Source organism: Aythya fuligula, chromosome 7, assembly GCF_009819795.1.
Source record: "Aythya fuligula isolate bAytFul2 chromosome 7, bAytFul2.pri, whole genome shotgun sequence".
NCBI classification, from domain to species: Eukaryota; Metazoa; Chordata; class Aves; order Anseriformes; family Anatidae; genus Aythya; species Aythya fuligula.
The window spans coordinates 36,965,619-37,209,411 of record NC_045565.1 but is presented as its reverse complement, the minus strand read 5'-3'; the positions used below and the strand labels follow the sequence as shown (position 1 = coordinate 37,209,411).

Here is a 243,793-nt window from a genome sequence, read left to right as displayed (position 1 = left end):
GCCGGGGGCGCTGCGCCCCGTCCGTGCCCGCCCCGTCCCGTCCCGCCCCGCCGCCGCCCCCGCCCCCCGGCCCCGCTCCGCCCGGCGCGGCCCCGCTGCCGCCTCCCTCCGCCGCGCTGCGGCAGCGCCGCGGGCAGGAGCAGCGGGCGCGGCGCGGGGGGCGGCGGCGGCGCCGGGCGCTGCCATGCGGGGGGGAGGCGGCGGAGGGGCGCGGGGCGCCTGAGGGCGGCGGGGGGCTCGTCCCGGCCGCGGGAGCCGGCGGGGCCCGGCGCCTGGGGCATGCCCGGCGGCTCGCCCCGATGTTTCACTGGGGCAAGTGGAAGAAGAGGATGGGAGCGAGCGCCTCGTCCTCCAAGAGACCCGTGTTCGACGAGAGGGAGGACGGTGAGTGCGCACCTGTTGAGCCCCGCGGGGGACGGGGGGGGATCGGGGGGCAGCGAGCCGTGCCGAGCCGTGCCGTGCTGTGCAGAGCCGAGCCGTGCTGTGCCTTGCTGAACCGAGCCGTGCTGTGCCGTGCCGAGCCGTGCCGAGCCGCGCGGGGGCACCGGCGGAGCGCCAGGCCGGGTGCCGCCGGCCGCGCAAGTTGTGCGAAGTGCCCCCGTCCCGTACCGGGCTCCCCAGGCGCCGTGCGGCTCCGTACGGGGCGGCCGAGCCGGGAGAGGCGCCAGGCAGGCGGCGGGGAGCCCGCTCCCCTGGGTGCCCCCGGTGCTCCCCGGGGGGGTGGCGGGGGCACGGCCCCGCCGGGAGCTGGGTGCTGGGAGCCGGGCGTCGTGTCCGGGCTGGGCGACCCCCGCTGCCCCCCGCACGGCTGGGTGCTGGTTAGGGTAATGCACGCTGCGTTCCCGACCCTCGCGTCTCCGGGCTGTTACTAAAGCAGGGAGCTGCCAGTTCGTGCACCGAGCTGCACAGGGAGCGCCGAACAAAATCCCCCTTGGGAGGAGCACCGCAGAGTCCTTTGAACCCCTCTGTGCCCACCGGCCGTGGGACTGCCAGGCTGCACCTGGCCGCGTGTGCCCGGTGAAAAACCTCATCTGGATGCAGCGTGCACGGGAACAGCAAGCACTCCGCGGGGAAGCGCTGAAATTGGAGGTTTGCTGCGTGATCTGGAAGGCACCGCGTTTTGAACCGAGCCTGTGTACGGCCAGCGTGGAGATGCTGACCGCTGCAGCTGCGTGGGCATCGGCAAAACCCCGGTGCCATCTAGTAAGGTGTGCTTCAGCAGCGCTTCAGCAGTAGCGGAGACTTCCTAGGACGTTACTTTCTGAGTATCGCCTGCCCTTTTGTCACGGCTGGCTGGTGTGTGCTGGGAGCAGGCGGTGTTGTGCTGGCGAGCTCCTATTTACTGGCACAGCAGGGTTGCTATGGAGATCCCTTAAGACATTCCGATAACTTCCTTAAATAAAGCAGCCAGTTAGTGCTTTCGCCTTGTGTGTGACAGCATGCGGGAGAATTACTAGTGCTGGCAATTTCAAGTAAAATAATAATGATAAAAAATTAAAAATAGATTAGCACGTGAAATTTTACCCGTAGGCTCCCAGCGAGGCATGCACGAGCCTGGCTGCCTAAATGCAGTGGTTAATCCCTTTTGGTTATGAAAGGCTGAATGTAAATGAAGGCTAACATTTATTCTAACGTGTACGAACGTGAGGTCCAGAACTTGCCCTCAGAGAGCGCTAGCTACAGATGCGACATTTCTAAGGCAGCGAACCCGCAGCGTCGTGTTGCCTGATGTCCCTAGGACGGGTTTCAAGACTTACATGACCAAGGCTTTTGGCCAAGTAGACGTGGTCGAACCAGGGTGCAGTGGGGTTTCGTGGGCTGGGCAGTAATGAGTAATGAGTTTGTCCTCAGCTTCAGCAACACCACCTTCTCTGCAGCCTGGGCTGCTCCCTGCTGCTGGATCTGACCTTGATAAACCGACGGGCCTGCTGCTGTATTTCTGCCTTGCTGAACGCCAGCTGTGACCGCAGCCGTCTGGTGAGCCCGTGGTGGGTTGTGGCAGTGAGCACTCTGAGGCTGTGACTGAAGGAAAACTTCATCTTCCTGCGCCTTTCATGCAGGTCTCTTGGCCCCCTCCAGGTTTTTCAGCACCGTGCTCCGTTCATCCCAGAACAGACCCCGCTGTTTTCGCGGGGATCAAACCACCTCCAAGCGTGGTGTCGGTGTAACCCGTGCTCAGCCCTCGCTGCTTCTGAGGGGTGTGCAGCCCCACGCGGCCACCCTGCTCCCACCTCCTGTCCCACCGTGGCTGCTGTGCCCCGTCCTGCCCCACTCCGGCTGGCTGCTGCTAGCCCTGTGCCCAGGTACGGGTTGGGGTGGCCACCGCCAGCCCCCAGCGCGGCTCATCAGAGCTGTCCTGGAAGCAGGGCCTTGGCACCTCTCGCTGCCACTCGTGTTCTTGGTGTGGTGCTTGGCTGCAGCACGTGCGTTTTGCTGTTCCGTGGTGGCTGATAAAATCTTTGAAATGTTTCTGAGTGTTTCAGAGTCGGGGTTCAAGTAATTGGGAAGCTGACCCTGACAGGGGAGTGTTGGTGTGTTTTGTTTGCTTCCAGAAAGCAGTGGTACCTGCAGAGAACGGTCCTGTCCCCTTTGTGAATGTCAACTCAGGAGCTTTTGTTTACACAGACAGCTTTGCACGTGCAGAAGCTGCTAAAACTGCATCGGCTGGGGTGTGTGCGCCAGCCTGGCCGTCCAGAGAGGCTTGGCAGCAGCGGTGCCTTTTTGACAGCAAGCGTTTGACGAGGTAGGTTGTGCCTGGATTCTGAACAGAGAATGTTAATGAGTGTAAAAGGAAAAACAGGTAAGGAAAAAAGAAGTAAGAGCTGGAAAAAGCCTACAAGGTTGAAGACTCTCAAAGCTGTCGTGTGCTGGCATTACGGTGGCCTCAGTAAACTGAAGTCAATTGTAGCAGGCTTGGGGATTTATGGTCTGTGCGCAGGTCATTATCGCCACATGTTGTTGCACATCAGGAAACACTGGTCCTTGTCCGTAAGGGCTTTTTAGGGTTTCTTTATACCCTTAAGAACCTTCTGAAAGCTTACTAGCTGGTCAGGGAACGTGGGCAGTTAAGATTTTCTGCTTTGGGAAAAGCCCAAACAAATGTTTTGTTTGTTTGTTTTTGTATGTTTGTTTGTTTGCTTTACCAAGTGGGGAACAAAATGTCACTGTGAAACCAACAGGAATGTTTCAACCTTTCTGTTTTAGAAAACATTCAGCAGATGTGCTCAGACTGGGAAAGGCAAAAGCTGAGGGAGAGGAAACACAAGGAGCACTCGGAGGTAGTGCTGCCCACAGCTCTGCGAGGGGCACAGCGTGCCCCTATCTACATATCTACGGGCTGCGTTTTGGTCGTGGCTCCTCCAGAGTCCAAGTGGCTTCCTAAAAAAGCATGTATAAATGTGAACGGCAGCATGTAAAACCATCTGGCACCACCCGCCGAGCTGCTCTTCTCTCGCTTCTGAGGAGGTGCCTGGTCCCAGGGCCTTCTGCCTGGGTGGTGACACTGCAGGTTCCCAGCAGATTTACGGGGCTGTAATGTGGCAGCCTAATTAGTGTTTGTCTTGATTAGCGTTTTGTCTCAGTCAGCGTATGCCGATCCCTTGTCTGTCTCTCTCCCAAAGTGCTGAGGACTTGACGCACCGTCCAGCCTCCTGTCTTCAATCTTGCCTGCTTGATAGAGCTGCTCTTGGTGCAGGGTCCCAGCTGTACAGCTCCCGCAGCCGAGCAGTCTGACTCCAAGCTGTGCGTGCCATAGGGCTGCTCGCTGCTTTAGGTGGTGTGTCCGTGAGTGTTTGGGGTTTCCCTAACAAAAACAGTCTGTGCTCAGAATGCTTTGGCTCGGGTGCTGGTGGGAGCCAGCCCTGACCTGGGATTTGGGGTGAGCAGGCAGAAGCAGGGAGGTGATGTGATGTGTACTTCCATTGCAGCGTGTGGCTGGCACTGCCAGGGCAGCTCACCCAGGACGGAGGGAGCTGCTGTGCTGCAGGGCCCCTGGGCACCCCAGTAGCATTTTCAGGGGGCTGGGGGTGCCCAGCACTGTGCTGGTGGCGAGCCTCTTGTCACAGGGCCACCCGTCAGAGCCTGCTGTGTGCTGCGAGCTGTCTTCATGGGGGAGCAGAAACCTGCTCAGTGTTTTGAAGGCACGTTCCCAGCCGTTCCCTAAGCTGAAGCTGGAGTACTTCAGCTTTAGGGATGTGCTGGGCCCAGAGGGCTCGTTGCATCTGGGCGGTGTGTGGGGGATGGCCCTGGCTCTCTCCCTGGTAGTCCTCCAGAAATGTGCAGGAGTTTGAAGGGCCCTGCAGCAGCTGCCGGCACGGCTCCCATCCCCATGGAAACAGGCGAGAAGTTGCAAAACCTGGGGTAGCGTGCTTAAAATAATCTCCATTTTAATTTCAAACAATGTGTTGGCAGGCCGTAGGACTGCACGCGCACCAGAACACAGATCCCTCCTGCCTCGTCGTGGTGATCTGGAGCCAGACCTCGGGCGATGCGCCCTGGAGCCGCACAGGGTATGGAGGGGCCGTGAGGCGTGCGGGGCCTCGCCTGCCCTCACCCGGCACCATCCTGGAGCCTCCCCTCCCTCCTCTGCGGCTCCGTGCTGCTGCTGCTGCGAGGCTCGGGACAGAGGGGCGCTCCCTCACGCTCTCCTTTCATTTTGGCTCAAATTGTTTCAAAGGCGTGAGTTGGGCTGTGTCAGGCTGTGTTGTTGTTCTCCTTTTGCATCATGTTTTCTGATCCTGTGGGAGCGAGACGTCCAGCCTGGTCTGCAGGGCTCAGCGTTACTTTTAAGGTTGAGATTCTCTCCCCCACAATCATTTATTTGGGGAGCAGGGACCTTAAGAGCGATGAGGGCACGGTGTGGGACTGACTCTGCAGGATGGGGGGACGGGAGCAAAGCTTGATTTACTCTGGGCCTTTCCTTGTGTGCAGTGGGAGCCTGTACTTTGTGCCTGAGGCCCCATGTCCCCGTGCACGCTGCTGCCTTGTGCCATGCGGGCTTCTGGAGCACGGGGCCCCCCAGACCCGTCCCCAAGAGGCCAGGAGCCGCTGCTGTGCCCTGTGCCCAGTGTCCGTAGGGCAGCAGGACTGTGGGCTCTGAGCAACTGGGCACTGCCCCTTGGGTCGGGGAGCCCTGGGCCCAGTGGGGTGAATGTAAAATCCCATTTCTGTAGGGTCAAGTACAGATCTGCTAAGCCTCTATGCTCTCTGAATTGCTTATTACATTTTTTTCTAAAGTGGAGGCAAAGGAACTATCCTGTGGGGGCAACCAGGGACCGGTGCCTCCAGGCCTGCGTAGGTTACAGATCCCAACATCCCCAACAGGCTGCAGAGCAAACCTTTTGTTGTCGCCTGGCTCTCGTGTGGCTGTGGGTTGGGAGCACAGATGCCTTTGCCTGTTATTTAAAAACAAGGGGAAAAAAGCATTTATGCATCAAAGTGGTAGCTAAGTAAGTATCTGGGGGGAGGAGGGAGTGAAAATTGCCAGGAGGTGTCAGAAAAGCTGTGTTTAGTATTGCCACTTGTTGTTGTTGTTCTTATTTTGTTTGAAATCTTTCTTCTCCCAGATCTGTGGCTTTTTTTGTGTGTAGTTTACCCAGAGACAAGTTCTTGCTGCAGCCCGACCTCCCAATAAAAGCAGGCGCTCTGTTCCCCCTTGTGATTTAAACCTTTTAGTTACCATTTCTAACCAGAGCTGGGTCAGTGGCGGGCTGGGGTGCTGCCGAGGGAGCGCAGCCAGCGGTGGGCTCGGTGCTGTGCAGCCTCCTGGGGTCGATTGGGCTCACTTCTAACACACCTCTATCGGGTGTCCGTGCTTAAAGCCCATCGGACCCGTTTGTCCCCTGACTCATTAGCAGGGTCTGGCAGGGCTGGGCACGAGGTGGAGCAGACGGCGGTGCAGGGCAGGCAGCAATGTCGGCGCTGCCTCAGCTCCCGTGGGGACAGGCAGGAGAGGCGCGCGGTGTCGCGTTGGGCGAGGCGTGATTGCCGTCTCTGCAAGTTGCCATGAGGTCTTGAGGTCACTGCATCGGTTTGTTGTGCAGAGAGTGCTGCAAAAACCTGCCGTTCTTGCTGGTTTTCTGCTGAGGGAGCTCTGCGTGTGAAGTTTTTGTGTCATGTAACACAGAAATGGTTCAAGTCCAGCGAGCTTAGCAATTGCAGACCGTGAACATGTGTAGTTACCTGCCCAGCAGCTGGATTATTGGTTCCTTCTCCTTCAGAAATAATGAATAATGCCCCTCTCATTTTACTATCCACGTTGAGGACCACAGCCCCTTCATCAGCACTGAAAGTAACCTGGAGAAATACTGTTCTGGTCTGCACGCTGCGAAATTGCACTTACATAAAACTGTCACGGTTGCTTACTTGAAGTCATGCTTTACCTCTCTGTGTTGGCTTCTATATTTTTGTTTAAATCTTCTAATTTGCAACTGTTTAAAAATTTAAACCCTCTTTCAAAGAGGTGATGCAATATGCATGGAGGCTGGAGATGTTTTCTGCACTTCATTAGGTACTTTGTTCCTTCAAATCTTTTTTTTTTTTTTTTCAGGTTTACTTGTCCATTTTCTGTTTTACAGTTTTACCATTAGCAATTTAGACAAAGCCTTCATTTCTCGATCTGTCTTACACAACCGCATTGCTTGTCCTGGTCCAGCGCCGGGTGGTACAGGGCTGTGGCATCGTTTGCCTTCCTCTGTGTCTGTCCCCCACCAAGCTTTCTGTCTCACAAAGCTCTCATGACATCGAAAAGATGTCAGCTGGTAAAAGCACTCACTCAAGTTGCAGATTTTCATACTTGATTTAGCAGAGGTCCAGCACACACAGCAGACTTGGACAAGGCTGCTGTGGGCTTCGCGTCTCTGCATTTGAATGTTTCAGCATTCACACAGCCATTTCGTCCTGCGAGTGGGACGGAGACACCCTTTGACCAGGACCAACTGTGACAGATGCTTGCAGTGTCGATACTCTCAGGTGAAGGGTTCCCAAGCAGCGTTTGAGCAGAGCTTGCATCACTGGGACCCTGCAGGTGCTGTCCCCGAGGGAACTGACCTGGGCAGCGTGCCCAGTGCGAGAGCCTCCCGGATCTCTGCACCGGGGGGCTGCCGAGAGGCCCAGAGATAGAAGCTGGCAGGGCAGAGGAGGCTGGGGGGACTCACGGCCTCTTCCCCACTGCCTGCAGGGTCACGGAGCTGAAGCCAGGCCACCTGAGGGTGGGGAGGGAGGGGCTGGAGCTTGTGCACGGCTCCTGTTGGGGAGCGCTCGGCCAGGCTGCTCCAGCGAGGCTCCGGGAGGCACACAGCCCTACAGCAGCCCTTTGCCTGCAGTAAGGTCATGCAGGATGTCACCCTCTGGCTGATCGCTGCTGCTCGGGGCGAAGCTGTGACCGTGGCATCTCCCTGGCGTTAGCGGCTGTGTGGTGTTGCTGCACAGCCCCTGTGTGCCTGAGCTTGGGGGTCCCCTGGCTGAGTTCGGGCTGATGCGGTGATGTGCCCATCAGTGACACTGAGCACCCTGCTAAATCCTGCTCCATCCCCATGGTGTTGTCACTGTGCACTGCAGGATCCTGCTGTTGTCACGCCCTGTCACACGTAGGATCATCCCAGGCATCTTCTGGAAAAAGGGAGAAAGATTATGCAAGGCCTTGAGGGGCAAACGAGTTTACGGGAAGTCCTAAGGGAGGAGTGGAGGTGAAAACAAACCCTGACGGCAGCTGAGGCCGCCTGAAGTAAGGGAAAATTAACAAAGCTGACTGCGATTCAGGGGGTGCTTGACGGATGGGGAGGGAAAAGGGCAGATCAAGAAAAAGTAATCAGAAATAGAGTTCAGGTAAAATGTTAGATCAGATTAATATTTCATCCGTTCTCTAAAGGCCACAGTCGCTACAATCCATTTAAAGCAGTCTTCTGTGAATTTCGAGTGGTGTGTAAGAGCATGTTGTTAGGGGTTTAAACACCTTATTGATCACGTTCCTGCTATGTAATGATCGCCTTTCCCGTTCTGCTAGCGTTTCCCCTGAGGCCTGCAGCCGCATCTTCCCGGGGTATGAATGCAATCAGATGGGGCCGGTCAGGAGCCGCAGCGCACGGCTGCAGGTGGCTTTGGGACACCCGTGCTGGCAGCTCTCAGACAGGAGAAATGCACAGGGACTGCTGGGCGTGTGGAGGTGTTTGTGGTGCCATCCCGTGCTCGTGGCGGGCAGAACGTCAGCTTGTATCGTTTAAAATGAAAAACCTTCCTGGAAATGGAAACGGTTGTTCTTTTTGTGATCTGATACGTTTGTCAAGTAGGAGTTAGCTGATGGGGCGCTGGGCAGTGTGTAACCGCCTGCAGCTGCTTTAGCTCTTGCATGGTAACGTTTGCGTGCAGCTTGTGATGGTGTGGCTCTGCGTTTGGATCAGAGCTTGGGCTTTCAGCTCCCCGTGGCCATGGCCGAGTTCTTGTTGCTGGGGCCCACCCAGGAGCAGGAGCTGACAGGGGAGGTCAGCCCTGGGATGGGCAGCAGCCCGAGCGTTACCCACCAGTGACACCTCCCCGCTGTGTGGCTGGAGGTTGGAGAGCAGTAAGGCAGCGCCAGGCGCTGAATGGCACCGACAGCTGAACGCTGCGGGGATGCGTGTGCTGCGGGCAGCTGGCGAGGAAAGAGGCGTGAGAGCTGGTCTGAGCTCTGGCATTCATCTCCCCAAGAGGAGAGGAGGTGGCTCGCGAGCAGCTTAGCTTCTAACAAGAGGAGATAAACGTCAGTGTCCTCCTCTCCTCTCCCCTGTTCTGCAGGAATTACGCTGCTTTAGGTGACAGTTACAGAAAATTAAAAGTGCTCAGGATGTGTGGGAACAGACGGCTCTGAATGCTGCTAAGCAATGAGATACGGCAGTGTGTGAATGGTGATGTGCTAATCCGCATCTGGGCTGAGGTTCGGGGGCTTCTCCAGTACCTGGGACTAGCAGGGAGCGGCGGGCGCTGTGCTGTACTGAGCCAGCAGCCTGCTGGCGTGACTGCGCACAGAGTCCGTACAGCCTGGTGGCTCCCCGTCCTGTGTAATCAAATCAAACTGCAGTTACTGATGTATTTACAGCTCAAATGACAGCTCTGGAAGCTGGTAATTGTCATGGATTGTTCAGAAAATAAACCTGCTTGGTTCTGTGCTTATCAGCACGGAGTTCATGTGCTCCTGAGACTGATACGTGCTCCGAGCGGCGCTGTGCGCGGTGCCTTCACAGACACCGTGTGCTGCTTCGGGACTCGTGTCTGCCCGGTCTGCACAAGGGAAAACACAGCTGGCTTTGCTCAGGAAAATAGCAGTTCTTTTTTCATTTTGGGTTAAGTCCCCGACCAAACTATTTCCCCCCAGGACTAGTCAGGTTTGTTAGACAGAACCCACAACTAAGCAAAGTCAGCATCCCCACCTAAAATACTGGCTCATGATACATGTCCCGTGAGTTTGGAAGGATTACCTGGTGGCAGCAAAGGGCCATCGTGCACATTTCAGACACCCAGAGGGGGGAAGAAAGGAAGGGATCACAGAAATCCAGTAGTAACTAGGAAGAAAATTAATTGATGATGAACTGGTGCAGTATGTAGGAGCTTAGCACCACAGACACTTCTGAGCACCAGACTTTAATTTTATTGGTGTCCGGACAGGTTAGTCAGTGTGAGAGCACAGAGGGAGTACTTAGATCCCCCGTATTGGTCACTTGCAGAATTCCCATGGTCTAACTCTGGTCCCTGGATATGCTGACACAAGTGATTCTGTGATTCTGTGAAGTCAGGAGGAAGAGGCTTGGGAGGGCTTGCACTGAAGCTCTGGCTCCTCTGAGCCAGCGGGTCTGCCCGGGGGTTAGGTGGGATGCCAGTGAAACGGGGTGGGTTCTGGAGCTGAAACGTCGTGTGTTTAATGCCAGTTACCCATCCAGGACACCGCCAGCATCAGTCACGGTCCTTCAAAGTCTGTTCTCCAAAGACTGCACAAGCAGCACGGTGCATGCACGCAGCTGAGGAGTCTCTGGACAACTCATGAACACATCTGGCTTTGCTTGCCAATAGCTTTTCATTGCTACTACCATTTCTGGGCTATTTCAAGTACAGAAAAAGCACTTTCGAAGCATTGGGTAGCAAGTGTGCTGCTGAGGTGTGACACTCGCTGTCAGTGCATGCTGCGAACACCCACAAGCCACTGCCATGACAACTGAGCAGAAATGAGATCTGCCCAAGCATATTCCGGGCGGTGCAGTTGGTCTGTGCACACTACGAGCCTCCAGCTGGCTCTGGTGGTTTACCCCTCGCATCAGGTAAATCTCCTACCGCAGCTGCTGCTGGTTGGACACGGCGTTGCCCTTACGACTCCGGGTGTTCTCGCTGCCAGGGTGATGTATCTCATGTGAAAGGCCTTCTTTAAACCTCGGATATGTAGAATGCTAAATGACCTTTTAAAACATGTGTCTCGTAATCCACTGGGAAGCTGCATACTGCACGTTAGCTTTATATCTTGCTGGTTCTCCAGTTTTAATGGAAACTGGCAGGCAAGACTAGGAAGTAGGGAATACAGAAAATAATATAGATTAGACTTGGATTGTTTGTACCGTAGGAAAATGTGTTTCTAATGGCTGGGGCAGTCAGGGAGCTGCCTCGGGCTGCAGCGGGGACATCGGTGCCCCGTGCTCCGTGGCAGTGCCCAGCAGGAGGGGGTCTGTCGGCAGCACGGTGCGGTGCGTTTGGCACAGGGTGAGCTCGGTGCGCCGGGGCACTCACACTCGCTGTTCATTTTCACTTGATTAGTTTTTATTTCGTGTTAAATGCCACAGCGAGGAAAATTGCAAGCAGGTGTCAAAACAAGCACAGTTGCAGGAGGAGAACGTAGGGATTGATTAATGAGTGTTTTCAGCATGTTGTGTGTTTTCCTGTGTGGCTTTCTGATATAAAGATCAATGTGTGAAATTCCTTTAAAAATAGCGGGTCTCTTTTAACCAGAACAAATCACTTCTGTTTGTCAGAACGTGATGAATGTCAACAAACAGTTCAGTCGCTGATTGCCCCACAGTAACACTTCAGAAATAATTTCAGTGTAGTGTTTCTGCTGGCCCTGGTTTAGATTTTGCTGATCTCCATCCCACACCGCTGAAGCTATCCCCTCTTTGGAGGCTCCCCTCTTCCTTCCTGCCTTGGGACGGGTTGCCAGTTGCTGCTGGTTCTCTCCTTCTCCCGGCAGGGCTGCAGGAGGGCTTCGTTTCTGTGCCTCAGTGCCGGTGGAGAGCCCGCAGACCAGCAGCCCTGGTGGGAGCACTGCTGTGGCTGTGCCCCGGCTGTGCTGAGCACCAAGCACAGGGCTCGGGGAGCCGCCTGCCCTCGGCTCAGCAGGTGACGGGCCAGGCTTCCCTCCCTTGTCTTTAAACCCCTTTGCATGAGATGGTGTCTTCTGAGAGCTGGTACTTGGCAGTGTTCAGGAGAATTTCATGTCACAGAAATGGGATGCCGGCTTTCCCCAGAGAAGTTAAACTTTGTAAATAATTCTGTTTGCCGTTCCCTGTAAATTTGGGTCTGTTTCTTGTTGTGGGGTTTAAATGAATCCCGAGCAGCAAGTGTCATCCGCTCCATGCTGCTGCGGTACGGGGTGGGCAGGCTCAGCCCCTCTGCGTGCAGCTGGCTGCCCCCCTGAGCACAGCTGCTGGGACACCCGCCTCTGTTACCTGCTGAACAGAGAACAGATTTGTTCGCTTTGGGGAGAACCGAAGGGAATTAGTGCTCTGAGCTGGGGTCAAACCTACCCCGTCAAGTGAAACTTTCCAAGTATTCCTTGAGTTCTTATGGCTGTCTTTGCTTCCTTTCCAGACTTATCTACGTTGCAGGCACGTATGACTGACAACTGCTAATTTATTTTCTTGATATTAATTTTTCTTTCTCTTTCTTTGCAAAAAAGAGCCACTCTTATCGCAGAGGTCTGGGAAGCAGCTTGCCTGACGAACGTGAGGGATGATCCCAGAGATGTACGGCAGGCTACAGCACTGCGTGTGCAGGCACCAGACATCACAGCAAGATAAAAAGATCCCCAAGCCTCACGAGTGCTTTTTGTTCTGATAATTCTTGTCTTTGCCCCCCTTTGAGCTGAGGGCTGCTGGTTAGCTGAATTCGTCATGGTGCTCGTGCCGCAGGCTCCTTGGGATGCGTTGTTTTTCCTCTCAGAGCCCTGCGAGCTGCTGGCATTGCTGGCCTGCAGTGTGCATCCTCTCTTAAGCTGTGTTCGTCAAAAAAGCGTAGGGCACTCGAAAGGCAGCGTTTCCCACAGGCGTTAAAATCCCGAGGCACTGCTGATGGAAGAGCACGTCGGTTTATCCTAGCTGAAGGTATTTTGGGAGCGCGTGTCTGCTGCTCGTGAGCTTCCAGGACAAAGATAGGACTGAGCGCTTAAAATAGCTCTCTGGAGCCACGTGCACAGTGCAGGCTGCACCGGTGGCTTCTGCTGAGGAAGGAAATCCAGAGTTTGTTTTCAAGTTATCATAATTGTGTTGACAGTGCTGTCGCAGGGAACGCTATCTTAATGGGGTAACGTATAAATTAACTCTAAGTACAACGTATGCGCATGCAGATCCCGCGCGCTGCTCACATCACAACGCGAGTAAATAAGGAACTCATTAGCTTTGTTAAATGCATATATATTACATGTATATATATAAAGCTGCCTGCCCATTGAAGCAGCAAAGCCTTTTGTTGCTGTGTGTTGAGCCAGCTCCTCCAGGCACGGTGTGGTGCAGTGTGTGCTCCGAGCAGCCCATGCCACGTGCCCAGCGCTGCGAAGCGGCGTGCTGCTGGTCCAGTCCGTGAGTGCTGGGGGAATTCATCGTCCTCTCCAGTGGGCTTGTTAATAGGCATGCATTAAAAAAAAAACCAGCACAGGAGACACTGGCTGCATTTCCATGGTGCTCATCGGTCTAGTTGCCAAGCAATGAACAGAGCGGACAACCGCAGCCCTTCTTCACGAGGCTGTGGTTTTGGCTGGTTTGGTTTTAGATTTTCTTCACAGTACTCAAGCGGAATGCAGTGCTCTTGCAGAAAGCTGGAGCACAGACCACCCTTAAACGATGTAAATGTGCTATGTGCAGCACTGCTGGAGCTGCAGCAAATCCATGGTAAGCAGGAAAGCTGCGTTTCATTAAGCATGCCTTCTATCGCAGGACAAAATGTTTCTTAGGGACCCGGCGATGATGAGTAGTGACACAAGTGTGGTGTTTAACTGAGGCACCGCTGGGTTGGTGTGGTCACCTTCACAGACGAGGGGGGCGTTTGTGTGCTTAGCCAAGAGATTCACCAGTGTGATGGGTAAGGGGATGCGCTGAGCTGCCCAGTATGCAGGCTGGTTTTTCTTTTCTTTCCTTTCCTTTCCTTTCCTCCCATGCTCTGATAGTCATTACTGGGCACAGCGAAGCAGCAGGAAGAACAAGGCTGCCTTTCATGCCCAACAATGGATTTGCTGGTGTGGCAGACACTAAGATCCTCTTTTGATTAAAAAGCAGAAGCTGCTGATTGTAGTGTCCTGAAAGAAGATCTTCTTGGAAACTCCTTGTACAAAGAGTTCTTTTCTCAGGACTGTCACACACTGTGTCCATGGGAGAGTTAAGCAGTACTGGAAGGATCTGCTAAAAGCAGCGATAATCGTAGAACATATTAAATAGCACTGAGGCTGAAGGTGGTTTCGTCTTCTCCCCCTACCCCTTCCCCCCTGGGAAAAACAAAACAAACAAAAAAAATAACACAAAGCCACAAAGCCAACACATCTCAGTCTCAAACTTCTTATAGAGTCTTTTGTAATTAAAAAAAAAAAAAATAAATTGCTGAATTCCCTCTTCATCTCAGATATTCCTAAGTTCTCATGTGAAACCTAAATGCTCTGTGCCCTTATCAGAAGGGAAGTAAAGGGTGAAAAAATGAGGGGGTGCTGGATGGAAGACCTGAAGGGTGACTGGAAAGCCACCGTTATCCCTTCACCAGTGTAATTGTCTTGTGGTAGCGTCAGGGAAGCCTGCAGGGAAATGGGAGACAACTGCAGAGAGAGGCAGTTCTGTGGGAAAGAAGTCACAATGAGATAAACAGGAGGGAGCAGGGGAAATGGACGATGTTTTGGTGAAAGTGATTGAAAGAAAGTCTGTCAGCCCGAGCCTTGAGAGAGCCTCCTCTGGAGGAGCTCGTGGTCCCTGTGCTGTTGGGGCTCAGCACCAGGGGAGGGGGCCTGGCAGCGCACGGCAGAAATCCTGCTTCATTCAGCACCTTGAGGGTTGGAGAGGGCTAAAAGGTTTTTTAATAAATATCTCACCCCGATGTGGGGGGATGCTGCAGCTGGCGGGATCCCTGCTGCCACGCTGGGTGCACCCGGGGGCTGCGGGTGTGGGCCGGGGGCTGTGCGGGCCTGGCCTCCTGCAGGCGTGTGCGAAAGGCACGGGGACGAGGGCGGCTGTCGCTGATGGGGCTCCCCGTCTCGTCAGGTTCTGCTGGGTTGTCATACACAAAGGGGACCGGCTCCTGTGTAAAGGCCTGTGCAGACCCTGTTGGGAATGGCACCCCCGTTTGTGGCACAGGAGGTATTTTCAGCGTGCCTGCCTCTGTGGGCTCGCAAGGCGAGGGCAACCCCTCCCTTCCTCCTGCTTCCCGGCCCCGGTTGCCTCTTGGCACACACACGTCAGCGTGCCCGTCGGTGGCGTGGGCTCCTGGCGCTCCTGCTGGCACCTCGCGTGGCAGGAGCGAAACCGCCGCGAAGGCGCCCGGCGTCTGTCAGGTTGTGTGACGGGGCCAGGGCCGGCGCTGCGATCCGCTGAGCTGCCTGCTCTGTCGCGCTGTGTTGCTGCATGTGTGTCGGGCGGCTCCCGGGAGCTGGGTGCGGGGATGGCACGGTGCCTCGGGACCGGGTTTGGTCAGTGCCCGGTGGTGGTGGGAGCCCCGGGGCAATGCAGGGAGCGGGGAGCTTGCTGCTTGCCCGGCAGCACGTCCTCGTGGCACAGGGATTTCGGGGGGATCAAATCCCACAGCATGAACAGCTGTAGGGCTCCTTACCATAAAAATACGGGGGACTTTTCCTGTTCAGAGGTGATCAATCACACACCAGTTGCCAGTGTAAGCCCAGTAATTTTTTCACAATACCTCAGCATTTGTTTCTGCATAAAACATGAAGCTGAACAACAAGTGGGTAGTTCCTTTTCTTCATTCCTTTGAGCAGCCTTTGTAGCCTTCTTTAGGTACACAGAACAAATATGTAAAGCGTGAGGATTTAAGTTACCCACTGTTACTGGATTTAATGTGGCTCAATTTTTCTTAAGAAAACACAGTAAATTATTAATATTGCTATTTTTACTGTTAGTTAATGTTTAAAATCTTCTGAGTATGGTGTCAGAGCCTTTCCAAGTGGCGTGATACTAGCAGAAGCAATAGTTTGTCTACTTTGAAAATTCTTGTAAACCCTGATCTTTTGTTACAAAGCATCATTTTTTTCCCTTCTGCAAAATGGCTCCGTTCCTCTTAGATGCATTTGTGTAACAGCACGTCAGGAGTTGGAATATTATTACGGTACTATAAACTGCATTGGATTTCGTGTTAGCAACTGGTGTATCTCAACAATTACTCTTACTGCTCATTATTATCGGTATTTCCATAGCAACTGGGAGGTCTGGTTGTGGACCCACCGCCGCTGTGCTTGGTGCTGGAGGAGCGCAGCAGCTGTCACTGCCGTGCTGAAGGCGGGATGCTGCACGCACTCCATCGCACCTGAGCTGCTCCTTGCTGCTCAGGTATCGGTGCTGCTCAGCACTGCGAGTAGGGCTTCATCTCGTCCTTCAACAGTGCCCCATCATAATGCTTGCCGTTTTGTAAGAAAGCTACCAAAATACGTTTTCTCGCTTTTCTTAAACAGGTAACATCACTTCTTAACTTTCTGTACAGCTCCTATAGGGAATTAGGCTTCTGAAGCATCTGGCAAACGTCCCATCTCCGTGAGCAGTCGCACCAGCAGCTAATGACAGAAGTCGTGCAGCGCTGCGCAGCAGGGGAGGAACATCTCCTGCCCTTCAGTTTGCATCTTGGAAAAAAAACATGATCCTTCCTATTGCTCTCTTAGCCTGTCAGCATGTTTGTGGTAATACAACTTGACAATCCTTAAAAAATAGGACTGGAGAATCTGTTCTGCTCAAGTCTTGGGGCAGTGATTTCCACAGGTTAGTATTGCTATATAAATAGTCTGTTGTTTCTAAATTTACTTTGTTAATGTCATAGAGCATAAAAAAAAAGCAACAAGAAATTGATGTTTACAGCAGGGAGTAATGCAGGGAACAGGCCCGTTGCTGCTGCACCGCTCTCACTGCGCATTCTCTGAACGCTTGTTCCTGTTTCTCTTTCAGTTGCCCAAGCATAGAACATTATCTGCATAAATGGCTTTTTCCACTTAAAACATTACTCCTATGCGTGCTGTGCTGTTAGTTCTGATTTCAAGCAAAATCCAGGCACTGTCAATGCTTTTTTTAAAAAAAAAAAATAAAATAATAATAGGGCTGTGAAGTAACAAACTCCATTTGTGGCTGGCTGTGGGGCTGGACCAGCAGTGCTGCCGGCGAGCAGAGCGCTGCTCTGCGTCCCGCTGGCACTGCTGTGGTGGGACAGACGTGAGGTTAGGAGCTTTGGGGGCTGCCCTCAGTGTTGCTTAGCATCCAGGCGGGTGTGAGTGTCACACAGGTGTTGGCAAGTCCCTGCAAAAAGCAGGACCACAGTTGTGCTGCCCGGACCAGGTGTCCCGGCTAGAGCTGTCAGCGTGTCTTCTCCCCGTGAGCACTAACCTCCATGCTGTGTGGCGCGAGGCTGGATCCTGAACTGGAGCTGAGAACAATCTCTGCACGTAAGAAATTGCTTCTGTAGACTTAAATATAGGAACGACTGGAAGAAAAATGTCCTCGCTGGGTTTGGTGCTGGAGTAGCGCAGCCCCACTGGCCTGGTGAGGCTCAGCCTGTAATTACAGTGCACTATTTCTGGAGGGTAGTGCAAAGCCTTTCAGAGGTACTCTACGGAGGCTGCTTGAGTGATGCTAATTACTGGCGGTTAATTAAAAAGCAAGTAAGAGGAGAGTTCTGTCGGGGATTTAAGCAAGAGCTTGTAGTTGTGAGTTCTGTTCTTCTCACTATGTTTTCCAACCATAACACTCCCCAGCTCTGCTCTGGGCTTTTTCATACAAGAAGTTATGTGTGTGTTGCAAGAGTTGCTCCTCAGAAGAGCGTTCAGGCTGGTGCAGCATCCACCCCAACCAAACAGCTCTACGTGTCGTGAGGCTGGTCTGGCGCTCACCATCCAACCGTGCAACCCATGGCCCTGTCTCTCTTTTTCCTGCGCCACTTCACTGAAATGAACATGCTGGGTAGCGGATTTTTCTGTTTCCATTGCAAATTTGTATCAGCAAATGAGCAAAATCAATGTTGCTTGTTTGTTTTGACAATTACAGTACAGCTTTAATTACGATCCTTCCTCGTATACTGCTGAATGTTATGTGGTATGTTTGGCGTAAACAAAGATGTTCTGCTAATGTGAGATACAGTTATTAAAGATACACTGTCAAGCTGGAGTCTAGTCACTAAAACCCCAAACTTCCAGTTTGTGTATTTTTACATTCATTTTCTGTAGCCTGAACGCAAGAAAAAACAGATGTAATGTACGGAGAAGTCACTGAGAGTGACTCTGTGGGCCTTTGAGAACTGAGCTAAGAAAACTGAAGAGAAAAAAAAAAGAAATCACAACCTGCCTTCATTTATTTTGAGTTAGAAACTTCAGATAATGTAGCAGGAATACAATATTTAAGGCTCTGAGTGAGTTCTCTGTTCACAACAGTGGGTACCTTCAATTGTCACTTAGCGTGAAAAGGGCCTGATTTTCCTGTTAATCACTTTCTGCCTCTGAAGGGTCTATTTTAAAGTCTCAGCCTATTGTGTCAATATGAAAGCAGCTGTGAGATTGTCTTGCAATGGTAAATTGGCAATGACTTTGCATTTCATAATTAGATAACGAGGAATGGATTACAACGTACGTGTCTTTCAATATATCATTAAAATGTGCAGCACACATTTGACACACAATTAAGAATGGGATTTTCTAAAGCTCTCAGTGACAGTTTCCATTTTGCCTCGCTCCGTTGCCTAACAGGCCATTGACATAGATGAGAACAAATTCAGCTGAGGCTTTTGATTTTTTTCTGAAAAATCCTTCGGGACTCCAGGATGACTAAGAGGGCCTCGATAACCCACAGACCACAGTTTGAGCATCCCCTGGCTGGCGTGGAGCTAGCAGCCTGTATCCCAGCGAGGGGCAGCACGAGCCGCTCTGAGGTTTCTGCCCAGGAGTGACCTGTGCTGGGACTGTCTCCATGCCCCCCGTTCACCATGAAGGTCACTTTCTCAATTATGCCTTGACAGAATTTTTTTCCGGGAGGTAATTCAAGAGAGAAACTATTTCTAGAGATTGCTGTCAAATTACAAAGAGTCTTTAATTAAATAGGTGTCCATTACTTAGTGGCAATTAGAGGGAGAAACGTACTGCTGCTGAAAGAAGCAAATCTCCAATTTCCTAACAAAAATTTCCTTTTCAAAATAATAAGATAAAAGTAGCTTATTCTGCTCTAGTACTGAAGCCTAAAAGAAATTAATGTCTGTCCTTAGAGAGATTTAATTTTGAAAGTGAAAAACATTCGCATTGGCTTTCTGCACACATTCTGCTGTGAAAGCAGTCACAGTTGCGAAGCAAGCTGTAGCGTTTTGTTCTCAGCTCAGTGCAGAGCTGATTAATCAATCTGTACCTTTTGAGACTTAAAAACACACCACACTTTTCTAGGTTTTTGCTATTCTTTTCTTCTATTGTTCAGAGAACTTTTCCTACCAGCCCTGGCACAAACTCTTTACGCAGGGTGCGTTCCCCGGAGCGGGGCGGTCGGGGTGGCGGTGGGGGGACGCGGAGCTGAGGCTGGGCAGGAAGCATCTCCACACCGCCGGGCTTTGGCTCCTCTGGCTGCCTTGGAACTGGGAGATGGCACCGGATGGTCGGGCTGGCGTGGAGAATGTGTGGCAGGCTAGGGGAGTGGTGTGGTTGTGTACCAGGAGCCTGCGTGTGGCTCACCCCTAACATTATTTACGTTTAATTTTAGAGCCGGGTTAGCAAATGAGAAAGAAATGGCCCAGTTGTACTGGTTTAGAACCAAATTAGTGTTTTTGCAATTTCCCTTACGTCTTTTGGGTATTTTTATCATCTACCTCATTCTAACGGCCTCGTCTGAGTCATCTCTGCCTTAGTTTAGCTTTCTGCTCCTTTCTGCGCCTACTCCTGCAGGACCTGTTTCTACCAAATAAAGCCGGATGCTGGCCTCACCGAAGCCATACAAGACCAGCGTTATTAAATTATGTGGACATTGGGTCAGGGAGTTATGAATATTGATATCTTTGATTTAGCAGCCTTCTGAATTAGCGAATGTCCATAATACAGCAATTCATAATTTATCCTAAGTAAAGACAGCAGATTAGCTTTCAGTTTAATTATTGCTTGTTTTTGTAGCTGTTGTGAGGTTTAAGTAGCAAAGCACAGAGGGGAAAAGCAGCCCTTCCCAAACTGCAGACCTCTATTTCAGCAATGATTTAGGTGAACAATCCTCATCCTTTCAGTGCTGCTGCTCACAGGAGATGCTCTCTGCTCCAGAAGGGTTTGCAGGATCATGTGTTTCATTTCTGTGCACGTGGATGGTGTAAGGTCCCTGCAAAGCCATTGAGAGTTACCCCAGCGTTGCTTAAGATGTGCTGTGATTTTCTGTTCCTCCACACTCTTGATTTCCTGCTTATTTAATGAACAAAAAACCCTTCAAGTGCGGACAATGGACAGCTGTACCGCTCATTTTATTCCAAATGGTGAATATTGTATTTATGAAAGAAGGATCCAAATATGGTCCATCTGTTGTTAAGATGTTCACTTCATAGAGAAGAGAACATTTCCATATCCTTCATGCAATGTTCACATGAAGAGCTGAGCTTTTTAAAGGGTATTTTATTTTTCTTTATGGAAAAGATACTATGTCATGCAAAATTGCACCGAGTTATATGTTTTGTGTTCCCAAAATGTCAGGGCTGCCAAAGCACTTCACTAGTAATGAAATCTGCCTTGGTCCCATCTGCAGCTGGGTGCTGTAGGTTCCCTGCATCGTCGTGGTTCGTGGTGATCTGGGTGCTGCCGGGGCAGCTAGCTCCTCTGCACAACGGCGGCTCTGGACGGCTCTGGATGTCTCTCTCCTGCTTATCAGCATTGCAGCTGGAGCTCATCAGGGCTGCTGAGATCAGGCAAAACCGGGCACCGCTGTCCTCCTCTGCGCATGGCTGGGGCTGGGTGGGCTTGGTGGGCTCTGTGGTGCCAAGGTGCCCCACGCTGCTCTTTGAGTGGTGTCGGCTGTGCTGAGATTCAGGCACTGAGCAGAGTACGTCCTGGCTCACGACTCCGTCTGTGGTGCAAAGACCTCTAAGAAGTGGAGGAGGAGTTTGTTGCCAGAGGACCTGGGAACATAAAATTTTGCACTGCAGTGTAAGGGAAGCAATCAAGAGAAAGTTAGAAATGATCCAGAGTTAAAGGCCCAGTCTTTCTCTTTGGGAGTATGAAGGGGTTTGTGATCAGTTTAATGGGAAACGGCGCTGGAAACTGAAGTGAAAGTCATGGAAGATGTAATTGGCCAAAGATGAGATGTTTTAAAGGATTGGTGAGCTGAGAGTTGCAAAGCTTAGAGCATGCCAGAGACAAAAGAGAAGTGTAAGGCAGTTTGAGAAGGTGCTCCTGTGCCTACAGCATCTCCAGTGATGACAGCAGCAGCAGAGCAATAAGTGCTTGGAAAGAAATGGGTTAGAGAGCACTTCTGTAAGCAAAGACATTGTACCTAGAAATTGTAGTGGGTCGTTACCAATAACGAAGCCTCAGCTGGGTGCAGGCAGTATTGATCTCCAGGCATTGGGGCTGCGTGGGGAGGGGCTGGAGGAATCACAGAATGATAGAAGGGCTTGAGCTGGGAGGGACCTTAAAGATCATCCAATTCCAACCCCCTGCCCCCAGCGCAGGCTGCCCAAAGCCCCCCAGCCTGGCCTTGGGCACTGCCAGGGGTGGGCACCCACAGCTCCTGGGGCAGCCTGTGCCAGTGCCTCACCCCGCTCTGAGTGGAGAATTTCCTCCTAACCTCTAACCTAAATCTCCCCTCTTTTGGTTTAAAACCACTTCCCCTTGTCCTGTCATTATCTGCCCGAGCAAAAATTGCTCTTCGTCTTTTTTATAAGCCCCCTTTAATTATTGAAAACCCACAGTAAGGGCTCCCCAGTGCCTTCTCTTCTCCAGGCTGAACATCCCAGCCCTCAGCATGTCCTGGTAGGAGAGCACCGAGGGACCGGGATGTCTGACGCATGAAGGACGGGTGGGAGGAGGACTGGGGAAGGGAGAACGTTTTTCTCAGTTTCCATTGTCAGTAGAAGCAATAGCTCATTTAACAAACAGGAAGGAAGGAGTGGTTGGGTTTTATGGAAGGCTGTTTAATGGTAAGCATGTACAGTCAGCCCTGGGGAGTGGGCCTCTGAGGTAGCTGCAGTTCCTGCAGGCGTAGGAAGCGGTGCTGCTGTGAGTGATTCAGGCACAGCTCCTTTCTGGAGGCTTGGGGCAGACAAGCTGGCTTTCAGACAGTATTCTGCGATTCTGTGAAAATATCCTGTGCGGAAAACACCTGTGTGCAGCGGGCTTTAAACCCCTTTAGAGTCTGTCTTTTCCATCTGTAGAACTTGCCTGCATCGCCAGCAAATGAAGTCAGTTTCTTGGTAATGTTGATTATCTCCTAGTACTTCAGTAAGGTCTCATTTTCATCTGATTTCTTACGGACTAGAGGACGTCGTGCCGACCTGTTGGAGAGGAGGGCAGAGGCGAGGCAGCACTGTGCCATGCGAACAGCGCCGGGCTGAGTGCGAGGAGTGCTGGCAGCTCCTGCTTGGCGTCCTGACTTGCTCTGTAGCCTTGGCCAGTTTCATCTCCATTTTGCTTTATTAGGACTTTTTCCTATCCTGCCTAATCGGAAACCCAACTTTTTTCAATGCAGGGATTGTTTCTTACTGTATTTGTAAAACTCTCAGCTTAATAACAGCCTTACCTGGGTTTGAAACTCTGATATTGTGATAGCCCAGCGGTGGTGATGCCTGACATAGACACATCACCATCCTGGGGCAAACTGGGTGGCCCTAATTAAACACTTGCAGCACCCTTGCTCCTCATTTCCTGCTTTATTTATATTTTTTGAGAGAACCACATGTGCTTCAGTTGTAATCACAGGCTTTCAGTGCATTGCAAATGGAAGCGAGACGAAGTCCTGCTTCCTGAAATGGACGATTTCGGCAGATATTACGCAGTTCTGGAGCACATCTTTTATGCAGGTGTCAAGGTATGTACTGTGCGTGTGATTTTTATCTTTTTGAAGTGGAAATCTGACTTGCACCAATTTAGATAATTTACCCTTGTCACTGATCCCTCTTGGAACACCGCAGAGCTGTTGCCTGTGTCCGTGTGTCTCAGTGCTGCTGTCAGCAGGTGCTTCGGGTAGGTGTGGATAAAAGCGGGCACGAGCCGGGAGGCGATGCCGTGTGCGTGGGGCTGTGGTTGAGGCTCTGCGCCCCAAGGACCCACGGGATCAGCGTGTGCCACACCTTGGATCAGTGACCTTCCCACTCGGCTGCACCGATGGAAGGGGTTTTGGAGGTTTGACTGTACTGGAGGAAGGGAATGGAATATGGGTACGGTGCCTTTGCACCACGTTGGGTAAAATCTGGTCAAAAGATGCACCCGTCTGCTCGCTCTCTGGAGTTCGCAGGTTTTTGTCAAAGCCGGGCTAGAGGACTGCTTTCTGCCTTGTGCGGACAGGGAAGGAGGGACCCAAAGGCAGGAGAAGCTGTTTCAGAAGTCACCGAGACGTCTTTGGCTTTGCCAAACCAGGGACACAAACAAAAAGCAATCCCCAAGTACATCTGCTAACTCGGTGTCTTTCCCTAACATAGTTATCGTTGTATTCTGGAGAGTAACTTTTGCTGGAAATTATTTAACAAGTTTTGATCACCTCAATTAAAAATAAATAAATAAATCAACATACTTTAAAGATGTGTTGACACAGTGTAATTTTAGCAAATGTTTTGATTTCCTCCATGTGCAATGCAGGGTACGTGGCAGTTGGGAAGTTCTGTGGGCAACTGCTGTAATTTCCAGTTTTGTGACACGCGTTACATTAAATTTTGATTCACATCTCTGACATCTAGAAAATTGCTCCTTAACAAAAGGAGAATAATAGTCGTGCCATGAAATACAGGCATGGTCTGGCCACATTTTGTACAACTCTACACTGTTCTTTAGAAAATTGCTTTTATTACTGATAATTGGGCTGAAAGGAAGACTATTTAATACTGGCCAACCCAACTTTCTGGGACATTAAGTTCTAATAGGCAGATATAAACTGGTCTTAATAGATGAGTCTGACATCATCTGGCTGCTTATTAACTATGAAACCTTGTTTCAGTAATTCTCTTGGCAACTATGAGTGTGTTGCCATAGTTTCTTTGTTAACAGAGCAAGACATTAATGCATTTTGAGTACTTCTTGCCCAAAAGACATGGAAAAAAACCTTGCTTATGTTTAAAAATGTTAACGTGAACCTGTTACAAGACAAGGTAAAGCCAGCTTTCTGCCTGGGTACAACGTTATTGTTGTAGAAGAAAAGACGTGCTCTCGTCTTCCTCTTATTTTAAAAATGTTCTCTTTCCACTAGAGAGGGAGCTTGGAGATAAGAGTCTATCACAATGTTCAAGCAAGCTTACCCATTGTAGAGTGTGTGTGACTTTCAAACAATTAATAGGATTTTTTTACATCTGATAACCGTGTGTTTGTCTGACCTGACGGTGAGCTGGCTGAGGGAAATAAATCCATGGGAACGTTAGGAGGGTTAGGTTTTCTGGCAGGTTAGGAGCCTAAGCTGTCTGAGCATGAGACCCTGCTGATGGTGCTGCTGTTGTGGCCTGAGGGGCTGAGCAGGGCTGGTCCCAGTCTGGAGGTCTGGCGGGGATCAGGCAGGAAGCCTCTCGTGGAGTGATGGGGCCAGTGCATGGCTCCAGTGCTCTTCCCATCCTCTGCTTGTGCTGCTTAGCTTGGAGGAGAACCAGAATTCGCCATACCCTTCTCATCGCCTCCTCCTCCGTTAGCCCCAGGCACCTCGTCCTGTGCTTGCACTGTGCGTGCTGGCGAGGCATCAGTGAGCCACGTGGAGCAGAGACCTGAAAAGTTAACGCAGGGTCCTGTTTTGAACTTCCTGAGGACTTCTGGTAAGCGTAAATAACTCACATTTCTTCTTTTCTCCTCATCCTTGGGATAGATCAAACTAGAGGAATAAATAAGTGAAAATAAATTCACGTCTTTTCAGATGGTAATCCTCAGATTCAGACTGAACTCATTTAGGGAGAAATCTGTGGGAGATTTATCGGGTAGTAAAAGGCTTTTGTGAGTAATTATAGGCTTAAAGAAGTTGTAGCGTTGGATAGTGACAAGTGGTATTTATTCCATATTTCGTTCAATATTGTAAATTACATGCTTATTGAAAAAAATAAAAAGTGGAGACAGAGAGCTGAACAAAACTCCTAAACCTGAGTCCCCACAAACTTGGAGAGCACTCAGGTTTTTGGATGCAAGTGTGAGCACGGGGCCTGGCTGTCACCCTGCCCCAGCGCCCCGCCAGGCCTGCCTGGGGGCCCGCCAGCCATTGCTGCTCCTCTCCCCGCTTACGGGGGCTCCGTGAACTCAGCTGGCAATCAAAATGGCAATTAAAAAAAATAAAGCCTCTGTAAGTGCAAAATGTAGTTCCTTCATGTACTTCACATGGCTAGGAACTGGCTTTGGGGGGGAGGCTTTCCTGTCTGGAACGGATCCAGTGCTGGTGTTTGGTCCTGTTATCCTCAGGGATGTTTCATAGGAATCAAGGCAGGCAGGTAAGGCAGTGTATTTGTGTGTGGTTTTTGTTTTGTTCTGTTTTTTTGGAGAAAAAAGTAAAATTAAATTAAAGACTGGGATGAGGGTTGATCATTCATTCTTCTCTTGTCTGGATGAGACCGAATCTTTTGTGGGGCAGATGTGCATTGGAGAAAAATGTGTGCAGTCTGAGTGGTGGCAGGCTGGACACTGATGTGCACAGCACTTTTTTCTTATACTAAAAGTGGATAAATCGTTCACAGCGATAATTTTCTCATGTTGACAGAAATGCTGAGACCAACATCTAATATAATTAAAGTTTTTGTTTCTTTCAGATTTTTCCTTTACTTTTTTGAAATGTTGAATTATGCAGATGGATCATGAATGGTAAAGCGTAGTGAATGATGAAGAGAGAAGGGTAACAGCACGATTCATTCAGACTCGTTCAGTTTGTTGTGATTACCAGCGCAAGGCAGATGACAGCTTTCATTCTGCGCCTGGGGAGGTGCAGCAGTAGCTCGAAGGCTGAGAGCTAGCAGCTTAAAATGTCTCGAGGCGCAGCAGCAGCACACTGAGAAGGGGTGCAAAGACAAGGAAAAAATAGGGAATTCTTGCACATGCAGAACTCCCCCCCTGCCTATGGTCCTGTGGGTGTTGTTTGTGAATGAGGCTGTGGTAAGACAAGGATTTTAGAGCTGGGGGGGTGAACACAGGTTGTATGCTTCCAGCTTTTCTGGTCAGCGTATGTATGTAGGCTGCCTCAGACAGAGGGACTCCGTTCATACCATGAGCAGGAGACTTGGTCCCTCTGGCAGCAAGGCGTTTCCTCCCAGTGATTAATCCTGGTGTGAATGTATGTTTAAATATATTAATACAAATATGTATATATAAAACTTGTGTGGCTTTTTGAATATTACTGAGTACCATTAAGCTAATTTAGGAGACATTTTGTCTTTCTGTCACTATTTTTAGTCAAATGGAGACAATCTGAGCAATTTTTTTTTCCATGATGAGGTAGAAAAATCGTATTTGCCTTTAGGGAATAAGGAGAGAACAGTTTCCATTCATTAAGTATAACTGGAAAGTGCTCAAGATGTCAGGTATGAAAACAGATCCTGAGAGAAAGGAAAGGCTTTTTTTTTTTTTGGTTGACTATCATTTATCAGATTTTTTTTGAAACTGGTTAGTTGGGAAAAATCTATGCAATCTGTTCTTGTTAATATCTCATAAGTGGTTTGTACTGCAGTGGCTGCATGAGAGGGACAACAAACGTGGTCCAGCCACAGAGAAACAAGGAGGTAAGGGAGAGGTCTGTGGAGGGGTTACAGAGCAGTGAGAGCGGCAGACAGTACGTCACCTTCCCTCCGTGAGAGTTTAATTGTAGAAATAATTCACTGCTTTGTCCTCACCTGCTCGTTAGGACTGTCTGTTTTAGGGATGAAATTTGTCCCTTTTTTACTGGGGGAATTTTGCACTGCTTTCACTGAACGCAGGACTTAATCGGAGCTTTAACTGCATATTTCAAGGTAGTGGTTCCTACACTTCACAGGGGATTATTCCTTCCTGTATATGCTTCGGTGCTTTTGGCATCAGTAACACACTGGTTTTTCTTACTTTCTGGTGTGAGTCTCAGCTTCGCTGTGCTGCGTGCTGTCCCAGAAGGTAAGCCGGGCTCCTGTGTCCTGCAACAAGGGCTGAAGAGGCTGCTTGGGTGGTGGCGAAGCTCTGTGCATTTACAGCCTTGTTGTTTTTCATCTCCAGAATTTGCTTATCATGAGAGTCAGGCAGCGTGCTCTTGCCATGCAGCTGGCGCAGAACGGGGAACAGCCACTGAAGCACAACGCTGGGCTCTCCAGTCCCGTGGTTCACCTCTCCTCTGCTTGTTGTTGTTGTTTTCCTGTGGATCTTTTTTAATGGGAATGTTTTCAGTGTATGGCTGCCACATAAGAACAACATCCTTATCGAGGGAGGAATTGCTTTCAATCTAGTGCATCAGCTGATAGATTATCTGGAAGGTAAAATGCTGCGACATATCAATGGCAAGTCCATCAGCTCCAGATGGCACGGTTTTCTCTTGTTTGTCATCGTTACGCTGATTGCTTTTTTTTCCCTCCTAATATATCTCGATTTTATCTTGTTGGGCCCTCTTTATTACTCAGGCTCCCAGGGAGTAGTAATCTCTCGTTAGCCCGGCTCTCATCTCTGTCTTGCACAAGGGGTACCATTTCTGGACACCAGGGATTTTTCAACCCCTGAATTTCCTCTCACCTCAGAAAAGGTCTAGCATTGCCGTAGCAGTGCTGGATATGTGCAGCTCTGGATATGTGCAGTGCGCAGTCCAGACCTTGCTGACAGGGTGAATACATTTGTGGTGAGCAGGAATGAGTCTTAAATGATTATTAGAAAAGAAAGGGGCTAATTTAATGATGAATAGTTCGGCTAGCTCTCCGTGCAGTAATGCTGGAAATAAGGGTCACCTGCTGTGATGGAGAGCCTTTTCTGTAAGTAATGCTATACTTACTTATCTCAAACTCCAAAATGTTTTTTTTTTTTTTTTTTTTCGGCTTTCTCTTTCAGGTGTAGAAAAGTGGAAAAGATTTTACATGAATTAATACATCTTGATCAGTGTGTTTCTAGCAGGAGTTGAGTACCAGTTCATTGCAGTGTTTGAGTGGGAGGAAAAAAAAAGAGAAATAAAACAGCAGAGGCAGGGAAAAAAGTACGGGTAAGGGAAAGGGGAAGATGAGAGAGGTCAATTTGATGTCAGCATCTGGCTAAGCCTGTGTTTCCCTTTCTGCACGCGATTCTGCGGTCATGTCATCCGATGCTTTCACGTTACAGGATTCCTGGATTTACACAGGTGACGTGCACTGCGGCACTTTGGTGTTCGGAGAGGGACGACGGGTGTCTTCATGACGGGCACGGATGTTTGCAGCCTTAAGGCACGTTGTGGGTAACACCTAGTGAGACTGACCGAGGGGGTTTGCAGTTGGTCCTTGAACAATAATGTAGAAAAAAGTGCAAATTACTTGCTTATTAAAAGGATTTGCTTCTGAAGCTCTTCTGAGCCTGCCTGGGAGCTGATGGGGGTTCCTCTGTACCGGCAGAAGGCACCATCTGGGGAGCTGGGCTGATGCCCTGAGAGCAGCTAGGCAGCCCTTCAGCAGCCAGCCCGGCCTTCCCCTCGAGCACATGGCATCCAGCAGCCTCTGAGCCGGCTGCTGGGCAGAGGAGGGCATTTCATGACCCGCTTCTGGAGAGGGGACGGGGTTCTGGGTGGTTGCCCGGGGCTCGCAGAGCCTCTGTGCAAAGGAAAGGCTGCCACCGGCAAGGTCTGGGAGCAGAGTGCCGCAGTGAGTAAGCACAATTCCCTTCTCAGCTGCCCAGAATGCTTCGTGTGTGCCGGAGGAGGAGTGGATGTATTTCTGAGATGTAAATTTGCTGACATTTGAAGCGGGAGCCTGAAGGTCCAAAAATAGCAGCCGTCTTTTCTGAAGGGAGAGGAGTCTCCATCAGACAGGAGCGGGGGCAGCGCTGTCGCCCCCCGGGGGGTTCCTAACCCCGGGGTTATGGGCTGTCCTCGGGCACTGCAGCTGCCGGGACTGTTCGTGCCCCTGTGATGGGGACAGGGGTGGCCTGCCTGGGGCTGGGGCTTACATCTATGCTGCTTCTATCTGCCTAACCTGATGGGCAGCTGCAGAAGGTGAGGGCGCCTCCACGAGAGTGGTACCTGCCACCGCAGCGGCTCCAGCAGCTGGCAGAGCAGCAGGCTGGCTTCTGTTCCCTCGGCTTGTGTTAGAAAGCTTAAACCATAGCACGGTCTGTAACACGCTCCCAAACTTGCCTTTTGGCATTCAGACGGCACCGTACAGCTGGGTTAATGATAGGCCAGCTGATGGCTCGCCTGGCTGACCGGTGGGCCCTTCAGCGGGGAGTCACGGATGGAGGAACTTACTTTGTTTATTCCTTGTATTCTTAAATTGAGGTTGTGTTTAGCTTTAGCTTAGTCCATTTCAAAGTGTGTGTAAGTGGAGGTTTTTCATGTGGTCCCCAGCTTGGTCCTCATGAAAGTGGAGCCAATGGTGTGGGGCAGTCTGAAAGCCCAGGAAACGGGCTGCTCGGTATTGATCTTTGGAGATGTTTTCATTTTCCCAGCAAACATTATTGGGTTGTAGAATCGTAGAAACAAGTTGTCTGCTACGCAGTATGGCTTCTAGAACATTTTGTTTTCAGTTTAGACAACACTGGAAAAGTTGAGCTCAGCCCTACAGGAGTCCTAATTAGCTCCATCAGCGTATGTGCCCTGAAATCATTAAGCGTGTGCTGTTGAGTTTAGCTGGGAAGGAGGAATATTAAGTGCCACCTGACTGCACATAATTAAGTTGAAAGCGAGAAGAGTTAATCCTGCTGCGTGTTCGGATTTGTGCCATTTCGATGTGACTCTGTATCTGTCGATACACAAATATTAAAAGTTAGCAGGAATTGGCACAAACCGTTTGCTGTCGAGCCGAACGATTGTTTTGGATCGAATGCTGGTGTGAGCCTGTGAGCATGCTGTTATCAGCACTCCTCTTCCTGAGTAGGTAACAATCACTTCAGCGTGCTACGGGAACAAAGCAATGCAGCAATTGATCTATGGCAGCACAGGTTTTGTTCCAAGATCAGCGTCTCTCTGTCCTGGTATGAATCACAAACAAGCAGCATCCCACTCAGAAGTGTGAAGCCTGAAGGGCCTGACTTTGCCATGATCTCTCGGCCCATTTTGCAATTTTAATAAATTTTAAGCTGTGTAACCATGAGACTGGCTTCAGGCAGATCCCTGGTGCTTCCCAAAGGGAACACGGTTTGTGTTTTTCTGTGCAGGGAGATGGGCACTTCCAGAGCTTTACCAAGAAAACGGGTACCTCGTTAAAGTCAGTAGGAAGCTCCGCTATTGATTCTGCCAGGCAAAATATCATCCCCCAAATCTGCCACTGCCATTGTGAGCATCGTTGAATGAGGACCTTAGAACTCACAAAGCACTCACGGACCTCTTCTCGTTATTTCTGCTCTTTATCCACTCAGGAGATGAAGCTCTGACCCGCAGGTGGTTGGTGCGTAATTCTGCTTGGACATCTTTACCCAATTTCTGTGCAGAATAAGGCCCCGCTGTGCTCGCTCGGCTGCGCAGCACAGACAGTGGCAGGCACGCTTTGCACTGAAAAATGGGCTTTTAAGGGGCAGCACAAAGGGAGAGCCAGTTCAATTCGCTCTGGATCAGATGGGCAGCCAGGAATAGAGCCCGGGGCTGGTGGTGGTTGGCGGCCCCAGGAACATGAGCGCGGCGCCGTGCTCCTCCTCTGTCGCGCTCTGCCCCTGCAGGCTGGGTTTCCTTCGCTTCCCTGGCGGCATGCTGTGGGCTGTGATCCTGATTTTGCTCTTTGTCCTCAGTCCTGGGATAGCGTGTGAAAGATTTCTTGCTTTGTACCCCCACGTGTCGTCGTTGCCTCTCGGTTGGATCCTGCACGTGGCAGCCCCAGCTGGCGAGGCCGAGCCGGCAGCATGAGCTGTGCGGGGCTGCAGGGGGCTCCCCGCGAGCAGGGGCTGATGTGTGTGCACCCCGCAGGACGCAGCCCGGGCACGCTCGGGGTAGCAGCTTGCTGGGGAGCAGCCCCAGTAAATTGTGCTGCCTTGGGAAATGGGCGAAAACAGCAAATTGCAAGTGCCAGCAGAAGATTCCTTTATTTTTAAATATCACCTTAAAATCCGTTCATCTGGGAGGTACTGAAAAGAAAGAAAACCACAAACTGCTGCCCCCTCCAAAGCAGGTGAAGAACAGGAGGGGGTTGTCTCGAGCTGGGGTGGTGGAGTTGGGAAACTCGGGTCCCATCCTCTGCAGCTGCTGTGCCCGGTGTGCTCACCTCGGGGGAAGGCCGGGCAGCTCAGCCCGTTACTTCTGTTGCCGGCTGCGGTTTATTAAAAATGTAAAGTCAGGGCACATGGTGCAGCCTGCAGGCTTGGCGTGATGTAGCAGCATGAAAAATGCAGAGGGTTTAAATTTGTCCCGTCCTCACACGGAGCAGAGTTTAAAAATAGAAACCGGAGGGGGGGAGCACATGAAATGTATGTTAATTCTTCTATGGGATGAGGCTGACCTATTTCTGCGAGTTACTTCCAATTGCTAACTCTGGGCGATGGAAATGCATTTTCTGAACGGTGAATAATTCAGTGACTTCAAAGTGATTAACACAGAGAAGGAGCTGTGGCGTGCGGGGTGCTGTGCCTTCAGAACAAAGTACGTCCCCGTGCAGGAGGGCAGCACGAGCCCTTCGCATCCTTTAAATCCTGCTCATTCCTTGCAAGAAGGTTCCTGCTGAACGAAGGGACAGGATTGAGGCTTGTGCTCATCCTGGGACAGAGGTGAATTAAAGGCACGAGGGTGTCAAGCAGGTCGGAGTATCAGGTCCTCCGAGGTGGCTTTGTTGTTGTTCAGCTGTTCATTAAACAGAGTGTTGGAATGGCTTAAAGGACTAATTGGTCACGGCGTGGTTCTCCTGGTGCAGTAGGAACCGCATGGTGAGCTAAGGTCAGGAAAATACGCAGAGTGTTTCCGACACGAAACATTTTTATTTATTGTGCTGCGAGTTCAAGACACTGAATTAACCTATCACTGTAGGCATAAAAGCAAAGATTTCCGTCCTTGTTATATTAGTGCTGGAAACTGGCTACCACGTTACAAACTATGCCATAAAATCAGAGCTGGTCCTGCTCCCCTAACACCTGATGAGTGCCGTAGCGGTGCGGTGCCAGGCTGTGTGTGCAGTGTGGAGTCAGTACAGGGGCAGTGCGGCCAAGGGGCAGTGCTGCTGGCTGATTGCCACGAGTCCTGGGAGTTTTATGTAAGGCAATTAGGTTTGGTTGGCAATATTGCCTGCCCACAGAGCAGCGGAAACATGCACCAGTTGTGTTCCCCGTTGTCTTTAGCAGAACCCCAGAACAGCTTCCTGCTGTGCACGGGAGCGAGGTGAAGCAAGCCAGCTGTGCCCCTATGGTTATTGTTGCCCATGCCCGCGGGTGCCTGGCAACTCGGTCCCTCCCTTCTGTCCCGCAGGCTCAGCCTCCCCGGATCAGGCTGAGGTTTGCAAAGGAAAAACTTTTGATTTGAAATGGGAATGGCAGAGTTGCCCCAAACTTTACTCAGCCAAGTTTTCAGGAAAACTCGAAACATTAAGATTTTTTTTCTTTCTTTTTTTTTTGTAATTTGATGTGGGCGCTTTCCATCAGAGCCAGTCTCGATGGAAGCTGGCTGTGAGCTTCCCACCAGGGCTCGGGCTCGGCTGGCGGTGCTGTGCTGGTGGTGCAGGCATGGAGCAACGCTTCCCTGCACGCCTGGTGGAATCGCTGAGCAGGAGCTGTCGGGAAGGAGTTCTCCAGCCACAGGCATGCGAGGGGCAGGCTGCAGAGCAGGGGGCTGAGCCCTGGGTGCAGGGATTGCAGGGGCGCTGCAGGTGCTGGAGCTGCTCCCGTGGCTCTGGAGCAGGGGCAGGTGGCGGGGCGCAAGGGCTGCAGCTCCTGCACGGCTGCTTTGGCAGTGTTTCAGAGGATTTGGGGAAAAAAGCTTGGTTTGGGTGACCTGAAACTCAGAATTTTCAGTAGAGAAATCAACGCTTCATTTTGGATCAAATATTTCATTGTGTTTAATTCTTTATTCCTTTTACCTCTTAAATTCAGATGAAAAGGGAGGTCTGCTCTGCAGAAAAGCACAGTCGCAGCCAGTTTTGTAAACACTGCAGAAAAAGGAGAGGCTTTGCCACCTCCCTACACACAGCAAAAAATGAAATTAAACTGAGAAAGTGAATTATGTTTTGGGCGAGACATCTTTGTAATTTTTGTTGAAATAAATTTGTGTAAAGCTGTGTAGCTGTGCCGAGGTGCCTTCTGTTCACTTGAGGGATTTCAGCAGCCACAGCCCAGCCCCGAGCACCGCAGAGCCGAAATGTTTCACCAGGCACCTGAAGTCAGCCGTTTGTCATCGATCACATATGTTGCAGAAACATTAAGTAACAGTTAGCAGATGTTTATTGCTAATGTTACACTACTATGAACATGCTATAACAGCATTCTTTTTTTTGCAAAATCAGTGTTAGTTACTTGAAGTAAAATTCCATAAGCTGGAGATCACATCCGATCCGCCAGCTAGATTAAAGATGGAAGCTGAATTTGGAATTGAGTTAATTTGTTTGCCGATGTAAGGTGACATGCCTTGCAGGAGGAACGTCTTGGTGCCTTTTAGTGAAAGTCCTCCCCACGTGCTTACCAATTGGTCCCATTACAAACTGCTGATTTGGCACTGAACTCCTAGAGAAGACGGGGAAGAAAAAGCCCCTTTAGCCTGCATTAACGCCAGAGGGCTGGACGAGCCCTGTGCCCTGGCGAGGGCCCTCCTGGTGGCACCGTGCGGGTGCCAGGAGGTGCGGCAGGGCTGCTGGTGGTGGCAGCAGCGTGTCCCCAGGGCCTGCGGCTGGGCTGTGGGGACACGGTGCCACGTGTGCCGCGTGGTGCCCCTCCTGCCCTGGCAGAGTCGGGGCCGCGGTGGCCCAGGGGTGGTGTTTGGAGGCTCAGTGCAGGTGTATGGGTGTGGATGTGATGTGGGAGTGTTGGCTGTGAAGTGCCTCAGGTCCCCGTGCCCCCTGCTGATCTGAAGTGATGAAATCCAGCTCTGATGGGCAGCTGCACGGAAGGAAGCAGGAAGGTGAGGAGTGAGGAGTCTTTCTGCCTGTTACCTGATCACTTCTTCCAGGCGTGTGTCTGTATGTTTTTCCAGAAGCCTTTTCTGCAGGCTTTTATGTTGAAATTACAAAGGCCATCGCTCTGCAGACAGGCACGATCCTGCTCTGATCCGCACTAAAACCGAGCAGCATCACGCCCTGTAGTTCTGCCCAGGGAGTGGGTTTTCGCCCTGCTTGGCGTGTGAGAGCCCACCCGGGGGGTAGCCTGGGTTCAGGAGGAAGGGCCGGCGGTGTGCTCCTGCTGCCAGCACATACGGAGGAGGAGCTGTGCCGCAGGGAGCGGGGAGGTGACCGGGAGGGGACATTTTGTTCCTTCTTCTTTTCCCCCACGCGGCTGGAAGAACCCGACTCGGTAATTACAATGGAACCGTCCCAGAATTAAATGGCTCAAATAACCTTCCTGATGCTCTTGTGCTATTCTGGGAGAGAGAGCGGGGAGAGATGAAGAAAAATAATTACTGGTGCCGCGGAGCGAGAAGTGGTGATTATCCCATAGCTCCAGCCGGGCGCTGAGCTGGCAGAGCCAGAGCCACCGCTCAGCCCGGCTGCTGCTCTCCTCCTCCCGCTCCTCCCGTTGTGCCACCCGTGCTGCCCTGCCCGTGCTCCCTTCCCGGCTGTGCAGGCAGGGGCCTGGGAGCAGAGCGTGCCCGCAGCTCCTCTCTGCGGGTCTCACTGCTCGCGGAGAGCAGTCGGGAGAAATGTCACGGGTGGGACCGAGGTCACCTGCGTGATCGTGCAGTGCTAGGGCAAGGGGTGCTGACTTACAGCTAAAAGAGCTTGAATAACTCAGCATGGGAAATCAGCCCGGGGCCTTCTGCTGTGCCCGTGTGGGTAAAGGCCCCTGGCTCTTGCCCCGAGGAGCAGAGCGAGCTCTGGGGCACTGCCCTGGCTGCCGGCGCCTTCCTCAGTGCTGGTACCTTGCTCCTCTGGTCCCTGTCTCCTTGTTTCTTCTGGTGTTTTAAGCTCACGTTCTCAGATATTAAGCACAGTTAAGATGCAAAATATAAGGTAAAAACTCCTCCAAACATTTTTTTACCTCCCCGAGTTGCTGCCGTGAAGGCAGGGAGCTGTTTTCTCTGCCACACCAGCGTTCTCTTGCAGTCCTTGTGCGTCCAAGCCCGTACTTCAGCATCAGCTTCTGAAACGTGCGCCTGCCCCAGGAAACAGATTTCAGGTTTGCTACAATGACACATCCAAGGAGCTGGAATAAAAACAGTGTGTTCCTGTCATACCTCACAGGGCTCTAATTAGCAATCCTTTCAGCCCAGATACGACGCTGCCGTGATCAAACGGCTGCAGCCCCGCTCTACTTCAGACTCGGTGCACTGGCAGAGTTTGACAGCTTCCCAGCGAGATTTCGTTCCAGCTGCTCGAGCAGCTCTCCCTCCCACCGGCACCCTCCGGGCAGTGCCTTCGCCCCCACGGTGGGGCAGGGGGCTCCTCGTGCACAGTGCCCTGCGCCCAGGGGCACGAGGTGCTGCGGCTGTCCTGCCGTGAGCTGGGGCAGCTCCGGCTGCACGGAGGCGGCTCGGTGCCTGCCTCGTGTGCAGCACCTCTGGGCAGGATGTCTCGCTGCTGTCTCGCCTTGGTGGCTCCTGGTAGGGCCACGTGTGGCAGCGCGGGACCAGCTCTCATGGTAGGACACGGCACTGCTGGGGAGCGGCGCCCTTCTGTTCCAGGGGTGAACGATTAGCGTTGGCTTGGCTTTAATAATCATCTTCTGTAGGAATAGCAGCTCCATATGCAGACTTGAAATAGTGTATTTAACACGGAGATAAATGTGTGCTTTCAGCAATGTCCAATAGAGAAAATAATGCTCTAGATACGAGCCCTAGAAATGCACCCAAGCACTGTTCACAAACCATTGCATCCTCACCTGAGCTCTGTCGACCTGGAGGAGGGAAACAAAAATCTCTTTGGCCTTGGCCTCGGGGTGCTAGTTGGTTACTTTGGTCTGGGTGGGCCGGAGGAGGCTGGTGAGCCCCATGGGCCTCAGGAACAGGCACCCCCTGAGCTGCAGGGGTGAGTTGTGGGGATGGCTGCGCAGCCTGCAGCCTCGTTCACCCCTCAGCATGCGGGAGAGAGCACGTGCTCGTGGCCGTGCCTGTGGCCAGCACTGCCATGAGCTCATTTGGTGCTCGCTAACCTGTGCCAACAGAGCTTGGCTGGGCGGTTAATGATCAGCCAGGTCACCCCTCTGGGTGGCTGTCAGCACACAGCGCAGTTCTGGCAGCAGTGGGGTTTGCAAGGCGAGCCGTTCGCAGCAGACGAGGTGCAGCAGACGAGGTGCCGTGCTGCTCCTGGCGGTTGCTGCTGCCTCCCGAGCTTGCTGAGGAAGAGGCAGATGAACGCAGTACACTGGCATGCGTATGGAAGGCTTCCTGGCCAATGCAAACAGCCGTTCTGCGCTAATTAGGAATGGGTTGTGGCCAATGCAAACATTCTCGTACCCAGTATCAATAACCCAGTCCCCTAAAATGTCTGCAGTTGCTTTGTGTGCTATGTTTGGTTCCTTGCAGAGTCAGAGATTCATTTTCATCATACAATAACTTACTGTTTTTACATGACTTTGGAGTTGCTTCCTAATAGTATGTTTGAATCCTTAGTTTCTAAAGGGTTTCATTTATAGCACCGGGCTTGTATTATACCTTTAATTTCTTTCATTATCTACCAGCATTCCCTGAGTTCCTGGGTAGTTAATGCTCACTTGAGTTCCCTGTCAGTCACGTTATTCTGTATTTCCATTTTTCTCCCCCATGCAATCTTCTCTGTCGATATGAATAGGTAAAACAGATCAGCCTTAGATGTTGGAGACCAAACGTGTGCCTTTCCAGCACACAAAGGAAAGCAGGGATTTCTTGTGCCACGTGGAGCCTTTCTGCTAGAGAATTGATGCTGCGTGTGAGACCGCTGCGAGGGCCCTGGAGGAGTGGAGCAGAAGGGCTTCAGACGTGGGGAGGATTGCTGGTATTGTTCCTCACTCGTCTTTCCTCCCCTTTCTCCAACAAATACCTTTTTTTTTTTTTTTTTTTTTCCAAGCAGCTTTTACCTCACCTAATTTTTCTGATCTTTCCAATTCATTCAGACTCATCCTCAGAAGCTTTTTGTGTTGAGCCCTTCCTGTCCCTCTGCTGTCCTGCCACAGATCTTAGCAGGCTCACTGCTGCCTTTGGAAACTTCTGTGGGTTTCTGTTGCAGTGACATCTGCGCTTAGATGTCTTTGTGCTACTTTCCCCATCTGCCCACTGTCCTTGCTCAAGCCCTGCCCCTGGCTCTAAAACCTATTCCTGACCCGATGTCTGTGGGTCCTGCACCGGTTCCTTCAGTTCCATGCCCATTTCTCCCCCTGTGCTGCCTGCTGGCCCCGGTTCCCTGCGGGCTGGCTGCTCTCAGGGTCCCTCCGCTGCCTCCTGGCTTTGCAGAGGGGCCCTTCCCTTCTGGCTGCAGTCGATGTGTGTTATTGCTTTTAGGTCTATCTAACTCTGCTTCCTTTGAGCTGAAACTCCTGGCATTTTTTGGCAGCAAACTTGTGGTTAGCGTGGCTGCGTACGAATGTTTCTACATCAATTACTGTGGTGTTTTCTTCCCGAGCTAGGCTGCAGTAATATAATAGGTAGACATATGCTATTAATTATGCCAACATATAGAAGTGCATTAATAGAGAGACCTGATCGTGCTGTAATTGTCCTACAAATTTATTGTTAAAAAAATCAAAAGAGTATTTTGTATGTCTTTAGCCCCATAGAGAGTCATTCTTGGAGCTGAGACCTCACAATTTTTACTGATGAAGCTGAAAAACATGCAGATAAATAGCGAAAGGTTGTCTCGGTCCTTAAAAAGTGGTACCAAACTTTCTGTTTTCCCCAGATTTGAGGATGCTGGGTATCAGGTTTAATAACCATGCTCACTGTTTATCTACTGTTAATACCAGGACCTTCACTTGGTGCCCACCAAGTATCTGAAGACTTGCTGTATTTTCTCTTGTCATACTTTGATATTTTGTAAAGAAATACAGAACGAACAGCAAAAATCTCGAAAACATTCCTAGTTTTAAGATAGTAAAGTCTAAAAACTCATGTGTGTCGTATTGAGGCATGCTCATCCTTCTGCATAAAAAGTTGTTGCAGAGAAGCACATCCTCCACTCTCTGTATTTCCCTGGCAGATAGGAGCCGTGGCTCCAGCCTGCTTTATAACTCAGTACAGGCAGTGATTACAGTGAGACCTTAATTGCAGGGATGTCACGCAGCACCTGGCCCTCTCTTGCCAAGGGGGCTGGATGTGGCTCGGGGAGGCCCAACAGGCACGAAAAGCCCTGCGGCCCTGCTGTCCTCGTGGTCGGGGGGCTGAGAACAAGGCGAGGCTGCGCTAGGCAAATCCTGGTCACGGCTTTTATCTGTGTGCTTCACGCTGCAGTGCCTGATGTCAGGAAGAGGCATGTCTCGAGGTAAATGCCAACACGTTACGTCCAGCACTTCACTGAGAAGGTGCTACGCTGCTAACGAGCTGTTGCAGAAGCCAGTAGGAGTATTTAGCTTGGCTTCTCCAGGAGGAGCTGTGGAAATACCCGCTGGGGAGCTGAGCACACGGCGGCGTTGGGTGGCGGTGCCACTGCCGTGCCATCATTAGCTGCGGGGCGGATTCCGGGTCCCTCTCGTGGGTCCCTGTGGCCAGGCCCCGTGCTGTGCCCACAGGCTGTGCCCCCCAGGCCCCGTGCTGTGCCCATGGGCTGTGCCCATGAGCCGTGGCCCCGTGCCGAGGTGGCTGCTTATCAGCTCCCGCTGCGGGGAGCGTGCGGCACGAAATCCCTCCCTGGCGCGGTGAGTCAGGCTCCTACAGATCACCCCCAGCAGCCAGCTCTTCCGGCTGCTGGTGCGCGGCAGCCTTCTGCCAGCTCACAGAAAGAGGAGGCTGGAGCACATCACTGCTCCGGGAGGGCTCGGGATTTCGGTTTCGGGGATGATCAGAAATGCTGTGGTGCTGTGTCGTCTCTTTTAGAAATATCATGCGCAAAAAGCAACGTGCTGCTACTGTGCTTTTCTTACGCAAATGTTGAGGTTTGCTTTTTACTTATTGCAGTTAATAATTCCTAAAGAAAAAAAATGAAACTGGAAGAAAGTCGAGTTCATCTGACATCATCTGTACTTCAAATCAGCAGGCTGGTGTCTTTAATTTATTAAAAGCGCTGTCTGCTGAGAGGTTCAAGGGCCTGGTAAATATTCATATCTGGATTTGTTTCTTGACTGCTGACTGGAGCATGCTTTCCCTATCAGTTGTAGCCATGGATACACAAGAATGACAGTTTGGGGTTTGTTTTCTAGGCGGCGATGCTTTTCTGCACAATCTTCCAAACATTGTAATAAAGAATTGTCGAAAGCCGTCCTCCCAAAGGGGTCGCAGATCACGAGCACTGGCGCAAAGTTTGATTGCGAATGGCTGACCGTGCTCCAAACACGCTCACCGTAATCGGGTTTCCCCTTCGAACATTTCCAGTGACCACAGGTCAGTAATGGATTAGCGTGCATCTGGAAAAGAACTGGATCTGTTGCCCAGAGTGCTTCAGCACTGCGTGCTCGGGCTCTGGATTTCAGCTGGAGTGTTCACGACCAAGCCGTAGCCGTGGTCTGTGCGTTGTCTGTGCACACATTGTGGGGTCAGGGCGGCAGCAGCTCCCCGGCACCTGGTGGGGTGGCCGCTGGAGTCACCTTGGCCCTCAGGGCCCGGGGGAGCGGGCCTGGCGTGTGGGCGACGTGTGGCAGGAGCCGGGCCAGGCGCTGTTCTCAGTTCCATTTGGCAAAGTTTGCCGAGTTCTTCTGCAGAAAATGTCCCGCAAGAGTGACAATAACAATATTTTGGATATAAGCCTAGCACAAGAGGATAATAGGAACTCCACGGGCATGTGTGGGCTTTTGATTCATCCTCGGAGATGACGGGTGTGCATGTATTAAAGCTATGGGAGTGGGACTCGGAGTATTTATAGTGAATTCTTTGCTCCCACTCTTCCTGTGTGATTTCTGTCTCTGCTGTCAGTCACACGTGGGTCGGAGCACTCCTGCCCATCTCACCTGTCATTTGTGCTGGAAATCCCCAGGCCCGTAACAAGCCTTGCTCTTGGTCCAACTTTCAGAGCTGTATGGGGAGGAAGGAAATCCCTAGGGTCCATTGCAGGGCCGGGATCTGATGGTGGGTGTGCTGGAGGGTCACGGGTGGAGAGCTGCAGGCACAGCCCAGCCCGTGGCCGAGCCTCTGTGGAGCGGCTGGGTGTTTGGGTACAAACTCCAGTTGGATGGTAGCAGAGATTGTATCGTTATTGTTAGAAACAGACATTATTATTTTTTATTTAAGACCAGTCTTAGGTCGTAGCAGCAGCTTGGTAGATGACTTTGTTTGCGGCAGTTGCTGGTGAAGGCAGTGGCTGCGGTGTTGTATCTGCTCTGTCCCTCCTGTCGGTACTCCTCACTGTGGCTCTGGAGCAAATCCCAGATCTGGTACGGGTGGGTTTGCACATGCAGAGTGGAATCCTGTCCCCATCCTGTAAATGTTGCCTTCGGAAGGCACCAACAGCACACCGACTGTTTGTGTGCACAGGCGGTACTGAGCGGGGGCCGGGCGAGCAGGAGTGGCGCGGCCGAGGGCTTGGGGCGCGGTGGTGTCCTCGTCACCGGGGCTCCCTGGGCCTGCTCCCTGCTCGGGGTGATCCCGTGGGGTCCCTCCGGTACCGACACAGGTTGGGGCTGTATTAACTGGTGCTAAACCTCCTGGTTAGCAAACTGATTGACCGTGTTTGTTAGCAACCTCAGGCAGGTAAAAGGAAAGACCACGGAAAGAAAAGTAACCGGTGTCCTGCATCTGCACAGCAGGCGGTGATCTCTAGTAAAGCTTGGCTATTGCTCTTTGCATATCTCCTTGCCTTTTTAAATACACAATCTTTGTAGTAAAGCCTTTACAAATTTAAACTGTTTTTTCTTTGTCTTGTAGTGAACTTTGACCACTTCCAGATTCTCCGGGCGATCGGGAAGGGAAGCTTTGGCAAGGTAGGCTTGTTCGCTCCGTCTCAAGTTCCCCTGTACGTTTTATCAGGTGTCTGCTGTTAAGTGCTTACTGCTTACTGAAACAGTAATGTTGCTGAAATGAATTATTTTAATTGTGGGATGATGGCTGCTAAGTAAACACAGGAGGAATGCATTCGGGAGAATGCTTTGTTGCCATAAGGCATTGCTTTAGTTCTTGGCATCTTGGTGAAACAGCTGTATTTTAGATTACGAGCACAATTGTGATCATTTTGTGGCAAGTATTCATTATGTTTTCTGTTCCTGAGGGGGCTTGTTGGTAGCGAGCAGCGACAGTTGGTCGGGAAGGGGCTGGAAGCTGTTCTGGGAGATGGATGGGGCTGACACGGTGTGGTCGGGAGGGTTCTCCGAAGCCTCAGGCAGTTTTCCCACTCAGAAATGAGTTCTGCCTAAGAGTTTTTGTTGATTATTTTTAATATTTTTTTTTTGCCAAGTATGTGGGAGAAGGTGGGGGATGATGATCAAAAAGCTGGATAGCTCTGAAGACCAATTGTTTGGTTTGCTGGTTTATATTCCTTCTTCATTCCCTTTTTCACTGACTCTCTGTCTCACAGCATTTTATACCTTCTGTTTGCACTGTGAGCCGAAAGCTCAGTGTGCGTGTGTACATGCATGAGACTTCGCTGCATTCCTACAGTTTCACAGTTATTTTGTCAGCTGTGTTTTACCTTGTCCCAGCGGTAGCCGTGTTCCTGTTTAGCCAAGACACCTGCATCCGATGGGCAGGAGCCCTGGAGCAATAGCCCTGGTCAGGATTCATGGAAGTTGCTGAGTTTGGTTTGTTGTAATCTTCTCATGCGGTTCCATAGCGTGGGGCTTTGCACCAGGGTTGTGTTAGGTTGGGGCAGGGAAATGCACCTTTGGTTGGGCAAAACGTGTGGAATATTAAACATGTAAAGTAGCACTAACTCGTTTAGAGGATGGTGCAGGCACCTCCGTGTCTCCATGCACTGCTAAGATAAGCTGACCACGAGTTGGTCGGCCAGCAGAAAGCTGTATCCTCTCATTTCTGTCTGGTCTGGTCGTCTCAGCTGGTTTCTGCCCGTCCTGCTTTGATCAGCAGCTCTCTCTGTGTGGGTAAGGAAGGCTGGACGCGGTGCAGGAGGTGAGCTGTGCTGTGCTGCACTCCCTCGCTCTGCTCCTGGCAGCTCCCCCCAGCCTGGGGCATGCAGCACCACCCCCTGCGTTCCCTGCAGCTCCAGCCCCTGCCCCAGATGCCTGGAGACTTTGCAAAAGCAGAAACATCTCAGGATATCTGAGACCTGTTTTGCCAGAAGAGATGAAATTTTTACCAATTGCTGGTATTTTAATATCTTTTAGATGTGTCAGTAGCATGTCTTGAGAAACAACAGATGTACATTCCTGGCCATGGTCTTGGTGAGGTGCAGTCCAGTTCTTAGGGCTGGGAGAATGGGCGCTGCCAGTAGTAGCCCCGCCGTTAGCACTACTTGCTCGTGAAGATGTTTCCTTGCAGCCTGAGTTAACTGAGGTTTCTACTGCATCGCTCTGGCATGCTCAGGGCGCAGCCTGCCCACACAGATCCCTGCCTGGCTTCATTGTGAATTCCCATGGGATGAGGGCTAATGGAAATGTTATGCCAACTGCAGCGTAAGGCAGGGAGAGGGTGGGTTTGAAACAGTCACCCACAACTGCACTCCTGTCTCTTTAGCAAGAAGAGGCAAAAGCTGAAGGCAGAGCTACATCAGATTTCTGAGGTTATGTTAGATGATGAAGAATGATTAGATACAAGCACAGGTCCTTCCTTAGCATAGCAATATAAAGGTACAGCAAACAGCAGGGGAAAGTCTGTCCAGATGCTTCTGGCAAGAACAGGAAACCTGAGTCTTATGACTTCTGCTTATTGTCAAAGACCAAAAACCTAAATCAAAACCTTACTAAAAAATAGTGGCTAACATTTTTTTGAGGTCATATGAGGAGACTCATCCTTCCAGATGTAAACTTTCCAGAGAAAAGAGATTGATTCTGGTGAGCAGCAGCACTGTGTGCTGGAAAATTACTTCTACTCACAATGAAAAAAGGAGAAAAATTATTCTTGTCTCAGGGCAGGACCTTTTGGGCTTTGGAGAGCTGCTCCTCATGGCTGCTTCCAGTTCTGTTTAGGTTAAAGAAAGACTAAGTCTAGCGTGTAGCAGTCCATCAGCCATCTGAGCTGTATATACAGTTTCAACAAAATGCTGAAATGATTCATCTGTCATCCTTCTGGATAATTATGTCAATATGCTAAATTTCTTTTGATATTGGGAAAAACTTTTTGCTTTTACAAAATCATTTAAAACTTGAATTTAATTATGGAAAATGTGGAACTACCTGCCTGAAAACTGTTACTTGGAATATACATGTATGAGTGATTTAGTTGCTTTGGTTGGTTTAAGCACTGTGTGCTCACATCCAGGAAGGTTTTTAGGAGCCAATGTCTTACTGAGAGTGTGAACCATGCATGTGCTCATGTGGGACCTGTGGAATTTGTCATCTAGTAGTGAAGGGACCTAGTCAGCACCCTGCTGCTGGGTAGCTCTGGGCAGTGCATTTGCTTTTCCAGATTTTTGTTTCCACTCTCATTTTGTGCACCTCTCAGAACAGACCGCATGGTCCTTGGTACAGGCACTGGACAAAACAAAGCAAAAGGGAACCCAGAAATTGCCTTTGAAGAGACTGGAGTGTCCCTGAACTTCATCTCTGGGATGGCTGCAAAAACTGACTGATTTTTCTATGCTCAAATTAAGTTTATCCGTGTTTGAGGTACTATTAATCAAATGAAGGTTGTGCTCAGTTCCTTACTCAAATTAGCAAGTTTACAACATTCCCATATGTATTAGAGATAGCATTATTTGGCTTATAGTATTTTAATAGGAGTGTTACGTTTCTCAGGCAGCAGAAGTTGCTCCAGTTTTAACTGGGCTGTGACCCGAGGAGCCAGCAGCCAGGAAAGGGCTTTCAGAATTTGATGCAAGTTTTGATCCATTCTGCTGATGGGAAGCTTGCTCCGAGGTGTGGTAGGCTTCAGGAGAGACAGCGTGAGACATGGAAGTCTCAGAAGGCATTAGTTCCTTTGTAGGTATCTTGACATCTCTCTTTTAAAAGCTGACCTTTCCTGGGTTCAGGCTTTTTCAGCTCGAGCCAGGAGGCAGAAAGGCAGGTTGTTCTCCCCGAGGTTTTCCTTTTATCTGAGCTTCCATATGTGCTCCTAATCAGCTACCACCTTTTTTATTTTTGCCAGGGATTAAAGATCTGGGGTTATGGGGAATTCATTATTTTCACTTTACTGCTGTGAAGAAATAAAAGCATATCCGAAGTTCCTCAGCTCGAGTTTATGTCTGCTGTTGGAAATAGGGGTGAATCCAGGCTGGCAGGAAGAGCAGTGGGAAGCAAACACACATTGTCACAGGCGGCGAGCCCCACTCCTGGGTCACCCCCCGGGCTGTGGGCACAGGCACTCACCTGGGGGCCCTTGCCCCTCCTGCTGCAGTGTTTGGCCCCGTGGCTGGCTTCGCTTTGCTTTCCACGTGCATTTGACCTGGTCAGTATATTAACGAAGGCTCACGAAAACAAGTAACCTGCAAAGATGGGAAGTTAAATTCTGGCACTGGTTTGCCTGATGAAGACAGTCACGTCCCCACGCGGTGAGGTGTTCCCACCGCCGGGCTGCTCGGCTGCCCCACACAGCTCCTGCCAGCTCCAGGGAGGGACCTCTCCAGCCAAAGCTTGCTCTTAACGTTGTTTGCTTTGCAAAAGTGCTTTAACTTCATGACTTTGTTGCTTTAATAATTCAGACAGCCTGAAGCTGGGTATTGTAAAACTTTAATCCATTTTCTAAAGGTCATAGATGCCCATCCAGTAGATACACGATAGATAAAATTCCCCTGAAGTCTCTTCTCAGCCGAGTGTCTCTTTGATATCAACACAAGCTTTATCCTTTCTCCTTTTTTTCCCAGTTTTATAAACGTTGGATTTTCTTCCCCTAAAAGAAAGGCTAGAAACATAATCCTCTGACATTAAACCACCACGGATATTTTTTTTCCCTTTTATTTCTCATCCCGTGCTGGAGCAGGTGCAAGGCCGAGGTTACATTGGTGCTGTGGGTGTCTTCAGGCCGCGTGTCGCTCCAGATGCCAGCCCCACAGCTTGCCCCACACCTCCCAGCAGAGGGACACGTCCCGGGGGGCACCACAGGAGGAGGTGCCCTGGCCACAGCCGGCCGGGGACAGCCAGGCGAGGGGCTGGGGGTGGTGTGGGGGTCTCCGCAGACACAGAGGAGCTGGCACAGTTCAGGGCCTGTTCTGAACTGGTCCGATGTGCTCCAGCAATACCTTGCTATTCGTGTCTCAAGTTGTGGGAGCAGCAGGAGGGAAATTATTCGGCAGCTTTTTCTGCTATATGGTTGTGAACATTTTCATCTGGAATGAGGTCTGGGACATGGTAATGCACACTGCACCAAGGACATGTTTGGGATTTCTGGAGGATCGGCCTCTTTAAGATAGTGATTTACAGCAAAAGCTACCCGCTGTTGTTATCATTATATACCCGGGCCCTTATTAATCCTTGCGTCTGAAACTGCCTGGGGTTTATTTCGGCCCCCGGCGTTCCTGGTGGATGAGTCACGTCGGCGTGGGGTGCAGGTGGGACGGAGGTGGGACCGATGCTGCCGCCGGCAGCTGGGGGCCCGTGGGCTGGCAAAGCAGCGTTGGAGAGCAGAGGGTGGAAACAGCCACCTCCCGAAACCCGCTGGGACCCCGTGTGCCCCCCTGCAGGCAGCGTCCCGCCGGCTGCAGCCCTCCGTCCCGCACTGCCCCGGAGGCACGGCCTGCCGCGGTGCTGCCTGGGCTCCCGGGAGCTGGCTCCTGGGCAGGGTCACTCCGCTCTGCGCCTTCCTCGTGCAGCTTCTCAGCTTGCCACTTGGATGCCGCTGTCCTCCTGAGCCCTGAAACCTGCTGGTTCCTGCTCGGTGGAAGACTGGAGGAAAACGGGATGCCAGTTTAAATGATGGTGTTTGGAGGTGATGTTTGTTCTCGAATAGTGTCCAACCCTGAGCGCACTCCAGTTTGTCCACCAGTCCTTCCCATCTTGTCTCAGGGAAGTGCCCTGCGTATTTTGATGAAGCCTCTTGATGGGATAAGGATGGCTTTCCTGGGGCAGTGTTTGTACTGTACTTACTCACAAGTGCACGTTCCTGCTCACATGCCTTCCTCCTTACACTTCGCTTCCTAGGTGATGAAGGGCAGGCACAGACAGCACCTTGGTGGTGTTCTTTGGGCTCTGGTGAAAGCTGGGAAACACACCACAGGTCATGTATACAACCAAGAATAACATTTTGGTGTGAGCTAGCCTATCCCCTTTATTGACTACGAAATAAACCATAGGATGTTTCACTCTGCTCACTCCCCAGCACTTGGCAGATGTGCTCCACATTGGGCTTGCAGAGCTGTTGGGGACAGCGCCTGCTTACCCCTGCCCTGAAATGTCACCTTCTCCTGTCATTTCTCATCAAAGTGCTCCAGCACTGGATAGGATCTAGTGTCTGTTACCAGAATAAAGCCTGTCTGGATTAAAACAGACCAGTGAACTTGGTATGATGAACTGATGAAAAGTCCTTGGCACTTAATCACAGAGTTTAATTAGTGATGGAGCCTTTCCTTCCTTCTGGGGCTGTCTTTTGCGTCGTCTCATTGTTTTTCACAGAGCCGAGACGAACTTTTATGCCTTCTAGACATCCACCCTTCTGTGAAATTTGGCTGAAACTGGCCAACAGTTCTAAAAGTCAGTAGGAGTAAATATGAAAAAAATCACATATCCTCATCTTCTTAGCGAACCAGACACAAATGTTTAATTCATGAAGCCTCGTGTGAAGGCAGCAGACTCAATCCCTTGCGGCGTGAGCCTGCATTGTAATGCAGTTGGCAGCGGAGCTCCTCTGTGGGAAAACCTGCGTCCTGGGCTGCAAGGACAGCGGCTCTGGACGGCGGGGTGGTGGTGATGTCCCCGGGCACCCCGTCACACCTTGGGGCTGTGGGCAGACACCTCGGGGGGTCGGTACGCCAGCACTATTTGTATGTGGGACATTGGCGGCGTGATGAACTGTCAGTAGCAGTCATAATGGTAGGACGTGATTGAAAAGGGTAGGGAGAAGGGTACTGAATGATCCCGTCTTGCACCTCTGTCATCCTGGCCTCGCTCCTGCTCTTTAATTTTGTTGGCCCCGGGGATGTAACTAGTGCCTTTCCCTGGCATCCAAACAAGTTGTGTTTTGTTGTATTTTTTCCAGTGCTTTTCTATCCCCTACCACCTACCAACTGCACAAAATGGAATGGAAACACGAAATATAAAATGCCTTTAATTGTATGTAATTTTATGTAAAGCTTTCGGTTTTCCAAAAGCCAAGCATTAAGTGAAAAGGAAAAGGAAGCTTGTCACCCTGAGAGGGGTATAAAAGGAGAGGCCCGGCACGGGCCCGGCGCTGCTTGAGGTGGGCCAAGGCTTCACCGGGCTCTGCGCGTTTCCTCGATGCCTGCTCAGTCCTAAAGTCACGCAGTGACAGGCATATGTAATGCTTTCCTACGGCAGTTTCCAAAAGGTCGTTAGTGGGAGGAAGCCTAGACAGCAAATCCATAATACATCTTCCACATGACATGTTTGTGTACAGACTGTGAAGTTCTTGTTTGCTATAAAGAGTAAAATGATGCAGTGCCGCTACAGTGCAGGCAAAAGAAACAGCTCCCAGGAGGGTGCAGCTCAGTCCTGTGAGCCGGAGGCACAAAGCCAGGCTTTCGTAGGGGCATTTTCTCTGTCCTCTGCAAAATCCCATGCAAGAGTCCCACAGCTGTGTCCAGCTGCCCCAAATGAGAGCAGCAGCGACGTCCTTGTGGATGGGAACATCTGGCACGTTCTCACATGCCCTTTTGCAAACAGGTGTTTTTTTCCAATTACTTGTGGCTACGGCAAATAAATCTTTGATTATTGTATTTGCACGTTGACATCGTCATGTCCAAGCCAGCGCCCTGACAGCTTAGGACCACAGGCTGGACCCTTTAGGACATCATTCTGCCATATTCCTGGCCTGGTTTCTTTCACATCATTATCTCTGCCCAGACTTGGGTGAACCATGAGCTCTCGTTTGTGGTCTCCTGCCAGACGAAAGCCATGCTGTGTGCCCCGGGTCTGAAGACAGGGCTGCTTTCGTTGTTCGGACACAGAGGGGGCCCTGCGGCAGCTGCCCTCGGCCGTGTCTCTGGCACAGGGGTGACTCTGCCAGGAGCGTGCTCCAGAAGTGCTGCAGGGGATGGATCCCCTGGGCCCGGGCGAAGGAGCAGTGTCCTGAGGCAAACCACGAGGCTGCATCTGCCTGTCGGTACAGGGAATGGTTGTGTGGCTAAATAAATAGCTGTTTCCTGCTTGAATTCTGCCATGCTCTTACCCGTGACTGGTCTCAATATTAAATTCTCACAGTACCTCCTGCCCCCTGCCCCAGCTAAGCCACAAGTGCAGTCTCATTCCTAGACTTGGATTAAAAAGACCTTTCTGTGGATTTACGTCTGCTGGATGTCAGATGTCTTTGCATCAAACATTAATACCTGTGTTCAGAAGGGCCAGCCTAATTACGGGGTGGGCAGACAGAGAGCCGTAGGTCTTCTGAGGGGCGGAGGAGATGCTGTAACACCCATTGTGTGATGGCAGCAGATGCAGAAGAGAAAAAGCTGGAGGTCGTGTTCTTCCAGCATTGCTTGTAAGAGAAACTCCGGCTCGGCTGCATTCATCTGTAGTCTTTGCGAAGAGGCTGTGCCTCATCTGTGACGGTGCCTTTGACAGCTCCATGCCAGCAGCGCAGCCAACGTGCAGACTGCTGATCTAACATGGCCAACATTAAAACGTCTTGTTTTTAAAATAAAAAAAATGTGCCCTGCTTTGCTAATGTTAATTATAAATCTCTCAGTGGCTTAAATATGGCTAGCATTTGGATCTTTTCTTTGTTCTGACAAGCAATCATACAGTACACCCCCACAAGCTAGTTAATTGAACCAAGAGCATGGGATATTTCAGCATCAGATGCAGGATTTGGCAACAATTAAGCTAAATTGGATGTCCGAATCATCTGCAAGCCCTTAGAAGCTGCAGTTTATGAGTTTTGAGTATTCTGTTCGTGCTAGTGGTTGGACAATCCAATTACGAACCACTTAATGTCATAAATGATAAGTAACAATGTCCTCTGTTCTTATGAAATTTTGAACGTGTTAGCATGATACAGCAAATATTCCCTAAGCACTTCTGTATGAGTTTATTAGAGTAAATATTTTCTGGATTTACCCAGAGGATTATGGGGTGTGCCCTCGTTGTTATTCTAGGCAGCATCGTAGTTCAGCGATGTTTGTCGAATGAGCCGTGCTCCTTGTCTTCTCGTGATGTATTTGTTCTTGTGGACTGGATCAGCATTCAAAGAAGTCTGAAATTCTTGACTTCCTATGCAAGTGTCTGTGCACTGCTTAGAAGCAAATCTGTTTCTCACAGCAATTGTACGGACATAAATCCAGAGAAGCTGCACTGGGTACGGCTCCATTCTTCTGCCTTTACAGTGGTGAGTGCAGGAGCTGCCCACAAGCCAACAGCCGTAATTGTGATTTATTATTGATCATAAACATCGATGATGTTTGTCAGAGGCTGCCTTCCTTCTGCGGGTCATTGGCCCCAGTGGGAGGAAGCACCAAAATGATAGATTTGAGCTACCTGCTATTTTTTAAATCGTGTAATGTGCCAGGTCTCCTGTGTCTGCACGTGTCCTTTAAAAGTGGCAGGATGTGGTGCTGGCGTCAGATCAACTCATGTAAATGGTCGGTGTTTTTCCAGGCAGTCTTTATTTATACCTCTTATTCCCTGGGAAGCAGATGAGCCGTACAGTCCCACTACCTAATTGTATTATAGAAGATTTACAATTCGCCACATTAATCTTGGCTGGGTAGCCTCGGCTCTGGTTGTTTATGGGGCTCAAAGCCGTTATGTCTGACCACATTCCTTACCAAACGGGGATCTTGGTGTGCTTTGGTGTAAATACAGGTGAGTGTTTCAGCCACACTTTTCCCCTTTAGGCAGTGGTTCATATAAAGCAACCCCCTCGTGTCCGAGTGTGCCACCCAGTCCTTCCCATCACTGCAGCGTTGCTGCTTGTTCACCTGCACAGTGTGTGGGCACCGTCACATCTGATGCCTGTGAAGTGTGGCCAGAAAATACCTGGAATTGTCAAAGTGCACCATACTAGATATTTTCCAAAGGATTTTCATTCTCCCAGTGCCTGGAGAAAGTTTCCTTACAAAAGAAAAAAAAAAAAAGTGCCCTCGGAATGCCTGCTTGATGAGGAAGCATTTCAGGAAAGCAGCAACTCGTGCGCTGCACAAAGGGTAATGTTACTGGCAAAACAGGTGGGTGCTGCTCTCCCCAGGTGCTCAGGAGCTCAGTGTTTGTCTGGATGCTTTCTGATAATGAATTAATTCAGCCAAGCACAGTGCACTTCTCAGATGCTTGCCCAGGCACGGAAAGCTTTGCTCTGTCGCAGCTCAGGGACGGGTGCTGCGGGGGTGAGCTCGCCGGGTCCCTTGCATGTAGCACAAGCGAGGGGCTTGGCTGTGCACGTGGAAAGCTGTTCTGGAGCACTCCTGGCATCCTGGGCACCACCCTGCTCTTCGGCAGTGGAAAACCTTATTCCTAATGTGTCCAAACTGTTGTGCAATGGTACTCCATTTCGCATTTAATTCTCCCCTCAAGACTGATGGATCTGGGGGAAGGAGAGACAGAAATGAGTAATTCTCAACCTGAGCTATGTTCCTGGATTCTGTTCTGTCATTTAGGTACCTGCTTTTATTTATTTATTTATTTATTTATTTATTTATCTATTTATTTATTTATTTGGCTCTGTTGTATCTTTCTGAGCACGCTTTCAGCACTGGGCAGACAGGGAAACAAACAGGAAAACAGAAAGGTCAGGCTGCTCAGCCTGTCAGTAGTGAAGAGGTTCTTAGAGAACGGCCATAAAATAAAGGCTTTGTAAACAGCGGAAGTAGAATGTGATTTCCATTAGGTTTGAGTTCCTGAGTTCTGCTTTCCTCCATCTGTCTTTCCCTTAATAACGCTGTTGGGAAAACTCAGCGTGCGATGTGACTGTCCTGCATGGTTCAGGTGCTAACGTGGCAGTCAGGGGCTGTCACGTACAAGGCAGCAGAGGCAGTTTGCTTGCTTTTTCCTCGGGGGGGGGGGGCATTGCTTTGGGTTCTGTTTGCCTGATTTTTTACACAACCTGCAAGGAATCCATTTTTGCTAAGACATTTAGTCTCTTTCAGTCTTGGTTGAAGTTGGCTACTTCAAAAGTTACTGGAGAAGGAAGGCGCTGGGCAATCAGGACAGGCAGTTTGGTGGAAGTGCCTTGTTTCCCATGGAAGGAGGGTAACACCAGGGCTGCAAGAAACGTGAAAGCCTTTTCCCATGCCAAGGGAGGGTCACCGTGTCAATTTTAGCAGGTATTTATCTAGACTGTTGCTAGTGCCATGGGGTGCTGGAAGCTGTACGTTCCTGCTGAGGATCCCCCAGCAGTCTGCTTCAGTATCTTGCTGTGCCTAGCCTTAGAAACTTTCTCTCAGTAAGTAACCTCAAGCTTCCGTGTTGCCATTTATTACCTGTGCTGTTGACCTTGGATATAAAGAATATTATATTATTATATTATTTATTATTATTATAATATATATTATTATTATATTATTTTCTTCTGATTTGCAGCATCTTTGGTGTATTTGAGATTTTCTGCCTCCTTCAGCCAACCCTTTTTAAGCCAATGAGCTCATTTCAAGCAGTTTTTCTTCATAAGACACTCCTCTTGCTTTAATTTGGGCAATGTGTCTGATTGTTCTTGCCCAGTTGCCATACCCAGCCCCATCCCCAGGGGTTCATCCCACTTCTCCGTGCCTGCCTGCTGTTGGTCACGACTGTTCTACATCCCTACCTGCTGTGCAGCGCTCCCACTCTCCCAGCATCTTGCGTGCCATTATCAAGGTCATCAGTGACAACAGTGAGCAGCCCCACTGCAGCCTGCACAGCCTCTCCTTCGATACCTCTCTGTGGGGACAGTGCACGATGCCTCCTCTAGGACCAGTGTGACCCCATTGCTGTCCTTGGAGCCTGTACTCCTGAGGCCGGGCTGGAGAGCACTTCCAGGGAGTACAGTCTGAAATAAATATGCTTCAGGTGTTCTTCCAAAAGCTGAGTGCTTTGGGAAATTGTGTTGTCTCTTCTAGTCATTTTGCATACACTTGGAAATAAGGTTACTTCCCAATTCTCCGCTTATCTCCTAATTAACATGAGGGGGTTTTCGACATGGATCAGTCCCTCAAGGAGAGATAGCAGCTCTAATGGGAAAGGAAGGATTTATCTTAAGATGCAGTCCTTGTGATACCAGACTAGGATTTTCTCTTTCCCCAAGTAGTGTCAGCCTGTCGTATCAGCTCTGAAGTGATATTAGAGACTTCACACACAACCTTCAGATTGTCCAAGACCCGACGTGCAACATACCAGCTGAGTTATACCCCCAATTCACATAAATATGCTGTGCTCATTTCCTGGGATGTCAGGTTTGTGTTGGAACTGGTGAAGGGTCTGGTGTCAGGGTTGTCAATAAACCAGCATCCTAGTAATGTGTATGTACACCAACTTGGTTTATATAAAGCAGGGGGTCAGAGCTGTAGGCTGCCTCCCTATGTGCAGCTGTGCTTGATTAAAAAGTACACTGTAATAAAACATTACAGTATAATTAAGATAAAAATTACGTATGACATTATGTTGATATAAGAAGAAAAAAAAAGTAAATTAAGACAACTGCTGACCCCTTTTTTTAAAAGAATTCAGTATACAGGTTGAAAATGGACTACATTAGCAGGCAGTAGTGAGGCAGGAGCTCAGGGCAGCAGCAGCGCAGTGGAGCTGTTAGATAACGGCACCATCACGCAATCAGTTGGTGCACTGGATGAGGAGAGCTACAAAACCACAAGGAGCCACTGATTTCAAGGTGTTCTGCACAAACATGGGAAATTATTTTAATCTTTACATTGCAAATTCTATCTTTTTATAGTTGTGAAATGCCTAATTTGGCAACCTTTTGTGTCAGAGGGTATTTTGGTTAGAGGAAGCATCTCACAGTTGATAACTTTAAGTGCATATTGGGCAGTAAGTACTATAGATGTAAGACAGGTCAACTCACTGAAAAAAATAGTGAAGAAAGATTATCATTTGTAGCAGCACTTTAGGAACGCCTTAGACTGGTATTAGTAAGAGCAGTCTTCAATGCCAAAGAAAGATGGACTGAACGACTTCAGAAATGACCTGATGTCACACAGGCAGTGAGGTAGGAGAGCAAATAATTTATGTATGAGGCATTGTCAGATAAGTGACAGATTAGGGTTTATTCACATGCGTTGGCAAGTGTATGGAAAAAAACATCATTTTCCATGGTCATTTGGAAAAAGTAGAGTATTACGGAAATATCAAATGCGGTGCCAGATGAGTCTGCTGAAAGGTTCTAGACACGTTCCTTTATAAAATGTGGATAGCAAAGCTGAGGGGCGATGAGCTCAGTCACTGCTGTGCCCCTTGCCCCCTGCCACCAACCCGGCGAGCACTGCCTGCTGCGCCGTCGCTCCCCCTGTGCGGGGCTGCCCGCGGTAGCTGCTGGCTCTTGGGGTGCTTGGCTGAAGTCGCAGCGATTACTCAGCTGAGTAACTGCTGCCTGCTGTGCGTGGGGATGTTTGTGGTGATGGGCCGCTTGAGGGACGGTGAATAACTCAGCAGGATTAATTAGTGGAAGCATAAAAGCTCCGCAGTGCCTAATGGGAGAGCTGCAGTAGGAAGATCCTCTTCTGCGCTGTTGAGTGCTCAAAGCATATTTCTGCATTTTGGTAATACGATAGTGTTTAGTGGCGTTTGGTAGGTTGGGCAGACAGGCATGTGAGGTAGAGCCCTGGCTTCCTAGGAACACGTTCCCCATCCAGGCTGGAGGCAGCCCCTGGGCTGTTGGTGGTCCCTGTGCCCCTGCAGCCTCCTCCCGCAGGACACACGGCTCGCCCCAGACTGCTGGGACAGGACCTGGTGGCTGGAAGGAATTGCAATGGATTCAACATGAGCAAGGGACTCGTGTTTTGTGTGTGGAGTTTCTGCATGGGCAGAGGTGGGTGCTGGGGCTGGAGGAGACATCTCCTCGAGGAGCTGCCATCACATGCACTTGCTTGTTTTTTTCTAAAGAAGGGTTGACAATGGTCTTAACCACAGGTCATCATTAATGCTCTCCCTTCTGAGATGGGGTTTTCTCACTGGTGCTTTTGCTGCTTGTACTACGATAGGTCATGGCATGTTCTCCGAGGGTGGCACTCCGAAGGCTTCGTGTTGAGTGTTGGACAAAGGGGGAGTAAAGCTGTGTTTGATCACGTCCTGCAAGGTCTAGGTTTGAGCTGTCCTTTTTCCCACGGGAAAGGTAGTGGGGATTTTAATGCAGTATTAAAAAAGGAAATCTGAACAGATGGAGCTATAACCTGGCCAAACTTCCATCCCGCCAAGTTACAGGCTTCTAACCTGGAGCTGATGGGGTAATTAATGCTCAGTGCATTTGCTGTCACGTAGCAATTGCTTACACTTACTCTATTGCTGGCTGCCAGTTGGCAGACCCAACACCCAGTGTCAATCCTGAGAGGTTTTCCGATAGCTTTGGCACATGAGCTGTTCTTAATGAACTGAAGTGAGCTTTGCTCACCTTCTGCTGGGAATCACTTCACAATCTGCTGGCATCTTAGGTACCAGCATCTGCACTCTGATAGCTCTCATGGTTACTTCACAGTCCCTTATGCCTGCTGCTGACAAACAAGGCCTTTTGGTACTGGGGACCGGCGCTAGATGAGGTGTCTACCAGGGCACATCTCTTTGTGAGAATTTGGTGATAAACACATCAGTGCAATGAAGCAAGCTCCTGCCAGTGGAGCATGGAGCATCTGGCTGCAAGTTTCATTAAATGCCTCCAGAAAGTTTTGCATGGTGGAACACGAGTACTGCCTCCTTCCTTGGCTGCCAAGTTACACCTGCATTTATTTACTTCAGCAGTGGAGACACTTGTGCCTGCGAGGCACGCTGCGGCGGCAGCACAGCGCCCTGGCTGTTAGGGCACGCTGCTCTCGGTGCCATCGCCTGGCAGCATCTTCTCAGGATGAGCGATGAGGTTTTTCCAAATAGCACAGGGATTGTTTTGGCCTTGGGATCAGGAATAGCTACAACATTCATTTATGTCCAGAGATTAAATAAAGCCCTCCATTCTTCATTGGAAATAATTAGATTTCCGTCTGCTCCCAGGTTTTATCAAATATGTAACTAAAAAAACCGTCTTGTCTACCTCTTTGACCGGCGTATAAAACATCACAGAATCTAATTTTGGCTGTAATGAAAGATGATTCCAAGTACAAGGCTTAACTCAAGCTGTTTGTCAGCCTCAGGAAGATGTGTTTTTCACATTTTATTCAGAAAAGACTTGTTAACCGGAGTTGTGTGCTGGGGTCCAGATGCTCACAGAGTGCAGGGATTGCTGCTGGTGTGGAAGAAGCAGTGGGCCCGGGGTGGGCGCACCCAGAAGGCAGAAAGAAGACAGGTCACAGTGTGCTCGGGGGGTCTGCAGGTCGGTGGGACTTCTCACTGCTGTTCTTCGAATATTAAACCAGAAAATCCTAGCAGAGAGACAGGCATGATTAAAGCTGTTCAAAAAAGCAGGTGCCTGTCGGGCTTTCGTGGAAGCTCCAAAACACATCTCCCTGCTTGTGCTCGCAGCCGTGGGGAGCCAGAAGCCGTCTGCTTTCAGGCTCTCAGGTGCCCGCTCTCGTCCGTCCCCAGGGTCAGCAAGTCTGGCCATGCTGCATGGAGGGCACGCGTCGAGGCTGTGCCCAAAGGAGCAGCCTGCGTGCTTCTGTGCAGCAGCATTCAGTAAAGACATCGGGTGTTGAGGTAGCTGCCGATGATTTCTGTCAAGCAATGGAACCACGTAGCTGGTGTGCGCGAGGGGAGAGGGTGGGGGAAAAGGCAAACAAAACTCAAAGGCAGTGCTTCTCTTCCTATTTGTTTCTTCGGTTTATATGCTGTCACATCCTTGGCTTTTCCTTGTTTATTTGGATTAATGTCTCTGATGAGGTATAGAAGTCTATGTATTTTTTGGAGCTGCAAGTCAAATAATCACCCGTACCCAAAACTCGATTGCAGAAACATCTGCTTAATGTCTGGCTGGATGTTATTTCTCAGCATGACATGAAAAGGAAGTGTTTAATCTGAACCATGTAAAATTCCTTTAAATCACAGGATTCAGAGCTTGTGGATAACATTCCGCATTGTCTCCTCAGGAATTCTTTCAGGAAAGTTGGAAAAAAATTCAAGATAGACACCAGATAGAAGAGCTCAGCTCCCACCTTGCTAGATACAGGAACCAGTAACGAGTTTTTCCTGGGGTGTTTTCTGTGGGTTGGTTGTGTTAACATTGAGATGCTGTTTATGTCAACAGCAAGACAGAAATAGAAATAAGAAATAAAAATAAGAAAAAAGGTTCATTTTGAAAAAAAAAATCAAAGAAAAAAAAACCCTGCAATGGCAGCTTTGCATGTGTTTGAGCATGCTCCCAACTGCCCCTATTCTATGTGTTTTCCTCCCAGAGGAGTGAGCACGATACAAATCAGCCCGGTCTGTGGCACTCACAGTTCTGCAGATCTACACAAGAGCATGAACACGATCTTAAGACCAGACAGCTAAAGTTACTGAGGTGTGACACACTGAGATGCTATCTCAAACAACAATTTTTATTTTAGCTCGGAAGAGGTTTTCATCTCTACCAGACGCAACTGAGAAAAGGATTTTTAATGGAAGTGTTGACATGGCCTGAAAACACCAGCAGGCTTGCTGTGAATAAAAGTTTTATCAGCTACTGTTACCACTTGGCTGTAGCAAACATCCACGCTGAATTAAAGAGGTTTTAATGATTTATGGTGTTCTCACAGACCAGTCCTTCATCAATCTTGTGATAAAGCATAACTTTCAGCAGGGAAAAAGTAAAACGGTAAGACTGCATGAAAAATACCTTAAGGTGCAAAAGATGGGAAGGTGTTCAGAATAGAAAATAAAATCAAGTCTCAAGGTAAGGATGTGAAAGCAGATGCGTCGAGCTGCTAACTTTGTACTTAGAACATGTCTCCTGAGGACTGTAGGCTTTTTCCATTCACTGTAACTTAATACCTTTTAATTTCCTTTATACCTGAGTAAATGGGTTCTGATTTTGACCTTTGCATCTGAAGAGGGAACTGTGTTATTAATATATTTGCTGTTATTCTTTGAGACGTAGCTATAACGTGGTCCCAACTGGCTGAAATTGATAATTGCTGAAAAGCTGCTTATGATACCAGCTTGCTGTGGAGGCCAGATGCCTGTGTCTGGGTGCAGCCCAGGGGATGCACACAGCACAGACCTCTCTCACGAAGGCCACATGGAGCTGTTGTGCCAGCTGCTGTGCCCTTTTCGGGAGCCTAAAAATGTGGAGGTACTTCCCAAAAAGAGCAGCGTGCAGCAGGAGCACCTACTGGTGCTGTTTGTGTCCCTGGCTGTGAGCACCAGCATCGCACCCGGGCCCGTTATGACCAGAGGAGCAGCAATTTCAGCATCACGCCTGGAGGTGTGCGTTGTTCTGAGGAGCAGAACCGCACAGGTGAGCACCCAAAGGCAGAGCTGCTGCAATGGGCAGGCCCGTCACTGCGCCTCGTGGTGCAGGACATTGCTGTGCAGATCGCCGGGAGCAGGGCTGCAGGTGGCCCATTCTTTGAACGGGGCTTTGTGTGCCGGAGATAATAGCGGGGAAAACACTGCCAGAGACACCATTGTCAAAGCTGTTCCCAGAACAAAGTTCTGGTTAAATAAGCTGCATAATCAAAGCAGTGAAGGCTTTTGGTTGTTTTAAAGTATGTTTTTACTCGGGATCAGACAGTATTATGGCAATGGGTCCTCTCTGAGAGTGGGGTCAGTGTCCTCATGGTGCTGGGCACCGCTTCGGGGCCAGCTCCTGCTGCAGGTTCCTGCTCTCCACAGCCCATGCCCTGTCCTCTGGGACCTGTTGGTGTTACTGCTGTGTCTCAGGGAACCCTCAGTTCCCCTTTTGTTCCCAGCCCAGCTTGCAGGCTTTGTGCTCTCTGTAGCTGCTCTCCGGACTGTGCCCAAGCACCTCTGCCCTTCCTGCCTCCTGTGTGTGTCGGGGCACGGGGAGGACACAGCCCCCGCTCAGGACCCATCTGCCAGAGGGCTGCTTTCGTCAGAGCCAGCACAAACGGGGCCTTCTCCAGGACACTCGAGATGGGCTGAATCTGATCTGATAAATTCGAGTTGATCTTTGTCGGGTGCTGCCGGTGTTTCACACCTGATGCAACCTGTAACTCAGTGCTGCTTTTTTGCTTCTCAAGCTTCTCGCTCAAGCCTGGGGACGTGGGGCCGCAGTCCCAGCCCCAGCAGGGTGTCCACCCCTGTGTGTCCACCCCTGCGTGTCCACGGCACTGGGGCTTGGGCTGGTGCAGTGCCGCAGGGGTGACCCGGCCCCGGGGTCCCTCCCGGCCAGACACAGAAGTCAGGACCTGCCTGTTAGGCGGGTAGGTGCCTCCAGCAGAGCTCCATCCAGCTGCTCACCGTGGTCGTGTGCCTAATGGATCCTTGACATTTTAATTATATCACTGCAAGTACACCTAGGAGACAGCTTTAAGCTTCGTTATCTTGGCTATGGCTAAAAAAAATTTGATTGTATGGTTTCATCCTTAATGCTTATTAGAACTGTAGAACAAATTAATATTATCTTTTTAATTACAAATGTTACACAGATGTTAATTAACAGGCAAAGGCTGTATTTCAATTACCATCAGTGCAACCATAGTACAAAATGGATATGAAGATTGGTTTTAAATAACAGGGTAGCTGATGCTGCCTACTGTGCAACCGTGACACTGTGGCCACGCCAAACGTCCTTGGTTCCTGTTCAGAATAACTTGATCCTTTTTGTTACTTTCCTGGTAGCTGAAAATCAACTTTCTTTATATATATATATATATAATTGGCAAAATATAATATTTTAATATATTTATATATAAAAAAAATATAATTGTCAGGCATCGCTGCCTGCAGTCAGGGCGTGAGGGCGTCCGCAGCCCCGAGGCATGGGAAGGGGAGCGGCAGCAAACGTTTTTGGGGAGGTGCTGCAGCTTGCTGAGGCTGGGGGGCAGAGGAACAGAGCGGGCACATCACTGCCAAGCAGGCGTGGTGGATGCTGCTCCGTGCCCAGCCTGAAGGGAAGGGCTGCAGCCTGGGTACGTCCTGCCTGGGGCATGGGCGTGCTCACGTGGAGGCAGCGCCTGGTGCCGGAGCTGTTGATGCAGAAGGTGTTTGCTGCCAGGGCCGACTGGTGTTTTCTGTGTTGGGTAAAAGTTTAGGGCGTATTCTGGCGGTGCTTTTGCTCATGTCGATTGCCGATGACTTCATTGGAGCTGGCGCATGTCTGGGAGCTGAAAGCTGCTGCTCTGGGTGATTAATGCCTGGGGGGTGCTGCTGGGGTCAGCTAAGCCCTGCGGGTGCCATGGATGCGTCAGCTGCGATGAACAGCCGGTGCCGGGATGGCCGCTTGTAGCTGCAGTGCTTCTCATCTCTGCACGGTGGGAAATAGGCGGATTTTTATTTAACCATCTGAATATGTGATGGGAGTTTGGTACGCTTCGCGTGTCCAGGACCCCAGGCACAAATACCCAGAGGCAGTCAGCAGGAACTGGAGTGTGAGTCAGTGCGTTTGGATCAGGTGTAACCACTCCAAATCAGCTCTTCGGCAAGCTGGAGCAGTGTTCTCCTGGGGCTCACCTTCATGTAGGATTAAGGTGACTGATGTTAGTGTGTAGTACTTGCTAATGCAAAGCATTGACTCTGCTCTAAAAACAAAATAAGTGAAATCCAGGTTTGTACATTGAAGCTACTTGATGGCTATCAGCCGGAGTCAATAGCGTTTCTGTGTGTGGAAGGATTACGGTGCATTTCCTGGTCTTTCAAAGGCAGAAGCCATTAAGAGGTTCTGGAAAACCTACTGCTCACATTCCCAAAGCAAGAGGAAGATTCTTGAACCCATCTGGGTGCATTTGCATCAGATGTGACAGTAATGTCCTGCAGAGGGTGGGATCGTGAGTGCCTTAATTTAAGATGACGTCTGCCTCAGTAGAAGGAAAAATAATCTTTGGGTAGCTGAGATCAAGCAATCTCAAGTATTTATCAGCTTCACAGATACTGCCCAGAATGCAAAGTACTTGCTTTTGTTTGAGCCCACAGACAAATTGTGCTGTTCCATTATAATTAGCCTGAGATAAGTCAGGACATGCTATTAAATGATTAGATGACCTTTCATCTGAGTGGGGATTTCAGCCCATTGGATTCATTCAGAATCAGCAGGAAAAAAGTTATTGAATTTCTAAAGAAGAGGCAAAGCCTGCCTGCCTAAAAGATAGCAAAGAAGTTGGACTGAAAACTGTACAGAGCAGCAAAAATCTGGAGGATCAGGGAAAATATCCTAAAATAACAAGAACAACGGCAAAAAAATTTCCAGTGAAAAAATGTCTTGCTGTCTCCTGGACAACAAAAAAAGGTGACAACCAAATCTCTGCTCTCTAATTCCACTCCAAGCTACAGCATGGTTGGGTGGAAAACAGAAGGAACTCTTCAAAGCAGTAGCTCAGCGAGTGATGTGGAGGGATAAGAAGCCAGATCATTCCTGGCAGTTTATGGACTTTGTTTCTGCTGTTGCTGCTTAATCCACTGAGTGACAAAGAGCGCTGTGATTCTGCAGAGCAGGGCTCATCCCAAGGCTTTGCCCTAAGATGACTGAACGGGAGGCTCCTGGGTGGGAAATGGGGTCAGGCGGGCTGGGGCTGGATCCTTGGCTGCTCTGGCTGCTGAGAACATGCTGGAAGCACGAGGTGCAAGGGCAGCTCTGTCGACAGAGAGTGTTGTGAAGGAGCAGCTCACCTGCACGCCGCGTGGTCATGCACAATGCTTCGTGTGCGGCACACGCGGGTGCTGCGCCGTGGCCGCAGAGGTGGTGTTAGCAGCAGAGCCAGCAGAGCTGCAGGTGGTCCCCCACAGTGGGAGCCGCATCCTGCTGCTGTCTCAGTCCCTCTGCGTGTTCAAGGTTTCTTTTAAACACATCTGTCTTGTAGAAGGTGTTTGTGAGGTGCTCCGTGCATGTGCAGTGCGGCCTCCTCGGCTGGTTGTGTAAAGGAGTTTGGGAACGTACTGGGAAACTGCTTACAACATGCTGGGCTGTGCTTGTGGCTCTGCCTCACTGTCATTTGGGCTTGTTTTGGGAAGACCCAAAGGACTCTGATGCCTTTACACATACCTGCACGTGTAGACACACTCGTGTGCTGTGTGCTTTAACTGTAACACCTACATAAAGAAGATGGGTATTGCAAAGCCAAGAGCCCATCTTCCCCTCCCATTACTTCTTTTGGGGGCATCATCTAGGTCAGCGATCCTTGTTAGTCTCCTCTAAATTAATGCAATAGATCGGGCTGTTGTGCAAAGACCACGATTGCCCCAGATTCAGATGAAAACAAGCCGCCAGCTATGATGACAATACAGGCATTGCCATTGTCTGGGGCCCCATAAAGTGGGATCGAAATGGGAGATGTTAAATGTACATCTCATGTCCTGAATAGTAAATGCAAGTCCCAAACCCTTTGTGCCTTTAATGCAATAAAAGCAAAGGCAGCTGTATACAAACCATTTGGCAGCAGCTGAATGCTCAGGGTATCTGGGACTCTATTAAATCTTTTATGTGCCATGTCTTGAGCAATATCCTACCAGCTGATGCCTGCCTTCTGCCTTGCAAATCTGGCAGCATCACATACAATTTCTTCTAATGGCTGCATTTAAGCACCGAAATTTTCCTTTGTGCAGCGAGGGACCACGTTATGCAGGAAGAGGACAAAGTAGGCTTTTCTTTTGCTTTCTTGTGTCTCTTCGCTTTGTAGATCTACTTGAAAAATGGATCGAGACTAATAGAAAAAGCCACTTAGACTCGTTACCAAGTAGACATTTCTTGCTTCCTCAGGAGCAGATGCACGAGCAGAGGAGCAGACAGAGGTGCGTGATGGGCACTGTGTGTCTGTGCATGGGACACGTTTCTGTAGGCACAGACATTTCAGGGAGGATTCCTGCTGCCACAGAGGACCGAAACGTCCGTGCCAGGCGAGGGCAGGACCAACGCCGCTCCTCACGTTGTAGACCGGTGCTGGGCCCTGCCAAGAACTGCATTAACATCCTTAGCCATTAAGGGCTGTAGGGGTGACTGCAGGGCACACAGCATGCCCGAGCCCTGGAGGAGTGCCCGGGGCACTGGAGACTTGTCCTGGCGCCCCTTGCTTTGTGCCTGGGGCCTCGCCGGCACCGCTCTGGCACCAGCACCTCCCTCTGCCCCCGTGGTGCTGCCCGCAGCCGGCACTGCGTGGGGCTTGGCCATTAGCAGAATGTTCCTATTGACTCCCAAGTCTTGTGTTTTTCTTTTTCCTTTCTTTTTTTTTTTTTTTCTTTCTTCCAGGAAATAGAGAATAAAAGTTTCTAGAGCACTTGAAGCTGGAATTACTTGGTATTGAGGTGATGCTGTTCCATTTCAGAAAACAACTCGGGATGATTGCAGAGTACAGGAATCTTCCATCACTTTCTCATTTATTCTACTGGGTGTCCCTTTTCCCTGCAGAGAAACAAAAAGCAAATGACAGGAATGTGAAAAGCAATGCATGTGAAAATACTGAAAGTCAAAATCTAAACCAAAACAAACAAAAGAAAGATTTAGAAATTTAGAAACAGAAATCAGAAGAGGATGTTGTTCAGTGTCTGGAAAGCTGTTAGTGAAAGGCTGTTTTTAGAGAAGCAGAGTCCATGATTTAAAGAGCTGTTGTTAGGTCTTTCGGTTCAAAGAAATTAAAAAAGAGAGTTACTTTTGCTTGGCTAATTAAACATACAGCCAGCTTAGTCTGCTTTAAGCAGAAGTCAGATCCCGCGGGTGCTTTGCCTTGCGCTAGGTAGTTCGTTGCCATTTGACCTGCAGTAAGCAGGGCTTCAGTTGATGTTTTTTTATCACCACTCCCAGCAGAAGCTGCAGGTGAGCAGCTTTGGCACCCCTGGGCATTGCAGGTGGCAGGGACGGGGCTCCAGAGCCCTCACTTGTTCTGCTGGGCCTGGCGGAGAGTGTCTGGGGCTGGGGCTGCCCTTCCCGCAGCTGTGGCCACGGGCCCCTTGCCCTGGTGCCGAGGCCAGCGTGCCCTGCTTGCTGTGGGACCGGGCACGTGGCCACGCTCTGTCCCCGGGCTGGGGGTCCTGGTGGCCCGGACCTGGTTTGTGCAGCTCAAATCACTCGGGAGATGGCAGCCGGGAAGCCTTTAGCACGGGGTCTGAGGTGTGCACGGAGTTATAAAATCCGTACCTCTGCTCGTACAGTAATCGCAGTGACAACTGCAAAATAATCCCGTAATTGGAGTGCGTGTCGCTAATTGGGGTGTTTTCATCAGGCTACTGATAACCACCCATTATTGTGTCACCTTCTTGCTGTAACGTGTCCTTGATGATATTATATTATGTGCCATTAGCACCTGCAAACAGTTATTAATGGGAGCCTTTCCGAGGAGCAGCAGTTCAGAGGCTGAGGGCCCCGCGTGGTGCTTGCTGCCAGCCAGAGCAGCCCCCGCCTGTCCCAGCCCCGCGCGGTGCATGTGCCACGGCTCGGATGGGCAGGGAGAAGTCACCTTGGGGTTGGCCTCGCCGTGGTGGTCCACATGAAGGCCGTAGGAGCAAACTGCCAGATTTTATTTTATTTTTCCAAAGAAAATACATTCAGCACATCGTAATAATAAGCATGTCGTCTGATAATTAAAAGAGGACAGATGTAATTACACCACGTGCATAATGTTCATTAATTCATTTAAAAATAGTTACCTTGATAATTGGAGTGTCGTCGGGAGTCAGAGGAGCCTCGGGGAGCAGCACCAAAGGAAGTAGCAGCGGGGGAATCTGGCTGAGCCCCCAGCCCTGTGGGGGTGCCTGGAGAGGCAGAACCGCGCGCAGCCAGCACCCTGCCCAGTGCTGGGTTTGTGGGGAGCTCTGTCACCACTCAGGAGATGGCTCTGAAACCTGTTTATGCAGCTAAGGAAAGCTGCAGTGAGGATACAGAACGTTTTGCTAAACCTTATATCTTTTTCTCCACTTTTGCTATACTTCAGGTGTGCATTGTGCAGAAGAGAGACACTGAGAAGATGTATGCCATGAAGTACATGAACAAGCAGCAGTGCATCGAAAGGGACGAGGTTCGCAACGTGTTCAGGGAGCTGGAAATCCTGCAGGAGATTGAGCATGTGTTCCTGGTGAACCTCTGGTGAGCTTCTCCTACCCTCTGCCTCCTGGTGGCATGCCAGCATGTCATGGCCTCGAACATTTTAAGACAGCCCATCTTTTGCCATCAAAAACCTTTGTGTTTTGTTTTTTTTTTTTCTCAGCAAGCCCTCTTGCAAATACTCCTATCACGTACCTGCTGAGAGGCCACTCACCAGTTTAACTAAAATATCGTAGTGTGTTGTGTGCTGTGTGACTGAGGTGTGCTGGCACAGCGAGACGCTCCCTTTAATGACTGCAGCTGAAGAAGCAGTCCATCCCTTGTGCTTGGAGATACTGAATACTCTTACAGTCAGTTTGTGGTGAATTGTATTCTCTGGGGAGGCCTTTTTTTTTCTTCTTTTTTTCCAAAAAGCAGCTTGAAAATTCAAAGAAGCTAGCATTTTTAGAGATGTTTATTTATTACTTTTATTAATATGAAAATGTACAAAGTCGTGTTTTACACAGCAAATGTTTGGTCCCAGTAAAGGACTCTGTCTCACAGAGATGTGCTAATAGTTTAAATAAGCAGAACTGCTCTTAGCCATAGCCAGTGTGTTCAGTACAGTTTTACTGAGTTAAGTCAAGAGACTTACCAGACAAGCAGGTAGCTTGAAGCTGCCCTGCCTGTGTTTGCATCTGTGCAGTCATCGCCAAGGCTACTCTGTAAACTGGAGGGCTGTTTGTGGGGCAGGAGGATTACTGTGGTTGTAGGGAAGCCAAGGAATTGTCCTGCCTACCACTTTTTACAGTAATTATCTAGACAAGTTGTTTTTCAAAAGCATTACAGACTAAAATTAGTTGTTAGATGTCAGCCTGATTCAAGGGTAGTTATTTTTAAGTTAGACCCTAACACACTGCCAGGTAATGAGTACACTTTTTGCCAGTGCACATGCACTAATGTAATCTAACGTAATCTAATTTGATGTAATCTAATCTAACGTAATCTAATCTAATTAGTAGTGAGCAATTTGAAATGTAACTATTTTTAGTGAACTGTTTCTGAAAAAAAGTTGTGTGATGTCTTCCAACCACCATGTGCATGCCCGGTCCTGTGCGAGCAGGCGTGGGCGCTGCTGGGGGGAGCCAGGGGGAGGGCAGACATGGGGCACGCTGCGGGTTACAGAAATCTGGAGTTCACAGCCTGAACACCCAGCCTGCAGGAAGAATGGCATCTGTGAGAGGGTGGAGAAGGTTTGCACCCCTTTGGGAGGAGGATGATAGACCGAGAGGGAGAGAGGAGCACGCTCCCCTGTCCCTGTTGTGCGTGTGACCAGGGTAACCATGTTTTACCTAGCACTGATTTCCTTGGTGCTTTGCACATCCATTGCCTGGGTTGTGATACACCCTTTCAGCTGTAGCAGGGCTCTTTGTAAAGGCAGGCCTCTGTGCTCGTGGCTCAGAGAGCATCATCAGGTCTTTTAGGCAGTGTTTCAGCCCAGCAGTTTTGGAGATTACCTACAAATTCCTAGAGCTGCACCTTCCCTACTGCTAAGAGGAGCAAACTGCAAATAGAAAAGAGAGGCCGTGCTTACCTGGAAAATCACGGGTAGGTGAAAACAAGGTGTTATGCAAAAAATGCATCTGCAGCACACGTTTTCCTTCAGACCGCGAGGCTCCTGGTGCCTCGGGGCGTGTTGGCAGGCTGGGGCCGCCAGCCCTGTGCAGAGCTGGTGGTGCTTCGCCTGCCTTCTGCTGGCCAGTTACTCCACAGTCGCCAAAGAAGTTAGTATTTATGTTTTCAGAGTTGTAACAGTTGCAAACATTTTTTTTCCCAACAGGTAATGAAGTTCTTGAGGAAATGTGCTCATTGCAGCTTTTCCCCTCTCAGCTCATACATTGAGAATGAGCATACATTCAGGATGAGAAGTGTGTGATTCACAAGTATTACACAACCCCACAGGCTCCCTCCATAGAAATGCTGTTGCCAAATATAACAATTGAACGTTATTTTGTAGTGTATCCTCACTGCTGTCAGTCTCCTTCGGGATCCACCGCAAATACAGAGAGGCGTTTTACTATACCGTAAATATAGGTCTTTTTTTCTGTGTTTTTTTTTGTGGTTAAATTAGCACTTGTGTTTTCTAATTCACTTTCAGGATACACGGGGATATTTTCAGTACAGTTTTATCATGTTTTTCCCAACTGCAAATCGGGGCGGCCTGCTGGCAGAGCGGGGGGTGGCGGGCAGGGGGGGCACGCTCAGCGCCAGGCCTGCGGGGTGTGAGGGGAGCAGGGTGCTGAGCTGGGAGCTGAGACACCTCAGTTGGCTTTGCAGTTCCCTGAGGTGTCCTAAGCCTCTCCCCGTGGAGTTTCGGGGTCTGTAGCTGCGTGCGGCCTCCTGTGGCGATGGCAGTGGTACTGGGTGAGTGGGGAGGGTTCTCCTGTCATGGGAGGCGCTGCCTAGCACAGCAAAAGGCTAAAAAGCAAGGCAGCATCTTGAATTGTGCTTGCCTAATTAAAAAAGTGTAAACACCGAGGCCAACATATGCTCGTTGCGGGGATGTTTGCAGTTTTTCACAGGTGCTGTATAATTAAGAGAGGAAAAAAAAACAAAACAACTTCATTTTGTGACTCCTGTGAGATGCCGCAGGAGCTGGCGGGCTCGCTCACCACCCTGCTCCCCGCAGGTACTCCTTCCAGGACGAGGAGGACATGTTCATGGTGGTGGACCTGCTCCTCGGGGGTGACCTACGCTATCATCTGCAGCAAAACGTGCAGTTTACCGAAGAGACAGTCAGGCTGTACATCTGTGAGATGGCTCTGGCGCTAGACTACCTACGCAGTCAGCACATTATTCACAGGTAACACCCCCTGCTGCCCCGTGCTGCTGGAAACGAGGGCATTTCCATAAGCGAGGTGCCCTGTGGTGTGACAGCCCATGGTGGCCCTGCGGCACCAGGGGTGCCCGTGCTGGGATGTGGGTGGGCTTGGTGCTGCGGGCAGGGCGGCGGGGGGCTGCTGGCCCTGCCCGCTCCTCGCTCCTCCATGGGGCAGCCAAAAGAGCTGTGATCGAGGGCTTCACAGACAGAGCCTTGTGTTATTAATTTCATGGAAATGCTGCCTGAATCAGTCAGGTGGTCCCATTTGTTTCGTTCTCCCCTGGGGAAACGTATTTCTAATCCATCTTAAAGGGACTTGCTCCTTATTTGAATATTTTTGGGTTGTATCTTTCTAATTTTTGGTAGATAAAAAAGTTGCAGATTTTGTTGTTGTTTTAGAATTGCATCCCTCATCTGACTGAGATTTCATCTTGCTGTAACCTTGCTTCTTTTTCCAGAGATGTAAAACCAGACAACATTCTCCTGGATGAGCAAGGTAGGATCTCTCTGCCTTGCTTTGTCCACCTCTTTCATTCAAGGGACCGATTCTTTACAGTCTTGAATTCTGTGCGTCTTTTTATTTGCAAAAACTGTGGAAAAGGCACCACTCCTTACATTTGATTGGCGCTTGGTTGGACATACATGTGCGTTGCCATGCGAGGAAAGCTCCATCGGGAGGAGCCCTTCTCACTGACCCCCTGCCTCTGCCTCTTTTCTCGCCAGCACCAAGCCAGCGCCTCTCACACTGCACAGGTTATCCATGCAAGAAATGCATTGTGAAGGGGCACAGAGCACAAGAACTGTCTTTTTTGAGTTCTAAAGTGAGTGATCTGCACATAAACTTCTACTAGGCAGGAAAAAAGAGTTTTGATGTCTTCCTGTAGAGAGAGATCTGGGCTGAGCCAGGAGCAAGCCTGGAAACCTTCCTGAGACCATCTATTGATATTATTATTAAGCAATTAGTAGGCTCTCAGTGGTCTAATTGGACAGCTCCCTTATAGTCACCTCTATTCCAGCAATAAACCTTACAAAATGAGGACACAATTTCTCAGGGCAGAAGGCTCCGCTGCACCTGAGTTTTAGCATAAAGGCTTGTCAGAACCAAAACTTACACTTGCATGGAAGTTCATTAGACGATAGCTCAGGGTATAAAGCTCAAGGATGTTGGGAAAACAGAGATACAAGGAAGAAATAACAGCAGAAACTTGTTTGGGATTTACAGACCATTTTCACAGCTGCCTGGTAGATAGCAGAAAGCCTCAAGAAAGGTGTTTTTCTTCTTCGCCAGTCCTGGGGCTTCTGCCCCAGTCCTGGAGACCCCAGCTTCCCCGAGCAGCCTGCCTGGGGCTCGACTGTGCTGAACTGTTGTGTTCTGAGCACCTCTCCTGATGTCACACCTAAACCTCTGCTGCTTCGGCTTGTGCTCGTTATCCCAGCTCCTGTTGAGTCTGTGCGTGAGGTACGCAGCACTTTGTGCAGCAGTGTTGTAGGGACACTCAGTTCATGGCAAGATTTCTTAAAGCCTTGCAGATGCCTGATCTGTGCCAGTAAATACCCCGGTGTTTACCCGATCTGCCCCGGCTGGCTGGCAGCAGACCTAAGAGAGGTGTTTTCCAGCCTGTTCAAATCATTCATGCTATTTTTTTCTCCAGATTTTAACTAACTCCCAGTCCTGATGATGGAGAATATAGAAACAGAGTGAAAGTACTGCAGTGCTGTTTGAAATATTGTAATGATTTCCTTGTACAATCTTAGGGTTTGCAAAGTGTTACAATTTCGCTTAGATCGACATGCCCGAATTTGCTCTGGTCTGCAGAGTCATACTGTCTCAGCTCTAGGACTTTGGTGGTAGTCGTGGTTCAGTAACTTTCATCAAAAAACAGTTACAGGTTATTTTTAATCAACTTGACCGAGGCATTATTTTAGTATAGTGTTTTTCTACTGTCTTTGTTACTGACTGTAGATTCTGGATATATCAACGTGATGATGTGCTGGAGCTGTGTAGCTCACTAGTTCCTGGGGTAGGCTTAGCTAGTAATATTTGAGCTCTGTAAGCTTAAACTGTTACAATGCTTTTCTTGCTCCTTTATGCATTCCCCTGGTTTTGTCACATTCCTCCTGTTTGTTCATGCTGGCCACAAGCTGAACCTGACTTTTCCAAAGGTAAACAATTTGGCGTTTAAAACTGGACTTGTCATCCCAGGTTTGAAACTCAGAATCCTGTAAAAACAAACAAACAAACAAAAATCCTTTTCTTTTTCATGTTCAGCCTTGAATTTTAGTTGGTCGTGGCAGTGCCCAGTGCAGGGGACAGCACTGTTTGAGGAGAGGGGAATGGATGTTGTAGTCCTAAAGGATGCCTGGGGATTTTCTGGGTCCCTGTGGGACGTAGCAGAGCTCTGAGAGCTGGCTGGTACCACGGGGATCGGAGCAGTCACTGGCTCGCAGTGGGGGTAACTTGAACAAAGAAGCAGAGCAGCCCGGTAGGGTGGAATAAGCTGGATATTGGAAATTGCTTCTGTTCAAAATGTGAAGCTCCATGTGCAATTCAAAACCAAGAAGCAAAGCTAGCTACCGTCTAAATGTCTGGCAAGCACGGGATCCTGAGAAGGCTCCGGGGTCTGTCGTGGCCATTTGGTGGGGTCTGTACAGCAACCTGCCTGTCCCTGGGCTGTGCTCGCGGAGACTGAAGCTTATGAAAAATTGTACTCTGCATTGTGATTGTTCTGTGCCGAGAGTAATTCCTTCTTAAACTGTGTCTTTATTTAAGGTCATGCACATTTAACAGATTTTAATATTGCAACAATAATTAGGGATGGCGAGAGAGCAACTGCGTTAGCTGGAACAAAGCCATACATGGGTAAGAACTAATAGCTGCTCGTTACATCTGGGTTTTACCTTGGGAAAATGCTCGCTGCATGCCGTCTCATAGCTCCTGCCTGTTGCAAAGGCACAGAGTTAGCTTAGCCCATTAATGCATGCACCCAAATCGTTCAGCAGAGCCCTGCTGGTGCTGCCGTGCCAGCCTGCCCTGCTCTCCTGTCCCGCTGCCCTGCCCCTGTGTCCTGCCCCGCCGCCAGCCTTGCTGCTTGCTCGGAGGGAGCAGAGCTCCTAGCACCCTCCGTGGCCGGGCGTGCTGCCTCCTAGCTTGTCCTGACAGCCCCCCGGTGGCATTCACGCATGAAAGCAGTCACCGCGTCTACCTGCGTGCATGAAGTAGGCGATGGAAACAGAAGCTGACTGAAGTCAGTGAATAAACTGTTGTGGTTGTGCTCTTCCCGTTCAGCTCCGGAGATTTTCCATTCCTTCCTGAACGGCGGGACGGGTTACTCCTTCGAAGTGGATTGGTGGTCCTTGGGAATTATGGCTTACGAACTCCTTCGGGGCTGGGTAGGGTGCTTCGGACTGCCTGAGCTCTAAGAACACGCGTCCTTAGTGAGCTGCAGAGAGAAAAGTGACTTTCTTCTCACCTTTCTGTGTTTCCCCCAGAGGCCGTATGACATCCACTCCAACAACCCAGTGGAGTCCTTGGTCCAGCTGTTCAGCACTGTCAGCGTTCAGTACTCGTCCACGTGGTCAAAGGAGATGGTTGCGCTGCTGAGGAAGGTGAGGTGCCCTCGGGTGTGCTTTGAACTCTACATGGCAGGACTAACATGAGATCTTTCAGCGTGTTAATGTAAAATTGAAATGGGACTAATTTTATATGACTTTGCCCAGGCTTAACCATAGATTAATCTTGTGTTTTGCTCTTTCACTGACCTCTGTAGTAAGATGCATTGCTTCACAGCAAGTGGAGAAAAGAGGCTGATCTTGTTGTAACAGTCCAGTTCTTAGCTAGGCGAGGATTGTGTTCTCCCAGCATCCAAGCAGAGATGTGGCCTTCTGACTTGGAAAGGTGGCGATCATGGCTGAGACAGCAGAGTGAGATGGAGGAGTCTGTGCTGAGCCTGCTGCGCTAGCTGCTCCCTCCTCAGCTCTGCACGGCTGAAGAGTCCGGCTCAGGGGCAGTTAGTGGTGAACCTGTCCGAGAGGGTTTCTGTACATCTGTGAAACAGCTGCTGGCATTTTATTGCTGCAGCTAGAAAGTTGCTGATTTGGGGGGCTGTTTGCTTGAGAGCTCAGAAAGCAGCTGATGAGTATGCTGTAGGAAAGGTGTGCACAGCGCTGACAGCAAAGAAGGACTCCGATATAAGGTAATGTCGGGTGGACAATTTACATGACTAGGTTTTGTTTTAAGGAGAAGCAGAGTTAGTTACCACTGGGTGGAGTGTTGCAGCAAGTTCACATTGCCATCTGCTGGGCTGCACGAGGTGCCAGCTTTTAGAAGTGGCACAGAGCTCAGTCACTGGCTGTGGCCTCCCCATGGGACGCCCTGTCCCCACACCCCGCTCTGTCCCCTGGCACCGCTGCCCTGTGCGCTGTGGGAGTGCCATGTGGTGGGGGTGAGTGTCACTGCGTGCAGGGACATCTTGTCCAGGCTCCCCGGGCAGCAGGACTGCGCTCAGGTTGTGGATGCCAGAGCAGAGCTGGGAGGGCTGGAGGCTGGGGCTCGAGTTCTGCGTGCCCTGGGGAAATCACTGGGATGGGCCCCAGGGTGGTGGCGTGGCCAGGCTGCAGCCAAGGCTTTCGGTGCTGGAGACAAAGCACTGAGTTATCCGGGAGCCTTACCCAAGTGCCATGCCAGAGATACCACGGATCTGTTGAGCACGCAGCACGGTACCATGCGGAGGTCTCCGAAAATTCCAGTCTGCCTTCACATCGGCTCCTTGGTGGAGCGGCAAACGAGCTGCCATTCCTGTCTGATTAGTAGTCCGAGTGTGTGATAAACAGAATAACATCCCCTGGTACACAGAGGAGGTGTGAAAATAGGGCGTGTGCTGTTTGAAGCTCAGGAAGGGCCCCTGGGGAGGCCGAGCACCTCAGGGGCTGCCTGCTCCAGCCCTGGGGGAGCGGTGGCAGGGGGGTCCCGCATCGTGGGCACCCACGGGGGGAGGCAAAGCAGGGCTGCTCCGAGCTGTCACCATACCAAACTTGTGACCGCTCTGTAGAACAGCTTTCTGAGTTTTGTGTTTGTTTTTTTAGAGGGTGTTGCATATTTCCCAAAACAAACTTTGCAGCATTGCCGAGTTACTCGAGTGCATTCGGGAAGCAGGGGGGGGTCTTGTTCCTCTTGTTTCTGTTTCTCTTTCCTCACGGGAACGCTTTTGTCATGGCAGCTGCTGACGGTGAACCCCGAGCACCGCTTCTCCTGCCTCGCCGACATTCAGACGTCAGCCTACTTGTCAGCCGTGGTCTGGAGCGACGTGGGCGAGAAGCGCGTGGAGCCGGGCTTCGTCCCGAACGTGAGTACGAGCAGCGGGCGGCTTCCCTCGCCCAGCCAGGGCCAGTTTGCACCCTAAGGTGAAGGGCTGTGCTCAGCAGTAGTTCCTGAGCACGTTCGCTGAGGGGGAGGGAGCCCACCCCATGGCTAACCCACGCCTGCGGTGTCCCTGTGCCCCGCAGAAGGGCCGCCTGCACTGCGACCCCACCTTCGAGCTGGAGGAGATGATCCTGGAGTCGAGGCCCCTGCACAAGAAGAAGAAGAGGCTTGCAAAGAACAAGTCGAGGGACAACAGCAAAGACAGCTCCCAGTCCGTAAGTGATCTCTGTGGTAACAGCCAGCAGGGAAAAAGGCTGAGATACCAACTGTGGGGGTGTGCACCAGTAGTTACTGCGGCACTGCCTTCCCGTGCAGATTTGTTTTGATAAAAACATTTGCCAAATGGAGTCTTCATGACAACCAAATGTTCCTCTTACATAAGTTTGATAAAACCTTTTTACAATAATCCGTGGCTTGGTAAATGAAATGAGAGGTCTGGGCATGCTGGTCCAGAGCAAAACTAAAAACAAAGTCCGTATGGTCACAGCCTCTCTGAAGGGCACTGTCCCACGTCTCCAAACGCTGCGGACGGGGTTAGGTCGTAGTGGTTTGTCTGAGCACTGGATGATGGCCACACAGAAACAGCCAGGGTGTCGGTTCCATTTTTTGGATAATAGGCCCGGCTCTTCGTTACGCCACGTGGGCTGTACGCCTGTGTCAGCCCCCGCAGCCCTGCTGGGCTCCTGTCTCGGAGAGGCCGGCACGTGGGTGTGGGGGAGCGTGCCACGAGCGCTTTCTGGGGAGTTCATCAGCCAGGAAATGCAGCTGGAGATCAGACACATTTGTTTCCCTTGTTCACTGTGGGCGTTAGGGTGCTTTTATGTCAGTAGGGGGATAAATACAAGAGTCTGGGTTTTGCAGATCAGACACATCCTTGGAATAAAACCACCACACTGCGCACCAGGGCAGGTCCTGGGGCACGGAGTGCTTTGTGGGGGCCAGGGGTGGCAGGATGCGTGATCCCATCACCGCCACTTTGGTGCTGCAGCTCCTCTCTTAGCTGAGCAAATTCCAACATGAGGAAACAGAAGCTGTCCCTTCCTGCAAGGACACCGGTACCCGTTATCTGAGCAGCAGCAGGAAGCGCCGGTCAGGATTTTGCCTGTCTCATTGTCTGCGCCCATTAACTGCAATAGATCCCTTCCTTCTTCGACGGGAGTTAATGCTGCGATCAATGAGACTTACTGTAAGAGGCCGAAGGATAAATCGGGAAGCTGGGGAGGAAAAGAACAGAATAAGCAGACCTGAGAGTACCTCTGGGAGGGTTTGTTGGCGGCAGAGCTGGGGGCGAGCTGTCTGCCAAGCCCCTCAGCACGTGCAGCAGCACAGGCTGGGAGCTGGCCCCGCAGCGGCACTGTGTGAGCTCAGGGGAGGTCTCTGCACAGGGACAGACGGGTGCAGGGGGTCGGATGACGGCAGACATGGGACATGAGCCGTTGGCACATCCACACCTTCCTCCTGCCATGTGGGCACTGTCAGCTCCCCGCTGTGTGCACCCCTGAAACAAGCCCCCAGTGAGAGCCACAAAAGCGATCGCTTGTGCTATTTCCATCAGCTGACGAGGCTGAAGTTCCTGGTGGCTGCTCTGTGCTGTGCCTGCTGTAGGAAGCAGAGAGATGCAGATGGGCCTTCTTACGCCTGTGTGGTTTTTTTCTTCAACAGGAAAATGACTATCTCCAAGAATGCCTTGAAGCTATCCAGCAAGACTTTGTCATCTTTAACAGAGAGAAGTAAGTGTGGGGGGCATTTTTTGGAAATAAGAAATACTTTTCTTCCTGTCTTATCTCAGAAATTCAGAGTGCCAGAGCCTGAAGGTCAGGAGCATCCCACTGAGGTCTTGGCTCTGCATGACATGTCAGCCCAGGAGCTCAGGTGGTGCATCCTTGTAAAAAACAGTTGTTCCCAGAAAGGGGGACAAGATCAGTAGGTATTAACCACTGCCGGCAAAGAAAATACACTACAGAGAAGCTTCTGGGGTCTAGTATGCACATGACACACCTCTAGTTCACCCTTACTGTCCCCTTGTCGATCTTACTTTTAGAGGATGTTGTTGGGAACAACAAAAGCAAGGAGCATGGGACAATTTTCCCTGCATGTCACAAGTGGGCAGTAGAAGTGCTGGCATTAAAGCAGCTGCTGCGACTTGTGGCCGAGGTGGGGCAGGCAGCGCTTCGGAAAGCTGAAGGCTGCTTCAGGCTGTGGGCACCTCACGAGGAGCGGTGCTGCTGCTGCAGCCACGTTCCACACCACCCGTTCTGCTTTTGCCCTGTGTGACCCCTGGTCCCTCTGCCCCGCACAGGCTAAAGAAGAGCCAAGAGCAGACGAGCGAGTCCGTGTCCCCCCCCGAAACCACCGATGAAGCCGAGACGGAGGCCGAGTCTGAGACCTCCAACCTGAACATGTGCAGCTCCGTGTGCTCCTCGGCGGGCAGCAGCTAGGCTGGGGGCCGCCGGCCGCCCCCTCCCCGTCCCCCGTTCTCAGGTTGCGCTGAGTTAACACCGGCTGCGCTCCGAGACAGCCGGAGGCACGCGGCAGCTCGTCTCGCGGCGCTGTAGCAACACAGACAGTTCTCACAGAACTGAACTCGGGACTTCGGCGGACGCCGGTCTGCACGCTGGGGTGCCCGTCGTGGGTAAGGGTCCTTGCTATGCAACGAGTCGGAGGAAGTAGACCGATTTCTTTATTTGTTCTTTTCTAACGTCAGGTTGCTGATCTGGACATGCTTTTAACACACTAAGATGCCGACACGCGGAGTTACACCTACAGCAAAGGGGCACAGAGGTGTGGAGCAGGAGGCAGGCTGACCGGGGCTCACGCCGTACTCTGGCACTCCCAGCAGTGAGGGCTGCGTGGGGACGGGCGCTCCCGCTGGGAGTCGAAGCAGCCCCAGCGCCTCGCTGGTCCCAGAGGGTGGCAGCAGCCTGCTGAGAGCCAGGGGCAGTGCTGGTCCCGTGGAGCAGGGACGGTCCTGTGGCACCGGGAGGGGATGGCCCGGGCACACCCTTGTCCCTTCATCACCTGCCAGAGTCTTTTTCCCGACTCCCGGCAAATAAATGTTTTTTGTGCACTCCATGGATTCTCCTGGGGCTTGGTAATGATTAAACACATAATTGATATGTAAAATGTATTTAAAATATTTGCTTTCTTCACATAGCTGTTGTGAGTTGCAAGGAGCTGTGCAAACGGATCAGATCGTTCTGGTTCTGTTTGTCCAGGTTCGGAGGGTTTGTTTCATCACAGATGCAGATTTTAGTGGAAACCCAGTGGGTGGCCTTACAGTGCTGCTCCGTCACAAAAAGAGGGGAGTACCTGATTTCACCCTTCGCTTTACTTTATTTTCAGTGTAAAGTAAAACTGCTGTGTATAATTTACCAGTACCTGTTTTGCCTTCTTAGTAAGACAGGAGATCTCTGACTTGTTCCAGCTGTTACCTTTCTTCTTTTTTCAGGAGCCTTCGCTATATTAGTTGCTTAATCTGCTGTACAGTGGCTTTCGGTTACTATTGCTAAAAATGAGCCATTGGGTCTGCTGCAACACAAAGCTGCTGTGATATGCAAAGGTTTCCTGAGAACTGCATTCACTTTACAGCTATCATGATCTGTTTGCTGCCAGCCGTTCAGGAGGTCGCTGGGTTTGCATCCCTCGTGCATATTTTTAACACAAAATGGGATAGAAAATGTTTTTAACAGATGCAGACTCTTTTAGAACAAATTTTGTGTTCAGTGGATGAAATAGAATGGCTTAACCAGTTTAAAACTCTTTTATATGAAAAAAAAGACACAAAGCATTTATTTTCCACAGTTTTATGTGGAAATCAGTGAGTGACTGTGTTTGTGCAGAACCAAACTTTCAAAAGTCTTTAAACAGACGTGTTCAGGTGTGCAGGCACAACTTTTGTGGGGGGCTGGGGGAAGCCAGAGCTTTTATACCAGTGGCACAGGGGTGTTTGGGACAGCGCCAGGCAGGCGGTGCATCCGATGAGCATCTCTGCAGTACGGCCCCGCGGCTCCACGGAGCGGTGCGGTCCCGTGCGCGGGGCTGGGGGCTGGCGGCAGGCACTGAGGGAGCCACGGGGATAAATGGGTCCCATGGCAGCCCCGCTTCCCTGCAAGAGACGGTCATGGCTCTGTGCCTGGGGGGCATCAGCGTGGTGCTGGGGGCACGGGCAGCTCACGGAGCTGGGCTCTGCGGCGCGTCGGAACGAGTCCTGTCCGTTTGGAGGTACTGCGGGCTCTGCCGGTTGCTCCTCAGCCCTGTGCTGTCTGCATGCGTTGTGTTTCCCCCAGCATCCCCACGGAGCTGGCAGCACGGCCGTGGCTGTTCAGCACCAGCTGCAGGAGCAGCACGGTCACGGGAGCAGCACGGTCACAGGAGCAGCACTTCATCCTCGAGTCACATAACCACATGGAGACGGGCTCTGCTTGGCTTCTGGTAGGAACAGTCTCATAACCCTGCTGCTGCGAGGGGCTGGAAACCTGCCTCGTGGCCTGCCGGGAGCCAGGTGGGCGTGAAAGGAGCAGGATGAGGGTCACGAGATGTTTTTATTCAGGAAGTATGAATTATGGGTGATTTACTTCACCGGTATGAATGGTTCTTTTCATTAAACTCCATTTTACTGTTTTGCTTCTTTCTGTAAATAATGACAAACGTTAGAGACTCTGAGAACAAGGAGAAGTGTGACTTTTATTTGGGGACCAAAATGCACCCTGTGTGGGAGGTACAGGTCCATCCTGTTCAGCCGCCAGCTCTCAGGCCAGAGGAGATGTCTGCAGTCCTGTAGGACGTGTCTCATCAGAGATCTTCATCGCTTTCTTTGGGACATGTTACAAATGGCCCGTAACATCCCGCTGCTGCGTGCAGACACGAGCTGGCTCGCTTCCCAGAGCCCAGAGCGCCTCACTCCAGAACCTGTCCTGGTCGTTCATGTTCTCTTTGCAGCACTGCACGTCCTGTGTAAGTGGTGGAAATGCCCTCAGCAGCGCCAAGCAGTGACCTGCAAAGCTTCTGGGAAGACACCACGTCGTGGCTGACCCGGGGGCAGATCCTGGCTGCCCAGAAAGCGCTGCTGAAATCCAGCAGACACGTAGGGGAACGCGTTTGGGAACTCTCGTTTCTGCCTCACATCAGAAACTTCTGAATCTTACTCCCTGGGGACAGGTGACACAGCGTAGACTTTCAGGATCACTGTGCCGTGTAGTCGAGACACCGTGAGTACGATATAGTTTGGGAACTCATTGCCAGTAACGCATGGACACGCACTTCACTACTGCCCACCTGGGGAACGGGCTTTATTGATGCCTGCTTATGCAGAGACCCCGGAGATGAAATTGAAAGAAACGAGCAGTTGTACAAAGTGATAAATGGGTACCTGTTTGCTTCACTGTCAAAAAAGCCCAGGATGGGTTTTAATGTGTCACCCCTGCTGTGCCCTGCTCCCTGTCGCTGTTTTGTTTGTGTCTGTGTGTTTTCACCTCAATTCCTGCCGTGGGGCCATGGGGCAGGGCGTTGTTTGTCACCTTGGGGTGTCGGGGCCACTCTCTCACTGCCGTCTGTGGCACGTGGGCTGGGCTGGGTTCACATCAACTGCACTGCAGCTGTCCCCGTGCTGCTGTCCCCGTGCTGCTGTCCCCTGTGTGCCCGGCTCCCTGCGGCCCCGTGCCCAGCGCATGCCCTGGAGCAGAGCGTGGTGCCCGCGGCCGTGTGGGCTGCTTGTGCCAGGGCAGCAGCGCAGGCACTGAGGCTGTGGGGCGTACGCCCTGTGGAAGGGCTGGTTCCTAGGAAAACCGCGTTGCTTTGAAGTCATCTGAGCCCTTTCTGTCCTTTTGTTCTCCCTCTGTTGCTTCGGAGCCTGATTCAGCTCCGGGTGTAAGCAAAACTCATGGTGAAGTCGTGAAGCACTACCGCTACCAAACCCGTAACGCAGAGCCTGGCAGTTGATCCAGCTCTGGTTTACATCTCCACTAGAACCAGAATACAATAATTTTCTGTATATAGATATTTAAATACATGTATTTTTTGTATGACAGATTTATACAGGGTGTGCCATTATCTGCTGTGGAAAGTCTGCATCACCTATAAATTATTCTCCTTGAATTCCTTGCCATAAGAGTTTCTTATCTCCGTTGTATTTTGAAGTTCTGCAAAGTTGCATATTTTTAAGTGTTTCCATTGAATTACACAGACTTCACTGGGAATTTTGCATAGAAAACAAATGCCAGATCAGGTCCGGATGTTTCTTTTGTTGCCAGTTCTTTATTATTGCTCTATACCTTGCCAAAAAGAGAGTAGGAGTAATAATAGCAAAAATGCCAATAATATGAACCTGACATCGGACAGTGCCGAAATCCTACTGCCTTGGTAGGGTATAGTTTTTAATTATTTCCTTGTAAATTGGATATGTAAAGCATATCTCTGTATTTTCAGTTCATACATTTCTGTACTTTTATTGCATGACAATACTACCATGTCACGGAAGATTTCAGTTATGACAACAAATTTGTGTTTTTGCAAATACTGCAAGAAGCCATTGCATATGTGGAGTAATAAATGTGTGTTTTTAACATTGCCAAGTTTTTGCAGTCATTTCTAGGTTATCGCTCCGTAGGAAAACAACATTAAAACTTGTAAAAAGTGCATGCTATAATTATCTCTCCTGTTTACGCATCGCAGACTGGAGTTGTTTAGCATCCAAACTACACCAGTTGGTGTAAAGGCCAAAAGACGCCACCAGCACGCTGCGTGTGCTGCATTTCACTTGCAGAAGCTCTGCAGCAGCGTCACCTTGCAGCCGGGCAGTGAGCAGCTCTGTTGGTGGCAGCAGCTCTGTGAGCAGCGCTGCATTTCCCCAGCTTATCCCAGTGGCAGCGCAGTGCCCGCTGGACCCGCTGGCCACAGGAGCGTTTCCAGTCGCTCAGCTGCAGCAGCAGTGCCTGCCATCCCCCACCGCCTGCCCGTGGGTTGGGATTGCTTCTCCTAAGAGGCTGCAAGCCGCTTGCTGGGGCTCATCCTCCCCATGCTCAGCACCCAGGTTGCCTTTCTCCCTGCTCGGAGTGCCTGCGCTGCTGTTTGGGATGGCTGGGTCTGCACGAAAGGTGCCTGCGATGGATGGGTTGGCAAGGAGCCCGCTTGCCCACCAGAGGGTGGTTCACTGCAAAGAGCCTGCCAGCTGCTCTGCGTGCTTTGGGCTGCTCCCCGTGCGAGCGTGGGCCCTGCTTCCCGGTGCCTCTGCAGCCGCGGGCTCCGGCCGGTGCCCCTGCTGGGTGACCCTGCTCGTGCCCTGTGCAGCCTGCTGTGCTTGCAGCTGGGCAATTGTCTTTCAATTTCACTTTTTTTTTTTTTTGAACATTGTGCGGTTCTTCTGCTAGAAGGTGAGACGTTCATCCCCAAACACTGGGCATTGGCTCGGCGCTGCCTCCAGCCGGCTGCCCTGCTGGAGCTTGGGCTTGGACCGGTGACCTGCGGGGTCCCTGTCCCCCTGCAGCCCCCTGTGAGCTGAGCTCCAGCGTCACACGGCGAAGGGACGCCAGCTCCGTCTCGCCAGCTGAGCCAGCGCCTGGAAGCGTCTGACCCAGAGCCTGCAGCGACGCTGTCAGAGGGAATTAAGGCCACGCAGGCTGCTTGTGCCCCAGGTGGGTTCGCTTCCCGCAGGCTCTGGATGCATTTGCAGACAGCTGGGTCTGCAGGACCCGTCACACATCCCAGGGGGGCACGCTCTGTGTTTTAGCCCCCGCTGCTGTGTTCGGAGGCTGGGGTGAGCCTGCAGCATTGCGGGCTCTGCTGCTCCCCAGGACACCCTTTGGGAAACAGCCCCCACGGAGGGAACAAATGCAAACCCCTCCTCAGCAGCAGCGCTGATGGGGGCTCCTGGGTGCTGATGGGGGCACTGGCCCCAACCCCACCCGCGGGGCTCAGCGGGGAGGACGGTGTCTGCAGGCACTGCCCTGGTCCCCCCGGCCCTGGCCTCTGAACAAGCAGCCTGGCTGCTGAAGGAAGGCATCTTGCCAAGGAAGAGCTTGCAGAAAGTCAGAAAGTCCCCTGCTAAGAACAGTGGGATTTGGGGCAGTGCAGGGCCTAGGAAAACCCAGGGGTGCAAGCCCGTGTTCTGGGTTACTGGCTGCGGTCAGCCCCACTGGGTGGGGGGCGTGCTTCTTAGCAGCACACAGCTTTGGGAATTCATTCAAGTGAGCGTTTTCCCTAGGAATGGATTTTACAGTTTTTTGAAGGAAAATGCTTTTTATTAGAAAGAAACAAAACACAATTCAGGAAGAAAATAAATAGATGTTCAATAGCCTCGTTGTAACTGCAGGCAAAAAAAAAAAAAAAAGAAAACCATTAAACAAAAATAAATTATTTCTTTTAAATAAAATATATCTGAACAATTGCATATTCATCTGTATTTGATACAGAAATTCCTAAATGTAATTGCATGGGGCTATGAGATATAGGTCAGAGTAGGCAATCTAAAAAAAAAAACAACTCACCAAAAACCTCACCAAACTCTTACTGTCAGTGTGCAGAAACCCACACGTCAGGAATCAATCTTACAAACTGTCATGCATAAAAAGCCAAGGAAGACCACACAAAAGTAGACTAAGACCAGTCAGCCACTTCCATCATTTCAGGATTTCCAACAAACTTTATTCAAAGCAAGGAACAAAACCCAAATGGTGATCCATTCTGTCAGAGGTCCATGCATAGCTTTGTGGCATAGAGGTTCACTTTTACTGAACGTACCTTTAAATATAATAAACGGGGTAGAGTAGCCTTTATAAAAAAGTCTGTCATATGCAACTGGCCTTCAAATGAGCCTTTTATTGGTTGTAAGACATACACTTGGTACTTGAAAAATGTATAAATAACCTTTAAAAACGAGCCTAACAAGACTACAGGAGACCGGACACGTGGCTCCCACGAACACAACCACGACCCTGGCCTGCCCCGACAGCACCTGCACCAGCCCCAGGGATGCTACAGCCAAAGTTGGCCACGCTGTGGGCTCGTACCACTGCGCCTTTCGTCAGTGACGGCTCCTGGAGCATGCCTGAGCTGCCCAAGGAGATGGTGTAAAGAGCTGCAAGCACAACAGACCCGATGTGCTGTGTACAAAGTGTGCATCACGAAAAAGTCCTTGGAGTAGGAAGGGCAGTGACAGCGATGGAAAGGAGCATAGTCCAGCCAAATGCACCTTCAGGTCATCCTGGTCACAAGACAGCTAGCAGCACTGCTGAACACACTTTAAAACGTACTTCTAGGTGTTGGCATGCATATGCTAAGGGCTTTCTGAGTATCTAGGTAAGAAATACAGACTGGGAGCTCTACGGAGTGGGAGGAATGCAGATGGGCACTACTATCACCACTACCTCTTGGGTTGGCTTCGTCTATTTTCTACCTAAGAGAAGAAGGGGCCCGGGGTATCTGACGAATGCCTCGCTTTCATCCTGAGCTTGAGGGAACCAACCGTGCCTTTCCCGGCTCGGCCCCAGCCCCTGCCGTGGGGCTGCCGTGGGCAGGAGGCAGCACCGCGGGCGGCCGGGCGCAGCGGGCAGGAGCGCGGCATCAGGACAGGGAGGTGATGTTGGAGCGCCCGCCCGGCGGGGCGATGATCTTCTGAGCCGTGCGCCGGGCAATGTGGTCATCTGCCTGCGACCCTGCGGGAAGGGAGAGGCACACGGCTGTGACATCCGCGAGCTTTCATGCACCAGTCATCAAGAATTTCGCTTATGAGCAGGGCGAGTGTTTTCAATAGATGTTAATTTGGATGCTGTATTATCACGGTACAGTCTGGATTGACTTTGGTTGCCTGAACGCCTTTGTTTTTTACTGCTTCTTTCTGGACACTATAAATGGCTTTCCTGTAAACAAACAGCTTCTATGCAATAAAGCATGGGACCCTGCAGATTTATTTAACACTGATCCACCTGTATGAGTTCAGCCAGCCAAGAGAACAAAATGATGGCAGGTATTTTAAGACAAAGTGTAATTTTTTCCAAGGTCCTGCCGGGCAGATTGTCAGGGGATGCTGTGCCAGGCAGCGCTGAAGCACCCTCTGCCTACATGGGAGGGCAGCGGCGGTTTTATTGCTGGTTCCTGAGGATGGAGCTATGTGAACGGAACCCGGCTGAACAAGCCAGCTGTCGTACAGATATTTATCACTTTCCCAGAGCCCTGACCACAGGCCTTGCCACTGCCCATGGGCTCCACCTCGCCCTCCCACTCCGGGTGCCTCCCGCCAGGCCCGGCCACGCTCGTGGCAGCTCCTCAGCGCCGCCGGGCCCCGTCCCTCTGTGCCAGGCCCCCACCTACCCGACAGGCTGAACCCCGACTGGTGCAGGTTGCGCACGGGGACGGACGGCACTTTGCCCACGCAGGCCGCCATCCTCGATGCTGTGGTGGGCGCCGCGGCTTTCGTGCTTAGGACGACGTCGTGGACCGGCCCGTCGTACAGCCCCCGCGGGACGCCGTGCACCTCGGCCAGCTGCGGGGAGGGAAGGAGCAGGCGTGAGGAATGCACAGACACGGGAGATCCCGAACGGGATCCCAGCCAGTTCAGATCCTCACCTACTGCTGCAGCCGTGCCGCACTAGCCCCTGGCTGCACTCACCCCAAAAGGAATAGCACTTTTTAGTCTTGCAAAACTACTGCACAAGGGGCTACCTGCGTTTTGTGAAATGAGCATAAAACTGCTTTTGATTCTTTCAGTCCCAGCACGTTCCACCAGCAGACCCCGTAAAGGTGGGCAGCAGGAGGTGCCCGGCCCCTCGCCCACCATGCCCTGGTGGCAGCGTCCCAGTGCACGATCAGACGTGGTGCCACTGCCACGTCCTGCCACACTCCGTCCCTTCAGACCTGTATGAGAAAAGCCACAGCTGGCACAGGGAAAGGACTTCATTACCAGTCCTTCATCCTGAATGTGCCTAAGGCTGTTTCTCCTCACAGGCAAAACAGTGGTTTGGGAGCCACGGGGTCAGGATGGGCTTGTTTTGCAGATGAGAAGTGCTGGGTTTCAAGTAAGAAGGGACAGACTGATAGGTTATCAACAAGTATAGAAAGTTTTCTATAGCAATTTTTCTCGTATGTCACCTTCATCTTCATGCTGACTGTCACGCAGAGAAAATACCCAGCTCAGTGCTCTACAGCACTCCCCTTGACCCTAGCTCTTTTCCAAAGCTCCAGTTAAATCAAGGATCAAGAGATGGCATGGGCAGACTGTCTGGTTGTTTGCAAAGTACCAAAAGTGCCTGCCCAAATGAATTAACTTAACAAAGAAATCACTGACTGACTGGCTTGACACTCAATTATCATCTAGCCAGGAGACCAGGGACCTTCAGTAAGTGAGTTTATATTTAGCAAGCTCCATCCTTTAGGACACAGCAGTGGCACAGGGTGTCTTCTTTCAAAGCTAACACAGACACAACCTGACTGCTAGCAAGGAGCCCAGGGGCTCCTTGTCCCCGCAGTCCGCATGGCATCCGTGTGTGAGTGATGCAGAGGATGCCATGAGTGCCAGGGAGATGGAGCTGACATTGCAGGGCTCCTTGTGCTGCAGCTGCCGGTGCTGCTGGGCTGCCCGAAGGGACTGGAGGTGGGCCACAAGGTCCTGCCCTCTGCTGGGAGCTGCCCCAACACCATTGACCTTCCCCTGACTCCACTGCAGCAGGGACTCCAGAGGCAAACTGGGACCGCTGCTGCCAGCGCCAGTGCTGTTGGTGAGCTTGGGGTTTGTGATTCTTGCACTGCATTCATCTACAGTGCATAATGGAAATGTCTAAAATAACGCATGGAAAAAGGGAGGGAGGGTGCAGTTGTTAGGGAGATCTGTATACATTTGAATGTCTTTGTACCTCCTAAAAAAGCTGTGCTAGCACACTGTGAAGGACTTTGTTATTTCCAGCAGCTACTGAACACTACCCCTACTAGTCACGGACAGAAGCAAAGCAGTGGATTGGTAATACAGTAACGGAATCATTTCTAGCACAGGTAGAGATGAATTCCTCCCTTCTACCTCAATACAAAACAAACAGATTTGGTAGAAGCCATATTTTTGTTCTATAACTTTGTAACAGGTAAGTAATACTAATAAACTGGTGTGATCAATTATAATACTAAAACGGGCATGACGGATTAGTTTGTGCCAAGCCATACACCAAAGCGGTTACATGATGACATTACAGATTTCCAAGGTGTGAGGAGGAGTAGTGTTAACAATACTCTTGTTTCTGCTGCCCATTGCACCAGCGGGCATACCAGAACAGTGACCAGTACAATGATGCAAGGAAATTGCAATGAAAATATGGGAATATTGCAAATAAAATTCTTCTTACCCTGTTTCTTGCCTTTATTCTTTTATAAACAAAATCAGGGAATGTCTTTCTGGGAATGAAGCGACCTGATCCCTGGGTGACAAACAGGTTCCCATCCTCAAGAACAACTTTTCCTTGACTTATGACCACAGTAGGAGCCCCATGGCACTCTGTGCCTTCAAATATGTTGTACTCCACATTCTGGAAAAAAAAAAACAAAAAAACAGGATGTTAAGTAAATTTAAGATTTAAGAAAACGAGGTCACAGTCTATCCAGTTACACACACATGCATTTTTTTGTACATTACTCCTCATGCACAATTAACTGTACTTAACTTAGGCCTTTAGATTTCAATAATAAGGTTCTTCTAATTGGATGAACTAAGGCAAAGTAGAACAGAAAAATTAAATCCCCAGAAGATTCAGCAGTTGACCAAAAGACTTGTGGCATTCCTGAAGCAAACCAGATTTTTACTATACATTAACAATTAATTATTTCGAAACCTCAGAAGATCTCTGCTGCAGTTCTCTGTTTGGTGACAAAGTTCCTGTAACTTTTTCCAAGATCCTGCAGGTCTTCTACCACAATAAATGAGAATTGTGTTTTATGGGAAATACAAAATCATGCCAATTTTTTTCAAATACTCCCATGGATATCACTAAAAAACTACCCAAAACTCAAACATTACCATGAAAAAATGCTGCATCTTGAAAAAATGTAAGAGAATTTTCTGGACAAAAAATAAACTGCTTCTATTTTTTAAATAAAACACCCGAATATTTCAGTAATAATGATAATTTTCTTCAATAAAAACCCATCTGCCAAAAAATGTTTCTACATTAGTTTAGATCTGCTCCATCTCTAACTCACCTCACACCAACTCAAATGCATCCCTCACTTTCAACTACAGCTTTCTACCCGAGACTCATGTTGGAATTAATTTGGGGATGTCTGCAGCCTGGAAAACCACGGATAAAATGCCACCAAGAGACACCCCAAACCTTTTCTGACCGACTTCCTCTGCCGACCAGCAACACCTGCCAAGGACCAGAGCCCAAGGGGAGTGCACCTGGGCCTTTGGGGCATGCTGGCGTTTGGCTCTGGTGGCAAAATGGCTTTATGCTGTGAGCAGCTGTTTTCTTAAATCATTGCACAGGTATTAAAAGAACTACTATCTGTTTTCTGAATTGGAACTTAGAAGTTCACATTGACCAAACAGGAGTTAATGTGAGTTGGGGTTTGTTCCCCCATGTGCATCAGGCCTCCACATGCTGCCTTCACTGGACACACTCTTTCTTTTAGTTTAATACTCAAAACAAGGTCAACCCCTTTCTCCCAGTCTGCAGCGAGCACATCAGTCATAAGATCTGTGTTCCAGAGGCAGACTGTCTCAGATCAGTCACCCAGCTACTCAGTCATAATCCTGCCCCTCACAAGTTCTCCAGTTCTACAGTAAACAAGGGATATTTGTATTTGTTTGCATTTTAAAAATCAAATGCAAGGTCCTTCATCTTCTTATCCACATTGCTCATCTCTTGGTGAATGCAGAAATCTTTTTGATCTGAGGAACTCTATTACTTTACTGCTCTCTTCTGACTGTAGTATCATCTCAAGAAAATACTTTAAAATATAGTTTACCAAATTGTGGGTTTTTGCTGAGATAATTTTTGTCGCCTTGGGGTTCCACAAGACCAAGTCTGCGTCAGAGCCGACTGCAATTCGCCCTTTCCTGGGGTAGCAGTTAAAGATTTTGGCAGCATTTGTACTGGTCACTGCTACAAAGTCATTCTCATCCATCTTCCCTGAGACCTGGAGAGCAGAAGGAAGGGAGAACCATTTGATACGGGAAAGCACGGCAGTCCCACCACAAACCAATCTGCACTTTCTATACAAAATCAGAGATTACATGCAACCTTTCTCTTAGCGCTTTTATACACCGAAAAAATCCCCCAGTCTTGATCATAGTATTTAATTCAAGATTTTTGTTCCTGTGATGGTAATTAAGCCCTGCTGAAGCATTAAACAACTGGAAATGGACCACTCAGACGTTCAATTGCTGCCTCATCTAGTGGGTGGCATCCCTGCCTACAGCAGGGGGCTGGAGCTGGATGATCTTTAAGGTCCCTTCCACACCAAGCCACACTGTGATTTACAGAATTGTATTTCATAGAAAATCTGAGTGGTCCCACAAGGATCACTGAGTCCAACTCCTGCAGAACTCCCTTGTTTCCTCCAGAGCAAAGCCTACGTAGGGCTTCAGCACGGCTCCCTGGCTCTGGGAAGTGTCCCCGTAGCGCTCCGTGCCAGGCGATGAATTCCCAGGGGCGCTCTGGGGGGTGGCAGGCCATGGGGCTGAGCACACTGACCTGCAGCGGTGTGGGACAGGGCTGGGGGAACCTCCTGCAAGTACAAAGGATGCTCCCTGTCCCCACCAACCTCCCCGGGCCTCCTGCGAACACTAGTGAAGAGCAACATCGCATCCTCCCCTTACAGAAATCTGTGGAGGACTCTCTCCTGACTGCAGGTTGAGGCGGGGGGGCTGTTCCCCCAGCGAACCCTTTGAAGACACTTTGAAGGCACTGGAGTGTCTCATTCTCTCCCATTATCAAGCTCTTCTGAAGGAGCAGTCTAGACAATGTCACACTTCAGGGCTCATTTGAATTAATGAGAAATCTGACATCATCTGACACAAGCACTCTTCACATCCACTTGTGTTTGCGTGGAGGAAGGAATCGGTGTTATTTTAGTGCCTACCACAAAACCGGTGTTGTTTTAGTACCTACCACACACTTTTCCCAAATTATCGCCATTCGTTCCTCAATGCCGTTTGTTCCCTCGGGAATGAGGGTGAAGTTGTCTTTCCCCACTGCCTTCTGGGCGGTGGTGAACGTGCAGTGGGCGCTGCCCGCCACCTGCAGGTCCCCGCTAGGACAGATGGAGAGAGGTGGTCAGAGGAGGCACACAGCGGAGCGGTGGCGAAAACGTGTTTCCTTTCCTGTGAAAGGGCTGCTCTGCCTGGGTGAAGTTCACCCTGGCCTACAAGACTGTGTGACACAAGGGCCTGCGGGCTCTGTGCTCCGCCTGTTTGATGTGCATTGATTTAATCAATAAACGCTGCCACACAGGCAGGCGACTTCAGATCTTTAAATCCCATTGAAAGTCAAGGTACGTTGAGGCAGTTTTTACAAGTACACAGAGGCATCTCACTCTACCAGTTAGCACAGGAATAAAGCACTGAAATCTTCTAAGAACAGGAACAGCAGCCCCGTATGTGCTTTTGGTATTTTCTCCTAATCTAGCTATTACTTTTACTGTTTAGCAACCATCTTCATCTTCGTGCCTTCCTTTTGAACCTCATATTGTTTTATTATGAAGGTGGGTCTCAGAACCATTCTTTTGATATGGTGCTAAAACATCTCTTAAAGCAAGGATATGGTTAAATAAAACAAGATTCTGGATAAAACCAAATGTAAAGTACTGTAAGATATTACATTTTATGTAGCACTGTATGTATACGTACTGCATGAAAATGCAAAGCTCCAGTCACTGCTGCATCTGTGGATACAGACAGAGCACATGCAGGCTTTGTTATTCACCTGTCCATTTGTTTGCTGACTTGTCAGTGTCTGTTGTGTTTGTGAACTGTTCCAGAGATGTTCAAGCTGACATGATGGGCTTTGTTGTATAACAATTGACTGAAAACAGCTCTCCAAGGTAACATGCCCTCAATGTTTATGTTTCAGATTTTAAAAGCTTGTGAATGCCTAACGTTGCTTCTGATGAAACCCTTCAATTTACTGTAAATTTAACCTAATACTGGTAGATTTCTGTGGGTTATGCCTGGGCCCTTGGGTGATGCGGAGGGTGCAGCGCGCTCCATTCGCAGTTCTGCGGATGGAAGCAGGTCGTGGGAGACTGATTTATATGGGAGAAGTCTGCTAGCTGCTACCCGGCTTCATCAAAGCCTAACCTAGATTCTCTTTCAAAGCAGCCACACGACTGTCTCCTAGCTCCTTGTTAGAAAAAACAACCCAAGATTTACGATTTGCTATGAAGAAGTGTGCCCCCCCGGGAATGCCATCTGCACTGCTCCTCCACGCCCCGGCGGGCAGGCTGTGGGCACCACGGCACGGCACAGAACTCACCAGGACAGCAGGGAGGTGAGGCGGTCCGGCGTGCTCGGGTCGGGGCTGATGGGGGGAGAGGTGACGAAGGCTGCGGCCTTGGCCCAGTTCTTACTCCAGTAGTGCGAGCCGTCGGTGCCGAGGCTGGCGGTGATGGGCTCCCCGTACACAACAGTGCCTGCAGAGCAATGGGAGCAGTGACTGCAAACGCGCTGCGTGCCCCTGAGCCTCCTTTCACACAGCACAAATACCATGGTTAGCAATAAGGATGGCTCCATTTACTTCTGGTGCTCTCAGCATTTTGGCTTTTTAAATATAAACTAATCTCTCAGATTATCTCAGATAACTGGGAAGTGCTGCCAGAACAAGTTCTGAATGCGTCTCTTTTCTCCTTAGAAAAAAAACACATTTCTCTCTGATAAGTGTTACACATTTCTTTACATCAAATTGGAGGCTCTCTGGCTGGGGGCAGCTGTGGCTGCACAACACCATGTGCTCGGGACACTGCTCGACCTTGCTTCCCTGTAGGAACATTGCTAGCCCTCCCCAGTGCACCCCATTTAGCTTTGGAGTTTGTTCCAGTTCCATTTTTCATTTAGTTCATGAGAAATGATCAGAAGCGAGGTGTTATTTTTTTTTTGCTGCATCTACTCAGATCCGGGTGTCAGTTTCAAGCACATCTCTTCACATCTTTTGAGTTCAGTTCAGAGCAATTAGCTCTGGCATACTCTGTGAAGAAAAGCCAACACCAAGTTTTAGCACCCTTAAAATGTGACAGAACTCAGGTGCTAACGAGTTCTTAAACCTTGCAGCTAGCGTGACATTCCTGGAGGTATTTAAATTGGCTTAATTAGTGTGCAAACATTAAATAGAGCTTTACCTTTTCTCTTTGCTTGGGCTAACACATCTGCTGCACCTTTGCTCATTATTTTTGTGATGTACAAGGGGCAGTTGGCTTGTTTTGCTATTGTGATGGCCCGGTACACTGCCTCTGCTTCAACCTGCCGACACAAAAACGAATACAAGCAGAGAACATCTCAAGACATCTCTGTCAGAGCTGAACCACCACAAGCCGTGGCTGGTCTGCAGCTTTGGATAGTTCTGCTGGAAAAGCTGTTGACTTTACCTCCTCGGGGCGGCTCAGGACATGCCCCTCTGGCCCCGTAATCCCAAGGTCCAACAGTCTCTTCTGCTCCTAGGGGGAAGAAGATGAACAAGAGCGGTGAGCAATGTGAACAGTCCGTCTGAAGCAATGTGGGACTCACCTTGCTCAGAAGTGAATTCAATTCCATGATACACGTAAATGATAAATGAATACAATTGCATGGTATCTATGGCAATCCATCAGCTGCTGGGAGTGAAAGGAAGGCCCAGCTTATGCTGTGGAAACATCTTTGGACTGGGAACTGCTACATGTCCTTTGGACCTTCTCCATTTTTTAAACCCGGTTACAGTTCTGGAAGATTTGGGATTTCAGACCCACCACTGCCTACTCTAAGCCTGTGCTAAATATGATTCAAAGCTAGGAAAGGAGCAGGTATCTCCTGGACCCTCGAGTCCATGGCTGAAGCTGCTCAGAGAAGCCCAAGGAAGAAGAGAAGATGAGGGTGGGAATTACCCTCTATCTTGTTTGTTCAAATAAACCCATTTCAAGGACTGGGATTCTGCTTTCATTTTAAACTCTCCTCCCACACCATACTGAACACTTAAGTGACCGTAAGCTAAAAGGAACCACAAGTCTAATTCTACATCTATCACCTATTTGCAGTATTTACCTAGGACTTTCTTCTCTAAAGCTAAAGAGGAAAAATAATAAACAGTTTGCAATTCCAAATAAATTCCTGAAAGCCATTTTTGGATATATATATTACCACGTCTAATGTAGATTATTTAAAAAATGCAAAACTCTTTAACCTTCTAAAGTCCTCAAGGCTTCTAAGCATACTCAAGATTTCTAAACAAGATAAATGTGATAAAGTATCACTTAAAGCAGTCAGTCAACCTTTAAGAGGCCCCTATCTGGGAACTATTGAGCAGATTCCTGTGATGAAACCCAAGCGCATGGGAAAAGCTGGGAGGATGCCGTTGATTTTAGCAGGAGCCCCAGATCCTGCACATTTGTGTCTGCACATGCTACCACAACAAGATTTCCTCTCAGCCCCTTCCCTCCACAGCTTTGGTACTCAGATTATTCTGGAGACCAAATCCCACCAGGAGCCTGTGGGGGGAGGAGAGAAGGGGCAGGTTAGGGCTGACACCATTTCTGGATTCCCCTGCCCTCTTCAAGGCTTGGCATCTACATGCAAGGAGGAAGGAGAGTTTGCCCTGCTAGAGGTTTCAGAGGTGAGCAATCCAGGTGACAGCAGCGGACAGCACACACTAGAAGTGCACGCTGATTCCCTTCACAAAGCAAATTCAGGTTACTCCTCTTCGTCTCATTTTGAATATCTTTGCTGATTTTGCAGCATCAAATGAATGCTAAAAGCATGCTGGCACCTTCTGTTAGAGTCTGTGTCCTATCTGTTGAAGTCAGCACTTTGCCTTACATCAAGTTACCCTGCTCCACCTTTAATTTAAATGAATGTAATTACTGTACCTCATCAATGATGTCTCCATTTTCAGCATGCACTTGGGCAATGGCCCCCAAGTCTCGAATAATGCTGAATATTTCATACATCTGTCAAGAGAGAAGGGGTTGCCCAGTATCAGACAAATTATGGTCTCTGCTCAGAAGTGCAAAATTACTTCTATTGCACCTTGGCTGTCTGTATTACCTGGGCATCAGTGCACTGAAGTTTGTCTTTATAAGCCATAAAAACCAGGAAGGAGTTCACGCCTTGAAAAAAGAAAACGACACGTGCATTTATTGTCACAGCCCAGAACGCAGCACCCTGGGACGGGCTGAGCAGGGATGCTCGACTCGGGTGCTTTGTGCAGGGGGGGGCTAGGCTGAAAGCAAACCAAGGCTAAGCACGGAAACTCCTCTCGTGAGAGCTGAACCCCACGTTTTGGGAGTCATGAGAGACAATACTCTCCTATGTTTGGATATACCTGAACAAAAAAAATACATCGTCCATTTCTGATTTTAGATACTCTCTGTAACTTGACCTGAATTCACAGAATTAAATGCATTGCTTCCAATCTTAATTTTCCCTCCAGAAGTCTGAATTTATGGTTTCTTTCCAAATTCCAACTGTATTTGAATTAATGCATTAGTGCCAAGACCACAAAGTACAACACAATATGAGACTCTCTTGTTTTAAAGCACTGTTGGCATTTAGTTAGACAAATAGATGTACAGTATTTCTGCACACAGCATTGCACACAATCTTAATTCATTTCTATCCAACATGTAACGTGTAGCACAGAGTCAAAGCCTGACAATTGCCACAGTTTTTTTACATGGATAAAGGCAACAACTAATCCCAAACTACGATCAAATTGCAAACAAACTGTATTTCATGGGAACATACATATGAAAAATATCTGGTTTAAGCTTTGAATGGCTGCATTACTTCATCCGCTCAGCATTTTAATGGGAAATTCACTGCAAATTCCTATGTTAATTGACCAATTAAGCCCTTGCTTGCAAGACTGCAAATTACACTGAAGTCATTTAGCTCTACATTAGCATATCTGAAAGCAAAATGTAGTCCAAAACATTGAATTAAGTATTAATGAAATGCATGTATTCCTGACACATGGCCAGCTTTTTGGTAAGCTATGTCCAAGGGATACTTTAGGATGTACAGGAATTAGAAGCACAAATGACATCTCTGGGAAAAGCCTAAAGCTTTTGGGCCTGTTAGCCCAACCTCAAATGTTTTTCTTTAGATATTGTCTGTAAGTCAGGGAGCCTGACTCAGGAAGCCTGATGCGATTTCTGTAGTTTCCAAAACAGATTTTCAATACTGGGCTGTAAATTGCCCAGAGGTAAGAGCAGATGAACAAGATCCTGCAAAATACGTTAGGGTATGAATCCAGTGTCAATACTCTTGTCTACATCTTTAACCTAGATTGTAAGAGAAGGGTGATTCACCCCTCAATAGCAAATGAGTAAGGTCCCATGCACGTACGCATTTACCAGTGGATAAAAGCATTCCTGCAGAGCACTGTCACAGCTTACCCTGGGGGAACCTGCTTATGTGCCTATATTGCAATATTCTTTTTTTTTTTTTTTTGTTGGGGATGAGGGTGTGTCAGAACGCTGCTCTTTGTGCCCTTACCTTTGTCTTTCACGAGGGCTTCCAGCTCCTCCTTCAGGCTTTCATGCCAGCGAGGGATGTCGACGTGCAGTGAGTAATCACAGCAGGCTTTGCTGTCGGCGCACTCTCTCCACTGCTCATATGCAGCAAGAAGGCTCGTCCCGGCGTCGGGGAACACGTGGTCAACTGAGGAGATACTGCAGAGTATTGGTATGCTTTCTAGGGACAGCTCTGTGTGACTAGAGAAACACCTGGAGATTACAACAGCCACAGGTATTTCTGTGCAAGACTTTACTGCTACGATAAAGAGACATTTTCATAGTAATTTGCCTTTATAGCTTTGATTACAGATAAATGTATCAAAAAAGTGAAACAAACGAAACAGACTAACTGATTTATGGCTATTGTTATGCCTCCTTTTTTCTTACAGCCTCCACCACATGGCAAGCTGAGAGGACAAAGCATGGCCTTGCACACTGCTGCGCAGCTCCCTTGGGCATCCCCCACGTGCAGCCACGCACCGCCCATCCCCTTCTGCTCTTCCTCTTGTGTTTGCTCTTACTCCCTACAGTACTGGCTATGACCACGGTACAGAGCGACAGCAGATTTATTCAGAGCTGCTCCTTCAGGCCAATACTACCGTGGGCTTTGGGACCAGAATAAGAACAAAACAGAAATAAAAATTATAATACATACATAACAAAAAATAAATATAAAAAGGTGTTTAAAGTTTTCTTCTGCTTTACTGTCTTATGAGGCGAAGCAGGAACAGCTACGTGTTTGCAATATATGTGTACAGCAGAGGAAGGCAGTTACTGAAAGGCACATAAAGCATTTTAATTAGCTTTGCGATGTTTTGATTACTATAGCAAAAATTAATATTTCTCTGCTTTGAGGATAAATAAACTCTGCCACGACAAGAGTGTTTCACTACACAATGTTCTACTTAGCAGTCTGTTCAGACACTGCTCCGTCTTACTGATCATTGTGGTTCCTCCTGCCAGGGCTGCTTTCGTGCCTTGGTAGAAGTCATCGGCAGAGGTCATCCCCATCACGGGCATCTGCAGCCTCGTATGCACGTCTATCCCGCCCGGCACAACGAGCTGGCTGTAGGCATCAACTGTCTTCACCCCACTGGGCACGATCAAGTTCTCTCCAATTTGTCTGAAAACAGTATTAAGGTGCCCTGGTAAGTGGCAGCAACTTTTAAGTGCAGGTGTACAAAGAGCCCAGCCCAAGCCCTAGCCACTAGGGCACACTAGCCACTGCCTGGCCATATCCTAAAATTCTTGTTTTTCAGAGAGGGGATGTATTTCCAAGAGAAAAACTGACAGAAGTGAACCTTGTTCAAATTAAATGAACAAATTTAATTGTCAAATGTAATTTTCCTTGTTCAAATTAAATGTAGTATGCCTGGAAATTTTGTTACAAAATATATATATATATATTAACTTACTTTATTAAACCATCTTCCACATAAATGTCTGCATAAAATGACTGGTCATCGTTGACAATTTTTCCTCCCTTGATTAGAAGCTGATCACTCTAGTGGAAAAACAAATAAAAATTCAAGATTGCTTTATTTAGATGCTTGTTTACTCAGAATGAGCTTTTATGAAGTCTAGGACTTAGCATTTTGTTCCTTGACGATCCAAACTTAGTTTAATATCCTGTGTTCCATACCGAAGCCCAGCTGTACCCTGCAGAAAAGTCCACAGACACTTTCCGAGGAAGACAGGATCTCCTCTGATGTGTGCCATGAGCCCAGGCTGTGGATGTGCAGAGCCCAGGAGCCCAGCTCCAGAGGCCCGGCTCGCAGGGAGCCTGCAGGCAGCCGGGTGCTGTGGTGGGGCCCGTGCAGAGCAACCCCCTGCAGGAGCCCGCTCGGACCCGTGACCGATGCCGGGACCGGCTGCCCGGCGGCTCCAGCAGTGTTGCAGGACAACATCCCGCAGCTCAGTCCTGCATCTGCTCCTCCATCAGCGCCTCTAGTGAGGGCTGCTAAATGCATCTTATTAACCCGGTAATTTATTGGCATTCCCTAATTAGTTTCCCCAGTCTTGTCAGAGGCTGATAATGCCTCAAGGACCTGCCTCATTTCAAAGCAAGACTGTGGCACGGTTGTCAGCCTTACAAGATCTTTAACCAAAAATCAGAAAGCAGCTGCATTTCTGTAAACATGGAACTGCAGCGGAACGAGGGGCTCCCTCCCTGCTCCCTGGTGCCTTTAAGGGCTGGAAGGGGCCATCCCGGGGCCGTCCCGGGGCACAGACCCCGCGGGGGGCCACAGGAGCCTGCTGCACGGCAGGGGATGGATGGATGGATGGATGGATGGATGGATGGATGGATGGATGGATGGATGGATGGATGGATGGATGGATGGATGGATGGATGCACCGTGTGCTGCCGCAGCGCCCAGCCTGGCAAACCGCCGGCGTCTGCTTCCAGAGCCCCCAGCGCCGCACGGGGAAGCCACCGACCGACTGCGCTGCTGCTTCCCCAGCCCCCGGGGCGCTCAGCGCCTCCCGCCCCGCTCCCGGCCCCGCGGTCCCGGTCCCGGGAAGGCTCCGCGCAGGAGCGCGGCCGGGGGGCGGCCAAGGGAAGAAAGGAAAGAAAGAAAGGGAAGAAAGAGCGGAGCTGCTCGAGCTGCCCCGAGCCCCGGCAGCGGGCGAAGGAGGGGAAGGAAGGAGGGGAAGGAAGGAGGGGAAGGAAGGAGGGGAAGGAAGGAGGGAATCCCCCCCGAGCACCGCTGCCGGGCTCCGCCGGGCGCAGCGCCCCCCGCCCCGCGCCCCCTTCGCCTTTGTCCGCGGCCCCGGCTCGGTGCTGCCGGGCGGACAAAGCCCGCAGCCGCCGGGCCGGGCCCACAAAGGGCCCGGGGGCCGCCCGCCGCCGCCGGGCGGGGAGGGGAAGGAGGGGAAGGACGGGAGGGCCCGTGCGGGGCCGGCCCGGGGGGGGGCGGCAACCGGGGAGCGGCCCCGGGCCGCGGCGAGCTCCGGGCGCCGGGAGCGGCTGCGCCGCGCTCACCGTGCTGCGGGGGATGCTCTTCTTGCCCGGCTGCGACATCCTCCTGCCTGCCCTGCCTGCCGCCCTGCCCGTGCGCGCCCCCGTGCGCGCCTGCGCGCCCCCGCCGCCGGCTCCCCCCCGCTCCCCCTCGCCCCCCCTCCCCTCCACGGCCCGGGGCCGCGCTGCCGGCATCTCGGGGCCGGGGGGCTGCGGGACCCAGCCCGGGGCCGGCGGCACCTCGGGGCGCGCTCCCCTCGGCCGTGCGGGGCCGTCTGCGGGCCGGGGGCTTCGCCAGCGCCGAGGGGAGCGTGCCCCAGAGGGAAGCCACAGCGCCCGGAGCGGGTCGGGGCGGCAGGGACCTTAGGGACCGTCCTGTGCCACCCCTGCCGTGGGCAGGACCCCCGCCCCTAGCGCAGGCTGCCCAAAGCCCCCCAGCCCGGCCTTGGGCACTGCCAGGGATGGGGCACCCGCAGCTCCTGGGGCAGCCTGGGCAGCGCCTCGCCGCCCTCACGGGAAGAATTTCTTCTAACGTCTAATCGAAATCTCCCTTCCTGTAGTTTAAAGAAGCGGCGGGGGGCCGGCTCCGTCCCCAGCGCCCCGCTCGCTGCCGCCGACCCCAGCTCGGGCTCCCCCGAGCCCCCGACGGGACGGGACGGGACGGGGAAGGGAAGGGGGGCGCAGAAGGGAGCCAGCCCAGCCCGTGTCCCGGCCGAGCCCCGGCGGCGGGCGCCCCTCACCTACCTGCTGGCAGCCGTCGGGCGGTTCTCCCGTGGTGGCGGCCCCCGTGCAGGGGAGCGGCGGCGCGGCCCCCCCGGGGCTGCCGGCAGGGACAGCGGCACCGTGCCCGTCGGGCGGGCCGGGACCGGGACCGGGGCTGGGGCCGGGGCCGCGGGTCCGGCCGGCGCCGAGCGAGGGGAAATCCAGCGTCTTGTTGTCGAAGGCGTCCTCCACGCTGCAGAACATGCCGCCCCGCTTCTGCCGCGGCCGGGGGCTGCCCGCGCCCAGCCCCGCGAAGCAGGCGGGCAGCGCCTCCGCCTGCCGCCCCGACATACCGGGCACCCCCGGCCCCCGCCCCGCCGTGCGTCCCCCGGGGCCGCTCGGGGCGCCCCGAGGTCCTGCTGCTGCTGGGCTGAACTGGGCTGAGCTGGGCTGAGCTGGGCCGGGCTGGGCTGGGCTGGGCTGCGCTGCCCGCAGAGCGCCGCCGCTCCGCCGGGGCGCGGGGTGGGCGCGGGGGGAGGTCGCGCTGCGGGGGCTGCGGGAGCGCGCCTCGGTCGCGATCCTTCGTGCGGTGCCATCGCGTTGTCGTGATAGCACGCACGCAGGTAAAGCCCCGGGGCCGAGAGCTCGGGCATCAGAATGAGACAAACCAACCAAACCGCTGCGCATAACCGAAGGCTTTCAGCTGCAGCCTGGAGAAGAATCAAAACAAAGCAAACTGTCTCACTTCAAGGTTTAAAACAGATCTTTTTATTAAAAGCTTACAATAATTTATGTATTTTACAAATGAATAGAAAGTCTCTTGATATATATCATATGAATCACAATACAAAAATATGTGTAAAATTCTGTAATTGATCGATCCAGCCCCGTTTTAGGCCTGTCAATTACTGTCTCAGCACTGAACCAAACATTACGTATTCAGGGTATGGTTATTCAGAGATTATCTTAGAGAACACAAGTCACGGCACACTGGCCATAGGGGGGGGAAGAAGAAAAAAAAAAAAAACAAAAAAAAAAACATTTTCTCTGGTTTACAGTTTGCATAAATTTACAGTAGTTCCTTTTTATAAAATGTACAATACGTAAGTACATGGTTTAATACACATATTCACAATACAATTTCCTGAGTCTAAACTAAATCCATTACTGTGCTAAAACACACTGCCCACTGCCAGGTCTCAGCGGTGGCATTGGAGCCACCAGGGGATTTGGCATCAGACCACCAGGAATGACTCCCATCTCATCTCCTCTTCAATGTCAGTAATTTTGTTCACGAGCTGCGTAAGGCACTCAAGGATACACTGAAGGCTACAGATATTTCTAGAGCAGAATACTTTAACTAATAGCCACAGTCCTTCAACAGCTTGAACAAGAAGTACAGGCCTGAAACACGCAACATACGGTTGTTGACGAGGTAAGCTGCAATTCGAATGGATTTTAGTTTAGACGTAATCAAAAAAATCCGCATTGCTATGCACATGCTGTAATCGGTCAGCACAACTCGTGGTTCACACCAACCCAAGCACTGCGTTACCTGGACTGTGAACATTTATGACTATTTTGGCATTGCTTCAGAAAGTCTACGATTATGAGCTACTGCATTTATACATACTTTTCAAATTCTGGTAGGCAAACATAGCTATGGTAATAGATGGGTAATGAAAGCGGTGATACACGTGGTTTCTCTTCTTTCTGCCCCCAGATTGCCATTTTTTGAAGGATGCTTGGGGCGTCTTCACGGGGTGCTGGTGGCTGCAGCTTACGGCTGCTTGGCATGGAGCAGGCGCTTGGTCAGGATGGGCCCTGGCGCCTCGCACCCATGGGGGGGCTGCAGGAGGAATGCCTTGAGACAGAGCCCAGTTTTGGGGAATGCCTCCCCCCGTGGCCCCGTGGCTTTGAGAGCACCGTGCTGTTAGGAGCCGCGCAGGAGCCGTGCGTAAGAAGGCAGCAGCCGAGGTCTGGTGCAGCTTGTCTCAGCGGTGAGGGCACTGCTCACCAGGACGGCTTCTCACTGTGGCCAAGGACCCTGTGAGCTGCACAAAGCCCTGGTCGTCACACCAAGTCCCGGTGGGATCAACATAAAAGTGACGGAAAACTGAGCGAAAAACGCTTATGCTGAAATTAAATAGCACATTTATGGAAATGTCCTGTCTGTGCCCTTAAACACAAGAAACTTTTAAAAACATTCTTTGAGCCATTTTTTTTCTTTCCTATGTACATAACTTTTTACATATAAATATTAACATATACATAAGCATAACCCCTTATTTACACATGTATCTGTCCTGTACAGTTAGCTTTTTGTTAAAGAAAACATGGTTAAGAAAGCCTAATTTAGGGGGAAGCAGAACTGAACTTCTCGACGTATATACACAACATGCAGAAGCATGGCCTGAGTAAACCGAGGTGAAATGTATCTGAGCGGCTTCCAGAGACACTGCTCCTCGCCGTTGCAGGTCCTGAACAGCGCGGCAGATATCCTGCACATTCACACCCATAGCAGCTTCCGCGCTCCTGTGCCCCCGGCGCGCCGGGGCCGTGCGCTCGGGCGGTGAGTTAAGGCATTTCGACAGATGCCAGCATGGGACGCTCCGGCAGGCCTCCAGCCAACAACGTCTCCACCAGAGTCCAGTAACGTCTTAGACTGCAGGTAGTCACCACACACTATTGTTTGCAGTTCTTCCAACCAACGGAGTGTGTTAGGACATCGTGTTTAAGGAGAACTCAAAATGGACACAGGATTTAACAACGTTTTATGCAAAAAATGGGGAAGTAAAAATTTAGCTCATCTGCGTAACTCCAATATAGATGCTCATATCTGGTCGCACTGGAATTAGTTAAATCACTCTTATAATATAATCATATGCTGATATCACAATCCATAACCTTTGCTTTAAAATGTTTTGTCATACTACTTCAGTACAAATATAACACTTTTATGAATAATTCATTTTCTTATATTTTTGTAGCTTAGCTCCTTTTGCTGTTCACACTGTCCAGTTTAAAGTGGACGACTGATGTACAAACATCTGGAGTTTTTTTAGGATTTCAGTATCAAGGGATTTTCTTCTTAGCTTTATAAACTCAACATAAGTTGCAGAAGCAGTGCAGGTACCTATAGAATAAAATAAACATCAAAATTAACTACTGCTGCGATTCTCTCTGCAGTAGGTGATTTTTCAGTCCCAAGCACTTCAGCATTTCCAGTTTATGAGGTTTGGCAGGTGTTCACTCTACAGTTGCGGTTGGTTTATCCAATTGTGATTTTTCTCTGAAAACAAACAAACAAAAACCCAGTAGAAATGATTCTTCTCCATTTCCCAAACCAGGGACTGAATGGCTATCCTGTGCGAGCACACATCTCAGTCTGTTGCCAGGAACATAATCGATGCTAAACGCTCCTGCCAGGCACTGGGAACTTCAAAGAGAAGACGCAGCGGTATAAGCCACTTCAAAGAGAGCTGGTCCCCACAGACAGCTTTATGTAAGTGCAATGGGCAGCAAAAGGAATTGTGTCACAGCAAGGACGAGTTAAATACCTACAGGAGCCAAATCGGACCTCCTCAAGGGAGGAAAGCTGCCTCAAAATGACATCCCACCCTTGCGTGCGAGCTCATCTCCTGCCCTTCCATGTGCTCCATTCCTGGACCATTCTTTGCAGCTTTAAATTTAGCCAAATGTCCGACAGAAGGGTATTTCTAGGGCAAATGCATGGGAAGCAGCATAAACCACAGTGCACAGACCAGAGAAGGAAAGCACAGCAGCTCTGCCAGCTGGGCCATGCCAAGCACCTGCATTTGGGCCAGGGAGGGGGCCAGGAGCTAACGCATGCTGTGCAGTGCTGAGGAGGCTTTCTGGGGGTTTGTTTAAACTCAGCACCCAGAGCTGACAGCCCAGGCCCCGTATCACATGCCCTTGCCTTCTGCAGAGGCTGGCGCTGCCTGTGCAGGGCCGTTCCCGGGGGATCCCGGCAGCTGGTCCCCCTGCCCCTGCAGCCAGCACGGCCACGTGCTCCATATGGCCGGGAGCTGACACCACCAGCAGCGTGCAAACGTCACCGTTTCTTGGGGAAAACACGAGAGATGCTCAGGGAATAACAGGCAGATAACTGAAACACACGGGCTTTTATTCGGCTAGCTAAGTTACTCCTTTAGGATATCTTAGCGTGCTGATGTTAGGCAGGATTCATAACTGGCTGAAGTGCCAGAGCACGTTTCAGTTGGCTGGAAGTTTGACTCGATTTTTGCTCTAGCTGGGCAGATTTCAGCAGTGAGGTGTGCTTGGGGCTGCAGAGGTGCCTTCCAGCCTCCACCACCCTGTGACTCCACAGCACCCGCAGAACCGTGAGAGCACTCATAGTGGCAGATGGCAGGGCAGCTCCTCCCGGGGAGGCGGGGGGAAGACCTCTGTTTGTTTCTTTTCTTTCTTTTTTTTTTTTTTTTCTTTCTTTCTGTTAAGCCAGAGGAGACTACCTATGCTACATGCAATGAAGCTATGGCGACCTACATTAGCTAAAGATCAGGCTAACAGTTATGGGTCTTCCAATACTCATGCAAATTACACTGCAACCACAGGCTGGAAAAAATGCATGTTCTTAATTCTTATTTTGATTTTGGCATTTAAGAGTACTCTGCAAGAAACCCAGTGAATGTTCATCAGGTATTTTGTTCCCGAGCATACCAGTTTGCAAATTCTGGCTTTTCTCCCCTGCTAGAATAGTCTCCTATACCAATTGGATATTTGTATGCATAAAAAATCACCCAACATATCAGCTTATGTTAATAAATCTTGTGAACATATGCAAGGCAAAATAACTATTCATAAGCAGAAAAGCACTTCCATTCAGAAATCTCCGCAGGGCTTGGACCCGAGGGGCTGCACCTGGGCTCGGGGCTCTGCATGGGGTTGGGCTGGGCAGGGCAGTGCCCTCAGCCCACCTGGCTGCCCCTGGGGCTGGACCTTGGGGCTCGGGGCTCAGCAAAGCTGTTCTAACGCGAGCAGTGGTGGCAGGACCTGACCTAGATAGGAGCTGCCATCCTTCCTTCCCCTCCCCTCACTGCGCGCTCTGCTGAGACTCTCACCAAGGAGGGTAACAGCCAGCACGTCCAGCTTTTCGCCGTTCCTGCTCACTCTTTTTTCACCATAAACAGACCCATGTGTAAGGCAACGAGGGGCTTCTGGCACCAGCATCCCTCTGATGTGTAGGTGCAGAAAGCCACGCGGCCCTGCAGCACGATTACAGTTACCCATTTTTGTTGGTGAGGAAATCAGATACACTGCAAATTACTTCTGCTAGAGGCCAAAACAGTGCTGGCCTTTTCATGCTTAATAACAGGGTTTTTCAAAGCTGTTTCCTCCCTTTATGAATGATTTATTTGATATATCTAAGTGATACATTTTTTTTTGGCAACAAACTGGATACTCTTCATTTTATGTATATATGTATATATGTATATATATATAGGGAGATTTCTGTAGCATTTTTATTTCTGGTTAGATTTTGAAGCAGAGCGTGATAGAGAATGAAAGAAGATTTATAATTATCTATACCTAAATCTCTGTATCACCCAAAAAGCAGCATATGAAACCTTGGCTTGAATCCCGTACCCACACCAGAACAGGTTACATTGAATTTATCTGTTTTCATCAGGCTTTGTTTTAGAGCAAGGGCTGACTGCACTGAAAGCTGTTTGTTTTGCCCCCCAGAATCCCAGCCCCTGCTCATTGCTGGTGCCACCCCTGCTGCTGGTGGCCTCCATGGGGTATCTGCAGCCCTCAGCCCTGCCTGCCTGGGACTCGCCTGGTGCTGCCCTCAGGCACCTGGCGTCTCCGCAGTCCTTCGTTAATTGCTACTCCAAAATACTGGCCTCAGGGTTGCCATTAATTCCTCCTTTATGTATCTAACTCACAGCAAAACCCCTATCACTATAAAACCATTGGTAATTGGAAGCTGTCTTACAACCTTTCATTTCCAGGTGCAAGTGAATTACTACGGACGTGCTGCCTCGGATCTGTCTGCGGCTCGGGAGGCACCTGCCAGCCCACGTTACTCTGGGCACATCCAACGTCTCAATCCACGAGTAAACCTGGCGGTGTGTCCTGTCTGGTAGCACCTAAGTCCGAAAGTATGGGGTTGAGGAAATGGCTTTATAGCGGGCAGATGAGGCAGTTACACAGACTGGTTACCCAAAAGCTCAAAGTCAGACTGAAATAAACTACTTTGAGACTACAGAGATGATGTTAGGGTGGTTCTTGAACAGCAAAATTAATAATTAATAAAGTTACTATTTTTTTTTTTTTTTTTTATCATATGGTGCTTATGAGTGAATTTGTAATTATTGTTCACATAAGAAATTATTTGCATGTAATTTTCATGCATTTGGTAAGTGATGTTTGAATGCTTTTTTAGAAGACAGATCTATTAGATAATTGTCATTATGGCACAGGAAAATATGTTACAATAGCTATAAAATTTAATTTGTTATATATAAGACATTCCATAATACAACTATTTGTACATAATATATATGTACATCATTGTACATAAATAGCATGGATCTGCTATATATATGCCAGGTATTGCCACAAAGGGACAGAGTCCCTCCTGCTGCCCTAGGAGATCATGTGCTCCCCCCCCAAATTCATGGCCAAAGCAAATCAGAGCAAAACGCCAGCCCCAGTATCAGCCGCGGCGAGGGATGCCCTGGGTCCTGCGTGAAGACAGCTGCCTCATCTCACCAAATTGCAGCAGTGCAGTTTCTTCTCTAGATGACCTTTTCAGGGCAGTTTTTAGGGAACACAGCTGCAATTAACGCTCTCATAAATCTGTTGGATTGCACACGTCCAGCCGTTAGGGCTCTGCAGTCGCTCTATCGGTACGGTTAGCACAGGCTGACTGGGTTGCTCTGACCTGACAACGTGTGAGGATTTTACAGTCCTCTTCCCTTAGTGACTGTCACAGCATTGCTAATGCGTGATGGTATCTCCTTGACAGTCATTGTAACTCTCATTTTATCAATTTGTTATGCCCCTAGGGTGTTTTCTTGCTTGTAACAAGAGTGAAGCAGGCCACTGGGACAGTCTTTCTCTAGAAAAAGCCATTGACACAACAAATTTTCCTACATCTGCCTCTACAGATCTTTGTAATAAGGCCATCACAGGTCTTACTTTCTTAGACAGGTTCCCTTTTCCTGGAGGAGGCTTGCCTGGGATTTCTAATTGACCATTAGTGCGGACACAATCTCTGCACCTATCAGCCCCACTGCATAAATGCCTTGAGGACTGTCGGCGTGTATGCAGCAGGGGCAGTGGGTTTGGGGGGTGCAGGGCTCAGTGCACACACCTAGGTGCACACGCAGGGGTTAGGGTCGATCTGGCACGCTGGCCACAGCACACATATGGAGGAAGCCCTTACGTGTGTGCCACCCCAGAGCAGATGAGAGTTACAAGGAGACCCCGTGGTCCACTGGGTTCACCAGAAAAGCTGGGCGCTGGGTACCACCCAGCACAGCAGAGGCATGTGGCAGTCACAGAGCAGCATCCCCTGCACACGAGCACCCCGACGCGAGGTTCCCCACACAGCATAACATTCATTATTCTCACCCAGTTATCCAACCACAAATCAACACAATTGTGATTCTCCACGATACATCTCAAGAGAAACCCTTCACAATGCCTCTCTGTATTCCCTTACATGCATACAAGTGCTAGAAGGGACACATAACATCAGCCTTCCTACCACATGACACCGTCACACAGCTGTACCACTTTTTCAGCCATATTGCATGAAACCTTTACAAATTAGGAGCAAGAATTCACAAAAAGTTGTGGCCAACAGCACTGTGAACTTGTCATAAAAACTAAGTTTAATCTAGCTAATTTGCATTTACACTCAAAATCCAGTCCTCCAGATAATAGTTAAGGGTTTTGCTGAGCATCTCTGTTCCCCACCAGAGGGAAAGGGAATTGCTCAGACATCCCCGCCTCCGTCCCCTGACTGACCTCAGATTTCGTCTGGTTTCTTGAACAGTACCAAGAGACGGTTTTTGTTTCTCTCCCCATTGTCCCTTCAGATCATTCTGAGGAAACGAACATTTCACTTTTAATTTTTTACTGGCATAAACCTTTGATTTAAATAATTGCTTTTTTGATCAGTACTGACAGACTGATGCTGAGGCCTTTTTGAGGATCTCCCCCTCCGATTGGACATAAATATCAGTCGGCTCCTGGAAGCCCAGCAGGAAGCAGCAAGCCGGGGGAAGGCACAGAAGGTGCCACAGGGCACCTGCAAAAGCCCAGAGGCTCCACGGGGCTGGAGGAGAATCACAGAACCACAGAATCACAGGATCCCACAACCACAGGATCCCACAACTACAGGATCCCACAATCACAGGATCCCACAATCACAGGATCCTTTGGGCTAGAAAAGAAGTGCCCGGGCTGTGGGCTGGCACCCAGCCCCAGCAGCCCCAAGCCTTGGGCAGGGACGGAGGCAACCCCAGCTCTGCCAGACTGCCACCAGAGCCAGCATCAGCCCTGGGAAGGTCATAATGTGTCACCAGGCATGATTTATATTTTAAGAAGTTTTTAAAGGCATTAAAGTTTTGCTGTTGTTTTTGTGGGGACCGTTTTCTACACTTTAATGCCATCAGGAAAGCTGGAGACTAAGGATTACAGTAAATACTGCCTTGCAAAACTAGCCTGGGCTCTGCCTCTTTGCACAGACTGTCTGTAGTGCTAATATAGCGTGGTGATTTCCCTGTAGAGGGGATTATTCAAGATGTGAATGAAACATAGAAGACTGGTCAAGATAATTTTATTTCAGCTGATCAAATTCTGTTGTTTTCTTCCTACCAGCATGAAATGGGGCTCAAACTGAATGGGTACCTCAATTACAGTTGCTAGCTTGTTTTTGGTTAATAATGTATTAAATCACTAATATGATATACACATGAAAAAAATTGTCACTGCAGAATGTGTCTAATCTGTGAAGCGTGCCAAGAAATGGTCGGCTCAAGCAGAAAGGTCTCTGTGGACATTTTATTCCAACTTCCAGTCTCTGTTCTCCACCCCTGGGAAGTTTTGTAGCGCGGAGCACAGCTGTGAGCAGAGGACATCCTACCATGCACTGCAGATGGAAACCATCAGTGCTTCACCAACAAACGCTGTCACCACCTCAAATGCAACTGCTGTGGAAATTCTCAACAGATCTAAGGGCTCTTTTAAATGTTAACTAAGGTGTTTAACCCCATATTTTATGAAAGCTCAACAGAGCAGAAATTGAGTTTTCCCAAGAAAAATATGGGCTCCAAGTTCAGGAGGCTTTGAAGGGCAAGCAGATGCTGCAAGGAATTACCACTACAGTACACAGATTTACCAAGTGTTTACATTCAGAGAAAGCTCTCTGCTAATTATCACAAACATAAGGAAACTCATATGGATTATGTGCTGTATATCGACTGCCACACCACAAAACAGGCCTCTGCATATGAGACTCACATACTTTGGCCATTTTAATGATTTCTATGCTTTCACTGAGCTTTCCGAGAAAAATATGTAAAAAGTATGCAGTTTAGGCTGCATTTATTTTTGGGTTTGGAATTAATTTTACTCTTGAATCTTAAAGAAAAACTGGGTCAAACAAACCTTGCACTATTCGAATGTAATGGAAGTACTCGAGCAGCTTGGCTGCAGCCCAGCCTGGCCACTCTGTGGTCAGGCTTCCCATACACCTCAGCCTGCACCAGTAAAGTCCCCTGTCCCACCCCTGTGCTTGGGACTATTTGCCTGTGTCTCAATCGGATGTGAACATCTTTTCAAACAGAGCTCCCTGAAAGAGTATTGAAACTATATCCGCCCATCTCACTGAAATGTCTGACTGCAAGCTGATATTAAGAGCAATAGACATGTCAGTAGAAAATATTTTTCAGCAATGTTAATTCTAAGTATGTTATTGTTTGGGGGTTGTGCTTCATTACAGAAATTTACCATTGTCTGCTTAGCATTTTAAGTGGCTGTATTTTGTAACCAAGAGTGTTTGATTGAAAATTACATAATGCTATTGAATTTTCTGGGTTTATTTGTGTCCAGGTTAGTGCAACAAATCTGTCCAGTGTGAGGGTCTGTTGCTGTGAAATAGCATCTCAGATTACTACCATAAAGCAGATGTTCTACTTACATGGAAAATCTCAGCAGGTCTGTTTCAAATTGTTTTCCAGTGGGAATTAGGAAAACAGTAAATTGCAGCCTTTTGCTTTATGAACTGAAACCTCTCCATGATCAAATAGCTTTCCAGACGTGCCTCAAATCCGCTCTGTGCTTAAACTGTCCTTAAGCACCATCAATGGCGCTATTCCTGCCTGGGGACCTCTACCTAATCTCATCTCCAGACACTGCAAATTCAGACTGACATTGTCATTTCTATGTATTCCAGCCTATATCAACTCCTGAAATATTAAAGCAGAAATACTGTGCAATGAGGCATCCTACATTTTATATACGCTGGTTATTATCAGTCTGCAGGAAATCACTTTGCTATTACCGAACCACATTCTGCTCTTTACTGGGATCAAGTTACACAAGCTGTACTACACAGCAAACACAACCAGACCTTGAATCTTTTGCTTTATTATTTCCTGTACATCCCACGGGGGCTTCCTAAAGACTTGAATTTTCTTTATAGGCTTATGCTAAACAAAGATGTTTTGGGTCATTCTGCACAGCAATGACTTCCCAATTAGTATTCTAATAATGTAACTCATTGCCCTTATCTCTGTACCTCGGTGAAGTAAGCCTTTTACGACCTCTTTCAAAGCGCATGGAAATATACAGGATGTGGTTGATGGAACAATAAAGCAAAATTTAAGCTCTAGTAGCTCATCATCTCCCCTGTGGATCATTTCTGGAAAAATGTGCTGCTGAACTTAAAAAAAAAATCTCTTCTGACAACTCAAGCACATCAATAAAAAAAGAGAAATTTGATTATGCAGCCAATAGATTGAGTTAAAGAAAAGCAATTATCTACCAAAGGAACAGCGTCACACAGACAGATCCAGCACAGGTGTAGAAGAAGGTGACCCCAGTGGGAAAACCCTCGGTGTTCACTGGGGTGAAATGCCCCCACCAGCCTCAGGTCAGCCCCACTGCAGTGCAGCTGGTGTGAAGACACTCGGAGGTACTACCCACACTGAATAAAGAGGTCAAATGCTGAAGATGTGAAATTGGCATTTCTAAGTGATCTGTGGCGCCTACAGTGGAAATAACAGCATGTTGTCTTAAAAATGTTAAGACCACCCCTAAATTGACAGCATACCGGTGTAAGAAACACAAGGGTTAGAGGATCTGGAAAGTGTATGGGCTTCTGGGACTGTTCTTCATTGTGAACCTAAAGCTGTTTCTTTACTGGTCACAGTCATGGGGGATTTGGGAGGAGATGCATCTCCCCACACTCCTGAAGCACATTCACACATATCATGTGTGCAAGTTGAAAACTGCACCCATCTTTTATACTGACGTCTGCTCTCCTGCCTTCTGTCACTGAAAATATATATATAAGCTTCTAATATTATATTTTTCAATATTTTACTTACGTTTAAAATAATTAAAATGGTAATTAAATAACTTTCTTCAGTTACCAACAGGAAACCTTTGCAGTCATGAATCAAACTGGATCATCCCCCAGATCACAGAATCATAGATCAATTAAGGCTGGAAAAGCCCTCCAAGATCATCTGGTCCAACCAACCCCCTACCACCAATGTCACCACTGAGCTATGTCCCCAAGCACCACGTCCAAGCTCTCCTTGAACACCCCCAGGGACAGTGCCGCCACCACCTCCCTGGGCAACCCATCCCAACGTCTGACTGCTCCTTCTGAGCAGAAAAGGCTCCTCATTTTCAGCCTGAACCTCCCCTGGCACAACTCGAGGCCATTCCCTCTGGTCCTGTCACTGGTTACCTGTGAGAAGAGGACAACCCCAGCTCCCCACAGCTTCCTTTTGGGTAGCTGTGATCCTTCCTCATGGTGGGAATATCTCCTTACAGGGGCAGACACAGGTCCTATCCTTCTCATTTTTATCTGTGCCGATCTTCAGTACAGTTTAACATCAGGTAATACCTCAGAGGGAGAGCTGGGCAGGAAGCTTGTAGGCAGCAAACAGGGAGCATGGAAAATTGTCTTGTGAAGCCCAACAGCATCATCTCCTGGGCTGCTGCAACCTGAGGGACAGGTTTCCTTCTGCTAGGCAGCATCTTACGGGTTTTCACTTGAAACCACTAAGCCTTTTGGACAAATACACAAAAAATGAGCGTAATTCTCAATATTCATTTAGGATTTAACTGAATATATGCTTAGACACATGCTGCTTAATTCCTGAGCCCATGCATTTGAATACAAGCTCGTGTGTGCAAGTCCAAATCTTTTTGCAAACCTGGGCTTCAGCAAGTCACTACTCAGTTGGGTGGTTTGGGTTTTTTGGTGGAGTGGGGTGTGGGTGGGGTGGGGAGATGGGGGGACTCCTAAGATGTCTGCATGTGTTGTGTTTCTACTTCATACAAAAAAAAGCACAAATGTGTGCCCTTCTATACATAATACGCAGAAGCAGAAGGCTAGGTGCATTCTGGTCCAAGTTTCCAGGAAGACAGGCATTCTGCTCAGCTACAGCCTAATCCTCAGTCATTTGCATATTTCAGAAAGAAGGAGATACTAATTACTGCATTTGTTAGCAAACAACCACTGCAGCAGATCTTATTTCTATGCCTCACATAGATCAAATAACAGGTTTTTATGACAGAACAATAATGTACAATTTCCAAGTAGAATTCTTTGAATTCTATTTATCCGATGTTTTTTGAATTCTAGTTATCAGATGGTATCTGATATCAGATGATACCTGATTATCTTTGAATTCTATTTATCAGATGTTACTTATTTTAAATAAGTATCAAATAGAGTTCTAATAACTGTTATTATTAAAACAAACAAACAAAAAACTAAGATCACAGGAAAAAAGTATAGATTTTGGGATACTCAAACCCTTCTAGAAATATAAAGTTAATGTCAAGTAAAAAAAATTCTCTTAGCTTAACTGACAACTCATGTTTTTAGAAATATGCTAGTGCCACCTACCTCCAGAAGTCCACAATCTCTGAAACAACTGAAATGTCCATTAAAAACTAACTAAGCTAACTGTGCCTGGAAGAACTTCCTGGAGCTGCCCCGAGCACAGGACTGTTGGGGGCTGCAATCCCAGGCCCAGCTCCCCGTTGCCGTCCCACAGCCCTGTAGCAGCGCCCAGCCTCGCCGCGGTCTGAGCCAGCACACAGCCAGGGTAGCAGCCTGCTGCACGAGTCGTGCTTTTATAAAACATCTCAGTGTTCCCACAAAGGGGCTTCAGAGGAAGGCAGAGCTCTTGGCAAGGGGACGGAGGGGCTTGGTCCCACTGGCATTGGCAATGGCACTGAGGCCCAGGATGCCAGGTGATGTGCTAGGGTGTCACTGGGGAGCTCCGTGCTTCTTGTCAAAGCACACATTCCTAAAGAAAAAAGCATTTACTTGAAATCTGACTTCCTGCTGGAAAGCTGTTTCAGCAGACATTTTCAGGAGGCACTAATGACAATCCAAACCACTTTTATTTGAAACCATTGCAAATCTAACAAGATAGTGAAAAAGATTGATACAGTTATATTTTGCGTTGTATGCTTTCTGTTGATTTCAATCAGGTAAGTCTTCCTTACTGATTTTTGCTTGTCATCTTTGTTAAACTGTTCTTGTTTCTAAAAAGCCCTCTCAACATTCATCTCAATTATTTCCTGATTTTTATTATTTTAGTTCTTTGAGTTCTTTGAGTTTCTCTTTTAGGTTACTCAATGCGTGGAACTCCTTGATCTTACTAACTAGGAAATGCCAGCCCTGTGGAGACCGGTGTGACACTGACAGACACGAAGGATTTGGACCCCTCCTGAAAGAACCACAGGACTGAGATGTACACGTGCAGCTTTCTAAGAAGAGTATGCACCATCAAATCTAACATTGAGCACAGATTATTTCCAGCAAGCATCATTAAAGGCAAATAGTTTCTAATAGGTCCTGTGTGCATCCCTCCATACACAGACATTTTGCATCTGACTGATTTTAAAGGCAGCATTCCTCTCCCGAGCAGCATGGCAATAATACGCAGTCAAACAGGGTAAGGTTGGAGAGATGTTCAAACTAGGACTCGATAGACATTCTGCTTAGAAAAAGTATTTGAAAAAAAAAAAAAAAACAAAACAAAAACGCACCACCACCAAACCAAACTAAAACAAAAAACTGATGGGCTAAAGTACAAAGAGACAATTCCTCCTTTGAAGCAGAAGCAAGTCCTATGAGCAGTATGTAGACATATATATACTTCACGGTTCTCCAGTAGCCTTACAGCACTCAATAAGAGGCAATGTCGCTCTCTGGAAAATGTACTGAAGTAGATTCTATTGAGTTGAGTGACTTTCAGCTGAGATGCCAAAAATAACAGCTTCAGCAGTGCTAGGGTGAGCCCACTACTGTTCCCATCGTGTTTACCAGGCAAGTAACTTGTTAGCAGCATAAGTTAGATAAAAAGTAAGAGAAATGGTGAACTAGAAAGCTTTTCTGAATAATATTTGTCTCTTCAATCCAAAATGAACATTTTTATCTATTTCATTTAAAATATGTATTTTTATAATATAGTATGATTGCTTGATGCTCATACAAATTTGACAGCACATTTCATTACCTAAATAGCAACTTTTTGTTGAGTGATCACTGATTTGAAAAAAATAAAGTTAGCATACATTCAATACCCAATTTACGGACTAAAGTAAACCAAATAAATAATATTTACATAAAGATCTTGGTCAACTCAAAATTTTCTCGGTGTTATCATCATATATATTTTCATTAGAGTGAGACAGATTAATAGCATGCAGTTATGAAGAAAGTTATATAGCTTATAGAATTACATAATAAATCAATTTTTATTAATCAATCCACCTTACCTGTCAGGAGCTCTTTTGTTTCACTGTCTGCCTTATGCTTCCAAGGGACGGGCAGTGTTCTCCACCAGCATCCTGTGCTGCTGCAGATTGTAGGACCAACGTAATCAGGGAAGTTTTAGCATTCACCACCAAATCCAGATCTGTGCACTCAGGTTCAGTTCCAATTTGGCAAAGTATACTGGTTGGATTTCTTTTGGATTTTTCCTCCTTCACTTGTTTTTGTAGAAGATCCACTTTTCTTTTCCTGGCTCCTGAGCCCCTCCTTCTGGTATTCCTACTCTGCAGCACTTGTGCTTCCTTTTGCCTTTTGTCACCTTCCACAGCTCAGACTGCTGGGACCAGGGATGATGTATTTCCAGGTTAACTCTTTTTCAAGTTGAGCTTTCTGCTGGGACAACATTAAGCCTTTTGGCATCATTGAGGAACAGCAAACTATAAATTATTGTGCCAGATTTCTCATTGTGCTGTGGGATGTGGCCTACTGAAAACTCTAAAACTATTACAACTCTAGCTCCTGAAGGGTTCAAATGGAGCTTCGTGTTTTCCCCCTAATACTGGGCTTGTGGGATAATCAACAAACCATTGGACAGACCCTGTGTTATGACAAAATAACTTGGAACAAAACACGCTGTTTTCATTCACGTTTATCTTTTGGTGAGTTATTCCTCTGGATCTCCTTCTAAAATCTTCTTTTAATACAGATTCTTAAATAACCATGAACCACAAATATAAATGACTGACATATAAAACAGGACACGGTCACTTCTACAGAGAAGCAATTTACTACCTGCTCAGCAGGGAACCAAATTATATTCAGTTTATCTGAATTAGTATACTGCTCCTTACGTAAAGCTGAGAGTTATTTCAAGCAGCAGGGACAGGACTCCGTAGAAGAAGCCTGTAACTGTTAATAGAGGGAGGGGTTTTTTGGCTTTCTTCTTTGACAGCTTAGTTCCAGCTCTTGAAAATGCAGTCAGAGATTTCAGTGGTGCAGGCTGCACCTATGCAGACATTTCCACACAGCCAAGATAGTTCATCTTTACTCTGAAAGGGTCATAAAGATTAGTTCTGCCATCTCCAGTAGCAAATTATGAGATACATTGAGTGTTTTTTTTTTTTCTGAAATCGCAATGTCTCTTTTTCTATCTTGGTAATCCATGCTGTCTTCCTGTTAGCAACCGTAGAACCAATTCCAGCTTCCTCAGTAGGCTGAAACAAGAAAAAATATATTAAAGCATGGATCAAAGGAAAGTACATCCAGTCAAAAATAACATGCACAAAAATCTGTAAGGGCTATATTTGTAAATATCTGTTTGAATTATACAACTAATAAAAAAGGGATTTGTGTTGTACTCTGTTGACTTTCATGAGTTACAGGGACCCTTCCAATGCCATCCATGACATGGCAATTTCTGCCACCGCTCCAAGCACAAATGTATGGGCACTTTTGCTCCTGCTTACATTAGAGAAAGAGTAATCATTTAGGAGCAAAAAAAAGAAACCCCAACAGCAAGTAGGGGAGCAAACACAGGCTGAGCCTTCACCCTGGTGTCCTAGAAGCCTCCTTGCTTTGAAGCCTGCTGTGTTTTGCTCTCTCCTTGTCCTTTCCCTCAGAGGAAGGAAATTCTGTTTGACAAATTCTTAGCCTGCTAGCACCCAAGGATCACATTATTTCAAAAGCTTCAGAGATTTTCATTTTCAGGTGATCTGGTGAGCCCAGGAGACCCCACGGGCAGTGCTGAAGCAGCCTGAGCAGCACTGGGAAGAGGAGGGGGCACCATGCGCAATCCAAGGGCTTACCTTCTGCATTTGGCCTGAAGGACTATGACCAAAGAATGAAAGCTAAAGAGAAAAATAAAAACAAAAACAAAAACTGAAAAGGGGAGGGAAGAAAGGAAAAAATGGAAGAGAAGAAAGAGAATAAGATTTTACAGTTTGTTTGGCTGAGAATAAGCGATGGTTACAGACAGAGTGCAACAAATCATTCTGCTGAGAAGAAATACAAACTGTTAGGTGGCTTCCAAGAGACGAGAGGCTCTGCTCCATCACTCAAGCAGATAGCCCATGTCTGGCAGAGTGGTGAGAATCACATCCCCTACCCCAGCGAAGCCCAACCCAAATGCAGCCAAGCACCCCAATAAAGATAGGGAGGAAAAACATTAGCTGAAATATTCTGATACTTCAAAAAAGAGGCACTGCTAAGGTTTGAGCTTAGTTTTGGGCGAAAGTTCATCTCAACACCTATTGCACCTGAACAGGTTGCTCCTTTGCAATTTCTCTAGAAATAGACGATTTCACACTAGGGTGATTTTAGGGTAGAATTCAGCAGTTACAGCTTGACCAGAGCAAAGCCTGATGGCATTAACCAGCCGGCTCTCTCCAGGGGCAGTGACCGAAGTGGCTGCAGGTGAATGGAGGAGAGGGACCATCTCCTTTCCCTTCCCGGAGATGTGGGCCACTGCATCCGCATGTGCTGAAGGTGGAGAGAGAAAAGGTCGATGGAGATCCCTCCACAAAACACACACTACCACTTCAGCCTGCCATTGCTGCAGCTCTGTCCTTTCATTTCCCCACGTAGATGGACCCCCAAATCCTTGCCCAGTGACATAAACTGCATAAAGTCCTCTATTTAGACTTTACTGAAGGACAGTGGAAGAAAAGACCGATTTTAGGCTTTTAACCCTTCCTTCTCAGATGAACTACTTCAAATGCAAAATGTCTCCTTTAGCGCTCCCACATAGCACGTTGTGTTAATAAAGTGGGGAATGAAAGAGCTGCAGAAGCCCACTTATTTTGTGACTGGTTTTGGCTTGTCTCTGCGCTAGCTGTTTTCATTCGAGACTGGACATAGAACTGAAGCCTCCAGGGGAGGAAGGAACAGCCCTGCTTAGGGACACATGGGAAAGGCACTTCTGTGTGGTTTGGATGAGAGCACTGGATATTAGAGCTGCCTGGCTGAATGTACAGTGGTGGGACTTACAGTAATAGGATGGACACAAATTATGAAAAGAAATGTTATCACAACATCACTTTTATAAGATTTTTCTTAGCAAAGATGAAATGAAGATATGGACACATACACATGTAACAACTGCTTCCTTTCAATTGCCTTACCTTTTCCTCTAACTCTTTTATTTGCCGCTTTTGGCCTTCAATTCTTTCTTCCAGTTCTTTAATTCTCTGTCAGATTTAAAATAAATATATATATATATATTTATTAATCAACCAAATACAGTTGTACTCAGAAGATGTATTATTATTTTCAGAGATATGACTTGTATATACTGTTTCTAAAAAATGAATTTGTGTTTTAGGCTATAGATGAGTCCTTGATTAATGCAGCAGTCACACACCATGTCTGACAAATCCATGAAAATTAAATGCCCTGGGACTTTAGGGACTTTCTAAGGCAAATCGAAATCTGGCCCCAACACCAGACATTTCTGGTACAGCTCTGTGAGGGAAGGGATGGAGCTCACAAGCTCATTGTGTTTCCACCTGGGGGACAGTCCCATCCCGAATGTCACCCTGCCCTCGTGTTGGCCTGTACCTGCTGTGCGTGCTGAATGAGCTCCATCCTTTCACGCAGGATTTGGGCATCCCTCTCCCGGAGCTCGCTCATGACCTGGCGCTTCCACTGCTCTACAGCACTCTTCAGTTTCTCTTTCTCCTCTTCTGAAAGAAGTTCGGAAATTTTGGCTCCAGCTTCTTGCTGCAGGGCATCATAGAGCATGGCTTCTAATTCCAGAATTTGCTAATCAAAAACAATATAAGGCTGTCAGCTTAACCTCATCTCTGGTTGGTTGAGGATTTTGTGAGGAACTGAAAATCCTATTGCAGTAAGACAACAGGAGAGGTGGAGGAGTAGTTTTCTGAGTCTCCCCCCCCAGGACAGCACAGAAAATAGTCCACAGGGAAAACACTTCATGCTACCTCTGTGCTGTAGGGCTCTGGTCCCAGTCAAATCTGCCACTTAAAAAATAAAACACCTAGTAGCTGGGCTTTGTTCCTGCAGTCTGAGGCTGCAGCCCCAGCGCGTGCCTAATTTTACTGCACTGCGTTAGAAGATGTCTCTCATGAACACTGGTGGAGGTACCCTCCAGATTTAGTGAGAAATGTAAGAGTGTGGAAAATGGATTGAAAATATTTCCCCAGAACCACCGAGTCCAGCATCTTCCTAGGGCAGGTGACATTGCCAGGATAAACGCTATTTCCTTCACACAAGCTAAAACCAAGCTGAAATCTTTTTCAGGAAGTTTGACAGAGCAAGAGACAAAGCAGAAGATGAAGGCACCTTTGCACACTCTTTCCAAAGCCAGTGATGTTTTTCACCTCTGTGGCTTCAGGAGCACATGACAGCAACAGCATGGTCTGAACCAAAGGCAGGCTGCCAGAGATGGCTGTTGTGATAATTCAGCTGAATTCAAAATCAACACTTTTTTCCATCTGGGGTTGCTGTTGGTGTTTTCTTACTATGATTTATCGGAGTCAGGACAGAAGAATACCATTTACAAGAGTAATTAAGAATTACACAGTATAGCAGGAGCTGTGGAGACTGATAATGCCTGAAAGTAATGGCAGTGTCTCTGCGGGGATGATTGTGTTGGACATTACAAGAAGATTCTGCTCCACTTTTAAAAATAACAGCAGCATATTTGTTAATATGCTTTTGTTAACTGTTGTAACAAAACCCCTCGGTTTGGAACATATTTTAATGTTGGTCCCTGCACCTTGATTACCCCACCATTACACCCCTCTGATTACATGGAGTTGTAAAGAAAAGAAAAAGGGTCAGCTAATTCATTGCCTCCAAAGCAGTTGTTCCAGAAGTCTTTATGTAAGAGAAGTGTTTCTTGTAGCAAAATCCCCAGCCAGCAGCCAAGCAGAGTGAAAACCGTGCAAAAAGCTTAGCGGTTACAGCTGGTAATCTTGTTGGCTGTAGTTAGGGGGGAAGATTAGCAGCTTCTCATCTTGAGGAGCACAAAGGGAACATGGAAGTGAAACAAATTATACAAATCAAAATGGCTATTGCCACTGGAATTTCAGGGAAGAACAAAGCTTTCTAGCTGCTTTCGGGCTGCATTTGTGCATGTGAGTAAAGCCCAGTGCGTTGCCTGAGGATGCCCACATGATGCATTTAAAGAACACAGGAAAATGCAAATCATCCTCAGCTAATTCTGCCTGTACTGAGAGATACATGTAGTTCTTCATGCTTGTTCCTTCTCCGTGAGGGGCAGAGCTAAGGAGCAACAGTTTGTCTTGGATCCTTCAGCAAATTCAGGATTCCAGAACTGGACATGTAAAGTGTAAGAGTGACAGGCCATAAGCCACGGGGAGGTCGTGTAATGCTGCAGTCCATAACCGTGGCTTTGTGACTGAGCTTCTCTGCTGGCCCTGTTACATTATCAGGAACTTCAAGCAATGCCATTCAATTTTTCCCTATCTGGATTTATGGACTCAGGTGATAACCACTGTCAGGGCTTAATTCTGAAGATAAATCCCACAATTTCAGCCTTTGGCTGCATCAAACACTCTCAGAAGCACTCAGGGCTGCAGGAGATAATCTCATGGTAGGACTAAGCCTACAGGTGTGGATGACTCGTACATTTCCCAGGGTTTCCACTCTTCAAGGAATGGGTTCCAGGTAAAGCTAAGCATTTGGCAAAGCCAGTCTAAAAATCATCCATATAAGACCAGACGGAGTACTGAATAAAAGCTCTCCCAAATGGTTTGACATCCAAATTGGCAATAGTTTTCAAAAAAAAAGCATAAAACCCCATTGCTTCTATGTTTTTCATTTAAAGACATATTATTAAAGACACATTTTTAAAGATTTAAAGGAAACTGAAAGAATAAGCTAAATCTATATTAAAATGTATGCTTCTATGTCTTTCATGAGTATATGTTGTACTTTAACTCAAGGAAATAAAACAGCTGATGACTGGAGGGATGGTTGAAATGGGTTAGGATCAGTTAATGTGCTCATTGAACCTGACAAAAAGCAGAGACTTTTCAAATGTGCAGAATCACAAACTCTCTCCAGATATTTTGGTAGCAGAAACCATAATCTAAGATCTAAGAAAAAGTCTAGGCTAGAATCTCTGTTTTGGAAGGTAAAAAATCACTATAAATGTCATGAACCACAATCTCTGCTAAATTAAGATCTATGTTGAATGAGTTTATATTTAGGTCCTAAACCTGAAAGGACCGTGCAAATACAAGGACCTAAGTCCATAAGGAACTCGTTATTAGACCAGGGTATGGAGGATTTGTTTTAAATTCAGCCTGTGTAGTCTTTGGGTCACTCCACAGGCAGTACTGTCAGAAGCAGAGTTTTTCTGCAGACAACAGATTACAGATGTAATCAAGATGGCACAAATCACTCCTGACTGTTTTTCTCACCTTGTGAGCCTGGTCCAAGGACTGTTTCCTGAAGTCGAGCTCATCATCCAGGTAGCCCTTTTGCTTACTGAATAGCTCCTAGGACACAGGGAAGATTAAGTCAGTGCAACCACAGTGGCAGTGGTGTGATTGCTCGTTGTTGCTCTCGCTGTTTCATTCACAGCAGCTTTTGATACCTTTTCATTCTCAAGATCCAGCATCTTCTGCTGCAGTGCGGATTCGGTCACTTCTATCTGCTGTAGCCACTGTGCACACAAACAGAGAGCGGCAGGTAAAGGCCTGAACTGTGGCTGATTGGTGTTTCAGTCAAACTAGCAGGAGGCAGCATGCTGCGTACTCGGCTTTCACTGTAACTCTAGGGTACGTCAGTGCACACTAAAAATTCAGTTAAATTCACTAAGTAAGAAAGGAAAAATCAACTATATCACTACACTTTTTCTTTTGTAGAAACTGGTGACGGATAAAAACATTATTTCAAAGCCTAGCCATTTACCCTCTAACATAATTTTTCAAATTAAATAAAATTTGAAAATCAACAGGCTGTCCATATTTCCTGAATGTTACCTTTATTCTGACAAAAAAGAGTGCAGGTGTAATTCCACATAAGGAAACATGGCATTTTGTGAAAAAAAAAATTATTATTTACATCACCAGTGTCTTCAAGTAAGCTATTCTGAGAAGGCCAGATGCTTTTGTGATGTATGTTTACTGAAGAGTGATGCAGTTGTTATTACCTTTTCAGCCAATGTGAGAACTGTCCTTGCTTGTATGACAACTACTTGCTCTTCATTGGTCAGATTCTGCACCAAAAGCAGAATATAATTACAACAAATCCCAGTGTCTTGCTATTAATCCACTACTTGGGCCACTGCTGTATTAAATAAATATGAAATTAAATATGTTCGAGGAACAATAAACTAAGGCAAATAAAATTAGTATTCTAATGCAACTTGTAAAAAACCTATCAGTGATGAATTTTTATCATACATATAGTTAATTCTTCTAAAATTCTGGCATTAAAAAAAAGATGCAGACTGTGGGTCTTTTTTTTTTTTTTTTTTCCCCCCCGACAAGAAATAAACACACACTTAAACAAAGCAAAATCAAGCTTAGCGTGATGTGCTATTGTGCTATTAAGAGATGCAAGCTTAAGTTTCATTATATGCACAATAAGTTAATACACAAGCTTTACTTTGCAACAGTAGTGATTTTGGAAAAATCATTTGTTAAGATGTTAGTTTTTCAACTCATGTTTTTGTTCTCTGTTTTTTGCTGTTGTTTATTTTTTAAATAGTGAAACTATTTCAACCCAGACCAGATGGCAGTAGCACTGAATCCTTCCAGTTTGGGTTCAGATCCAGAGAACTGAGTCCACATCTCTAGTGTCAGACATAGGAGGACGAGTCAGTCTCTCTTAGCTGTCATTGCCACAGTGGGCATCACAGAATTGTTTAAACTGAATAAGAAGGGTATCTATTGCAAACTTGGATTTCATACACAAGGCTGGGAACAGTGAATGTGCCACTTGGCAAGGATGGGAGAAGACGTTTTCTGAGAACCCCTGAGCAAAACGTAAATAATGGTCTACTGTGTAAATGAAACTTTTGTTGTTGTTGTTTTTATTTTTGTTTTAACAAGAGGAAAAGAAAGGAAATAGAAAATGTGAGGAAAGCTATCACTTCTGTTCCCATTTGTCTCCAAGTTGCCTATTTGGAGTGCTGTCGCAGAACACTTTGCATGGGACAAACCTGACATTCATAGTTCCATTCAAGGCCACGCTACTACAGGCCCCAACAGATTAATGGGTGTTATCTTTCTGCAGATTACCAGGGTCATTCTTACTCACTGGTCCTTGAGTTTACGTGTAATTTTTTATTATTTAAAATCGTAGAAGAACAAAATTGTATGATATATATATATAAATACATAAGATGTGTGTGCACATAATTAGTCACTTCAATTTGATAAAAGAGAAACACTTTCAAATTGCTTACTATTCACTTCTTTTCATGCTGCTATTGTAACTTTTTGTTTAATATCCTGGTTACTATCTGAGGTTTATGATATTAGACAAAATTAAACACACAGCTATTAAAATGCAAACGCAAAGCTATTGCAGAGTAAACAAAAGAAAAAAACACATGTAAACAGTGGCTAGAAAAGAAAGAATAAAAAGCAAACACCACAATTTCAAAATATTTTCCAAATCATTGTCAATTTAAAGGCAATATTGTGATATCAAGATCTTGCATGGCACTTGTAGGAAGGCTACTAAAAAAAATCTTTAAAAGCCAGAAAGCATTAGCTTGTAGTTCAGTACTTTGATCACACTGAAGACAGCTTTTGCAGTAACAAACAAGAAAGCTTTGCTACATTAATGTAAGGACAATATTTACCAAAGCATGCACAATATATTAAAGGAACATACACTTACGGCGTTATCCCCTAAAATGTCCAATTTTTTCATCAGATCTGCTACTACTATGTCCTAACAAGAGAGCAACGGAAAACAAAGAGTCAGAACAGAGTGTCTGAATTAATTTAGAGAAAGGAAAATACGAAATGAGAATCCCTTACTGTTACACCTTCTGCTTCACAGTAAACTTGGAGAGGGCTTTTCCCCTCTGTGAAAGGAATGTGATGAAAGTTGATTGCAGGCGATCTTCTTTCTCTTTCCTGGAATAACAGCATTTGTCTGATTATTGCATTACTGTTATTATTATATGTGACAGTATTTTGAATTACTATTGTATCTCACAAATGTCAACTTCACTAAGAACTTCATAAACATGATACCAAGAAGGTCTACTCTAAATGAGTACATTATAAAGCAGTGCTGTCACAGAGTGATTTCATTTCTTACACAGAGCACAAAACCCTTCCACTGCAGCCTGTTATTTACTCTAACAGTCAGGAACAAGAGCTGTTTCTCTGGGCAAACCAAGTGCTTTTGTGATGGTACTTGGGCCTGCCTGGGAAGCTCTCCACCTGACTGCAGAGGGGACTGACTGTGATTGCCTACCCAGTATTTTGACTAGGTAACATGTTTGAACACACACAGACACAGACACAGACACAGACACAGACACACAGACACACACACACACAGACACACACACACACACAGACACACACACACACACACACACACACACACACACACACTTATATATATATATATACTTAGTAAAAACTAGGTAGCATTTATATTTTTCAGGTAAGTGGCTGCTTTTTTTTCCTTCTCTCTTTGGAGAATTTTGATAACTGTTTCCAAGAGTTTAAAGATTCTGTTTATATAGTTAATTATATAGAAAACAGATGGCCAGACAGAGTAAATGGAGAAGTCTAGGCTATATGATGCCTTCTTTGCAAGTTTAGCAAGAGTTGGAATACAGCAATGACTTAGCAATGAAAAAGTGTTTTGTTTCTTTTTTTATTTTTATTTTTTCCTTTTCTCCATGGATGCTCCATTCTGATTCTATTTCTTTGCATTTTCAGAACAGATCATGTGTAGTAAGATGTGTATTCATGTCAGAATCCAATTTCTGGCCCTTAAAATAACTTATGGTATTCTTTCTTTTTCTTTTGCTAGCACTTTGTACCAAACACCTTTGTCTCATTCAGTGCAATGCAGCTCTTTAGAATAACTTTGGAGGAGTTCCCAAAGCCACGGTGCTCCCCAGCCTCAGCTAGCACAGCCCTGAGCAGGTAGGCAGGACAGCATCTGCAACGTGCTCACTTCAAGCTCCAGGATCCTGAACTCCAGAAGCTCATTTTGATCTTTAACATCCTGGACATCATGTTTTAAGCGAGCTTCCTCTGCTTCCATTTGTTTTATCTGTAAAATAAAGCAATATGTGTTAGCATGGTTTATAGAATTTCACTTGGGATCTGCCACGCGTCTGTCACACCTGGGGAACACCAGGGTCAGAGCGAGCAGCCCGCCCTCACTGCTGCATGCACAACGGGGACCCAGGGCTCCAGGGGTGGCACTGTCCTCACATGACCCTGCACCGTGAAATCTTATGGGGTAGTAGGGAATGACAGGAACCCACTTTCTCTGCTGAATTTATGAGGATCTTGTTATCTCATGTGAATTATTTCCAATAGAGCTGTGTGATACAGATTAAAACAGTGCACCTTCTGCATTCCTTAAGCAACAATTATAATTTGAATAATACAAATTAAAGCATTGGACACCTTTTCTACGAGTTCTTGATTTCTTCTGTACAATGCTTGCTTCTCCTCAATCCACTTCATGTCCTTGAAAAACAAATGATCATTAAGTACAGGTGAAACTGGCAATATTTAGAACAAGAACAGTAGCAACTATTTCATTAAATCACACTTAAATAGAAGAATAACATTGCATATGAAATTGCAAGTGGTATTTCCTATCATATGAAATCTCAAGTTCTCCATCTTATTTTAACAAATTCTGTAGTGTGCAAATGGAATTTAAAACCTCCAGTAATTAAAAGAACCTTTTCTATTTAAAAAGTTTTGCATTAATAGGGATATTTCTAGCTATCCAGTTACTATTAAATTTCAGTTACACTGAATAAAAGTTACATATTTCTGAACGTCAGGGAAAATAACTAACAGCCGTTACTGCGCATTTCCTCCTCCTCTTAGAATGTTTAACAGCTTCCTAAGTTAACACCTGCTTTTATCCTTCTTTTCAGAAATCTATATCTTATCCAGCTACAAGGAAAGCTCCATTCATAAAGAAAGCTTACTTTTACAGATGCTAAGTAAATATTTCATTAGAAAATAAACATTCTACCTTTATTTTACCTTCCTGATTTTCTCCTCGTTATCAAAAAAAAGTGGACCAACTTTTTGACAAACACCATTGTTCCCTCTTTTTAATGTAATGCTTTTTCAGTGGTTATGTACAACTTCAGACTGATAATGGAACTGACCTGGTATTCACTGGTTTAATTGTGAAGAAATGCATAATAAAATAACAGAACAAGTAAGCTAGTGACAATTAGGGGATAGATGCAGATGCATTAATTGTTGCTTGTAGAGGCCCTGGATTAATTTCTTGCAGGAGAGCAAGTCGAGCTTACCTGCTTAGTTACTTTAAATGTAACTAAACTATAACTCTACCTGTAACTACCTATAAATCTATTTTGAAATAAAAGTATTCATTTTTAAACATGTGCTTGTAACCTGCTTGATTAGTGTGGAACGCCTGTCTGTGTCTGTGGTTTTCTGCTCTTGGGTTGCAATATTTAAGATTTCAGCCATTTTTACTCAAGCAGAACTTTTGCATTTCCTTGTCTGAGTTAAGTCTGGTCTGCAGTCACAACTGTCAGCTGGATGTCAGACCCTATGCTGTAGGACTTCCAGTAATGACAAAGAGCGTGGGAATTCAACTACACTCTGGCTGTGCAGAGAAGTTCTCAGTGTCCTGTAGATGTATTGCACTTATTTTGACTTCATAGCTATATGTGCCTCTAAATTAGGCACTCCTTTACCATCTAATTTTTCCTTTCCCTTACTGTACTATTTGAGCAACTCAGAATCTCTCATGCACTTACTGTCCATAGTTACCTCCTCTGCATTGAACAAAGTGAGGCATTAAGACTGAGATCAAAAAGGCATATGGTTGTTGATTTCAGTGGGAGTTAGCATGGAAACACTGATGAGGACTCAGGGCTTTGGGGACCAACATTTGAGATACCAAAGTATGTAAATACAGAGAGCGTGGTTTTCAGAAGCCTTTGCATACTAGGCTCTCCTTGAAACCAACTAGACCACAGGTATTAAGAGCTGTCTTTCCAATTAACTAACACAGTTACTGAAACAGTACTCAGCAGGTTACATTAATGTCTCCTAAATAAGGAGTGCATTGTCAGCGGGGATTTTGAAGGCTAGGTCACTACACAACACATTGACAGAGACTGTAATTGCTTCCCTGGCACTTGTGTTTTGCAATTAGCAATGAGACAGTTATTGAAAAGTAGCATCAGGATTATTCCATACATAAATAAACACTGAAGTGTCATCAGCATCCTCAGTACCTTGCGCATTCCTAGACCCCGGCCAGCCCCAGCACTTTGGCTGCGCCCAGAACAAGACTGAGGAGAGGACCCGTGTGCGGCTGCGTGCATTACCTGACCCTGCTCAGCGAGGGCCTTTTCTAGGTCTTCTATCTGAGCCTGAGATCTGTGTATTTCTGCTTGGAGCTGCTCGCGTGTCTGTAGGATGTGAGGGAAAAAGAAAATAAATAAGTAAAACTTTATCTAAAACCCCAAAGCTAACACATGCAGATAATACTTAAAACATGAAATAATTCTAACAAACGATTTTTGAAGTTCTATGGCAGAACAAATTTGCAGCTAAGTACATAATTAGTCATTAGTCACAGAAAGAGGTCTGTAAAATGGGATAATAATTTAAAAGTTTAAAATCAAGATAAACAGCATCCTAATAGGTAGATGTTAGAATAGCAAGAAAATAAATGGCTTCTTTCAGCTGGCTGTGATGGTCAGCAGTTAGTCTAGAACAGGGTGCATAAAAAAGTCAGTGTAATGCAAAGATTCATTTCTCCATGAAAACAAATGAAAAGTATTATGCCAGGATTCTGGACACACCTGTGTCCTTTACATGTTTGCTGTGTTAAATAGCTCAGAACAGGCCCTACATAGGTAATGGCACAAACTGATGAACTGCATCGCTCCTTGTGCATTTAGTACCCTATCTTTTGATCTTACTGTATTGTATGTAATTTTCAACCATGCTTGTAGATTCATGTTTACTTAAATAGCCAGTGCCTTCCTACATGTTTGCTGGAGAAAAAAAAAGGAATTATCATTAGCTGTTCTATTCATCAAGTATGGTTTTACAGAAGATTTACTTTTCTCAAACCATTTATCTGCTCTTTTTCTTGTTCTTTACAATGCAAATGATGTTATTTGTTTGCAACACCTGCATCGTACTCTTTTTGTCTCACTACGGAAAAAGTAAAATCAAGACACTTTGGAGGTTAGCCATATCTTGTTTCATTTTTACACATGTAATTGCTTGATTGTATGGTGCTGCCGTGCCACAGTTCCTGGGTCCTTCCATCTGAGGGACTGGGCTAGATGGAATATGGGTATCTCCCAGCATTGTCATAGCTACACAAAGTATTTCTGGACAGTGCCTGCACATGATAGATTTAGAGCCAAACTAACTTTCTGCAGCTGCACTTCTCTTAAGACTTCAGAGTGCTAGCTCACGATAGAATTTGTCCCTTTATTCACTATATTCACCCTCACATTCTTTGTCCCAGGCAGTTCTGTGCCACACTAAGTTTTGGTAATATACAATTTGTTCCTAACAAACATAACATTTTGTACCTCGTAATAAAATGACACATTAGATGGTTGGAACCACATGGGCTGTTTGAGACAGACAGGCAGGCAGAACAGCAACACTTTGCAAATTAATTAAGAAAATTAATCTCTCTCAACTGTAAGCCTTTTAAACATTCTTCAAACAATCACAATCTGACAAAATCCACAGGAATTAAATACCAGGCATTATGTATTTAAGGCCATCCACACTAAATTTTTATAGAAAGAGAGCTTAATTTTAAGGACTACACATGGCAGTAGGGAGCACACCGCCCGCTGGCAGCCTGCATGGCTGAACCCACCCGCCCTGCACTCACGGCTGGCGGCGTGCTGGAGGGGCTGGCTGGCGCCACTTCGGTCTGAAAACAACCTGAGCAGGTAAAATTAGAAAGCTGCATACAATTACAGTCCTTTATTTGCATGTAGTATAAGCCATTTAGACCTTAACTTCTCGTTCTGCATCCAATGTTCCTCCGACCTGTTCTTGCAATAAGGCGTATGCTCGTTGCAGAGCCTGGTACTCCATCGTCAGCTGCCGAAACCGCAGTTCTGTCTCTTCCTTGGCCATGCCCTGGAAGTGTTAAAAACATTTATTTATTGCACCAGTTCTTTTCTTTTCTTTTTTAACCCCGCAATGAGGGTGTTGAACAAACAAACAAACGAAACCACCAACAGAGTGGATTGTTTGCTTTCTCTAAAAAGTTCTGAAATTATTACTTTGAAATGCAATTTGGGAATAGAATCTTGTTCACGTGCTCTCAAAATATTACTCTTCCATCCATTAAACATCTCTTGCATACACTTACTTCAAGAAAATGTAATATATATAAAAAAAAATTCCCTTGCCTGGTAAAGAGAAAAACAACAACCATGTAACCTACGAACGATTGAATCACCTTTATTGTACCAGGCAAAGTCATCACATTTAAAGGTGAAATGACAATTTTATTGAAACAACAAAAGGTTTCCAACCTGCAGAATATGCCAAGCCTGGCATCTCACTCAATTATTAAAACAGTAATCTAGAGTTAACGCTTGTAGAAAAGGTGACATTAACATGAACGGCACCCTTCATCTTCTTTACTGTTCTTACAATGTCCAGCAGTGGATGCTTTCATGCCAGGTTGACTGGAATATGTCATTCAACATGAAATAAAATTATACTGCTGGCTGCATGCATCAACTTGTACCATCTGAACAGGGGAAAAATGTCAATAGAGAAATGAAAAATAAATAGACTCATACATAGAAAAGTATATTCAGAATTCCTGCAGCACATGCAGTGCAGCACCTACCTGGTAACCAGTCATGTATTTTTTATGATAAAGATATAAATTCTTTAGGTTTCTCTTTACAACAGATCTAATTACAACCCATGAAACAGACAAAATGGCAGATCAAAAACTGCAGCCATCATAGCATGAAATGGCTGCATGTCATTATTAAGAAGTTTTTGTTTATTACAAGATTCTTGTTAAGCCTAGGAATATGTAAGAGGGCAGTGATCTGACATACGCTCAGCAGTGCATTTGTAGGGAAACCCTGCAAGAGAAATGGAAATAATCCCTTTTATTTGTATTGCCTCTGCACAGCCTTCATTCAGAGCCTCCAGAAAAGTCACGACCTCAATATACTTGCAAGGAGACAGTTTTTCCTCTAGACATTACTGTTTTATTTGACTGCTTATTTCTCACTCTAGGAATACAAGCACTATCACTTACGGCTGTGCTCTGTGCCAAGGTCACAACAACAAACAGAAGAACTTGAACCCAGACTACACATGCACAGCCCTGCAGCAAATCTCATTGTGGATAGAGGGTTCCCAGGGTCACCCAGCTTCTTAGTCTTGTTGAACCTCTAACCCATACACTCATTCTAAATCCAGCACTATTAGGATATAATATTTCCAGCTTGGCTAAAAGTTGTGGCAGAGAAATATCAACCATCATGCACAGAATTAAATTTAGCACCAAATTTTAATTTTCCAGTCAGAGTTGACCAGAATGGAACAGCCCAGGAGTTTCATTCCAAAGCAATAGCAGGGTTTAAAACCACACATAAGTAGTTAAACATCACCATTTAGTTTTGATGAATACCTCTTCCAAGTCATCTTCAGGAGTGCACGGCGTCTGATCTGTTCGGTCAGTTTGATATGAGATGGAGGAACCATCAGACTCCAAGGAAGCTTCTTCATCATAGCCGAAAAATGTCTCCACAACCGGCTTCTGGCCAGAGACAAGGTGTAAGTGCAGCCCACCCGTGCTGTACATCCTGCAGCACCCTCAGCTGAAACCGTCCCACGACTCCGGGGGAGACAGCCATGAGCTTGAAAACATCTCTAAACTCTGTGCCAAACGTTTCAACATTCTTAAACGTTTGAAAGTCAAAAGTGACATTACAAACAGCTTTTTGAAGAGATTTTTTAGTTGGTGACTTACACCACCATTTCTAGATTTTGGCTTTTCCTATTAATTTGCACTGGATAATATTTTCAGGAGACAAAACCTAGCTCTCCTTCAGAAGCCTGGTTCCCGTCTGCAGGCACCAGCATGTGCCTAGCCCCTCGGCATTGCCTGCCTCTTTTTTGCTCCACAATGGAGCGGAGGAGTTGATCTCACATCAATCCCAACTCATTAGCTGTGGGTTCAGTAGCTCCACCTGGGACTTAATTCTTCAGAGGCAGAGTACAATGTGCCCTCAGGTCCCTGGCATTATACCCGACAATGCTGATATGTACATTAGCATTCTGCCAAGCGTTCACTATCTAGCATTTTCTTTTTCTCTGTGCTCTAACAGTTCAGTAGCTGCTGCCTGTAACCAGCAGTTCTTGCACAGCACTAAACTCCACCATGAATTATTTACAACCTACAAGTATTTTCAGACAATGCCATTGAGAGGTCACTTTCAGATGTGTTAATTTGTAGGGTGTGTCTCGTCACACAGTGCCCTGGCTGCTGGCAGGGCAGCAACCAGCACCGATGGGCAATGCAGGTGCAAGGCACCACACCTGGGTGAAATACACCTACCAGATTTTTCCTGAGTTATCATAGTACTCTGCCTACGAGTGTCCGTAATCAACTTGATCCAAATTTAAGCTTAGCACCTCAAAATCTCTGATGTCGTATCTAACTTTCTGTAGTGTACAGTGGGGGTCAGTGCCGCAAGCCACAGATCCTGTTTCTACACCCTCAAGGCCAGTAGGGAGCACGTTTCACCTCACTCTCAGAAAATACCATATCTATCCATCAGCATGTCACAAAACAAGCTTTTTTAATTTTTAATTTTTTTTTTTTTACCTTAGGAATTCTTGTCATTTTTTTTCTTTGCTTCCTATACCTTAACAGCTTATCACGTTCCTGAAAGAATCAGATACACACATTAGCTGTTTGCAGAGAGACGAGCTGTTTTCAGAGAGATATCATTTATATTAACCATATCAGAATTAGAAGGCAATCAAAGAACAATAATGTCAGTGCTTGCCACTGTCTCAAAATAAAATAACCACATTTTCACCAGTCAGGAGTTCATTTTACTCCAACGTCTTCCCAGTTCACAGTATAGAAGCAGTTCACAGTATAGAGGCACTGACAGCTTTGGTCTCACTTCAGAGTTGCTCCATGAACAACCATGTGCATTCAGGTCCATGCTACAGCTCCTCTCTGGTAGATGGGCTTTTTGTCCAGGGGCAAGAAGCTAAGACCAACACCTGCCTTTGGCTGTACTCCAGCTGTACTGCCACCTGGGGCAAGCATACACGTAATTTGCCCAAACTACACAAAATTCTGAGACTGTTAGAAATAAACACTTTCAAAAACCAACAAAAATAAAAATAAACCAACCTCAGGTGAATTCTTTAAGGATCTGCAGGTTCTCAGTGACTTGGAAAAATGGTTTGAGCATTTATTGCTGCCTGACATTTTTTCTATTTGGTGAAAATTATGACTCTCTCCATAGAGTGATATTAGTTTTAATAGTAATGAAAATAATTCTTTATTCTGGATTGCAAATATAGGCAGGCTCCAGAATCAAAAATCAGTAAACTCTTAAAAGGAATTTCCCCTTAATCTCCCATCTCAACCATTTTTGGTACCATTCACGATGGTCCTGTGGGGCATTGATAATGTGCCCCTCCCACCAGCCCGATGGCAAATACTAGTGTTATCATCAGGTAGATAACTAGATGGGAGATAATCAAACACTTTTTGGCTTTACCTGACAGCATAAGCTATGCTGTATGCTTGGCAATGGAGAACAAAACTGTACATGTTTTTCAGTACATTTTAGAGTGGCTAAACTTCACAAAATCTTTGCCAACTATAGCAAAGGAATGAGAAGAGCACTGACTGAGAAGGTGCAAGTATGGGTAAGACAAAGCTAGTGATAATCAGACTAAAAAATGCAACTCCAACACAGCAGAGCTGTCCCAGAGAGGAGGGACAATTGCTATCAACTGTCGGGACATGCTGGACATGCCGACTTTTGCCCCTGCAGACATCCTAGTGACAGAAGGAAGCTTCCTCTCTGAGCTTTGCTCTCCACTGTCACTATTTTTTCTCTGGTGAACAACTTCTGCTGATAAGGCCTGTTATAACATCTACATTGAGAAAGACACTGAGTCCAAATAGAGAAGACACTGTCCAAATAGAGAAGAAAATTACAATAAAAATTATTATACGGTGTGTGCTTTTAATGAGCAACAGTTTAAAGTATACAAAGATGAGGATGAAGTTAGCTGCATACCTACCATGACACTCTTCACATAGCCAGCTGTCTCCAGGGTCTGATAAAAAAAACAAACAAACACGATGTCAATAAGTGAAAAAAAATCCTGAGGAGAACTGAGTGCATGTTAGCAAAAAAACAAAAAACAAAAAACAAAAAAACCACAGTGGCAACCTTTAGGCTTGATGTTGTTTCTGGCTAAAGGAGCTCCAACACTTTGTTTTGCTGGTGCAAGATCTGGTCATTAGCATGGTCACTAGCATACCTGCTGGAGGTGCTGCAGTGGCTCAGTCATGCAAGTGCAACGTAGCTTGAGAGGATTTTTCCAGCTACAATACTACAGATAGCCCAAATTGAGTTCATTTACTACTGACCATAGCAATGTCTGCCATACTGCCACTGATGTTAGCTCTGCCAGCTAGTTTACAACACCCGAGGTACACCCTCAGTTAGGCTTCCTTTTCTTTCACTATGACCTTCGTCAACCTCAGGCAAGTGCAGCAATGTTATACCTTACCTTGGAGAGCTCATCAATGATATTTTGCTGTTCAATAACCTGTAGTCTCAGAACATCAACTTCTCTCTCCTCCTGGCTGTGATCGAGGTCATTTAAAGAGCTCGGTCTCCTTATTGTTCCAGCTCTTTGCCTCTGAAAGAAACCCATATGGCAAAAAAATGAAGTGATCAGGAGGCTTTGCCAAAGTACAGTACACAACCTATCCCTTTCACAGCTAGAAGTGCATCTACTCTACTGGCTGTTCTAGCGGCTGCCCTGCTCCCTGTTTTGCTGAGCAATAATCCCAGATTGCAAACGTGTGTTTGTTCTGGCTCCTCGGCTTCTGCTGCAGGGAGCTGGCAGTGGCCGGGGAGGACAGCAGGCACACGGGGCCATCACACGCTGCCTGCCAGCCTGCCAAAGGCTAGCTCAGCTTCAGTTCTGCCCAGAACCTGATGTATTTTTCTTGCTGGAGAAGGAATCCAAAGAGCTGGGATCAACATCACTGCTTTCTGGGTTGCTCACTGGCTTTTATCTGCAGCAGTCCCAGAACTGCAGCACCCCCTGAGATGATGAGGCTGCAGTCACCTCACCCCATGCTGACATCCACACAGTGTCAGCACTGCTTAGCACCAGCTGCTGGCCACTAACAACAATGAATTTAAAACCAAGAGGGAAGAGAATGACAGGGGCAGATTTCCTAAGAATTATGAGGTGATTATTGTACAAAAGTCAAAGTTGATGTGAGGTAGTTTGTGCTCACATTATAATTTAGCAATCAGTGACTGAGCAGCCATCTGATCCAAATATGCAAAACTTGCATAAATTATTTTCTTCAAAACTATTGGTTTCTAGGGTTAAATAAAACGTATTATAAAACAAGTTCAAGCCACAAACCACTCAGAATTTAATAGCAAACAATGGAAAGGAGGAAAGGTTCCTGTCAAACTTTCAAGTGTGTGGTAATGTCTGACTTCATCAGCCCTGTGAGTACTAGATTACATGTTATATTGTATATTATGTGAGTTTACAGTTACAGCCCAGTCACTTACCATTGCTATGTTTTCTTGTGTTACAAATTTTAATTTATTTTCCATTCGACGCAAAGCATGAGACAACTCTTCATTTTTCCTACTAAGGCGTTTATTTTTGTCCAAGATGGGCTTATACTGGCTTTCAGCTTCTCTAAGACGTTTTAACTGAAAAATTAAGAGAGAATTAACACCTCAGGAGTTGTTCTTTTTTTTAAAAAAAATAAATATAAATCAAATATATTAATAATTTGCTTTAGCTATCATAATAGCAGTACTTTCTCTTAATGCAAGACAGAATTAATCAGAAAACTCTTGGTATAGTCCTAAAATGTAGAGGACTGTTCCTTCCTCATCAGATATACAACCTGTGGAACAAATATACCACGTGGGGAATGTATTTTTCATTGTTGAATTTTCCTGCATCCCATATGCACAGGGTCCTGCAAAAGTCCTGCAATAGTTTCTGGATAGCAAAGGAGAAAATAGTTTGATGTTGGCAGTGGTGAGATCCTACCAGTAAATGCAGTGTGTTCACCACTGAGACTCACCAGCTCGTTTCTTTCCTCCGACAGCAGCGCGTTGCGATCCTCCAGCTTCCTGATGATTGCACTCAGCTCGGCAATTTTAAGTTGGAAACGCCGGGCATCCTTTTCATCCAACTGCTGTTCCTAAAACAAAGATCAACTGCAAATAACTGTTCATAAGTGTACATGGAATATCAGCATTTTTCAAAAATCAAACTTTTTTTTTTTTTTTAATTCTGAATCCAGACATTTCAAAACTATTTTATGGAAGAGTGTGCCTATGCCTTAGTGGAACTGATCACTGAAAGCTGCAAGATGAGACCAATGGAAAGTCAAGAGTGAAAATGTAACAAAGTATGCAAATGCAGAAGTATGTATATGTAAATACAAAGTCACAAATGCTAAACTTGGAAATATAAAAGAAAATATCAAAAATCAAGGCAATGTTTCCAATGTATGCCACTGTTGAACTGAGTGTTTCAGACATATCACCCACTCTGAGGACTTTGTTATAAGAAAATGATATTAAAAGTACTGACGTACAAATGGGGAAAATCCATGCAATTATACCATTGCATAAGCTCTTCTTCCATAAAGCTGTGGCCCTTAATTGGTTCTAAAGGGTCACTTGTAAAGCAAATGGGGTAGCTCTTTATCTGAGTGAAAATGCTTAAAGCAAATTATAAATGGATAGAAATATAGGCAGACATGTTCTCATTCAGAATCAAAGAGAAGTTATATATATTTACAAGTGTGACAGACTATTTTTTTCCTAGTACTTATTTTTTTGCTTTAGTACTTATTCTGATGTTTGGCAGAAGTTGAGCACAAATCAAAACAAGCAAATTAGTGTCCATAGTCCTGGTGGCAGGTTTGGGAGGTCTAGGATTCCTCATTCAACAGGTGCAGGAGAGGCTTGGAATAAAGAATAAAATAGATTGCTTTGCTCATGTATAAATATTTACACTTCTACTGAGAAAATTAAGGCCGTTGCAAAAGAAATCTTGATGAGAATCAGCAATGAAGAAAATCTGCATATGTTAGACATATGAGGTCAGTTAACTAAATTTTCTAATATTAGCAAATTAAGGCAAAAGCAAAAAGGTGCCATTGGAATATTAAAAAAGCTATTGTGAAAGGGCAACTAAAATTTAATGTTTAGGATATTGCATTGTAGAAAAGAAACAGGAGAGAATAGGTTAACAGATATTTAATTTACTTTCTGGCGCACTGAAAGCGAGAGCACATAGCAGCATGAAAACACGAGCTAACGGAGGTGTTCCAGGAGGACAGCAGGACTTCTAAGTGTTCATGCACTGGTTACCTTCACCCGTTTCCTTTTGTAAACTGGCCTTGTACATCTGCTTACAAAATACATTGACAGCAGTTCCAAAAGCTAGCACACATACATTACTTGGTTAGAAAAGCATTTGCATCATTTGTTGGCAAAAATTGTGTCAAAGTGTCAAACTAAGGCAGGTGGTAGAAGTATGATACAGTAAGAGAAAGAAAGAGTAAAAAGAAAAGAAAATTTTCACCCTGGTAAGGAAAACAAACAAAGGAAACCAGAAAACAAAACAACAAAAAAGCAAAAGCTCTCCCATAATTTGGTTCAATTTGGTATCTTAAAGATTTGGCTACTGAACAAGAGTGAGAAATCAATGCCTCTCCATTTCCCCTGAGTTACTATGGGAAAGCTGTTGCTCAAAGGTGCACTCATCAAGATTCTGTCCTTTTGTGTCATTTTGTCATTCTGTTTGTTCGTTTGTTTAGGTGAAACCACGTGAAAGTGCTTACGGGGCTTCCTGAATGATCTGAAGCGTCTCCTGCACCACTTGCATAAGGAAGTTCCCGCTTGGGGCTGCTCAGATGCCGATCAGACTCTTTGATCTGGGAAAGTTGTTCATCTAAAGCCTCCTTTTGGAGCTGCAGTCTCTGAGCATGCCCGGCTTGAACCCCTAACTCTCTTTCCAGCACGTAGACTGCTCTGTCTTTAAATTTAATCTCCTCCATCTATAAGGAGAACAGAACACAATCACACACACGTGCAGCATCTTGACAACAACATAGCATCCTACTGACCCCAAACACAGCCACAGTACAGTTTCACAGAGCCAACACCCCTCAACATGTAAAAAACAAAACATCCTCTTGAAAATATAACAGCAATGAATATTTGAAAGTGAACATACACATTGAATTGCTTCACTAACTCAGGAATATTATTCATACAAAGATGAGCCCAACCACTTTTGAAGGCCATCAGATTAAAACGTCCTTTTTAAGCAGTTCTTCATTAAAATGATTAGGAGATAACCCACATTCTCAGTACCATTTCAAAATACCTTCTTTCTTAACTCGAATGAACAACAAAGAAATGAAAAATAATAAAAAATTAACAAATAATTCATATCCCAATATGGATTACTCTAGTCAAAGATTTTATTGATTTTGCTGCATTTTGATTGAAAATTAGGTTTAATAAGTAATTTTAAAAGAAAGACAGTTAAAACCTGAACATCTTTTTAATTCTCAACATATGGAAGGATGTGATACTTTTTGATTTTCTTTCCAAAAGTTTCCCATCTGAGTAATTTGCTTAATTGTCTCCTTTCCATGAAAGGTTTTGCTTTTGCCTAATAAGCATTTTGCAAAATCATTAAATGCTTAAATGGCAAATACCCAGCTATCTATAAGTCTCTTCCGTTCTGTGTGTCTCGACGGTGGTAGCTGAGTTCAGAGAACTGTGCCCAGTGCTGTTGGAGGAGTTACACCGAGTCTGCAGATGCTCCAGGAATACTTTCTGAGGGACAAAGCATTTGGATTTTTTCTGAATGCTGATGTGGAAGTTGGAGCCTCCCTTTACACAGAGCTGAGCCAAATCCATCCGTGTGCTGCGAGCTACCTGCACCAGAGAGGCCTTGCACTGCAGGTTGGGTGCACGTGTTATTTGCTTGCACCAGGATCAGACCCTGAAGTCTTTTACAGTTCAAACAAGGGTGGCCTATGCCCTGTCTAATATAGAAAAATTATTGAGCGCAGCCTGAAATATTTGTCTGCAGTGAAGCACAGTACTGCAACATAGTCCCAGGCTCTTTCCAGCTGGATTGCATTCCTATACATTATACATGAATATAAAGTATTAACTACACTGACACACCGCTGGGTTGCCAAATGTGCTTACAGAGAACAATTCTATGGGAGAAAGAGATCATACACATCTCCTAAGACATTCATTGATGTTTTTCAGACACCACGTATGCACATTGTACACATCAGATTTTGGGCAGGTTTTGAGACTTTACCCATTTAATTTCAGTGGACAGCTTTTAAAACGTAACCTGCTCAAAATAAGAACATTTTGCCTTGTGAGAACTGCATTCATGATACATTCATCTCTTTTTGGTAGCTTTGTCTGTAAACCTGCAAAAAATGGCATGGCATATTAACAGATCGCTCAGAGGGCCTTCTTCTTAAATACTGCCAAAATGCCTGCCCAGGGAAAAAGCAAGTGGTGTCTGTTGATGCTCGTCCAGCAACAGCATCAGGAAATTACTCCGTGAGGTGGATTTAGGGTGGTGGGGAAGACTCCTGCTCACAGCTGTGAGACAAATGAAGTGGGAGGGATGTCCAGACTGGGGAGCAGCATCCCCCTGTTGTGTGATGTGGGACCCCCATGCAGGATCTGAAGGGGCTGCAGGCAGTGCACTGCCACTGGTTCCTGTGCTCCAGCATGCACGGTGGGAGCACGCCACACCTGCAGCTCGGGTCCCATGCAAGAGCTGCGGTGCTTCCCGAGGCTTCGTGCTGCACAGGCAGCCCTGCCTGCCTCAGCTGCTCGGGGGGCTGGAGAAATAGTGAGCTACAAACCAGAGCACAGTCTTGCTTTGTCCGAGGTGAAAAGCCAGCTCCTTTACCCTTGCTTTGCCAAAAGACAGGGTAGGACAGCACATAAGCACTACATGGAATCTTAATTCACAATTAGGAAAATTTTAGATTCTCTTCACAAAATGCAGCAAATCAAAAGTATTTTGGGTGCCATTTTATTAAAGGTGCTTTCAATAATTTCCTTTAAGCCAATGGACTACTAACTTTGAATCAAACAAAGAGACAGCTGCTGTGGTCCTTCTACTAAATATCTAACAAGTAGAAATCTAAACGGATCTATAAACAGAAAGGTAACACTTTGTAAAATCATTATTTATTTTTTTTTTAAATAGGGAGAATATTGGTTAGTTAGCTCCTATTTATATGAAAGCAAAGACATGGTACAACATAGGCAACACTTCAAATTAAGAAGAACAAAGAAACTGCAGAAAATGCAAAAGATTTTGTAACAAGGTATTTCACTAGTGGCTTATCTCCTGGAAGGAAAAACTAAACAGTCTTGGTGAACAACTAAGGAAACATCAGTATTCACATTCCCTTCGTATGATTAAATTCATATTCACGAAATATGTATAACAATTTGATGTGGCCATCTACTATTAAATACTATGAAACAGAAATGTTATAGAAATAGTACTAATCCAAAGAAGCATTTCACCAGAAAATATTGCTTAGCACATTTCTTCACATCATTGCTAACATTATGACAACATTAAGACAGGAAAGGACAGAACTCACGGGGAGAGGTGCCAGCCTCTCGGTGTGTGCCCCCCCAGGCTGTCGCACCCGCCCGCCTCATCGCGCCCCGGGAGCAGCGGTGGTCCTGGTACCAGTCCCGGTCCCGGCCGTGCCTCCTCCTTCCCCACCTTTTGTCTGGCAGCTCAGACAGCAGCAGCACTCACCAGACAGCGGCAGCGCACGTGTGAGCACAGCACCCAATCACCTGGAAAGATGCCTTGCTCCGTGCCATGGATATTCCCACTTCAGTTCTAGCAGGCCGCCTTGACTTGGAATGAATATTTATGCAGGAGTGCTAATTAATATCCAGCCTGCGAGCACAGCGGATATCAATTATGCAAACCTAATCCCATGCAAACTTAAATTTGTTATTCCCTCCTTGTGCTTTCTAGTGCAATTCCCAGCCCAGCGTCGCGTTTTGCTGTTTTTAAGCCTTATGGCTCTTTTAAAATGTGTTGTTTCCAAGATGATTGTAAAACCCATGCGGAGGTTTCCCTGGCTGGGAAATTTCTCCTTGTGATGTTCTTGGGCCTTTGCAAATCCCACAGATGACACCGGGAGCGTGGCTGCACGCTGCAGGAATCTGCCTTTGAAGCTACTGGCGCGTGGTGGAAAAAAGCCAGTCACTCGGAGACAGGGGTTTTAAATGCAAACGAGAAAAACCCTTTCCAGCCGGAGCTGCTGCACAGCAGACATTTCCCCACGGCGCCGTGCAGAGCCAGCAGTTGGCACACGCCGGGACCTGCCTGTCCTCACCTCCCTGAAGGCCCAGGGCAGGGAGCTGGGTGGCAGAAGGCACGCGGGGAGGCCAGCCACGAGGGATGGGTGTCTGTTTTCACCCTCCCTCTGCATTTCCCTGAATATTTTCCCTGACACTCCCACAGAAATAAATGCAATTGCCTCTTTGCCCTAGCGATGTGTGTCACTCATCAGTAACAGCCAGCTATATGAAGTCAGCCAGCCTGCCAAATGCTGTGCTCTGATACTGCACGTTGATATAAACCAGTAGGATTTGTGTTTTACAAACAGACTGGGAGAGAGCTGCAGCATAGCTGCAGACTGGTGCTGCTGACTAGTCAGCGTATGTAACTTGAGGTGCTGAAACTCCATCGATATTCCTGCACATCAGAGTCAGGCTGCCATACAGTGCTGCAGCACCAAATCAGCATTGAGTCCTGACATTGCCAATGGTGGGACGACAGCACACACAATGCAGGAGCACAGTGAGCTTCCACACTCCTTGTAACCAAGGAAAATTTTCCTTCCCCCAGCACAGACAAAAAAAAAAAAAAAAAAAAAAAAAGTGCAAAGTGTACTACCTCTCTCTCTCCCAATTGTAATATCTTGTGTCATTATGATGTATATTGCAGTAATTAATAAACTGCAAACTGAAAAGTACTTAATACATTTTTAGAAAAGTAAAATTCTCCTTACAGCCACATGTGCCGTTTTCCCACCCATGCTGTGGCTGCAGGGAATGCCCCAGCCCGGTTGATTGTTAGCAGAGCAGGGACACAGACCTCTGCAAGGGACACAGACCTCTGCAAGGGACACAGACCTCTGCAAGGGACACAGACCACTGCATCTACCGTGTAGCTGAGGGAGGAGGTGAAAGTCAAGAGTGGTTCATGCTACTGTTGCTGCTAGAGGCATTGCTAGAGCAGCAGCTCGTCAAGAGGAGAGTTCCTCACTGCAGCAAAGGCACAATACACGAGCAAAGCACCGCCAGAAGCAGTGGTCCCACACCCTGCCACTCCCTTCCAAGTTCCTTGCCAGAGCTAGGTGATATGACAAGGTGAGCTGGCTCAGGGTATCAGACCATGGGAAAACTGTTCTTTTTCACTTTTGTGATCCATTTTCTGCCAAGGCAGCTCACTGAGCTGGCGCACTGTGTGTGTGCATGGTCTGCTTCAGGAGAGGTGGGTGGGCATGATGCTGGGGTGAGGGGAGCGTGGCTGGGGGCTCTGGTAGCCTCACAAGCGAAGCCATAAGGCGAAACTACCCTCCTAGGCTCTGAATTTCCTGAGTCTTGCGAGTTGAATGGGTTTTAGGTTATGATTAGATGGCCTTAGAATAAAGCTGTGGCTACCCCATTGCTTCGTCTGACTGTCAGGGAGCCCTTTACCCCAGAACCACCCCTGGCACAGCCCCAGCACCGTGCTGCCACACGGCAGCTGCGGTCCATCAGCCGTGCAGGGCTCTCAGCAGGCTCTCACCCAGGGAACCTCTCTTGTAACATCTTCTTCCAGAACTGACCCTCATCAAAAGGCATTCACTGTCAGCAGTGCATTACCACGCCTCCAGTAACCTTGCCAAGCCATCAAATACAAGAGGAGACAGTATATTTCATCTCTGTGCAGTTAAACAAGGGCACATGTGACATCCATCACCAAAAACTGTTCAGTGATATGGTTCGGCTACAATACTGGCCAAAGAAGGATTCTATTTGCAGATTGCCTGAATTTCAGCTATACTGAACCAAACAGCATGTTTATAACCAAAAGAGCCAAAGTGTTGCACTGTGCAGTGCAGAAAGGTGAAGTGGTGCAGGCGAGATCAGAATTTGCTGCTCCCACTCAGGGTATAACTAATAAAAAAAAATCCCTCACTAGGCAACAAAGGCTTTTATTTCCAAAGACTGGCTTCCTTTTTAGTGCTGGGTGTGAACAGCAGTACACCAAATTGATAGTGTTACAAGTGAAGCTACTTAAATTGTTAAATATTTCTGAATTTATATTAAAATATATTAAAAAATCACTAAGCAGAGTAAATTTGTTCAAAGAATAATAATTATTTTCAAACAATTTAAAACAAAAATGTAACAGAATTAACTGCAATACCATATTTGAAGAACAAGGTACATCGAATGGGAGAAATAACTGCATAAAGATAGAAGGAGAAATTACTCCTGTCACCCACAGGAGAAATTTGTACATGTATGGTACCTCACATATACTTAACTGATAGCTAGGTGCTAACAGAGCGATCTGTTAAATTATTCCATCCTGTGCTTTTGAAAATCTCACCCATGTTCACCCACTAACCCACTTAGAGGTTTCAACTGAATGCTGATTCCCTAAATCTTTCCAGCTGGTGAGCCAAGTTAAATTACAGACGAATAGTTTCCCACAACAATGCTGGATAATTTTTAATATAGTCTGGGCTAAGTTGGAATAAGAAATGCAGTGGTGTAAATGAGGTTCTAACTACAAATGATTTGCAAGGAAGAGTTAATCCCTTTGAATAATTTGTCTAGCTTTCAGTATAGGATGGCTGTTGAGATGCCTTTATACCAAATATAGCGATCTTTTTCCATATAAGGGAACAAAAAGGAGAAGTAAAAGACTGTCAATCACCAATAAAATTAATATTTAAAAAGTCACACACTTTTTCTTGAGAAACGGCCCTTTAACTGTCACATCTTCCCTAATTTACCACTGCCTAGCAGAGCAATCTCAGAGAAGTGCCTGCAGACATGCTGGTTCAGAACATTACTGACAGATTGCTCTCCTCCGTGTCCCTGGTGCTGGCTTACCATAAAGAAGCCACAGAGGTCTCAATGTACAATGGCTTTATATTAAACCTTTTAGTAGTTGTTATTGACTAACTTTTATCTTCATTTGAAAATAAATACTCTCCAGTCTGTAACAAATCTCATTTTTTCAATCTTCCTGTTTTTTGTTTTAGTTCCCCTAAAAAAAAAAAAAAAACAAAACAGGAGGAAAGGTGTCTGCAGTTACCACTGATGTTCAATACTTCTCACTTCTGACCAATTTATGTTTATGTAAAATGTAAATATTTTTACCACATTGAATTTTCATCTCCACTAAGCAAAACTTGAGGCCAATTAATTCCATGGCATTCTCATGTCTGAAGGGCTGTGTTCCCTGGACGTGAGTACACAGATACGGGGTAGGTTGTTATTAGAGGTAGACCATGCAAATGTAATTAAATACATTCACGCAGCATTTAAAGCTGATTTGAAACACACAAATTAAAATTTGAAAAAAGTTTACTAAAATTAGAAATTCTGTAGAAAGGAGGTTGTTGCCATACCTACTTGTTACCATCTGCAATGTGACTTTCATCTTTTACATTAACGTTTCTTAAGCTTCTGAGCCAGGAATAGCTTAACTGGGTTAGTTGTACTTCTCTGTAGATGTTCACACCCAGACTTCACAGACACAAACAGCACAAGCTGTATGTGCAAATAGAAAACACATGGGCAGAACAATTTGAACACATGCTTTTGCAGAACACATCATTTCCTTCCCTGCAACATTCAGGGGACAGATAGCTGCTCAGCTTTGATGTATGGGATTAGCCTAAAGCTGTCAACATCAATGAGTAATAGTCATCCCTGTCACCTGAAAGATATCTAGAAGAAAAAGATAGAATGTTTGTTTGGTAAATATGGAGTGGGAACTGCTTCCAAAAGAATATTACACATTGGTAGCCATTACAGTCTGCAGGCCTCCCAGGCTGGTGATACAAAACTACAAAATTGCCCCCTGCAATTACTGCATCTCTAATTAACAGCCTCTTTGCTGTGTGTGTTGGAGTGGCATGGCATGGCATGAGACTGCAAGCAGGAGGGAGGACCCAGCTTACAATCACATCTGAAAGCATCATTTTGAACACAAGAGTACTTTGGGCTTAGTTTTTCTGCAGGAGCTGGAGAACAGCACACACGCAGGCACAGCGGGTTTGGCTGGCTGCAGCGTAGCCGTGCCTTCCCCAAGACCAGCCTCTTCTGGAGAGGGCAAGAACGCAAGAATTTCCCTTAGGAACACAGCAAGGACAGAGCAGGACAGAGCTCAGTAGCTTTGGGTCATTCACTAGGGCTGGGTTTAACAATTTAACAATTTAACTTAATTCACTGTTGTAGTTTTGCTCTGCTGTAGCTTTGACGACTTACTAAGTCATCAAAATGGAATAGTTCATAGTAAAAACAGGTATTTTGAAAGCCTGAACATGTATATCCTGCATTCCCTTGGCAAATCCTACAAAAGATGGGAAAACAATTCAGCCTGAAGTTAAGAAGATGTTGAAGCACAAAAATGCACTCCATTTTGCTGGAAGCAAATTTGTATGGTTGTGCATTTCCTTTTTGCTATATACTGCATCTTCCTAACACATTACTTCAAAGGTCATCTAATGTTTTCCCACATTTTTCTAAATTGAGACACTAGCAAATGTATTTGTCTGTACAATAGAAGAAAATAATTTAAAAGGAAGATAATGGAATAATGTAAGCTTACCTTTTCAAAACAAACTCTGTCTGACTACATATGGAAGTATTTTCCATTCTGCACCTAAGATAAGTCAAATGTTCTTTGAAAGTAAATATGAAAATGAAAAAAAAATGAAAATGAAAAATGGTACCTATCAGACACAAATAACTTCAGAAGATTATTACATGTTAAAGGGCTAATATCATTGCAGACCTAAACATGAATGAGTATAATTTAACTTTCTCCATTCTGATGAAACAAAAAAGCAGTATTTTTCAAGAAGTGAAATAGCAATTTGCTCAAAGGTCACTTCCCCTCTTTGTTAAATGACTAAATAATGCATTGTACACGAATCAAGGAGCTTTTACAGTCCTAACGTGAAACTATTAACATTTCAGAACTGGATGTCTGCCACAGCCTCTACATGAGTGTGCAATCCCCAGCCGTGGGCCAGAGGCAACGCAATATGCACAAGCACTGGGCCAGATACAAGCGGGCAGAAATCCACCTGGCTCCTCACGGGGCTGAGCTGAGCTGCACACACCGGGGCACAGCTCTCCATCTGCACAGAACCGTAGCAGGTAAGGGGCAGTTTAATGAACATGATTAAAGATACAACACTAATATTGTTGGTAAACACCGCTGGCAGACGTGGTGGTGACTGCTGAGCCCCGCACCTGCTAGGCTCAGAGCAAAGCCTGCCTGGAGCACAGCAGGATGCCCCGGGGAGCGCTGCGGGCTGAGCAGGCACAGCGTTGGTCCCAGGGTGCCAGGATACCTCGGGGGCACCGGGCTGGGATCTGCAGCACTGCTCTGCTGCATGGACAGAGCAGCTCACACCGGGCTCTTCTGCATTTCCCTGTGTATCATGGCAACCCCGACCAGGCTCAGTGAACAGGCTTTGCTGATGGCCTCTATCTTAACAGAGGAAAAAAACACTGGCTTCGGTATTAGCTTAATTGCTTCGTTAATTGCCTCATTTTCATAGAGAAGAGAGCTTTTATCATAGGATGTGACACCAGCCTTTCCCCTTGAAACATCAGGGCCCTCCCCACAAGGTGCCAGGAGCCAACAGCTCCCATTGAAATCAATTATGGTCAAGTCAATGGAACCGAGAGTACTTAAAGTCATTCAGGAAGCACTCAGGGCTTGGTAAAATGATGGCATTGTGTAATTTAATTAGTACAGTTAGATAATTTCATTCTTTCAAGCAGGAATAAAAAAACTTTGATTTTCCAAGGCAATTTAGAAAACATAACTTCAAACCACTCTATTCTTTATAACTCAGAACATATTTATTTTATGGCTTCTACATTAGAGGCCATTAGAATGGATTTTCATGTAATGCTTTAAGTTTATTTAGGATGTACATTAGCCACCCTTTCATTCTGATGTATTAAATCAATGTATCTAGTAGTGTATGTTTAGAGAAGAAAGTACTTATACTGCAGGATATTTCTCCAGTATCAATAGATCAGTTGGTTATAAATTATTTTAATATCCTATTCATAAAAATAAAATACTCTATGTGGGCAAAAAATAACAACCTGAAGTCTGAGAGTCCAAGGAGCTAAATAAAGGGTATGCAATGCTGCATTGCCTAGGGGAGCAGCACCCGGTCTGTCGGCCAGCCCAGTCTCCTTGGTCTGCCAGGACACAGCTGGTGCTGCACCAGCCCTGTGGTGGGGAGGTTTTGCAGGATGTTTACTGAAGCATGGCTACAGTGCCATGCTTTCACTTACATTTTTTTGTTGTTGTTGATGGTGGTTGGTTGGTTTGGTTTGGTTTGGCTTTTTTAGGATTTGTACAATAGTCAAATGAGAATTACTTTGAAGGAACATTAATGAGTTTATCCTGAGCCACTGCGTACCATAACAAAAAAGCATAGCAAACCCAAAAAGATGATAGCATCAAATAAATACTGAAACAAGACCCTTAATACACCTCACAGGAGTATGGATGTTACATTTGTTCCCCTGCTCTTGGGAATGACAGCAATAGTTAAGAGAGACAGTCCTGCAAATCAGCTGTGCTGCACTCAAAAGAGTGAGTGAATTTCAGGGCAAGCATCCAAGCTGCCAGTGAGGGAGAAATTGTTCTAAAATCCAGAAAGTGGTGGTGGCATGCCAGGTTTTCATGCAAAGACTTCCCTCTTCCTTCCTGCAGGGAGTTCTGTTTTTCAAGGAACATGATCCGTTTTAACATCCCCAACTAGTTTCAAGGCCCATTGGAGGTATACTCTGAAGCCACAGGTGTGTAGCCTTTGAGAGCCTAACTGTTGTACCTGGGACTCAAACGGTTTGACTAGATGATCAGCATACATGATGACCCAGCAAGGATCAGATGAGCAATGAAGGGAAGGAACCCCAGTAACCACCAAAGGAGGAGCATCATTGCTTCACTTGTCCTGGGGGAAAGCCACCAAGGGGGGACACAGAGAGAAAGAAACTCCCTGAACACCTTGCAGAGTAACGGGGGTCATCACCAGCAGGTTATAGGACTCGACTATAGGGTGCAGAGGAAATAGCATTTTGGAATTGCATAAAGCTTATTATGGGATGTTTGCAGGAATGAACAAATGCAGGGAAAGGGAGGGTTGAAAGTGAATCAGTGAGGAACAAATGGTGGGGAAATGGAGGGGAAAGGGGCTAATACATGTAGGCCCTGTTGTAGACCAAGAAACGAATGTATTAGGTAGAATTACCCTAATGCAGCTGGTAACTAAAGGCTTGTTCTTCATATCTGAAAGATGAGCAATATTAATAGGTACTGAGAGACATAAAAAGTTCCATACAAAACATCCTAGCAGGTCTTAAAAAAACATTTTGACATCACTATTAGCAGATAGAAAACGCATTTGAAGCAAGCTGAAAAAATTTGGTTGCTTATCCTCATGCATTTAATGCAGTTCAGCATTGATGTTCATTTTTCTGCTATCAATAACATCAGTGTTATTAAAAACATAGATACAGATAGCAACACATACCAGTCTGCGAATTTCTCTCTCACACTCCCTCTTAATTCTGCTGATTTCCTCTTGATGCAGGTGATACACACTCCTTATCTCTGCTGCTTTAATTTTGTCAGCTTGGATGACCATAGTTAAAGCCTCTTCCACTTGTTTCTTAGCCCCCTTAAGTTCTGAAATTTCTTGCTGCATTTTTATTTTCTCAACTTCAAACCCCTTCTTGGCCTCCTCCTTTGCCTCTGAAAGCAGCACGGTTTTCACCTTGTCAGGAGCCCCATCACGTACAGCATTGAGAAGGGCCTGTAGTCTCTGGATTTCATTATCTTTAATTTTTATTACTCTAAGTAGTTCAGCTTCATGCTGCCTCAGAAGTGCTTCTCGAACAGCTTGGAGCTCCTTCATTTTCTCTTCATGAAGTTTGACTTTGAGCTCTGTTACCACCACTGTACTTTTATGCTGTTCGTGTTCTTTGATCTGCTTAACTTCCTGATTTTTCTCTCTTTCCAACTTGCTGACCTACATGGGAAGTCAAAAAAGAGCAGTGTTTTTATCAACAAAATTATTGCCACAAATTATGAGATAATCTAAAAATGGCATGGATCACTTTACTACGTCAGAATTTGGTGTTGTATGATTGTGCCTTAGAGAGAAAGGCCTGCCCGATGTCGTAGTGAATGTACCTGTGAGGTTACACTTGTGCACACATCAGAAGGGCTGGCAAAGTTGGCAGGATGTCAGCGGTGCTGTCCTGGGGTACAAATGAGAGCCACATGTGTCAGGGGAAAATACGATCCACCTCAGCTTTTTATTGAAGTGGATGTGGCATAGTGGCAGGCATTGCACTAGAAAATATTCCCAGCATGTATTTGCAGTAGCATTTAAAGTGTTTGCATAACTATCTCCTTTGAGCAGGCTTGTTCAGAGGCAGGGAATGCACATCAATCCTCTCTATCTTTTCTGCCCTAGGATGTTTATCAGAGCAACCAGTGCATATATTTAAATGCTAAGATTAAGAAGTGGATATTCACAACATTATAATTACTTACTGAAGTGTTTATTGGGGAAAAAAAGTTCAGGTCAATTATTTTTAGTAAAGATGTTTTTTTTGTTTGTTTGTTTGTTTGTTTGTTTTTTCCTATGATGACACAGGAACATTTTCTTGCTAAGAACATGACTAAATCTCTTTTCCATATGAGAGCACTCTACGGAACCAAACGCTGCAGGCATAAAGAAAAAAACCTGTGACATTACAGAGAACTGGGATAATTCTTTTAAAGAAAAGGTGATCTGTGAAAAGAGGAAAAAGAATCCTGACAACCCTGTAGAAAAGACATTTCTTCCACTAGAAATCAGCATAAGTGGAAATACCTGTATATTTAGAAAAAGAGAAAAAAAATCATATCATTGCCACTTTGGAAATTACTGATATCGAGGATAAATCTAGGCACCAATAATGATTTTTAGCATCACAACCTATTTTTATAAACAAATACTAAGCATTTGAAATTTCATAGACTTTAATTTGACCAATTTAGTGACCTAGATCCACTAGCGAACACGTTAAGTATCATAAACTTATGCAAGAAGCACAAAACCCAAGTGAGCTAAGCATTAATATCCAAATGCTACATGAAGTATATGCTCAGAAAGAAGACTAACATGTCTGTAACAAGTGCTATAAACAGAATAATGTTTAAGATAACACACACTCAGGAAATAGCCAGCACCTTATAGAGGAAGTCTGAGTCTATTTTTCAGCTGGTATCTGCAGGTCTCATACCATATCCCCTAAAGAATATGCAAGAAACCAGATGCTAAGCCATTATTTTGGCACACTCAGGCACACAGATCCGAACTGTGCTGTATGCATGTGCCTATGCAAGGCATAAAAAGCTCTGTGAGAGCTACTGGGAAGCACAAAACAACTGCATTTTATCAGATGCTTTTTCAGCAATAAATTATGCATGACAAATAACAAAATGTATCTGACCACAGAAGGGTAAAAAGATATTTCAATTTAAAACCTAGGAAGTCAAGAAAAGCTATGATGAGAAGCCTTGTATCTAAAAGGACGGGGAAAGGTTGAGGGAAGGAAAACAGGGTCCACAGTCTTAAAGCTGTAAACTCTGATTCACAGTAAAATTATTAATAGATATTATACTAAAATGTGCGTGTGTGTGTGTGTGTGTAAGTATATTTACACAAACACAGACACCGCCTTTGGAAGCTTCCTTAAAAATTAGAATCATGGTCTACAGTGCCAAATTATAATGCAAGTTAATGGAAAACTACAGGATGTAATTTTGTCCCTGGCATAATAATGCATTTCTCTATTAGGGCTCTGGAGCAACAAAAAAGAAAAAACAAAAGTTTATCAGTGGAAACTAATTAGGGATTATTGAAGAACAAATAGCATTGCCCTGCCCTTGCTGAGAAAGGTGCTGAGGGTTGTGGAAGAGGCAGCCCAGAGGCCTGGCGGGGCTGCTGGCGGTCTGAAGGACTTTGAGCACAACCTCCAAACGAAATTAGCCTCGGTGTGAAAGAGAAGAACCAGCAAAGGGAACTTCTGACCACCGCCAAGTTGTATTCAAAGTCCTCGTGGTACCTATCCTCCTAAACAGGTAAGTACTTACTAGGAAAAGTTCTAGCATGAGAAACAAAAAGGGTGCACAGCTTCAGCCCAGCGCCGTGGCCATGCCTCCTGTTTCGAGCAGCTGTGTGCTCTCCCAGGTCTCCTGCTGGCATGAAGCTACGTGGTTTTTGGGCTTTGTTTCCTCCCTGATCACAAGAGCAAGCATGTGAACCACTGCTGCCCGGCACCCTCAACCTTGTGCCCCTGGGTTTACAGATGGGGAGCGTTTTGCTTGAAATACAAGGGGAACAGTTTAAAACACGACATGAAGGGGCTCTATTGTTTTACACAGAAGGCTAGTCCCTCTAGCTCACATGCATCACCCCAAGGATTTATTTCTGAAGTCAGGTACATGGCTACGTGTCGGGTAGCAGGCAAAAAGCAGTGGGAGCAAGACAGCGCAGGCTGCCTTCGTTTTAATCACTGCGGGAGGGAAAGGAGAGGAAAGGAAGACACACACCTTACTCTTCTCCTGCTGGAGCTCGATCTGGATGTCGGTGAGCTTCGCCCTCAGCTCCTCGTTGGCAGCCTGCAGGGCGGCCAAGGCGTCGGGCCGCTCTCCCCGGGCGCGGCTGCTGGTGCCCTTCCTCGACATGGTGAGGCGGCGAGGCAGGGTGCTGGCGCAGGCCCCGCCGTCCCGGCGCTGCGGCTGCTCCTCCTCGCCGCGCCTCGCTACATCTTCTCACTCGCCTGCAGGGAAGGAAGCAGAGGAGAGCCGTGAGCAGGCTGCTGTCACCGCCGAGAGCATGGCTGGGTGTCACTGCCCAGAGCACAGCTGGGTGTCACGGCCGGGCTTCAGCATCTTCCGCAGGACTTCGAGGTGTTCCACTCGGAAGCGGTTTGGGGGGCTCGCACATGCCAATAGCCAGCACCACACCGCTTCCCCACAACTGCTTTTCATACAGATCAGCTGGTTTATAGTAAATGAACACTTCTGATGGAGGCTGCTTCACCATTTCTTTGCCACACAAAATTAAGAGAGGTCAAGTCAGCCAGCATCCTGCTCATTACCACCTGAGCAGTGCTTTAAAGGTACAAAAAAAAGAAAAAAATAATAAAAACCTGAGTTTTAAAGTCATTTTTTACTCCTCTAACCATCACTGCACCTGGAAGGAGGAGCAGCAGACAGCTGGATACTCTGGGAAGCATGAGGTACAGCTGAAGTGGCCCTCCCTGACCTGAAGCAAGGGCTGGACAGAGCTCAGCTGCAAAAATATTTTGGTTTATGCCTGTCCAGAGCATAAGATTTAAATCATAAACTATAAACATTTTTCATCTCTTCATCTGCACTTGGATTTACACAGACCAGAGGCTACAGACATTCTGGAGGGACGTCCTAGCTCCATCCCCTGGCACCCTCATGGCTTGCAGACAGCTACAGCAGAGAAAACCACTTTCAGTGCAGGCAGAAAGACTTTATGATCTTCAAAAAAAGTCTTACAGAAAAAAAAAATAATAAAAGGTTTGTTTTCCTCTAAATAATTTTAAGAAATTCATAGTAAAAAAGTAATACAAATAGTAAGAAGATACAGAAGCAAGCAGAGGTTATATAAAGGCAACAGGAGCTGTCCATGCCAACATTCGTGGTGTATCATCAAAACAACAACTTATATCTATACATGTTTACCTAAGTCTGGTAACAATGTAGTAGTTTTATTTACACTAAAAGGTTTTTTTTACTAAGTCTAAATAAACAGAACTGAGAATCCAATTCTTCTATTAAACAGGGAAGAGCTGGACAAAGTGGATCCATCTTCACAGAATTTATCCATTTATATTGTTTTTCTCTGTGTCAACCCACTAACCCCAACACTCTCATAAACAACACAGCACACACAAGTTCTGCAATGACAACTTCAGATTTGTCAACAAAACACCTGCTATAACAATAAATACAGTTCTAAAACTACATTCCAGAATTATTTAACTGAGACAAGAATAAACAACAACAAATGCCCTGGAATTGATAAACATATAAAACTAAACTAAAATAAAAGTATAAGACTGCCAGATGTAGATGGCATAAGACAACACAAACTCATTCCAAAGAATTTGTAGTCTGAGATGAAGGTAGGGAGAAATGTGATTTTTTAAATATATGTTAATGCCATTTTTGTTGCTGCATCCATCCTATGATTCAGAAAATTCTATGAGAGTTCTATGTAAAAGTAAATAATTAGCCTATTAATCAAATCAAGTGAAATTCCCATGTTCTGTGAGTTGCATGCACAGAGGTGAACGTGACTGACATTATCACAGTTTGTCCTTGCTTCATTTGACTCATTCCTGTCAGCTGTTGATGCAGACTGACAGTCCATTAACGTTTTGTACTTGATCACTACGTGCTGAACAAGTCATACAGGCTGCTGCCAGTTCTTCCTCTGGTCAGTACTTAATTCATTGCTTATTGATAGTATGAACAGATTTAATTTAATAGAAACATAAGGATAACAAGAAATTCTGCACGAAAATGCCATGTCCTAGAGGCTTCGTTTGGCACTAGAGCAGTGGAACAGGAGTGCCATCCTAAAATACACTTGTTCCCTCAATGTTTCTTTCATAATTTGTATACTTCCAGGAGTTTTTCTTATAGAAAAACACTTTGCCAAAGCACTATGGGAGAAAAAAAAAAAACACCAGCAGCACAAGCTCCTTTGTAATTATACCATGCAATTTTCCAGTCTGTAGATTATGGGTTATGGGTATGAAAATCCAGTTCGTTCACATTTAAAGGATAAACAGCAACACGCATGCAAAGAAACAGTTGTCTCTGCTTCTCTGAGCAAAACTGACTCAACTGTCATTTTTAATTTTTAAGTTATCAGTGAAAAATGGAAGTGATTAATCAGTGATTAATGGGAGTGAAATTAATGGGAGAAGTGGCTGAATTTGGGGAGTAACTGTGCAAAGCTGCTGAGAGATGGGAAGATGAGACTTGGAGAAACACGGTTGTTTCTTTCCGTGGTGCTTGCCTTTGTAGCCTTGAAATTTCTATAGAAAAAAAATGTGTTTGGTCATTCAAAGAAATGAAAATAAATAAAAATTTACAGATGTAGCCTGAAAAATCCCTAAGGAGAATGCAAAGATGTTCTTAGTGGTTAAAATTCATGCGTCTTTGTATAAGAAGATGCAATGCATTAGCAATTACCCTATAAAAGAGGCTTCTTATAGAAAAAAAAAATGGGGCAGTCTCTAGCCACAGGCTCTGAATTCTCCTGCGATGAATGAAGCATTTGTGCATATTACAATGATTTTCTTAAACAATATGTTGTAATGATAGATGTAGTAGGTGGAGTCTGGTTATTTCACAACCTGAGGAAATGAGAAGCAGCACAATACAATCTTTTAATTGCTAATATGTAAATGTCAGAGAACTAATCAGAGAACTAATAAATTTAATGATACAGCAATTTGTTAGAATAATTTAAATCAGAATGGTTATTTTCAACAGGCAAAAGCTACAGGATTTTTCTGTGTTTACAGAAAACACAAGCAAGGAACTCAAACAGGAAACTAATCTGAAAGGCAAAAAAGTAATGAGAGGTATGTTGGGAGGAGCACAAGCCCAGCAGCTGATTTTCTGGGAGACTGTGCAGTAACAGCACAAAGCACTCAGATACCCTGCACAACACCAGCTATTTCACCAGCACGTGCTGGTGTTGGCTCAGAGCCTCTGGGGAGCACCACAGGGAGAAGCCCACCATCCTGGCACTGCCCTTGCCTGGACAAGGGCCAAGGGGTTTCTAAGCACAGCTCACTTGATGGGAACTCTGTCTGAGATAGGATTAGTGGCGCTAAAGTGTCCTCATGCTTCCAGAGTTTGAGCTTTTCATTTTTGTTGAAAATATTACTGAGGTTTTCCTGTATGAGTCAACACATTTCATACCAAGCATCTGCCTAAGTATGTTTTTTCTCTACTAAAAACAGAACAAAACAAAACAAAACAACAACAAAAAACACAGATAAAATAGCATATTCCAAGGAAGAAAGGCTTGTATTGCAACGTTTGCTTTAAGTGTGTCTACAAAACCGTTGAAGATAAAATATAAAAGCAGCCCAGATCTGGTAAGCTGGAGGCCTGTCAGAGGCCCCAGGTGCCCACCTTCAGCCAAGCTTTGCCAGAACAGGCTGCTAACATCCAGCACCCATTCCCCAGAAAGCAGGCCCAGGAGAATTTCTCCTCTGACAACTCTGCTGCAGCTCAGGTAAACATGCCCATGTCAAATCCCAGGTGAGAATGGAAAGAGACAGAGCAAACTTTCAGGTCCTATAGACTCCCATCAGTTCAGCGTGGGCTGAACTGGTGGTCCAGGATCAGGAGCATCCTCCAAACTGGAATGCTAAGGTTTTAATGAGATTTTCTTAGAGAAAAATCAGCTCCCTTGCCAGTACTTAAAGTAATAAGCTTGATTCAAAAAGAACCACCCAGAAATTAGCTGAGGACTATTTTAATTAAGTCTTTAAAGCTGAAAAAAGGACATAATGATAAAACTTGAATGTAGCCAAGAAAAACATCCAAGGATTAAGAGATCTGGATAATAGGAATTTGATCAGCCTTGGTAATGATCTGTCTGCAAAATGTACTACTACAGTGAGAGCTGCAGAACAATAGGAAGGCTGCCCTGCACACCACGCTTCCAAGCTCAAAACCTTGTGGGGAAGGTTTCTTAGAGGAAGACACACAAGACAAAGAGTGCATTTCTCCTGTCCCAAAGTCAAAATGGGCTGCATTAGTTGCAGATGTACTCATACAAACGGCGAAGTGGAAGGAGCCTGCAGAGGAGCGGGTTGTGGTAGCATCTCCATGTGCTGTTAGAAATCAGCAGGCAAGGAGTCACTGCTCAAGGAGTGGCAGTACCTGCCAGCGATGCTACAACTGCTTTTATTCCTGAATGTATCGGACCTCAGACCCTGCTGGTGAGTGCCCTGCACATCCCTCCTGAAATGGAAAAGGCAGATACTGGATAAAGACAGAGGGGGAAGTGCTCCTTGCCCTGCTGGGCACCCTGCTGGGGCATGGGGGCTCACAGTCCCCTCCCTGCAAGGCAGGGACCAACCCACCCCTTTGGCTACAAACCCAAATCCTTGTCCTTCCTGGAGAAGGGGGAGAGGAAGGATGGGAAATCAGCCTAGGGCTGTGGACTGGGAGTTCCAGTGTTACTAAATGCTCACTTTAATTATTTACTTTTGTCTAATTCTATGCAAATTAATGAATGATTAGTGAGTGACGCAAAGATTTTAGACTGTCTATACTCATGAAACTCCACTGGGTTTCAAAGACATTAGTTTTAAAGACAAGAAGCACTCAGGCTCTTGAGCTTCTAAACATAAAAAGATTAAAACGCAGTTTGAATGATATTTACTATTATTGACAAGGTTCATTTATCTCTGGAAAACCAAGAAATATAACCTGAGTTGCTGCTCACCTGCAAGAACATTGATTTTGAAGGCAAAGCAGAAAAGAAAAAAAAAAATCGTTATTAGTATTTACAACAGACTTTGTGTCAGAGAGAACAAAAGCATCAATAAGCACGTTACCCAAACCATTCATTTATCACTGCTTTTCTGTGCCAAAGAGAACCGCAGGAAGAGTAAACAAAAGACATACAGGCACCGAGCACGTACTCACTGCCACACAGCCTGTAATTTACTCCCTGGGAGCAGGCCAGTTCGGGAGGCATTGTCCTCTGCTGCTCTGCATTTCCTCAGGAGGTTTCAGCCCCTCCATTGAGCAGTTTGCCTTCTGTTTGCTGCCCAGCCCCACGCTCTCTCAGGCAGTGCTAGGTTCTGATTTGGGGCGAGAAGGGAGCACTGCCACGGGCGCAGGAGGCAGCAGGAGCTGTCTGCCCTGCAGGACCCTGCGAGCTGCGGGCTCCCGGCCCTTGGGTGGCACATCTTCTCCTAGCTGGGACATGACAGGGGATAAAAACGCTGCCAAGGATGGGCACAAACCATGGAGGAAAAGTGGATCCCAGCTCTGTTCTCCCCCTCGGGAGAAGCTCCTGTGGCTGCAGGTGTCACACAGCCGGCAGATCACAGAAATGACTGCAGAGTCGGCTCGGTTCGGGGCTCCTGGCCACAACCCCTCAGAGAGTCAGGTCGATGTATGCAGCATAATGCATCACAGGAGAAAACCTCAAGGCAATGGTCTTATTTTCAAGAACTGGTGAGATGCACAGAGGATGCTTCGAGCCCTACAGATCAGAGTGGGATTTACACGGTTTAGAACCATTCATCCTTCTGGCGTATGCTGAATTGTTTTTCCAAGGGATAATAATGGGAAAACAGACTGGGCAGAGTAAGGCAGCTTTCCAGTGGCAACCATGAGCTTCTGTGCCTGCAATGAATCAAGCATCATTGTTGTAAAGCATGAAAGTAGTTATTTGTATTTCAAAAAAAGTCATGGTCTTGTAATGCTGAACAGTGGTGTCTGTTGGTGCATGCCTGTGCACACATGAGCCATCTGGGGACTGGTGGACAAATGCCAGCCTTAAATGAATACTTCTCCCAAATGCTGCGAGAAAAAATATTCATAAAAAATATTTCCCAGCCAACACCGTTGTACTTAGACAGAACTCAGCAGAGAGTTTGTCATGCTGGAGAAGGGATGCAAATCAGGCAGACATGGCTTTCCCTGCCACCCCGCTCTGACAGCTGGCTGAAGTGTGGTGCACCCAAAAAGCTCACGCTGAGGTGCCAACCCCCAGCAAGCAGCCCAGCTCAGTGGGATACTGTCCTAGGCGGTAATGGGCAAAAAACACATTTCTGATACATGAGGTATGTCGCCCTTGAATTTTATTTTATTTTTCAATTAGTTCTGTAGAGGGGAATCTGAGAGGCATTTTAGTAGTAATGTCTTCACATTTTTGATACAGGGAGAATATATTATGGATATATGAATACGATTCCTGGTATGTTTGATATTGAAAATAGCATCAATTATGCATCATAAGGTGTCTTTAGCAGGGCTCATCATTCTTTTTGCCTCCTGACTTATAGTTCAGACATCAAGGCTAATTGGAAAATACATTTTCTAGTTAACAGTTTCTGAAAACAGAGTTTCACCACACTTGAATTAAATTAATAGAGTGCTACCAGAGTACCAATATTTTAAACAAAACAGCTTAAACAAAACACCGTTCTTACAAATACTGGACATTTGAAATATATGATATGAGCTTGTGAAAATGCTGTTCTTTTTCTGTTTTGAAAAGCTATTATAACTAAAGGCTTTATACAATCCTTTTTCAGTCTCTGGCACACCTCATAATATTGTAATAGAAAGAAAATGCAATATGCAAATGCACAGTGTAACTCAGCCATAAACATATATGTTTGATATGGTTGAGTTCCCACTTCCTGATATGAGGAAGCTCTTCTTGAGTAATCTCAGTTTTTCCACTTGGGATTTCAACAGTTTATAAATCTGAATAAAAGAAAATTAATTGGCTGTCCTCTGAAAGGTGGTTTCATGCTGGGTCAAAGTGCTGGTTTTGTGATGATTTTTTATGCCTCAGAGATAATAGTTTGCTGTGCGACTCTCTCATGATTAAAAAATAGTTAAAAGTAGTTAAAATTGAAAACCAGATACTATACTAAATTGAAAAAAAAATAAAAAAAATTGTTAATGCAGTTTGACATGACAAAGCTGCCAAGGCTGTGGTTGCAAGATAACCTTCAGGACATGAACTCTGCCATCAAGCAAAAAAGGGTTCAAACCTTGCTAGCCTATGCATAGGCAAACCCCAGCAGCAATATCTATGACAGAATCAAACTCCACGCGAGCTGGCACTCGCTCCTAGGGTGGTTTGCTGTCCCGCCAGCCCAGGCTGACCTTATCCCTGTCCCAGGAGGATGGTCCAGCCCCAGCAGGGTGGCATCCCCAGCAGGGAGGGCAGGGTCACCCTGAGCTCACCAGACTTGGAAAGGGAGGGATTAAGGAGGAGGAAGGGAGTACGTTTTGATGTGATACTCAAACCTTAACCTGGTGTTGGACAGTGCTTTGCTGAGTTGTGGTAGTGAAACCAGCATAGGAAGTGAATGATAGACCATTTTTAAAAAGGAAGCCATGTCAAGTCTCATTTCTTTGAATCCCCATTTTTAGCAGAAGCAACCAGTACCAAGAAGAAACTAGAGCACTTTCCAGAGTTCACAGATCCCTGGTTGTCCCACGCAACCTTAATTTAGTGCTACTATGAACATACATATATTATATATATTTACATACATATATATTTAGAAATATATAATCAAACTCATCTCAGTTTGTTTGTTTGTTTTTAAGAAGACCAAATGCAGTTATCTCAACTTCCAATATTTGTCTCAACCACACTTTTGCTGAGAAAGTTTCAGGCTTAAAACAAAACATGCATAAAATCTGGCAGAAGACAGCAAAGTAAAACTCAAGCACACGGGGCACAAATTCAGGATGCAAAAGACTTAAATTCTGGGTCCTACTTCTAACCAACTGCTGTACTGTCTGGGAAACATCATCTTGTCTTGAAGATTTCCACTCTGAAAAGAGCTAGTGCACGCTTCTGTATGCCAGCAAGACTCTTGTGGACTACCCATGTGCACCTACTGAGTGCACATACTTATCAACAGTTAGCTGTTCTAGGGTAAACCTCAGTTTTCATAGGGAAAAACAAACACAATGCTTCCCAGCATGGAACAACTTCTAAAACTTAAAGATGATGACATAGTAACTGGTTTAAAAACAAAACAAAACAAAACAACAACAACAACAAAAAAACCAGCACCATACAGTAATGCATTTCTGCAGATGGATCTCTAGCCAAAGTTTTGCTTAGGATTAGATCAATTCCAACAACAGCTTTAACGGACACATGTCAAATCCTGACTGACCTGAATTTTTCCTCAAAGATTAATCCCTCACCCACTGTTAGCTTTAACTCATTGATGGGTGGACCAAGGTTACAGAATCCAAAGCAAAATCCTGAACCCTGTGAACTGCGCATACATTGTTTGCCTGCTGCATCACATGCACTCATATATAAACCCCAACCACTGATTTTTCATAATAAATTTTACATTTTTTTTCTTTTTAATGCAAGGTGTGGGTGGCTGTCCAATCCGTGAATAGCCTACATAGTTAATAAATAGTTTCCAGTAAATACAAAGAAAGTAATAAAATTTAAGTACTAGAAGACCTAATTGTTACTAAATCTGAACAGGTAGAGCCGGATATTTTAACACCACAAGTTTAACATTACCTAAGCAGGCCACCTTTCTTACTTTCACATCTCTTGTGACTAAACTGCTGAAAGTAAAGAAATTATATAAGTTAGAAACAGTAACTATTATGTAGAAAAATATTTTTTCTTTAGATATTCTGCAGTACTTTAGGTACAAAAATACATTGGAGTTATTATAATAATATTACAAAAATTCACCTATCCAAATTCTCAGCTAAACTGGAGCAACTTGGAATAATTTCACTGATTTGTGTAGGATTATTAGCAAGGAGCGCATCTCAGACTTAATTCTGTCAGCTTAATGTTGTGTCATTGCATTATCTTGATCACAAACAAACTGCCTGAGCAATGCCATCCATTTTCCCAAGGAATTCATCCCTGTATAATTAACTACAATCAACTGTAACACAGATGGCGTCGTATGATCCAAAAGCGCTTTATAGAAACCTTTTAAGCATGTTATTAACATCCCTAAATAACTAACTATTTAATGCTACCTCTCCAACCCTCTTCTGCATGAACACACAACACAGCTGGATTTGAGAGAGCAAAAGGCAGCATTTAATTGCAGCACTGTTATAAAAGAATTCCAGCTCTTGGATTTATTCAATTTATAAATGAGTTTGTAAATAACAGGCTCTACTGTGGCAAACAAAAACATTGCATTTTAGACTTCATAAGTAAGACTAATTTTCAGAATTACTCATCCTCAGCAAACTCAGCATTGTGGAACTGGACAGTGTGGAAGGACACTGATGGGAGGTAGAGCCTTTTTTTAGCCTGACCATGGCTTTCCAAGTGAACAAAATACATTTTTATTTATTACATTTTGTTTCTTTTATAACTAGATGTGTGCCCAGCCCTACACTGATTAAAACAACAACAACAACAAATTTAACTGCAACAAACAAGAATTTGAATGGAAAGATAAATCTGAAAAATCTGAATGAAAATCAATCGCAAGTTGTTAAATGCCCATCAAGCTCTAATGCAAAGCTGTTCATTCACCCCTCCCCGACGTTTATTCTTTGGGGTCAGATTACTTCAGACTTGTTTTCTTATTAGCTTAAATTACCTCGTCTTGACAGTTGCTGAGATTCTGCTCCCTAATTTCAGCCCACCTCTGCCCACTTACTTGTCAGGGAGCAAGCCCCTTGGCCCATCAGCTGATTAAGAAAGAAGGCAAAAATATGATCAAACAGACTTGCTGGAGACTTTTTCTGACCCTTTTAACAGGGACAGGCTGGAGTACCCACCGAAGACAGCAGCGCTGGGGATTAGCACCCTTCCTCTCCCCCAAACATCTGTTTGACGTGGGCAGTCCCGCTGAGGGCTGGATGTCCGAAATTTCATGGAATCACGTATGAGCCTGATGGCATGGTCTCAGCTGGGAAGATGGTCCCTGGGAAAGACCAAGAGAGATTTTAGTAAGTTCTGGCAACAGGAAGGTCTGTATTAAAGTAACTGATAAGGCAACGTGCTGCTCCTCTGGCTTCTGGCTAGAACATTGGTGGAGAAGGTGAAAGAAAGAGTGATGTCCTATTTAGAGCTGACAAATGAGTGCAGAAAAGAAAAGCTGTTCAAACTGCACATTACCATGACCTAACATTTGGTTCTCAGTATCACACAGTGGGGTTTCTTAATATTTGGAGTGGGTAGCATTAAGTAAATATTCAGTATAGGAACTGGGCTGGCAAAATTGTAATGAACACAACAGAGTCATTTATATATATTGTTACCCAATTAGCTGGAGTTATTCTAAGTACACAGATTTCTATCACATTATAACAAAATGGCATAGGGAAGGGAATCATTTCCAGAACCAGTTTTTATTTCTGTGCTCTGGGGTTATTAACGCAGTTTTACTGTCCTTCCTGAAGGAAGCCAGCAGTTTGCTACAGCAGGGCTCTGCGAGGTTCAGTGAGAGCAGTGCTTTCTAATTGTTGGGTTTCCTCCCTGTCTGTGTACCATCACTTAAAACACTCTGAGAGATGGGAGAGCAGCGTAATATTGTGTCCTCTCCAAGGAAGAGAGGGACACAAAAGAAGACTAAGTTATACACGGATACAAGAGACAAAACAAGGGTGTTACTACTATCAGTTTCAGTTAAAAAGCCAGGCTTTGCACATTCACAACAACAGTTCTGAGCTTGAGTAGCACCGCCTTCAGCAGCAGCACACCACCACTACTTCCCTGTAGAACCTGCTTCCCACTGCCCCGTGGAAGCAAGAGCAGGCACGGCCACTGCCTGTAAAGCCACAGGGACAACGCGAGTTGCTCTGAAAACACTCCTGGCACCAAGCCTTTACTTGCTTGTGAATCCTGTTGAGGAGATACGAATTGCAGTATTTAGCTTACTGCACTTTGCTGTGAAATGAGCACTGAAGCTGCTGGAAATGTGATATCCAGATTAAGGTCTCCATTCTATATATTTCGTTTGTGTGTGATGCAACAAACTGGTAATAGAAACCCAAAAAGCTTCAACTGGACAATGTGAGCTGCTTTTCTTTGCTTCCTGAATTTCACTGAAGATCTCACACATGAAGCAAAAAGAACCATAATTAAGAAGTGTTGAAATATAAAATAGATGGAGATAGATCTAAGTGAATAACAGAAAATAGCAGAAACTTTTTTTTTCTTCTTTTTTTTTTTTTTTTTTTTTTTTTTAAATACATGAGAACAGGTACTGGATTTACCACTAGTATCTTTGGGGATACCAGGTCACTGTATGAAAAAAACTTCTGCATAACTAATTAATTCATATGCTTTCACAGGTTTCACATTTCACCCATTAATCAGCAAGTGATCAATGACTTCTCACAGCTAATGTCAAAATATACAACTCCTTGATACTGCATATAGTATAGTGTTGCATAGTATAATAGCATAGTGTTGCCTGTTAGGAGAATCTGAATTCTAAAATCCCTGTTAGAAAAGGATTTCATATTTATATGGGTATATATTGTCGGACAGCTCCACAGAGTAGCTCCACTACATATCTAGAAAGGCTGAATTTATGCAAGGAGTGAAGATGCCAGACAGAAACAGTGCGGTTGGGAACAGCCGTAACCCCTTGTGGCCTCACTCACAGCCCTCTGAAATCATGCGTTTTCCATTTATTTCACCAGGTTGTCAGATAGGCACTTGAGCCAAGTTCCACTCGAGTCAGTAGGAAACTTGCCATTCACTAAAAGGATCCAGTCATTAAAGTAGTGGGAAGTCACTGCCTGAAAGGCACTTCTCCCCAGCAGCAGCTCAGCAAGCACAGCCCCGTCCATAGGCTGCCAAGCCCAGCATGCTGCCAGCATGAGATGGTTCTGGGGATCAGGGGGGCAGCGAGGCTTTGGACGTGGAGCTGTGTTCATCCTCAGAGCCAGGAGCAGGACGCCTCAGCAGAGCCAGCTCCCTGGAGGCCCCGGCTCTCCTGAGAGCCCCTGCCTGGTCCTAGTGCAGCGACACGGCATCTCCCATGGCAGCACCAGCCCGTGCACCAGCACAGCTTGGGGAAAGATGGGTGAAAAAATGGGAATTAGCTGGGGAGGATGCAGACAGCAGAGCTAGGGGAATGCTTTAACAGAAAGCACCGCTTTTAAAATTATTATTTGCTCCTGGTACTCAAAGGGCCCATTGAGACCAACCACTTTTTGGCAGATAATCTATCAGCTTGGGGTCGGAACTCAGACATGCTCCTGTAAATCACAGCTGAGCCCCAGGCACTCGGGTCAGTAGCAAAGAACCCTACTGACACGTGTTATGAAGCCAACTAAAGCAAGAGCCAACACATCCTCTAATCCGTGCCAAGTACTGAAGTACTCAGGACCTGGAGAGGGAGGAATTTTGTCTGGCTAAGTACATATTTCCAACTACAAGAAAAGCATCTTAATCTTTTGAATTAAATTTAAAACATGAATAAGATTTAAAATAAACAACATCAACAAAATGAAACAAACCAAACCAACAAACCTGACTCAGTCCACACCCTGGAAGATGGCTGAATAAAATCCTAAAGGCAAAATACTCTCCCAGGTAATGGAACAGAAAGACTCATGAAGCTTGCAGTAACAGAGCTCATGTTTCCAGACAGCAAAGCGAAGCTGTGACTAGGAGGGAAACACTCAAGCACGTAGGAAAGGCCACACTGAGGAGCAGGACATGCCCCACGTATCGTGGAGCAAAGCCTTCCTGGGCCAGAGGCACATCACCGGAGGTGCTTTGTGCTCAGGATATGCAGATGCAGTGTTCTTTCACTGCTGCTGACCTTGTCAAGGTGATTTCTGCTCATAGGTGGCTGTGCATTAACCAGATACACGTGGCTGAGAATTTTTAAGCTATAATCTGATTTTTACTGTTATTTATTTATTATTTTTTAAGCTGATTTGATTTGAGATGCTGCATCAATCTTCCCAGTCAATTTGCTTGGCAGGCAGATATCCATTTCTCTGCAGTTTTGTGCAGCAGACCAGTAAGTGGGTTTAAGACTTCCTTCCAGCGTGGCAGAACCAGACACATCTAAAATGAAGTCAAGAACCCAGTCCTTTAGGGAAACCTTATTTTCAGCACAGGAGCTCTGTAACCTCTTACTTATTTCTTTAACCAAGACTAACAGCCAGAAGAGAGGCTAACTTCCATGGAAAATCACATCCAGTTCACATACATCGTCATGCTGAAGATACAGCATTACTAACAGGGATCATGTAGATTGACCCTTCTATCGCTGCACGAAATGTAATCAGCAACAAATGTAAAAAAATAATTGAAATGAGCATCTCAGAAGGTGCTTCATCCAAAAAAGTATGTGTGTGTATGCAGTGAGAAAGCCAACAGAAATTATACCATGTTTCACAGCCTCCTGTTACTTGGACCAAGAAGGACAAATGCACACAGAGAATTAAATCTCTAATGACACCAGGTAACACACGTTGTTCTACCTGCCATCAAAAGACTTCCAGGGACCAACATGCAAAGGCAAAAATGAAATGAAATATAAACCCAGATAGAAACTGAAGATGTCCATAGAACTCGAGATGCGTTGATGCCAGTCAGCACACGTCAGCATCGGCTGCTAACATAATTGAGCATAACAAGAACATTTGTTCTTGTACAGCTAAGTCCTGCCATTCTAAAATACAGAGTAAAATTTGCCATGCATCCTTTAATCGGGTTATTTCAACAAAAAGCACCTACTTTATCTAGCTCCCTTCAAACAAGAGTGTCTGTTCTCAGCTTCTCAGGATCTGCATTTAGAAACCAGCGGTGAAAGCAGACAGCTTCAAGTACCCGATGCTAGCACAAATGATGAGAAAGACTTCATTGCTCAGCTAAGCCAGGTATGGCTTCAAAATAAAACATTAACGAGCCAAAACCTTGTGGTCTATCCACAAGTGGAATTGGGTCCCAAGCACCCTTTGTAGTCCTGGAGCTCTGTTAATTTGCCATCAGTGCTGTAACTCTGTAACTTTTGTAATCAAAAAAACACACCACAGAGGAAATCTTCTGCGATACCACACTTGCTCTCTTGGCCCTTAAAGCACCAAGGACTAAGTCACCCAGCCCCGAGTGGCATCCTCTGCAGCAAGGCCTGCTGATGCCTCACCTTGGGAGAACCTACTCACAGGCAGACCTCTCCCTCCCGAGGACTTGTTCAGAATGGAAATAGTGCTAGCCTTGCTTTTCTTTGGGAAAATAATCTATATCAAAGAACTGGAGAAACATTGTCCCAGACATCTCCATTTACAGAGAGGACACAGCTAGGGAAGAGCTCTTTCCTTTTCTGAGTGTGGCATCTGGGTAACCTGGCATTTAAATCCGGGATTTTCCAGCCTTACAGCCTTCTGCACTTACTCCTTCAGGGAAAGTCGCTTCTCGCATGGCTTGTGCTGCACCGATCTTAGCTAAGAGGATGTGTCCGTCTGCCTTCTGACTTTCTAAATATTGGTAAGAACTGCACAAGCACTTGTCATCAAACCCACAAGCTCCAGAAAAGTCCATGTCCAGGCAGACACGCTGATGCTGCTGTGACTGCCTGCAAAGAGCTGCTCCCAGCAGGCAGAAGGGCTTCACAGGCCGAGCTGAACCTGGGCCAGCAGGCACGACCTCAGAGAAACCTTGCATGTAAATGTGTAAAAGATGCGAGGACGCAAACCTGAGTCTCACTTTCACAATGAATACTTCAGGGTTGGATGCTTATGCAATTAACTGCTTAAGAAGATTTAGTAAGATGATGTAAAATAAACTCTAGGCATGGGTGGGGGATAGAAACAAAGGAGGAACAAGCACTGAGATGGAGAGATTCCCAGCTGTGGGCTCCAAGGACCAGAGCCAGGGCTGGCAGTGTTTGGTATTCTGCTGGCGACCTGCAAAAAGAGTAAAGGGTGGGATATCAAAATCTGCTGATAATAGAGGATTATTTAGGTCAATCAAGATGAGAGAGGAATAAAAATAAATAAAAATAAAGCAAGAAAAGGGAAGAGAAAACTAAAACAATAACCACAGACTAGAAAATTAAGTAACTAAGCAACATGAAATTCAATGTGGGAAAGTACAAGATAATCCATATTTAAAAATACATTTTGACATATCCTGCAGACAGAGGTTTAGAAGGAGAGATCAAGTCATCATTGAGGACATCTGTTGTGCGTGCAGCTAGGTAAATAAGATATTAGATTTTAATAGCAGGAGGCAGGAAACAAGATGAAAAGCATTATAATGCTGCAGAAGGATAAGTGGTAGGTACTCGTGATTACAGTAATATTCATCTAAAAGAAACATAAAAGGTACAGCCAGGTAACAAGAGAATCAAGAGCTGGGATTTTTTGAAGAGACATTAAACAGGCAGCTGTGAATGACTGATAGCATGGAGGTGAAAAGAATGTTTCGTTTACTTTTTCACAATAATGCAAGCACCAGAAGCCACCCGACATTATTAGGGGGCATTGGCAGGAGGCAGTTACAGGATTTTCACAGGGGACAGACAAATCTTCCCTTTGCACAGCGTGCTGCAGCCACTGGCAGCACTCCTTCATTCTGCTGCTCCTGCCATCAACCTACCACAAGCCAAACCCACCGTGAGAGCCAAATGCTGCTGCTCTGAGCAGAGCCCTCACCCTATGTGAGCCACGGGCTGCAGGGTGACGGCGGCAGAGCTGGCAGCATCCAGCACCAGCAGGGCCTGGCACAGCGCTGAGGAAAGGTACAGTGATGCTGCGTGGCCTCCACAGGAGCAGGCTGAGTAACAAAAACATCAGAGCAACAGGTTTTGCTGCAAATGCCTCCCAGGTATTGCCAAGAGAAAAAAAAAAAATATATATATATATATTAAGCAGTTGCTCTGAAACCCTTGCTTTGGATATACATTTTATAAATCCCTTCCAAATGAAGACATTGAGCATTCCCTGGGCTAGCATGTGGCTGGCAACAGAGCCTCTGCCCCCTGGTAAGGAAACCTCCTGCTGCACAAATGCTGCAAGGCGACCTGCTGAAAACGGGAAAGCAGAACATGGAGGAGAGATATTTCGGGCAGCACATACAGCACCTCCACCAGCCCTCCAGGGCATGGCACTGAGAGCCTGCCCCTCCCTCCTTCAGCTTTTACGTGCTCTAGGAATGGATACTAGAAGGAATAAAAGAAAAATCATTAAAATTATACAGCCTTTGTAGTGCACGGTGTTTGTTGTTGTGGTTGGGTTTTGCTTTCTTTTGTTGTTGTTTTTAAGAGGCTTAGAGTAAAAATCGCCGCAGTTTGACTTCGTTTTCAGCCACATGTAGTTTGTGAGGCCCGGCATCACTGCTTGCAGTGATTTGTACATTGGTACACAGCCCCGAACACACAGCTCAATCCACATGCCATTTCACTTCTTTAAAGCATTCTCCCCTCATAACCCAGAGCTTATCAGAAAATAACTGGAACCAAGGCTCAGGGGGCTCCACCGGCATCCTCACTTGCTGTCTCAGTCAGGATTCCCGTCTGGCTCCTAGCCCTTCCCCAGCCCCTGTCAGAGCCCTGGCCACGACTGAGCAGCTTGGGGGTGCCAAGGGTGCCAGCCCCCCAACCTGAGCTCACTCAGCCTGCAGCCCTATGCAGGGGGGCATCCCGATCCCTAACAGCTACAAATAGGGTCATGGAGCCCAACTCCTAACCACGGCATTGTGAGACGGACACAGATTGTCCTCATGTCGGGTAATGCCTCACCTAAATCCCAGCTCAGCTGAGCCCTACAGAACTAACGTGTCTCTACATTTGCTTTTAAACTCGCATCCCATTAAGCCTCCCAACAGCAAGCACACCAGGTTTCGTCCTCCCATGTCACAGCAAGGCAGCAGAGCCCTGGCTGCAGCCAGGGAGCATGGGCAGCTTTCCCAGCTGCTAATAAGCACCGGCATCATCTTGGAGTCCAAGTCAGATGCAAACAAGCCTCAACACTCAGCGTGGCATTTAAGAGTGCTTGTCCCCAAACCAGTGTGTGCCCAGGCGTTGGCAGGCCCTGGGGACCCGTCTGCTGCGAGGGTCACGCTCCCTTTGCAAGACGCCTTCTGCAGCTGCTGCAGTCTTGGAAAGTCCCAGCTGTCTGGGCATCAGCCAGGCTCTGCACACCATTTTTCTTTTGCTTTTGGAGGAAAAATAGCCAAAATTTATCTGCTGCTCAAGAAACGAAAGCAAAAGGCTAGGAAGTTCATGGTAGCAGCAAGCTCTGTCCTCAAAGACTTTGCAGAAATATTTGTGCTTCCCCGTACAAAATGACCGCCTGGCCTTTGCATGGCAGCAAAGTGCTCCTGGCTTAGTTTTGGACCTTCCTTGTACAAAGTGCATCAGGCAGGGCAAGGCCAGGCATCAGGGCAGAGACAACAAAGTTTCTTGGTCCTTCGATCTAATGAGATTATTTCCCCCACCCTTCTGGTTTCCTTTTTTCATTTCTGTGTTGAAATCACATAATTTCTTCTTTTCTGTTGCTTTGCATAAAAGCTGTTTGTACAGACGTCCTGCTGAGATGGGACCCAAGGCGTGGGGCAGCCCTGCCTGGGTGAGGAGGGGAGAGGGAGAGGAAAGGGGAAGTGGAAGGGAAAAGGGGGACGGGAGGGGAAGGCCTCTGTGGAGACTGAGCTGACCTGATCAGTGCAGCATCAAATTCACAGCCCCTGATGATATTGCTCAGCTTTTTGTTTACTTAAAAAAAATAATATTTAAAAGTCCATGGAAAACACATATGTATTCATGGCATCTTATGTTTAATATTTGCTTCTAAAATGCTTTTGTTTGCAAAATGCAAACCTACAATTTACAAGCAACTGCCAGTTCAATTTCCATGCTTAAATTTGAAATCATAGCCAGAGATTATTTTTCCATCCAAACAGTTTATGTCTTAGCAGTAGCTCAGCAAAACAGGGTTGTTTTCAGAAGTCAGATGTTGGATTCTAATGGTGCCCAGGGAATGCTCCTACTTGCAGGTACCACCTGCAGCTTCTCTGCCGTAAGGAAACCCAGCGAGCTTTCCAAAAGACCACCTCCCTGCTTCCCATGCCCACCCGTTCCCTCCATTTCGCCCCCAGCTCCGCAGCCTCGGGAAGGAAGATGGACAAGCCTCAGGAAGCGAGCAGCCCCCGGCTGTGCAGCTGAACCACAGCAACGCCATGGAAAAGCAAGAATAAATAAGGCTGCTGCAACTCCAGCAGATAAACAAGTGCAAGGGCTGCAGAAGCACCAGGCTGCAGCTGCAGAGACCTTGGGCCGTGGGGAAAGCAGCGAGGGGGGGCCCGGGGGTCGTTCCCCGCTGCCTGCGGGGGGCATCTGGGGGCATCCCGCAGCCCCCCGGCACCCCGCAGCCCCCTGCAGCCACCCCAGCCCCATCCCGCCGGGTGATGCCGGGGTCCGGCCCGACCCCCCCCGGCCCCCCGGAGCCGCCCCCGGCCCCGGAGCCCCCCGGGCCCCCCTCACCTGCGCTCGGTGCCTGGCGCCGCCCGGCTGCCGGGGCCGTGACTCAGCAGCCGCGGCCCGGAGCTCGCCGAGGCGCCCCGGGGAGGAGCTGGCTGCGCCCCGTGCCGCCGCTCCGCTGGGTATTTGGGGTGTTTGGGGTATTTGGGGTGTTTGGTGTCCCTGCCGGGGTGTGTGCGCCCAGCCCGGCCCGGCCGCCCGCCCGCCGTCGGGCAGGGGATGCTGCGGAGGCGCTGGGGAGAAGGAGCGCAGCTCTCTCCTCCGGAGGAGGAAAAATTGTCCCCCCCTGCCTGCGGCGCGGCTGGGGATGGGCGGCATCACGGCACCAAACCTCCGCGTCCTGCCGCTCCGCCTCGGAGCCGGGAACAGCCGGGAGCAGCCCGCAGGAGCACGGCCGGGCAGAGCCCCGCACCCGGCACCCCCGAAACGGCACCCCCTAACCCGGCACCCCCTAACCCGGCACCAGCTGGGGTGCTCCCGGTGCCGCTGCATCAGCCCCGGGGCTTGCTGCCCTTTCCCGAGGTCCCCCCCTCCCCGAGACAGTGGGTAACAGAGAACCGACTCACCCGCTCGGTTGTTTGCTTGTTTGTTTGTTTTCAACCTCATGTTAAAACAAAGACGGGAAAGATTTTGCCGGTGCCACCCTGAAGTCCCTTTGGCAATAATTCCCCGTAGCGAGTGCGAGAAGAAAGGCAGGGCTGTGCTGGCTGTGGGCACTGCTGGCTCTCACCGAGGATGCTCAGCGCAGGGGGATCGCAGCCCCAGCCCTGCCGCTGCCCTTCCCGAGAACCCGGCCCGTGGGGTGCCAGCCCGTGCAGAGCTGGCCCATTACCATGGGGAATGAAGGCTGAGAGCTCCCTTCCAGAAGCACCGAACCAAGAAGTGCCTGAGAGCTCAGCCTGTGACACGTCAGCAGCGTTTTAGCTTCGTATATACTTCAATTATGTAGGCTTTCACTTCTTGCTTTAATTAAAAATAAATAAATAAAAATGAACGCCGATGCTATTTACACTGTGATTCTGTGAAAAAGTTTTTCATGTGTTTCCTTCACTGCTAGTACAACAGAACCATGGCCACAGCCTGCAGACCTGGCTGGGTCCAGGACAGCCCCGGTTGCAAACCTTCTGCCCATCAGGGTGCTGAGACAGCAGGACCCAGCCCCAGCCCAGAGGTGCAGGAAGGATGGCTGCACGGCTCTCACATCCCTCTGCAGCCATAAATACATTCAAACGATTCAAGCATTAAAGATCAGCTACTGCTGGGTGGGCGCTTATCACTGAGAGCTTCAAATATTCACTCTAATAAAGGGCCTTGACCACACACGCACCGTGGGGCAGCCCATGGCCAGGAGACGTGGGGTAGAGCAGTAACAAAAAACTTGGAGACGCCCAGGGGAGCAGCAGGAAGCCTCCGAGGGGCATCAATGCATGCCAGCACACCAACCAGAGAGCACCAGAAGCCACGTGCAGCCACACTGCCACCACCCTCACACTTACAAGTGGCTTTTTGCAACAAGAAAACCTGGAGGTGCTGGTTGATGATGAGAGGACTTCCTTGCGAGCACGGTGCAGCAGAGCGGGTGCACACAGCGCTGCTTGGTGGCACTCCCAGTGCTGCTTGGTGGCACCCCCAGTGCTCTGAGGGGGACCCGGCCCCTGCCAACAGCCACAGCACATCTCCCACTGCCCCTGGCACCAATGTCTGTGGGTCTGACAGCATGCAGAGACACCAGCCCTGGGGCTGATAGAGGCACTGGCATGAAACAAGGAAAAAAAGGCATATAGCTGAGAGTTTTAGAATGGATTAAATGGGTGAATTGGTAAGAAAACAGAAATAAAATTTCTGTGGCACATGGTAGGCTGCAAGGTGAATTAGAAAAGAATAGTCAATATTTGCCTGAAGTGCCATAAAACCACAATTTAAAATAGCACGAGCTGCAGCCCCTGGGGAGCTCCTGAGCTCCCTGCGCACCCCGCTGGCAGGCAGAGGGCCCCCAGGGCCCCCATAAAGATCTGCTACCTACAGCAATGCCCCGTTGTGCAGGTGGAGAGGGCCAGGGAAGGGCTGTGACACCTCTGTTTCTCCCTCCTTGGCTCTGTGCATAGTCTGCCTCCCGACTGCCACTGCTTTGCTGTTGTTACATCCTCCAGGTGGAAATAAAAGATCTTGGTGTGAGCTAGAGAGACATTTCCTTTGATCAAACTTTGTCTCTGCCTCGTCTCACCCTTCCTCCCTGCCTGCTTTTCTTCATAGCATGTGTTAAGGAGAAAAAACAAAACCAAGGAACCTAATTTTGGTTTGACCCACACTGCTTGGCATTTTTTTTTTTTTTTGCATGTGTACATATCAAAGGATAAAGAAAACAGGTTTTATCCAGGGCCTCTGAGGACACAAGCATCAGTGCCTGGAATCCGGGGGGAATTGCTGTTCCTGGCTCCCCACGAGCTCCCCAAGCCACGGTACCTGTGCCAGGGGAGCAGCAGCTGCCCGTGCCGCCCGCTCTGCAGGCTCGTACGGGGCAGCAGGTCCCAGCTGGCTCGCAGGGGCTGGGCAAGGTGTGCCCAGGCCACCTGTGGGATCATCTCCCTGGCTGGCTGTGTTTAGAGACAGCTTTCCTCCACGGCCTGGGGAGCCTCCCTTGAGGCACAGTGGGCTGCAGCCGCACCCCTGCCCTCTCACACTCATTTTGCACACACACGTGCCCTTTTTATAAAAGCAAAGCAAAACACAGAAGAGCAGTGACTTTGCTGTAGATTATCTGGTGAATTATATTTACACGGAGAGCTCAAGGACTGTGGGCAAAAGGCAATGTCTGGAGCACAGGGGTTCTGTGATGAAATTGGCAGATGGAAGAATTGTTATGCTGGGTTTATTTCTCAATCCTTTTAGTCAAAATATTAAGATAAAATTGCAATTATGATGTAAAAATGAAACTAAAACTTGTTTTGGAGTTGCTTAAGTTTAATTAAAAACAAGAGTTTAAAAGCCCTGGTTTTAAACATTTTCTTCCAGGAGGAACATCAAGCGATAAGTTTTTATTTTGTTTGGGTGGAACTTAAAGGGCGAAAGAAGGAAAAATAAAATCCCATTTGAGATGTTTCAGTTCAGCATACGAACAAAGCCATTTTTTCCCGTTTCTGTTAATGTAGGCTCTCTTTACGGAGACACAGAACCTCAGAGGACACTGGGCAAGACGCAGCCTGCCTCCAGCACAGCCCCAGCCCAGCCGGACCCACCGCCATCCTCCTGCTGCCAGCGACAGCCTCAAGGGCAGGACCAAGCCCAGGAAGCTCTGAACAGTTTACATGCAATTTGAACTTTAAAAAGTAAAGTAAAATGAAATAAAATATTACCTAAAAACTGAGCAGGGCAAGGAGAAGACCTCTCCCTGCCCTGGTCAGCTCCAGCAAGGTGAGACAGGAGGGGAGGAAACCTTTGACTGAACCAGGATGCGGGAATTTTCTTCCCTGCTATTGACAAAGGGACCTCCAAATTTTGTTCCTCTTTGTCCTTTATCTTCTCTGATGACTTAGCAGCAAATGCTGAAAATAAATTTCCATATTTTGTCTTTAGGTAGACATGGTTGAAAATAAAAACCAAACTAAACAACAACAAAACTACCATGTCCCAGAGTTTAACAAAGATTTCAGAATCCACATTAAACTTATGAAGAGGTGCTGCAAGCCTGCCAAACGTGGTATTTTCAACCAGCTTTGACTCTAGATGCTCCTTTCCAGTCCTCTCCTTGTGAGTGGGTCACTGATTAAGACAATCACATACTTCTCAAAAGCAGTCTAACGTGAGGCTCTTAAGATTTACTCCACAAAACATTTTCCAAAAATAATGGCCTAGAACTTTTTTGAATTGTGGAAGAAAAATGATTTGAACTTCTGTATGAAAGTAATAAAAAAAAATGTTTATAACAAATAATTGCTACTAATCCCACCTGAGTGACCGATGTCCAAGATTTTTCTGTAGTAAATAACTGATTTTTACCTGGACATAACATGAAATAATGCCTCAAAATTTGACTCAAAATGAATCAGACTGGAGCTTGGAACTCTGAGAAAGCTTCAGAGACCCAAGCTTGCACTTTTGTTACTTGAAATGGATGAGTCACATTAATATGAGTTAAGCACCCATGAAATTATGTTCTTGTTCACAACCCTGAGCTGGTGAACCAAAGCTAAGTTTAATGAAAAGTCACTGATAAACTAAAGTTGCCTTTTTTAAAATAGCATCCAGGCTTTTGCACGTTATCACCTACTGTTCCCTAAGTGCTCATGTGGGGAAGTGGTCTGTTGCCTATTTGCCATCTGTTTTCCTACTTGTAAGGAGTAGATTTATATCAGACAAGCATATATCTAGGTCCTTTGTGCAAAATAGTAATTATTGCCGTTAACGAGACAGAACATTTTGGGCATATAGTGCAGAACATAGTGGGCAAAAAAATCTTTATAGGAAAACAAGTTTTTCTTTTGTACCATTTGACTTCTCTTTTCCTAGAGCTCACACTCTATCTAAACTCTATACGAAGCTCATGTGTGTCCATACCTATATAAAAGAATTGTTTTTCAGTATGGCATTACTTAAACCAGCCACAGCAATCCGAAACGGACAAGCCATACCCAACACCAAACTCCTTTGCACATTCTCCAAGCATTCAAACCACGTTCACAAGAAGGTCAAGGGGCAAGATCTCCCCCGGCACCCTGGCAGTTGTGCCTCAGGGCTACCTCTACACCTCAGTGCCTAGCAGCGGGTCCCAGTCTACGTTTTCAAATACCCAGTGGCTTTGCTCAGAATTAATTCTTTAATTACTCCTGTGTCCCACAGGTGGGTGCTGTGCTCGGTGCAGCCAGTTGCGAGCTACAACACCCAAGGGCTGGCTGGAGGCAGGAGCAAAGTGTCTCACAGTTTTTATTAGCAGCTGAATTACCTGCTTTCATTTGGTGCTGGTATGCAGTCATGCCATCAAACTGCTCCAGAGATACAGCTGTTGTTCTAAGAAATCCTTGCATTTCTTACTCCTTATCTTTCACTCGTGATTTGGAGATCTGCATGTACATCTGTCTCTGTGCCGACATCCCTTCCCAGGAGGTACATCTACTCCCGAGCTGACTAACACTACTTGATGTCACACTTTGTTGATTGACATGGAAATACAAGCAGAAGGAAAAATATTCATGTCTGCAGTGTCAAATGCAGCTGCTGAGTGACTTATTTTTAAGTGACAGTAATATTTTTAGCAGAAGCACCTATTTTTCTTTAGTTTCATGTTTGTTCACCTCCCCCCAAGTTAATCAGCAACATTTTTCCCCCTCACATACCTGTTACTGCCCTCACAGTAAAACACACCCAAACACTTCTGACAACATCAGAGTAGAGGGATGGAAAGCAGAGTTACCATGGTCAGAAGGACAACTAATTTAGTTCTGCTACAGATGCCCACCCCTTGACAGTAAAAATAAACAGGCCAATGCCAGCGAACAAACACCCTGCCTGTTGGAAGCCATTTCAGGTTTTCCATCAGCATTCAGTGCTGCTGAAAGCTGCTCCTGCTGAGCATCTCAGCCTTCCAGCTTCAGCTGGTGAAAGGAACTGTTTGCATCTTTTTCTTCCCCGTGAACTCTGCACAAACAGAAAACGCCCAGCTGGCATCAGTTCTGATCTAGAGAAGGGAGAGCACCATGGGCTGTGAAGATCATTTCACCCCCACTCGTGACGCTCCTCCTAAGAGGCTGCTAGAGACACTGCACAGCAAAACCAAGCCCTACTACAAGGCCCCTGTACCAAAGCCTGCCCCATTTCCTGCCGTACACACCTCTCTAGTGCTGTAGATGGTGGCAATGGAGTGGAAACACAAAAGAGTAGCTCCTGTAGTTTCCTCCTCCCCAGCAAAATTCAGACTTCCCAACCAGACCACAGAGTCCCAGCTCTCCTGAGCTGCCAGCAGCACTGACTCTGCCCCAGGAGGGCAGGAGCCCAGCACCAGCTGCTCACACCAGGCACTCGTTGGGACGCCCTTACCACGCACACGCCTTGCAGGACGGCTCCAATGCATCCCCAGCACTCCTCTCCTTCCCATCCTGCACACCTGTGATACTTCCCGTTTGCTGGGCTCTTTGCTTCCTCACTACATTTTTACTTAATAAGTAATTACCGCGTCTCATCAGGGGCACCTGTGAGCAGCCAGCCTTTGGCTGCTGCTGAGCTTGAACGCATCCTAAGGAGAGTTAGGTGTAATGAGATTTCCAGTGCAAGCCTGGGAGCCAGCAAAGTGCAGAAATTTGGCAGCAGTGGTCTTGTCCTTCTTGTAGCTTCCTCTGACTTTGCTCTGGATGCAAACAATATGGAAGCAAACTTCCTATCCAACATAAAAAGCATTTCCAAGAAATAGTTGGGATAATTTGGCCTTACCTAGCATGCAAGAAGGAGTCGTGGTATTAGAAAATAATGAAATGGTGCACTGTGATTAACCAGTTTATTTTGCCAACAAAATCTCCATAAATCACCAAGGATATTTACTGCTATGGACCAAACACTCAGTGCTTGTCAGCTCCTGTCTCTGAACCAGTTCACAACCCAGGTATCACACCATGGCATGCATATCACTGCAATTCTCCAAAGTGACAAAGGCTGTGACTAAAAACTACTGTCCCTCTCATTGCACACCGTAACTCTACCAGCTACGTTTAGGGATTTTTTTCCTGTGTCCATGAAAATCTGAAATTTTGCCTTTGAGGCAAAGAAAAATCTGTGCTTTCATGGTTATACTGGATCTCTAGTATGCTTTCAAGATGCTCATGAGCTTCCTTCGCTGAAATTTATTTTCAGATAGAGTAAGAAAATGTCACATGCAAGAATGAACCCTGTATCTATAAAAAGCCAACATTATGGAAGCGACTGTTCCATTTTTAGAAGAAATGCTAGAGAAGACATCTTTAAGCCATAAAAATAAAAAATGGGTCAATTTAGTGCTCTGGTTTATGTAGGCTCATATATAAAAACTTGTAAGCCGTTAATATTCAAGCTTTATTTTCTATGACAGAATGGGACAAAAGGATTGCTTAATTAATTGCTGTGATGTACTGAAAGATGTCTTAATTTTAAAATATTTCACTTGTGTTAATGTTCATAAGTTGCAGGATTAGCAGTAGTTTATAACTTCATTATTTTATGTGGCATGTACATGGTTACAAATTGTTGCCTTCAAATCAGAGAAAACAAAACTGAATATATCAGGCTTTACATAATTTTCCTCATTTCTAGAACTCAGATCCTTTTGTCTTGTTGTTCCTTAAGGAAAACATTAACTTCACGTTTTCTCTTCTCAATAGTTTTGTGTTTTTCCTGCAAAACAACAGCACAGCTCCTCTGCATGATGGGTGCTGCGTGCTGGAGGGACGCACACTTCTGTTACCTGCCCTGACACAGCCCTCGTTAGGAAAGCCAATTCAGGTTGGTGTTGTTGTTCCTTTCCCCGTCTCTTTGAGGGTGGGCTCTCTGTCTGTGGAGCCACCTGCACGGTGCAAGGCAGAGCACCATGCAAGCTACCGCAGCATCAAACACGGGAAAACTTGAGCACAACACCACTGGGACGAGCGGTGCCAATCCCTGACCGTGACCAAAGCAAATCCAGGCAGCTCTGCCACAACAGGGCTTTGCCATACCATAAAATCATGCCCTGAGTGCCCTGTGCCAGCCAGAAGCCCAGGAGGGGCTCTGGGCCAGGCTGTGGCAGGGCACAGGCAGGTTCAGCCTCTGCTTGGGCACAGGGGCTGCCCGCTTCTGTACCTTTGTGGGATCAATTTTATATCCCTTGCAACACCGATATAATGAGAAGCAAACAGAATGAGGCGCAGGGTTACACCAAACTAACGTTGCACAGCACTGGGGGGCTCGGAGTGGCAGCGCCCACCCCAGGAATTGGGGCCCGAGGCCATCGGTGCCCTTTCAGCAGCACCTGGCACAAACCCACAGGCCCGGCGCTATGGCTGCAGGAGTTTGCAGCCTTGCACATATCTGTCAAGCTCCCTAAAGCTGGAGCCTATGTGACTTATTGAAATCAATCATTTCTAATGGAGGAAATATTACATTTACAGTTCCCCGTATAATCATGAATCTGCTTCTTATGAAATTACCTCATGATCTGATTTTGTTAAATTCACTTTGCCCTGCCTAAGCGGCACAAGCCCATTTGGAAAATGTTCAGTTATTCTGACGTGGTATCATAAACTTCCAGAGGTACATACACAGAAGAAGGAAAAAAATAGATTTTTATTATTTTTTTTTCCCATTTAGCATCTTGAAAAGCCCTTCCAAAGGGGGGAAAAAATAATCACATTGTTGTAAAGCTGCTCAGTAATGTTCAGAACTGCACATTAAATGTTCTCCACATGGTATTTAAGATACAACATTAATGACTGACTCCTCTGGTCAGTTCTGTGGTGCTGCAGCCATACGTTGTGGTGAACATTACTCTCTTTGATTGGGATGGAAATTCCTATTTGCATATTAATTACATTTACATTGGTTTCTCTGCTATCTGTCATTAATATCTGAGAAGTCTGGAAACCTGTGTCTTGCTCAGGATTAGAAGGAAGTGGACACATGACCTTTAAATATCAGTATTCTTATAAATAGGAAAAAAACCTAATGTGTGCTGTGGGCACCTGTGCTCCCAGTGAGCAGAGATCTCAGTCATGCATCGCACAGCCTTGGACTCTGAGTCCCTTAAACAAAGCCTTTTTGTTCATATATATTTACATTAGGTTCGCAGCCTCCATTACATGTTCAAACTTTCTGTTCCTATAGGGGCCGACTTCAACTCTAGCAGCAATAATAAAATAAATGCAGAGATTTTCTGACTGGAAATGTCCTACCCAAACATCTGATGTACTTTGGGGTCCCCTTCACATTAGGAGGATCCTAGAAAAGCCTTCCACACTACCTGCAGTTCATTATCGTGAACTGGAAAGATGCTGTTCCTCATTACCTTACCCAGTCGTCATTAGAGATGCTCAAGCACAATGCCTGTGTAATCCCACAAAATAATACGTCACTTTTCTGAGGTATAATTCGAGCTGTTGTCCTTCTCAGAAGTTACTGACCGAGTGGCAGCTGGTGCTTCTTGCAGATAGTCTTGGCTCTGTCTGCACCACCGGGCAGTGTAATGTGTGCTGAAGGAAAAGGGTTGGTGCTGAAGGTCTGGCATTTGCGCTATCCGAGTTCTGGGGGAGCTTCAGACTGTAGTGTTATGCTGCTGTGAGCACCAGTTAGGGGTTGGAGAACACCTTCAGATTTAGTTTTACCCAAAGAGGATCCAGACTGTGGATGCTGACACCGTACACAATGCAAAACGAAGTGCAAGTGGGTGTCATCAGGAGGTTTGCCTTAGAAGAGTTGGTGTCATCCTAACTGGACACAGCCTTATCATAAACCATGGCTAGAGTTCATTTGCTATGGAGGCAACCAGACAATGAATCCGGTATGGAATGAACCAAACAATAGCTTTAATGTAAAATTACTTAAAACATGAAACCTAACAAAAGATTTTAAGTAAAGCTGTGGGTATTTTAGTGACAGAGTCCTATTAAAAGTGCAAATCTTAAACCTTCAGACAGCTCAGATGCTTTGCACAGTTCTCCCTCTGGGCATGTCCTGAGTCCCTGGAAGTCAGCTGGATTTCTGACACTGACACACTGCCATCAGAACCAGGCCTTCTGTGTGCATTTCTTTTTAATTAAGCACCATTAATGCAGAACTTGTTTCAGATTTACATCCCAGTAAAATACAGGAGGTGCCCTCTGGAGCTCCATCGTGCTGTCCGCTGCCAGGGGACACACCTGTCATGCACCTAAGGGACACGCAAGACAAAACCGAGCAGTCAGCAAAAAGAGGAGAAGCCTTTTTGATATCAAAAGCCCATGTTGAATGAATGACAGCTGTACCAACGATTTGAAGTAGAGGAGCCAGGACTGCCACAGATGATGTCTGGTCCGAGCAGTGCTCGCTCCGCAGCAGCCTTGCACAGCCAACAGTTGCTCTGCAGCTAACGCCGGGTCCTGAGCCCAGAGAAGAATAAGGGCCCCATTTGCACATGACCTTGTCAAGGTTAAATGACCTCAGCATGGGCAGAAGAGCTCAAAAAGCAGCACAAGCTGTCCCTTTGGCCTAGAGAAGCCAACATGCTATGCCCGCAGCTCGCAGTGTGCTTCAGGAGATGAGTTGTGTCCTGCAGACATTTCCTCAAGCCCCTCTGAGCGGTGTCTCGATGACACCAGGGTCCTGCCTCTTCGCCCAGGGTCACCACGGGCCTGCAGATCCCTCCTCATGTGCTCCTGGACACAACGAGCCGCAGATTTGTACAGAACTGACGAGTTTTTGAAAAGTGACAAGGATGGCATTCTCCCTGAGAATAACTTCTGCAGAACTGTATTAAATTCCTGAGATCTTGCAGATCTCAGGGTCTATTTGACTACAGAGGACCTGCCTGTAATAGACAAAGGAAAACCAGGGAATTTTCTTTCCAGTTGAGACCCCGATAGAATTTGTGTAGAGTTTTACCACCAACAATAGCCAACGCTTGCTGCTCTAGGGACAAGTGAGCTCTCCTTTTCCCTTAGCATGAAGATCAGTGCTATTGGCTGGTTGTGAAGAGACAAAGACAGGATTAAAAGAATGAGTTAATTTCAAAGTCTGAAGTATCAGCTAATATTCAGCTGTGTTTACTATAACCTATGTAATTAGAAACGCTGTTACCTGTCTGAAGGCTGCCCAGCCCTGTCAGAGCCTCTCAGCCAGGGCAGCCGGGTGCAATCGCTGTGCTCAAATCCTACATCCCAGCCAAGTGATTTATGAAGAGTTTTTAGAACCTGTTTTTGCTTTATTGTTCCCTTTCAGCTGAACCTCTGATGCTGATTATACATGAAGAGCTGCACTGGGTAAGGTAAAAAGCTTAGAAGACAGTTTAAAAGAAAGCGTTATAAAAATGATCATTACTTAGAGGCCTTCACTTGCCAGCGTTCATTTTCTGACAGGGTTTTGAATTTGAGTCATCTGCAATAAAAAGTAATATTTCAGAGATGCATTTGGAAGAAAAGTGAAGCAGTTTTATTCTCCGTATAAATTGACAGCACAGTTGGAAACTGCTTGAAGCCTCACAAAGTAGGAGGTGTTGACAACCATCACTTGCAGGGCATATCAGAAGGAAAGGCTTTATAGGCACACACTTCCACAAATACAACCAAGACTAATGTTTTTCGAGGTAATCCATAGGCCTTAGGCACATTCTCGACAGTCACCTTAATTGGGTGCTATACTTTTTACCAGGACCCCATGACAAATGCACCTTCCTCTAGTCAAGGCGCTCGTACCCCTTGACCCGTTTAATTTGCCTCCTCCCCCAGCGCTGCAGAATCCAGACCTTCCACCCGTCTGATATTTCCAGGTGAAGAACAAGCCATTACCAGTCAGAAAGCTGACAAGAGCAGGCACAAAATAAACTCAAAGTCCACTGCAAAAGTACAGTATTAAGAAAGCTCCTATACCAAACATTTAATTTCTGAGCATACTTTAAATTTCAATTTAAACATTCAATTTCTGAGCATACTGAGCATACTGTGCACTTACATCTACAGAGAAGAGGGAATGCAGAACAGGCAGTTGGTTAAAAATACTGCATGTCAGCTGAGGGCCGAGAGCCTAGACTGAAAGCAAGGAACAGCTCCTGCCAGCAAATTATTTTGTGGTGCACACTTCTCTGAAAGTATCACGGTGTGAGAAATAATGGGCAAAAGTCAATCTGACTTCAGTGTATTTGTTCTAAAATTTCTGCCTGCATTTTAAGCAGTTTTAGTAGAGGCATGGCTACATTGCTCAAAAGGAAAAGAAATCTTGGTGAGATGAATGATGTTTTTTGATGAAAAAATGAATGTTTTGAAAAAAATGATGTTTTTTTAATGTTGCAAGGGAGCAAGCAGGTGACGGAAAAAAAGTGCTTCATTTTTTAATTTAACAGGTTAAACAGTGCTGAATAGGAAGCAGTTCCCAAGATATGCAGTATATGCATTATGTACAGTTCAGAAAATAGGATATATCCAAATGAATTATTTAGTGAACGTGGAAAGCAGATTACTTTCTTACAGCAATTCATCACAACTTGTACTACCCTGAAATACCAACGTTCAGAGCTGCAGAGGAGGTTTACCTACAATTACAGGCCCTGGTGTTTCAACTCAATCACATATGATGGAGACTACGAAGATCCTGGTAAATAACTGTAGCAGGAAGGTACAGCCCACTTAACCAAGGAAATGCAGAGACATTATCCTCGATGGGTTTGCTAGCATCCTACGGCAAAGCTGTTACAAATCAGAGCTACGTTTATTAACCACAGCAAACAGAAACTAGGTATTAAGGGAGGAGGGGAGGGAAGGGGGGGGAGGGCAAAACCATAGGATGCAAAATATTACATTTGAAAATGGGCTATACAAACCCCATAGGTAGTAGATGCTTCACATATAACATATATGTATTTAACAGATACATAGAGAGGCATAAACATACACAGAACTAACCTTACAGGCACGCTCCATCATGACACACACTGCTTGTCTGCTTTACCTGAGGGCAGTACCATTCCTTGTGTGCAGCACACTTCATTTTAAAACCTGTAGGCTGTTCCTAGCAGACAGATTTAAAAGGATTTTTTACGATTCACGCTGCAAAAGGCTAAAAAAAAAATAATCCATCCCTGCTGCATAAGCTTATATTTTCCATCTGTGTCCTCTGAACAGCGGAATCAGATGAGAAATGATTCATCAGTCAGTCCGGGGGAGCATTTAGAGGACAGGGAAGGGAAGAAAAAAAAAAAAAAAAGAAGGAAGAAGCAGAAGGACCAACCAGACAGTAAAATCTGCTCACCATGTACACACCCCCAGCGAAGAGTCAGCGCAGCGCAGCAGGGGAGGCCGCGGCTGGCGGCGGGTGCGTGCTGCGTGCCGGGCGATGCGCTGGGCGATGCAATGAGTGATGCGCTGGGTGATGTGCTGAGTGATGCGCTGGGTGATGCACTGATTGATGCGTTGGGCGATGTGCTGGGCGATGCGTTGGGCGATGTGCTGGGCGATGTGCTGGGCGCTGCACTGGGCGCTGCGCTGCGCGGGATGAGCTCACCGCGCGGCACCGGCGGCAGCCCGCAGCCATTGCGGTGCCACTGCAGCGCGCAGCGCAGCGCGGGCACGTCACCGTCACCGCACCGGCTCCCCAGCAGCCAGCCCTCCCTTTTGGAAAGCCAAGCTGAGCGTGTTGGCACGGGCCCAGCTCCCCTCTGAGGTCCTCTCGCTCCGCGGCGCTGCTGCGAGGAATCGCGTCCGCAGCTGAGTTATTAGGGTTTGCATCCGGCACCGTCTGCATCCGAACTGAGCTCCTCCTGAAGCAGGAGCCGAGTTACTGAGAAGGGCAGAGGAGATCTGCAGGGTATGCGGGGCTAAAAATAGCGAGCAGGCTGCCTGCTCCCCCGCAGCACGGTGCTGCACCGCAACCCTCGCGCATGCAGGTGCGGGGCCAGGCAGCAGGGCCCCGATTTTGTCTGGGAACCATCACGGAGCAGGGCCGAGCTCTGGAGCCGTGGGGAAATGGCAGCACAGAGGAAAGAAGGCAGGTGGATTTGCAAGCTCTGGTAAAATCTGATGTGAGAAGTAAAGCCCTGCAGATGGGAAAGGCCACCTTGCTGCAGCCCTCCCAGCACCACAGAGCTGGGCAAACTGGGCTGCTCAGCCCCTGGGCAAATAAAACAGGCGTCTGCGTTTAGAGCTGAACTGCAACAGTTTGTGGGAGCCTGTGAGTAAAATGAGTAACACTGGGAGCAGCGCTGGTGATGGAAAGCAAGAGGCCATGTTAGTTTGCATCGCCCAAACAATCGGCTTTTGTTTTTCAGCTGACAAGTGCTAGGGAAAAGCATTCTTTTGGCAATTTCCATTTCCTCAGCTGTACCCACTACAGGCTTGTCCAAAGCACCCCACTGCATGCTGTTTCACCAAGCTGAACAAACACATCAATGATCTTTAAAAATCCAAAGTTAGCAAGTAAAAGAAGAGCTGAATGATTTGTTATGCTCCACTTTCTGATTCACTCTAGAAGTGGTCAGGGTTTCCAACATTTTAGAGCCTGAAAAGCAATCCAACAGTCTGGTTTTTGTTTTTAACTCTCTGGTTTCTGCCTCTTTCAGCCCTGAGAGCCCCTTGGCACGCACCTCTCAGGCAGGCTTTCTGCACTTCTGATGTTGAGCCCAGGTCAGTGTGCACCTGTTAGAAGTGAGAAAAGAGAAAGCAATTTCCAAGGCTTAGCAGAAGAACATCCAAGTATCTGAAATCAGTTCAGTCCTACATGCAGTCAGTGGGTTGTGCTTCCTGCACCTCTCCAGGGTGCCAAGGCAGCGGGTGACACTATGAGGAATGAACAATCCCAGTGACCAGATTTGGGTCACTGGGCCATCAGAAACTGCTGTGAGTAAGAAATGATGCATAGAAAAGGGAGAAGAATATGCAAGAAATAGTGTTGTATGCTCATAAATTAAAAATGAAGAAATCAAATCTTAGAAAAAAAAGTAAAAAGATTGGCCCAAATAGAAGACTCAGGCTCTTCTGCACCCAAGTTTTGGTTTTATTCCACCTGTAAGGGTATCTCATTGCCCCTGTCCTCTACCATGTAGCACAAACACCTTTTAAAACCTAAGAAAATTGTGCAAAAGGGGACTTCTGTGTCCCAGCTGCACCCTGCAGGCTGTGCCCAGCACTTGGGCCTGAATTATCTGCTCCCGAGCTAATCTAAACCAGTCTAAGGGGGTCCACAGAAGACTCTCCCCATTTATATCACTCTAGAAAAATATTTGGTTAAATCGATATGATTATCATGTACAGACCTAGCTCCTAATTCCTCTCCTTCTTGAGGCTGTATATGAAATCGGATCGTTAAGTTCACCACGTTGTGTTTGCTTTGGTTTTCAAATCCCAGACGTAAAGAGGCCGTACCAAAGGCTGTGTGCATACATTGGGTCTCCTCACACCAGCGGCCTGGATAAGCACAAACGGCTCCGCAATGAGGATCTCGGAACAGCTCGGTAGTTAATGATCAACGCCGCTCCGAGGGGTGTGCAGCATGAAATGCACGCCCGGATCTCACCTCCAGCGGCAGCTGAGCGGGTTAATGACTGAGCCACCACAGGCAGGGAAGAAGAGGGAGGAAAAGGCACCGTCCTCGGGGTGCAGGCGCCTTCGAGGAGTGGTGCTGGGTGCAGGTGGGGGCATCCTGTGGGCAGCGGGCAGGCAGGGGACTGCGGAATGTGTGGGGTCCCCGTCTGCGGGGGCCTGGGCCTGGCCCCCACGTCGGCCCTTAGCTGACAGCACGCCTCACGCCGTAGCCCGTAGAAACTTGGTGGGTATTACCTTGGTTTATAGCAGTAAGAAACCAAGGCAACTCTAATCAGTCCATTTGTGTCCATTTTTGTAGTACTTTAAGGTAATAAGCACTTTGGGTTTACAAACAGTTCTTGTGGAAGGCCTAAAATAACTGTCCCTCAAAACCACTGCGAGCTGCAGGGTCGGTCCAAAAACACGGGCTTAAAGCTAAAGGCAAGGTTAAAGGTGTCTGGGCAGCACGTGGGACCTCACAGCTACCCGAAGTGCTGCGTTCCTTAGCCAGTGGAGGCGGTGGGCCGTGCCTCTGCGTTCGGAGGAAATGATCAATGCAGGATTGTTCTCTTGATGTGCAGCTAAACAACATTAAAGTGGGTTCCAACCTGAAAGAGGATCGCAGCTTAACAAATCGATAGCCTTTGAAAGATTTCGTCCTATATAATTTGCAATTTTCTGTGATCGCAGCAGAGTGCTTTTCTGGCAACAACCAAAAATCATTTACCATAAAGGTCTATAGGAAAACAAGCACACTCATCCGGCTGCTAATAAAAGATCCTAGAGGTCAGCTGCTGCAGCCACACTGTGATATTTGCTCGACCCCATTTCATACCAGCCTTAGAGCAGGAAAGACTTCTAGTAAATTGATTTCCTGAAGCGGAGGTCAACCAAGAGGAAACAGGACGAAGAGAAAGGGAGCCTCGGGGCTGCTTTGTGTGTGGGTACACGTCGGTGCTGGCTGTCAGTGCAGCCCCGAGCCGGGGAGCAAGGATGGGTGGTGGCAGCCAGCGTCCTGCCCCATGAGGGTGGTGACACCAGCATCCTGCCCCATGGCAGCATGGTGTCACCGGGCACCCAGGGCACCCGGGTACATCAGGATGGGGTGGGCAGCAGAACCGGGGTGTCCCTGCTGTGCCCAGCGCCTGGCAGGGTGCCTGGGGTGCCTGTCCAGCATCCTGAGCACCACCAAGGGGTTTTAGGCACCGCTGCCTTGCTGGAAGTGCTGATGTTGTTACACCTGGCACACCTGGCATGACACCCACGGCACCAAACCTTTTCCCAAATCTTTTTCCCATCTACTTAGACCACCAAAGCCAGAGCTGACTCTGACCCATGGTTGGCAGAATCAGTTTTCAAAGTCAGACAATTGTTGACAGAAAAAAATGTATCCTTCCCCAAAGGTTAATTTTAGCATTTCAGTGTTTACTGTGTAAATGACACCTTACCCACCAATTTATGACATTTCCTCTCTTAGTGTATTTTAATTTTATTTTAATTCAGACTGCTTCTCTGTGCCGAAGAGGACACCGATCCCGTACTGTAAACTCAGCAGTGTGCACCCAGAGGTTAAACCTAGCGACCCCTCCTTGGGAATCGTTTTGCGACGTTTTCCCAGTTCTGGCGTTGTTCCAGGTGGCATCGCTGTCCCCTCCACAAGGAGCTACGAGAAAAGCTGCTGCACACACCGCAGTGTCCCTAATAGTGTCCATAGCCATCTCTTAATGAAATCTGTCCGGGTGGCAGCAGGCAGGGCGCTGCCCCAGCCACTTTCCTCCTTCATCCTCCACGCTGGGCCGGCTGAGGGACCCAAAACAACGCCCTGGGCACCCGCTGCGGGGACACAAACACACACAGAGACACACAGAGACACGGACACGGCTTCCCCAGCCGCTGCAGGCTTTTATTGAGCTCCGGCTCTGAGCCGTTCCCCCCCAGCTCCTGACGGGAGCAGCACCGAGCCCGGCCGGGCCCCGCCTGCCGGGGGCGGCCCGAGGAGGCCGGGCCGGCGGCTGCCGTCAGCGCCGTGCCCGCGGGCCGGGCAGAGCAGAGCAGAGCGGGGCCGCCATGTCCCGGCACAGCCCGCAGGAGGACAACCTGCAGGGTAAGGCCGGGGGCACCGGGCGGGCCTCCCCTTCCCCTCTCCCCTGCTCCCTGCCCCTTCTCCCTGCCCCCCGGGCCGCTGTTGCCCAGCCCCGGGCAGCGCTCCCAGCCCGGCACAAGGCGGCTGCCAGGCCCCGCAGGCCGTCCCCTTCGGCCTCCAGCTGTGTTGAACGGCAGGGATTGTTTATGCCGTGCCCTGAAATGGAGGGTCCAAGGGCTGCAGGAGGCACCCTGTGCTGGGCAGCTCGCCCCCAGCTCCCTCAGGCTCTGGGTTGGCATTTCGTCGTGGGTATGGGCAGAGCCGTGGGTGTGCGTCCCGCTGTAAGGTCGGGCTGGGGGTCAGCAGCCCCTGCCCACCTGCCTTTTGTACAAAACCATCAGGTTTATTCCGCTTTCTGTTCCCAATTACACCAAGCAGGTTCCTGGGTAGAGCTCCACTTCAGCAGCAATGGGAACGGCAACGGGAGCGGCTCCACGCCGACCAGCCACGAACAAGTGCCGGCCTCCATCTCCATCCACAACGGGGACATGGAGAAAATCCTGCTGGATGCCCAGCACGAGTCGGGACGGAGCAGCTCGAGAGAAAGTTCGCATTGTGACAGGTAAACACCACGCTTTGTTGGAAGCAATGTGAAACTCGTCTTCTTTATGCGCAATATTCCCACGGGTGTGCTGCTCGAGTACAGGCAACAGTCCTGTTCTGGTGAGGAAAGCCCTGTAGAGCAGGGTGCTGCTGTCATGCTGAAGGGTCAGACCCCGTGCAAGCAGTGCACTGCTGCCCAAACAGAAACCTCAGAGTGGGGTGGTAAAAAAACTGTGTTTTGTGATGGGTTCATTAATTAGGAGTTCTCAGGCAGTCTCTTTAAAATAAAGAAGTCCTATATCTAGTTTACAAAGTACAAAGATTTCTAGGAGTATAATAATAATAATAATAAAGAAATCTGAGGCACTTGGTCAGTTTTGTTATTTCATGTATTTGATTTTGCTGGGTTACAAAGTCTGCAGCCTAAAGTTTATTTAACTAAAAGGCCTTAAAATAGGCAGTAGGGTGCAGAACCTCCTAGTCTCATCTGGCTAGTTGAATTCAAACCAAAGTGTACGTCTAGGAATAGCTTGCTGCCTATCATTATTTAGTAAGCAACATGGGCCAAATCATACAGCCTTATGGGCGTGTCTCCATGCTGCTGAAAAACAACTCTGAGCAGCAGGCTCATTGTCAGATTGTTAGGAAATCAAAGATTAATTGAGTGAGGTGGCTGGATTATATCACCCATTGGCAGATTAATCTCTCAGGTTATGGTCAGGGCACCGTAGCTCTTCAGGACAGCTGTGCTTACAAGCTTCATTCACTAGCTTGTTAGTCATCCCATAAACAACGTCATAAAAAATTTAATGAACTATTTCGTATTTGTGTTTCTCTTTTATCAAGCCCTCCTCGTTCCCAGACACCTCAAGACAGTCATAGAGCTTTGGAAATAGAGAGTCACAGCAGTGGAGAAAAAAATAGCTTTCAGGTAAAAATCTCATTTTCCTTTGGAGGAAGGATTTGTTACTGCCACTGTTTGGAAACCAGTATTGGGAAATCAGCTGCTTCACCTCTTGTGCAGAGACTTCAGTAGCTCAGTATCTTAAAATAATCTTCTCAGAATCAGGCTTTTAGTAAGTACCTGATTTGCATTGATTTTTTTTTTTTTTTTAAAATATGTAACCTGAGAGTTTTTCAGAAGGATTAAGGTGCCTTACTCTCTAAAGACATCTGGGTTCTCAAACACTGCTAGGAATCCTGTTCCGGTGTTTGACTGCCCTCACAGTAAATATTTTTTTTCCTGGTGTTTAGTCTGAGCCTCCCCTGGTGCAGCTTTGTGCCATTCCTGTCATTGGAGATCAGGGAGGGAGAGCAGTACCTGGCTCTGCACTTCCCCTCCTTGGGAAGTTGCAGAGAGCAAGGAGGTTGCCTCTTGGCCTCCTCTTCTCCAAGCTGGACAACCCAGGTGTTACCAACAGGTTTAATCAGTTCAAAATTACATAAAGTGTGTGTGGTCCCACAGCCTCTCGCTTTATCTGAAACTCTTCTCACCAGCTCTACAACTCCTACAGGAATCTAGCTCAATGGATTACCTGCTTGAGGTTAATGAATATGTTACCTTGAATTAATTGTTTTTATGTTACATTTCCAGAAAACCCTTCATATGTTTAAAGGTGATTACTTGGATTTTGAGATCAAATTGTTTTTTCATCAAAAGTTAGAAAAAACATCAGACATAGTTGCCTGGACAACTTTATTTCCATTCCACAGTTGTATGTGTGTGTAGCTATTTAAACTCTATGATCAGATACTATTTTTATCACAATCTGTTGGCTCTATTCAATGCATGTGCAATAAGCAAGAAATTGTATTCTCATTCAGCATGTACACTGTAATTTACTGAGAACAAAGCCAGTTTTTTTTTTTCTTTTTCTTTTTTTTTTTTTTTTTTTTCTGCCCAGATGTGTGCAGATAAACCTGGGCTTACTTCACCTGTGTTCCTAATGCTGGCCCAAAAGCCAGGTAGCTTTACTAGACTGAATTAGTTTCACTTAGCTTGTATTAGCGTGAATAAGGATCTTCAGGTAAGTATGACATTCATCCAGTTTTGAATGCAGACAGATTTTAGCAGTTTATTCTGCCCAGTGTCATTCAGATGTGTGAATGTGGGTAACTTTCAGCCTTCATGTAAGGGTGCAATACAGGGCTTTGGCACTTTATTTCCAGGGCAGTCTTTACTTAAGCAAATATGAGGCAGGGATATGACCTTTTGCATTTGCATCCTGCTGTGAGGACAGATTCCCCTCCGTGCCCCTATCTAGGATCTAAATAGTTCAATACAAGTGATATCAAGTGATATGCAAAGGATACAAGCGATATGCAAAGAGCTGAGACATTTGAGCTGCAAGGGTGGTCTCATGTATGGTTTTAGATGCAGAACAGACGATTTGTTTTGCAGGACTTTCTACCCATCGTAGTCGTGTGTATGGTTTGATAATGGCTCTTTGTTTTAGTCTGAAGAAGACTTTCTGGAAAGGAGGAAAGAAGTAGAAAGGCTCCTGAAGAAAAATGCAGATTGGATATGGGATTGGTCCAGCAGGCCAGAGAACATCCCACCCAAGTGAGTGCTCTCAGTGGTTCTGGAGGAACTCTGGTACTGCTTCTGCCACAAGTACAAACATGTACACCTTCATGTTTTGGTTGTATTTTCTTCCTCAAAATTAGGGAATTCCTGTTCAAACATCCCAGGCGCACAGCCACTCTCAGCATGAGAAACACCAGTGTAATGAAGAAAGGGGGCATATTCTCAGCAGAATTTTTGAAGGTTTTCCTTCCATCTCTGCTTCTTTCTCATTTGCTTGCTATTGGACTAGGGTAAGTTTATTATTTTAAAAAAAGGCTTTTTTTTTTTTTTTTTTTTTTTTTTACACATTTTTCTCTGAGTCCTAATTCTGACTCCCAGTTCCATCTTTGTTGTCCTTCTGTGGAGAAGAGTCTATTATTGCTCATCTCTTAGACAATTAGTTATTCGGGAAAGTTTCCTACTTGTTTGTGGTATTGCTGAATCTATCAAATTATTTTTTTTCTTACTAGCTGAGTATTTTTGAAAGAATCAAGGGACACTGCAATTGTGTGTGTGAAATCTTACTATACATACATAATACTCAATTCCATTGGAGGTAATTGGTCCATAATCTCAATGCTATTTGTGAAGGAAAAATGATTATTTAATATATTTTAAAATTCCACACCTCTGGGGATGGGATAGCAAACAAAGCAGGAGTTGTTGTTTAAGCTTTTGTTTTAGTGTGTGTTTGTTTGTTTTTTTTCCAGATGATTAAGGGATTAGATGAGATTCTTTAAAAATAGCCACAGGACACAGACTAAAGGGAAGAGATTAAATGCCTTTTTGTCAGGAGCAGAGTTTGCCTTTACCTAGGCATGGCAGATTCCTGTATCAACAAAGAATGCTGGGACTCCAGGCACATCTGACCTCTGCTTTTTGAGTGCAATGTGCCACATGAGAGGGCTTAGGGGAGAGGTCAAACAAGTTCTGAGGTGACAGCTGTCCTCCAAGGAGCCTCCAATTACCTCCAGTCCTGTTCTTTTTCTTCTCAGTACCTTGTGTAAATCCTGAACCCTTATCAAAAATAAAAACTACAGAAGTTGAGAGTGGGGGGGAAGGAGAGGACTATGACAGCTCCAGTAACTGGAAAGACAGACTGTGGTCTCTGCAGTATGCATAACTTTAAAGATAATCTGGGCCTTCATCTGTCCTGTACAAAATTCACATCTCAGCCACATAATAGCGTAAAAATAACATGAAACTAATACAACTCCTTCCAAAATTAAAATGAGTAACTGTGTGAGATGGAACAAAAGCATACTGAAATTTTCCTTCCAAAGTAATTGCAAGTTTTGCAATGTAAATGCTTTCCTTTTATTTCCACCGCTGCTGGAAATTACAACATTCCAGGTCAGTAAGGAGTGACAAAAAGTCACATCTTCATAAAGCGCTTAGTGTAATAATACTAAAATCATTAAACTCAAAATATTGATTTCTTCAAGCTGCAAAAACTAAATGAATAAAAGACCTGATGTAGGGCAGCTGTAAATGTTTACCAAGTTAGGAAATAGTGACTGGAGAAATGCTAAAGAGTATGTGAAGATGACCATAACATGAGCAGTTAACAAATGTCAGATGTATTTAATGAATAGGAAAATTCAAGATAACAAAAGAAAAAAACATGATAAAAATATCCGACTTCTGAAAGCTCCTGAAGCAGCGTTCTTGTTAACCCTGTGCTTATCTCTGCCTCTTACATTCCTGAAACTGAACAGCTTACACAGAGACTTATTCAGACTTAGAATTTAGGGAGCGTTATTAGACATAGGTACGCAGAAAGGTACCAGCAACTGAAGACCGAGTTTTATAGTAGACACTTGATTTGCCCTCTTAATTAAAACTGGCACTACTGCCCCGCTGTAATTTGTATACCTAGTAGTCTGATTTAAAAGAAAAAAAAACCTAGATGCTGTACATTCCTCTTGAGCTGAAATCAAATGCTTACTGGCTGTGTGTTCTTGATCTCAGGATTTACATTGGAAGACGCCTTACGACCACAGCTTCAAGCAGTACGTTTTGAAGGCACCTGAAATGTGATTTCAAAGCAAAGGAAGTGTTCATCAGGGAATAGGGGAGGTGAACAGCGGAAACATCCACGCTAGCAATGACTACACGATCAGCGTGTCCTTGTTCTGTAAATGTTGTGGTCCTAGTTCAGTAAGAGTGGGAGGAGACACTAAAGCTGAAGTATCATACATAATATTCTGGAGCAATTCATAATGCATCCGAATCGTGCTCTAACATCTGCTGCATTGCTTTGTAGTGAAGTATCTTTGAAAACTAAAACAATTTGATGTTTAAAAACAAAATCTTAGCTTTAGTTGAGTATCTAGCTGAATCACCACTGCAATATTAAAGTGCTGTTTCTTTATATCTCATAGATGTGAATGGTTGTCACTGCTACTGTAATCATGACAATAAGGGATTAGCCCGAAACAATGTGTGGCCTTATGTATCATATACAGGAATTCAGAAAAAGCTTTTTACCTCACTTGAAGCTGTTCCTTCCTTCCTTAGATTTTGCTTAGCTCTCTTTCACTGTTGTGTGAGATGTGAAATGTGAGAGACTGTCAGCTGGAATAAATTAGTGTATTGGTAAAGCTTCCTTCACTATTTACTCATTCAGAGTGTGATACGCAAAAGGCTGAACTAAAATTTGGACCTTAGTGCCTAATAAATAGTTTCTTCTATAAAGGCATATATTTAACTCCCCAATTAATAGAAGTTCTTTTTGCTGTATCTTCTTGCAGCCTATTGCTTCTCAGTCTTTTTATCTGTAAAATAAATTTGCATCTTCTATTTGCTTTATCCTTGTATAGATTTAAAGAAAGGTTTGCTTGCTTATTTGTTTGTACTAATTGAATGCCTTTTCAGTAATTTTATCCTATTTAATGAGAATAAATGTTTGCCAAATTATGTTTTGTATATTTAAATAAAAAGGTTCCTCATAGATTGAGTTTTCTCATTTATTTTTCTCTAATTGTTTGAAGTGCTTGACAAGGCTCTGTCTTAAATGAGGCCATTTCATAATTTATTTGCATAACTGACAAATGGGTAAGGAGTTTCTATAGAAAATTTTGATTCTTAAATTTGAATAGGAGTAAGCTGTCATTAGAAGTCACTCAGAAAACAAACACTGAACTTGCAAATATGGGTTCTGCTTTGTACTATCATCGTTTAAAAATAAATTTACTTTCTACTTTGTTTTTGCTCTTATTTAGCAGTGCTTTCTTTTGTGCTTGGAGTCCTGCTGCTGAGCACCTTGCAGCACGGTGCTGAGCCCATGTCCTGTCACCAAATGATGTCACCGGAGGTGTGGGACTAGCTTGCTGCTGTACAAACAAGCAGTGCCCTAATCCCATGGGCCCCAATCCAGGAGAGACACGTACTGCATTTTCCATGGAGTAATCCTGCTGAGGCCACTGGAAATTCTCACTTGCAGGAATTTAATCACATACCCCTTGTAGGACGGCCAGTATCTGGTGGTGGTGGTGGTTGGTTTTTAAGTGCCTGTGCAATAAAAAAAGGAATTATTACATTTTTAATTTCTGAATTATAAGTCTTGTGAAGTTGGAGCTTTTTAACTGATTACAATTTGAGTTAAACCTCAGCATTCTTCCAAAATGGTTATAAAAACACTGATATTGGAATGATCATGAGATGAACTGCTTCTTCCCCCTTTGAAAAATACAAGGATTTTTAATACTATTATATCAGAATTTAAGTAGAAGTTTCATCATGAATACTTAGCACCTTACACCCATAAAGACATCTTTTAAATTACAGCAGGTGCATGGGGTGTCCTGCAAGCTCCAGCATCTGTACACATTCTTACAATTTGTTATTCGTATTGAATAGTTCCTGTTTTCACTGAATGTGAAGATACGCTGCACTGGAAGCGCCGTGTTTACATTCTATGGCAACTACTGCTATTTTAAACAGCAAGATTTACAGAAACTGCACTAGAATAACACTTAAATACTCCTATTGTACATTGCAAAATGCAATGGTATGAAAGCACGCATTGTGAATAAGGGAACTAAGTATTGCTTCATTTTTCTTTTTTTAACCACAGAACCAAAGAAATCCTGTAGGGGCAGGAAAAGAACTGCCACCCTGCAAAGATATTGCAAAGTAGCCACGTAAGTTGGTGTTCTTGCAGTAGTTGGAAATCTTTAATCTGCTGTTAGAACCTAAATGCTAAAAGCAAAGGTATCAGAGACCGAGTGGCAATGCAATCCTTGCCTCTGCAAACAGCCGGGCGCGCGCCTAGCTGCCCGTGCTTTTTTGTTACATTTTCATTTCTGATGTATTTTTTTTTTCACAGTTTAAAGGAATAAAATGAGAAACTGTTTGGTGCCTTTCAACCATGCCACTCGCACGTGTATCTCTACCAGCACCTTGCGAGCGGTGCCTCGCTCCTCTTCCACAGCCTCTGAGCCAACGCTTTGTGCATTGCTGCGGCATGAGGCAGCCGAGCTTGGTGTTACAGCAGTGTTACAAACACATGCTGGGTGTTACAAACACGTGCTCAGCGTTACAGCACTGTTACAAACAAGTGCTCGGTGTCACAGCGGCCCTGAGCAGGTCCTGGTTCCGTCAGCTCCAGCAGGTGGAATGGGGTAAACAAGCAGTGTTGAAGTACTGTGTGTTCAGCACCAGGGACTCGATTTTTCCAGACAGCCAGGACTACACTTGATTAACCGACCTGATTTCTGCCTCCAGGCAGGGACACGGCCCAGAAGAGCTGCTCCCCTCGGCCTCCTCTCCCCAGGGCTCTTTGCTGCACGGGGAAGTCCTTGCATGCCCATTTCTAGACGATGCCTCTGGACAGGGTACTAAACACAAACCTCTGGTTAAAAGTTGGATAGAAACAGTTTCTCTAACTCTTGAGCCTAGAGATAGAGCTTCCTAGAACAACAGGGTATTGCGAAAGCTCTTGTGATAAGACACATGCAGCCCTTAAGGCCTTCAAAGGTAAGGACAGGTGAAGCTATCCCCATCTCTGTTAAGCAATACGCTTTCCCTATTGAAGAAATTAAATAAAAGTCTGTTCTTACCTTTTTTGCTTCCAAAGCTTCAAACCCCCGTACCACGTTGTTGTCTGACTGTGACATGGGGCCAAGGACCCCCAGCAGCTCCCGGGGCTCCTCCACAGGGATCCAGGTGGGTCGTGCACCAAGCGCAGCCCCAGGACTCCAGCAACAGCCTGCTTTGGACTAAAGGAACTATGAGGGACGCAAAATAAGGGGAAAGCAACCACAGGAGAAAGCCTCCCCTCTGCCCTTGAGGCTGGCAGCACAAGCCACAGCCCCTCCACAGCAGGGCTGAGGCATTCACTGGGCTGGAAGGGACCCAAAGGGGTCATCAAGCACAGCTCCTGGCTCCACGCAGGACCACCCTGCATCCACCACAATAATCCCACTGCTTGGGTCAGAGATCGCCTACGAGACACCCTATGTCAGGGAAATTAACTGTTCAGGGTATGTGCGCCAGCAATACAGTGCTCTTAAACCGGTAAGAGAAGTCAAAGGTGATTTTAAGCAAATATGTGAACAACCAGTAATTTACCAAACTGACAATAAATTAGTTTTTTAGGTAGAATTAGATGATAAAAAAATTAATGAATCATTAAAAGCTATTTAATTGAAATAGGTACAAGAAAATCATGTTTTATATAATAGATTTCATTATATCCTTTCTCTTTTTACTCATTTTCCACTTACATTTGCTGAAGCTGAAAAAATAGATAAAAATAGAGAGCACTAAGATATTCACTGAATACAAACAGACAGCTTTGGGTTAGAAGTTGGGTTAGAAGTATGACCATTCAAAAATGGAAATTCAAGTTTTCAGGTTAATTAGTTTGGCCAATTATCTCACAAAAGGAAGAAGTTGTGGAAGAAAAAGTTGTCAAAATACACAGAGCAAATCCAGGTAAACATTTAAAATTTATTAAACTTTTTGGTCAAAATAATTGAACAAGTATGTACAATCCCATTGTATTAGCTCTATTATGCATTTTAGGAACAAGGTCAAATCTAACACTTTAGTGACCCAGAAGTTCCACATTTCAAGATTTGCAAATAGTGTCACAACCAATATACAGTATAAGGGTTTGTTTGTTTTAATTTAAACTTTATTTGTAGAACCTCAAAGTTAGTTGTACTCACTAGCTTACTGTGAACAAGAGTGGCACTCTATGGACATTAATTGAGAGGGTAAGAACAGAGACATTTGACTGTTGCATATGCAGTTCTGATTCAGTAATCATAATACACCTTCATTTTAATAAAAACGGAGTGTAAACCACACTTCTGCATCTCCTTTCAGAAGCCCGAGGGATCTAATTCTTCAAAGAATTTCTAATTGGCAGGCACATTTTACAGAATGTAATGTTTAAATACCTGATGGTACTAAAATGTGCTGCATTAGCTTCAGGAAAAATTTCTCATTCATGCTAGCCTAGGGTGAAGAGAAGGTTGATGCATTTTAGGCCCCTTTGGAAAAAAAAAAAGTACCTAAGGCTTAAAAAGAAAACAAAAACAAACAAAAAAAAAAACAAACAGTTAGCAAGAACAGGGTTATAACAAATGCAGGTAACACCAGCTTGTAGCCTCAGTGTTTTCTGACATCTTGGTGTTAAAGTCAGAATGTGCTAAGTATTAAGCTGTGTCACTGCTTGGCATAATCAAGATACCTTTTTGCTTGAACGGCGATGTGAAATACAATACATTATGCCAGATATTTAAAATAAAAGTGTATCTTCTTGACAAGTACTAAAAAGGTTAAAAAAACATAATGCACATAAGGTATGTCTCTACCTAACGTTGAGAGGCATCAGATAAACTTTATTTATTTTTTATCTCCAAAGAAGAACATTTGTTACACATTTTGTTTTCCCTTCTGTGCAAGGTGGTCATTTTCTGTTAAGGCTGTGGACATCTCTATACCAACCTTTTCATTTCTCCTACTCGTTATACAAATGGCATCTTACAAGAAAAAAAAATTGTGCAACTTAAAACTAAACGACACTTTCATGGAAACTCTAAATTTAGAATTTGAATTACTACACAAAAAAGTTTGTATTAGTCTGCCAAAATTTAATAGTTTGGGACAAACACTGTCAAATCTGCCCACTTTGGGTTATTTTGCACAATCCCAGTACATGCAATAAAAAAAATAAAAAAACTGAATACATACCATCAGATTTAAAAACACTTTTTATAGTTTGTTATTTTATTAAGTGGTTTACACCAGAAGGTGTGGTTATAGATACAGTTGGTGAGTAAATATTCATGGAAACCTGTCTATGAACCCAACTCAAGACCTACCTAAGTGCTCAAAGGTAAAAACACCTAAGCCTAGATACAGGCCAGAGGAGGAATGTTTACAGGCATTAAGCACAATATATGTTTTGAAAGGCCCAAATATTACAGCAGAGAAAGAGCGCAAGAGATAGAAATTACATTTTTATGACAATTTTTCTTCTTGGGTGTTAAATTTTTGGTCTATAAACTGGAAAGGAAGGCTCAGACTTAAATAAATACATTTGTTTTGAGTTTTGGCCTGATTGAGCACTGTCCATCAATTCTGCTTCTAGAGGGTTTTTCTCAGAAAATTGCAACTGACACTCCACACCCCCACTGAAGGCAGAACTACACCATGAACTCAAAAAAGGCCAGATTCTCTCCTTTATCTAAAGGGAAGTAAGTGCATCAATGTTCTTCACTGGTAGGACAACAAGGCCTTCTCTTTTACAGATAACAACTGAGCTTAACTATGCAAGAAGACAACTCTGTCCTCAAGTAAGTCATCTTTAGTTAATTTTGTCCTGGAATATATACAAATTATTGGTGGCAGCTACAGCAATGATGTTCTCCATGGGATGCCATGCTGTATGAAGAATCTTCTTGTTGAAGTCCAGACTGTCAACACTTATTTCATCTTTCTTTCTTTTACCACCTGTACACACTTTACGGGGTTTCAAGATGGCACGAGGTTTGCTACTTTCCCTGGACGCTTCTAGAGTGATGTCCCGCCGTGTGTTTCGGTCAAACATTCTAAAGAAGTTGTTGTAAGATCCAGTCATGATAGCGCTGTTGAGAAACAGAAAAAAGGAAATCTCAGTAGGCTTCCAGCAGTGGTATTCGATCCCTTTCTTCCATCTCTTACCCGCAAGGTGACTCAAATCAAATTCACAACCGGTATTTGGCACTACACTCTCTTCCTCTCTGATGCATGCTTGCTCAACTCTGTTGGGTATTTAGTGCTGCTTCCACTCTGTGAACTTCTCTTCCAGGTATTCTCCCAGGTATCCCTCCTGGGACCGGCTCTCAGCAGAGTCTTGGGCTTTGTTCATCTTAATGTGGGCAAAGCAAGCCTTCCTATTCCTACTCCATCCCTTTATCCCGCTGCTCCAAACGTTATAGCGGAATCAAAGCAACTGTAAACTACTTCATTTCATCAGACTATGACAAACAGAAGTGCTTTCCTTTGCACATGCTGACCATGAACATGCCAATGGATTCATTACAAAAAATTGTTCTGTTGCAGCAAAAGAAACCCTTCACTTGAGTATCTGATATAGCCCTTCAGGAACAATTCAGGGTTTCCATGAAGTACTAAATTTGCATTTGAACAAGGCAGGAAAAAAAACTGCGTCTGAAAATACTTTCATGTACCTTGTTTCCAATGAACAGTTTTTTTGTTGTCTTCACGGCACTAAAGAATTAAAGACTAGGAGCAGAACGAGATACTATTAACACAACATACATCTCGCAGATTGTACGGGGGAATGCAGAGCCAAAGAAACTTTTCCAAGGGAGGTAAGCAACACATGTTCTTATTTTATGTCATAATCAGATGATGTTGTTTTGATTTTTGTTTTTTAGAGATTAACTGGAGTTACTTGAAAAAAGTTGAAATAAGTGTCAGTTTCCTTCCATTTTAATTTAGTGAAAAACATACACAGCTTCTTTTTATGCATTTTATAATGGATAATGGAAATATTGCTAAGAAGATTTTTTTTTTTTGTACACTGATACAGTATAATTTTTCCCCCCAGTAACTCACAGCCACTTGCAACCTGGAGTTGACAATAACCTGTTTTCTCTATTACTGTTTCTGCAGAAAATTGTTAAGCAGCATCTAGCATTACATGCAACCTCGAATATCACTCCAATAGCAATGGGGGTAGATTTTACTTCCTCCACTGACTCCTGGACACAGTTTGCCACATTTGACTTCCTTGATCACTCCGCTCCTAAGTTATGTGGCAGATCTTTGGTCCTCCATTACTAGGCCAAAGCTTGTTTCACAGGATGATCCTGTTACTATCAGATCCAAACTGGTACCTATTCGTTTAACAGCTTGAAAGCATTTGGTGGTGGACAAGTCATGGCTTTAGGTATTTCAGAAATAATAAAAATCCTACAAAAAAAATAAAGGATGAGCCACATAGGCAAGCCAACAAAAAGCATCCAGATAGAAGATCCAGATTTGCCACTATCTTACCCGGGGGTTCTGAAAACATTTTAATATGTAGCTAGTGACAAGACACACGCACAAATTGTGCCAGTAGAGTGGCTTTGCTATTTGGTTATAATACTTCTGTAACTTGCAGGTGAGACAAGTATTTCCATGATTTACAACAGATACAAATCAGTATCTGTTTTAGCCTACAGAAAACAAAGATTTAGTGTGGAAAATACTGAGTGCATGCTCTTGTATACCCTTTGAAAACTAATCTGAGTAACCTTTCCATGGCTTGAAATGGCCAGTGTTGACTACATAAAGCTTCAACAAGAATCCAGATTAGAAACATACTGACAAAGACTTATTCTGCTCCTTCAACTGGAGGGTGGAAGATGAAGAATGGTTCTGTTTTACCCCAAAAAAGATTTCAAACATAAAAACCAAAAACAAATACCCACCACCACCAACACACCACGAAACACACCCCCTCCCCCAGATGATTTGAATTTAACTAATTACATCCTTAAAGCTAAATATCATGAGTTTTGGGACAAAATTAAATTCCTAAACTTGAGAGACAAACAAAGCAAAACTACTTACCTATCAGAACCGTTCCAGCAGCATTCAAATTTGTCAAAAATGCAGTCATTTTCATACAGGGAACAAAGCTTGCTTCGAAGATATTCATGAACCTTTTTGAAACATTTAAATTGATATTAGAGAGATTTAAAGAAAAAGAAGAAAAGAGGGTATTTAAGAGAACTTGAACTTCATACTTGATATGTCTCTACAGGCCTGTTTTCCATATTGAGATCCCAGACTTTAACAGAAAGGTAGTCTCTTGTCATCATGTATCGACCACTGTGACTGAATTTTACATCAGATATCGATGAGATTATTTCTGAAAAAAATGATCTGCTGCTAGGATCTTCAGGCTCTTCAAAAACTGTAGATAGAAGACAATTACCAATGAAACCAACATCAAATTCTACAGCTTCCAACATTCTCCAGTACTTTGACAATGTTAAGTTACTAGTTTCTTTAAAAAAAAAAAGTTGCCATTAAATTATTAAAAATAGTCTGTGTTTAAACAATGTTACATTCTAGCAATTTTACAACCATCTCCAGCATTCTCAGCTGGAGCACAGCATCAGCAAACAATTCACAGGTCTTAAGGGATGAATCAGAGAAAAAAGTTTTTAAAAAAAAAAACACAGCATGTGTACAGTGAAAACATTACAACTGATCTACAAATTAAGTTGAACCACAGCAGGTGAAATTGTCAGCATCCAAAAAAAGATCTTAATGCACAACCCACATATTTTGAGACTACCGTATGACATACTTTTATTTAGATCTGAACAGAAGTTGTACAATGCAACCTCTTGAAAGGAAATATTAGCATCTACACTTGCCATGAAAAGTATGGTTTTAGAAAGCAGGAAGAAATATTGCTTAAATTGAAAGTCAATCTCTGGAGTCAGTATTTCATGACAAAAGCTATCCAGAATTACTTTTTTCATTTTTGAATAGACCCTTTTAACAGGATGGGTTTTAGTAATGAACAGTTAAAAAAAAAAATAAAAAATGCTAGTATGTGATTTAATGCAGTGCTAAGTCACACAGCTGAAATGCTTAGCACTCCACACTTCCCATTGCAGAAGTACTTCCCTTCTCCCAGGGAGAAATCCTGATCTTCACTATAGAAATCTTACCTGCAAGTATCAGTGTGGTAGGGTAACCCACAGGAATAGTAATGCCAATAAACCGTAGCTGTTACAGTAGCAAAAAGAAACAATAGGCTGCGTGCAAAGCACTGACAGTGTTCCCTTTGGTTTCAATAGAAAAGCTTTCCTCACCTACCTAAGTTTACATAGCTCAGCTGACCAAGAAGCATTCATCTTTCAGCCCTGGAAACTAACTTCAAACTCAGTGCACATTTTCAAGACTATATTCTATCTTAGGAGCTGCAAATGGTCACAAACTAAACGGATCAGCAGCAGCCGCAGCCCAGTTGCTAATGCACAAAGGTGAATAAACTGCCCTGAACTGGGATTTGATAAGCAGATACCTTTGAGAAGCACCAAGACTGAGTCTGGACAGAAGACAGGTCTCACTGGTGCCAAAAGCACTTGTTCCCATCAGTTTATGATGCATAAATGGGTAAACAGGAGCAGAGTCAGATCGTCAATTGTCTCATGCTACACTTCTGCTTGTTGATGGCCTAGAACAAGACAATTAAAATGTTCCATTCTACAAAACTACCACTCCTTACCTTGTATGCTCTTTACCAATAAGCAGAACTTGGCATATTTATTTATAAGCGAACACCTATGCGTTCTATCTTACATGAGAACAAAGCAAGACACCCAGAAACCACAGGTGCATCCTGACTTACATTTTGAATGCCTGTCACAGAGGGCTGAAGAGCGCATGTCACAGAGTCGAATAGTTCCTTTGCTACTGCTGTAGACAAACACGTTACAGTGATGAGGGTGGAACTCTGCAGCGGTGATCACTTCTGTCAGCTCCTCCATGTTAGCAGGCTTAATATCTACAATATCTGGGAAGGTTTTGGTAAAGGTGTGTAACACCTCACATTTGAATCATTGCTTTCAAGTAGCTGTCTACAAAAACGTAGAAAATAGTGTAGGAAACCAGGCAAGATTTTAATTTCCACCATCAGCAATCTACACAAGTAAAGTGACCACAGAAGGTTAAAAAAAAAGAGCCATAACACCAGACCTCGTTGTTAAAAATGTACTTCAGGAGATGCTGGAGGTAACTGAAGACAAGTTGAAAGATGATACGTATATAAAGAATCTGTTCCAAAACAAAAGACCCTTCTATCCACAAAATCACAGAAAGAGGCAAGAATTTGTATTTTTGCTATAAACTCTTATTTGCATTAAAAAAATGTTAAAAAGAAAAAAAGGGGGTAAAAGATTGTTCTTACAAAGAAGCTAGCCTCCAATCCCTCGCATCAGCACCTACCAAAGATGAAACTCAGAGATTAAGCTCCCAGATAGAAATCTCAGATTCCTCCCAAACTTCCTTTTTAACACTTATTACCAAATCACAGAATTGAAGGGGTTGGAAGGGACCTCCAGAGATCATCAGGTCCAACCCCCCTGCCAAAGCAGGTTCCCTACAGCAGGCTGCCCAGGTGGGTGTCCAGATGGGCCTTTTCTGATACTTTTTGAATAGATAAATGCTGAATATAGTTTCCTTACTTATCTAAAGCTTTAGATAACTTGCATATATGATCCTTTTAATATGTATTTCTGCAACTTTTCTTTTACTGCAGACTTGCCTCAGGAGGACATACTATTACAGCGCTGGACAGACAGGCTTGCAAAAAGATTTGTATTTTTTTCTACAGTTGACAATACCATTTGATATGGAAAAAAAAAAAAATTGTCTTCTCCAAGAGAAATGTTATTTTAGACAGTTAAGAGACCTTAAACTTTGAAAAGATCTACAGTAACACAGGATCTACTTTTCAAATCTTTCAACTTGTACTTAAAGTACAAACTCCACAACCAAAACAAGCCATCTGCAACATTTCTACTGGTACTTTTTCACTGAAAGACTGCATGCACTCAGACTGAGCGAGAGCATCCTAATACACCTGCTTTCCCTGCATTAAGCCTCTAGATTTTTAAATCCTGTATTTTAATCCCTAGATTTGAACACCAATTCACAAAATTAAAGTGATTCTGTTAAACATACATAACTTGCGCGTACCCTAGTGTTCAAAGAGGACCAAAAAAAGGATACTAAAACTTCTATCTGTGATTTCTAAGTGCCATAGATTAATTCTTAGGTCATCTGCAGAAAGGTATGTTTCATGATCACTATTTACTGAAATAGAGTTTATGTGATAAGTATGTGCATTTGCAAATATCCTTCTGGGACTTGCTTCTACCATTAGGTCCATGGGTTTCAATATTGGCACCTGAAACATGAAAGAGAACGGTCAAGTTGGGCATAAAGCTGATTTCTGATTCAGAAGACATTAATTTCACCCCACCTATTTCTGTTTTGCCTTACTGACACCCTCCCAACAGTTTTCCAACAGGAATTAAAGTTTATTATCCCCCTCCCCCCATTAAGTTACGGAGCACAGCTGCAGCCCCCGAGCTATGAGATCCACAGCAGCACACTTCATCTAATGGCAAACACTAAGAGAAAAATTTGGATTTTCTGTTTTCTAAAAATAGATCAAGTTCTGACTGCCTTGGAAATCCTCAGAGCAAGAGCAGTAAACCAGGCCTTGAACGGTGCCTTGGCAGACCACTTGCACAAAGCCTCGGTCGCTGCCTTCTTTAGAAGTTACCTGCCGAACAAGGAAGCTTCGTGCCTCACCCCCCAGAAAACTGTACATGTTTATCATGGTATTTCAAGATGATGTTAATTGGAAACAAGTGCTTAAAAACGACCTCTGTATCTTAGAGGGTGCTGGTGGAATTGTTAGGAAGTTTGCAAAGGACCTCCCCGATTTGTTCACTGAACAGTCGGGACGATTTCAGGGAGATGTAAATGCTCCATTTCCACAGCTCGCTGATAAGAGGGTGACAGCTTTACCCCAGCCAGGAGGATTAAGCTTCCTTCTTGCTCCTTCCCCAGCCTTGTCACTGACCAGCATGTCAAGAGTTTAATGCTGTCCATGGATGTTCCCATACTGTGCTGTTGAACTGTGTGTACCAGAACACTATCTTACATCACCTAACCACGAGAAGTTATGACGCTGTTCAGGGTAATTTGTCTTCCTGAACAAGAAACAAATTAATCTAAGAGCTCTGTAATTGTTTTCACCATGTTTGTATCTTAGTGTTTACAGTATAAAAGGTCATTATTAAAATTAATCTATTACTGCTTATTAGCCAATCTTCCTATCTGACCATGAGTGTTCCTAGCTCCAACAACTGTCAGTTGTGAAACTGAAGATGCATTAACGTGAGTCACCAGGCATGGTACTGGAAGTGACAAGGCCTCCACACACAGGGCTGCTTCTCCTAAAGTCTGCTTCGTTACAAACCACTGGGGTTCTACTTCTGTAAGGCAGTATGGAGACAGTGCCCATAAGAGGCCAAGCTACGTATGCTCTAGATCTCTAAAACTTGATATTTTTAACATATGAGGGTAACTGTCAGTTTTTCCTCCCCCTTCTGCCAATCTTTTCTCACACTTAGTTCATTCCGTCACTCCTTGTACAATGATGTGCCTGGCAGGGTTTGCAGCTCAGCCCAACCTTCCTTTCCCAGAAGGCAGCAAAATTTGAAGACTAACTTCTAAGAAAGCAGTTCTTGCTTTTTGTTGCCCCCCCCAATTCAGCCTGATGATTCCTAAAAACCTTACAGTGTTTGACAAAGATGCCATCATGCTCATTGAGCGGTGCAGTGAGTATCGGCCAGTATCCAGCTGAACTGTTCTGGCCGTATTCTGGACTTTCCATGTTCCCTAATATGTTGTCTACTCCTACAGAATGGCAAGGTTGGAGAAGCCCAAATTTTATCCCCACCTACTTCCATTGTATGACTTGTGTCCCTGGTTTTAGGTATTGTATTTGGAGCACTCAGTCAGCTCTCGGCTCCTACACTAAGTAGAAAGCTCCCTCCCAGAAGCGGTAACCTTTCCCAGCACAAGGCATTACGCTAATGTATACCTAAAGCTTCGATACTCAATTGAAGCAAGGCAAGAGAAGAAAAAACAATCCAAACATCAGCAGCAACATCAACGAAACAAAACCACAAAACCACAACAGCATAGTTCCTGCAAGTGTCAGGAGTGACAACAGCTTTAGAAGGAGTGAGAGCTTTAGTTCAATTCCTATTTATAGCAACAGCAACAAAAATAAAATCCATCAAAAATCCCCTACCCCCAAATGACTGCTTTGGTTTTGTGCTCATGCTTTAAAAGGTTCCAAGTCTGCAGCACTAACCCTACCGTAACATCACTATGAAGATGGAGAAATAACAAGGTTCCACAAGTACATATACATCAGGTTTCCTGAATGCCCAGGGGCTGGCCTCTAACAAAAACACCTCTAAGACAATACTTAATTTTGATTGTTAAAAGTTTAAAATTTCCTATCCATTTAAAATATAAGGTGTTCCAAGAAAAAAAAAAAAAAAACAAAAAAAACAAACCAAAACAAACAACTATTGAGAAGTTAGTATCTTAGTTTTGAAATTTGTCTCAAGTTTTCCAAAGGAACCTTATTTTATGATTTTAGAAATATATCTATTTCTATATAAAACCAAGTGCCTTTTTTAAAAAAAATAAAAAGGCTATCAGTTACCCCGACCAAAGCACCATTTCTAATCTACACATTTCAGTTGACAACTCTGAACAAAGGTAAAGAAGAACATGCAAAAAGATATTTAAAGAGCAGAAACATACCCGTAGTGCTGTGATTCTGAAAGGATCCCTAAGTCTTCCATCTTCATCTTTTAAATTATAACCTTCGGCTCTTTTATCCCTTTCACTTATTTTCCATAATTTAATAGTTTTATCTAAAACCAACAAAAATTCACATCCTTGAGAATGAATTCAATTCAAAAATAAATTCCCCAACTGATGGGGTGAGCAGAGTGTGTTATTCGTCTATCCAGGTTTCTACTGCTTGCAACAGAAAGGATCCCACAACTACATAATATGAAATACAACCTTCCCTAGACAAACATGAAGAATTTTGCCTTCAGCTATATAGTTAAGCAGAATTATTACATTAAAAATAAATAGAAAATATACACTTGGAGGGTGCGGATGGGAAATGCATAAAAATATCATTTAAGGGAAGAAAAAATTAAGTAGATTTCATTTTTATTGTAATATAACATTTACTTTGGATAAAACACAAATTTCTGTCTGACTGATAGAGCACAATGCCTACCATTCACCAAAATGATCCTTTGCAAGGGAAGTTTCACATGCTGCTCACCAACATTCAGCAGCGAGCCCACTACTATCTAACTTATTTTAAATCGACAAATGCTAGGGAGAGAAAACAAAAACAACAAAAAGAGAAGAGCTTGAATTAAAGTAACTCCCTTAAGGGGAGAGCAGAGTCAGGCAGAGGCAGGAACTGAGGAGGTTTGCTGCACTGCTTTAGGATCCCACGTCCAAAGGCACGTACTTCCCGGCTCCTACCGGGGGCAGTTTGTCCAAATGCAGAAAGGGAGTACACAGAGTGAGAGCCTCAGCTAACTGGAAACAAACCTCTCCTCCTCGGACAACTACAGATATTTAATGTATGTAAGGTGACACACTTTAGAGACTGCCTTGAGTTTAGCTGGACTTTGAAATTAAATTCATCTGTTTTGATCCAAGTCCAGCAGCCAGAAGTCACTCCTGCTTCTGAAGTTTGGTTTAACAGAACACGCATCAGCACTTACAAAAGAGCATCTAGGAACAAGGTAAAAGGTGAACCAAGCTGCTAGGAACAAGCGCATCCCTCTGTCAAAGGCAAGTTTTTTTCATGCACAGTTCTGCATTTACAGTTACAACTTGCTCCAAGATGCATCACAATGAAACAGCGCTATAGTCCCAGCACCGACTGCTTCAGCAATACATGTAACTGCTAAGATGTTAAGGGGAGAAATTAAAGAAAATAATCTGAATGAAAAAATGGTACAAATATGCTCCTAGAGTGACTGTTGTCTTTTAATCCATAAGCTCTTCAAAACACACACAGTGTTTTAGCATCAGAAGAGCACTGTAACCACAGAGTTTCAATTTCAAATGCTTTTATTCTAAATTCATCTGGGATCACAAAAAATTCAATTTCAAAATTGGGATGATCAAGTTAAGTTAATGTCAGCCTTGTGCTACAGTTCAGCACACTGGCAACACACTGACACTGAACGCATACTGAACAGCAGAGCACCGGGACATGTAAATTGAGGACGTGGCCAGCACACCCACAGAGCGTAGCTCTGTGACCATGCCCGTGCTGGTGCTACTTCGTTACTACTAAGTTCCTAAGTCAGTAATTTACAAGGTATTACAATCAAAACAGACACCGTGTAATTAAGGAAGAAACAAACAACCCCAAAACACTCCAGAAAAACCCCACAAGTGCGTAATCGATGAGATAATATTCAAATGACATACAGGAAGGTCTTTTTTTGCAAAAATAAAATGTTCTTACCATTTGTAGACAGCAGGAAATGAGCAGCATTCTGTTGTGGTAACCACCTAATTTTATTTATTTTTTCCTCAATTTCTAGACTTTTCAAGTAGTCAAACTCAGGTTCATGACTCTGAAAGGTACTGTAAACATTATATTCTCCCCTAGAAAGAGGACGGCTTTTATTCTGCAAAGAAACATAATATTTCTTGAAGCTGATGTTACCTGGGTCATTAGAAATTGTACATACAAAGTAACACCTAGAAATGGTCAATTAGAAAGTAAACTTTTCACAATAGGTCTTGCTGAATTTGACACATTTCCCAGAGTTTAACATCAATACAATGTGTGCAGACTTCCTTTTCAAAAGTAACTCTTTGTATGCAACTATTTGTCTACTTGTATCAAAGCACTTCAAAGAGGGGAGCTGTCTGCAGAGGAGTTCCCGGGTTCATGTGGAAGAGCTCTGGGTTACTCTGCTGCCCCCCAGGACGTACAACCCAACCGGGGCAGAGAAATCAGCTATGTCCTAAATCCTAAACCACCAACTCCATGGGATCCATGGGATCAGTTTCTACACTTCACCTATCTCCTTTCCTTCCTTTCCAAAGCTCATTCCTCTGCTCATCACGATATGACATTATACAGGGTTTGCAGACTAGCAAGTAAGTGTTAAAGGACAGAGGACATGGTGCAATTGAATGTTTTATAAAACCATGAGGGCACAAAGTCATATGAGCATTAGATCTAGCTCCTTTCCTACTCATTTTAAACCATGCTGTATCCAGAATTGCCATCAAGGCTCATAATTAAGCTCTGACAACCTTTTTCATTGTGAAAATCTGAAGGCTGGAATTACCACGTTTTCATCTCAGGCTTTCTGTAGTGTTTGTTGTAACACTCCAAAGACTATTACAAGTGCACTAAAAACTTGTTTTGCTCCTCACAGCACCAGAAGACAGCTTTGCGTTATTCTTATTTGGCTTTTGTGGCACCAAGGAACAGAGATCAAAGTTGCAAGTACCTGCGGACCTGCAGTATCGCATTTGAAGAAAATGTTATTGGGCTCTTCAAATAATTTAATATTAGATAGTGACTCACGTTCAGAGACCAGCTCCGCTTGCAGAGCTGCAGTGCCCTGAACGCCTGCAAAAACAAACTCCCCAAAGCACAATCGGAAATCACACTTGAGAAGAAGCAAGTCGCTTATTGCCAAAGGCAGGCAAGAAAATCAGCTGCCCAGGAAAAGCCCATCTTGCACATTGATTGACGGTGCGTTACTGGGGAAAAAATAGTAGTGACTCACGTAATTAAAGCCTGCTATGCCAACCTGAGGCTGCACAGGCAACCTTTGTTCTGACACTTGTATTTCCATGCTTGACTTTGCAACTCTGATAAGGTTTTGTAGAGTTTTTTTTTTTTTCCCTGCAATCTCTCAGAAGCATGGAATTTTAGTTAAGTCTGAGACTTTACATTACTTTGCTCTCTGTCACTTCACTTTTCATCATTTTAGATGGGATCCTCTCAACTACACTATTCTGTGTAGTTCTCTCCATTCCTTACCTAACCACCTATGTTTTGTGCAAGCTGTCTTGGCAGAGGTCTCACTCTTTACTCGTGTATTTGGTTGGAACAAACAGCTGCTTGGAACTGAAATAATGCCCTATGAGCTCAGGGCAGGGAGCCCAGCATTTCAGCCGGCCTTCCAAAAATAAAGCGTATGTAAAATTTTATAACTATCCAAAGTTATAGCCCAAGAATTACACTGTTTAAAATAAGTGTAAGATTTTATCATGTTTCTAGCATTATGTACTTATTTTAGATTTCTCTTCCTCCTCTTCAGCAATTCCACAGTTTTGTAGATGACAAGAGAAAGGACTCTAATGCCCACCTCTTCCCTACAGTCCACACGTGCTCCCAGAAGACATTTGAATATTGCTGTGTGAGGAGCGTGACTTATTTTTTTTTAATACTACGAGGAAAAGACATGACAGCTGAGTTTTGAGTTACAGCACTGAGCACAAACAGCTGAGAGCCAACCAATAATAGCTCCACCCTGAACAAGCGTCAAGGAAGTCAGAGATCCTCAGCAGGTGGATCCTTTTGACCTTGGTCTCTGTGCCTTAGTTACGTCTACACAGCAGGCTAAATGATAAATGAGCAGTTGCTGTCTAGGTGTAGCTGTGTAACATTTCAGCAGCTTTTCCAGCAATGGCATTTTCATTTCACTGCCTCTCAAAATCCTCAGAGTAAAACTGATAAACCAGCTTTGGTGAGATGTTCTGTAAGTAGCGTCAGAGCGAGGATGAAATGCAAAATATTGGATGGCTAGTCCTTAACGAGCATCAGTCAAACCACACAGTGAAAGGGAGATTCTGCTGGGAAAAAAGCATAGCACCTACAGAGCAGTGCACTTCATGCACAAACAAGCTGAATCACAATTCCACAATCAATTTTGGTATTTCTAAACCAGGAAAAGGTTCAAATTCTCATCAGTTCTTCAAGGGGAAGGACATACATGCTCTTTGGTGCTGGGGGAGAAAAAGGAATTGTCATGTGGAATGTTGAATGTAAAAGAAAACTCCACATTTCTCTCAGACACAAAAAGGCATGGAAACTGTTTTTCAGCAAAAGACTTGATCAGTAAATCAGCATTTAGTGTATTTTTTCCAATACTTTGGATGTAAAAGGCTTGGCAATGTGTCTGCATTACTGAACGGGCAGGATACAGCATAGCATCATCTCCCAACTGACAGCGTTGGGCAGAGCCATCTGAAAATCTGCTGAACTACCGGAGGGGGAAGTCTTCGTACCCTCTGAACCAAAACATCCAAGTGTTCCTGGAGATGAAGCTGTTACCACTGCTTTTGATTCATAGGATCCTAAAGCACATCAGATATTTAATTCTTCAAGTTTTGGACCGTCTTACTCTGTTGTCCGTTGCAGCTTAACACGTGTCCTCTTTTATAAATCAGTTCTTTTGCATTGTTTTCAAAAACATTAGAATGTGTCTTACATCCACCTAAGTGTAAAGTTTAGGAGAAACCTCAAAAGCAATTCTACACTTATGAGACTGAGCATAATAGGTACACATAACGAACCCACTGTATTTTGTGAGGGTTTTTTTGAAAGCTGTGAGGGGGTGAAACCACCAGCAAGCTACATTACCAAATTCAGCACAAGGCAGTTATTTATAAATACGGCTAACATCATCTTCTGAGAAAACCACCCAACCATTTAAACTTCACAGCACGAGCAGATGAAGTGAGACTGTGCAACACAAGAGCAGCGGAGTAACAGCACTTTTGTTTTTCAAGTCACTGACCTCTTGTTCCCTTTGAAATATAACCACTCTGCCACCTTTGTCTCCTGTTGCAAGAAGATCACCAGAGTAATTAAATTCAACTGTTGAAATAATATCAGCTGTAAACAGAACAGAAATAAAATAGCGCTGTAATGTGGAAAGCAAATCAAGATGTTTCAAGACTTGAACACAAAACAAAATTACAATTCACATTAATGCAACAGCCCAACTACTTGATTTACATCATTAACATCCAGAAATTAACTTGTTTCAAAGCCCATCAGAATTTATTTATTTCCGATTTAAACCATTCTGTGATTTCGCCATTTCTGAAGCTTGAAAGCCTTTGGTCACCAAGGAGAAGGCACGCTGTTTTAAGAACCAAGCTACCCATTCTACCTGCCACCAGCGACCACTGACCCACGCGGGCAGTAACGCCTGCCCAGCGCCTCCAGGAGCAGGAGCCGTGCCAGAAGCGCTTCGTTTGCAGCATCACCTTGGAGCAGAAGTGCAGCTCACACCCATCAGTGCAACGTGCACGCCTGCCTTTCCCCTGAGCTAACTATTTAGGTAATTAGTTCAGGAAGCTGAACTGGCCAAATAAAAAGAAAAAAAAAAAAAAAGAATTTCTGCTAGTCGAGCTCCGTCAAGCACCTCCACGCAGAAGCATCAGCATTGCTACACCGAACGAGGCAAGGGTGGCGGCAGCTGAAGGACAGGAGAGCCAAGTAAGAGGCTGCAGGACCTCCCGTGCAGACTGACTTAAGCTCTCTTGGACTTACACCTTGAAAAAACAACCAGTATTTATTCACCACTACATGCCACAATCTGTGGAGGTGGTAATAAAGAAGTAATTGCCATTAACAATCTCTAAATAAGGGGGAGGATAGGTAAGGACCTACAGATCTGTCACAGACTTCAGGCATATGGTACAGCAACAAAACGCTACTCACCTTAAACAGGTCAGTGAACTTTTAACTGTACTGGTGCTTGTTAGCCATGTCAACTTTCATTACATTAGGCAGGTAGGAAAAAAAGATTTGAAGCATCTGATGTCAATTAGTCTCAGAGTTTGCAATTAGAGACTACCTGAAAACTACTTTCCTGGATTGATTTTGATGTGCCAACTTTAAGCTCCTTTGAATAATCCCCCCCCCCCCCCCTTTTATCAGGAAAATGATTAGGAAGTCTCATGAGTGATATCTTGAGAAAACTGATATTTCAGATTTTATTAAGAGATCCTCAGGACTCCTCCACCCTCCTGAGCAGCCCCCCCAGCGCTTGATCGCCCCCTCTGTGAAGAAATGCTGCCCACTGCCCAGTTGAAACCTCCCCTGGTGCACCTCGAGGCTGTCAAAGCTGTACCTGCACACTGGGCACAGCTGTGCCATTTTACACGCACTTCTCTTCATCACACCTCCGGGTTAAATGACAAGTTTCAGGAGTCACACAAAACCTGCCCATTCCCACCCAAGTGCCATCTCTGCTCCTCTCTTTGGAAGGTGAAGGAAAACTGTCTTCTGCCTTGAGAATGAAAACAAATTTAATCAAGGCCTCTCACAGCAACCTGCAGAGCACATGTATGTGGGAATTGTGCCACTGTTTGAAGGCCAACTTATTCTTCCTGCATGAAAATCGTGGGGAAAAACGTACAAGAACTGAAATTCAGCGTAAACAGAACCAGAACACACACACACAAACCCTTTGTGTATGTGCTTAATATCACTATCAGCCTTTATACCGATCCACGTTAATTATTCCCACAATTATACGTTTGTTTGGTACCCAATACATGTCTAAATTGAGCAAACATATGAATAAGTTATTACAAACGGTTGGCTGGCTGAGGGGTTTTCTAGTTACAATTACCAAATACCATCACATAAAGAATTTTGCACTGAAACCGACAACGCTAGTGTGCACTGAGCGAGCTGGAAACGTAATCTGAATTAAACTCTACTACAAGACTGACAGCAGTGCTAGGATTAAGAGAAGTCCTACAGCCTAGGATCAATCAGTAATGCACAGGAAAAAAAAGCATTTCAAGAGGAAATAGACTAAGGAAAGCTAAGGAAAGATACGAACAGCTGAAATAAGCAATCCAAAGTAAAGGGATTTGATAGAATAAATTCAGGACATTTTCAGCACTCTACTTAACATTAGGGTAACCCTTGAATTACAAAGTTTTACCAGTAACAAAACGAATATTCCACTACCACAAAATCTTAAGAGTCATTCTAGCACAGGTCGTTTTTATCCTGAGAGCTGAGTAAGCTGTCCTACCAGAAACAAATCACTCCTTAACACAGGCAATTATTTCAACGTCAAGGAAAACACTTTCCTAGTTAGTTTCAGGAAATGATACTGATAACTTCTCCCAGGTACACAAAGTATCTACCCACATGATTTGCTCAAAATACCTTGTGCACCTTTTTTTGCTTTAATGGGCATGAAAAGTCAACAAAACTAGTCTGCCAGCTATTATTTACCAGCAGTGTTCCCTATCCAAGCATGATCTTCAGTTCCCTCACCTTAAGCCCTGTGGAAACACACTAATACACAGACACTGCTGGAATTCCACATTGTTACATAAAAGGACAGGGAGAAGAGGGTAAACAAGATGTATAGATAAAATGACCGTGCCATTGTGAAATGTCTTCTTAATTAATTGGAAAATTCACACTAAAATTTCAAATCATCCTTGAAACACTACGTTAGAATCTACTACAAATATGCCAGATGGAAACAGGTACGTGGACAGTGCGCTTCAGGAAAAAAATAGAAGATACTTGATGAAAGTTTGTAGGTTATCAAGAAAAACTGAATTTATGAAGAATTAACTTTCTGTTGCTTAAACAGCACTGTAATTTTTTTGAAGTATGAATCAAACCCACTTTTCCCTATAGGACTGTTTAACTGAAACATGTTTAACCCCAATCCCCAAATTCCATCAGGATTCTCAGCATTATTCCAAAGTGTATAGAAGAAAACAGTTATGAAACTATGGATAAACCACAAAATCCATTTGAAAGCGATCACTCTGTTCAGCTCAGTGATATTACCCACCTACATTTGCTTTGCATTTTGAAGATGGCTCAAAAATTTTAGATAAAACAAAGCAAGCCTTTGCAGGCTCTTAATCATCACACTTTGAAGCTTCTGAAGGTTTTTTATTTTACATCGTACCTTTTTCTGTGCACAAGCACCAGCCTACTTCCTGGCAGAATATTTCAGCCTTTTCTTCCTACTACCAATGTAATTCACGATAAAACACACAAACGCTTCGGAAAGCACGGTACTGCCTCAGGTACAGCATCCTAACACACTCTTCTCCTACACAAGGCACCCTTGTGATTATATTTTGGAAGCAGAGGTGTGCCCGGCCTCCTTCCCTCCAGCTTTGCTCCCCGTGGCTGAGGCGCTCTGCAAGCAGCCAGGGGAGCCTGACTCCTGTAAGGCAAGGAGAGCAGCAAGACCTGCGGATTTACAGTAAGATGCGTGTCTGGCAAGATTTCCTTACAGCCATGAAAAATTAATGTTTAGTTTCACTTTTGGAAAGAAGTTCTAACTTGGTTATGGCCTGCACGCAGAGCAGGAAACTCCCAGTTGTTTCCAAAGCTGGTGCATTAAAAGGAGCGTTGGGTGAAAGGTGCTGGCAACCAGACTGATTCTGTCCACTCCTCAAATGTAAAAGCACTGAGTGCTTCCGTGGGTAGGCAGTGACCTCCAAACATGCTGGAAGGCTAAAAACATCCATCTCTGTAATAACGTGGTGGAAAGCATTCCCAGTGACTCAGGAGCCCGTCCTGTAAGCCTTAACACCAATTTCATAACTTCGTATTAAATGCTCTAGGTCATAAAAAGGCTGGGGTTGGAAGGGACCTTACAGATCTCCCAGTTCTGCCCCCTGCCATGGGCAGGGACACCTCCCCCTAGGCCAGGCTGCTCAGGGCCCCATCCAGCCTGGTCCTGAACACCTCCAGGGACGGGGCAGCCACAGCTTCTCTGGGCAGCCTGTGCCAGTGCCTCACCCCCCTCTGAGCAAAGAATTCCCTCCTAACCTCTAATCTAAATCTCCCTTCTTTTAGTTTAAACCCATTCCCCCTTGTCCTGTCATTACCTGATTGATCAAAGAGTCGCTCCCCACCTTTTTCATAAGCCCTCTTTAATTATTGAACAGCTGCAATGAGGTCTCCCTGAAGCCTTCTCCAGGCCGAACAGCCCCAGCTCTCTCAGCCTGTCTTCCCAGGAGAGGTGCTCCAGCCCTCTGAGCATCCTCACGGCCCTCCCCTGGCCCCACTCTAACAGCCCCACATCCTCCTGGTGCTGGGGGCCCAGGGCGGGACGCAGGGCTGCAGGTGGGGCATCAGGAGGGCAGAGCAGCGGGGGACAATCCCCTCCCCTCCCCGCCCTGCTGCCTGTCAGCAGCACTGCTGGATATTGCCTTCCCCGTATCCCAGCCCCTGCCCTGAGCCCGGTGAAGCTCTCCAGTGTCAGCCCTGCGGTACCCTGGGCTGGCTGTGCCGGGGTGAAAGCGGGGATGACAGAGACCGGCTGGTGTTACAGCCCCGAGGACAGCACAGCAAGCTGGGGCCTACAGGCTGATCCCACAAAGGGCTCCCGCTGGGTATTCCTGACACCGGTATCAACGCCTCGGCTCTCTGCTTAGGCATCTAAAATAGATGTCTAAAATTAGCTACCACGAACTCTTCCTTTCTAAGCTGGCCACTCCTGCTGAAGCCTGAAGAACCCCACAGAGCGCAGCTCTCCTGGCAGGCCGTACGGCTGCACGCTGCTTAGTGCCGGCTGCTGGACACGAGCAGCATCAGCTTCTCTCCTCCCTGAGAGCTATTCCAACACTTCTGGTGAAATCCCACTTAATGGACAAGGCAGCAGAACAGCCCCCATTTTCAAACGTTACCTAAAAAGAAGGACACTTCACATTCTGAGGGACCTTGCCCATTACATTTTGGGCAATGTAAGTAAACAGCTGCACGCCTAGCTCAGGCACTACAGACACACATACTGGCCCACCTGCCTCCTGCCCCTCTCCCTGAAAACCATTTTAATATACAACACCTCAGTCCGAGGTCTGTCCTGGGGATCCAAACAAGCAGCAGTTTTTGAGGACCATGAGGCTCTCTGGAAAGGCTCAAGCTTTGAGAGGAAGTGACTGGACCTGGCCCACAGCCAGAGAGCTGGCACAGCCCGTAAAGGAGATTAACAGAGCAAACTAAACATAGAAAGAACACTTCTGTGCTTGCAGTCAAGATCACACACCTTCCCCTACCCCGTACCCTGTGATTCTAGGGCGCGTTTTGTTCCACAGCCGAAGGAAGGTCCTGGAGACACTGCACGATCACCTGCTGTTGGTGGCAGTGAAAGGGAGCACGTGGGGGGTAACTACAGGCTGCGTGCTCCGAAATCAACTTGGAAAGCAGAAGCTGGGACGTCCCTGTGATGCTGTGCTGAACCGTAAGACCTGCCAGCACAATGAGCAGAAACCTCCTCTGCAAGAGGCGATGCCAACACACGGCCTCACGGCACAACTGCTGAGAAATGTGGCCAGGGCCCAGGCAGGAACGGCAAAGAGCCAACGCTGCAGAGCAAACACAGGAAGAATCAAACAATCACCAAAAGGTTCGGGTTGGCAGGGACCGTACAGCCCACCCGGTCACCCCCTGCCCCCAGGCTGCCCAAAGCCCCCAGCCCGACCTTGTGCACTGCCAGGGATGGGGCACCCACAGCTCCTGGGGCAGGGCCTCGCCGCCCTCACGGGGAAGAATTTCTTTCCAACACCTAACCTAAACCTACCCTCTTTTAGTTTTAAACTGTTCCCCCTTGTCCTGTCCCCATCTGCCCATGTGAAAAGCCTCTCTCCAGCTTTTTCAGAGGTCCCTTTATGTACAGGAAGGCCACTACAAGGTCTCCTGGAGCCTTCTCCAGGCCAAACACCCCCGGCTCCCTCAGCCTGTCCCCACAGCAGAGGGGCTGCAGCCCTCCGAGCATCCTCATGTCCTCCTCTGCTCTGTGTCCTCCAACAGCTCCGTGTCCTCCTGGGGCTGGGGGCCCGGAGCTGGATGGTGGGGCTCACGGGGCAGAGCAGAGGGGGACATCCCTATAGGCACACCTGCTTTGTTGCAGCCCAGGGTACAGCTGGCTTGCGGGGCTGCCAGCACGCACTGCTGGGTTATGTCGAGCTTTTTGTCCAGCAGAACCCCCAGCCCCTCTCTGCTGGGCTGCTCCCAATGAGAGAGAATGTCATGCAAGAACGTAAAAAGAACCAGTAAGATTAGCAAAGGAAAAAATATACCCAGAGTCACATTAGAGGGCAAAAAGTAATCAAAGAAAATGAATAAATTCGAAGCCTAATGCCTGTTAAACTGTTAATAAGTGTTTAAAAAAAAAATGCATCTGAGCTGCAGAAGTGACAGATACACAGTGCCCTCCGAGTGCTTGTTACTTGATTTGCATTTACTGCAAGAGAACCCCCCGCTCGGTGTCACACAGTGTCTGTCTGCACCAGAAGGGCTCTGGGGTGGGGCGCAGGGAGCTGCCCCACGGTTTAGCAGCTCCTCACCCCAGGTTCCCTGCAGCACCACAGCAGGCAAAGGCACAGAGCTGCCAGCGGGCCCTCCTCCCACTGCCTACTTGTCGGGGCAGGCAATGCCAGCACAAGTTCAGTTACTGCGGGACTCTGGTCACCAGCTCTGGCACTCCCTGCCAGTCCTCAACAACTCCCCTCCTTCTCCTTCCTGCTCTTTTTGCTCATCTGCTTCTGGCCGAACGCAGATTCTGCGTACTGCACCTGCCACAACAGGCAATGGCAAGGATTAACACTACCTGCAGGTAGGATGGCCTAAGGCTGGCATGCTGTTACTGTAATGCCCAACATCTCCTAAAAGACTGAATTTCTTCTAGCTGTAAGTGCTGCCCACTTCAAGTATCCATCAGATCTAACGTGTTGGTTTTTCTCCTTTAATACTCGAACACCTTGCAAAATGGCTTGAATTGCCTTTACATACCCAGCAGAACTTAACTCAGTGCATAACAAGTCTGCTTTTTGCACTACTGGAAATCCCTGAATAGGTCAGAGGTCAGCCAAGGGCTCGGGGAGGGCACGCGAGGCGCTCAGCGGGCAGCGCAGCGCGGGGCACTCGGAGCAGCAGCAGCAGAGGCTGGCTGGAGCCAGCGCTGTGGCTGAAGGCAGTGCACAAACACGAGCCCTTCCCTCGAGCGGCTGCCAGCACTGGGTCCTGCGGCCAGGCCTCGCGAAGGCCCCGGGCCCACGAGGGGCGAGCAAGCAGGTAGGAAAGCAGCAAGGTGAGCTGGCACCCTGCTCCCAAGGCCCGTGCCAAAGGCCAGGCCGCCCAGCACCCCCAAGCAGCACGTTAAACCTATTTTAAAGTGACTAAACACCCCGCAGCTCAGCGAGGACAGTCAGTGCAACCCCCTTCATTACACAAGTCTGCAGCTTCCCAGCGGAACCAAGCGCAGCGATGCTGCAGGTCCTTGGAGCCACACCGAACCCATCTCCACTGCGCTCACAGGGCACGCGGCTGCCCCGATGTGTTCATACAACACAAGGGCAAACAGTATCTTGTTCCCTTGTACATCTGGGCTTCCTCGCTGTGAGAAGCCACGATCTAACGATTATGGGAGCAGAGAAAGAACTAGAAGCTTCCAAAAGCTCACTAACACAGCATTTCTCGCTCACACCATCTTGTTGCATCCACGGTTACTCACACAGTAAGACAGTGCAATTTACTGTCCAGTGGCATAACACACTGCTCCTACTGTTGGCTGATAGAAGTGGAATTCAAAAGAGTGCTTATTATTAAATCCCACTATCTGAGAAGACCGTTTTTAGGGAACAGCTTGTTGTGAAATGAAGGGTGGAGATAAATTCTTGGTTGTGGGTTCCACGGAAGAACAGAAGTGGTCTACCTAAAATATTAAGACGACTTTCTCCAGCAGAAAGCCACTATATAACATGGGCTCTGGTCAAAACTGTTTGCAAAAATATTTATTTCTGCCCACAAGAACACCAGAGCACTTCCCAAAGCCGATGTAACATAATTGTGTGCATTATACAGAACACTCTGTACAGCGCACAACGCAGGAAAGATCAAGGAAACTATCAAAAACTTTGGTCCCTGCAACAAGTGGTGCCTCTTCAGCCTATTCCACTGTCCTTCTAGGAACAAAGATGTGGTGAAGCTGCGAAGGGATCAAGGCAAGAGCACACCACAGCGTGCCACCATAAAACAGCGATGGGTGCGGCAAGGGAAGGGGCCCGTGAAACCTTATGCTTATGGCAAAATCCTTTTTCAAGAAAGGACAATGAACCAAAAACCAATCAAACAAAAAAACAGACAAAACAAAAACAGCTTAAAAGCTGACTTTCTGCCCCTTCCCAGTAATAAGCAACATCTTCAGGTATAAGCAATTATTTAGGATGAAAGGGAACAATCCATGTGGCTTAATAACAACTCCCTCACATTGTTTTCCAGTTCTTACATAAAAGAAAATCTTGAAAGATAATAACCAGTTTTGTCATTTCTTCCATGCAATTGTAACCAGATGTCAACTAGCTGTAGCTCTTTTGGAATACCTTCATGTATATACACACACATATATAATGGCACCATCATGCCAGAATCAGCTTTAAAAACAACAAAAATAAGCCAGTTCTACTCCTGAAGATTTTCAAGTCACTTATTTGTAAAGACAGCTAAACACACCATGTTTTTAAAGCACTTGTCTCCAGACCTGAGAAAAATTGCAGGATTATAGTCCAATATATTTTTACCAGATCGGGATTTTCTTCTCTGCTTGTATTCTGCATTCTCACACACTTGTGAAGTGGATTTACTTCTCCTTAGGCTTGTCACCGTGCTAAGTAACCACCTTGTTGAACTGATGATAACAAGGTATCCTTTAGTTTACCCCGCTATCAAACTTACTAACTGGAGAATTGAAAAAAGAAAACAGTATTTTTCTTTGATCTCTACATGCAGATAAAAAAAGTCTTTAACAAGCAGAGAATGCACTACAGCAGCACAAGTTATGTTTGTAAGCCAGTGACAACTCTTAACATCAATGACAACTTTTTTTTTTCCACCTGAAGAACAAGAGGAGTCCTGCTCCTGTGAAATACCTTGCAAGTTAATGAAAGGGAGCTTCTAAGGAACTCTCCTCACTTACAGCAGGTCACCGGGTATGCCATCTATTTGCAAGACCTGGCTTTATGCTCAGCTCCTCCAGAAAAACTTCAAATACAACACTTAGATGAAGTCTTCAGCTAATGAGGCTGTGAGAAGAAAGCAATACTCAGTGGAGTAGCCATACATTAAAGCTGCTTAAACCTGGAACAGGAATCTATGCCTTACCGATACTGAATTAAAACAGCATTTGCAGAAGGGAACAGTCCATCACAATTCAAAAATCCATACAGGCTGCTTTGAGGGGGGAGGGAGGAGTTAGAAGCAAAACCCAAAGAAATTCCAGCATCAGTAAGGGGAAACCCAGGATCTCCACAGCATACAGGTTCACGTTCTGACAACGATCAGAAACGCCTCCCAAGCGTGTCCAACTGGTCACTAGCACAAGTCAATTAGGAAGATTTATAGTACCCCCTACATATATATATATAATTTATATGCACACTGCTAATTACATCCAGAAGCAGTCATGGATTGTATGCAGTGCATGTGTCCCAAAGGAATCTGGGACTATCTGTATATTATTTAAATAAGCTGTTTCACATTTTGCTAGAAAAAAAGAAAAAAGAAATCTAGTATTTTTTGAGCAAGCAAAACAAATTAAACACTGAAATCACAAAAACAATTAGGTCTTGGGTAGCACAGAAATACCCTGAAGCCTTTATTTAGAAAGCCAATTTCTACCAAAAAAGGTAATCCAAGAACAAAAAGTTTCACAGGCAATCAGTTTTCATAATCCCATGGGTTGTTTTTTTTTTTTTTGGTAACAACCAGCTTACAACACAAGTTTAGATTACGACTCCCCGCCCCCCCCCCCCAAAAAAAAGGTTAAACTTGTTGCCATCCTCAATACTATTTATTCAATTCAGTATCTGTTTTTAATCCAATCTTCCTCTTCCTCCTTCAATCCAACTAAACTTTCCTGCTTTAGACAAATAGATATTTCAAATCCTGGTGTATTTTCCTGATCTTATTATATGGCCAATCTGGCCATTACAACCACTGGTGTTCTGTTTATTTGAGCAGAGCACTGAGCAAGTTTCAGAGATCACTCACTGAAGAAACTGGTTCCGTACACAGAAAACAAAGAAAGAGAACGATTTTCTATATTAATGACTTCGAAAAAATCCTGTGAATAGAGATGACAGTTGCAAATCTAACTATGGCAAACGAAAATATTAGCAGGGTTGTGACAAAGCAGTACAGCTGAGAAAGCTGCCGAATACAAACCATATCCTGGAACTGCAGTTCAAAAGGAAGGGGGATTCTGGTTACATTGCCTGACTAACAGGCACCTTAATTTCTACTGCTGAATGAACTGTCCCTAGGAACATTTAGCAAAAACGTCTGCATTTAATACAGCTGACAGCTACTTCATGTTATCATTTCAGATTTCTTTTACAGAGCTATTTTTTTTCACAAAATGGGGAAGAAAAAAAGCATTACAAGAAGGCAAGTTTTCCCAATCACAACAACGTAGATGGAACTCAGTGGCTGTACACAGTATTTGCAGCAAGGCTATCCCAGGTCAGCAGCAGCACAGCCACTACATTTAAATGTGGCTTGGGTAAAAATGTTAGAAAAATGGTGATGAATGAATATCTCCGTAACTGGGAACAAAAATTTAGCCATAGAATAGTATTCTTACTGCATACTGCAGAGTCAAATTCAGACAATTACCAGCAAATAAACCATTCACTCTGTACTCAAGTCTGATATCAAAGCAAAAACTAACAGGAAAAAAAAGGCAGAAATCAAAATATAGACAGAATCACAAAATCTGTAAGCAGTTCTCATACTCTAGTAGGAAAACAAAACTAGCACCAATTCAGTATAAAACAGGGGCTAAATGCTTACTTACATTGATTGCCCCAGGAAAAAAAAAAAATTCCTTCCGTGTAACAGTGTCACACACAATCTGCAGTCCCCACTCCAGGAAGAGTTGTGTTAATAAGGTACATGTGGGCAATTCCAGGACAGAAGTGTTGGAGCACTATCACCCCTGCTTCCTCTCAGCATGGCTCAGAACAGAGAGCTTTCCCCTCTAACGAAGAGCTCGGCCCTGGTGATGCAGCTCATCAGTAATCTAAGTTCCTCCTTGAACAGCCCTGCTATGCACTTAAATAATTAAATGGCTTTAAGACATTCTGGTATTTCAAAAACTGAAAGCTTTCCAGCACTACACAAATTCTTGTTGCTCAGCTGCTGACAGGGAAGTAACGTGCTCACAGAAGCACATCTTACTCATGGAGAACTGCAGTTTAGTTCCACAGTGAGAGAAACTGAGAAAAAAAGACTATTTGGGAAATTCACGAAGGCTACTTAAATGTATTTTCAAAAGAATTCTGGGCACTTCAAAACAAGAGTGCGTGGCGCAAAACACACTTAGTAGAAAATAAAAGGAGGAAAACAACAGCCATGCCTGAGTACTAGGATCTTGAGTAGTTTTCATGTCTGTTCCTCCCAGAGCTCTTATTTTGAATGGAATGCCAAAACAAGTGGCATGAAAATGAAAACACTGTCAATGTTATTTCCCTGCAGCAGACAGTAAGAAAAAATATTTACTGCTTCCAGTAAAACTAAAATACACAGCCCATGAGGACCACACACTAGTCATTAGTTATTTCACTTAACGCCGCAGATACAGCACTTGTAATTAACGCAGTAAAAATCTTACTGAGCAGCACAGAATTATGTTCTGTGCTCACTCCACACCGCCCTTTCTAAGCAGTATCACAGAATAACCTGTGGAAGGGACCCACAAGGAGCATCGAGTCCAGCTCCTGGCTCCACACAGGCCTACCCAAAAATCAGAATTCAAGAGTCAGAATGCAGTATCTCCAGCCTGAACAGTTTGAACACGGAAGATTCAGAGAGAAAGGGTCTTCACTTTGGATTTAGGAACTTTGTGTCATTTCTACATGCTACAGAGAAACGCCCCCCAACCACTAAAGCCCTTTTTTTGTACTCAACCCCACACACGATGGGCTTGGCAAGTTTCAGAGATGGTGCAGAGGCGCGCCCATGCCCCCTAGCTCAGCATCCCTGCTCGTGGCCTCCCCACCAGGGCACGAAACCTGCCCCCAGCCCTCACCCCCCCCCCCCCCCCCCCCGCCATGGCGCACCCCCGGCAGCGCCGCCCGCTCCCTGCGCCTCAGGAGCGAGACCCGCGGGGCCTGGCGCGCTGCGGGCTCCTCGGGCCCCGCTCCGTGCCCCAGGGCTCGGTCACGGCCTGGGGGGGCCCGGCCGGGCCCGCTGCCCCCTCACCTTCCGCCACGTCCTCGTCGATGGCCCCCTTCACCTGCGAGAAGCACCACTGGAAGTCGTTACCGTTACCGCCGCCGCCTGCCACCCCTACGGGGAAAGAGACCGCGGTCAGGAAGGGAAGGGAAGGCAGAGAAGGGAAGGGAAGGAGCCGGCCCTGCCCCCTGCCCCCAGCCCAGGCCGCGTCCCCTCAGCCCCCGGCTCCCCGCAGCGCCGCCTCCCGGCCCCGGCCCCGGCCCGGCTCGCTGGGCCCTGCCCGGCCTGCAGCGGCGGCGGCGGCTCCCGGGGAGGCCGTGCGGCTCCGAGCCTCGTCCCCCACCTGCCATGGCGCCCGGTGCCGGTGCGGCGGGGCCGGGGGAGCCGCGGGGGGAGGCGCCGGGCGGGAGCGGGACGGAGCCGGGGCGCCGAGCGGCCGCCGCGGGAGGCCCGGCGGGGAGGGGAGCGGAGGGGAGGGCCCGGGCCTTTCAAAATGGCGCCCATGGCCGGCCGGCCCGCCGCGTGACGTCACCGCGCGGCTCCCCGCCGGGAGGGAGGGGGCGGCTGGCGGGAAGGGGGGGGAAAGATGGGGATGAGGAGGATGAGGGGGATGAAGGCGGTGATGAGGAGGATGAGGAGGTCCCCGAGGTCCCCAAGGTCCCCGGCGGCTCTGCCGTGCCCGGGGCAGGTGCGAGGCCGCGGCCGCCGCTCGCCCCGTGGCCGCCTGGCACCGCAGTCCTGGCGGCGGCAAGAGTGGGGAAGTTCTGAAAGTAGCGTTTTTTGGTACATCTTTTTTTTTTTTTTTTTTTTTTCCCTGAGTCGTTAATCCAGATGCTTCCCCAGAGGATACACATAGTGAAAGCTCCAAAAGTGCGATGTTTATACCCGAATCCCAAAAAGTGAACACAAATAAATAAAATATATTTTCCCCATAACTCCTGTGTTGATGGATTTTTGACCCGTGAGCCCCTCGGAAGGTGAGGGGCCTCAAGCTTCGTTGATGGCAGCCCTGAGCAGAAGGGCTGGGGGTGCTGGTGGGGCTCAGCGTGAGCAGGCAGCGTGCTCGGAGCCCCAAGACCACCCCGAGACCACCTCGAGACCACCCCAAGAGCACCCCAACACCACCTCGAGAGCACCCCGAGAGCACCCACAGCGTGGGCAGCACGGCGAGGGGCTCCGTGCCCCTCTGTCCACCCTCCTGGGGCGCCAGCTGCAGCTCTGTGCTCAGCTCCAGGGCCCCTAGCACCAACATAAAGGGGGCTGCAGGAAAGCTGGGGAGGGACTCTGTCAGAGGGGTGGTGAGAGGACAAGGGGGAATGGCTTTAAACTGAGAGAAGGGAGATTTAGATAAGATATAAGGAAGAAATTCTCCACTCAGAGGGTGGTGAGGGCCTGGCACAGGCTGCCCAGAGGAGCTGTGGGTGCCCCATCCCTGGCAGTGCCAGGCTGGGGGGCTTTGGGCAGCCTGGGCTGGTGGGAGGTGTCCCTGCCCATGGCAGGGGGTTGGAATTGGATGATCTTTAAGGTCCCTTCCAACCTAAACCAGCCTGTGATTCTGTGATTTAATGTCCTTCTAGGGAAAAGCTAAGTGCTTAGAAAGGTAACAGGCTGTTTTGGCATGTCTTTACTGGTAGACAGCCTAACTCATGGTGGTGGAAAGTACGCAGGAAGTGGGCGGTGAGCAGAGGTCTGGTGGGCTGTGGTCTTGAATGCAGATCACAAAAGAAGTAGGTGGTCTTGTGTAGCAAGAGCCTCATTAGTGATCAGCAGTGACGAATGAAGCGCTCTGCAGCTGGAGTTCCTCTTTGCAGCTGGAGTTCCTCTTTCACAGGACCTACACTCATCCAGAGGGGCTCCAGCATCTTTCTGCAAAGGCGCTTGGCTTCTGAAACCCGCCTGAGTTCAGTACGGTTCCAGTTAGAGAAGGTTTCTTTAGGCTTGCAGCCTCTCACTGATGTTACTTAGTTCCTCAGTTACAGAAACATATTTGAACAAAGTTATCTTTATTTAATTTCTAGGCATGGTACATGGTCCATTTACGGATTCATTACTTTGTTTGTGTTATTTATTCCTTATGCACTGTATTGAGAACTTAAGAATTTAAGTGAAATTAATTTCAGCTTGCTGTTCTGTGGGTGTCTTCTTTGTAGGTATGGGAAAGTAATCTTACAAGGCAACTGGATATTAGTTGCTTTTCATTTGTTATCACATCTCTGCTCCAGAAAGAACTTGTGGGGCAAGTTCTGTGATTACCAAAACTCTTACTTACCTGTTGAAAGTTGACCATTTTATTTTCTGATTGACTGGCGTGTTCAGACCATACTGATTTTCCAGTTATATACTTAAATAAAACTAATGTTTTATGTGTCATAATTTTGTGGATACCTTGAAACTTTTGTTTTAATAAAGGAATAGATCACTAGTGGATCCAAATGGTACTGATTTTATTTCTAAGAAACTCAATCTTGAAGTTTTTATAGTGCTTTTATCACTTTGTATTAGCAACAAACACATCTAAAAACAAATTTTAAATGTACATGTGCTATGAGTAGAATAACTGTAGCTCACATGCAGGCAGGGGCTCATGCCTTGAAATCTTATATCAGCCTGAAGTGAGCACTGGCTTCATTCTGTTATTGAACTGGTAGGGGAGCTTTTATGTCACATTGTTGGCCTCAGTCTGCTTACATCTTGACAGCAGCTACTTCTGTTGGATCACATCTATGACCTCAGAATCTAAGATTTTTTTATTATTATTATTATTTTTAACAAGCAGTTAAGCAGTTTTAACAACTTAAAAATTAAAATAAAATTTCAACAAGAAACTACTTTTATTGGCCATTTTTGTGTACAGCAAATTGCCATTATAATTCCTTGTATGTATAATAATAAACTTTTAAAAATAAAACAGTTGGATATCACTCGTGTCTGTGTTTTGAATATCGCCAGCCATCCAGGGAGGGATGGAGGTAGGGGTGGGTGGAGGACAGGCACTGCGCAGTGTGGCCAAAGGCAGTCAATGCAGCTGCTGCAAGGAAAACCCAGGCTAGATACGAGGACCCAGCTCTTCACAGGAGGGTGCTCTAATGCTGGATGTGGTGCCCGGACAGGGTGAAAGTCCCATTCTTGGGGGAATTCCTGTCTCGACTGCCCGAGGATGTGAGCAGCCTCATGCACCATTTCAATGTGACCCTGAGGAAAGCAGGAGCGTGGGCCAGCCCTGGGCCAGCTGCCCTCCGGGGGTCCCTCCTAGCCAAAGGGGCCAGGGTCCTCACTGTGCAGTCACTGTTAGTTCTCAGCTTAGTATTTTTGTGTCTGCCTGCTTTTTGTTTCTTTGATTTCCACTAATGTGCTTTTGGGGTGAACTGTATGCCTTTAAATCCCATAAGCATAAATTAATGTGTGAAATTTGGGAGAGAATTCAAACGCTGGCATAGGTGCATTCTTTTGGAGGAATCCTGTTCATCAGAAAACAGAAATTAAAATAACCAATAATTAAGTCTATTGAAGTGGATGCATGTATTTGTTGATTTTGTAATGTCTGTGTTTTATGAGCAGGATTTTTTTAAAAAAATGTTAGATTTGTGTGAAGTTTTTTTTTTTTAAGTTTAATATGTATACGGAAAGCACCTGCTTTCCATTATATTCAAAGAATAGGTTAATTAAAGTCAAGGAACTAATTAGCTTTTATAAGCTTTCTGAAGTTTTGAACGTGAAATACTAAAGGATGTGTTGACAGAGGAAGATTCAGACAAATATGTTCTATTGCTTGTTTTGCAGTGAATAAACCTGCTTAAAGTTGTTGGGCACTTGTGTGGGATTTTCCTAGAACATTTCTGTTCAGTTGCTTCTTCTTGGGAGCTCACGGTGTCACCACCAAACACGTTTGTTTATCTCGTGCAGGGGAGGGCTGTGTACTGCAGCAGTCCAGAAGGAGGGGGTCCCGGTGGTTGTCACTTGTCACTTGCCTCCAGTTGCTGGGAAGCTGCTCCAGGAGCCTGGGGGGAGTGGAGTGGCGCAGGCTGCGCGATGAGGGGTGCAACACTTCTGGGCACTTCTCAGAATTAAAGCACAGCGTGTTTGCCAGGGCTGTTTCTAGTTTAGTGGCTTGCTGTTGTGTGTTCGAGTTGCACTTGGAAGAAAGTGACGCTGTGCTCTTGCCACACTTTGCAAGAAAAGCTCCTGACAGAGATGTTTCCAAATGTTCTCTCAAAATAGCATCCTGCCCAGCCAGCTGCCTCGTGCCCCCTGACATATGCTGTGTGAAGCGTTGTTGTTGCCAGCTCACCAGCAGTTGTTTCTCGGCATGTTTCCCACTATCTGTTTATGATTAAATGAACCCCAGTTCTTGGCTGGCACTCTGATATTGGTCTTTGACAACTAGTGCCTGAAAACAAAGCATGTTCAAAGCGTATTTATATTTTTTTAAAATGTAGTGCAAGCCACAGAAATAGCATTTACTGTAAGGAGAGAAACAACCGGTTGGCATAAGGAATCAGATTTCACTAATAGATACATATTACATGCTAATTGACATAAAAACCATCTGATTAGTTCTAGGTGAGAGGAGCAACAGATTTTCCCATGGGATTTTTGCCTCTCTTCCAAACTCCAAAGAAAATCTGCGGTTTAGAAGCTGGAAAGTTACCTTACAGCCAGGTCTTTAGTCTAATTACCTGTATTTCTTACCCTTTGTTTATCAATAAGGTGTATAGACGTATGCTGAATTTTAGCCGTGGGCTTTAGATTGCACTCTGTTTAAATGTGGCAGCTGCTGCCCTTGTTGCCTTTCCCTCCGCCCCCAGACCCAAATGCCTGCCCTGAGACCTGTCCTGAGTTACAAACCCCTCTCAGGGAGGTGTCTGGTTCTCACACCACACTCCCTGCACCCAGCCCAGCGAAGCAGGCCCCTTCCCTCGTGGGACAGAGTCTCCCACGAGTCTCACAGGACTCGTGGCTCAGCTGGTGTTTCTCTTGGCCTCCTGCGACGCCAGTCCCGCAGGCAGCGCCTTCGCTTTCGCTGGCCGTGTCCCGTGCAGCAGGGCTGTGCCGTGCCGTGCTGTGCCGTGCCCTGACGCACTGAGGCCTGTCCCGCTGGCTCGCCCCGCCAGCAAGGGCAGCTCTTCCAGGAAGAAGCAGCACGGCCTCGTTTCTCAGCGCTGCCTTGGCCGCCGCCGCACATTTCCTTTATATATTATGGATAGCTTCTGTATGAGGGAACGGAAGGAGTGATGGCATGTGCTTTGCTCCCTGTTTACAGCTGCAGAGGCAAAACGTGCCCCGGTTAGTCACAGTTTCTCGCCCTGCTTGCCTTCCAGTACCGCTGACCTCGAGTGAACCTCAGGCTGTTTAGGGAGGAAGGAATGTGAGGAGCAGCACAGGGCCGCAGGTACCGCGCTGCAGCTGACTGCCAGGATGACCTTGGGAACTTCAGCTTCAGACAGCTAAACACAGCCATTTGTTTTTCCCACAAATAGAAACAAAAGAAACTCTCTGATAGCTGAATCACCTCCCGGCTGAAGAAAATGTCTGTTCTATTGTGCTTTTCATGCTCTGATCCAGTAATTGCTCTCTGGCATTGTAAGGAAAGAACTCGAGCTAAACAGAAACTTCAGGCAGCCTCTGAGCACGGTGTGAACCCTTCTGTACACAACACTTCTTCAGCAATGTCAAAAATGTTGCTGCTGGGAGAGGAGCCTGGTCACTTGGTAGCCCGGCTGAGGAGCCACGAGAGTTTCCCACTAAATGACACTGGTGCAGATTTGGAAGTGTTTCTGTAGGAGTGCTATTTTCCCTCTCTGCACGGAGCAGCTCCTGCCCATAAACGTGCCCCGTGCCTGCCATTCCTTGTGGCGAGTGGTAGTCGTCTGCATCGCTGAGGACGGAGACTCTAAGCATAACCAAGTTAACAGGTTATTGCTATTGGAAGAAAAGCTATTAGGGTTTATTATACTGTAATTTATAATTGGATTTCTCCTGCTTCCTCACTTCTTTTCCATTTTGGCCTGCCTAATTGCATTTTATGTTTAGTCTCCAGGAGTTTGGTCCATTCTTATTGCCTTAATTTGGATATTGCTTGAGCTGTCTGAAGGATACCACCTTCTTCCTTATGTCGTCCTGTATCAGCATGCTAGTGGGCTTTGCTGGCTTTCTCCTGATTTTTTCCAAGCCTTTTTAAGTGATGGTATCCACAGGCTGTGAATGCTCTGGATGGAGTTAACAGCTTCCATGCCACCTGTAAGGATTTAGTTACCTCAGTTGCTTTACTGTCTACATCTGATGAGCGTCCTTGTTTCCTGTAGCCTGTATTTCTCAAGTTGATCACAGGTTTTAACATATTCTAAGTCTTTGCTCTTACAGGGAGGCTGAACAGTATTAGAGTTGCATGTAATTCTTTCAACTACAGCATTTGAAGTGAGATCTTGCATGTTACTCAGGAGCAAGCCAGGGTTCACATCTCGGTCTGTGCATTCTCTCTGTTCCATAAAACAGCAGTTGGTAGTCCCTAAAATCATGTTTGGAAATTATCCCCTAATTTGGTTTTGGCCCAGTCCATGTAGATGGGGACAAACATGAATGCCCTTACCCTCGCATTTCCTGCCCTTTTCCCCTCTCAGATACCCATCAGCGTGCCAACAGCTTGCCTGCCTGGCAGAGCAGCAGTAATTCTGAGCAGTGCCACAGCCTTCACGCTTTGGCCTGTACGTGCAGTCCATGTGGACTCACGGCTGACAGCAGGTTTTTTACTTAATTTTATCGTATGCTGTGGCACTACTGCCCCACCAGCATGGTCTGGCCTGTCTTTGCTGCATGTTTTTCCTCACGGCGTTGCAGAATTGCCAGTCTTTGATTATGCCTAAACAGTTTGAGCAGTTGTTTGAAGGCTGAATGACTCCAGGTCCCTGACCACTGCCAGCGGGTGTTAAAATGCAGCTTGTTGCCCCTGGCTGATGCTCTGCGGGGGGCCTTGCACCAACGCACCCACAGGAGCCTTGCTTTTCATCTTCTTTCCTCAAAAACTAAGTCCCTCCTCTGGGTCCTCTTTCCTGTGTCCTGTCGGTGGCACCATTTTGCAGAAACTATGGTTGATGGGAATGGGCAACAGCTGCTTGCTGTTCCACTTGGAGGGAGCTTTCTTCCTCAGCTGTGGATCTTTGGAAGTTTAGCAAAATATTCTTATAGCAACCCTGTGTGGTTTTGCGTCTGTTTGCCTTCTGTCTTCTGGCTGATGTGGCCCATGGAAACAATTTTAAAGCACAGAGAACATGAAGTATGGCTGCAGACTTGCTCTGCTTGAACATCACGAGGTCATAATCGCTTGGATGGGAGCCACGCCACATTTTTGGTTCTGAGTTCAGATAGTATGTTCTGTGAAGATGTAAATCTGTTTCTGCATTTCAGCTTTCCTCAGTCAAAGCAGAAAAGTGCCAGCAAATCCTAAATGTTGTTTCCTATGGGTGTTTTCCTCACTTTCAGCTAGTCCTCAAAGCCCTCAGAAGACCTTTGCTGCTTGCCCTTTCCACGCACAGTTGTCCTCGGTTCTCAGCACTGCTGGGGGCTATGTGGCTTATTTGCATAAAAGCAAGGAATTCGGTCTTGTTTCAAATCAGATTCACATCACTTAAGTTTATTAAGTGCCCTTCCAGTCGCTCAGCATTGCGCGGCCGCTGCACCTGGGGAGCTATCGGGAGGGACCTGGTGTGGCAGTGCAGTCTTTCAGTTTAAAATGTGAGCCAAATGTTCACAACCCTGTTAATGTAACGAAAAACAAATACACCTCTGTTTTGTCACTGGCTGTTTTCTGATTTAGTTCTCAGAGGATTAGAAGAACATTCAGTGATCTCTAACCGAAGTGGGCTCTGTTTTGGGGATAGCCAGTGCCACTCACTTGTGATGTACCACACCCCTAGAAATGGTCCATTTTGATATTTTTAGACCTAGGCAGCTGGTTGAGTACGAACATCTTGCTAGAACGTTAATTTTCAACTTACTTTTGACAGGAACTTATTATTTGGTTTGAATGGAATTGCTCATCTCTCTGCTCCCAGATTAAAGCAGGAATTATCCTGATTTCGCAGCTCTGAGAAGACGGATGTCAGACACAGAAGTGAGTTAGTCATATCTGTGATAGCGAGATTTCTGTTCTGTGACACTCTGCTAAATGTCACAGTCGCATTCCCACCCAGCCGCAGCTGCTTCGTTCTGTGCCACTTCAATTAAAACTTCAGAATAATTCCAGACATCTCTGGGTTTGTCCAGCCTCGCCCAGGTTTTAATTGCAACTTGTGCATTTTCCAGTGGAGAAGAAAAGTTATAAACCTGTCACAACCAAGTTATGAGTCACTTCTTCAGCTAGGTGTGGCTACAGATACTCCACTCCTTGACTTTAAGGCTACGAAGCCATTACCCACCTTCTGACAGCATGGCAAATCGAGCCCGATAGGGGATTTGTTCAACTCTGAACTATTTCTTCCTGCATAAAAATAATCCATGTGATTGACAGAGTGGGAGTTAGGAGAAAAAGAAACACTTCCATCTGAAGAAGATAATATTTGAATCCTGCTGTAAACACCTCAGTTAGGAGAACACCTATTTATTTGAACACAGGAATGTTCTGCAAAAATACATGTAGTTATTTAGAAGACCTATATGTGGTGATATACATAAACGTAGGAAATGACGTGTCTTCTTTTTTCCTGCTGCAGCTTTTCTATTTGAAGGGAAAGAGGACATTTTTGTTGTTGTTCTTCTTCTCCTTACCATTCTGATGGTAGGATTTCAGGAGGGGCAAAGCACCAAAGGGCTGTAGATAGCAAATTCATGTCTTAAAAATAAACAAGATTAACAAGCCCTTCTACTTTCATTGTTAGCTACAGTAGGAAATGCATGCTCTGGAAGCAGAGCACCCAGGGGGTGGTCAGCTCATCAGTCTTTGAATCAGGGACAGTGTGAAGTGAAACTCTCCAAGTATGACTTTTTATTTATTTATTTATTTATTTATTTATTTATTCATTCATTCATTAAGAGAGTTGGGACTAAATGAAGTGTTGAAATCCTTTCGCAGCCAGACAAGTATGCTGCCTAATGTGTGTCCAACAGAATGATGTTAGGTTTGGTTGGCTTCCAGACTAATCATCCTTCTAAGATGTTTGATGTTTTGGTAAGCATTAAAGGTATACTGAAAATAACATGAGTGTTTAAGCCACGGTGACATAATGGAGCAAATTCAGTGTTGAAATATGTAGAACTAATGTATGCCAGAGCTACGTCTGGCTGGAAGACCCACAAGGAGTATTTGAAATGCCAGCGGACAGCGCTAACACCATGTACATCTTACTACAGGCTCAACATGCTGAACTTTTAAATAATTGTAAACTTCTTCATTTTGAAGTCTGTTTGCCCTGTGCACATTTCAGCATCGGTGGTGTCCAAAGAGGACTAAATCCCACACCTGTGGAAGTGCCCTGTGTATTTTGGATTGCTTTTCTGTGCAACCTCACAGCAGGAACATGCTTAGGGACAGGGCCGGGGCTGCTGGCCAGGCAGGGCTTGTGAGGCAGAGTGTGGTCTCTGTTCAATGCGAGGAGGTGAAGGGAGCTTTTGTGAGCCAGCCTGCTGAGAAGGGAGCGAGTGTGCTGTCCCTTGGGGCTGCTGTGCCTGAGCAGCCCGCTGGGTGCCTGCTGAGGCTGCTGGAGCTCTGTGCTGCCCGGGGAGGCTTGGGCTGCAAATGGTCATAAGGTCCTCGTATTGCCCCCAATAGATCTGAGCTTTGCACATGTGCTGCAGGTCCTCCACAATGGTAAAAGAAAAAAAAAAGTAAAGAAATGCTATTGCTTATTTATGGCTGTCATGATTTCCTCCACCACCCAGCCAAATTGTGGCTGCGTCCTCAGCATGGCACGAGCTGGTAAGCAGGGGTTTACACTGGGAGGGAGCCAGGGCACACAAAGGTCTGAGGGAAAGGGACATGGGCATGTGCTAAACATTTATTTCAATTATTGAACTGTCCTGTACTCTTACCACAAGCTCATAAAATTTCCTCTAATCAAAGCAAATCTGTTTTCTTCAGTGATTCTGGAGACGTAGGAAGCGTCAGGGAGAGCTCGGCTTGCTAGCAAGCTACCAGAGCAAAGTCTCTTTACGGGAGACTTTGTTTTGTTTCTTTTTTTGTAGGGAGTCAAGCTGCTTGGCATTCTGAGAGACAAAACTTACTTTGAGGCAGAGAGCCATGCGGTGCATGCAGAACAGGTGCTGAACGCGAGGAGAAGGTGCTCGTATGCGTGGCACATGGGGAAAGCCATGGCAACCAGGCGGCTTGCTGGAGCGCTCTGCTCTGCTCTGCCTGTGAAATGAAAAGCCAGGCACTGCTCCTGGGAGGGCAGCAAACTGGTGCTGAAGGCTGCTGTCTCCCACCCCGGCTGTGGAAAGCTTGTTGGTGAGCAACTGGGCAAGGCTGGTCTCTTCCTAAAGGTCCCTGCCTGAAAAGCGCCCAGCAGCTTTGGGGGGGTTGCTGCTGTCTCCTCTCTGTGTATCCCCCCCCCAGCCCCTGGCTGTTCTATGGAGCATCAGCAGAAGGTGTGGAGATGTGGAGGAGTGTGGGGGCAGCACGAGCAGCCTGAAGTGGTGTGGGACGTTCCAGGAGCCAGCAGGTACGGGGCAGGCAGCTGAGAAACCCAGCCGCAGCGGGGGGGTCCCAATTAGCCCCGTGCCTGAAATGGCCGGAGTGAGATTTGGAAGGGTCAGCACACGGGGTGAGCTGGGGATTTGGGTGTAGCTTTGTGGGACATCGCTGGTTTTGGGAGCTGAGGCGGTCTGGAGTTCGTGCTTGTCTGCTCAGTGCTGTGACTTTGCCCTTGTGCCTTACCCTGTTCTGCTACAGACACCGAGCCTTCATCCTATCTCAATTATTTTTATGGAGGTTTGTGTCTGTCCTTGTCTCCAGAATTTAGGCTGTGGTAACCATACCCGGACTGCCATGTGAACTGCCAGGAACGTGGATATATGCTGCGTCCTGGCACTGCGGTGCGATCGGACAGAAAGTGAGGCTGGCTGCTGGAAATTAGGATGTGATGCTAATAGATTCCTCCTCTTTCTAAGCATTGTTCGGGTAGTTTGTATCACTTGAATGCTGTTTAATCTAATAAATTATGGACTGTGCATTCTAGAATGTTATCTTTCACTGCCCAGTGGTGAGAACACTGCCAGCTGGACCCACTGTGCCAGTCCCAGATCGTGTATTTACCCTGATAAGGGAAATTCGGCTAACCACTGTGGTACAGAAAGCACAGGGTTTTATCTATCAGCTGTGGCTATAAAGTTTTAAATATTGATTGAGGTTATAAGTACTGTATTTTGATTTCCTTTCAACTAGTTAGTGGGCTGCAATTAAAATCTCATACAAATACACCATTTTGTATACATACAAACTCATACAAATACACTCCATCTGGCAGATTAAAAATCAGGAAGTGTTCAAAATAAGGCTTGCTTTTTCTTCCTTCCTTCCTTCCTTCCTTTTTCTTTCTTTCTTTCTTTCTTTCTTTCTTTCTTTCTTTCTTTCTTTCTTTCTTTCTTTCTTTCTTTCTTTCTTTCTTTCTTTCTTTCTTTCTTTCTTTCTTTCTTTCTTTCTTTCTCTTTCTTTCTTTCTTTCTTTCTTTCTTTCTTTCTTTCTTTCTTTCTTTCTTTCTTTCTTTCTTTCTTTCTTTCTTTCTTTCTTTCTTTCTTTCTTTCTTTCTTTCTTTCTTTCTTTCTTTTTCTCTCCTTTTTGCTCTTCCTCTCTTCCTCTCTTGTTATACTTAATTTTTAATATATGTCACTGACTTTGCTCATCTGCTGTGATCCCTGTAGCAACATGAGGCTATTTGACATAGCAAAGCATGCTGAGTCAGAGAATGTCATCCAGTCTTCTTTGGGATCACATGTGAGTGTAATTGTAAATGCTAAATAAGGTTCATTGACCTGTTTAGCACTCCGACTTGTAGATATACAAATATATATTCTTTAGTTAAAGTGTATATATATATATGTATATATATAGGTGTGCGTGTGGCATAAGACCGGCGCTAACCCATTCCATCTCATTACTCCTTTCCGTACAAGAAGAAAGCTGTTCGTGGTGGTTGCAGCTCTGCTTTACTTTCTGCCTAGGGGTACCCAATACTCCTCACACCCTGGTGCTGCTTTCTGCGTGTAGCGGTGCTCTCTGCTGTCCCGGAGCTGTAACTGCAGCCGGGAGATGGGTCCTGCGGAGCTGCTGCTGGCTGCAGCCAGTGGCCCTGCCCAGAGAGCAGCACGGATTCAGGGCGCTTCGTGGCTCGTCCCCACGGCCCTCCTCGGGCAGTGGGATGCTGTTCCCTTTGCGGCAGGGGTCGGTGCGAGGCTGAGCATATTTCCTAGGCTAGCAGTAGTTTGTGTGCAGTACAGAAGTGTGGGATTTTAATTGCTAAAGCAGTAGCACTTTGTGTACTGAACTAATCCAGTTTTCATAGCAAACTGCTTGTAGGTAAAGAAGGCCACATTGTCCATGGGAAGTGGAAAGTTTTTAAGGTCTAAAATTTGCTTCTTAAATTATTTCCTCTGGTTTGGGGGGCAGAGAGAAGGGACAGAATGAGGTTTTCCTGACAGACCCCTGTCCTGGGAAGTGCAGCAGCTGTCAGGCACCTGGACCCACGCTGTGGGAGCTGTTCCCTCCCCTGTCCTTTTCCCAGGAGACCTGGGGGGTAGGTGTGCATTCACAGGGCAGCGGTCTCTGTGCCGGCACCCGGTCTCTCTTGTGTTACAATTTGCTTTTATTTCAGGATGCTAATAAGTGTCAGGACACTGGATTAGCTGGTGCCAGAGGAATTTAGCTCTAAAACCAGGGGCAGCCCCAGGGCAGGGGCGGGCAGGGGGCAGCTGCCCCGTGAGTCTGCGAGCTGCAGATTTCCTTCTCTGTGTCAGCCTGAGATAAAAACCTGTTCCTGCCTGCTCTCCTCTGTAGGTGGCACCGTTTGGTAAGAACCAATGCTCAGATGGGGACGTTTTTTCCTGGTAAGCTTATGTCTTTCCCACAAAGCTGTTGCTGGGCACTAACGAAGCAGTTTATTTTTGTTGTTTACACGTGATTATGCACAAGGTGACAATGTATGAGGAGCGGTCACTCGGCTTGTTGAGCCCAGATGTGAGGAGGCTGAGGGGAGACCTCATCATGGACCAGCGCCAGGACCCGAGGGACCGGCATGGGGCTGGGACAGGGCAGGCTCAGGGAGGCTCAGGCTGTTTAGGGAAGGGTTCTGCACCCAGAGGTGGTCGGGCACTGGGACAGGCTCGCAGGGACGTGGTCATGGCACTGTTTTCCTAGTTGTCTTTGCTCTTGTCTGAAAGTAAAGAGTAAGAATAAAACACTTGCATCTGATAACTTGTAAATTCTGGGCGCTCAGGGTCTTTTTGCTTGCAGACAGTACTAGAAAATGATTAGAATAAGAAAGATCTTTTCAAACTTTTTTTCCACTTTCAATTTTCTTTTGTCTCCACCCTTAGCGTTATCAATAAAAGCCCCGACTCCCCCCAGCCTGCCAGGAGCCAGGGGGCCGCTGAGCAGAGCCGGGGCTGCCGCTCAGCCCGGCGGCGGCCGCGCGGGGGCACGATCGCTCCGCAGCAGCTCCGCGGGGCCGGGGCCGGGGCCGGGCGGGGGGCTCCGGGGGGCTCCAGGGGGCTCCGGGGGGGCTCCGGGGGGGCCCCGGGGGTGCAGAGTTCCCGAGACCCGTCCTCACGGACCGGCCTCCCCGGGTCACGATTCTTCGTCTGTCTTTAAAGTGAAAAGCGTGTAAAAGACGGGGAGATGTCTCCGAATCCAGTTGCCCGCGGAGCCAGCGGGCAGAATGCTGAGCAGGGAAAGGCGTTTTGTATGGAAATGCCCCGCCAGCAGCTAAAGGTTAAGGACTCATGTCTGTGCGCCGCAAGAAGGAATGCGTAATTGCGACCTGCTAATTCAGAAAAATGGGTGATGGATTAGTAACTACGAGACCAAAAGGCATGACAGGGAAGACAGATAACATGGTTGGTGTAAATATGTATATTTATTTATTCATTTCCCAGGACATCTGCCATTTGTATTCCTTTTTGCCTTCCTGACACTTCTCGTGTTTCCCTTTTCCATTATGTGTGCCAATCGAGGGCAGCTCCTCACCAAGAGTTATCACATGCTCCGTCTGCAGCAGGGAGAGAGCTGGCGGCTACAGGGGCAGGCTCCAGGTTTCGGTGCCTGGGTGGCCGTAGCTCCTGTTGGATTTGTGCTGCATGCTACGATTTAGGGCCACTGAGATGACAAAGGGGCTGGAGCACCTCTGCTATGAGGAGAGGCTGGGAGAACAGGGCTGTGACATGGCCCTGGCAAAGGCTGCCCAGAGCTTGGGGGGGGCTCCTTGGGGATGTCCCAAAATCACCTGGACATGAGGCTGGGCACCCTGCTTGGGGGTTCTGCTGGGGCAGGGGGGGCTGGAGGCACCCCAAGGTTCCTGCCCACCTCTGCCTGTCTGGGATTCTGTGATTTAGGCAGGCCAGATAATGAAAACCTTTGTAGTGGCATTAGCCATTGGCACAACGTGAGTTTAGACAGCAAGTTGTGAAGTTCCCGGTTTTCAAACTGTAATTTGCAATATTTTTGAGTAATGATATTGAGCCAATTTTGAAGACTTTTTCTCTTACAGAGAAATTAAAATGGAGATTACCATAATATACTGAAATGCTGTCTAGAGAAGCTGCATTTCGAAGCATAAGCCTTCCCTGTGTAGATATGAAATTAAAGCAATAATAAAAGTGTTGAGATTCATTAAATTGATAACACTGCTTTCTCCCTCTGTCATCGCTATCTCAAATCATCTGTGTTTTTATCCTCCTACTCGTAACATGGAAAAACGCTTCTGATTCAAGCTGTCAGGGGGAATGAAGTCACGGATGAGCTGCTCGTCTAAGCACTGGGTGGAGCGGGGAACTGCACCAGGGTCTCCCAGCAGCTGGTGCTGGTGCTGGTTCTGTGCTGGCTGGGGCTGTGCTCCCACCTCACCCACACCGAACTGTGGCAGCGACCTCCCGGAGCAGTTCTCAGCTTCCCTTGCCCTGCCGACCGGTTGTGCCCACGCAAATCTTCCATCCCACGTGCTCGGAGCAGGGAGGAGAGCTAATCCTCTATATTCCCCCTCTTGATCTGCACCTGTGCATGCAGGCAGCAGCATCAAGCCTTCACCCAAGAAGGTCTTGCTGGCTGTTCTGCTAGACCTCGTGGACATGGCTTAATTTTCATTCATCTCAGAATGGCAATTATCACGGGTTGGGAACAGGTCTGCTAGGACATCCCCTCCTTCTGCTTTAAACATTCTTTCCATTCCATGCAAAATAAAGTAAGTTCTTAACTAAACCTGTAAAATACATATAAAAATAACCCCTGGTCCCCAACTGTGTTTATCAAAATATAGTTTTCACTGGAAAACAAACTTTTATTTTTTATTTTTTAGGTGACATACCTTTATTTTAATATTTGCCAGAATTTCTGGAACATTACAGTTCTTGTAATCCCACAGTGCATTAGATTTTGCAGCTGACTTGGAGTTTGAGGAGAAAGATCTCAGTGGTTCCTGTTTGACTTCTGGAATATTTCTAGAGTAACACTGATATGTTTTCTGCTGCAACATGCAGCAATTCAGTGCCTTAATTCTTTATAGCTTTTTATTTTTTACTGGACACTGAATTATTTTTTCTTCTGTACAAATGGAAACTCCCCTCTTGTTAGTTCTCCTGTTACCACAAAGCCTGAGGGAGTAGGTCACTCTTACTGGCTTCATGCATTGTCTTTCATGGTTCTCCACCATATGCACAAGGTGGAGAAGCCTCACTGAATCCCCAAATACAATTTTTTGGCACACCCTGCTGCATTGCCAAGCAAGACACAAGCATGGCGTGGTCCTGTACCCACCGCAGGATAATATGAGATGTGGTTTTCCTGCATTGCCTTGGGAACGCTTGTCGTAATTTTCTCTTGTAGAGCAATCTGTTTTCAGATTATTAAATTACACATCCTAATAAGTTAAAACATTACTAAAAGTTAAATTATTAATAGTTAAAACATCATTAAAATGTTATATCTATGTTTAGCAACCAGTTTCGTGGCTGATACTCCGGGATGGAGATGCTGGTATCACAGTGTCTTGCTGCCATGATCCCTGGTGCCTCTCATCTCACGCTCAGAAACCTCCTTGGTAACACGTGGGAGCAGCAGGCACAGGCAACCACCGTCTGAGGGTGGCTGAGGGTGGGCTGGTGAATTTCTCAGTGTGCTTCATGTATTTATCTTTGTAGCTGAAAACAAGCAGCATTCCCAAACAGCAAATGTCTCAGGATGCTCAGGCACAAGGACAGAAAGCATAGCACTACTATGGTCTCTTCTGTTTGAGCCCTGCATTGAGGAACATCTCACCTCAGTCTGCATGGCTAGCAGGCAGACAGCCCCGCTTCCATCTTGCACTGCACCAGCTCAGCATCGTTCTTCCAGGCGAGCTGGGCTAAATTGGGTGCTTACTCTTGAAATTAGGTATTGAATGGGAAGTGTCTGATCCTCGGAGATACCGAGGACTTGTTGCTCCTGGTGAAACTGAATGATGGGTTTAGCACTGGGCTTATTCTTAAATGAGACAGGGCCGTGCACTGGTGATTGTCCCCTCAACACTAAATATTGACCTCGTGAATCAATTGGCTGTGAGCATCTCATCCAAATGTGTTTGTCTGGTCAGCACTGAGACCCTGTGGAGCCTTCTTCGTGTGGTGAGTTAACTGCACCTGGAAACGTCCCTTCGTGGTATGGCTGGATCAAAAGGTCCAAGCACCAAGCAGCCGAGTAGCCGTGTGCCCAGGTTGTCCCGTCTGCCACCTCCCTCCTTAGGTGTCTTCTGTATCTCTTCATGGGCATCCTTGCACTGCTCTGTAAAAGAATTTGTTGTGCATAGCGGGCTATCTCAAGCCTTCCCTGCTGTCAGTGTCTTTTTACATAGAAACCCTTTAGAAGTACACATTTGCATTATTTTTTTTACCTCTGAGACTTTGAGCAATTGCGTGAAACTTGCCCAACTTCTCTCACAGCCGCGTTCAGAAGTTCCCACGTTCCCAGGAGCTGCTCACTGTGCAGCTTGCTCAGGGATGGCTTTATCCTGCACTGAAAACAAACACACAGAAAACAAGAAAGCATTTTACGTTCCACGACTTCTCCCTGGCTGTTCCTGAATTCCCTCAAGGAGCGCCTTGTTCTGCCTGGAGTTAGCATTGTGTTAATTCCCAGTTCAGTATTATTAAGGAGTTTGGCGAGCAGGGCTGGCTGGGATGCTTCCTGAGTTCTGACTTGCTCAGGAGATTTGCTCCTTGCTGGGGAAGGGCTGGGAGCTGTGGCTGACCCCTGGCCCTGAAGGGCAGTTTCTGTCCCTGTGCCCGCTCAAAAAGCAAAGTTTTGGGGCAGTTCTGCAGCACCGGGTCCTGTGGCTCCCCGTCACCTGCTCAGCAAGCACAGCTGGGGACAGACCACAGGTAGGGACAGACCCTTGAGGCGAGGTGTCACCGTGCTTCGTGCCTCCCTGCAGCAACACAGGGCCTCACTGCTCCATCCTGCATGGCCACTAAAGAGCCCTGCTCCAGCTGGGGTAACAACCTGCCAAGCAGCTGGGGTGTTTTTAATATTTGTTCATCACGCTGTAAAAAGCAATAAGAGGAACAACCCAATCGAGGAAAAAACATTTCCCTAAATTATTTTTCTCATTAGTTGTTTACAAAGATATTTCTTATTAAAAAGTGAAGTTTTAAAGCTCAACAAGCCGGTTTTAGCTTTTTAGAATGAAACAGCCAAGGAATGATTAGTCTCTCCCATGCATGTGTAATGAAATATTAATTTGATAAAAGCTTTAATATAGATTTTTGCAGCAGGTTTTTTCCTTCCAGCTTAACATTTTAGCACTGGAAAAGGTTCTCATCTGCCTCCATAGGAGCAGGCTAGAAACTGACTTTCTGCCACTGTGACTGTTTTCTGCCACTTCTTTGGTGTTTATTTATAGGTGGGATTAAGAACATAACAGGAGGGGAAATGTAAGAGGCAAACCAAAAGAGAGAGAATGGGGTGTTAGGTGTGGTACAGCAGAGGTGTCAGACCAAGATGTTGTACCCTGTGTTCTAGGTAGGAAATCCATAAATTCACTCCTGACTTTTTTTTTTTTTTTAATTATTATTTTTTTAATTTATTTTTTAACAGAGAGGCAGTGAGAATCGGTCTTTCGGGCCATGTACAAGTACTGTTTTAACACTGGCATTATCACTTAAGCTCTTCTTTATCACTTAAGGTCATAAAGCATTAAGCAGTACTGGCCCTGAGTTAGCAAATCCCATACAGGTGTATTATATTAGTATTTTTTAAAGATATAGAAGCTATTTGGAAGGAAACATCGATTCTGTGTAAGAGTTTTCTCTTTACTCAGGTAAACCAGGGCTTTGTGTGGTGTCTGGCACCCTGGCAGCTGAAGGCAGAGCCCACCCTTTTGCTGTATCACAACTAATCATTAATTAGTATGCCTCTGAGGTGGATATGAAAATAACATCAGGCATTTAGATTTTCCCATAAATCTGAGAAAAGGTGGGGCCTCCAGCTGCGGGTTTTGTTGTCTGGTGCATGCGGTCGTAAACAACGTGCCAGGTACTGACTGATGCCTGGAAACTGAGCTGGAGGGGTCGTGGATGCTCTGCTTATTTTTAGTCTGCTGTGAGACTTTAGAAAGAAATCTCTCCAAAGGCTTTTTTTTTTTTTTTTTTTTTTTTTTTTTTTTTTTTTTTTTTAAGAAGCTTGTTTGTTTGCTGTTTTTCTGAAGTTCTTTTCTGTATTTGTGTTTAAAATACAGTTAACACAGTGCACAGGTGCAGACTGGGAGGAGAGGCATTACAGCTAGAGAGCTATCATTCAGCTAATGAGACTTTTCCTGCTCGGGAGCAGCACACTGGAGACCTATTATCAGAGAATTTTTTTTTGGTATAGATGTTATAATGCTGGCTGTGAAAAGGAGAATTTCCTGTGCAGTTCTGTTAGCTAACAGAACTGCCAAATTACAGGTGTGCAGCACCTGAACAGGGGACACAGGATGGATGGTGATTTGGTGATAGACCTCCCATCTGGATTCCTGATATTTTATCTATTCCAGTTATTTTATTTACTATAGTAAACGTCAAATGTATAGCTAATTATCGTGGTCATTGGTAAATATTGTCCTGTGAACTGCTTAATATCTCTATATACATACACACTAGGAAGTCATTTTCATCAAAATTTTTCAAGTTGTTTGTCCAATCTGATTTTAACCTTGATACTAACTGTAGGTTATACAGTGTACAAGTACCTTTAAAAAACATGTCATTTGATACCACAAGGAGACTGAGTCTCTTAAAAGTGATGAATCCCTCAAATAACATAGGTAGAAACTCCGAGGACCACCCCTGGAGTTGGCCAGTAATTTTGGTCAAAATCTGGGTTTCTGTTTCTCCCATTCCTGATTCTTGTTGAGTATCCAGTTCTCCTTGCTGCAGTGGTTGGGATAAGGAAAAGAATTCTGAAACCAAATGTCCTCATGCAGCCGAGTGCTGGGGTGTCCCGGTGACCGCCCTGCTTGCCCGTGCCTTGTCCCCTACCCTCGGGCTGCCCACCTCAGGCTGCGCTGCCGGGTGGTGAGCGTGGGGATGGCAGCAGAATTAATGCAATAAAACTGATGGAACAAGGTACTTCTCTGAACAGATGCCTCTAAGAAAGTAAATCATGCTCTTCAATGATGAAAAATAGTTTTTAAGCCTTAGAAATCAGCTAGTAAGATTGCCTCCAGCCATCTTCTGTTGCACAGCCTTTAGAAACCCTAATGTTTGTGTTTATGGCGGCTGCAGCTCCCCCAAAAGACAGAATACGATCCCCTTATACATTAGATTCTGCTAAGCTCGTCTTTCTCTCTTCCCACCCTCAAGATTAATTAAAGCAGAGCTATTAACAACAGGCTGGTCGTGTCAATGGAAAAGAGCCCCGGGCACCTGCAGCAGTAACAGCGGGCAGGGGGGGCGAGGAAGGAGCACCCTGCAGGTGAACTTTCCTGGAAAACAGGAAAGTGGGGACAGGAGCCATGCCGGGAGCCGGTGTCCTGGCAATTTCAAGCACAGAGCTTAAAGGCCTGATAGCGATGGGTGATGGCACTTGAAAACCTCATGAAAGGCCTGCTGAAAAGTGCGGTTCCATGCTCCCAAGGGCACATCGAGGGGGCAGCTGGCTGCCGGGCTAAACGCCTCCTGCTGCTACTTGGCATCGGGTGGGCTCACAGGGGAGCTTTAATAGAGAAATAGGTGTTTTTAGTTTGCTTAGGTATATAATATCCTGACTGTTATTCACCAACTTACCAGGCATTTTGGAGGAATATGTGCAAGAAAGCAGAGGAATAAAAGCCTTTCCCAGATCCAAGTGGCTGTGGGCACCGTACACAGCACAAAGCCATTTCTGCCATGTCCTGTCTTTCCAGTAATGCGGTTACTTGGCTAATGGATGTTTGCAGACAGCTGTCTTGTTCTTTTCCACTTGTGCTCTCCAGACTGCAGTTCGTGGCCTTTCTGGGAAAAAGATGTGCACAGAAATGTGATATTCCTGTATCCCTTTTTGGCTTTCTCCCAGTGACCTTTGCTAACTCAGGAGGCTGCTGTATCAGATAATGATCAGGTTTTGAAATGGTGTTCCTTAAGAAGGAACTTCTTGTCTCTCGAGTGACTTTTGTTGATTTTCTCCTTTAATCTTCTAGTAATGTTCATTTGTCTCATGTTCAGAATTTCATTCTAACATTAGAACTTAGTTGTTAGAGAAAAATTCAACTTGTTGTATTCATCTTTAACATTCTCCTGATGTGCTAGCACCTGACCGACGCTTTCTTTTTTCTGAGTGTTTGTGCAGTGGGGATCTGATTTCTTGATCAGTTCGTTAATTTTCCATGGATGCTGGAGACTTGCAGCCAGTGCAGTGGTTCAGTGTGAGTGCCAGGCGAAGCTTCCCACTGCCGAGCTGCCGGCACGCTGAGCTGCTGCCCTCCACCAGTCCCGGAGCAGCGGTATTTCCCAGACAAGACAGTCAGAATCATGTTAGCCATCAAGATTCAGTAGAGACACAATGTCCAATACTTTACTGCACGCCGAATGTATAATTTTCTTTTTATCTTCCCACTCTGTAAAGCTGTCAGTAGTCAACCAAGTTTCTCTAGAATGATTTCTTCTTCTTGATGTTATTTATTGCATGCCATTATGCTGCTTGCTTGATGTTAGAGTTTTTTCTTTTCCTCTTGAAATTTTCTCCAGCTGGGGCATCTCCTGCTGAAACAAATGCCTGAATGTGTTGCCCAAAGGGATGTTGTTGAAAGTAGTGGATCCTGCAGAATTTAAACTCTCTCCAGAAAAAATGTTGAAAAAAAAAATCAAGAAAACAAAACAGTAGCTCATTAGAGCATCTCTTGCTTTGATGGAGATTTCAACCCCTTGGAAATGCAGAAAGGGGAGTCCAGAGTCCTGGTGGGAGCAGGAGTGAAACAGGTTTCACCCCTGTCCATCCGGAGCTGAGATGGGTGTGTAGCTGGCTGCTGCTTCGTGTCCGGCTCCAGGGACTGTGAAGTAAGGAAGGGGAGGGAATTTGCTCCTTGTGTTTTTTGCTAATGAAGATATATCAGGGTGACCTCAGCCTTACTGGGAATGATCTTCTTTAATTTTTACTTTGACCTTTGGTGAGACCATGGATATCAGCTCTTGCCTGTCCTGAATTTTAATGGTGGCTGTGATATGGGTGTGATGGTGTCCTGGTAGTGTAAAAGCACAGAGCTTAGTGCCCTGAGAGCGATGGGTGGTGCCACCTGCACCTTCCTGCAGCCCGCCGGGTGTCTGTGCTCAGAGCCCCGTAGGCGGGAGCAGGGAAGTTTGCACAGCTGTTTTTGTGGTTCAGGGACCCGTTGGAGAGCTTTGCCATCCTGACTTGCCATTTCAGCCCCATGCTCATAAGGACGGAGCACCGTGCAGCCGTAATGGAAATCATTTTTCTTTCTGAAAGTGGAGTGTGCCAGCCCCGGTGCAATGAAGGTGTCAAAGAGGCACCGTGACTGTGCTGTTACAGGGTGCCGGAGCGCCCCGTGCACCAACAAGGCACTTGTTTTTCCTAACGTTTGTCATAAGTGATATGCAGCAATATGGCTAATTGCTGCGGGATTTGGATAAAGAGTATTTACTAATTGCTAATTAACTACTAATTAACTAATACATGTATGCTTGAAAAAAAAGAGCTCCGTACCAAATCAGTATTTTCATTTCTATTACAAGATTTTTGTTCACATTTAAAAAAAAGCAAAGCAACACAACAGACAACCACAAACCAAACCCCTAAAGCCCAGGTATTTGTGAAGACACCTTCAGAGTTCTGGAAGAGAAAGGTATCTCCAGGTGTTCTCATTTCCACGTACTTCATGCATCTTCATTTTTCATTAACTCACAAAAACTTGCAGGTGGAGATTGTTTGCCATTCCGGTGTTCTGACATTTCTTCCCATATATCAGGTCTAAGGTAACTGTGGGATTTTTTACTTTAATTTTATTTATTTATTTTTGTTAAAGAGACCAAAGCTATTTGATACCTTGTATTTACAAGGTTAATTTACTAATGGCAATATACTGAGTTATCAGCGACTGCTATTCTCCATACAAAAGTCTTAAATTTTCCAAATAATTTTTTTTTTCTTTCCTTTTTTACATATTGATTTCTCTCTTCCTATGTGTTGCATTTGCTTGTTTTTGCCAGAAACCTTCCATTTCTGGTCTTATGCATGAAGAGCTTTCCGGGTTTTATTTATGAAAAGGTTATG

At 46.4% G+C, this 243,793-nt stretch overlaps 5 protein-coding genes across 16 annotated transcripts; 2 read left to right on the top strand and 3 right to left on the bottom strand.

Moving 5' to 3' along the window:
* The first annotated feature begins 235 nt into the window (after nucleotides 1-235).
* On the top strand, nucleotides 236-79,127 carry STK32C (serine/threonine kinase 32C). The gene is made up of 12 exons (XM_032191007.1): nucleotides 236-384; nucleotides 40,746-40,801; nucleotides 64,174-64,325; nucleotides 66,952-67,125; nucleotides 67,602-67,639; nucleotides 69,914-70,003; nucleotides 70,430-70,533; nucleotides 70,633-70,749; nucleotides 72,360-72,485; nucleotides 72,646-72,777; nucleotides 74,225-74,292; nucleotides 74,862-79,127. Exons 1-12 carry the CDS (start codon nucleotides 300-302, stop codon nucleotides 74,998-75,000), a joined length of 1,281 nt encoding a protein of 426 aa, XP_032046898.1. The 5' UTR covers nucleotides 236-299; the 3' UTR covers nucleotides 75,001-79,127.
* A 2,042-nt stretch (nucleotides 79,128-81,169) lies between these two features.
* Nucleotides 81,170-96,278, bottom strand: DPYSL4 (dihydropyrimidinase like 4). Its single transcript, XM_032191542.1, has 14 exons — nucleotides 96,216-96,278; nucleotides 94,648-94,736; nucleotides 94,171-94,355; nucleotides 93,213-93,377; nucleotides 91,761-91,822; nucleotides 91,583-91,663; nucleotides 90,113-90,181; nucleotides 89,867-89,987; nucleotides 89,008-89,164; nucleotides 87,646-87,787; nucleotides 86,501-86,671; nucleotides 84,883-85,062; nucleotides 82,865-83,036; nucleotides 81,170-82,209 (listed from the first exon to the last, which is right to left on the bottom strand). The coding sequence occupies exons 1-14, from the start codon at nucleotides 96,252-96,254 to the stop codon at nucleotides 82,118-82,120; spliced, it is 1,725 nt and encodes a 574-aa protein (XP_032047433.1). The 5' UTR covers nucleotides 96,255-96,278; the 3' UTR covers nucleotides 81,170-82,117.
* A 1,399-nt stretch (nucleotides 96,279-97,677) lies between these two features.
* Nucleotides 97,678-179,848, bottom strand: JAKMIP3 (Janus kinase and microtubule interacting protein 3). 12 transcript variants are annotated; one of them, XM_032190790.1, is made up of 25 exons: nucleotides 179,635-179,848; nucleotides 158,385-158,530; nucleotides 148,374-148,603; nucleotides 145,300-145,797; nucleotides 134,251-134,466; nucleotides 132,478-132,597; nucleotides 131,948-132,094; nucleotides 130,917-131,048; nucleotides 130,422-130,457; nucleotides 128,974-129,033; nucleotides 127,774-127,902; nucleotides 126,120-126,248; nucleotides 124,454-124,537; nucleotides 122,529-122,591; nucleotides 122,068-122,166; nucleotides 120,906-121,004; nucleotides 120,757-120,816; nucleotides 119,063-119,128; nucleotides 118,505-118,573; nucleotides 118,329-118,406; nucleotides 115,477-115,680; nucleotides 115,041-115,106; nucleotides 113,727-113,768; nucleotides 111,927-113,135; nucleotides 97,678-100,029 (listed from the first exon to the last, which is right to left on the bottom strand). In XM_032190790.1, exons 3-24 carry the CDS (start codon nucleotides 148,506-148,508, stop codon nucleotides 112,989-112,991), a joined length of 2,679 nt encoding a protein of 892 aa, XP_032046681.1. In that variant the 5' UTR covers nucleotides 148,509-148,603; nucleotides 158,385-158,530; nucleotides 179,635-179,848; the 3' UTR covers nucleotides 97,678-100,029; nucleotides 111,927-112,988. The 12 variants fall into 12 exon arrangements, with proteins under 12 accessions (XP_032046681.1, XP_032046670.1, XP_032046677.1 ...); XM_032190779.1 differs by lacking the exon at nucleotides 97,678-100,029 and having other exon boundaries at nucleotides 113,074-113,135; nucleotides 113,727-113,799; XM_032190786.1 differs by lacking the exon at nucleotides 97,678-100,029 and having other exon boundaries at nucleotides 113,074-113,135; nucleotides 113,727-113,799; nucleotides 115,477-115,638.
* A 4,409-nt stretch (nucleotides 179,849-184,257) lies between these two features.
* BNIP3 (BCL2 interacting protein 3) lies at nucleotides 184,258-190,452 on the top strand. The gene is made up of 6 exons (XM_032191596.1): nucleotides 184,258-184,351; nucleotides 184,769-184,952; nucleotides 185,780-185,864; nucleotides 187,390-187,496; nucleotides 187,601-187,750; nucleotides 189,471-190,452. Exons 1-6 carry the CDS (start codon nucleotides 184,315-184,317, stop codon nucleotides 189,520-189,522), a joined length of 615 nt encoding a protein of 204 aa, XP_032047487.1. The 5' UTR covers nucleotides 184,258-184,314; the 3' UTR covers nucleotides 189,523-190,452.
* A 2,982-nt stretch (nucleotides 190,453-193,434) lies between these two features.
* PPP2R2D (protein phosphatase 2 regulatory subunit Bdelta) lies at nucleotides 193,435-221,280 on the bottom strand. Its single transcript, XM_032191054.1, has 10 exons — nucleotides 221,225-221,280; nucleotides 220,909-220,995; nucleotides 208,439-208,536; nucleotides 205,135-205,300; nucleotides 203,385-203,497; nucleotides 200,760-200,937; nucleotides 199,378-199,542; nucleotides 197,756-197,925; nucleotides 197,580-197,671; nucleotides 193,435-195,601 (listed from the first exon to the last, which is right to left on the bottom strand). Exons 1-10 carry the CDS (start codon nucleotides 221,229-221,231, stop codon nucleotides 195,322-195,324), a joined length of 1,356 nt encoding a protein of 451 aa, XP_032046945.1. The 5' UTR covers nucleotides 221,232-221,280; the 3' UTR covers nucleotides 193,435-195,321.
* Between the last annotated feature and the right edge of the window lie 22,513 nt (nucleotides 221,281-243,793).

Excerpts from the sequence above, each read along its gene's own strand:
- PPP2R2D (XM_032191054.1), bottom strand. Across the intron at positions 208,537-220,908 it reads CGACGAGGACGTGGCGGAAG|CTGATATTATTTCAACAGTT; the intron begins GTGAGGGGGCAG and ends TTCTGTTTACAG. Across the intron at positions 203,498-205,134 it reads TTTCCTGCTGTCTACAAATG|ATAAAACTATTAAATTATGG; the intron begins GTAAGAACATTT and ends TGTTGGTTTTAG.
- DPYSL4 (XM_032191542.1), bottom strand. The coding sequence starts at position 96,254 with ATGTCGCAGCCGGGCAAGAAGAGCATCCCCCGCAGCACG. Across the intron at positions 94,356-94,647 it reads GTGGAAGATGGTTTAATAAA|ACAAATTGGAGAGAACTTGA; the intron begins GTAAGTTAATAT and ends TACTGTTTTCAG. Across the intron at positions 86,672-87,645 it reads TAATTTGGGAAAAGTGTGTG|GTCTCAGGGAAGATGGATGA; the intron begins GTAGGTACTAAA and ends TCTGCTCTCCAG.
- JAKMIP3 (XM_032190790.1), bottom strand. The coding sequence starts at position 148,508 with ATGTCGAGGAAGGGCACCAGCAGCCGCGCCCGGGGAGAGCGGCCCGAC. Across the intron at positions 134,467-145,299 it reads AGAGAGAAATTCGCAGACTG|ATGGAGGAGATTAAATTTAA; the intron begins GTATGTGTTGCT and ends TTCTCCTTATAG. Across the intron at positions 113,769-115,040 it reads TAAAAGAGTTAGAGGAAAAG|CTTTCATTCTTTGGTCATAG; the intron begins GTAAGGCAATTG and ends TTTTCTCTTTAG.
- BNIP3 (XM_032191596.1), top strand. The coding sequence starts at position 184,315 with ATGTCCCGGCACAGCCCGCAGGAGGACAACCTGCAGG. Across the intron at positions 184,352-184,768 it reads GCAGGAGGACAACCTGCAGG|GTTCCTGGGTAGAGCTCCAC; the intron begins GTAAGGCCGGGG and ends TACACCAAGCAG. Across the intron at positions 187,497-187,600 it reads CCAGAGAACATCCCACCCAA|GGAATTCCTGTTCAAACATC; the intron begins GTGAGTGCTCTC and ends CCTCAAAATTAG.
- STK32C (XM_032191007.1), top strand. The coding sequence starts at position 300 with ATGTTTCACTGGGGCAAGTGGAAGAAGAGGATGGGAGCGAGCGCCTCG. Across the intron at positions 67,640-69,913 it reads CATTCTCCTGGATGAGCAAG|GTCATGCACATTTAACAGAT; the intron begins GTAGGATCTCTC and ends TCTTTATTTAAG. Across the intron at positions 74,293-74,861 it reads GTCATCTTTAACAGAGAGAA|GCTAAAGAAGAGCCAAGAGC; the intron begins GTAAGTGTGGGG and ends TGCCCCGCACAG.